General features: G+C 51.8%; 7 protein-coding genes across 35 annotated transcripts; 4 read left to right on the forward strand and 3 right to left on the reverse strand.

The window, feature by feature from the left end:
• Positions 1–9867: 9867 nt before the first annotated feature.
• On the reverse strand, positions 9868–15722 carry BAG5 (BAG cochaperone 5). 3 transcript variants are annotated; one of them, XM_061395470.1, is made up of 2 exons: positions 15633–15722; positions 9868–14051 (listed from the first exon to the last, which is right to left on the reverse strand). In XM_061395470.1, exon 2 carries the CDS (start codon positions 14021–14023, stop codon positions 12680–12682), a length of 1344 nt encoding a protein of 447 aa, XP_061251454.1. In that variant the 5' UTR covers positions 14024–14051; positions 15633–15722; the 3' UTR covers positions 9868–12679. The 3 variants fall into 3 exon arrangements, with proteins under 3 accessions (XP_061251454.1, XP_061251453.1, XP_061251455.1); XM_061395469.1 differs by lacking the exon at positions 15633–15722 and adding an exon at positions 15170–15389; XM_061395471.1 differs by lacking the exon at positions 15633–15722 and adding an exon at positions 14139–14491.
• A 244-nt stretch (positions 15723–15966) lies between these two features.
• Positions 15967–42654, forward strand: LOC133234644 (cytochrome c oxidase assembly factor 8). 2 transcript variants are annotated; one of them, XM_061395475.1, is made up of 5 exons: positions 15967–16109; positions 32062–32259; positions 32957–33020; positions 39666–39756; positions 42326–42654. In XM_061395475.1, exons 1-5 carry the CDS (start codon positions 15990–15992, stop codon positions 42429–42431), a joined length of 579 nt encoding a protein of 192 aa, XP_061251459.1. In that variant the 5' UTR covers positions 15967–15989; the 3' UTR covers positions 42432–42654. The 2 variants fall into 2 exon arrangements, with proteins under 2 accessions (XP_061251459.1, XP_061251461.1); XM_061395477.1 differs by lacking the exon at positions 15967–16109 and adding an exon at positions 22427–22666.
• Positions 42655–63698: 21044 nt separating this feature from the next.
• On the forward strand, positions 63699–129962 carry KLC1 (kinesin light chain 1). Of its 14 annotated transcripts, none has more exons than XM_061395492.1 (16): positions 63699–63772; positions 74316–74551; positions 85469–85730; positions 88004–88234; positions 91283–91361; positions 91703–91928; positions 95589–95676; positions 96282–96383; positions 98803–98976; positions 99116–99215; positions 106366–106415; positions 106501–106568; positions 108594–108702; positions 114247–114408; positions 120702–120832; positions 124300–124638. In XM_061395492.1, exons 3-16 carry the CDS (start codon positions 85470–85472, stop codon positions 124388–124390), a joined length of 1872 nt encoding a protein of 623 aa, XP_061251476.1. In that variant the 5' UTR covers positions 63699–63772; positions 74316–74551; position 85469; the 3' UTR covers positions 124391–124638. The 14 variants fall into 14 exon arrangements, with proteins under 14 accessions (XP_061251476.1, XP_061251477.1, XP_061251475.1 ...); XM_061395493.1 differs by lacking the exons at positions 74316–74551; positions 124300–124638 and adding exons at positions 129393–129465; positions 129678–129962 and having other exon boundaries at positions 63705–63772; XM_061395488.1 differs by lacking the exons at positions 63699–63772; positions 74316–74551; positions 124300–124638 and adding exons at positions 81327–81435; positions 129393–129465; positions 129678–129962 and having other exon boundaries at positions 114271–114408.
• On the reverse strand, positions 127628–135817 carry XRCC3 (X-ray repair cross complementing 3). Its single transcript, XM_061395501.1, has 8 exons — positions 135121–135817; positions 134729–134886; positions 133044–133181; positions 132690–132902; positions 130562–130716; positions 128784–128996; positions 128665–128711; positions 127628–128580 (listed from the first exon to the last, which is right to left on the reverse strand). The coding sequence occupies exons 2-8, from the start codon at positions 134781–134783 to the stop codon at positions 128376–128378; spliced, it is 1026 nt and encodes a 341-aa protein (XP_061251485.1). The 5' UTR covers positions 134784–134886; positions 135121–135817; the 3' UTR covers positions 127628–128375.
• Positions 135818–137788: 1971 nt separating this feature from the next.
• Positions 137789–148218, forward strand: ZFYVE21 (zinc finger FYVE-type containing 21). Of its 6 annotated transcripts, none has more exons than XM_061395502.1 (8): positions 137789–138008; positions 145106–145156; positions 145280–145448; positions 145803–145878; positions 145960–146063; positions 146390–146437; positions 147429–147571; positions 147665–148218. In XM_061395502.1, the coding sequence occupies exons 1-8, from the start codon at positions 137871–137873 to the stop codon at positions 147698–147700; spliced, it is 765 nt and encodes a 254-aa protein (XP_061251486.1). In that variant the 5' UTR covers positions 137789–137870; the 3' UTR covers positions 147701–148218. The 6 variants fall into 6 exon arrangements, with proteins under 6 accessions (XP_061251486.1, XP_061251487.1, XP_061251490.1 ...); XM_061395506.1 differs by lacking the exon at positions 137789–138008 and adding an exon at positions 138184–138613; XM_061395508.1 differs by lacking the exon at positions 137789–138008 and adding an exon at positions 138628–139178.
• Positions 148219–148447: 229 nt separating this feature from the next.
• Positions 148448–232200, reverse strand: PPP1R13B (protein phosphatase 1 regulatory subunit 13B). Of its 8 annotated transcripts, none has more exons than XM_061395479.1 (18): positions 232141–232200; positions 189401–189548; positions 184469–184588; positions 180030–180106; positions 168582–168683; positions 166222–166396; positions 164935–165131; positions 162146–162286; positions 158661–158841; positions 157012–157116; positions 155142–155311; positions 154288–154789; positions 152540–153291; positions 151876–152013; positions 151667–151800; positions 150917–151083; positions 149829–150028; positions 148448–149379 (listed from the first exon to the last, which is right to left on the reverse strand). In XM_061395479.1, exons 1-18 carry the CDS (start codon positions 232183–232185, stop codon positions 149338–149340), a joined length of 3396 nt encoding a protein of 1131 aa, XP_061251463.1. In that variant the 5' UTR covers positions 232186–232200; the 3' UTR covers positions 148448–149337. The 8 variants fall into 8 exon arrangements, with proteins under 8 accessions (XP_061251463.1, XP_061251465.1, XP_061251464.1 ...); XM_061395481.1 differs by lacking the exon at positions 232141–232200 and adding an exon at positions 224625–224888; XM_061395480.1 differs by lacking the exon at positions 232141–232200 and adding an exon at positions 214086–219147.
• Positions 195108–196126, forward strand: LOC133234652 (large ribosomal subunit protein uL16m). Its single transcript, XM_061395509.1, has one exon. The coding sequence runs from the start codon at positions 195201–195203 to the stop codon at positions 195954–195956; it is 756 nt and encodes a 251-aa protein (XP_061251493.1). The 5' UTR covers positions 195108–195200; the 3' UTR covers positions 195957–196126.
• Positions 232201–278189: the final 45989 nt, after the last annotated feature.

The raw sequence follows: 278189 nt of genomic DNA on the forward strand, positions 1-278189 counted from the left end.
GGGCGAGAGGAGAGGGGACCCAGGCTGCCCCACCCCCGCTCCCCTGGCCCCCAGGACACCTGAGACAGCCAGGGCTGAGCTGGGCACCCAGTGGGAGGCTGGTGGGCCCGGGCTCCCGCGGCTCAGGCTGCCCCGGCCTCCTGGCCGGCCGCCCCCGCTGGGCCTCGGCCTCGCAGACCAGGCTTCCTTGATGGTCCTTCCAGGTCCAAGCACAGGGCTCTCACCGGGTTATGAGCAGGGCTTAGAGGCCTCAGTAGGACCCTATCCTCTGCCCCAACCCGTCCCCAGCCTGGAGGCTTGGCACCCCACCTGGCCACGGCCGGCTCTGCCAACGGCCACGCCTGGCAGGGCCCCAGACCCCCAGTGGCTGGCCCCGGCATCCAGCGCGCAGCTTTTGTCTGGGACAAGACAAGGGGCCATGTTGGCTCCCTTCCGGCTCTGCTTCCTCCCTCCGTGGAGAGACTGCTAAGGAGCTCTGGGCCGGCCGCCACCAGCTGGCGCCTGGGGCAGGGGCTGGCAGCCCCCGCCCCGCCGACAGTCCCTGAGCTCCTGGTCCAGCCCAGCCCTCACCCTCACAGCTCTGCCTCCACCTGGGCAGCCGAGACCCCCGTGTCCCCCCGCGGCCCCCAGAGATGGGTGTCCAGGACCCCGCCTAGCCTGCCTTCTCCCTCTCGGTGGTGCCCGGGCTCTGCTTGAACTGGGCGGTCCTCGTGGGCCCGGAGGCAGCAGCTCCAAGTCCACAGGACCGGCGCTGGCCCTGCCCTTTCTCAGCTTTTGTCCCTCTTCTCTGCTGAGCCCCCCAGCCCCCCCGCCAGGTCTCTGCCCGAGGAGGTGCCCAGTGCTGTCTGGAGGGGGGCCCTCACTGTGGACGGTTGGCAGGAGCATGGGGGTTTCTCTAGTCCCACCACCCCTGGCGGCTGGGCAGTTTTGGACAAAGGCCTGCAAGCCCCTCACCCCAGCTCACATATGTACACACATATGCACACACTCACACACACGCAGAGATGAGTGCACAGGTGCACATGCCAGGAGTCATGGGATCCGGGGAGGTAACGGATTCAGAGCCCCCCCCGCCGACGCCTGCCAGTCCTGGGGACCCAGACAGACAGCTGGACCCCCACCCCACCGGGCCGAGACCCCCCCGCCGGCTGCTGCCCAGCAAAGTATCCGCGTGTCTGCACCTCAGCAGGGGCTGTCCCTGATTAGGAGCGAGGCGGTGGGCGCGGGGGGAGGGAGAGGCTGCTCCTGTCCCCGCCCACCCCACCCCACCCCACACTTCCCAGAGACCAGCCTGGGGCCTCCAAGGCCGAGCAGGGGCCCCTCGGGGTCTCTTCTCGGCTGAGAGTTGAACACAAAGAGGCAGCTGCCAGAGGGGCGGGTTGGGGGGCAGTGGCCTTTGTGAGCACAGCCCCTCCTGGTGACCTCACCGCCGGCCAGAGAAGGGCCCTTTCTTCCCAAAGGCAGCCGGCCGTTGGGAATCTGCCTGGGGACAAAGCTGCCGCCCTGCGGGGGGCCAGCGAGTAGGGGAGCACGGGGGCCTCGTGGAATAAATTAGGGGGGGCAGGGGTGGGGAGGGGAGGGCAACTGTAGCTGGCGCCTGGACTAGGACACGCACGCCCTCGTGTGCAGACAAACCCCCCCACACACACACGGGAGGGCGACCTGCCCCTTCAGGGCCTCACTCATTCATTCCCCTCTGCACCTTCATTCATTCCCAGCTGGGCACTGGCCCTGGGACGCAGGAGGGCATCTGGTGGATGAAGGAGTGAGTGGACAGGTGGGGTGGGGCTCCCAGTCTGCAGGGGGAATTGGGACAGCGGGTCACAGTGCCCCTGGGCTCTGGAGCTGGGCAGGGATCTGCCGCCCTGAAGTGGGCGCTTGTGCCTGTGGGGAAGCTGAGGCCCGCCCGGAGAGGGCCCAGGCCTGAGGCCACGGAGCAGGCGCCCGCAGGCTCCTCACGCAGGGGAGGGCCGGAGAGCACCTGGTTTTCAATGCGAAGACACACCTGGTGGGTGTCAGGTGACAGCCACCTTCTGTGGGGCCAAGGGCTTCCTGTCCCCAGGGCCCCCCACTCCAGAACCCCCTCCCTCTTCAGGGCACCTCCTGTGCCCCAGAGATGATGCCTACATGAGGCCCTGCTGGGTGGGTTAGCCCGAGAAGGCCAGTGGTGTGGGCCACACGGACGTCACAGGCATGCCCCATGGACGCCCCAGATCTCCTCTGCGGCTTGCTGAGTCTCCCTGAGCACTGGAGACACTTGTCTGCAGCCCCGAGGCTCTGAGTGCACCAGGCGGAGGCAACCAGGGGGATGGCCCTGAATGTCAGGCTGGTCCAGGAGGCAGGCCCAGGAGGCCTGGTACTGTCAGCAGGGCTGATGTCCAGCCCTAGGGCTCTCCTTCAAAGAGTGACAGCCCTTCACACATCCCACCTGCTGTGCGCAGAATCTGGCCCCTGCGTCCTGTCCGCACCGAGGCCAGAGGCCACAAGGGGGTCTGAGCAGGCAGAGGCACAAGCTCAGGACTCCATCCCCAGGGCTCCTGGCTGCCCCTCCCATCCAGACCCTGTCCTGACTTGGGGGCCTTGGCCCCAGTTGTTTGGTTGGGGTCAGAGAACTTCAGGGCTTGCGGTCACTCCAGCAGCACAGAGAGCTCAGAAATTTCTGGGCTGGAAACTTCCAAAGCCCTTTTGCAACCACTGGGGCCCAGCCCCAGGAGATGGGAGGAGCCTTAGGGGACTGAGCACCATCGGGTGCAGGACAGTTCTGTCCTATCACCCTGCCTGTGGATGAGCAGGCATGGGACTTCCAGGGCACTGAGCCCCCAAAGGCCGGGGCGCATCCTGGGAGCCGTGCACCCCTCCCTGGGGCGGGCGCTAGCGGGCGGGGGCGGGGTGTAAGTAGGCCAGCGCTCCCTGCCGCGTTGCTATGGCGCCGCCATTGCTGCTGTGCAGGCTTCCTCCCGGGCCCTGTTCCCAGGACACCTCGAGCTGGCTGCCAGGCGTCTCTCCCCGGCCCGGCCCGGCCCCACGCAGGGGCGGTTCCCAGTCTCGGAGCCCTCCTCTACCCCAGGCCCCTCGAACACTCGCAGGCTTCTGGGGGTTCTGTGGTGGACTGTTTCACACACAGCACTCATGTTCACACACACACATGCACGCACAGCACACACGAATACGCAAGTCACATGTATGCACACACACAGCACTCACATGCACATGCAGAGCACACACATGCGTGTGCACACAGCACTCACGTGAATGCACACAGTGCACACACGGTACACACATGTACACACATGCACACGCAGCACACACGCGCACACCACACAAGCACACAGCACACAGAGCACACACATGCACACACAGCACACATACAGCACACACGCATGAACACACAGCACCACACACCTGTTCATACGCTCACAGCACACACATGCGGGCACACGAGGCGCTCTGCCTGACCCCAGCAGGAGTGAGGGGAGGCAGGCTGCAGTGCAGAGCTTCGGCTCCGAGATGCCCCGGGACCCTGAGGGGCTCCAATGCCCAGGGCTGGACCCCAGGGGCCTTGGCAAGGGGCTGCCTCACAGCCTCAAGGCCGGAGGCCCTGCTGAAGGCGGGAGGGGAGGAGCTCTTCGGGCCTGAAGGGCAGACTGAGCGGGACCACAGCGGTTCACTTGGGGCTGCCCCGGGTCCCTGGGGGCTCCAACACCGTGGGCTTCTGCCACGCCCGCCCTGGCCTCAACCCCAAGGTGAAGTGGCACTCACTACCCGCTTCACAGACAGTGGCCCGTGGAGGCCTGTGGGCAGCTGCCTCGGCGGGGCCTCTGGCGGTGTCCGGGGCCTCAGGGAGCTCACAGAGGCCCTGCATCCCTGGGCGGCCCAGCCTGACATCAGCTGACGTCAAAGCCTCAGTGAGGGAGCTGACCCCGGGGCCCCTAAGGCCTGCCGGCCAGGACCCCGGCAAGGGGAGGCGGGAGGGCGGGTCCCCTGGGGCAGTGCCGGGCAGGAGGGGCTGCCAGACTCCCAGGCCCCCTTTCAGGGTCACAGCCGGGCTCACAGAGCCCCCGCCCATGTCCGACAGCAGGCCTGGCCCGGGGTCCCCGCTTCCCCCGTCTGTGGGTGTGCTGGCTCCTCCCCCATGGGGGGCTGCATCCTTCCGAGGTACCTCCTGCGGTGCTCCCCTCCCCCGGGAGCACCTCCATCCTGGGGGTGAGCTCTGCGCCCGTTAGAATCCCGAGGGCCAGGGAAAGGCCTGAGCTCTTGGCAGTGGCAGGCTTCCGTGTAAAGGCCTGAGGGCCCAGGAGGCTGAGGCTTGTTCGTGGGGGTCTTACCTCTGAGCCCCTCGTGGCCTCCCCAGTCCACGAAGCCTCTTTGGGTCACTCAAGACCCCCTCTCCCCGCACGGTTCACTTGGGGCCACCCTGGGCCCCACGGGGCTCCAGCAGTGCGGCTTCTGTGGAGGAGCGGCAAGAGGGGCCCGGGACGGGGCGCTGGAAGGGCAGGTGGGCCTGGGGCAGGCTGAGCGGGTCTTAGGGCCCCCACCCCGTGCTTCCTTGGGCAGGAGCCTGCTGGAGCGGTGGCAGAGGGAGGGGGTTTCATGGAGGGGCGGGTGGTGAGCTCGAGGTGGGATCGAGCATCCCAGGTCCTCAGGGGGAGGGCAAGGCGGGAGCTGCCCGTCAGCACAGGGGCAGTGGAGAGGGCTTTGCTCCTGGTGCTGAGGTGGCAATGTCACCAAGACCTGCCCTGGGCACAGGTCAGTGCCACCCTGAGGCCAGGCTGGGGGCCAGGAGTTAAGGAACCCCTGTGCCCTGGGCCACCACCAGAGCCCGGGGCAGGGTGGGCGAGGCGGCTGGAGCAGGGGCCTCTGCCCCCACACCCGCAGGCAGCACGGGGCGAGAGGCCTGCCTCCCAGGGTGCAGGACCTTGGCCTGGCGCACTGTCGCCCGAGCTGCTATGGTTGCTGTGGACACAGCCCGGGGAGGCCTGCAGCGGGGAGTGGGGCCCGTAGCAGAACAGGCCTCCTTGGGTACCAGGAACACGGGGGGCACCCGGGCATGGTGAGGACCAGCCCCCCCTCCCCAGTGCCCAGAGCAGCCTCTCCAGACCCCAAGGGCCCAGGCCCCCAGCCTGTGCTCGCCCACCTGCTGCTGGTCTTCCAGCTCCTGGGCCCTCCTGCCCTAGACCTCAAAATACAAGAGCCCCAGTGGGGACCAGAGAACAGACGGGGATCACCCGGCTTGGGGTGGGGGTGGCTGTCTGTCCGTGGCCAGAGCATCTGGGAGCCCTGAGGGCCAGCACACCAGGCAGGGGTGGTACTTGCCGGAAGTGGCGTTTGGCTTGGGCTTGAAGGTTGTCCTCAACTGCCCAGGAGGGAGGACCAGCTTGCATGGAGATAGATGCAGGCAGAGGGCGAGGCTGCCCTGCCTGCCAGGCCTCCCGGCTCCACCTGACGGCATGGTGCCACGTAAGCCGTGGGTCGGGGGACTGACCCCGGCTGGGGATGGTCCCGCTGAGTACTCAGCTCTGAGGGGCAGGTCAGAGGAACGTGCGAGAGGCCCCGGCCTCCGCAAGGATTCGGCAGAGCGCAAGGTCGCAGTGAGACAGGTCATGGAACCCGCAGGAGCAGCGCGGCCAGCTCGCGGGCAGAAGCCGCAGCCACGCGGCGCCGCGGCCGTCTGTCCAGCATCCCGAGGGCAGGTGGGCCCTCCCCCGACCCAGCCCGAGCGGGTCCAGGGCTTCGCGATCCCGGGCCGCGGGCGCCGCGTGGCGGCCGCACAGAGAACAACAAGCGGACGCGGCGCGGAGCTGGGGCGCGCCAGGCTCGGGAGGCCGCGCTCCAAGGGCCGGCCGCGCGGCAGCAGGTGCCCCGAGGTGCGGGCCCGGCTCTGTGGGGACCCCGGCCGTGGGGCGGGTCGTTCTAGGTCATCCCTTTCCACCTGCCCCGGAAGGCGTCCCGCAGTGGGGCTCACACAGGCGTCCAGGGGTTCATCTGGGGGGACCCCCAGCCCCAACACCCAGGGGCAGACAGCTGGCCCACACTGGCCCGAGCACACTCTGGCCCCTAAACAGCCGTCCAGGGCAAAAGTCCCCGGGCTGCGGGCTGGGCCTGGCGGGTCTCCCACTCCAGAGGCACCGGGTCCCAGTGGCGCCTGAAGGTGGCTCTCTGTTGTGGGGTGGGGGGGAACTCTGGTCTAGGATGGAGTTGGGCCCCTCCAGGTGCCCTTAGCTCCCTAAGCCAGCGAGGCCCCGAGGGTCCAGTCTGTGGCCTCCCCCGCTGCACCTCTGGGCCCGGGCACTAGCTGTCGGTTGGCCGGCAGCCTCTTCCCCAGACCCACCGCGCTGGCCCGCTTCCAGGACCACCCCTAGCACACCTGAGGTCGGGGGTGAGGGCTAGATGCCTTTTTCTGGAAAGATGTAACCTGGGCCTCGCAGAGAAGACAAGGCCCCTGAGCACGGCCTGCGCATGAGGAGGCTGCAGACAGCGCCGACAAGACCTCAGGCCCAGGAGCCAGAAACCGGGTCTTCGCTACCCTAGGACAGGGCTGGCTTCTGGGCCTGTTAGATTCTTTTTTTTTTTTTTTTGGCCACACTGTGCACCTTGGGGGATCTTAGTTCCCGGACGAGGGACCCAGTGCAGGCTCTCAGCCCTGACTGCACGGAGTTCGAACCACAGGACCACCAGGCAATTCCCTCTTTGCACCTTTAATACCAGCCCACTTGGTTACTCAGCTTGACCCAGGGGTCCCTGCACTGCTTATGTGACGCTGTCCCCTTGAGGAGACCCTCCTGCTGTTAGGCCAGGACCCTGGGAGCCCCAGCCCCTGGCGCCACCTTCACCACCCCTGTGAACCCTCCCCTGGCTCCCTCACTCTGCCTGCTTCTCTAGCTGCCCCTTCCTGCGGCCCCTGCCCTGGCTCACTGCTCCCAGTATCCTCCCCCGGCTCCCTCACTCTGCCTGCTTCTCTAGCTGCCCCTTCCTGCGGGCCCCTGCCCTGGCTCACTGCTCCCAGTTCACCCCTTCTTTGCCACTGGGGCGAGCATTCAACAAAGCTCCTAGTCTTCAGAGACTCGAATCTGCCCGTGGCTCACCAGCCCCACCCCCGCCCAGCCCCCTGCTCCCAGCTGAGGTTTTCCCAGGCCTCCCGTTATGCCCGGCTCCAGACTCGGGGCCCCTGCACCGATGCTGCCTCGAGGTCCCCCACTCTGGGAGTCTCAGTGTGAAGGGTGGACCCCCAGCGCAGGGGCCCAGGGCATAAGCACACCCTCCCTACCGGGGCCCCTCACATGGGGGCTGCCGTGTGCCTTTGGCGTCTCACCCAGCTGGGCGGGTGCTCAGAGGCAAGACTGTTACATGCCAACCTGGCCGGCCTTCCTGCCATGCCAGCGTTGGTGGCAAGGTGGGCATGAGGCAATTTCCTGCCAGTGATACCAGGGTTTCAGCTGCAGGCGCAGGAGACCAAGGGTTTTGGAATCCTGATGAGCAAAAAAGGGTCGTTGATTTGATTTGGTTTGTGGCCACACCATGCAGCTTGCAGGATCTTAGTTCCCTGACCAGGGGTTGAACCGGGCCCTTGATAGTGAAAGTGCCAGATCCTAACGACTGGACCGCCAGGGAATTCCCGATTTTAAACAGTTCATGAAGCAATGTAAAGATCTGAGACTTTCCATTTTCTTTATCAGCAAGTGTTTTGGGGGACGTGTATATGTGCCAGGAGCCAAGGACACTTTCTAAAGAGGAGTGCATCCAAAGGAGACCGGAGCGCCTCCCCCTGCCAGGGCCCGAGGCAGCAAGAAGGACGGACAGACGGCTCTGCTGGGGAGGGCGCCGCCTGGCCGGGGACTGACGGGCAGTGGGCCCTGGTGGGGGGCAGGTACCTGGCCATGCCCACTGGATGGGCAGGAGGCCGCAGAACCCACAGATGGCCCGCCCTGGCACCCTTCCCTCCGTGTCCTGAGTCCCCTGGAGGACGAGGTGGCACGCTCACATGGGCGTGAGGACCAGTAAGCTGGAGGCTACGGGGAAAAGGCACAGGAGTTTGAAGGATTATTATACAGAAGCAGCCTTCTGCTGTGACCCAGGAGTGAAGACAGGGTGTGGCGTTGTTTCTCAAACAGGGAGTCGTGGGACCCGAGGTCTCAGAAGGTCTGTGACTCCCCGGGGGGATGTGCACAAGTTGCTGGGTCCTGACCCTCAGTGCCTCCGGCCCCTTGCTGTCCAGCTGGCCCTTGTGGATGACATCAGAGCCTGGGGTGCGCCCCTCCGGCTGGGCCCTGTGCTTGCATGGGCTGCGGGCTGCCCTCCCGGTTCACCGTGAGGCCTTGGGCAAGTGAAATACATTTAGTACCAAAACTCGCCTCAAGGGTTCCCAGAATTTAACACGCATGTCAGCTCTTTCTCACAGGGCCCGGCAGATGGAAAGGTTCATTCAGTGATGGCTTGAAGGATGCAATGATAGCAGAGGCCCCGGCAGACACACTGACGGCCGGGTCTCCCCCCACACCTGCATCTGCTCCCCACGGGCCCACAGCTGGTGCTTCTGCACCCAGAAGCCAGAGCCCGGCTCGGCTGTGCTGAGTCCCTCGGCCCCTGTGCAACACCGCCACCCAGCCTGCTCTGGGGTCTCCGCTGTCTCGCTCCTGACCAGCCTCGGGGGTCCCTGAGCCCTGAACCTCAGCCTCCCTGGCCTCTGGCGCCCACGTTGTCTCTCAATGCACCTGCCCAGTTCCGACATCCAGGTGTTTCTGCCTGAGACAGAGGCGGGACGGCTGTCACCGAGTTCCCCACCACCTCCGCATCTGGTTGAGACAGCGTGCTCAGTCGCTCTCTTGTGTCTGGCCCTTTGCCCTTTGCCACCCCATGGACTGTAGCCCAGAGGCTCCTCTGTCCACGGGATTTTTCCGAAAGGCATAGTGGAGTGGGTTGCCATTTCCTCCTTCAGGGGATCTTCCTGACCCAGGGATTGAACCCATCTCCCATGTCTCTGGCACTGCAGGCGGAGTCTTTACCCGCTGAGCCAACAGGAAGCCCACAGGGCCGAGTGCATGTTTCTCACGTGTTGGTAACCCATGCCTGATGGGAAGAGCACAGCTTGGTGGGTGGCAGGGGACTGAAGATGTCAAATCTCCCCCAAGTGTCTCTTCTGAACCTCTATGACTCGTTTGTCCCGGCCCTGGCCTTGCACAGGTCACACGTCCGTGGGGCAGGACTGGACGCACGGCTTCTCCGCTTGAATCACTGGAAGGAACATGAAGACAGAGGAGGGCTTGCAGGGAGAGGCCAAACCAGCTGCTGCCCCCGTGTAATGAGCAAGGGCGACAGGTTCTCGGGGAGGCAAAGCTGGGAGGTGGACGAGGGGGCAACCACCTGAGCGTTTTGGAAACGCTGGAAGGACTCCCTGGTCAAAAGTGCCGCTGCCCAGCTGGCTGGGCTGGTGGAGCAGGAGACACTTACATGGTCAAAAGTAGGTCTCCATTAATGAGTTTCCACAGCACACTAACTCAAACCTTTTCTCCGGGGAGCCATTCTTTCCAGAATGCTCCCAGAGCTTTCCCTCTTACATGTTGGGGCAGCTGCCTTGCGCAGCGGCCAGAGGGCACCCTCCCCAGGAAAGCAGGGCTGAGGCCACGGCTGCTCCGGTTCTCTGGCCCTCACACCTCCTGGGTTGTTTGAACGGGAATGGTTACCCTTTACCCACCCCCTCAACCCTGGTCTGGGCTCAGGGCAGCTGCCTCCGTGTGTCACTGCCCCCAGCTCGAGTGAAGGCGCCGCCGACCCCTGCCCGGCCCAGGACACACCCAAGTCAGACAGGACCCGAAGGTGAGAGCATGGGAACAGAACTCACACCTCAGACTCAGCCTTTCTCCACTGCAAAGGTAAGCTAAGAGATTGTTTGTTTATTTCATCAATAATTAAGGGTATACTATTATGTATATCTCAAAATAATACTTAGTTATTTCAGACATGGTATTACAATAGTCACACGGTTGATGGAGGGGGATGGGAACCACACACTGGAATGACACCTGTATTACACATTGACATCAATGGCAAATATTTCTCCAATGATTCTCAAGAAAAATACTATGAGTTAAAAGCTAAAGAGCTTTGTTTAGAAAAACCTGTATGTACAGGATAAACTTAAGAGCCTCAAAAAAACATTAAAAACTGGCCAAGTAAAATAAATGACAAAAATACTGGTTAAACCTTTCAAATATACTAAATCACGTCAAATATCAATATATTATACCAAGGCAATTCAGCAAAATAGAGCACTAAATTGTATTTAGTAGACACATTGGTTACATTTATCCTCGTGACTACTTCATCACAGGCTGATCAGTCCACCTGGAGGAAGAATGACCTGAAAGCCATGCTGAGGGGAAGGTAAAGAAAGCAAACATTGCCAGCCGTTTTTTTTGCATGAACACGTATGATACAGTTTAATGCAGACCCAAGGCCAAACACTTTGAGGGGGCAGGTAGTAGGTTTTACTTCTAGTACAGATTCTCTTCACGTAAGATCATAAGATACAATGCGGTGAGCCCAGCTTAAATTACATGCAGCAGCCCGTGGTCACACAACACCTCCCAACAAGGGACAAGGAAAGCTAAACCCAGGGGTGCGAGGGCTCATTGAGGGAAGAGGGCCATCAGGTACGAGGAGCTAGAGCAGACTGAAGTCAGGAAACGTCACTCCTCAGCAGTCACTCAAGGCTGATCTGATTATCTCAGGGACCAAAATAATCCACGTGAGAAATCCGAGATGACTGGACGGCTCAGTATCCTGTACTCACCCCGACGTTCAGAGCTGAGCCATCCGACCCGTCTCTGCGAGCCAAGGGAAACTGCTGGAGATGAACGCGAGGGGAAGATGGACTTCCAGATAATGGTGGGCACTCAAAGCAAGTGCTGACAGTGAACTTTCAAATCTGAAGTTAACGTGGGCAGGAGGCCTGGTGCAGGATGTGGGTACGTCTGAAGTGAGGTTACTGCTTGATCACCCACTGATATAGCTCAAACTGTGCTTGAATTTAACAACTCTTCAAGATTTCATTTGGTTGGAATGAGCTACCAATAAGGGGCACCGAGAGCCCACTGGATGTGCAGACGGGAGGTTCATCACCCAAAGACCTCCAACCGCCCTTTGACCCCACTATCCTATGAATCTAGGATATTTCTAGCAGGAAGGACACGTCAAGGCTTTTCATTATTGGGCAGTACTGAGGCAAAGTGAAAATTCCTTAGGGCTACACATTTAATCTTTTAGGTATTTAGGGCTATTCCTTTATGCACCTTATTTTTTAGCTGTTTACAAACAAATTAATATCTGAAAGAAAACAATGAGTTACTTCAGAATTCAAAAGATGTACTCTGATAGGACTGTTTCGTGAGGGTGACTACGAGCAGTTTGTTGTTATGATGCTGGGGCAGCAGGTTAGCAAGGCACTTCAGAACTTTGGGAAATTCTTTTGTTCACATCAATAGGCAACTGTAAAACTGGTTCCTCAAAATATACAGAAATATGTATACCCTTTAGTGGAAGAAGAAAAATTTCACACAGTGATAGACCTTATTGGCCCTTTCAGGCACTAGAGAAACATCCATGTGCCAGGAACATGAGCTAAGGAGCACAGCAGGGGCCAGGAGCTTAACAGGCTGGGAGACCTGGCCCCGAGCAGCCACTGATGGCCTCTGCTCTCACACGCATCAGGAACGTGGAGCAAGGTGGTCCGTTTCGAGGAAGCCCATCATGCTACATGCAGACTTTTTTGCTTATTTTAGCATAACCTGATAATTGCTAACTGATTTCCATTTTTCACTATCTTACTATGGGTGTGGGTGTTTTATCTTTTTTTTTAAAAAAGTTCATTAGCTTCATTTAAATGTTCTTATCCTTACTGATTTCTAAGGGAAATTTTAAGTTTAGAGCTTATAAACAAAAACAACTTGAAGGTATCAGCTTGTGCTTCATCCCTTCTTTGCTGCAGTCTCAAAGGTGTTTTTGCTACTAATTTTCATAATTTTCTTATATTGCTCACAAAAATATGACTCCCCCCCAAAGGCAGGGTACAGGGAACATACAGACACTGTATTTCAAACAAAAGCATGTTTATCAAAGAACCAACCATCTAGAAAAAAAAACTCCCACCCTATTAAATTGGGTGGGACCACTGGGTTTTATGAGTGAAAAAAAATCCTGCTTTATTTAGCATAATAACAAAACATACCATTGTGCTGTGTTTGTGCTTGGACCTTACTTCTATTCATCCAAAAATTTCCCCCTTCTTCATAATTGTCTTAGTATTTATCACATATTTCTAGATTCTGAAATAGCTGTATTTTAATGCTTGAACAACCATTAAAAATGTTTTAAAAGCTAAAAAAAAAAAAAAAAAGGTTTAAAACCTGCCCCATTTCATTTTCTGATTTTTTAAAAAACCCAAAAAATCACACCACAACATAAGGATAGCGATCCAAATGCAAAAGTTAATACGCTATAATATTTGTTTTGCAACATCAAAAGCAGCAGATACTGAATATAATTTGCTTAAATCATTAAATACTGAGATTGATATATGCATGTATAAATCACATTTAGGCTCAATGAACTGAAAGCTCTCTATAGATACAAAGATGTGTGCATAAAGTGCAAAACCAGAATCAGGAGCCGCAGGCTCTCTGGCTGTTCAGTACTCCCACTCGTCCGACTTCAGGTCCAGATAGCTGAGGATGTTCTGCGCCAGCTTCACGGCCTGTTTCCGGGCGGCCTTACACTTCTCCTCGCCCTGTGGGTCCACCGCGTCCAGGGCGAGTAGCTGCTTGGTGAGCAGCTCTTCCAGGCGGATGTAGTTCTTGTCGGTTCGATTGCCGTCGAAGGAGAGCACTTCGCCCTGGATCTCCGACAGGTTTCCTAGCACGTCCCAGACCGCCTTGTGTGAGGGGTGCTCCTCACAAGCCAACAGCTTTCTTTTCTCCAGGGCTTCCTTCAAGTCAATGTAGGTGATGAGGGTCTGCACTTCAATCACCGCTCTTCTCCGGGCTTCCCGGATGCAGGGGTTTTTTTCAAGACTCACCTCGTCCAACTGTCCGATCAAACCCTGTAGTTCTGTTTTGGCGCTCAGGTACAGTTCAGGAGGATTCTGTGCTTGGAGAAGTTCAGTTTTGATTTCTCTCATTCTCTTGAGGACCTTTTCTATTTTCAGAATGGAATGGTTCTGTCCTAGGTCAAATGCATGCGTGGTGTCTGCTTCCTCTTCTAAGTCCAAGTATCTCAGTAACTGGTTGATATCTTCCACGACCTCCTTCCGATAGTTTCTGATTTCTGTGTGGCCGCACACATCAAGAGCATCCAGGTCAGCCATCAGCCCCGAGAGCACACAAGACAAGTGCCTGCACGTCTCCTTGTTGTTCACTCCCATCAGAAGGGCAATCAGTGTGCCTCTGGTCTTGTTCACTTCACACATCACAGAGTTGATCTTGGCAACAGAGGGGTGTGCGTCCTCAGAGAGCGGCAGGGAAGGCTGCTTCTTCATGCAGTTCTCAATAATCTCCTGCACGGCACAGATTTTGGTTAAGGTGTGATACCGTGCTTTTCGCAGGGAGACCTTGCCTCCGGTCTTGACACGTGTCAGCCTCAAAATGACATCCTGGATGCCTTCCTCAAACTCATCAGTTACACAGTTGCCTCCATTATAAAACGGCACGACCTTCTCTTTCACCAGGGCCTGCGCTTCTTGAAAAATGTTCTGTATTTCGAGCCGGTGTGGGTGGTTCGCATTCTGCTCCAACTCTTTGAGAAGACGCTCTGTCTCTTGTGCCGCCCTCTTCCTGGCTTGCTGAATATCTCCTTTTCCTTCAGTATCTACAGAGTCTATTTCGAAAAGCTGTTTTGTGAGAATCCTCTCCAGTTTCTTGTAATTCTTGTCATCTGACAGACCACTGAAACCAAGTACTTGCTGTTCTATGCTTTTCACCTCCTTTTGAATTTCCTGCAGCCTACTAATAGAAGGGTGTTGGTTTCCCATCTCCATACTTTTGTTGTGTTCAGTTTCACAAGCACTAAAAGATGACAAAAATAACTTGTTACACCACAAAGCCTGAAGAATGGTACTTGTGTATTATCTCATTCTAAAAAGATATGCTTACGAAAGGGCCTGTTGTCACTGCAATCCAAAGACCACACTTCAGCACAGAAATCAGTCTATCAACCCCTCTCCTGCAAGCAACCTCCACATGGCAGTGATTGAGACTGGGTTATTGCAGTGTGGAAGATAAGCTGGAGCGCTGGGCCCGGGAACCTCAATTTTCCTCAGTTGTAAAAGAGAACAGCGTATGCCTACATAAGTATGGCATGAGGTTGAGCCGTCAGCTTGGAAAAAGCACAAGCACCTCAGGTCGTCACAGTGGAAGCTGCTTCCTGGCAAGAGCAGGGCACCTTTGTGGAAAGTAAACCAGTAGCTCTTCTAACCTTCCGGGCCTTTTGGGGGCATCTAAGCACTCCCACCCGGCCTGCTGCTGCTAAGTCGCTTCAGTCGTGTCCGACTCTGTGCGACCCCAAAGACGACAGCCCACCAGACTCCCACGTCCCTGGGGTTCTCCAGGCAAGAACACTAGAGTGGGTTGCCATTTCCTTCTCCACCCACCCGGCCTAGCTTCCTGTAAAAGGAACTGAGCCGCTGAAACAAACAATGGGGTTCGCAGGCCCTCGCGGAAGTCCCCGTTTCTACATGCCTCTCCACCCGTTAAACACTTCCAGAAAGACGCCCTGTTTCTCGCCCCACCCTTTTTGTACCTCATAAACCTTTCCTGCAGAGGCTTGAAATTCCACAGGGAAGGCGCCTGGCATTATGATAAAGGCACCAGCTTGGGCTTTGAAGGCCTGGTACCCTCTAGGCCCTGTTTATGCTCCCCCCGTCCAAAACACACACCAAGACAATGAGACAACGATGACTAACTCATTCATCAGCCTCCCATTAAGGCTCCAGAGTGGCTTAACGCATTTTTTCCCCCCACGTTCTTGGGTTTCTATCAAACGCTCACGGGCTGGGGATGGATGCTCAATCGAAACTAATCCCCTGCGGGTGTCCCAGCCAAGAACGCGCCTCCGGAGAGGCCCCGGAGCGGCGGGCTGCCTCGGTTCTTTCCTCCCCTCTCGCCCTGTCCTCCCGGCACTTTACCCAGACGCGGTCTAAGCGGGCTTGGTCTTGGCGTCCCGCGGGTGAAGTGGCCAGGTGGTAGGTCAGCCCTTTACGGGGTGCGGCACCGGAGCCGGGCCCCAAGCTGCATCCCTCTCAGCCCTCCCGGCTAGGTCTGGACGGGGCAGCCGGTGAAGGGGCCGGCGGTGGCGGCGGCAGCTACTGGCCGCGGCGGCCGCTCCGGGCGTCTCGCCCGGACCCCACGACGCGCCCGGCAGCCTGACCTCACAATGGCCCGCGCGGGAGGGGGCGGGCGCGCTCGGCCGGGCCGGGCCGGGCGAGCCGACGGGGAGGGAGGGGACTCGGGCCCGGCCGGCTCCGGGACCAGGCCCGGCCGCGTCGGACCCGGGGCGGGGACGGCGTCGACTCCGGCAGGGCCGGACCCGGGAGACGGGGATCGTCCGGGGACCGCCCGCGCCGAGGGAGAGCGGCCGCCCTCGCTCACCTGTGCCGCCCGCGCCATGGCGCGCCTCATCGCTGACGCCCCGCGACTCCGCAGCTCCCGCCGTCGCCCCGGGCCCGGCCGAACACCCGCCCCCCCCGCCTTGGGAAAAACGTCCTTCGGCGTCCGCGCCGCACCTCTCCCGTGGCCGAGCCTGCCGCTGGCCGCCCAGCGCAGAAGCCGCCAAGAATGGCAGCTCCCGAGGAGCTGACGCGCCGTCAGTCCAACCCCTCAGCCTGTCAGACGCCGGGCGAGCGCACGGTCGCCCGCGCCGAGCCCTCCCGCGGACTTTGCGACGGTGCCGTAAGGTAGCGACGTCGCGACTCTGCCGTGCGACGCGAGAGTTGGCGGAGGGCGGCTATGGCGCCCCGGCGGCCCGCGAAGAGGCTCGTCACCGCTCTCTGCCGCGCCTTCTCGGGCCGTGGCTGTCAGCTCGCCCCCAAGCGCGGCGCCGAACGCAGGGATGCGGCGCCGAGCCGGGTGAGTGAGGTTCCTGGAGAGGCCGGGCCGCGCCCCCCAGGGACGCCTGTCGTAGCGTCCCCCGCGTCGGCGGAGCTCCCCAGGAGCGGGGTCGCTGAGCCGTCGCGAGCCGGGCGCCCGGCGGTCCGCCGCGCGGACACAGGCGGCGGGAGAGTGGGGCAGTCCCGAGCCTCTGAGGCTCCTGCGTCGCCGCCACCCTGGGGCTCTTGACAGAACTTCTCTCAAGTCGGGGCAGAGTCCGCTAGCAAGTTGATTTGTACCGTATTTCTTGTCGAGGATAACTAATCTCTATGGTTAAAGAGCTCTTGATATGCATAGTGTGTGTGCGCGCCAGCGCGTTTGACTTCGTTTAGATTATTAGTGCTTTTCTTCAAGTGGTGGCAAACTTTACTATCGTATTTCGTAGGACCATTCAACACGTTGAACGGTTCTAGTTTGGAAACGGTGTGTGCATATATGCCTGTTCCTGACCAAAGGTCCCCAAAGATGAATATCTGCAGCGGCAAGGACTGGCAAGCAGTTTTTAGAAGTTGCCCGGCTCTGGGGAAGAATGTTTTTGTTTGAGGGAACCCTAGACCTTCATTCCAGCTGTCATATGAAAATATGGACTAACGGCGTGGAATTGGCTGCAGATAGAAAGTTTAAACCAAGTTAAATCCAAATACTAACAGTTCATTTGCCAACAGGCTAAGGAGGGAGGCTGGAAAGCATCCTTTAAACCATCCTTGCTGCTGCTGCTGCTGCTGCTAAGTCGTTTCAGTCGTGTCCGACTCTGTGCGACCCCATAGACGGCAGCCCACCAGGCTCGCCGGTCCTTGGGATTCTCCAGGCAAGAACACTGGAGTGGTTTGCCATTTCCCTTCTCCAGTTCATGAAAGTGAAAAGTGAAAGTGAAGTCACTCAGTCGTGTCTGACTCCTAGCAACCCCATGGCCTGAGGTCCACCAGGTTCCATGGGATTTTCCAGGCAAGAGTGCCGGAGTGGGGTGCCATTGGATTAAAAAGAGCCTGTTAGTTCCAAAGCGTGCCTGCCTGTTAGCAGGGCAGCTGGTCACTGGGACCCCAAGCCTCTGGCTCAGTTCCCTGATTCAGTGGCCACAACCCCTCACTTCTATTCCTAGAACATAAAATGCACCCAGCATCCCACTCTTTGGACAGAGAGATACTCAACAGGTATCTGAAAATGCTCTGGGAGGGCAGACAGCTGCCCGCAGGGCGAGGACTTAGCCCAGCTTATTTTGTGAACAAGTGCTGGAAAAAAGAAGAGCGCCCAAACGGGTTTCTCCACTGGCTCCCAACCTTTTGTTAAAGTAGTCTTCCTGTGGGTCTGCTCCTAGAGATGCGCTCTGCCTTGCGTCCGGGTGGCAGCTGGTGCACACCTGTCAGACTGCTGCACCTGTGAAAGCGATGGTGCTGAAAGGGGAGCAGCTGACCCATGAGTCACACCTTCCCAGTTCTAGCCTTCTGACTTGTGTTTTTCTTGGGATGTGTTCCCCATTATGCGAGGTATTGGCTGGGACATTAAAGAACAGTTCCTTCCTCAGGGAAATGTGTAATTCCTGTGTGTTTGGCCTCATCTTTCTATGCTTCCTGAGCACACGGCCAGTTCTCTGGGTAATTCAGTTCCTGCAGCCCAGAGAGATTGTTGATTTTAAATATGAGGTCTTCTTAGAAGTCACACGCTGTAAATCTTTTTTTTTTTTTTAATCTAAAGAGATATATTTTAATCCTGTATTTCTACTTCATTCTATGTATTTTTTTTTATTCTTTGTTCTTCACTTGAGTTAAGGAGGTCTGCTTTTAGAACCTACACGATTTATTTACCTCTCTAATCTCTAGCTACCAGTTTGTTTGTTTGTTAATTGACTAATGTGTTTGACTGCATCCGGTCCTAGCGGCTTAGTTGCTCCATGGCCTGTGGGGTTTTAGTTCCCTGACTAGGGATTGAACCTGTGTTCCCTGCATTGCAAGGTGGATTCTTAGTCACTGGACCACCAGGGAAGTGCCTGGACTTTTTGTTTTGTTTTTAAATTGCGTTTCCTTATTGGCTGTGCCGCGTCTTGTTGCAGTGCGGGCTTTGCTCTAGTTGCAGCAAGCGGAGGATACTCTCTAGGTGGCAGGGCTGCTCATTGCCGAGGCTTCTCTTGATGCGGAGCGTGGCCTCCAGAGCACGGGCTCAATGGTTGTGGCCCACGGGTGTGGTTCCACGGCACGTGGGATCTTCCCAGATCAGGGATGGAACCCATCTTGCCTGCGTTGGCAGGAGGATTCTTGAGCACTGAGCCACCAGGAAAGCCCCAGACTACCAGCTTTTTAAAAATTATCATTATTATTATTTTTTGGCTGCACAGCACATCTTGTGAGATATCCGTTACCTGGACAGGGATTAAACCTGGGGCCTCAGTAGTGAAAACGTAGAGTCCTAACCATTGGACTGCCAGGGAATTCTCTGACTACCAGATTTTCGTAGAAAAACATTATAGAACTTAGTGTTAAGCACCACTTGTCCTTCCAAATCCAACTTAAGCTCAGTTGTCAGGTCACATGTTCTCTAGCTGTGTCATACTTGCTTATTCTTTATCTTTGTTGTCTGTATCATTGTTTTACACCTTTGCCTGCATGTTTGGAATCATCTGGAAGACTAAAAAGTACTGGGACCCTTCCCCGGAGAGTCTCATGTGGTTGGTCTGGGATGCAGCCTGGGCATCAGGATATTTACTTATTTTCCCCATTTCTCTAGTTGTTCCCCCCCCCAGTTTTGTTAAGATAGAGCATCAGGATTCTTTTTTAAATTTTAATTTGTTTTTTAATTGGAGGAGAATTGCTTTACAACGTTGTGTTGCTTTCTGCCAAACGACGTGAACCAGCCATAAGTATTCATACACTCCCTCCCCCCCGAGCCTCCCTCCCCTCTCCGTTTCCCACCCCTCTAGATTATCATGGAGCGCCAGGCTGGGCTCCCTTAAAACATCAGGATTCTTGGGTTCAAATCTAATAAGTTCACAAGTTAGAGAACCACGGCTACATGTTATATGCAGTAGTATTTGCTTATAGTCTGAATTTCATTGACATTTATACTTACAGTTAACATTTCTCAAGGATTTGCACGCACTGTTCTGAAAGCTTTGCATATTTTAATTAAACCTCACAATTCTGTTCAGTAGGTTCTTTGATCATCCCTATTTACAGATGAGATTGAATAATTCAGTTCAGTTCAGTTGTTCAGTCGTGTCTGACTCTTTGCGACCCCATGGACTGCAGCGTTGCAGGTCTCCCTGTCCATCACCAACTCCCGGAGTTTACTCAAACTCATGTCCATCAAGTTGGTGATGCCATCCAACCATCTCATCCTCTGTCGTCCCCTTCTCCTGCCTTCAATCTTTGCCAGCATCAGGGTCTTTTCAGATGAGTCAGTTCTTCACATCAGGTGGCCAAAGTATTGGAGTTTCAGCTTCAGCATGAAATTCATGTTCCAATGAATATTCAGGACTGATTTCTTTTAGGATGGACTGGTAGGATCTCCTTGCAATCCAAGAGACTCTTAAGAGTCTTCTCCAACACCAAAGTTCAAAAGCATCAATTCTTCGGCGCTCAGCTTTCTTTACAGTCCAACTCTCACCTTCATAGATGACTACTGGAAAAACCATAGCTTTGACTAGATGGACCTTTGTTGGCAAAGTAATGTCTCTGCTTTTTAATATGCTGTCTAGGTTGGTCACAGCTTTTCTTCCAAGGAGCAAGCATCTTTTAATTTCATGGGTGCAGTCACTATCTACAGTGATTTTGGAGCCCAAAAATAAAGTCTGTCACTGTTTCCACTGTTTCCCCATCTATTTGCCATGAAGTGATGGGACCAGATTCCATGATCTTAGTTTTCTGAATGTTGAGTTTTAAGCCGGATTTTTCACTCTCCTCTTTCACTTTCATCAAGAGGCTCTTTAGTTCTTCTTTGCTTTCTGCCATAAGTTTGGTGTCATCTGCATATCTGAGGTTATTGATATTTCTCCCGGCAGTTTTTATTCCAGCTTGTGCTTCATCCAGCCCAGCGTTTCTCATGATGTACTCTGCATATAAGTTAAATATCGAGTAATTACTTTTCAGTAATTACTTACTTTTACAGTAAGATTGAATAATTTTTTCAAGATCATAATGCTTGCACATAGGAATATGTATGTTTTAGTTCCTTTATTTAAAGGAAGATGAATTAAAATATTTCTTGTAGTAGTTTTTAGATGAACAAGAGCAAAGAAGCAGGTCCCCAGCAGAGAGAGGTATGCTTACCAATGACAGGGAGTGGGAACTGCCGACGTCACACTTTGTGATCCATTTTCATCAAGGAGACTGGTCTCCAGGACTTCCCTGGTGGTCCAGTGGTTAAGAATCTGCCTGCCAGTTCAGAGGATGTGGGTTCCATCCCTGGTTCAGGAGGACCCCAGATGCCGAGCCCGTGCCCAGAGCCCGTGCCCCGAAACTAGAGAGTGGCCTCCTCTTGCTGCAGCTGGAGAAAGCCCAGGTGTGGCAGCCAAGACCCAGTGCAGCCAAAAACAAAGCAGACGGAGCTCCAAACTTCCCAAGGTTAGATTTGGAGTAAACTTCATGGGAGGAAGGTGAAACTTGGGATACATGGGGAACTGGTGAGAAAGCAAGTCATTGACTATTAAGGTTAACGTGGATATTTCTAGTATTTAAAAGACTTTCAATAAATAGTTGGAAAACAAAGCTGAGGTGGGAGGACTTTCAAAACCACATAGTTTAACTCTCTTACCATGAAGGTGAGAAGATTGGGATCTGGAGAGGTAAAGTGACTTGCCTGGTATCACAGAGTCAGGACTGAAGCCAAGGCTGGCCTACTCTTACTCCAGGGTTCTAATGTTTCCAAATGCTTTTTCCTCACCTGTTGATATGATCATGTGAGTTCCCCTTGTTCTGTTAATGCAGAAAATTATGTTGATTTGTTGGGTTTCTCTTTTTTTTGTTACTAATGGGAAATTTAAAATGTGCAAAGATAGAAGAATATGCATCTTCTCTGGTGGCTCAGTGGTAAAGAATCTGCCTGCAGTGCAGGAGACCTGGTTTTGATCCCTGGTGAGAAGGGATCAGAGATCAGGGATCCCTTGAGAAGATCCCCTGGTGGAGGGCAACCCACTCTAGTATTCTGGCCTGGAGAATCCCATGGACGGAGGAGCCTGGCAGATGGCAGTCCATAGGGTTGCACAGAGTCGGACATGACTGAAGTGATTAAGCAGCAGCAGCAGCAGAATATGAAGAATTGCTCTGTATCCAGTACCTTGCTTCTGCAGTTATCCAGTCATGGCCGTTTATTTCATCCTTACCCCCATCCAGTCCCCACTTCCAGATAATTTTATGGCAAATAGCAGACATCATATTTCATTTGTAAGTACTTCAGTATATATCATTAAAAGATATGAATATATATAAAACTTAATACCATTGTCACACCTAAAACATTACAATAATTCCTAATCCCAGCAAATTTTGAATGTTCAAGTTTGTCTTAGAAATATCAGAAGTGTTTCCTTTTACAGTTTGCTTGTGTCAGGATCCAAATTAGGTCTACACACTATGATTGGTTAATATCCTTTTAGCTGTCTTTTAATCTGTAGGGTTTGCCTCTATGCCCTTCCATTAACAGTTTTTTTTAAAATTATTTATTTGGCTGCTCCAGGTCTTAGTTGCTGCATGTGAACTCCTAGTTGAGGCATGTGGGATGTAGTTCCCTGACCAGGGATTGAACCCGAGTCCCCTGCATTGGGAGCTCGGAGTCTCAGCCACTGGACCACCAGAGAGGTCCTCCCTTTCCTTTTTCCAAGCAGTTTATCTGAGGGGCTCAGGGGAGTGTGTCCTTTGGATTTTGCCGACTGCCTTCCCACGGTGTAATAAACTGTGTGTCTCTTTTAAAGAGACGTCTGTTCCAGAGCCCTGACTTCGTGCAGGTTTGACCTCTTTATTTTCAGAAGGCTACTACATCGGTGACTGATTTTCTGATATTAGACCCGCCTTGCGCCCCCAGCGTAAACCCAGCTTGGTTGCTGTGCGCTGGCTCTTCTGTGTACTGCTGAATTTGGAGTGCTGATTCGTCTAGCTTCCATCTGCAGTGGAAGGCTCCAACCCTCTAAAAGGTTTTCAGTTCCCACCCAGAGGAGTGAGGACTCCAGGCCAGGAAACACAGGAAGGCACACTGAATCTCGCCAGTGTGTGTTCCTTTCAGTATTGCCCGTTGATGTCCCCAGTGGCTGGCTGTGAAATACTAACTCCGAGAAGCTTTGTGTTGTGTGCAGGCACTTCTGGGAAGGAGGGCGCCCTGCTCCAAGTCCCGGCTTCTAGAAGGCGAGGTCCGGGGTAGGAGTGTGCTGGCCAAGCTCAGGAGCCTGCTGTGATGCAGAGGGGTGGAGAGCCAGGCTGCACCCGCAGAGCTGGACAAGGCGACGCCGGCGTGGGGCTGCTGGGCTTTGCAGTTTACGACTAGAGAAAAAGCTGGAAGGTTCACCTCCACCCCACCCCCCAGTCATGAGAGCGCAGTGTGACCAGTCAGAACAGGTGGGTCTGGCGGTTCTCGCACGCCTTCCCATGCACACCCCTGCCACCCCGAGCCTCAGGAAGCTGGGCATTGTGTGCTTTTGCTGTGAGAACCGTAAATTACGGTAATTATTCAAACCTCAAAGGGATTCTTTGTTTTTCTCCCCGAAGCTGCTCCGTCTCCTCCCTTTTAAATAGCAGTTCTTGGGGGAACAAAGACAAAATGGATGTTTATAGGGGAGAGCAGAGGAACTACTTCCACCATAATTGAAGATACGATCTCTCAAATTATAATGGAAAACTGAGAATGCTTGAAGGAGTCGGTTCACAGAGTTCACATATAAACTGTAAAGCAGTTTATCAGCAATAACTCAGAGATGCCTAGGGACGGTCACCGACATGCCCACACCTCTGTGACCTGCTTCATCACGTGTGGGCAGCTTGGGCTGGCTTCTTGAACATTTCTTCATAGGGAACCTGTTGGGACAGGTGGGGTACGGTTCTGCAAGGTAACTGTGAACCGTTAGGGTGGAACCTGCGCCCTGCCCGCCCCGCCACCCCCTGCGCCCCCGCCCCCGTCTGCCTGCCGCTGGCAGGGCTGGCTCCTCCCAGGGCTGCTCTGCAGCCTCCCCGGGCTGCTTGAGGGGGAAGGGAGCCCCCAGCCTGCGGGGGTAGTTCACAGCGCGGGGCCCAGGTCTGGCTCTGCCTCCGCTCACTGGGCCCCTTTGTGGGAATTGCCCTCAGTTTCTGAGAACACCTGAGTATCACAGATGCAAAAGCTGTGTGGGAAAAGTCCAGAAATACTTGCCTAAAAATAGTTTTGCTTTTTTTTTTTTTTAAAGGGCTTTTTTAAAAGGAAAGGAAAATGTAACCATATATTGTTCTTAGAATAACGAATAAACCATTAAAGATCTGCATTACAGTCCCGCCTGTGCTAAAAAGGATTCTTCAGACAGTCTCCTATCAAGTCGGTGTGTTTCGCCCCTGCTGGCGGGGCACATAGTCTCCGTCTGAGGGGCAGATGCGGATGCCGTTCTGCCTGTCGGGGGCCCTGTTCCTTCCACACACAAAGAACGAGTTCAGTGCCTTCATGGGGACTGGCTGGGCCTTCATGTGAAACTCTCCACTCTGGCTGTGCCTCTTTATGGCTCAGCTTTGCTTCCCAGTGACACCAAGAGAAGAACCAAACGAAAGAAAGAATGGTCACAGGTAAAGACGTCTTGAGTCTGCAAGAACAAATGAACGCAGAGTGAAACAGCCTTGCCGAGCTAGTCTGGTGTGGCGTGTGCACTGGCCGCGCGGAGGTGACGGCTTGTGCCTAGACGTGCCCCATCTCCCTCTGCCCCTCGCCAGCAGTGGTCAGCCTGGCTTTCCCCTCCCCGCAGCTCTGACCTGCCCACCAGCGCCTGGGCCGCCCCAGACCTCCACCTTGCCTAAGCTGTCCTCCAGAGCACACAGCCGGTCCACGCTTCTGCGTTTGCGCTGTGCAGCCTGGGAGTGCCCCGGAGAACCCGCAGTTGTGTAAGGAGCAGCCTGGTGGCGGCGGCTTCCGGCTGGCTCAGCTGCTCAGCGCCTGGGGCTCCTCACCGGGGACCGCCGGGCCTAGTTACATTGGTTGGATGTCTCTCCACCGGGCCTTTATACAAATCAGGCTTTTTGAAGGTGAAAGGGTTTCTCTGCGTTAAGCGTAGAGCAAAGGAACAGAAAAGATTTTTAGCAGCTGGGAAGAGCATCCCTCCACACGCACCTGTGCCTCCAGAGGATGCAGTTCCTGCCTCCGTGGGCTTGCTGTCCAGTGGGAGAGGGCTGTTTCCTCACCTCCCGGGGCCTCAGGACACACTAGGGATGCACCCCAGAACGGACCCTGAGGCCTGTGGAGGGCGGAGGTCCGAAGTCGGCCCTGTGATCATGAAAGGAAGTTCCGTTCGGAGCGGAGGAAGGATAGGTGGGCAGGCCTGGCTGCTAGACCCGGCTGAGGATTTTAGACTTCGTCCTGACGGGGGTGAGGGGGTCACTGAAGGATTTGAAAGGAAGGGCTGGCTCAGGTAGGGTGGGTGCTGCGGAGAGGTTGCTCTGGCTGCAGTCTGGAGAGTTGGTGGCTGTGGGGACCTGCAGCCTGGAGGTAGTTGGCGCTGCTCACGCTGCTGGCTGAACTCGGAGCTGGAGCTGTCTGCCTGTGCCCTGGGCCTGGAGCCACCGCCGCGGGAGGAAGTTGGTGCAGCTGCAACTGTTTCAGTCCCCACCGGGCCTGGTGTGAGGATGCCAGAGTTAAGTGTTGCTTGAGCCTGGATTTCATAAGCTTATTCCCTGAGCCACAAAGAAGGAGGCTTCTCCAAAGATAGCGTTTGACTCCATTTAACTTTCATCCACTTCAGGCTCTTACTGCTTCTGCAGCTGTGAGAAAAACTCATCTTAATAAAAATGTTTGCATCAATCATGAAATCAGCATGAAATGGGTAGAAGGTTTTAGTTCTAGCAGCTTCATTCTCCAAAAATCTGAAGATGATAAAAAAAAAAGTATCGGAGGTGTTAGAACCTGCTAAGATTTAATATTCATTGCTCAGAAATGAGGCTAATGGGACAGAATTATTCATTGTATTTTTATTTATTTATTTGGCCATGCCATGGGGCATGTGGGATCCTAGTTCCCCATCAGTGATTGAACCCGGGCCCCCTGCACTGGCAGCGTGGCGTCTTAGCCACTGAACCGCCAGGAACGTCTTAAGCTCCATTACTTCTGGGTCAATTTTGGTGAATTTTAGGCAGTATTCCACTTGTCATCAAATCTTTAATTTGTTACTCAATAATATCTTCTTTTCAGTGATTGAACATTTTCTGTCAATCTTTTTTCCCCATTCAAAAGCTATTTTTTTTAACCTAAAATGGCTGTCTGGGGAGGCCTTACAAATAGCTGTGAAAAGAAGAGAAGCGAAAAGCAAAGGAGAAAAGGAAAGATATAAACATCTGAATGCAGAATTCCAAAGAATAACAAGAAGAGATAAGAAAGCCTTCTTCAGCGATCAATGCAAAGAAATAGAGGAAAACAACAGAATGGGAAAGACTAGGGATATCTTCAAGAAAATCAGAGATACCAAAGGAACATCTCATGCAAAGATGAGCTCTATAAAGGACAGAAATGGTATGGACCTAACAGAAGCAGAAGATATTAAGAAGAGATGGCAAGAATACACAGAAGAACTGTACAAAAAAAGATCTTCACGACCCAGATAATCATGATGGTGTGATCACTGACCAAGAGCCAGACATCCTGGAATGTGAAGTCAAGTGGGCCTTAGAAAGCATCACTACGAACAAAGCTAGTGGAGGTGATGGAATTCCAGTTGAGCTATTCCAAATCCTGAAAGATGATGCTGTGAAAGTGCTGCACTCAATATGCCAGCAAATGTGGAAAACTCAGCAGTGGCCACAGGACTGGAAAAAGTCAGTTTTCACTCCAATCCCAAAGAAAGGCAATGCCAAAGAATGCTCAAACTACCGCACAATTGCACTCATCTCACACGCTAGTAAAGTAATGCTCAAAATTCTCCAAGCCAGGCTTCAGCAGTATGTGAACCGTGAACTTCCTGATGTTCAAGCTGGTTTTAGAAAAGGCAGAGGAACCAGAGATCAAATTGCCAACATCTGCTGGATCATGGAAAAAGCAAGAGAGTTCCAGAAAAACATCTATTTCTGCTTTATTGACTATGCCAAAGCCTTTGACTGTGTGGATCACAATAAACTGGAAAATTCTGAAAGAAATGGGAATACCAGACCACCTGATCTACCTCTTGAGAAATTTGTATGCAGGTCAGGAAGCAACAGTTAGAACTGGACATGGAACAACAGACTGGTTCCAATTAGGAAAAGGAGTTCGTCAAGGCTGTGTATTGTTACCCTGTTTATTTAACTTATATGCAGAGTACATCATGAGAAACGCTGGACTGGAAGAAACACAAACTGGAATCAAGATTGCCGGGAGAAATATCAATAACCTCAGATATGCAGATGACACCACCCTTATGGCAGAAAGTGAAGAGGAACTAAAAAGCCTCTTGATGAACGTGAAAGTGGATAGTGAAAAAGTTGGCTTAAAGCTCAACATTCAGAAAACGAAGATCATGGCATCCGGTCCCACCACTTCATGGGAAATAGATGGGGAAACAGTGGAAACATTGTCAGACTTTATTTTTCTGGGCTCCGAAATCACTGCAGGTGGTGACTGCAGCCATGAAATTAAAAGACGCTTACTCCTTGGAAGGAAAGTTATGACCAACCTAGATAGCATGTTCAAAAGCAGAGACATTACTTTGCCAACAAAGGTCCGTCTAGTCAAGGCTATGGTTTTTCCTGTGGTCATGTATGGATGTGAGAGTTGGACTGTGAAGAAGGCTGAGTGCTGAAGAATTGATGGTTTTGAACTGTGGTGTTGGAGAAGACTCTTGAGAGTCCCTTGGACTGCAAGGAGATCCAGCCAGTCCATTCTGAAGGAGATCAGCCCTGGGATTTCTTTGGAAGGAATGATGCTGAAGCTGAAACTCCCATACTTTGGTTATCTCATGCGAAGAGTTGACTCATTGGAAAAGCCTCTGATGCTGGGAGGGATTGAGGGCAGGAGGAGAAGGGGACGACAGAGGATGAGATGGCTGGATGGCATCACTGACTCGATGGACGTGAGTCTCAGTGAACTCCGGGAGTTGGTGATGGACAGGGAGACCTGGCGTGCTGCGATTCATGGGGTCGCAAAGAGTCAGACACGACTGAGCGACTGATCTGATCTGAATCTGTCAAGGGTCCTTAAAATTTTGAAAGTTTTTTTAAAAGATACTTTTCTAGAAAACTTTGAAGGTCTGAGGGAACCCAAATGCTTTTCGAGATTTCTTGCTCATTCACTTACTTTAGACTCAAAATAATCTTCTGAATAGTAAGCATTCAGATGCTGACCTGAACCTACCACAGGTTCTAATGAAACATTATGAACGCCAGCACCGTCCTAATGCTGTGTTCGCAGATGTGGGGAAGAGCTTTTCGCATGAGCAGGTGACCCTGGGTATTTCATAACTGGACCTGCTGAACCCTGGGGAGTGATGGCGGAGCAGATGTAACCTCCTGCAGCGTTCTCTGTGGTCTGAAGTGTTTGTGCTGAGTGACTGCACCAAGCCTTGTAACCCACTTCCGACCAAACCTGATGCTATCCTGGTCGTGTTTTAGCTCTTCCTGTTTTTGGGCTGCTTGGGAATTTAGACGATTTAGGAAGGTCATAGCTTCCGAGGCGAGTAGGATGCCGGCTGGTGGTGCTGTGTTTAGCTGTCTGCTTCAGTCAGTGCCAAGTTCTCAGGATGCTTGGTGTGGGTTGGTGGCGATTAGTGGAGGCCATGCAAGCGAAAACTGCCAGTGTTTCCTAAACAGTGACTTGGTTTCCTTTCTCAGTCTCCGCTTGGTGCTTTAGCTGTCGGGGTGAGTCTAGGGACCTAAGAGATGGTCAGGCCGCTCCGTGGACGGAAGGCTGAGCTCCCCTGGCCTCGCCCTTCTCCTGTGCTGCTCCTGCCAAGGGGGCCGTTGCAGGACACACGGCTGCCCTGGTGAGCTGCGCTAGTCTGTGAAAGTATTAGGTATTAAACCCACGTTTCTCAAGTTAAATGATCAGTAAGCTGCTTACCGATAGAAAAAAAGCTGCTTTATCTTCAATTTTACAAACCCTGCGTCTCTATCTTTAGTGAGTGGTGAAAGTGAAGGACTGAAATATCCTGAATAAAATGCCTGCTAAATGCAAAAGAACTGTTAGTCATGTTCAGTATACTAATTTTTTCTCCTTGTAAGTTTTACCACTCTTTTTATTGCCTGAGGTGTAGTTGATTTATTTTTTTAAAAGATGTGTTTTAATTTTTTTTTTTGGCTGAACTGCTTCGTTACTTCGCACAGGCTGTCTTTCGTTGCAGTGAGCGGCCTCTCCGCACTGCAGTGCCCGCTCCTCTTGTGAAGCTTGGCTCCAGCGTGCGGGCGCGGCAGTCGTGGCACCTGGGCTGAGCTGCCCCTCGGCATGTGGCGTCCTCCCAGACCAGGGGTGGAACCCGTGTCCCCTGCATGGGCAGGCGGGTGCTTAGCCAGGGGACCGTCAGGAAAGTGCCAAGAGATTTCCAAATTTACTGTTATTTTTCCCCATGAATTATGATTACATTGATTTTTGATCAGCAAGTGGAAAGCTAGTCTTTTGATTACTTAGCTGATTTTTTAAAATATCAGGTTTACTGAAGTCCAGTTCACATATAATAAAATTTACTACTGACAAACACATTGACCACAATTCAAGGTACTGATCACCTTCACCACCCCCAGAAAATCCCTTTGTGGTCACCCTCTTCCTCCACGCCAGCAGCTCTTTCTGGAGATGCTTCGGCGATAGACTCAGCAGCGCGCGGCCTCGGGTGCCTCCGAGAGCCGCCCGCGCTGCCTGTGGTGCCCTCTCGAGTGGCCTCTGCCCCACCACCGCGCTGCGCTGTGTCCCCCCCATCAGCGGAAAGGCATTGGGCCGTTTGCAGATTTTGGCAGTTATACGTAAAGCTGCTTTAAACGGTCACATCTAGGTTTAGCGTGAGCCTGTGCACTCGTGCGCCTTGGGTGAGCAACGTGGGAAGGGGCGGCTGGGTCGCACGTTAAGAGCTGTTTGCTTTTATAACCGGGGCGGGCTTCCCCGCAGTGCGGTGCTGTTGCCACAAGCAGTGCTGAGGAGCTTGATTGTTTACATTCTTCACAGCTCTTGTTTTGGCAGGGTTTATTTTTTAATAGCCATATTAATAGGTGTGGAGTGCTATCTCATTGTGGTGTTGATTTGCATTTCCCTATTGACTCATGACGAAGAAGGCAGTGGCACCCCACTCCAGTACTCTTCCTTGGAAAGTCCCATGGACGGAGGAGCCTGGTGGGCTGCAGGCCATGGGGTCGCTAAGAGTCAGACATGACTGAGCGACTTCCCTTTCACTTTTCACTTTCATGCATTGGAGAAGGAAATGGCAACCCACTCCAGTGTTCTTGCCTGGAGAATCCCAGGGACGGGGGAGCCTGGTGGGCTGCTGTCTATGGGGTCGTACCGAGTCGGACACGACTAAAGCGACTTAGCAGCAGTAGCAGAAGCATTGACTCATGATGTTGAGCATTTTTTTTTATATGCTTGTTTGCCATCTTTATATCTTCCTGGGAAGTTTTAAGATATTATGCCCTTTTTTAAATTGGGTTGTATGTTTTCTTATTATGGAGTTTTGAGACATCTTTGTATATTCTAGAAACAAGTCCTTTTACGGATTTGTGTGTATATTCTCCCAGCCTGTGGCTTGTCTTTTGATTTTCCTAATAGTATCTTTAGGAGAAGAGACGATTTTAATTTTGGTGAAAGTTATTTATTCCTTGTTTTGTGGATTGTGCTTTTGGTGTTGTATGTGAGAAATCTTTGCTTAATCTTAAGGGTGTAGAATTTTTACTGTGTTTTTGGAATTTTATGGATTACATTTTACATTTTAGGTCTTTGATCTGTCTTGTGTTAATTTTTGTGTATGGTATAAAGCACAGGTTGACACTTTTTTTTTTTTTTGGTCTGAGGATGTCAATTATTCCCGTACCATTGTTGAACATGTTTGGTATCATTGTTGTTCGGTCACTGAGTCACGTCTGACTCTTTGTGCCCTCATGGACTGCAGCATACCAGACTTCCCTGTCCATCACCATCTCCCAGAGTTTGCTCAAACTCATACCCATTGAGTCAGTGATGCCATCCAACCATCTTATCTTCTTTTGCCCCCTTCTCCTTCTGCCCTCAGTCTTTCCCAGCATCAGGGTCTTTTTCCAGTGAGTTGACTCTTCACATTAGATGGCTGAAGTATTATAGCTTCAGCATTAACCTAAAGGTTAGTTTCCTTTAGGATTGACTTGTTTGATCTCCTGGCAGTCCAAGGACTCGCAAGTCTTCTCCAGGACCACAGTTGGAAAGCATCAATTCTTCGGTGTTCAGCCTTGTTGATGGTCCAACTCTCATGTCCATACATGACTACTGGAAAAACCATAGCTTTAATTATACAGACCTTGTTGCCAAAGTGATGTCTCTGCTTTTTAATATGCTGTCTAGGTTTGTCACAGCTTTTCTTCCAAAGAGCAAGTATTTTTTAATTTCATAGCTATAGTCACTATGCCAAAGCCTTTGTGTGGATCACAACAAACTGTGGAAAATTCTTCAATAGATGGGAATACCAGACCACCTGACCTGCCTCCTGAGAAATCTGTGTGCAGGTCAAGAAGCAACAGTTAGAACTGTGCATGGAACAATAGACTTGTTCCAGATTGGGAAAGGAGTATGTCAAGGCTGTATATTGTCACTCTGCTTATTTAACTTATATGCAGAGTACATCATGCAAAATGCCGGGCTGAGTGAAGCACAAGCTGAAATCAAGATTGCCAGGAGAAATATCAATAACCTCAGATATGCAGGCGACACCACCTTATGGCAGAAAGTGAAGAACTAAAGAGCCTCTTGATGAAAGTGAAAGAGGAGAGTGAAAAACTGGCTGAAAACTCAACATTCAGAAAACGAAGATCATGGTGTCCCATCACTTCATGGGAAACAGATGGGGGAACAGTGGAAATGGTGAGAGATTTTATTTTCTTGGGCTCCAGAATCACTGCAGATGGTGACTGCAGCCATGAAATTAAAAGATGCTTACTCCTTGGAAGAAAAGCTGTGACCAACCTAGACAGCATATTAAAAAGCAGAGACATTACTTTGCCAACAAAGGTCCGTCTAGTTAAAGCTTTGGTTTTTCCAGTAGTCATGTATGGATGTGAGAGTTGGACTATAAAGAAAGCTGAACGCCGAAGAATTGATGCTTTTGGACTGTGATGTTGGAGAAAACTCTTGATTGAGAATCCCTTGGACTGCAAGGAGATCCAACCACTCAATCCTACAGGAAATCAGTCCTGAATATTCATTGGAAGGACTGATGCTGAAGCTGAAACTCCAATACTTTGGCTACCTGATGCGAAGAACTGACTCATTGGAAAAGACTGATGCTAGGAAAGGTTGAAGGCAGGAGGAGAAGGGGATGACAGAGGATGAGATGGTTGGATGGGATCACTGACACTATGGACATGAATTTTAGTAAGCTCCTGGAGTTGGTGATGGACAGACAGGGAAGCCTGGCGTGTTTTAGTCCATGGGGTCGCAAAGAGTCAGATGCAACTGAGCCACTGAACTGAACGGTTTGTGTTAATGCTGTTTATTATAGTTCTTTTAATTTGGATATCTCTGGCACATAGTCCTAAAAAGAGGAAGCTAACAAGGGTCTTTAATAAATCTGGACTGTTCGTTTTATAATATGTTATATAATACTAGAGATTCATTTAGTTGTATATTAACCTCACGCTTTTTGTTGAAGGTCTCAAGATTCTGCCCTCCAAGAAAATCTCGCCATGATTGGATAGGACCTCCGGATAAATATTCAAACCTTCGACCTATTCACTTTTATATCCCTGAAAATGAGTCACCGTTGGAACAAAAGCTAAGAGAACTGAGACAAGAAACACAAGAATGGAACCAACAGTTCTGGGCAGACCAGAATTTGACTTTTCATAAGGTATGTTTAGGTTTCAGGTCAGAATGAGCAATAATACAGTTGACCACTTGGGGGCGCTGGGTCTTTAGTATCTGCTCTGCCTTTTAGTTACTTGGCAGCTTCTCAGTCCCTCCCCTCCCTACATATAGGTGTGTATATCAGTTTAAAATCAGTATGTAACTGTAGAGAAGAAACATTGGTCCTTCAAAGACTCACAGGTCTTGAGGCTCTCCAGGAACTAAAGAGAGTGAGTAGCAGGGCCCGGGCTAGAGTTGCGGACACCCGTGTATACACGCCTGTGTGTGTGTTTATGGCAACAAGGGGGTCTGGGCTGCGCTGTCACTCTTCCTGAGAATTCGGAATTCTTAACAGCGCGCTCGTCAGTAAGCTCCGCGAGAAAGAAGTCTTAACTGCTCTAATCCAGAAGGAAGACTGAGGCGGTGTGTGTTTTACCCATTTGGGCAGGCTAAGTCAAACGGAGTGTATTTATCTTCTGTGGATTTCTAAAAAACAGTGTCTCCCTAGGTTTATTAAAGCTCTCATTTTTAAATCCTCTCAAGCACGGAACTTTTAACTAAGTTGAGATGTTTTAAAATGGGCTTTGAGATGGACTGCTTCTCAGGAAACCCACATCCAGACTTCTCCAGAGCGCTGAGAGCTTGTCCTAGCCAAGGAAAACAGAGGAAGAAAGGGAGCTCTGATAGCTGTCTTCTTTTAGGAAAAAGAAGAATTTGTTCGCTCAAGACTCAAAGCCAAAGGCCTGGATCTGAGAACTGCATCAGGTTAGTCTGTTCTTTTTCTGCTCTCCTCTGCTGGAGCAGCTGTGCGGGAAGGTGAAGAAGAAAGGCTGCTGCAGGCTTCCGTGGCAGACTGCAAGGGGCGCCGGTCGGACCGCTGGCCGAGGAACCAAGATCCCGCTTGTCTCTGCACAGCCAAGAAAGGAAGCCAGGGGCCTGGGGGGTGTTGAATGAAGCAGTGAAAGCTCAGGGGACGAGTCTGGTTCCGTGGGGCAGGCAAGTTCTCGGTGGGACGTGTGTCCGTCCTCCCCACATTCCCTCTTCTCCCTCTGGGCGAGGTCAGCCCTCTCATCATTCTGGGTCCTTCCAGTCGATGACCTCTTGCTGACCTTTGGACTTCCATCCCGAGGTCCCGTGGCTTCAGCAGCCTCTCTCTTTCCTGCCCTGGCCTCTCCCCCTCGATCCTTGACGGCAGTTCCTGGTCCCACCAGCCGTGAGCTGGAGGCCGCGGGGTCACCCTGGAAGCCTCTCCCCACCCTGTGGTCTGTCCCCCAGTTTGCCTCTGGCCGTTGCTCAGCACCATTGCTGCCCCCTGTCTGGGAAACCCGGCTGTAGTTCAGGCCCTCGGTAACTCTGCTCAGTGCAGGACCTTCCTGATTGGCTCCCTGGCCCCCCGTCTTGGAATCAGGGGTCTTCAAGCTTTCTGTAAAGAGCTGGATAGTAAATGGTTGAGTCTTTCCTGGCCATGAGGCTCTCTCCCTCAACTACTCAACCCTGCTGTTGGTCTGTGAAAGCAGCTGTGGAAAATACATAAATTAATGGGCATGAACTCGCCCCAATAAAGCTTTGTTTACAAGACCAGGTGTAGGCCAGGCTTGGCCTACAGGCTGTAGTGTAGCCCCTCATGCCTGAAATCCATTCTTTGCAGTAGCCAGACTCTTCTACAAAAACCAGCTTTGACAGCTGCCCCTCAGCTTGTTTAGGCATTTAGATTTCCTGTGGCGGCAGGACAGCCACGCCCCTCCATGTGATTGGAGCTGGCCCGGCCCCTGCCGGTCTCGCCCCTCCCCAGGCTGTGCCTGGTATGCTGGGCACAGGCTGCACTCGGCTCCCCTGCCTGCCCTGCTGGCCTTTCTTTGTGGATGGAGAGTCTCGTGCTCAAAATAACCTTTCGTCGTTTTCTCCAGCTGTTGATGTTAGACCTGAGTGACGTTTTATACTGGTGCTTAAGCAGATGTCTCCTGCTCAACATTCTGACGGGAAACCTGAAACCACCGGCCCTAAAGCCAGGTCTGTGTTGGGCTGGAGCACCGCCACTGCCTGCGCACTGCAGCCTTGCCGGTCTGCGTTAGGATCTGGGGCTGGGGAGGGTGGGGCAGCCCCCGTGCTGGGCTCGGCTGTGTGCCGTCTGCTGCACGGGCCCATCGGGGTCTAGGAGGGCAGGAGCCAGCCAGAGTGCGGTGTCCCGGCGGGTTTTGTTTGTTTGCTGGGCAATAAATATATTTTTAATTAATTTATTTGGTTGCCTCAGGATCGTCGCTGTGGCACGAGGGGTCTTCTGATCCTGTGCACAGGCTTCTCTTTGGCTGTGGTGTGTGAGCTTATTAGTTGCTCCTTGGCATGTGGGTCTTAGTTCCCAGACCAGGGGTCAGACCTGCATCCACTGCATTGGCAAGCGGGGTCTCAACCGCTGGCCGACCAGGGAGGTCCCCAGCGATACATATTTTAATCTTTGTTTTATTTTTTATGATGACAGTCTTCAAGTTTCTTTTTTATCTCACATTGCACACTCCCATTGACTCCCTCCCAGTGTGAGGCCAGGGCGGGGGCTCTCTTCCCAAAGCCTGGAACGACAGTCCCGATTCCAGGACTGCCCTGCCATCTGCATGTGTTTTCTGCAGTTTCCTGCAGTGGCTCCGTGAGTGGGTACTGTTAGTTACTGGTATTCTCCGGAAGGACTGGTGCTGAAGCTGGAGCTCCAGTGCTTTGGGCACCAGATGCAAAGAGCCAACTCATTGGGAAAGACCCTGATGCTGGGAAAGATTGAGGGCAGGGGGAGAAGGGGACGACAGAGGATGAGATGGTTGGACAGCATCACCAACTCCATGGACATGAGTTTGAGCAAACTGGGAGATGGTGAAGGGCAGGGGAGCCTGGTGTGCCGTGGTCCAAGGGGTCGCACAGAGTCGGACACGACTGACCGACTGAACAGCAACTACTGTTACTTTTACCATTTTGTGGAGGCGGTGCCTGGGGGCAAGCTGTTTGACCTCAGTCACACGGTGAGCGAGTGGAGGGGCCCAGGTGCTGTCCTGGAGAACGGGTCCCAGGCCACGGCCTCGAGCCCTCTCCCACAGACGGGGAAGTTGTTACTATTGTGGGTTCCTACTGACGTTGTGACTGAGTTTTGAAAGATGGGCCTTAATTAGATTTCAGACTAGTTTGTAAGAAAACAGGAAGGAATGTACTGAAGCAAGGGTTCAGGAGGGGAGCTGCCTGCTGTGTCAGCTGTTTAGACAGCTGCCAGCTTGCAGTGGGGGAAGCGCGGTGTATGTGAGGATAACAGCTGTGCCGCCCCCTTGGGCCAGAACCCGAGTGTGCGATGCCTGAGTGTAGGGGCCCACAGAACCCGGGGAAGAGGCGGTTTGTGTAATAAATGATGGTGGAGAAAGGAAGTGCTTTTAGTCCAAAAGGATCGGTGTAGATTCATGCTCCCTATAATTCGAATATATTCCAAATGTATCAGGTTAGTTGTTAAGAATCAGTTGTTCCTGGAGTAAAAAGTTAAGTACATCACTCCCAACTGTAGAAAGTCTAACAGGATAAAAGTGAGCCTCCATTATTGGAGTGGTGGTGAGTCCCTGCGCTCGCCAGTAAAGGCAGAGGATTCTAGAAGGTCAGAACCGACACTGTCTCGCTTGGGTAGCATTCACCGTGGTCTCTCCTTCTGGAAAGGAGAGTTTGCTCAGGAGACAGGGAAGTGCTCAGACCCGGTTGCAGGCTGCACTGGCCCAGGTCCCCCACTTCTCGTGGGCACTCCGCTCTGCCCCCTGCTTTGGCCTTCTCTTGCTGTGAACGGGCTTTCCCTCCCAAGTCCGAGGAAGTCGCCAGCCCGAGGCTCCTCCCAGGCCGCGTTCTGTCCAGTGAGCGCGGCAGCCCCTCACACGGTGCCCAGCAGGCCCGAGGGCCAGGCAGGCAGAGGGTCCCGCGTCCCGGAGACATGTTAGCAGTGGGCAGCAGGCTGGGGGCGTTTGTAGCAGAGATGGGGAGGCAGTCTGGACTCTCTGAAATGAAGCCGTAACAAATTCGTAGGAGTAACGGGCACCTACGGATGAAGAATGTAACTCCAAGAAAAAATTTGCTCAAATTCCATATTTTGCAATGTGTGTTAAACCAGCAGCCAGGCCTCATTTGACGCTTAACTGAACCCAAGGTGAAGATGTTTTCCCAGCTCCCTTCCAGAAGGATTCAGCTGCTTGAAGTACTCCTATGCCAGGAGGCAGGGAAATTATGGCCACAGAATATCTAAGAGTTTACCCTGAAGAAAGGGTTCTCCGTGTGCCACGCAGCATTATCTCTCAGAGCCAACAGTGGGGAGCGTCTGCGCCGTGCCCTGCTAAGTCGCTTTGGTCATGTCCGAGTCTTGCGACTGCAGCCCACCAGGCTCCTCTGTCCATGGGATTGTGCAGGCAAGAATCCACGAGAGTGGGTTGCTGTGCCCTCCTCCAAGGGATCTTCCTGACCCAGGGACTGAACCCACGTCTCCTGTGGCTCCCACATTGTAGGTGGATTCTTCACCACCTGAGCCAGCAGGGAAGCGTCTGATAATTCTAGATTAGATAAGGCCGTGGGGGCCCACTGGCTCTAGACGTTCGCTGGAATGTTCCTCAGCAGTAGAGAAAGACTGTTGACTTAATTTCAAGTGCAAAAAGCAGAATACCATGACTTCATCTCTGCCTGTCCCCAGATTGACGCTCGTTTGTCGGGCAGATGTGGGAGCACTCTCGCCCCTGGCTCCTTTCACTGCTGGCGTGTTTGTGCAGGTGTGGGGGGTGCCAGCAGAATGGAGTCACCCATCAGCTGGTGTCTATGAAGCGCCTGCTCAGCTCTCGGGGGACGTGTAATGAAGTAGATTGTCCCACCTCGGTCTTCATTTTACCAGTTCAGTGTCACGTTGCAGTGTTGACAGGCGTGGAATCCAAAACACTCAGCAGTTACGGCGCATCTGCTTTACACTGAGCGTCACCCGGGAACCTTTGGGCAGGACCCCAAACTCGACCAGTAGCTGAAGGTGGCACCCTGCCTGTCCTTAGCACCCTGGGGCTCCTGCTCCTCTGCCAGCAGCGGCAATGGGTGCACCCCTGTTTCCGGCCCGGCTTGCCTGCCTCATCGCCATGACTCAGTTTGTCTCAAAGCAGCCTTATGAGGTGTGCTCTGGTGATCTGGGTCCTGGAGACGGGAGACGCCAAAGGCCGGCCGTGGGCCAGTGAGGGTCAGAACCCCGTTCCAGGGAGCTGCCACCTGCTCTGCCCGAACGGCGCCGCCCTCCTCTCCGCTCCTCCCGTCCTGGCAGTGGCTGGGGACGCTGGAGGAGGGTGCCCACTCACCTCTCCTGGAGGACTGCCAGGGCCCCACCTCCTGAAGCTGCCAGCCCTGTGCTCCTGCCTTGCCTGCCCCTCCCTCGGGGCTCCCCACTCGCTGTCTGCAGACCCTCATTTGCTCTGCCTGGGCCTCTCCCCTTTCTCTGCCCTGTGGGATCCTCTTCATCCTTCAAGACCCAGCTTGATGGTCACCTTCCCTGGAGCCTTCAGCTTCCCTCTCCTCCTGGGTTGGCTGTTCCCCCTCTTTCCCTGGTTAGCATCCATCCATTGGTTGACTTCCAGTATTTGTCCAACACCTGCCACATCCAGGCTAGTCTGGGGACTGGTGGGGACAAGAGAGCCGTGGCCCCGCCTTTGTGGGGCTGGTTTCCTTGGGAGGGGGAGGGTGCCCCGTGCAGTGAATGCGCTCTGCACTCCCGGGTCGTTGACCCCTGGAGCAGAGGGAAGCCGGGAGGGCAGACGGAGTGGGCGTTTCCACAGGGGCCTGGGGGAAGCCTCTCCTGGGGGAGGCTGGGGGAGGAGCTTCTAGATGGAGGTTTTGAGGAGCAGCAGGGGCCTGAGTCAGAGGAGCAAGGACTTCACGCAGGCAGGGGGTGTCCAGGTGGCACGCGGGCCGCTCGTCAGGCTGGCGGGGACGTGGCCCCTGTCTCCTGTCTGGGGACGGCCATGATCGTGCTGTGTGCTCTGTGTTTGCCTGTGTGCTCTGTGTTTGCCTGTGTGCTCTGTGTGTGCCTGTGTGCTCTGCGTGTGCCTGTGTGCTCTGTGTGTGCCTGTGTGCTCTGTGTGTGCCTGTGTGCTCTGTGTGTGCCTGTGTGCTCTGTGTTTGCCTGTGTGCTGTGTGGGCACAGCGTTGGCCACGTCCCTCCTGTTTCTGTAAAGCTGTGCCTGGGGGTTGCCTTCCCGATTCTGTCTCTGTCTCCCCCAAATCCTGGTGGGCTGGAAGCGTCAGCGTCGCTCTGGAGATGGCGTCCGCTGGGGGCGGGTGGACTCACCCTCCGCGTGGGTGTGCGCTGCAGGACAGGAGCGTGGGCCTCCTAAGCCGGAGTGCCCCTCCCGCGCGGTCTCCTTCCTGCACCCAAGCCCCTGTCTGCTGGGCCGCCCCGTGTCACAGGAGCTCTACTGCGCGCCCCGGCAGGCTGTGGCCCCTGTGCTGCGTGGCCTTGCACGTCTGGTGAGCGTGTGGGGGGCAGGGGGATTCCTGAGAGTAGGCGCCACACTGGGCATCTCCTCCCGTGAGGTGACCAGAGTCTAATGATAGAGAAAGATAGTTTTTCCTCCCTAAGTCTTTTTTCAATCACTGAGGTATAATCCAGATACCATAGGACGCACACTCTGAAGCGTACAGCTCAGTAGTGTTAGTACTGACAAGACTGTACACCCATCACCACCGTCTGATCTCCGAGAAGAAAGTCTGTGCCCATTGGCCGTCGTTCCCAGCTGCCTCCTCCCACTAACCCCCGGCAGCCACCACTCTACTTCTGTCTCCATGGATTTATCTCTTCTGGACATTTCCAGATAAATGGCATCCTATACAGGCATCCCTTATTTGTACTTTGAAGATGCTGTGCTTTTTTTTTTTTTTTACAAATTAGATGTTTTATAGAGCAAGTCCATTGGCATAACTTTTCCAACAGCGTCATTTTGTGATTACGTTTTGTGTGTTAAGAGAGAATGCCACTGCACGCATAGTGGGCCGCAGCGTGGTGTAAACGTGCCTCTGACAGAAGGCTCGTTTGGCCACGTGTGTCTCGGTCGCAGCACCCAGGGGCCTCATTGCGGCACACAGACCTAGCTGTGGCTCAGGAGCTTAGCTGTTCCTCGGCTCGTGGACTCTTGGTTCCCCGACCAGGGACCGAGCCCTCACCCCCAGCACTGCAAGGCCAATTCTTAACCCCTGGACCACCGGGAAGTCCCTAGAATTGTTTTAATTTTATTTTCAAAGTGTTTATCCCACATGTATCAGAATACAGTTGATGTCTGTATATTGATGTGTATCCAGCAGCCCTGCTGAACTCACCCGTTATCTCCAATAGTTGTTTGTAGAACCTTCCCCTTGGGTCTAAACGTTTCAGTTGTATTTAACTTTCAGGTCAGAAAGCAACATTGAATGCAGAAGAAATGGCTGAGTTTTACAAGGAATTTTTAAGTAAAAATTTCCAGAAGCACATGTATTATAACAGGTGGGTGTCTACTTTTTTCCTGAAAATCTGAAAATCACATCCATGTTGGCAAGGATTGTTTTGCTACCTGAATTTAACATTCTTGTCTGTGTTAAAAGTAGACGTTGCTATCAGCTTGGTTTTTGTCCTTTTAAATAAAGTGGCCGGCTCACAGTTACTGCGTGGCTGCCCCTCGTGGCGTGCACCGCGTGCAGGCCGTGGGTTCTGCCCCGCTTTCACTGCCGGAGAGCGGAGCGCAGCCCGGGGCAGGGCAGCCGGAGGGGTCACGGCATCTCGTGTTTGAAAGTGGGGGGCTCGGAGCCCAGCGGGGCAGGGAGAGCAGCCCAGCAAGCAACACCAGGGGCTCCCGCAGGCCAGAGATGAAGCCGTTTCAGCCGTGCAAGGATGACGGCTGTTGACAGAGAAGGAGCAGTGGAGTCAGAAAGGGACCATTTTCCTGACGCAGTAATAGATCTGGGCACAATTGCCCGCGACTGCCGAAGGCACTGGGCAGCAAGGCTGACGGGGACTCCGCCGTGGCTGGGCCTGGCTGGCGGCGCCCGGTCTCCCGGGGCCTCTTCATGCCGTGAGGGGCGAGGCCGTGGCCTGTGTGCGAGGCTGTGAGACGCGGGGAGGCCCCCAGCAGCGCCTGTGAGGTCCTCAGCCGCGTGGGGGCTGCCCTCGGCCCGGCCCCTGGGTCTGACGCCAGCTTACGGGAAGGAGACGAAAGGGCGTGTGTGGAGAGGGCGGTTCACAGGCCGTGCCTCAGTGAGGGCTTGAGGACACAGCTTCCAGATCTGGAGGTGTACGAGACAGCTGTTGCGGTTTCAGCAAGTAACTAGGACTGAGAAAAGTGAACGAGAAGCGGGGGACTGTTACAGAGTAAGAGAGCCTTCATCCAGGCAAACCGCCTATACGGAGATGCCCCTTTCTGACAGAGGACACCCAGCCGTGGCTGTGCACGAGGTGGTGTTAATGCGCAGTGACTGTGATGCTAAGGTGTTGTTCACTGTATCAGACGGAGCAATGGTAGTGTGGCCCTGGGTGTTTAAGAAGCATTTGACGACGCACAGTAACACATGTTCCCAGGTAGGGTGACAGGATATGGTCTGAGATTTGCTCTGCATTCCTGGAGCAGTGACCATGCCAAATGGGCGGGTGGGGCAGGGCCTGGAGAGTGGGCTGATGGTCGAGGCTGGAGGAGCTCTTGAGTGGCGCTTGAACGGAAAGCCCGGTCCCGCAGCGCCCAGAGGCTGTTGTGGACGCTGTCCTGTGTCACCCTGAACTAGACGAACTGTTCAGTCAAGCCAGGTCTCCCTGGACCTTTGATTTCTGGCGTGAACATAGCAGGCTGGCGTCTTGCTTCCTCTCGGGCCAGCTCGGTGTGTTGCCTGCGGCCCTCCAAATAGAGAGAGGCGTAGAGAGCGGGTCGGGCAGCATTGGAGCCTGAGCGCCCCCTCCCATGGACTCACCTCCTCCTTCCCTGCTTTCTTTAAGGAAACAGGGAGAGCTCAGTCTGTCTTCTCCTCTGCACTTTATCCGTCGGGCTGTCTGTGCTGCAGTGGAATCTGGCTTTCCCTTAACAACATAGGAACTTTCGTCTCCATGGGATACCAGTTTTCTTTTTCCTAGAAGCCTTTGTTATTTATTCTGGGTGTTGCTTCCCATTTGTCACGTCACTTGTGGAGAGGGATTTCTGTCTGGTCCTGTGAAGGCTCCAGGAAGCTAGCATTTTCGCCTCTTGCCTTTAAGCCCTTGGGTCTCTGTGTCTTCCATGCTGAGACCCAGTCCTCTGAGTCCTCTGCGGGCTGGCAGTTCCACGTTCCCTCATTGGCTCATCTGGACGAAAAGCATTGGCCCTTGTTGCATTCTGCTTCCAAGGGCTCAGCACTGGGAGTCTGGAATGTGCGTCTTCCATTGTGGAAACCTGCCAAGTGCTGCCCATTCAGCTGCTGACAACGTGGTGAATTTGCAAGTTCCGACATGTTCTGTAGAGTAACTCACAGGCGAGTGTGCCTGTGACTGCCTGTGACTCCATCCTAGTATTTTATTTCAATGAGAAGCTTTAGAGACACAAGTTACCCAAAAGTCCAGATCACCTAGAAAAAGAAGATATGGAACTTGATGATGTTGGCATTTGCAACAAGCTAGTGTCTCAGGATGGAGTGCTTGTGGCGTGTGCGTGTTATGCAAATAAGGGGCCAGAGCCAGGAGGGTCCCCGCCGCTCCTACAGAGCCTCCAGTCCTGTTGCTAAGCGCTCACGCCCCCATCACTCTGTGCTGTGTTTCCTGGAGAATGCCATGGGGCTCTGGGGGCTTCAAGGCTTCTGAAGGCTCTTTTGGAGCTTCTAGCAAAAACAGAGGAGGGTTGCAGCCGCCTCCAGGAGTGGGAAAGGAGGCCACTGGGCACATCAGCCTGATGAAAGCCCAGGTGCAAGGAGAGCAGGCTCTTGTGGACAGTTGAGCTTTAGTGAGGACGGGAAAAGGCAGAGCTGGTGTGGCAGGGCGGAGGCGGAGGCAGTCCAGATGCCTGGCTGCTGGCCTCTGGTCCTGGGCGCGACTCACCTGCGCTCATCTTGTTCCCCTGTAGGGACTGGTACAAGCGTAATTTTGCCATCACCTTCTTCATGGGAAAAGTGGCCCTGGAGAGGATTTGGAACAAGCTGAGACCGAAACAAAAGAAGACCAGCAGTTAGGAGCCCACCCTCACCCATCCAGCCGGTTCCTCGTCTGAGGTTCCTCGAGAAGCAGCTGCCTCTGGGACTCGTTTCACAAGGGTGCTGAAGCCTGTGGGTGCAGGGCAGGCTGGAGAACACGGGTTCTGGTACGGACGCCGAGGCCCACGTGACTCTGTCCTGACTGCGAATTCCGCGCTGGCTCTCGGCCATTGATGTGATAGCAAATAAAACGCAAGCACTGTCTTCTGAGTTTTTGAATTACACCAGTTTGAAAGAGAGGGCTTCCCAGGTGGCTCAGTAGTAAAGGAATCCACCTCTAATGCAGGAGGTGCACGTTTGATCCCTGGGTTGGGAGGCTTTCCTGGCGAAGGAAATGGCAACCTGTTCTAGTATTTTTGCCTGGAGAATCCCATGGACAGAAGAGCCCCCCGGGCTATAGTCCATGGGGTCACAAAGAGTCAGACACGACTGAGCGCACACGCACAATTTGGAAGAGAGCGATATAAAAATATTATAAACTTTCACTGAAACGTTCGACTCTACTGACTCTAATGATCTGGAAGCTGGCTGCGGTGTCACCATGGCCTCCCCCTACCAGTGGGCCCTGGCGATTGGCCATCCCGGGTCCAAGCCCTGAAGACACGCAGCTGTCCAGGGAGTTGCACAGACCCCAGGGGCCCAAAGGGTTGCCTCAGAGTTTTTTCCGTTTACCCTGGTGAGGCAGAGCCTGTTCCCCAAGTTTTCCAGAGCAGATTGCTATGGGTCATGTCCCTCTCTTTCAATCCTTGTGAAAGCAATATTGTTTGAAGTAGGGTTATGTGGTTATAAAATGATGAGGCTCCCTCTGTGCTGAGTCCTGGAGCCGTGGTGGTGGGCGGGGAGACTGTCCTCAAGGACAGACAAGACATCTGGATTTTACCAAAAGGCAGAGGTTTTTGTTCCAAAATGAGGTGTGACAGTGGTTGACAGGCTAGTTTTCTTCTGTAGCTTACTAACTGCCACCCAAGATGATCTCCGAGGAGAAATTCTGGAGACCAGGGGAAGCACCCCACCCCCACTCCAGGCTGCTAAGGGCCCTGTGGGTGGACGTGGGAATGCCGAGGTGCCGGGCAAGGCTGCGCAGTCCATCAGCTCCGTGGGCTGTTAACCCAGTGTCCACAGAGGCCCCCGCGGAGTGGAGCGCGTGCACCAAGCAGCCTGAAACACCAGGCCTCCCAGGAGTAACCCCGTCGCACTCACCATGCCACCGCGCAGCACAGCCCGTCGCCAGCCCGGTGACACCACCGGTCTGCAGAGAGACAGCAGCCGGGTTGGGGGCCAGGCAGGGCCCTGGTTCCACATGAGCGAGCCTGGAGGCGTGAACTGTTCTTCGGCTTTTTTTTTTTTTTTTTCATTCTCTGGCTTTTAATTCTTGCTCCCATCCAGTCAGACTCACTGACTGGCTTTCAGGTTATTTAAGTCTTAAATCGGAAAGATTGAAGACAGAAGGAGAAGAGGGCGATTGAAGACAGAAGGAGAAGAGGGCAACAGAGGATGAGATGGTTGGATGGCATCACCGATTCAACGGACAGGAACTTGGGCAAACTCTAGGGGGTGGTGAGGGCCAGGAAGCCTGGCGTGCTGCACTCCATGAGGTTGAGAGAGTCAGACACGATTTGCCAACTGAACATCATCTCCCAGCAACTTCCAGTGGCATGGTTTCTAATTCCTTTGGCTCGACAATTTTTAGAGATTTTTGAGGGTGTCTTTTCACAGTAACCAGTTGCTGCTGCTGCTGCTGCTAAGTCACTTCAGTCGTGTCCGACTCTGTGCGACCCCATAGACGGCAGCCCACCAGGCTCCCCGTCCCTGGGATTCTCCAGGCAAGAACACTGGAGTGGGTTGCCATTTCCTTCTCCAATGCATGAAAGTGAAAAGTGAAAGTGAAGTCACTCAGTCGTGTCCGACTCTTAGCAACCCCATGGACTGCAGTCCACCAGGCTCCTCCGCCCATGGGATTTTCCGGGCAAGAGTACTGGAGTGGGGTGCCATTGCCTTCTCCGAGTAACCAGTTGCAAACAGTTAAAAGATCCCTCTTGTTATGCGTTACCATCTCTGTGAAGACTGAGGGAGAGCTTGAAAATGGTCACCTGTGGGCTGGTGAGTGGCCATGCAGACACGGGTGTGTCCTGAGACACCCTGAGATGCTGAGGTCCCGGCAGTTAGCCTGGACCTCCGGACAGCTGATTTATGGGCTCACTGAGCAAATGCACTCTGGGCTTCACCTGGAGGCCTGGTGACGCACTCCCTGTGTTTGTCTTGTCCAAGAACGTCTTCCCTCCGCAGCTCTTCCTGCACGGGTCATAATCTGCCTCCTCAGGGCAGGCCTCCTGAGGTTCCAAGGGTCAGAACCTTAGGTAAGCTCTGGGCAAGGGTCAGGGGCAAGTAACAGGTAGGAGCCAGAGGTCTTCAGGAACGGGCCCCTTGGGCCTCCACACTGGAGAAAGCCCGACTGCCAGAGCCGCTGTATCCCCAGGCTGGGGCCTCAGGGTGGCGGGGCAACGCAGGGCCGGGCAGAGACTGAGGCTCTGGTTCCGCCTGAGCCCCTGGGGGCTGGGGCCAGGAGATGCTGCTGCCCCCACGGTTCCCAGGATGTTTCAAGAGTGACTTTGTCACAGTGAGAGAAAAGCGCGTGCACTTCACCAGAGAAGCCTGCATCCCCAGCAGAGAGCCCACACACCGAAGCTGAGACCCACTGTCGCCAAATAAAGAGTGGCTTCAGGGTGAGCCAAAGCATGTTCTGTATTCAGACAAAAAGCGTGCATGCTTCTTAGACTTTGTAATTAAAAATTGTGAAAGGCAAGTTTGCTTTGAGAACCATCTGAAGCAGCAGCGCCCACAGTGGCCGTGCCCTGGGCTGGGGGGTGGGGAGGGGACCACGGATGTCTCGACACCCCTGTGACAGGAGGCCAGCGGGGGGCGCGGTGCAGAGCACCCCCAGTCCTGGAGCCCAGAGTCCCGAGTGGGTCTCCAGGTGTTTGCACTTGACATAAATTACATGGCAGTTGGACGGTGGGGCCTCGAGAAGCGTCTTAACAACATGGGTCTTAAGCGTGGTTGAAATGCAGTAACTGCATGTTGTCTTTTTGTAATAATTTAATGCCAAGTGGCTACTTGACTAATGGTGTACACTGTATTGCTAGGTTCTCAAATGCTGAGGGAATTAACAAGAAATGTCAGTGCTGCTTTCCTCTTTCTTCAGTTCTTAAACATTTAAAATTAAATGACTGTGTTAAATGTTACTTTAGGTCACAAATAAATGCAAATAAAATTTTTATTGAAGTCCAGTTGATTTCTAATGCTGTGTTAGTTTCAGGTATACAGCAAAGTGATTCGATTATACATATACATATGCATACCTGTATTCTTTTATTATTTTCCAATATAGTCAGATCAGATCAGATCAGTCACTCAGTCATGTCCGACTCTTTGCGACCCCATGAATTGCAACATACCAGGCCTCCCTGTCCATCACCAACTCCCGGAGTTCACTCAGACTCACGTCCATCGAGTCGGTGATGCCATCCAGCCATCTCATCCTCTGTCGTCCCCTTGTCCTCCTGCCCCCAATCCCTCCCAGCATCAGAGTCTTTTCCAATGAGTCAAGTCTTCGCATGAGGTGGCCAAAGTACTGGAGTTTCAGCTTTAGTATCATTCCTTCCAAAGAAATCCCAGGACTGATCTCCTTCAGAATGGACTGGCTGGATCTCCTTGCAGTCCAAGGGACTCTCAAGAGTCTTCTCCAACACCACAGTTCAAAAGCATCAATTCTTCGGCACTCAGCCTTCTTCACAGTCCAACTCTCACATCCATACATGACCACAGGAAAAACCATAGCCTTGACTAGACGGACCTTTGTTGGCAAAGTAATGTCTCTGCTTTTGAATATGCTGTCTAGGTTGGTCATAACTTTCCTTCCAAGGAGTAAGCGTCTTAATCCTTGTTTATCAAGTAAATTTTAATTACATTTATTTACATGTGGTGCTAGTGGTAAAGACTCCACCTGCAATGCAGGAGGCCCCAGGTTCAATCCCTGGGTTGGGAAAATCCCCTGGAGGAGGAAATGGCAACCCACTCCAGTATTCTTGCCTGGAGAATCCCATGGACAGAGAAGCCTAAGGGCCACAGTTCAGGGGGTCACAAAGAGTCAGACATGACTGAGCACACACACAAATTTGGCTCTAAATTTGTATGCTCAGTTTAAAAAAATTAGGTTGTTTTAAGATGATTCTGTCAGCCACATTTAAATATTTTGATAGACTTTTAAATAATTACAGAATAAAAGTTATCTCAGTGATGTATTTTATTCTGCTCTTCCCAGAAAACATCTCTGATAAGATTGAATGCTTCTGTTCTGATTTAAAAAGTAAAATAAAATTGTCTCTCCCCCTCTGTGTGTGGGCGCTGTTTGTTCAGTTCAGTTTAGTCACTTAGTCGTGTCCAACTCTTTTCGACCCCATGGACGGCAGCACACCAGGCCTCCCTGTCCATCACCAACTACTCCCGGAGCTTGCTCAAACTCGTGTCCATCAAGTTGGTGATGCCATCCAACCATCTCAACCTCTGTCTTCCCTTTCTCCTCCTGCCTTCAGTCTTTCCGAGCATCAGGGTCTTTACCAGTGAGTCAGTTCTTTGCATCCGATGGCCAAAGTATTGGAGTTTCAGCTTCAGCATCAGTCCTTCCAATGAATATTGAGGACTGATTCCCTTTAGGATGGACTGGTTTGATCTCCTTGCAGTCCAAGAGACTCTAAAGAGTCTTCTCCAACACCACAGTTCAGAAGCATCAATTCTTCAGTGCTCAGCCTTCTTTATGGTCCAGCTCATCTGTACATGACCACTGGATAAACCATAGCTTTGACTAGACAGACTTTTGTTGGTAAAGTAATGTCTCTGCTTTTTAATATGCTATCTAGGTTGGTCATCGGGTGCTGTTTATAGACTTTGGTTTTTTAATTGCTCATATTTGCTGCCCGCCAACTCTGGGCTGGAAGAAGCACAAGCTGGAATCAAGATTGCCGGGAGAAATATCAATAACCTCAGATATGCAGATGACACCACCCTTATGGCAGAAAGTGAAGAGGAATTAAAAAGCCTCTTGATGAAAGTGAAAGAGGAGAGTGAAAAAGTTGGCTTAAAGCTCAACATTCAGAAAACTAAGATCATGGCATCTGGTCCCATCACTTCATGGCAAATAGATGGGGAAACAGTGGAAACAGTATCAGACTTTGTTTTTTGGGGGCTCCAAAATCACTGCAGATGGTGATTGCAGCCATGAAATTAAAAGACACTTATCCTTGGAAGGAAAGTTATGACCAACCTAGACAGCATATTCAAAAGCAGAGACATTACTTTGCCAACCAAAGGTCCGTCTAGTCAAGGCTATGGTTTTTTCAGTGGTCATGTATGGATGTGAGAGTTGGACTATGAAGAAAGCTGAGCACCAAAGAATTGATGCTTTTGAACTGTGGTGTTGGAGAAGACTCTTGAGAGTCACTTGGACTGCAAGGAGATCCAGCCAGTCCATTCTAAAGGAGATCAGTTCTGAGTGTTCATTGGAAGGACTGATGCTAAAGCTGAAACTCCAATACTTCGGCCACCTCATGTGAAGAGTTGACTCATTGGAAAAGACCCTGATGCTGGGAGGGATTGGGGGCAGGAGGAAAAGGGAACGACAGAGGATGAGATGGCTGGATGGCATCACCAACTCGACGGACATGAGTTTGAGTGAACTCCGGGAGTTGGTGATAGACAGGGAGGCCTGGTGTGCTGAGATTCATGGGGTCACAAAGAGTCGGACACGACTGAGCAACTGAACTGAACTGAACCCCACAAAGGAACCAGGATGATCGTCAGAAGTGCAGGGTACTCGACCCTTCTGGCGAGGGTCGCTGACAGTGCACCTGAGTGAACCGTCTTCCCGTGATAACCCTCACCCACGTACTGGACCAGCAGCCTCCGGAGGGCCTGTGGAGCGGCTGTGTGCCGGCCTGCACTGAGGAGCCTTCCGGGGAGACCAGCCCAGCCTCAGCCTCCTTGGCTGCAGTGACTCACCTGGCAGAGCCCCCGGGCATGTTGCAAGTGTGTTGGGGGGACAGTGCCTGGCACTGACCAGGCTGCTCACAAATGCAGAAGTTAGCGCCTAATAATGTCCGAAGGCCCAGTTCCTGAGCACCTCCTGCTTCCACGGGCGAGGGGGACAGGAAGCTGAGCCCCAGCACCAGCAGGAGTTTCAGCAGGAGGTAGGTGCCTGTAGGTAGCTGTCACATACGGGGGTCTTCCAGGGTCGCCCCTCCTTGAATGAGCCCGCGCTTTGATCCCTGCCATCCCTCCCCTGAGGAGACCCACCTCCATGACCGCCCTTGTTGGAAGCCTGACCGCTCTGCGGAGCGCTCCCCTCCCCTGGAGTGGACGAGCCTCATCTCAGAGCTCCGGCCACAGCTGCGGGCACTGGCTTGTGACAGCGTGGCCCATCTGCTGGGAAAAGCAGAAGGCAAACGACTTTTCAAAAGAAAGGAGCCTCCCAGTGTGTGCTGGGGCCTCCCCAGGCCTAGCCATAGTGGTCAGGTGCCAAGTGCAGCCCTGGCTGGGGGGCATCCCCTCACAGGACATCTGCCGAGCCACCTGCACAGACACAGCTCCCCCACCACGGCAGGGGCTCCCGTCAGCCAGAGCCCCGCTGCATCTGGGCCCAAAATCCAGAATCTGAGACATGGGCCCAGAGGCCACCAGGGGATGTGACTCCCCGTCCAGGGCAGGCGGCCTTCTTCCTTGTCGTGCCCAACCCCTGCCTGGCTTCCCATGCTGCCTGACGCAGGGTCGGCCTCGGACACACAGATGTGCTAACGAGAGCAATGTAGCCCTGGACCCCTTGACTGAGTAATGATAATAGCTGGTGTTACTTCCTGCCGGGCACGGCTCTTGGAGCTTCATTCAGATGGCTGCCTGGCATCCTCGGAGCAGCCCTCGGAGGGCCTCAGCGGCCCCTCAGGGCACAGGGTCCGGGCAGGCCCCTGCACCCAGGGTGCTCTGGAATCAGACCTGTTCTGATTGGCCAGCCAGGTCCCGGGCCTGGCCCCCGGCAGGGAGGATGGACACTGAGAGCCCAGGTTGGAGGCATCCTGTTCAGTGCCTGGTGCACAGGGCTGCTCGGGGAGGGGGCCGTCCGTGAACAGAGCTGGCAGGAACCCTCGAGGGGCAGACACACATGCAGTAAGGTCAACAGATGCTCAGCGCTGGGAAGATAAGCAGGTACAGGTTTGGGAGGGAGCGGATGGCAAAGATGCCTGACCCAGATCTGGGCAGAAGTGACAGGTCCTGGGGCTGCAGGGGGCCCGGCAGAGCCAAGAGCAGCAGGTTGGCCAGTGTGGTGGGGCAACGGAAACCATGGGGGACAACGGTTTGGGGAGGTAGGCCAGGGCCTGGCAGGCCACCACACTGACCCTGGCTTTTCCCTTGAGTGTGGGGGGGAGCCACGGAGGGCTCTGAGCAAGGGAGGCCATGGCCTGATCACTGTGCTGATGGCCAGGGCTGAGACCCTGCTAAGCTCCCGCCAGGACTCGGGGTGGCAAGGAAGGTGGCGTGAAGTAGCCTGTCCAGTCCAGGAGCCACTACCTTTCGTGGCCTTTTGTGCTTGTGTTAGTTGCTCAGTCGTGTCCGACTCTGTGACCCCGTGGACTGTAGCCCACCGGGCTCCTCTGTCCGTGGAATTCTCCAGGCCAGAACACTGGAGTGGATTGCCATGTCCTTCTCCAGGGGATCTCCCTGACCCAGGGAGGGAACCCGGGTCTCCTGCATGCAGGCAGATTCTTTACCATTTGAGCCACAGGGAAGGCCTTTGATCTTATCCAAAAGGCGGAGAAGCGAGAAGCGTGGCTCTTTACGTTTCAGTAAATATAAAGTGAAGTTAAAACGCAGTCCCTCAGTTGACCTTGTTCAGTCGCTCAGTCATGTCTGACTGCGAACTCCTGGACTGCAGCACGCCAGGCTTCCCTGCCTTTCACTGCCTCCCAAAACTTGCTCAAACTCATGTCTGTTGAGTCGGTGATCCAACCACGACCCAACCACCACATCCTCTGTCACCCCCTTCCCCTCCTTCCTTCAGTCTTTCCCAGCATCAGTCTTTGCCGGTGAGTCAGTTCTTCGCATCAGGGGCCAAAATACTGGAGCTTCAGGTAGTGCTCGGTTGCCCAGCCCTTGTCGGATGACCAACAGCCATGTGTGGCTCATGACTACTGTGTCGAGCATCACAGATTTGAAACATTTCCGTCATCATAGGAAGCCCTTAGTGCCAGGCCAGGAGGTGCGGTGAGCAGTGTTCTTCCTTCTCTGGTCCTGGGGGCTGGCGGTCAGAATGTGTGAGTGTGCACTCAGCAGCACGTGGGGTAGGAAGAGCTGAGAACTGAGGAGGGGATGCAGGAGGCTGTGTCCCTGGGAAGACAGGTGGGCTGCTCAGGGGAGTCAGTACCTGGCCGAGTGGGGCGGGGATCCAGGAGATGCTCCACATCCAGCCAGCCACAGCCACTCAGCTTTTCCCAGGATGTCTGTCTGGCAAGAAGCGCTGCAGCTGAGGCCACAGGGCCACGAGCATTGGAGATGTGGCCGGGCTGAGCTGAGCTGTGCTCTGAGCCTGCGCTGCACCCCAGACTCCAGACTTAGTGTGAGAAAAGGAACGCAAACCATCTCATAGCTTTTTATCTGTCCAATAGATTATGTGCTGAAATGGTACTTAGATATATCGGGTTCAGTAAGATATATTTTTTGTTGTTAAGTCACTCAGTCGTGTCTGACTCTTTGTGACCCCGTGGACTGCAGCACACCAGGCTTCCCTGTCCTTCTTTATCTCCTGGAGTTTGCTCAGACTTATGGACTTAGGTCTGTTGACTCGGTCATGCCATCCAGCCATCTCATCCTCTGTCGTCCCCTTCTCCTCCTGCCCTCAATCTTTCCCAGCATCAGGGTCTTTTCCAATGAGCTGGCTCTTTGCATCAGGTGGCCAAAGTATTGGAGCTTCAGCTGCAGCATCAGTCCTTCCAGTTAGTATTCAGGGTTGATTTCCTTCAGGATTGACTGGTTTGATCTCCTTGCAGTCCAAGGGGCTATATCAAACAGCCTTAAAGGAAATTCTGGGACTTCCCTGGAGTTCCAGGGGCTAAGACTGTGCTTCCACTGCAGGGGGCCTGGGTTCGATCCCTGTCAGAGAACTAAGATCCTACATGCTGCAATGAAGGTTGAAGATCCTGTGTGCAGCCAAATAAATTAATTAAAATTTAGAAAACAAGGAAATTCTGACAGAGGCTGTAACACGATAGACCTTGAGGACAGTGTATAAATTAACATACGCCAGACAGAAAGGACACGTTCTGTGTGATTCCACTGACGTGAGGTGCGTGCAGTCTTCAAACTCCCAGAGACAGGAAGTAGAGCAGTGACTTCCAGGGGCTGCAGGAGGCGAGGTTATTGTTCAGTGGGTATAGAATTTCAACCCAGGAAGATGAAAAAGTTCCATGGCAATGGTCATACAATAATGTGAATGTACTTCATGTTCCTGAACTGTACACCTACGGTAGCTAACAGAAAATATTTTAGTATGTCTATTTTGCAAGGAGATCAAATCAGTCAATCCTGAAGGAAATCAACCCTGAATATTCATTAGAACCACTGATGCTGAAGCTGAAGCTCCAATACTTTGGCCACTTGATGTGAAGAGCCGACTCATTGGAAAAAGACACTGATGCTGGGAAAGATTGAAGGCAAAAGGAGAAGGGGGCGACAAAGGATGAGATGGTTAAATAGCATCACCGACTCAATGGAGATGAGTTTGAGCAAACTCCGGAGATAGTAGAAGACAGAGGCACCTGGCGTGCTGCAGCCCACGGAGTGTCGAAGAGTCAGACACAGCCGAGTCACTGAACAGCAACAACATGTTTTGCCCCAATTAAAAACAATAGTTTTTTTTCTGATAAAATTTGCTGAAGAAAGAACAATAATACATCTATCTGAGTAAGGTTAGTTTCCCCTGCTTCTTTTCACTTTTTTTTTTTTTTTTTTTACTGTGGCTACCAGACAAGTTTAAAAAACAGTGTGGCTCGCTTGATTTCCCTGGTTCTGTGAAGAGCCTGGCTGTCCCGGTGGCCCCCAAAAGGTGCATCCACATCCCAACCCTTCCTACCTGGGATGGACCTGATTTGGAAGCAGAGGCTTTGCAGAGGTCATTAAGATAAGGATATCAGGAAGAGATCATCCTGGATTTAAGGGTGTCTTTAGAAAGGGGAAGAGCTTTCTTGGTGGCTCAGAGGTTAAAGCATCTGCCTGCAACGTGGGAGACCTGGGTTTGACCCCTGGATCAGGAAGATCCCCTGGAGAAGGAAATGGCAGCCCACTCCAGTATTCTTGCCTGGAGAATCCCATGGATGGAGGAGCCTGGTAGGCTGCAGTCTACGGGGTCGCAAAGAGTCGGACACGACTGAGTGACTTAACGTAACTTAGAAAGGGGAGGGAGAGGAAACCAAGACGCACAGGGAAGGCTGTGAACAGACAGACAGGCTCAGAAGCTGCAGTGATGCAGCGTCTTCAAGCAGGGGCCTCGGGAGCCGCCAGAAGCCGGGGAGAGGCCTGTGACAGAATGCTGAGGGAGGCAGCTGCCCCCGCACCTCAGTCCCGACCTCTGACCTCCAGAGAGCACATTTCTGTGTTTAAAGGCCCCCCGTTTGTGGCCTTTTGTTCTGGCCACCACAGAAAACACTCTGATGGGCTTATGGCAGACTTATGGTGAGTAAGGAGATGAGCAGGAGAACACACTGCATTTTGGATGAGATTGGGTCGATTTACAACCCTGAAAAAGGACAGGGAGATTTATGTCTAATGGATCAGCAGCTTCTAGAATGAATCAATAAATGAAAATTTCCAGAGGCCCTACTAAAAGCCTCTTCCTGAATCTAATCTTCAGAGGCAAAAACGTGGGCAGAGGCTTCAGTCTTTCTCGCTGCAGCAGCCAAGTGGGCACTCGACTTGGGGTCGAGGGGCTAGACCTCAGCTGAGGCCTTACGGCCAGTTTCCGCTTTCGAGCCTCAGCTTCTCCGTCTGTGAAGTGGGATCGTGCTTCCTGCCCTGGCTGGCTCTTGGGGAATGGGTGTGCCAGAACACGGGATGCGGTGGTCTGTGGCCTCTGAGCTTCTCTGCAGACGAGGTCACCGTGCTGGATGAAGCAAGAGGCCTTGGGTGCGGCTTAGAGGGGCTGGCACAGCCCAGCCCAGGTGAGCTCACCTCGGCTCTTAGGAAGGCCAGTGTGTTCCTTTGCAGCCCTTGCTGTGACGTGTCCCTTCGCACAGTTCCCTGTTCAGCGCCTGTCCCTCCCCCGCTCTGTCCTGCAGAGCTGCGTTGGGGAGGGTGCGGCGGGCACAGACAGAGGCCCGTCCCAGGACTGACAGTCCTCCCTGGGCGCAGCGGCTGGGTCTGCTGGCTCCAGGGTTTCTGCTGGCCTGGCCTTCCCCTCTGCACTCGGGCCAGCGTGGCGGCCATCCTGTGGAGGGGTGGGCGGTGCCGCTCCTCTAGGTCCACTCTGACTGGCCTCTGCCCCCCATGCCCCATGCCCTTCGTCCTGGGCATTTCTCAGGTCACGTGGTCCCAGCTGGGCCAACCTGCAGGTGACTCGAATGGGACAGGATAACGGGCCCTCTTCTCCCAAAGGTGACAGTGAATCCACCTGGTCAAGTGAGAACCAAGAAACCCACGAGGAGAGAAAACCTTCGTCAACGGTGCCCGCAGTCGCACTTCATACAGTCAGGCGTGTCTGGCAGCCGGGGGTTTGGGGATGGAAGGACGGAAGCCAGTCTGGAGGCAGGGACATGGGGCCTGAGGGTTCAACAAACCTGACTGGCTGAGCCAGAGCAGAGGTCTGCTTGGTGGTTCCCCACCGCACCACACCCCTAGAGGGAAACGCCTGCGTGAGCTCAGAGAGCCCCCTGCACAGAGGACCTGCCCCCAGCCTCCATTCTGTCCCCTGTCCGGCGGCAGCAGGCTCCCATCATCTCACTCTGCCTGCAATGCAGGAGACCTGGGTTCGATTGCTGGGCCAGGAAGATCCCCTGCAGGGCATGGCAGCCCACTCCAGTATTCTTGCCTGGAGAATCCCATGGACAGAGGAGCCTGGTGGGATACAGTCCATGGGGTCGCAAAGAATCAGACACGACTGACACTTTCCCTTTCAAGTCGAGGTGTTCTCCCAGAGGTTGGTACCAGGGATCTGGGGACTTGGGAGGTGGCATCCTGCTGAAGCCCTGGGCTAGGCGTTACGGATGGATGAGGGGTGAGGGGCTCTCTCACTGCCACTGGTCAGCGGTGCCCAGGGATCAGGGTGAAACACGGCACTGGCACTCTTGAGACCTCTCCCACCCATGGGCTCCTCCCGAGTTTCGCAGGGGCAGGTGGGCAGCCTGATTATTTCCACTTCACAGGTGCAGCCGGGTCCGGATCTCTGGACTCCAGCAGGAATCTCCTGATCACGGAGGCGGGTGGGCAGCTCAGGACTGCACGTGGCGCCTCCTCTTTCTCTCCCTCCCGCCCTCTGCTGTTAAGGCTCTGTGTCCACCAGGAGGACCTCACCTCAGCTGTGCACAGGGAGGGGCCTCGTAGGCAGTGCTGAGGGCCCTCAGGGTGGCAGGGGCTCCCAAAGGGCTGTGAGCACCGGAGGAACGCGGTCCATCTGGGGAATGAACCACCCCCAAACTCATCGGCACAACACAGTGCTCTGTGCTCACGGCCAGCCTGGTCAAGGGTCGGGGCTGGGTACGCACACCTAGGGTGGCTTGTCCACGCTCCTGAACGTCTCAGGGGCTGGGGCACACCAGGGCTGGGGGCCTGCACCGTCCGGAGGCCTCTGCACTCAAACGTCTGAAGGTGATGCTGGCTGTCAGCTGACCGTCTATGCAGGCTGCTCTGTGCGGTCTCACCTGGGGAGCACTCAGGCCTCCCAGCTGCATGGTGGCCAGGTGCTGAGAGTGAGCTTCCCAAGAGAGCCAGGCGGAGGCAGGATCAGCCCGTGAGAGCCGGCTTCTCAGAGTCACACGGCGTCACTTCCACTGTAGCGCAGTTCAGTTCAGTCACTCAGTCGTGTCCGACTCTTTGCGACCCCATGAACTGCAGCACGCCAGGCCTCCCTGTCCATCACCAACTCCCGGAGTTCATCCAAACCCACATCCATCGAGTTGGTGATGCCATCCAACCATCTCATCCTGTGTCGTCCCTTTTTCCTCCTGCCCCCAATCCCTCCCAGCATCAGAGTCTTTTCCTGTGAGTCAACTCTTCGTATCAGGTGGCCAAAGTACTGGAGTTTCAGCTTTAGCATCATTCCTTCCAAAGAAATCCCAGGGTTGATCTCCTTCAGAATGGACTGGTTGGATCTCCTTGCAGTCCAAGGGACTCTCAAGAGTCTTCTCCAACACCACAGTTCAAAAGCATCGATTCTTCGGCGCTCAGCCTTCTTCACAGTCCAACTCTCACATCCATACATGACCACTGGAAAAACCATAGCCTTGACTAGACCGACCTTTATTGGCAAAGTAATGTCTCTGCTTTGTAATATGCTGTCTAGGTTGGTCATAACTTTACTTCCAAGGAGTAAGCATCTTTTAATATCATGGCTGTAATCACCATCTGCAGTGATTTTGGAGCCCAGAATAATAAAGTTAGCCACTGTTTCCACTGTTTCCCCATCTATTTGCCATGAAGTGATGGGACCAGATGCCATGATCTTAGTTTTCTGAATGTTGAGCTTTAAGCCAACTTTTTCACTCTCCTCTTTCACTTTCATCAAGAGGCTCTTTAGTTCTTCTTCACTTTGTGCCATAAGGGTGGTGTCATCTGCATATCTGAGGTTATTGATATTTCTCCCGGCAATCTTTTTCCAGCTTGTGCTTCCTCCAGCCCAGCGTTTCTCGTGATGTACTCCTGCATATAAGTTAAATAAGCAGGGTGACAATATACAGCCTTGACGTACTCTTTTTCCTCTTTGGAACCAGTCTGTTGTTCCATGTCCAGTTCTAACTGTTGCTTCCTGACCTGAATACAGGTTTCTCAAGAGGCAGGTCAGGTGGTCTGGTATTTCCATCTCTTTCAGAATTTTCCAGTTTATTGTGATCCACACAGTCAAAGGCTTATTGCCAAACTCAGACTGAAATTGAAGAAAGTGGAGAAAACCACTAGACCACTCAGGTATGACCTAAATCAAATCCCTTATAATTATACAGTGGATGTGAGAAATAGATTTAAGGGACTAGATCTGATAGACAGAGTGCCTGATGAACTATGGATGGAGGTTCATGACATTGTACAGGAGACAGGAATCAAGGCCATCCCCAAGAAAAAGAAATGCAAAAAAGCAAAATGGCTGTCTGAGGAGGCCTTACAAATAGCTGTGAAAAGAAGGGAAGCGAAAAGCAAAGCAGCAAAGGAAAGATACACCCATTTGAATGCAGAGTTCCAAAGAATAGCAAGGAGAGATAAAGCCTTCCTCAGTGATCAGTGCAAAGACATAGAGGAAAACAACAGAATGGGGAAGACTAGAGATCTCTTCAAGTAAATTAGAGACACCAAGGGAACATTTCACGCAAAGATGGGGACAATAAAGGACAGAAATGGTAGGGACCTAACAGAAGCAGAAGATATTAAGAAAAGGTGGTAAGAATACAGAGAAGAACTGGACAAAAAAAACAAGATCTTCACTGTAGCCCAGGATTCAAAGGGAGGGGACAGAGACACTATCTTCATTGGGAGGAAGGTCAAAGCCACTCGGTAAGAAGAATGTGGTGGTAGTGGCGGTGGGGTGGGGGTGGGGAGGGACTGAGGCTGCCGTCTTTGGGAACTGTAAGCTGGGCCCACAGCGGGGCCGGTCCTAAGACCACCCAGCTGCCACCCATCTTTTCCCCTGAGATGATGGCTCGTGCCCCCTCCTCACTCTGCACCACACCACACCTCCAGTTCCTGCAGCTTTGGAGCACATGTTCCAGTGTTTATAATCATTTAAAAAATATTTACTTATTTTTGGCTGCACAGGGTCTTAGTTGCAGCCCTGGGGATCTTTCAGTTGTGGCCTGTGGACTCCTGGTTGTAGCAGGATCTTGTTCCCTGACCATCAAACCCCAGTCCCCTGCACTGGGAGTCCGGAATCTTAGCCATTGAACCACCAGGGAAGTCCTTAATCATTGGTTTTTGACAGCAGAATCCGTGGCCTACAGGATGTCTCATGAAGGGATTTTGCACCTGGGGGCTGGCTGTCCCTGAGGAACTATGGCCCTTCCCGCAGGAGGCCTGAGGCCTCCCAGCAGCCATCTCTGCTTAGCCAGCATCACCCCATGTAATCCAGGTGTGGCGCCCCTGGGGATTCCTGCTGGGAGGTACGACTGCCCTCTGTTCCAAGCCATCTTTTCAAGGGTGCTAGTCTAGCAGATTGCCACCTGTGGAATGCTCATACCCTGGGGTGTAAAATGGCCAGTCACAAAGGAAGAGGGTCTGGAAGTTTCTTACAAAAGTAAACACGCCCCTTGCTCTATAGCCCAGCAGTTCCAGTCCTAGGTATTCACCCGAGAAAGGAAAATGTATGTCCTCCATTTCTTTCCAAGTGTGGTGCTGGAGAAGACTCTTGAGAGTCCCTTGGAGTGCAAGGAGATCCAACCAGTCCATCCTAAAGGAATCAACCCTGAATATTCATTGGAAGGACTGGTGCTGAAGCTGAAGCGCCAATACTTTGCTCATGTGATGCAAAGAGCTGACTCACTGGAAAAAACCCCGATGCTGGGAAAGATTGAAGGCAGGAGGAGAAGGGGACGACAGAGGACGAGATGGTTGGATGGCAGCACCGACTCAATGGACATGAGTTTGAACAAGCTCTGGGAGATAGTGGACGCCAGAGGAGCCTGGGGTTGCGAAGACTTGGACACGACTGGACAACAACATGTTCCCCAAAGACTTGCAGGAGAAAGGTTAGATCAGAGTCATTCACAGTAAACAAAGTGGAAGTGGCCCAAGTCCTGTCAACAGGAGGAAGGCACCCACAGGGGTGCACACTACTGGTTGCAGGAAAGGTGCCAGGCACACAGGCGGACACCCTGTGGTTCCCTTTCACGCAGAACGCTTGAGCACCCACAGCTCATCACAGTGAAACCAAAGGACACAGCAAAGCACAGTGTGGTGGGGCGATTGCCTGGGAAGTCCCGTGAGGGCATTCTGTGCTGTAATGGGAGGTTTCCGTTTTCTGATGGGGCTTTCAGTGGCGCCGCTGTGAGCATGTATCAGAACGCACCAAATGGTCTCCTTAAGACGTGCACGGGCACCTCCCTGGAGGTCCAGTGGCCAAGACTCCCCGGTCCCAGTGCCGGGGGCGAGGGTTTGAACCCTGGTCAGGGAACTAGGTCCCCTGTGCCTCAGGGAAGACCCCGCGTGCTGCAACTAAGACTGGGCACGCCAGAATACACAAAGAAAGTAAAATTTAAACAAAGGTGTGTGCATCCTACGTTGTGTAGGTTTTTCCTAAAAAAGGAAGAAATCGTGAACTGCACTCAGCATTCAGGAATGCTGGGGGTCCAGGGCCCTCCTGCGGGCTCGGACTTCTCCAGCAGAACCCAGGCTTCACATCAGAAAAAACAACAATGACAACGACGAAAACGAGAGGGCGGAGCTTCTCCCTGCAGCACCCCTTCCCTCCGCGCCCCCGCCCCACCCGGGTCCCTTCCCACCCGGTGCGCGCCGCTGTTTTCCCATTTGTCTGAGCCAGCCGTTCCCGAAGCCCAGTGAAGGCCGGCAGCGCCGGTTCTTTAAAGGAAAAGCCCCTGGAAATCTGATAAATGCCATTTTCAGAACCGAAGCCCGAGAGGGTGTGGCCTGCCGCGGTTAGCGAGGCCGGCCGCTCAGGGGTCGGCTCGGTGGGTCTGGATGCCAGGCTGCCCCTCCGCGCGGGTGCGCCGGCCGGGAGAAGGCCCGAGAAGGCCCAGGCTGCTCCGGCCGGGCTGGCGGGCGGTGCCCAGGCTAGGGGCGCGCGCGGTGGGGCCGGCGAGGAATTGGGGGGTCCTGGCCGCACAGCCTGTATTTACCCTCCCCGCTCCCTGTCCCTCCGCGGGAGCAACGCCCGTGTGGCCTGGGCCGGGGTCGCCACCCAAGTACCGCTTCCCGGCCCCTCCCGGGCAGGCCAACTTAACCCCTTCCTCCCTCCCTCCCTTCCTCCTTCTCAGGCCCTCACGGGAGTGGGGCCGCTGCCTCCTACCCCCACCTCTGAAGACCCCGCAGGATAAAAGGGAAACCCCTGATCCCGGTCTCCCCCAAAGGGCTGCCTCTGGACACAGACAACCACAGACATTTCAATAAAAAGATGGATGCTTTAAAACTATGGTAAAGGCAAGCCCCACTGTCCACTGGAGACAGAAGGCTGTGTGGTTTGTTGGGTACCATGCTTTTCTTCCTGCAGTTCCTCCACTGAGGCGATCCCAGTTGCCATGTGAATGCCTCTCTTGCAGGGGTCCCCTGATCCCTTGCTCACCTGGTCCACCCTCCTCGCCTAGCTTCCTGTCTCAGCTGCTGCAGGCCCTGGGCTCCCCAGTGCAGGGGCGTTCTCCCGTTGCCCAACCTTGCATCAGTGGTTCTCAATAAATCCTGGCTCTAGTAGTCGTGTATGGATGTGGGAGTTGAACCATACAGAAAGCTGAGGGCCGAAGAACTGATGCTTTTGAACTGTGGTATTGGAGAACACTCTTGAAAGTCCCTTGGACTGCAAGGAGATCCAACCAGTCAATCCTAAAGGAAATCAGTCCTGAATATTTATCGGAAGGACTGATGCTGAAGCTGAAGCTCCAATACTTTGGCCACCTGATTGAAAAGCTGACTCACTGGGAAAGACCCTGATGCTGGGAAAGACTGAAGGTAAGAGAACAGGATGACAGAGGATGAGATGGTTGGATGGCATCACTGATTCAATGGACATGAGTTTGAGTAAGCTTCGGGAGTTGGTAATCGACAGGGAGGTCTGGCGTGCTGCAGTCCATGGGGTCGCAAAGAGATGGACACGACTGAGCGACTGAACTGAACAAAACCCTCCCAGCCTGTCTGTGATGCCTCAGTGATTCCAAATAGCAAGAGTTTAGCTTTTAGCGTGTTCCCCCCCCCCACCCCACTCTTCATTGACCAGGGACCTCAGTCACTGCTCCATCTGGGCCCTGGGGGCTGTACAGCAGGCACAGCCGTATGGTCCAACTCCCAGCCTCTGTCTCGACCTACAGGCTGCCTGTTATGTCTCAGGTGTTAGAAGAGGGGCGTGGAAGGTGGAAAGGAGACAGAAACAGATGAGGGCAGAGGGCAGGGCAGGAGGATGGAGAGACAGAGACGGGCAGAGAGAATAAGGAGGCGGCCACGGCTGCCTTTCCAGAACAGAAGATCACTTACCCAGGAGTGAGGAACCCCTAGTCCTGCCTACAGGGTGGGGTGCCCGCTGGCCCCCAGGCACAGCTCCACCCCTCCAGGACCCAGGCTGGTCCGGCAGGCTGTTGACTACAGGGATGTGCAAGCTTGTTGCCTGTCTCCAGGTTTATGGGAAGGACAGATGAAGGCTTCGCTGCCCCTGCAGAGGCTTCCCCACCACAAAGGCATCAACTCCTGGCTCTGTGGGTGCCTGCACACGGAGACCCAGGGCCTGCCATTTGTTCCTAAAGCTGAATTAATGCCTCTTGCCTGGGAGGCAGCAAGCAGACCTCGGAACATGCAGGGCCTCAGCTGCAACATCTGTAAAATGGAGATAGCGGGACTTCTCTTGGGAGTCACTGTGAGAGTCAGAGGACTGAAGGAGATGGGATGCCCAGGATCCTCAGGGAGAACAGACAGATGGACAGATGCTTGCTTGCTGGTCTCAGTGGGAGACCCTGGGTGAGGATGGGCGCCCCGCCCCGCTGCCCGGAGGAGGGTGCCTCGCCGTGCTTCCAGGAGGGTCCCCAGGTATGGTGGGTGATTGCTTTTTTTTCCTCATCACTTCAGATTCATCCCCGCCTGAGGACCCTGGCCTGGAGTGGCCCCTGTGTCCCCAGCACTTTTGCAGTTGGCCCCTTCCTATTGTTTAGATCTCAGCCCACTTGCCTGCCTCAGAGTTCACTGCCTCTGCCAGTGGTAATCGTGTGTGCCTGAGTACTGAGTCACTCAGTCGTGTCTGACTCTTGCAACCACATGGGCTGTATAGCCCACCAGGCTCCCCTTGGTTGTGAGATTTCCCAGGCAAGAATACCGAATGGGTTGCCATTTCCTTCTCCAGGGGATCTTCCCGACTCAGGGATCGAACCCGCGTCTCCTGCTTGGCAGGCGGATTCTTCACCACTGAGCCACCAGGGCATCATTGAGCACTGCACAAGCAAGAGCAGGTATCTTCTGTGTCCTGTTTATCAATGCGTGTTGGCTCTTATGTTGACCACTGGCAGTTCAACAGGTATTTGTTGAGAGAATAAAAGAACTAGATAACAGGGCCTGAACAGCTTGGCAGCAGTGGGGATGCAGAGGGATATGCTTGAGCAATCGTAAAGACATCCACTCTTGGCCACCTGTCAGAAAAGGGCATGAGCATCCCAGGTCCCTCACTTGCTTCCGTGATGGGTGAGTGGAAGGAACAGTCACTGAGCCTAGAGTCACAGACAGAGGAGGAAGCCTTGCTCAGCCTGCTCCTCCTTCTCTGCAGCACTTTGGTCACAGCTGCCCGCCATGCCCAGTCTAAGGCGGTTGTTGAGGAAGTCACATCCAAGCTGCAGTGTGGCTGATCCAGTAAGGGAATGTGGAGGGGTTGTTTGATTAACTGCTGGTCTCTCTCTGCCCAGTAATTGCTGTGTCACCTTGGGAGCATCCCCTCTTTTAGCTCAATTTCGCATTTATAAATGAAAGCAAAGGAGCTGGACCCTCCTGTGAAAATCCAGCAGCATTTACTTCCTCCTGGGTGACTCAGTAATTGCAGGGTTAAAATGGCTGCTGGTGCTGGGGTGGTAACATCTGAAAAGCTCAGCAGTTCAAAAGCAAGTGTGTGTGTGTGTGGGGGGGGGGGTTGGGGGGTGTGGTGTGGGGCTGGCACAGAAAGCCCTCCTGGTTAATCATGCCACTTGGGACCTCTGCAGGCACGGGGGTGGGGTAGGGAGGATGGGGTTCTCCCAGGCTGGTGGCAGGCAAGGAAAGCTGAGCCTTGCCCACTGAATCAGCACGTCCTCAGGTCTGGCTGCTGAGTCAGGCCCGCAGAGCCGCGATGCAGCAGAATGGGGCCCAGCAGCGCAGTCTGACCTGGAAGTACTGCCCTTCGGGCTGGGCTGGAGGTCGTGGCATCGCGCGGCCAGGGGTGTGCCCTGGCGATGGCTACCGGGTGGGGTCCGACAGCAGAGGTGGCATCTTTGCTTTTGCCAGGAAGTAGGGGTTAAGTAAGCAGCCCACCCGGCTCATGAGCCTGGGGTGCGGTTCCTGGCGAGGACCTGGAGGCCGCGGGGAGAGCCTGGACAGTGCCTTTGAGCTTGGCCCTCTAAGACCCGATGGCTCAGGGGCGAGGGAATGAGACCTTGGGCAGGGCATGGGGGCTTCGGAGCTAGGTCTCCACCGAAGACTGGATTTTCCTGGCCAGCGGCCTCCTGGCTTATCCCAGCGTCTCTGGACCCTTTCCTGTGGTGGGGCTGGCGAAAGCTCCCCCAGCCCACCCCGCATCGAGGGTTCTGGAAAGATTTAAATGAGCACATAAAGCATGGGAATAAACATTATTCCTGCTACGTGAGAGCGTGAGCCGGCCGCGCCCGGGAGGGAAAGGCCCAGGCGTGGTGCTGACCGGCCGTGCTCGGCCAGCGCCTTCCTCGGGACCCCTTCTGCCCCGTGCCCCTGCGGGGCCGCCCCAGGAGGGCCCCCTCCCCGCCCCCCGGGCTGCCCACGGCGGCGGGCCGGGGATCGCATCTCCATCCCCGAAGTGCGCTGCGCCCGCCCCGCCCCGGGCTCCCGGGCCGCCCCGCCCCCCGGCGGCGGGGCAGGTGACGTCACGGCGGCGCGCGGCATGATGGGGCGGGAGCGCCGAGCCGGGGGAGGGACGCGGAGACGCCATTTTCGGCGGCGCGAGCGGCGGATCCGGAGCCGGCCGGCCGCGGAGCTGCAGCTGCGAGGAGCAGCCGCGGGAGACAGCGTGCGCAGGCGGCCGAGGATGCTGCGGGGTGGCCGCGCCAGCGCCCCTCGCTCGTGACCGCGGCGCCGCGCCTGAGGCGGCTGAGGCGGCGGCCCCGGCTCCGCGCACGCGCCCTCCCGGTGCTGACAGCGCGAGCGCGCGGCCCCGTGGGAGCAGCACGGTGAGTCGGCGGCCGGCCCGGGTTCCCCGGCCGCGCCCATGTCCCCCCTGCCGGCCGCGGTCCTCGGGCAGGCGCGTCCGCTTTCCCCCCGGTCCCGGCCGCCCTCCAGGGCTGCTGCTGCTGCTGCTCCCGCCGCGGCCCCTGCGGGTCTGGGCGCCCTCCGCCCGCCCACCTCGCCCCGGCCCCGCCCGGCAGCATCTCGGGCCCGGCCCTGCATCCCCGGCCCGGCCCGGCCCCGCCGCGGGGACAGCTGGAGTCCCGGGAGCCGCCCCGGGAGGGGGCCGGGGCGCGCAGGGCGGGGGCGGCTGGCTTTGTCCGAGCCCGTCCCCTTCCTTCCGGCCTCCGCCCTCTCCCGAGGCACCGCCCTGGGTGGACGCGCCTGTCACGCTCCCGGGGGGGCGGCCGGCGGCTCGGAAGCGTGCGGGGACCCTCCGGAGAGGCCGGCTGGACCCTGCCCGCCCACGATCCCTTTCTTCCGGTGGCAGACCCTCAATGCCTCGTCCACAGCGTTAGCCTAGGCTGGAGTTGCCCCTAGTTAACCTGCAGCATCCCTGCCCTGGAGTACGTGCTCTGGTCACATTTGCTGCACCTCTTTCTCTAAAAAATGAAAAGATTTGTAGAGCCAGGCAGTTTTGTATTAAAGATTATGTGTTGTTGCTGCCTTTTTTTTTTCCCCTTAAGCAGCATATTCAGAATTTGCATATTAATCGTTTGGTAAGGAGTTCTTGGAAAAATATGTTTTTCTAAAAGTGTGAGAGCAGAACATTTGTGATCCACCATTTAAATTGCTATGAGAAGGGGCAGTTGGTTCTTTGATTCTTTGCATGAGTTAAACTTTGTAGAGCATGACTAAGGCATTGATGAGAATAATTAGCTCAGTATACATACATTGTAATAATTTAGTGAATAGTTGATTAGAAATTGGAACAGCGTCCTTATATCTCATAATCTTATTTAGGATGACCCTCTTTCACGGACGGGCAGCAAGACTTGTTAAAGTGGGGAATTTGATCCACTGTTCTGTTTCCTAGGTACTCGAAGAGTACAGACATGCTAACTGCTAAAAATTCCAGATTGTGTGGGATTGTTTGTGGGGGGAGGACCCTCTCTTAGAGCCAGTTTCTCCGAGTCATCCAAGGATGCGGCCTCATGTTGCAGACGCGTCTGGCCACCCTGTGCTGTCCTGACGTGACAGTGGGTGGTCACCTCGCTGTCCTGGCTCGGGCACCTAGCTTGGCAGTGTCTTCTACGAGTACTGTCGACAGTGCGTAGTGAAGAAAGAGGTGCACGGGCATCACCAGCGAGGAGGAGGGAGGAGGCTGAGGAGAGGCACATGATGCCTTAAACATCATAGTGAGTAAAAGCTCAACTGCAGTGACTTAAAGTTTACATTTTTTGAAAAAATTATACCTTCTCGAGCATGTTTCGTAATGTTGAAAAATAAGTCAATGCATAGCTTCCCAGCTATAAACTATCTCAGACTAGAATTCTATAAAAAGAAAACTAGAAATAGAAAAATGAGAAGTTAAATAAATTGTAGGATTCATATCACCTGGAATGTAAGTGAAGTATGGTAAGAAAGCAGAATTTTATTAACAAATGATCAGTACAAAAATGCTGGGAAGTTTAGATGTCAGCTTTGTGGCCTGGGATAAACAGGATTAGTTTATTAAGATGTGAAGGCGCGGTCTTACATGTCCACTGAGAACCGGCTGAGTGGCACGTGCTCTGCCGAGGAGTCGCTGTTCTCAGGGGCAGCTCGAAGTCTGGACCATAGATGACCGTAAATGCGTGCTGAGTGCTCTGCGTGAGTGACTCTGGCTGTGAGACTTGAACAGTGGGGTGGGCCTGGGATTGGCGATGCTGCAGGTCGGGAAGGGGCGCGGTGGAGGGCGAGAGCAGCAAACGCAGCGTGTCCAGAGTGCCGGGGCTCCCGAGGACACAGCCTCGGGCGAGAGGAGCCGGGAGCCGGGAGCAGAGTTGGAGAGGGACTGACGGGGAGGGTGGACTCGGGGAGGCTGGGGCTCTCGAAGCGTTGTAGAAGCGCTGCAGCCTGTCTTTTCCCCTCATCTTCCCGTCTTGCCCTCATTAGGGTGCGTCCAGGCGCGTCCGGAGTCTGCTTTCCTGGGCATCAGCGTGTCCTCAGTTCCTCACGCGTTCCTTGGTACTTGTCACTATGTCCAGCACTACCTCATTTTACTTGTTATTTTTTTCTTTATTTTCTTTTGCCATACCGCTTGGCTTTGGGGATCTTAGTTCCTTGACCACGGATTGAACTGGGTCCTTGGCAGTGAGAGCATGGAGTCCTGACCACTGGACCGCCAGGAAATTCCCTACTTAATTTCTTATTTAGTTTATTGTCTGTCTCCTCCGCTTACATTCAGTCTCCACGAGGGCACTGGTGTGTTCAGTGTCGGTCCTTGGCACGTAATGTGAAGGAATGCGTCGAGGATCACTTCCTTGTCTTTCACTTGGGTGACTCACTGGCAGGTGACGCCCACCACAGTGGGAAGAATGGGAGGAGGAGATGGTGAGCGTGAGTTTGGGTCGATTAAATCCACAGTGCTTATCGGTGGCCAAGCGGGTTGGTGGCCAGTTGGAGATCAGGTCTGGAACTCAAGACAAAGAGGCTGGAGATCAGGATTTGGGAGCATCTGACATTTGGTAGTGATCGCAGAGTACCCGAGGGTAGCGAAGCCCGCGGACACGAGGAGGAGGAGGGCAGCATCCCATTGGCTAAGAGGCAAAGGAAGGTTTGGACGGAGGAGTATTGGGTTTGGTTCTGGAGGGCTGTTAGTGGCCTCTTAGAGTTTTCCTGAGACTATACTGCTTTCCAAGGCAGGAAGGCTATTTGAGAGATGATGTGCATTTTTTCTCCCAAGGTGTTCTTGTGCCATTCTGTCCTGTAGCTTGCTGGCTAATATACTCTTAGATCAAAAATGAACTATGATTTGGTATTTTATTTAGATTTAAGAATATTTTTAAATTTTTTTTTTTTGAGTGCTCCGGGTTCTTGTTGCTGTGCCTGGGCTTTCTTTGGCTGTCACGAGTCGGGGCTGCTCCTCGTTGCTGTGCCCAGGCTTTCTCTGGCTGTCACGAGTCGGGGCGCCTCCTCGTTGCTGTGCCCGGGCTTCTGATTCAGCGGCTTCTGTTGTTGCAGAGCTTCGGCTCTTTGGGTGCACGGGCTTAGTTGCCCCTAGGCATGTGGGATCCTCTCGGAACACGGATCGAACCTGTGTCCCCTGCATTGGCAGGCTGATTCTTAACCACTGGCTCACCAGGGACGTCCTCTGATTTTATTTTTAACTGATTTTTGCAGGCAGACAAGAGCTTTTAAATATGCTTGTCGTGTTGTGTTGTTGGTAACTTAATAAAGCAGATGTAAGTGACTATCAAAAGAACAAACAGTTAAGCTAAGTGCATATATGAAGTAGAAGTTATTTCCTTGGTTCTAAAATATTCCAGCTAGCTCAACCTTGGATTGTCCCTTTGATGATATGTTGTGGAAATTTATGCTCCGCCTCTGAAGCCACTATACTGCTACTGATGAGACCGGTGGAGGTGAATGTGTCGCTGCGCCAGGCGAGCACGGGGCAGGCGTCACCTCCGTCCTGTTGCTGGGGAGATTGAGAATTAGAGACATCTGATAAGGTTGCATCAACCAGAGGTGCCTAGCTGTGAAGTCGGGCTCCTAACTTTCTTTTTCTTGCATGTTTGAAGTTTTGAACCGTGGATCACAGCAGTACTAAGCACAGCCTTCCAGTTGCCTTCCCTGGGAAGCACCTGCCCCGTTTCTTCCATTTCAGAAGCCCAGTGGTGCCGAGGGGTCACGGTCACTCTTTGGAGTTGCTGTCTAAGGTGCTTCGGGCCACCACGCTGCTGTATTTGTGTTCTTCACAGAGGCTCATGCAGGCCGCATCGTCAGTGAGAGCTGATTGAGTCTTCATTCTTACGGTGATTATGGTGTTGTGTTTTCTCTTAAATTCACTTATTCTGTTTAAAAATGACTTGTGTTATTGGCCAAATGGGAAGACTATGTTGATTTCTATATTTTTCAGATTGTGATTTTAAAAAAACCCAATTTACCATTGTAATCATTTTTAAATAAGTTCAGTAGTCTTAAATATCGTCCAGTAAGCGTCTAGGGCTTTTCATCTTTTAAAACTAAAACTCTATATCCATTAAATAACTCCCTATTTCCCCCATCCCCTTAGCTCATGGCAACCACCGCTCTCCTTCCTGTTTCTGTAGCTTTATTTATCTTAGATACTTCACACAGCTGGAGTCATGCAGTTTTTGTCTTTTTGTGACTGGGTTGTTTCACTTGGCATAATGTCTTTAAGATTCTTCTATAGTTTCTATCCTTTTTAACTAAAACATAAAGTTCTAAAGCTTTTTTGTGTGTGAAATTTATATTAGTTCTCTATTTACCATATAATAAATTACTGCAAATTTCGTAGCTTAAAACGACAACCGTTGTTGTCTCAGAGTCTCTGGGTGAGGGGTCCGGGCGTGGCTTCTGCTCCGAGCTTGCGCCGCTGCAGCCCTGTGCCGGGCTGTGGCTCTCTCCCGGAGCTCAGGGGCTCTCGAAACCCTTTTGGTTGTGGCACAGTTCCGTCATTGTGTTTGTAGGACTGGCGTCCTGGTTTTCTGCCGACTGGCTGTCTCTTGCTGAGGGCTTGGCTCTCCTAGCTCCTGGAGGTGGCCTGCACTCCCCTGCCAGCAACACTGATTTTCTTCTATAACTCCAGATTAGTTGTGTCTATTCTAAAATATCATCCATATGAGACTAAACAGTATGTACATTTTGCATCCAGCTTCTTTGGCAGCACAGCCATTTAAAGTTGAGCACTTGGAATGGCGTGTGTCAGGGGTTTGTCCCTTTCTGTTCCTGAGTAGTGTCCCTGTGTACAGACCTCCCGCGGCCTCGCCGGTTTCCTCCTGATCTGCATCTGGGGCAGGGAGCACTCACTCTTGTAAGGACTGTGGACGTACAGTTTCTATTTTTTTGGCCAGGTCATGTGGGCTCTTAGTTCCCTGAGACCCATGTCTCCTGCCGTGGAAGCTCTTAACCACTGGACTGCCAGGGAAGTCCCGCATTTTCGTTTCTTTTGCATAAATATCGAGGCGTGGAATCGCTTATGGGAGAGATGGAGGATTGACCTTGAAGATACTGCCAGCTCTCCAAAGCGGCTGTGCGTTTTACAGTCCTCTCCAGCTTTTGGTATTGTCTGCCTCGTCGCAGCAGCTGCTGGCTGGTGGCATCTTGTGCTGGGCTTAGGGCGCCTTTCCCAGATGACTAATGCTGGTGAGCGCTTGTTAACATACTTGCCGTTTATATTCCTGCTGTTGTGAAGTGTCTGTTCAATTCTTTTGCCCATTTAAAAACAATTTTAAAAAAAATTGATTGTAGGAGTTCTCTAGGTATTTGGATTTGTGTCTTTTGCCACATGTTGCAAATATTTTTTCCAAATCTGGGGCTTAACTGTTTTTTCCTTGTGCCTTTAAAGAGTCTGCCTGCCACGCAGGAGACCCTGGATGGGTTGAACCCTGGTTCGATTCCTGGGTTGGGAAGATCCCCTACTCACTTCGGTGTTCTGGCCTGGAGAATCCCATGGACGGTACAGTCAGTGGGGTCGCAAAGAGTCGGACACGACTGAGCGACTGTCACTTTTTAATAATCAATAGTTTTAAATTTTGATGAAATCCACATTCTCAGGTTTTTTTCCTTCATGGTTCCTGCTTTCTGTTGTCTTTGTTTGAAAAGCATTAAAAATGTGTGCTCTTTAGGGAAAACTTAGGATACAGAAAGATGTAAAGGTGTAAGTGAGTTGTCTATTTCTCTTTTCCCATTTTCTTTCTCTCAAGAGAATTCAAAGATTTTTAAAAATTCTTTTTTTTTAATTAAGAAAGAAAATTATTCCATATGTGTGTTATTGATTAGCACTTAAGTACGTAAACTTTTAGTCTTGCGGTATTATGCTAATAAGATGACATTTTTCATTTTGAAGTAAAGATGCTTTTTTAAACCACAGAATGAATACTCTGTATTTATACTCGCTTGGCCCGTCACCAGTAACACCTTCTTATGTATTCTCTTAGTCACACTGTCTGGTAAAGTGGTTTTTCCTTTCCATTTGCTCAACTAAGGACTTGTAACAGAGACATCTGCATCATTTGAGTTCACTCATCCTTGTTTTAGGGAAACACGTGTTCTCTTATATTTTCATGTAGTACCTTTCCCTATAGTTTCTCATGCTTAAAATTTGCATCTAGGGAGAGGGGCCTGTGGTCCCACGTCACATTGAACGGCCTCGGTGCGCTCTCGGCCCTGGCCTGGAGCCCTGCGAGGGGAGGGGGAGGCGCGACGCCCGCTGGTGAGGGACCCGGCGGCCTTGTGAAACCCTTCTGCAGGTGGTGCGGTTGGTTATCGGAGTTACAGGGTCTCTGTACACAGAGGTGGCCGACTGCGCAACAGAACCCCACTCAGTCAGGTTCTGAGCAGGGCTATGGGGATAAGTACCCAGAGCTGTGATTCTACAGGGGCATTTATGGTAGACTCACCCAGGAGGAAAATACATGCTTTTGTAAGCTAGTGGCTTATAGCTTCTGGATGTAAACACGTTCAAATTAGATGCTGTAATTGTGGAGACTTTAATTTTAAAGCATTTCACTTGATAGGTTTTTCTGATTTTTAAGCCAGCAGGATTAATTCATTCAGTTCATCCTTGTGATTCAAGTTTAGCAGAGGAAATAAAAGGATTAGATAAAGTTAGATCAGAGGAGATGCTGTGGTTCTAGTAGAAAATGATGGAGTCAGTCAAGTCTCCATTCGGGAACACTTTAGACTCTGGACCCATACCTGTCAGTTACCTGTGTCTTTGCCTAGCCCAGAGTTTGCTGATAGAGTACCTCCTCCCATGAGGAGATGACGGTGTTTCTTCATGGGTGAGGGGTAGGCCGCGTAGAGCTGGATGAAATATGTTTATCATTATAATGTGGTGGTATATTTAGGAAACAAACTCACGATTGTAATACAGACCACGAAAGGGCATGACATTTGCATTTTTAGCCATAAATGTCATGGTGTGAAAAAGATTGAGACTCTGCAGGAGGGGTTTTTGAATTTTGCTTCAATGTGAACCTTAACTTTATTACATAAACTGAGAGTGACGCACCTCCTGCGTATCCTCCCTGCCCCCCCAGAGCAAAGCCAGCCATCCTGTGGAAAGTCTCGAATTGCTGTTCACTTTTTAAGTACGTTGTATTCTCCCTTTGACTCCACACTGTATAATTTTCATTTTGAAATTTTAGAACCAAAAAGTTTACGTACATTTTTACTTCTAACATTACTATTGATTACTTTGCTTTTCTAATAGCAGTAAGTAATGAATTGTGTACTAGAAATTTTAAAATACCTTGAAAAGGGCTTTAGATTTTTGTTGTTTATCAAAAGGGGGCAGAGGATAAAAAGATTGAGAATTGACGCTTTCTGCGACTCCCTGACAAAGCTAAAATAGATTAGGTAGGTCTCAGAGTGGGGTTTTGTGTTTTTGTTTTCTGTGCTTTGTATCATTTAATTAAAAAAAAATTCTGGTTGTCCTCCTCGCCCTCCAGCCTTTGGCCGTGACTCATCTACTTTCCAGCACCATGGACGTTTCATGTAATGGAGTCACGCAGCGTGAGGCCTTCTGTGGCTGCTCCCTGCAGTTAGCACGGGTCGGCTGTGCTGTAACATGTATCCGTGTTTTGTTCCTTTTTATTGCCGAATAATATTCCAAAGGCTTATACCACACTTTGTTTATCCATTTGTTAGTTGAAGAACATTTGGGTCATTTCCACATTTTTACTGTTAGGATTAATGGCAAAATTTTTGTTTACAAGTTCTACATTGTCCAGAGTTTTATTCTTTGGACCATTCTGTGTAAGTTTTTACATACACATGTTTTCAGTTTTCTTGGGTGTATACCCAGGAGTGGAATTGATGGGTCATTCGTGTATTTAATTTTTAAATTTTATTGCTCTCTCGTGTTGCCTTAGTCTCTGCCGTGCACAGAGTGAAGCAACTGCGTGCATGGGTGCATCTGCTCTTTGTCCGTATCTGACCTTCCCGGTTAGGCCACCACGGAGCTCTGCGGCAGGTTCTCGTTAGTCATCTACTTCATGTGTGGTGTGGAGAGTGTGTACGTGTCCGTCCCAGTCTCCCCGTCCACCTCCCCCGCTCCCCCGGCACACATACATTTGCTTTCTATCTCTCTGTATCTATTTCTGTTTTGCACATAAGTCATTTAATTTTTTAAGTTTTGACACTTGTATCATTTTACCCACAAAACACTGTACTCTTGGGTTCCAGGATACTGAATGTCTTAGTCGTTGTTATAACAGTTTGTTATAACTTTGTTATAACAGTTCAGGCTGTTATAACAAAATACAATGAACTGGGTGGCTTATAAACAACAGGAATTTGTTTCTCATAATTCTGAGGACTGGCAGGTCCAAGGTCCTGGTGATTGGAGGTTAAGCACCTGGTGAGGGTCCATCTAGTCAAGGCTGTGGTCATGTATGGATGTGAGAGCTGGACTGTGAAGAAGACTGAGCACCGAAGAATCGATGCTTTTGAACTGTGGTGTTGGAGAAGACTCTTGAGAGTCCCTTGGACTGCAAGGGGATCCAACCAGTCCATTCTGAAGGAGATCAGCCCTGGGATTTCTTTGGAAGGAATGATGCTAAAGCTGAAACTCCAGTACTTTGGCCACCTCATGCGAAGAGTTGACTCATTGGAAAAGACTCTGATGCTGGGAGGGATTGGGGGCAAGAGGAGAAGGGGACGACAGAGGATGAGATGGCTGGATGGCATCACTGACTCGATGGACGTGAGTCTGAGTGAACTCTGGGAGTTGGTGATGGACAGGGAGGCCTGCGTGCTGTGGTTCAATGGGGTCGCGAAGAGTCGGACACGACTGAGCGACGGAAATGAACTGAACTGAGGGCCTGCTTTCAGAGGCCTGTTTCAGAGGAGCCTCCCCAGGGTCACTGGGGAGGGGTGAGGGGCGCCTCTAGGGTCTCTTCTGTGAGAGCGCTAGTCGTACTCGCGAGGGCTCTGCTCCACCCGCAGGGCCTCCTGAAGGCTGCCCGTCCGTGCCATCGTGGTCGGGGCTGGGTGTCAACGTAGAATTTGGGGGAGCATAAACGTTCTGATCATGGGACTGAACTTCCCCGAATACCACTTAGGTTTTTTCTTCAGACCCATTAGAGGCTCACCCCTGCTTCTGCTCGCTCCCCCCCCCCCCCCACCCGCCTCCTGTTCCTCAGGGCTTGTGTAGAGAGATGGGCCATGGATCTGGCTGGCTGCCGGTTTCTCACTGGGTCAGCTCTTGGAAAGACATCTTAAGTATGGTTTTCTGCTGTCAGTCTTTGCAAGGCAAAGACTTCCATGTTTCTCCTCCATCTTATTTTTATTTCTCTATGCTATCTTCTGCTGTGTTTATAGGAAGTTCATTTTGCACCCGAGAACTGTCAGAATAATTCACCTTTGTTGGCTGTCATTCACTCTGCATACAGACTTGTTGCTTCCCCTCGCCCCATTTCTTTTTTTTAAAGTTAAGATATCAGTTCATTGGAGAAGGAAATGGCAACCCACTCCAGTAATCTTGTCTGGAAAACACCATGGACAGAGGAGCCTGGCAGGCTACAGTCCGTGGGATCACAAGAGTCAGACACGACTTAGCGACTAAACCATCCACCACTACAAAGTGAATATATGCCTAAAGATAATATGTGAAAAGGATATTTGCCATATACTAGCTAGTTTTTTGGTGGGAGGGTGGGAGTCAAGGAAGACTTGGGGTTATTTTTTCATCAACTTCCATTTTATACTTATTTATAATGGTCATTATTTTTACTAATGCTGTAAAACTATGAAAATGAATAAAATACTAAAAGTTTCATATAAAAAAATTTTCAAAAGATATCAGTTCATAATAACATAAAATTAACCATTTTAAAGGGTATAATTCAGGAATTTTTTAAAAAGTATATTCTCTATATACTTGGGTAAATGCTACCACCGCTAACCTAATTCTTCACATTCCTTTTGGAGTGCTTGGGTGTTTTTGTGTTATTTTTTAATTTTCTTTACCTTGAGCTTTTTAACTCCTTAGTGGAATTTCACATCATAAAACCTTAGGAGGTACGGTGACCAAGGTGGTGCTCTTTCTATCTCTGGTCTTTGCTTTGTTTTTATTCATTTTTGAGAGGGGGGAGTTTGTGGTGAAAGTTGTCAGACTGTTGAAAATTGTATTGCCTGTTAATTGGTAGGGTATTTGATTGTGTGTGTATAATCTCATTGTCTGTGGTTCAGAGGAGGAGAGAGTGAATACATGATCAGGTGGTAGAGAGGAAACAGGATTGTCACCTGAAAATGATCATCTGGTATGACAGAGCCTCCAGTCTGTGTGATCTAGGGTGGTCTTTAAAGAGTGGCTTTAGACTTTTGGGTCTTATGAAATATGCAGTGTGTTCACTGTTTCTGTTCTTGTCTCAGTGTTAGGTTGGCCTGTTTTTACTGTGGCAGAAGTGTCAAACCCTTTCTGTGTGAGGTCTTAAGAAGTTCCATTGCCTGCGGCTCCAGACTGTCCGGTCAGGCGTCACTGCTTCCTGAGTGGTGAGCGCAGCAGCACAGCAGCCTGGCGCTGGAGCGAAGGCGCATCTGAGCGGAGTGGGCAGGCTTGGATTCGGCTCCTGTCCGGATAGTGTGAGCTTAAGTCCGTCTCCTCCATGGTGAGTAGGAATTAGTGTCGGCCGACTCAACTACCTGCTGGCTGTTTACTGTTTTTGTTCTTTTAAAACAACACACAGATGAAAATGCTCGAAAACGAAGTTGATTGATGTCAGTTCTTAATACACGTATTGCGTATTTACTTTTTGGTTTTATTTTTCTCAAAGCTATACATGTACTTTTTTGTATACTTTGCATATTGATTTTAAAAAATAACCGTTTTACTTTAGAGTAGTTCTGGGTTCACAGGAAAGCAGCCACGATGGTGCAGAGCCATCCTGAGGCTGCAGGGGCCCCAGTGGGCCTGTGCCCTGCGCTCCCGGCGCTGACCTGCTGGTCTTCTGCCTTTGTGCCAACTGAGGAATCAGCAGTGGCACATAATTGCTCACCAAACTCCACGTTTTATTTGGGTTTTACTAGTTTTCTTCTTTTTCTGTCCCAGAACCCCATCCAGGGCATCATATCACATTGAATTTAGCTATCGTTTTTCCTGGTCTTTGACAGGCTGCCTTAGTGCTGTCTGACTCTGCAGCACTATGGACTGGAGCCCTCCAAGCTCCTCTGTCCATGGGACTCTCCAGGCGGGAGTACTGGAGTGGGTTGCCATAGCCTCCTGCAGGGGACCTTCCTGACCCAGGGATCAAACCTGTGTCTCCTCTGTCTCCTGTGTTGGCATGTGGGTTCTTTACCACTAGCGCCACTTAGGAAGCCTTTTGAGCAGTACTGGTCAGTATTTTATAGAATACCCCTCAATTTGTATTTGTCTGGTGTATTTCTCATAGTTAGATTGCATTTATGGGTTTGAGGGGAAGACCACTGGGCCCAGGAGTGGTTTCTAAACCATTCTGTCAAACAAACCAAGATTCCCTGGACTAATGGCTGATTCTAAGGCTAGGGTAGGGAGAATACAAGATGGGCCTAGAACATCTTGTGGTGCCAGAAAGTGCTCGAAAAACAAAATGATGGGCGTGTCAGGGGGCACAGAAGCAATGGAGAGCGTTCCCATGGCCAGAGCTGGAACAGTTCGAGCAACACAATAGTGTGGTATCTTTAATGATTAGTATTCTTAGGGATAGCCTGTGTAAAATGCTCTTTCCTAGTGGCATAGTGCTAAAGAATCTGCCTGCAGTGCAGGCAGCTGGGTTGGGAAGGTCCCCCGGAGAAGGAAGTGGCAGCCCACTCCAGCGTTCTTGCCTGGAGGATCACACAGACAGAGGGCGCTACAGTCCATGGGGCCAAAAAGAGCCAGACGCGACTCAGCCGCCAAACAGTAACGAAGCGTAAAGCCAGCTCCCACGGTCGACGCTGGCGCCAGCGATAGATGGGTGAGGAAAGAGGCCCTCTCCCAGACAGGAGCGGCTCTCAAAGCTCAACACGGCCTCTGGAAGAGTCCTTAATGCTCCTGCCCACCCCTGGGCTGCACTGAGGGACTTGCTGGTGTGTGGGGAGGCGACCTGCAGCGGGGGGCCCGCACCCAGGGCCTCAGCAAGATGCTGAGACCGACATGGCTCAGGCGGGGCCCGGACTCCTGTGAGATGCGACGAGAATGGTACGGTCTGCTTTCAGACAGTCTGAAAGTGTTGTCACATAGGGTTTTTGTCACTCTGTCCAGAAGTAACTGTTGTCACTTGTTCTGAGTGAAATGACGGCTTTTCTATGATGACCACCATTTCTAAGTAACATGCTGATACTGCTGTCTGATGGTTTCCAGTTTTGACTTCCCTCTGTAGATGTTTAGAGCTTGCCTGTTTTCTTGCCCCTCCTGACTACACAGGTGCGTCCTTTGCGTTGCCACAACCTCCCCATAGAATTGGACTTTCACTTGCTTAGGTCAGTCTTTACCGTTTGTATCTTTATCACTGTGGACGTGCCATAGCTGAGTCATGCAATAAACTGCTGACTCTTCCCTCTCCAATCTCTTCTTTTGTTCGGAGTTGATACTTGTTTTTATCTCCTTCAGCAGTTCAGTTCAGTCGCTCAGTCGTGTCCGACTCTTTGCGACCCCATGAATCACAGCACGCCAGGCCTGCCTGTCCATCACCAACTCCCGGAGTTCACCCAAACTCACGTCCAACGAGTTGATGATGCCATCCAGCCATCTCATCCTCTGTCATCCCCTTCTCCTCCTGCCCCCAATCCTTCCCAGCATCAGAGTCTTTTCCAATGAGTCAATTCTTCGCAGGAGGTGGCCAAAGTATTGGATTTCAGCTTTAGCATCAGTCCTTCCAATGAACACCCAGGACTGATCTCCTTCAGAATGGACTGGTTGGATCTCCTTACAGTCCAAGGGACTCGCAAGAGTCTTCTCCAACACCACAGTTCAAAAGCATCAATTCTTCGGTGCTCAGCTTTCTTCACAGTCCGACTCTCACATCCATACATGACCACTGAAAAAACCATAGCCTTGACTAGATGGACCTTTGTTGGCAAAGTAATATCTCTGCTTTTTTGTATGCTATCTAGATTGGTCATAACTTTCCTTTCAAGGAGGAAGCATCTTTTAATTTCATGGCTGTAATCACCATCTGCAGTGATTTTGGAGCCCCCAAAAATAAAGTCTGACACTGTTTCCACTGTTTCCCCATCTATTTGCCATGAAGTGATGGGACCAGATGCCATGATCTTAGTTTTCTGAATGTTGAGCTTTAAGCCAACTTTTTCACTCTCCTCATTCACTTTCATCAAGAGGCTTTTTAGTTCTTCACTTTGTGCCATAAGGGTGGTGTCATCTGCATATCTGAGGTTATTGATATTTCTCCCGGCAATCTTGATTCCACCTTGTGTTTGTCCAACGTTTCTCATGATGTACTCTGCATATAAGTTAAATAAGCAGGGTGACAATATACAGCCTTGACGTACTCTTTTTCCTATTTGGAACCAGTCTGTTGTTCCATGTCCAGTTCTAACTGTTGCTTCCTGACCTGCATACAGGTTTCTCAAGAGGCAGGTCAGGCGCCCTGGAGTCTTGAGTGCGGGTCCGTGTGTTGGGTGCAGGGATGTCTACCTGGTGCTCGCACCTTCCCCTTGCGGAGCCCCCTCCTGTGCCGGAGCCCCCTCCCCATGGGGAGCCCCCTCCCCGTGCAGAGCCCCGGTGTCCTCCTCTGCGCCATGTCGTCTGCTTTCTTGGCTTACCTTTGTTTTGGTTGAGCACGTCTTCAGTAGCCTGAGGAAGGCTGCATTGGGAGGTGACAATTTTTGAGACCTGTGACTGAAAATGTCATTCTTCTCACCGTTGACTGAGAGTCTGGCTGGCTGTAGAGTTCTAAATTGGAAGTAATTTCCTTTCAGAAGGTCGAAGGCATTTGTTTGTTGCCTTTTGCTCCCAGGGTTGTTCTCGAGAAGTCTGAAGTCGCTCTGATTGTTTTGACTCTCTGCACGGCCTCTCCCTGCCCTGGTGTGTAGAATATTCCTTTGTCACCTTGATGTTCTCTTGAAAAAATAGTCCTTTGGTAAAGTTTGAATCCTAAGCCTAGAACAGTGTCTGGCGTAGAATTGGGGGCTCAATAAATGTTTATTGAGTGAAGGGCTTTTACTGTCTTTGGGTTGTTTGGCGGCGAGGGCCGGGCTGCCTGGTCTGGAGGCCTGGTGGAGGTTGGGGGGCTCCTCCAGCTTCTCTCTGGTGTGGCCGAGCTCAGTTCTCACATTCCCCTGCCAGGCTTCATTGGACCTGGTGGTCTTTCTCAGTTTAGAGCCCCAAGCTAATATTGTACCGGATTGTCCGCTCTAAATTGTCCCATTCCCGTCGTTCCTAGCAGGAGTTGGTTGTAACTCTGAAGAGTTCTCTTTTTATCCCTGGTGTGTTAGAGAAAGTAAAAAACCACTCTTGTCATAAAGGACAAGTTATGTTAAAGAACAGGTTGAAAGGAAGAATGAGTTGCAGCATGTGGTGTGAGCTGTTTGCTGTTTTGCGTATCAGCTCTCGGATCACTTCAAAGCAGAGGTGAGGGAGCAGAGTGTGCACCTTAGCGGTCTTGTGCTCACAGCGTCTCTGTGTTAGTTACCGTTGCTGGTCCTCCCTTTCAGTCACTGTCGAGGCCCAGATCCTCGCCCTGCCCGAGTCACGTGAAGCACGTATGCCGCACACAGAAGGGAGGCGGTTGCTTGTCCATCTCGTTTCGAGCTTGAGTGTGCAGGGCTCAGTCCCTTCCTTCTTAGTGAAGGGCTCGTGTTTTGGTTTCCTGTGTTTCCCAGGGGCAGGGCAGCCTTTCAAAAGGAGAACCTGTGTTTTTGAAGTGGAATTTTAAAAAGAAGTAAGAATCATTTTTAGGTTACAGAATGCTCCAGGCAGGATTTAATTGTGGGTCTGAATGTGGAGATAAGCTAGATTCGTATTACTTCTCAATTCTGACCATAGTGTGGTCAGATGAGTAAATGATTGCAATAAATCCTTGGACGTGAGACTGGTAGTGTGTGTGTGTGATTTACTGAAGTACAGTTGGTTTACAGATACACACACACACACTCTTCTCCACTGTGGTTTCTCATAGGACATTGAATGTAGCTCCCTGTGCTGTACGGTAGGGCCTTGTTTATCCATTCTGTGTATAATAGCTTGTATCCGCTAATCCTGAACTCCATTCCATGCCTCCTCAGCCCCCTGACAACCAGAAGTCTGTCCTGTACAGCTGTTGCGACTCCTGTATATTAAAAATGCCTATCAAAGCTGTTATACTGGAGCTTCCCTGGTGGTCTAGTGGTTAAGATTATGCTTTGCAATGCAGGGGGCCCAGGTTCGATCCTTGGTTGGGGAACTAAGTATTCCCTAACTCATGCCATGGGGCACCTAAGCCTGCAAACCACAACTCGAGAGTCAGTGTGCCACAAGGAAAGAGCTGCTGTGCCACAGCTAAGACCCGATGCAGCCAAACAAATAATATTTTAAAAAAACTTTTATATACACTATTGGATAAAAATTACAAAGACTGAATCAGTGTTTAAAGTAATGGAAACAAAAATAGTTCTAAAGTCAAATAAAACTTATGCTTTAGGATTATTTTTGTCTTCATTATTTTACTTAGCGACTATTATCATTTGCAGTCAGAGTAGAGAATTTATTGGGGACTTGAATCCTGAGAGTTGGAAGTTAGTAATAATAGCTTTGCCTGTTGAACTGTGGATTTAAGAGATTTGATACGAAGAAGGACTTCTTGTGTTTTAGGAACTCAATTCAGATGTTAGATTTCTCAGGTTCTGCCTTGGATCATGCAGTTAAGTATCTAGTCCGTTGCTTTCCCAGAGGAATAACGGGACTTTAAAGGGTTCTCTTTTTGGAAATAAAAGCACAGTAAACAATTTCACAGGGAGAGACTTTATTTTTTTGGGCTCCAAAATCACTGCAGATGGTGACTGCAGCCATGAAATTAAAAGATGCTTGCTCCTTGGAAGAAAAGTTATGACCAACCTAGACAGCATTTTAAAAAGCAGAGACATTACTTTGCCAGCAAAGGTCCAGCTAGTCAAAGGTATGGCTTTTCTAGTAGTCATATGTGGATGTGAGAGTTGGACTATAAAGAAAGCTGGGTGCCAAAGAATTGATGCTTTTGAACTGTGGTGTTGGAGAAGACCCTTTGAGAGTCCCTTGGACTGCAAGGAGATCCAACCAGTCCATCCTAAAGGAAATCAGTCCTGAATATTCATTGGAAGAACTGATGCTGAAGCTGAAACTCCAATACTTTGGCCAGCTGATGCAAAGAACTGACTCACTGGAAAAGACCCGGATGCTGGGGAAGATTGAAGGCGGGAGAAGAAGGGGACAACAGAGGATGAGATGGCTGAATGGCATCACCGACTCAGTGGACATGAGTTTGAGCAAGCTTCTGGAGTTGATGATGTACAGGGAAGCCTGGCGTGCTGCAGTCCATGGGGTCGCAGAGTTGGACACGACTGAGTGACTGAACTGAAACAATTTCATGTGGTTAATTAGAGTAGCCTGAGGCCAGATGTTGTGTGTGTCACTGAGGGGAAGGAGAGGGGAGTATTTCTGAGCCCTTAACCACGGTCCCAGGTCAAGTGTGTATCCATGCCACTGGACATCGAGGTGAGATTGAGGCTCCAGTTCACAAGGCAGGTGAGCGAAAGGCAGGGTGTCTGATTGGACTTGGATGCGCCGCCCCTGAAGCGGCTTCCCTGGGTGCCTGTGAGCTGTTCCGGGCCTGTGCCAGCCGAGTCCTCCTCCTGTGTAGTCTCCTCAGGGCACACTGCTCAGCAGGGCTGGAGGAGGGCTGACGAGCCCGGGTGTCTGAGGTCACCTGGAGGCCAGTGCTTTTTTCCTTTTAGACGTCACTGTGGCCTCTGCCTTAAATCTTTGAGCTCTTCACTGTGATGGTCTGCAAAATAGTGTTTCCCTAGAAAGGTGGTTTCCAGATCAGACTTCAGTGGCAGATTTTTATTTTTTGGCTGTGTGGTGTGTCTTGCAGGACCTTCATTCCCTGACCAGGCACCGGGCCCAGGCAGTAACAGCAAAGAGCTCTGACCACCTGGCCGCCAGGGGACCCCTCAGAGTGCCTTGGTTACACAGACTCTTACCAGTCTTTTCTTCTAGTTTTCTGCTATTTTATTCATAGAACGCTCTTTACCTTCACCTGTATGTGCATAGATCTTTGCCTAAATTTTATTCTGGTTTCTTGTGGGTTTTTTTTTTTTTAAACCTTGAATTCTTTATTCAGTATGGAATTTATTTTAGTGTACAGTGAGGGTGGGAATGCTTCTTCTTTCCCCCTAAGTAGACAGTTGTCTCATGCTTTTTTTAGATACCCTACCTTTGGTTATAATGGCCTAGCTTGCAGATGAGAGAGACACTGAGCAGACTGAATCTAGGTGCCACTGTGTGCTCTCCTGTGATGAAGCAGCAGCAGTTGTGTCCGTGTGATGGTGATCCCAGTGGGAGGTAAGGAGGCTGTTGGGATAAAGGCATGTGCCTGAGGAGTAGCGTGAGGTATGAGCTGGGGAGATGGACAGTTTGGAGAGTCTTGTTCTTGTAACACAGTATTTGAAACGTTATCTTGTGGATGAGGTAGTGAAGGTATTTTGTGTTTATTGTAGAGGGCAGAGGTTGGCTCAGTGGGTAGAAGTTACAAGGGGAGCTGGTATCAACGTAGCAGAAGGAGTCACTTCCTAACTGAACTCTGGAGCAGCCTACCACGGAACTGTCCAGCGAAGTGCTGAGCTGTAGTCCTGTGTCTGCAGGCCTGGAGGGGTCATTTGTCAGGGGCGTTCCTGACACCTCCGCTCCCGGGAGGGGTGTGCTGAGTCCTGTGTGGGTGCTCTGTGGCCACTGTTCTCAGTGCCTCGCCTGCACCCGCTCCATGCGCTGGGGCCTGCAGGGGCCTGCACCCGCTCCATGCACCGGGGCCTGCAGGGGCCTGCACCCGCTCCATGCACCAGAGCCTGCAGGGGCGGTCTGCCACCCATAGCGCCCAGGAGGGTTGGGCCTTGCTGTGCTGTGGGGAAGGCTCATGGCAGAGCCAGGCCTCCGGCTACCCGCGGCACCGTGAGAACTGTGGGCCCAGGAACATTGGGATTCTATGCTTAATTTTCTTTTAAGAGTTTTTAAAAAACCTGCCTTAAGTGACTGTTTTTGGGGGGTGGGCTGTGTGCGTGTGCGCATGCGTGCATCCACATAACGTTTGTACTCGTTATTCTTGTGTGTGGTAAAACTGTTACAGGAGTGTGTGAGCACGCAGTGCCCTGTGGCTGGTGGTGTTACATATTCCTTAAAGAATTACAGTTGGGTTTCTTTAAATGGATTTACTTACTTGAGGCATCTCCTTAATTAAAGTGGCCGTTCTTTTCATTTTGTCTCGCTTTTGTTCCTGTAGTAAAGTCTGCCTTGTGTGGTTTTCCTACTTTTATGTAAACACTCTGTTCCCCTTTCTCTTTTTCGTGAACAAGACGGTCCCCCCTTCCCTTTTCAGCTACTGCTACGACCTGAAGAGGTGTGACACTGCCCATCCTTAGAGCCCGACAGGGTTTGGTCTGTACAGACACGACCGAGCAGTTGCTGGCGCGGTGCGTGGCTGTCTGGGGAGAGGCGGGGCACCTGAGGCGGTCGTGGGCTGGAAAGTGAGTGCAGCGTGTCTGTGTGCCCCCAGTGTCCCCCCCGCCCACCCCTGCTCCTGCCGTTAGAGTGCAGGGGTCTCCGAGCCTCCCTCCCGAATCCTGGAACGCCTGTCTGTATTCCCGCCTCCACACTGCTCCCTGGGAATGAGGACTTTGCTTTCACTGTTGTGCCTGAGTCCAGTCCCTGCTTGGTGACTGAAAGTGAAAGTGAAGTCTCAGTCGTGTCCGACTCTGCGACCCCATGGACTGTAGCCTACCAGGCTCCTCTGTCCATGGGATTTTCCAGGCAATAGTACTGGAGTGGATTGCCATTTCCTTCTCCAGGGGATCTTCCCAACCCAGGGATTGAACCTGGGTCTCCCGCATTGTAGATAGACGCTTTACTGTCTGAGCCACCAGGGAACTGAGATCCTGCCAAAAAGCCTGTTCCCTGTGCCCGGCGTCTGTCAGTCCATCCATTCACTGGATGGTCTGTGGGCACAGGAGCTGTCCTGGGTAGTGTGCATCCGGCGGGCCACAGGGTCGAGTCCTCCTGCCTTATAGATGGAGCTCACACCCACGGGGGTATAAGATACGAGAGAACAGAGGTTCTGGCGTCGAAGGTGCTCTGCAGGAGGTCACCCTGACCCGATGATTCCGACTTCCATCCCTGTCACTCTCCTGAACAGGCTTTCCTGATGGTCACTGTTTATGGCCTTAAAACAAATGAATTGTGGGGTTTAAAGGCAGACACTGAAAGCTAAGAGATGATAGTAGAAAGAGCCATTGCTTCGTTTCAGCTGTCGTCACCACTTTGCTGACGTCGTGTTATGCCGTGCCCTTCTTGTTTAATTGTTTACCTTCTCGGCTGTGCTGGGTCTTGGTTGCTGCCAGTTGCCAGGGACCAGCCCCGGCTGATCCAGGGTATTCGAAGGGGAGACGGCGTCAGTGACTATTTATGTATGTATTCATCAAAGATATAAAGAATAATAGAATGAGGATAGCTCAGTAGGAAAATTCAGTGGAGAAAAGAAGCTGAGTAGCTTGGTTTACGCGGAAAATCAATATAACCCGTGACACCAGGTTAGCTCTGACCACAGAGGCCGCAGGCGCCTTCTCGAATAGCGGAAGGTGCCCCACCTTAGACACCTCGAGTGGGTCTTAGAAGCCCAGGCAAATAAATGGTCGCAGAGGATATCTGCGCTCCAGATGGACACTCAGCTGGAAATTGAGGGGAAGAATGACATGGGGAGACCAAGCGTTGGTGAGCAAGGCCCGTAGCTTTATTTTCAACAGGGGCTTATATACCCTAAGTTACACATAGAGGATAATAGGGGATGCAAAGTCAGCAGTCTTTGATCCTTATCAAAAACCAGGGTTTCTTTCCTGCAAATTTATCGTATACAAATGGTTTAGGTGATTTACATCATTTTCTGGCCAGAAGGCTTATTAACATTTTATGACTCTTGACAACGACTTATCAACAAAGACTTATTTTCTCTAAGAGTAATTAGTTTAAGGTTTGGCGCCATCTTCCGAAGATAAAATTGCATTCCTATAGGGCGGATGTGTAATGGATTTACAACAAAGGAAAGAATTTATTACCTTAAGGGTCTAAAGTTACTAACACCAAGGCCACTACTTATTTTTTCTACATACCAACTATATTAATTAATACACATTCAAGGATACAATACAGGGGATGTGAAAACTTGGCAGAAAGCATTGGTTCATCAATGAAATCTTTTACTAGTTTAATTCTGACAGTTTCTAACTCTCTGAGAGGCTCTAAGCTATTTGAACATCTTAAGCTTCCCGTGCCTCTCGAGGCTGGGAGACTGTAAACAATCGTATGCATAGCTTCAGGAGTCTGGGTAAACTTGTCAGGCGAGTTAGAGAGCTATCTGAGGGGTTTGGATTTAAACACTCCTAATTGCCCAGGAACTTTATTAATTGGAGCTGTAAGTTAACTCTTTGTCAGAGAGAGCGAGATGGTGGTAGGGGACAGCCCCCAGTAAAGTCAGAGGTGAGAGCACAAAGCAATAAAGTAGGCAGACTCTGGTTTTTTTGGGGGTAGATGCTCGAGAATATCCAGGGGGACTCCTGAGGCTCGATCCTGCCTTTGCATATGCCGAGCCTCCTTCCTCATGACCTTTGTCACGAGTGGAATGTCTCTCGCCGGCTCCCGGCAGCCAGTGGGTTTTCTCTGGTCGCAGTGTGGGAGCTGTTCCTGCTGCGGCTCCCAGCTCTAGAGCGAGCGCTCAGTCGTGGCTCACGGGCTCAGTTCTGCAGCCTGCGGACGCCGTGTCCCCCAAGTTGGCAGGCAGATGCTTATCCACTAGACCACCAGAGACGTCCCCCCGGAGTCTTCCCAGCACTGGTCATGCCCCGTGTCACCAGGCTGCAGTCAGGCTCAGTCCTCTTGCCGCTCTGATTGCTCTGCATTCCTTTGCTGGTTTCTCTTTATCTAGCTGTGACTCTTTCTCAAGGTTTTATCTGGCAAATATGTGATGGAATTTACTGACCCTTCTGCATTTCATTAAGGAGAAAACAGTTGGTAAACACTCAGAGGGAAGTTTGCTCACTGAGGCCGTGTGTCTTGGAAATGCCATGCAGATGTTCTGCTGCTTTTGATGCTTGTCGTTACTCTCATTCCTGTAAAAAAATTCAGACAGAAGCCAGAAAAGTAATTAATTTGGTCTGCGAAGGAGAAACAGAAACAGTGTAGTGTAGTATTTCAAGGGAACAAGTCATAATGTACTTACTTATTATTCACCTGTAAAAATGCTGATTTAAAAGTCTTCATGTGTGTACTTTACTAGAGGTGTAATATAAATTAAGCCTGTAATGCGATGTCTGACTCTTTTCTTTTTGTGTTCTAGAATGTATGACAACATGTCCACAATGGTGTACATGAAGGAAGACAAATTGGAGAAGCTCACGCAGGATGAAATTATTTCCAAGACAAAGCAAGTAATCCAGGGGCTGGAAGCTCTGAAGAATGAGCATAATTCCATTTTGCAGAGTTTACTGGAGACACTAAAGTGTTTGAAGAAAGATGACGAAAGTAATCTGGTGGAGGAGAAATCAAACATGATCCGAAAGTCACTGGAGATGTTGGAGCTTGGCCTGAGTGAGGCTCAGGTATGGCCTCATGACGTGACCATGAACTTGCCAGTCTGGGAAAATGGAGACTTTGTTTGAAATCGAGGTTTAAACTAGAGGGTAGATACTTACAGAATAATCGAAATCAGCTTATATGTGGGTTATGTATGCTATGAAAATGATGATTGATTTGGGCATCCGATCAGATCAGATCAGATCAGTCGCTCAGTCATGTCCGACTCTTTGCGACCCCATGAATCGCAGCACGCCAGGCCTTCCTGTCCATCACCAACTCCCGGAGTTCACCCAAACTCAACGTCCATCGAGTCAGTGATGCCATCCAGCCATCTCATCCTCTGTCGTCCCCTTCTCCTCTTGCCCCCAATCTCTCCCAGCATCAGAGTCTTTTCCAATGAGTCAGCTCTTCACATGAGATGGCCAAAGTAGTGGAGTTTCAGCTTTAGCATCATTCCTTCCAAAGAACACCCAGGGCTGATCTCCTTCAGTATGGACTGGTTGGATCTCCTTGCAGTCCAAGGGACTCTCAAGAGTCTTCTCCAACACCACAGTTCAAAAGCATTGATTCTTCGGCGCTCAGCCTTCTTCACTGTCTAACTCTCACATCCATACATGACCATGCCTCAGTTTTAAAAAATAATGTGAAAACAGAGGTAACCCTTTGTGTCAGTTAGGGTTTGATTCGGTGCACAAGGACCAAAAGCAGCGGCTCAAATGTCAGAGTCGGATGTAGACCACATAACCGTGTGGGCTGTCCCAGATGGCCCTGCTTCCCTTTCCAGGAGCGGGCGGAGATGCCCCTCGGCGACACGGGGGGACATGCAGACGGGCTGCACTCACTTCCAGCCCGCGACTGCCTCAGGTGCCCCGCCTCTCCCCAGAAAGCCATGCCCCACGCCAGCAACTGCTCGGTCGTGTCTGTACAGACCAGACCCCGTCCTAGCCCAGGCTCTAGAGCTGCATGGTTGTTGGGTCCCTGCCCCTGCTGCCCTGCACCCCGGCCCGCCTGTCTCGTGGAACAAGACAGTCCAGCTGCAGCCCCATGACCCAGTCCTGTGACTGTGAAGGGTGCAGGAAGGTCGTGCCTCCCTCTGCTTCCTTGAACTGTGCCTGGCACTCTGCTTACATTTCATTGATTCCACGGGCACATCTAGTTGTGAGGGACGCTGGAGGATGGAGCCTTTCCCCTTAAAGTTCCAGGTTCTTATGCCTAAGGAAGAAGGATGAAAGAGTGTTGGCCAGCAGCTCACTGTGAGTGTGAACCTCCTTTGTCAGGCTGGCAGATACTGGAGTTAAAAGGAAGAGGAGGAAAGAGCCCCCTATCCTAGACTTTGAGGTTTTAGACCTGGGAGGGTAATAAGAAGGCAGGGTAGGTGCACGGACTGCAGAGGACAGACTGACCGAAGCCAGCCTTCCTCCGCAGCCCGTGTCCTCCCAGGAGCTTGTCTCTGCCCCAGGCAGGCCCTTCCCTGAGGCCCATCAGTGCACCCCCGGCAGAGCCTAGTGGGCACCTCTGGCTGCGAGTGCATCAGGGCGTCACGGCTCTCACTGTTGGCCACAGAGCCTCCCTCCCTTCCCCTGCAGTGGCGAGGGCGACTTGCCTCGTAACCAGCCCGCTCTGCACATGTGTGTGTGTGTGTGCGTGGCGTTTGCTCACGGCAGAGAGTCTCTGAGAAATTCTCTTGGCACCACCTAGATAGAAAATGAAAACACGGCTTCAGTAGAACAGTAGCCGCCTGTCCACTGCTAGTCCGTTAGAGGTGCTTTCAGATAGAAAAAAACTGTAATTTTTTTATACATGTTCTGAGCATGTCAATATTCTTTTTTTTTTTTTCAAGAGAGAAGGAAGAGGCATTTAATTTAGCTGTTGTCTCAGTCAGATCTGGCTGCTAGAACAGGATGCCGTCAGGTCAGGGCTTCAGCAGTGGGCATTTGTTTTCCACAGTTCTGGAGGCTGCAAGTTCGAGGTCAGGGTATCAGCATGGTTGGCTTCTGGTGGGAGCCCTCTTGGTTTGCCGAGGGATGCCTCCTTGCTGTATCTTCAGCAGGCTGGGGAGTGGGGTGGGCAGAGAGGCAGAGGCAGAGAGAGATGAGCGTGTAACATTCTTGATCATGCCCTGCATGTGGCTGGTGACTGAGGGTGGAAATAGTAAACAGCAGACTGCTTGTACGTTCTCCGGAGCACGGGTCTGCGAGGGTGAGCTGGAGCTGCAGCCCCAGGGCGCTTGCGGAGGCGGGAGGTAGCGTTTGTTAGGCTGAGCGCTGCAGTGCCATCAGCGTCTCTGTCGGTCCAGGTCATGATGGCGCTGTCAAACCACCTGAACGCCGTGGAGTCAGAGAAGCAGAAGCTGCGTGCGCAGGTGCGGCGTCTGTGCCAGGAGAACCAGTGGCTGCGGGATGAGCTGGCCAACACTCAGCAGAAGCTGCAGAAGAGCGAGCAGTCTGTGGCTCAGCTGGAGGAAGAGAAGAAGCATCTGGAATTCATGAATCAGCTGAAAAAGTACGATGACGACATCTCCCCTTCGGTGAGTGGTCCCGCAGGAGCACAGGGTTGGCGGTGGCGCCCTCCCGCCGCCGCGGTTCTTTCCCCTCCAGAGCCTGCGTATGACACGACCCGGGGCTAAGGGTTCTGGGGCTGAGTCCCTGGGAGAGTCGTACACGTTCTCTTTGGAGTCCTTTTCTCATACGTGTTTATTTTGAACAATCGTCAGAAAATGTAAAAGTGCTTGGTAAATACAAAATAAATGCAGAGAGGAGCCATTGCCTTCGGTGAGGGCTGTCCCGGCCTGAGATCTGCTGGGCGCCCCTGGCGCTTGCTGTTGGCTCCCCGCCCAGCCCGCCACTGGACGCGCCATCAACAGTGCCTGTCCAGCCCCCTGTCGTCCGGGCTCGGGATGCCTCTGTGGTTTGTGGGGGATCTTGGCTTTGTCTTTGACACGCCCCCAGTGCCCGTCCAGCCCCCACTGTCCGGGCTCGGGATGCCTCTGTGGTTTGTGGGGGATCTTGGCTTTGTCTTTGAGACGCCCCCACGCCCAGGACACCGCTTGGTCCTTCTGCTCGCTCGCTCATGCGACTGCCTTGGCCTGTCTTGGGGTTCCTGGAGTGTGAGGGTTCCCCAGGGTCTTGGTCCTTTTCTCCTTCTCTTGGTGCTCTCTGGATTTTCATCCCAGTCTCTGTTACTATTGTTTCTGATTCAGTTAACTTTTTAGAAGAGTAACCTTTTTTATTTTGGAATGATTTTAGATTCACAGAAAAGTTGCAATGGTCCTGTGAAGAGAATCCCCATATACCCTTCACTCACTTTCCCTGGGTCGGGAAGGTCCCCTGGAGAGGAGATGGCACCACTCCAGTGTTCTTGCCTGGAGAAACCCACACACAGAGGAGCCTGGTGGGCTGCGGTCCACGGGCCACAGAGTCGGACGCGCCTGAGCATCTCCACTCTGAGTCTCCTCATGCTGCGCCTGGTATCTCCGCAGCACGTGTCTGAGCTGACTCAGGCCATGTCTGTCTCCAGAGAGCGACAGGCTGCACGGCTCAGACAGCAGATACTTGTTTCTCCTGCTTCTGGAAGCTGGAACTCCGAGCCTGAGCAGGGTGACAGCTTTGTTGGAGCCTTGGCGAGGGCCTTCCTCCTGGTGTGTCGTCACACGGCCTCCTGGTTGCTTGTCTCCTCCTGTTGCTGTCACGGCACCGATGTCATCACGGGGCCCCCACCCTCAGGCCTGCCTCTGATCCGCGTTACCCCCAGATATCACATTGAGCTTTAGGGCTTCAGCATATCAGCTGGGGGGCAGGGACAGACGTTCAGTGCGTAGCAGTGCGTGTGCCCGAAGTGAGAGCATGCCGTTGCCGATCACTGTGGACAGAACTACAGCCTTTGTTTGAGTTCCCCAGTGCTTCATTACGTCCCTTTTCCTCTCTAGGGTCCAGTCCAGGATTTCACACCGTGTTTGGAGATAAGATTTGTTTAACGTCTGTGTAGTTCTAGGCGTGATCACTACGTGATCTGTATACCGTTGAGAGTTGTGCATTTGTGTCTCCAGTCTGAGCCCGCGTCCCATCTGTTAGAATAGTTTGTGTGTTGCACGAGCAGACCTGCACTTAGTCTGTGTCTTAGCTTGGGCTGCGTGCAAAATACCGTGGGCTAGGTGGCTTAAACCACAGACCACGAGTTTGGTCATAGGTCTGGAAGCGGGGAGTCCAAGATGAGGGTGCCCCAGGGCTGGTTGCTGGGTAAGACTCTTCCCCGCTTTCAGACAGCTGCCCTCTGACTGTGCCCTCACACCGTGCGATGGACGCACGGGGCAGGGGAGCTCGCCTGGTGTTTCAGGGCCCAGCACCAGGGCCTCAGCCTCGTGGTGTTTCTAACCGGTTCCCTCCCAGAACCCCGTCTCTACATGCCGTCACATGGGGTTGCAGCTTCCCCATGATTTGGGCCATGGTTAGTCCAAAGCGCCCTGTTGCATTAGACTTGCTGTACTTCTCTCTTGCATCTCTAAGTCAGGAGCAGCTGATGTTTTGATTTTAAAGACACTCCTGGAGGCTGCTGTGCAAATAAGAATAGTTGATTCACCTGGAAAATGAGGTGACACTGAGCAGCGGAAAGCTGCTGTCTCAGATTCAGAGACATTTAAAACTTTCTAATACTTTCTAATTTGGAAACGTGTCTGGCTTGGAGAAGAGATGCGGTGAGCCAGCCCCGCCTCCCCTTTCAGGGCACGCCCGTGGTACCTTCTCTCCCCATCCCTGCTCCTCCTCGCGCTGCTGGTGCATCTCCCTGGCCTGAGGGCTCTCCTGTTGGGGCCAGGGCCACACCTGGGAGGCTGAGCAGGGTGCCACGCCTCGTCTCCTCTGCAGCCCAGAGTCCACTTTGCTCATGATCTCTGCAGAGTCCTTGGTGGCGTTTCCCACTCGTCCCAGGATCCCGCTCAGGAATGTTGGAAACGTGGTGTGTACCCCTCAGGGTGTCCCCTCCAGAGGAGCCTGGTGTCCTCCTGTGCCAGGGTGATGCCGAGTTCTTACCTGGTTGAACTGCTGTCCGTTCATCCCATCGTCTGATCACTGTCTCTACCTGAGGGCTCCTCTCTGGGCGACCCAGTCACAGGCTGTCACACTGCCCTTAGGGGTCCTGTGTGGTGCTGGGTGGGACCCAGTCACGGGCTGTCACACCGCCCTTAGGGGTCCTGTGTGGTGCTGGGTGTGGAGGGGTTGTCCATCCCACCAGTTCCGCAGTCTTCAGAGATTGGCCATTTTAATCACTTGCTTCCAAGTAAGATAAGAAAGCGCTCCCTGCTCTTTGCACTTCCTGGGGCCCGGTTGGCGACTCAGGCACAGAGGTGCCTTCGTGGTCTGTTTGTGGCTCCAGCCTACACAGGTACTTTGAGTTCAGGCCAGCAGACTTCCCATTGCTCTTTCCTAAACCGATAGATAAAGCAAATTGTGGCTAATCCTTGATTTGATCTGGAAAGAGAACTGTCTTTTTTATTTTTAATTAAAATGAAATTTATGTCAAAGATATCCAGTGCAGCTTTTATAATATTCGTGAAACTAACTGTCCAGGGTTGGTTTCATAGGAGGACAAAGACGCTGATTCCACCAAGGAACCTTTGGATGACCTCTTCCCAAATGATGACGACGACCCCGGTCAAGGAAGTGAGTTGGGAGTGGGGGCCGGTGGGCGGGAGGTGGCCTCTCCTCTTGGGGGTAATTGCTGTTATTAGTGGGCGCTTGCAGCCTGCCTCGCAAGAGTGCGAACATGCACACAGACTGCCTCACAGGTCGCGTGTTCAGCCGGCCCCTAGTAAAGGGGAGTGGGCCACCATTTCCCCCGGGGTCTGGGTTCTCAGTGTGTGGAGGAGGGGGGTCCTCCTGGGGCCGCGGCAGCCTCGCTTTGCAGTGGGGGTGTGCAGCACCCCCGCCCGACAGGCTGCGAAGGAGGCTCTGGTTGGTGTCCCGTGCGGCCTCCTCGCGTCTGAACTGGCCTCTCTCCGCAGTCCAGCAGCAGCACAGCAGCGCAGCGGCAGCCGCGCAGCAGGGCGGCTACGAGATCCCCGCGCGGCTGCGCACCCTGCACAACCTGGTGATCCAGTACGCCTCGCAGGGCCGCTACGAGGTGGCCGTGCCCCTCTGCAAGCAGGCCCTGGAGGACCTGGAGAAGACCTCGGGCCACGACCACCCTGACGTGGCCACCATGCTCAACATCCTGGCCCTGGTGTACAGGCTAGTAGTCTCGTTTTTTCCTCTTCACTCCACCCAGACAGCGTTTCCAATGAACTTGCCCCGAGAATGTGTTTCTATAACCTGCTCTGAGCTGCTTCTCCAGCCTTACCATCCATTTGTCTTCAAAACAGTCAGGGGTTCAGTTCAGAACACAGAGCTGCTCCCTGGCAGGAACGTCACCCTGTAGAGCGGATGCTGCCTGGGACGCCTGGGCCAGCCTTCTTCCCTCAGGCCACTCTAGACTGCTGGTTATTTTTCCCCACAGTACTTGGTGTACCAGGCTCCCTTGGCCCAGAATAGCCCCCGACGACTCCTGCCTGTCCCCCACCCTCTCCGATCCCCGTCAGCCCTCCTTCCTGGCTCCAGGGCTCTGTGCGCCCTGTCCCCCGACCTCTCTTATCCCCGTCAGCCTTCCTGACTCCAGGGCTCTGTGTGCCCTGTCCCCGCACCTCTCCGATCCCCGTCAGCCCTCCTTCCTGACTCCAGGGCTCTGTGTGCCCTGTCCCCCCACCTCTCCGATCCCCGTCAGCCCTCCTTCCTGACTCCAGGGCTCTGTGTGCCCTGTCCCCCCACCTCTCCGATCCCCGTCAGCCCTCCTTCCTGACTCCAGGGCTCTGTGTGCCCTGTCCCCCACCTCTCCGACCCCCGTCAGCCCTCCTTCCTGACTCCAGGGCTCCGCACGCCCGTCCCCTGTTGGCCCCGTAACCCTCGGCCCCACCTCTCTCATAGCTCCTGCTCTGTGCTTGGCATCCTCATTTGAATTTTGTCATCTCTTCTCCTGGAATCCTGATTCCTTGACGTTAAGGACCAGGTTGTCTCGTTTCTGCCTTGAGTTACGTCCTTGAGCATGTTTCCTAACTTGGAAGCCCTTGGTGAACTTACTGAATGGAGTTCAGTAGTTTGCCTGTGGCCCTGGGCAGTGGTCCACCAGAGCCCTTTGCTGAGCTGAGCTGAAACAGAGCAGGTCGGGTGAGTTGCCCCTGTGGAGGGGGCAGTTACTCCCAGGGCAGGACTGGTTTGCGGTGGCTGCTCCAGCGTGGTGGATTTCAGGGAGCGGCACCTTGTTTCTTCGTTAGTTTGATTGTTTACAGGTCAGCAGACATTTTTGAGACCCAAGTGTATGTAAAACTTCAGGCTGGTTCCTGTGAGACTGTACAGATGAATACGTAACACCTGTTCTCAAGGAGAAAGCAGGATACTGAATTGGAAGTCAGGAGAATTCAGTTTGTATCTCTGCTAAGTGGCCACTAGACTGAAGGCGTTGTCCGGAGTCCTTAGCTTTTCTGAGCCTCAGAAGGGTTGCAAGGGTTATGAAAGGTGATGTTACCTGGCAGTGTGAAATAGATAGCATCACCTAAGTGTTTCTAAAGGAACTTAGAACCTTGTTTAGAGAATAGGCTGGTTACGTTCATGTAATTATAGAAGCAAGGAGACTGTCATCAATAGAATAGTGCAGGCGTCGGGGTTCCACGGCAGCCCAGGGTTTAGTTCTCGGTGCTTCCACTGCCAGGGCCCAAGTTCAGTCCCTGGTCGGGGAACCAAGATCTTGCAAGCCTTGCAGCATGGCCAATAAATAATAAAGTAAAACAACACAGAAGTGCTGATGCGGAGCTGCCTTCTAGTTGGGAGGATTACGGAGGCCTAGTGGAGGGGTGCGAGTGCTTTCTGGGGCCTTGCAGGGTGTGCTGGGGACTTACTCCTGCGTCCCACGGGGCAGAGCAGCGGGAGTGTGGTGGGAGTAGGCCGTGGGGCTGCAGGGGAGTGCTTGAACGTGCCTGTGCCCAGCGGCTGGGTCTCAGAAGAGAGTTGTGGAAGAGGGGAGGACAGAGCGGGGTGGGGGCCGGGCCACAGGATCTGCTGGGGTTGGAGCTGGGCACTGAGTGGGGTGCAGACAGGAGCCGGAGGGTCTGTGAAGGGGAGTGAACCATCGAGAGCGAGGGAGTGTTTCCAGCTAATCCTAGATATTTTTATTGTGCGTGAGTTAGGTGAAAACCGCATGTAGAACGTGACTGGGACTGTGGTACGTAGAAGGCGTGGTCACGTAGACGTGCTAGGAATTTGATGGCCTCTCCTCTTTCTCCTTGGTCCTGTAGCGTGAGGGTTCACTCATGTCAGCAGCATGTTTGAAACCAGCAGCTGTGTCTGTGTTCACACTGTATTCAGTGCTGAGTCCCAGAGCTGAGCCATGACTCAGTATTTCAGCTTTCTTCTATTAAGGGACATTTAATTTTAAGCTCTTTGGGGGACGGGTATTAATATTATACTGATGAACATGTTTTGGGCAAAAGATTTTGAATTTTTTTCAGTGTCAATTCCTGAGTGGTAAGAGTCTTCACCTTACACGCTTCTTGATACAGATTGCCCAGCTGCTGAGGAAGGTGGTGCCAGCTCACAGTCCCCAACCCTCGCCAGCCTGGGGCGGGGCTGGTTATCGCCTGCTCTTTATTACGAAGACATACAGCTTTGTGTGTTAATCTGTGTTCTGTGATTCTGCATTTTTAGTTGTTTGGGCCTTCTGTGATCCTGCCCACTTCTGTATTGGGATTTATTTTAATGCTGGCAAGGTGTGCATTGGTTTTCATTTGAGTTTGAATGTTTGGATGGGCTTGTGGAATGCATGCTGAGCCCCGCCCCCTGAATTTCTGACTCAGCAGGTCTGGGGAAGGGCCGGGTTTGTGACTGGTTCCGGCTGTGGTTTGCCGCGCTTGCTCTTGGCGTGACGCCCTCGAGGCTGAGTGACAGTCCCTGGCGTTTTGTGACGGGTCTGTCTTAGAGCAGCGCTCAGTGTGCCTGCTTGGTCTGAGCCATCGCACTCTCGGCACTGGGGGCTGGCTGTGGCTGTATTTAACTGGGTCTGTGTCATACCTGCTGACTTTCACAGAAAGTTTGAGTCAGTTTAATATAAGATGTTAATAATATAACATAGTATAAGATGATAATGTAAGTTTAATATAATAGAAAACCTTTACTCCAGGGAGTCAGTGCCCTTTGAGGACCAGCAGCCTCAGCCCTCTCTCCGGGCGGTGCGGGCGGAGCCTTGCTGGGTGGCTGTCCTCGAGCGCTGGAGCGGTGTGCGCGCTCCGTGTCACACAGTGTCACACAGTGCGTGACTGCTTTGCAGCCCTTCGGTCGGTCAGTAGCACTTAAACGCAGGGGGCTGGGCTGGGCCCCAGCTGCTTCCGTCTCCCCACTGTCAGCAGGCCCCTCCGCCCCACCCTGAGCTGCTGCTTTGGCAAATCATTAGCCTCTTAGAGCGGCTCTGTGAGTTACGTCCTTCCTTTGCAGTGGGCTGGTTGAGGCGGCCACGTGACGCGCCAGGCCGTGCGGCCGGCAGCTGGGTCCGCTCTATGCCTGCCCTGTCTGCACGGCCACACTTGCCTGTGCAGGGCAGCGGGCACGTGCAGACCCCTCCGCACGTGGGGCGGTATTGTCCCAGCGGTCTAGCTTAGCAGGCCCGACTCCCAGCTCTCCTTGCCAACGTGTTTGTTGAGGAAGTCTTTTCTCTCCTACTGTTAGGGATGTTTTTAATAGTTTTAATAGCTAACTTTTAATTTTTTTTAGTAATTAAAACTTAACTTTTATTTCCTTAGTTCCAGAATTACATTTTAAAAGGTGTAGTGAGCTGTGTGTAAACATATAATTGTGTGTTTTTTAATTTAGAGACCAAAATAAATATAAAGACGCAGCTAACCTACTGAACGATGCCTTGGCCATCCGCGAGAAAACTCTGGGCAAAGATCATCCTGCGGTTTGTATACTGATTCTTCATCCTTTTTCAAGTTTTACTGTCCCTAATACGTTTTTTTTACCCAACTCATTTCACTGTTAAACTCAACAGGGAAGATTTAAGAGCTGCCCTCTCACTGGACGGTGCAGGTAGGACTTGCTCGCTCGGAAGCAGTGATGCGCCCTAGGGTGGGGGCTCACACTGAGCGGATCTCAGCGTGCACTCATGTTGTTGATCACCCCCCTCAAATGGATCACGTATGGTGTTTTTGATCCTGGATCAATTTGCATGTCCTTCTGTAAATTTTTTCCTAAAGATTTTGTATTGCCTTTTTATTAAAATCTGGTCACATTTGCATATAGATCTATTTTGGTTGGTTTTGTGGCTTCCAAGTGAAATTCAAAAAAAAAATAATCAAGATCATGTTGATGCTGATTTGTTAAAGGTCTGGTGTTACTTTTGGCCCACTGTGGACAGTGATGTTGCTCTCTCACCTCTGAGTGGAGTCACGGTCCTTCATCAGCTGGAGAGCACTTCCGCCACGCACTGGGGGTCGTGTGTGTGTGACGTTTGTCGTCCCCTCTGCCGTGGCGTTTACCGTTCTTCCTGGTTCCCTCTGTTGGTAGGTGGCAGCAACTCTGAACAACCTCGCAGTGCTTTACGGCAAAAGAGGGAAGTACAAAGAAGCCGAGCCGCTGTGTAAGAGAGCTCTGGAGATCAGAGAGAAGGTGCGCCCAGGATGGTCCTTGTTCCCGAAACGCCGCACTTTATGCTTTTAAATAATTCACTCTACGTTTTGAGATAGGACCGTGGCGATACATCCTCACTGGCCAGGCACCTAAAATGCGCCCTTCAGTCCAGGCTGCAGACTGAGGCGTGGCCGGCGGGCCTGCCTGGGGGTCTGGGGCAGTCGGGGTGCAGAGGGTGGAGCCTTGAGTTCTAGGGTCTCCCAGCCTGAGGCCTAGAGTGGCCTGGAAGTGACTCGGCTGAAGAAGGAATTTCTGAGGCCTGTGAGTGCCAGGCATGGGGCATTTCATTTGCAGTGGGGCATGTGCCTGTCAAGAAGAAAAACATGAAAATTAAATGGTCGCCAAATATGCTTATAAAACTTACTGCGATAGCTTTTCTTTTGAGAACCAGAAAATAATTCAGAGCATAGACCGAGTCACTGTCGTGGACGTTTAGTGTTGGTTAGTGCAGTGCATAGTGATTAGGTGTTTTTAAAATGGGTCTTGTTCATGTCCACAGTACTCCATATAACTGTGTATTCAAATGTTGCAGACACTGGGCAGGTCCACGTCATGACGTTTTAATTTGTGTGTGTCATTGTTATCAAATGTTATCATATTATCGAATGTTATTTATCATTGATATTGAGAGATTAATCATTTAATTTTGAGTCATAATGGCAAGTACTTGGGAAAGGGAAAATGAAAAGAAGCCCATTATCAGGTTATACAGGTAAAGTTTCGTCTATGCTGTCATTTGCGTGATGGTTATAAAGAAATAAAGTTTTTATTTTATTTTTTATTTATCCACTCAGGTTTTGAGTGGGCTGGGGTTAAAATCAGGGAGAACCACACATGTATCCTGTTGTGGATTGTGAAGTCTAGATGATGGTCTGTAGGTTTTTTCGTGTTTATTTGCTCTCATTCACTCACTCATCTGGCAAACATTTATTGAGGACTTGGGAACCCTCACTTGGTTAGAGTTGATGATTTCGAATTAGCCACAGTCCCTTCCCTGGGAGCACGGTCCACCAGGCAGACGTTGGCTTCTGGCCGAGAGCTCAGGGAGAGTGTAGAGCAGCAGCTCCTTCAGGTCCAGGGCTGGGGCTGTGCTGACGTGGCCTCCTGCCGTCAGTTGGTCTGGAGCCGAGTCTTAGGGCTTCCCAGCCAGGGAGAAGAGGGCAGTGCAGAGGGAGGGAGAGGCCAAAGGCCTGTTCAGGTCCGGAGGAGGAGGTTCACTGTTTATTCATCCACCTGTGTGCCAGCACCTTTCTGCTGCTGCTGCTGCTAAGTCGCTTCAGTCGTGTCCGACTCTGTGCGACCCCATAGACAGAAGCCCACCAGGCTCCCCCGTCCCTGGGATTCTCCAGGCAAGAACACTGGAGTGGGTTGCCATTTCCTTCTCCAATGCGTGAAAGTGAAAGTGAAAGGGAAGTCGCTCAGTCGTGTCTGACTCTTAGCCGACCCCATGGACTGCAGCCTACCAGGCTCCTCCGTCCATGGGATTTTCCAGGTAAGAGTACTGGAGTGGGGTGCCTTTGCTTTTTCCGAGCACCTTTCTAGGCGCTGAGATAACATTACACCTAGACACGGAGACAAAGCACTCTGAGGCTTGCATTTTAATAGGGGAGAGTCAGGTGATAAAGAACTAAATTGATAAATAAGGCGGTTTTGAGTAGTGATACTAGCAAAGAAAGAAAAAAACCCAAGTGATGTACTTGTGAGTTAACTGGGTGGGGACGGACTCACGGGTCCCTTAAATTGGATATAAGCAGGTCCCTTCTGAGGGAACCTGAGACCTGCACGGTGAGTTGTTGGTGGGAGTGGGGAGCTGGGTGGGTCTGGGAGAAGAGTATTGGATGTCTGGGACAGCATGTTTGAGTTTGAAGAGCCTTGCAGTGAAGTTTGAAGTGTGAGGGACCTGGTTTGTGATCACAGAATCTGGTTTTAAAGAGAGGATGTGTAGGATGTTAGCTGAGGAGCTGGAAGTTCCCTTTGAGGCTGTTCTTCACAGGAATGAGTGTAATGCCGTTAGAGTCAGACAGGGCTGGGTACGAGTTTGGGCATGTTTAGAACTCGGCAGTCAGATACAGGCAGCCGTCATAAAACGCAGTTTCTTCATCTTCAGAATGTCGATAATATTACCTGCCGTGTAGGACTATTGTAAGGATTCAAGACTCCAAAGCTTGGGAAGGAAATCAGCACAGTTTCCTCCCTCCCCCAAGAAGAAGACTCAACTAATGCTGGTTAAGTTATTTTCGTGCTGCATGTGTGGATGTTTAAGTATCACAGGCCTGGAAGCAAGGCACAGTCCTCTTGATGTTTAGGAAGAGCCTTCTCGTGGTAGGGTAGGGAGTGGGTTGGATGGTACCCTGTGAAAAAAATAACAAGTGTTTCTAATGCTATTTTTTATTCCTAGGTTTTGGGAAAGGATCACCCAGATGTTGCCAAGCAGTTAAATAACTTGGCCCTACTATGCCAGAACCAGGGCAAGTATGAAGAAGTGGAATATTATTATCAGAGAGCCCTCGAGATCTACCAGACAAAACTGGGACCTGATGACCCCAATGTGGCCAAAACAAAAAATAACCTGGTATGTTGACAGGTCAGCCCTGTAGATAGTCAGATTCCTTGCTTCCTGAAGCCTCAGCGCTGTTTCATAGTTGAACCTGCAGATGAGAATGTGCCTCCCTGACGTGTGAAGAGTAGTAAGTGCTTTGTTTTATTTTAAGGCTTCCTGCTACCTGAAGCAAGGAAAGTTCAAGCAGGCAGAGACCCTGTACAAAGAGATCCTCACTCGCGCACACGAAAGGGAGTTCGGTTCTGTGGACGGTAAGAGATGCACTTTTGTTTCTAAGCAGGTTAGCTGTAGGATGTGTTAAACATAGGGATTTCCAGTTTAAAACTTGGTAATACCGAGGTCATCACAGCGTGATGGCCCACCTGCCTCGTGTTTCCAGGTTGCCCTCACCCAGAGTCTGCGCTTGCTTTAGGCACAGCCTGGATGCAGTAACTCCAGAGAGCCTTCCTGGAGTCCGTAGGTGCTTTCTTGAATTGTTCAGTGGTCCAGTGGCTCTCAAAGTGCCGGCAGGCACGCAGCAGCTGCAGCACCACCTGGGACCTGTCAGGTTCTGCAGCCATCCCAGTCCTGCTGGGTTGTCTCATGGCCGTAAGGAGCTGAGGCCTGCCTCCTTTATAGTCCTTAAAGTATTGTAGGTGCTTAATACACAGTTTTGGAATAAACATTTTGTCAGACTTTTAACTGCTCAGTAAAACAGTATCTGATGACGTGAGGCATCTTCCCCCTTCGGTGGCCGTGACGAGAGGGGTTGACAATGTGGACAGTTGTTACCAGTGTGTTGGAAACCTTAGGATTCCTGGGGAAAAGAGGTTGTGGTTAATAAAATACTTCCTTTTATGGAGAATTTCTGGAAAGCATTTTTGAAAACCTTTTGAGAAGTGTATTAGTTTTTCTCTGTCAGCAAGTGGAGCAGTAAGTCTGTTTTACTGTCAGAAGATGGTAATGCCTCAGGCTTGTCATTCTGGAAACGGACTCTGTCTGCCCTGGCCCCTACCGGATCACAGCTCACCTCCCTGGACCTCACAGTCCACAGGGAGCTTCCGTGTCCTCTCACTGCAGAAGCCTTGCTGGGTGTCGGTTGTTCCAGGTCATCAGCTTAGTGCTGCTTCAAAAAAGTTCTCAGGGAAGTGATTTGCTAACTTTCCTTGTCATTTGCTGACTTCTCTCTACTAAAAATAGTAGCATGGAGTCCAGTTAATTGGGTTCTAGTTAGAAGTGGTTTCCTGTACTTGGATTTATCTTCCACACAAACGTTAGAACGTGGGACAGAAAGGTGCAGGTGCGCCCTGACTGGCTGTTGGGGCATGGCTCTCAGGCCACAGGCCTCTTTGCTGTGGTGCAGCATTGAAACGCATGACCTGGCGTGTTGTCCGGAAATCCATTTCTCCTGACTGAGGTGGATTCTTGTCGAACAGTAGGATTAGATCAGTACATACAGCTGAGACGTCAGTAAACAGCAGTGTCGGTTCCCTTCAGTTTCTCAGTCGTGTCTGACTGTTTGCGACCCCATGAACTGCAGCACGCCAGGCCTTCCTGTCCATCACCAACTCCCGAACTTGTTCAGATTCATGGCCATTGAGTTGGTGATGCCATCCAACCATTTCATCCTCTGTCATCTCCTCCTTTTTCCTTCAGTATTTCCTAGCATCAGGGTCTTTTCCAATGAGTCAGTTCTTTGCATCAGGTGGCCAAAGTATTGGAGCTTCGGCTTCAGCATCAGTCCTTCCAATGAATATTCAGGACTGATCTCCTTTAGGATGGACGGGTTGGATCTCCTTGCAGTCCAAGGGACTCTCAAGAGTCTTCTCCAGCACCACAGTTCAAAAGCATCAGTTCTTTGGCGCTCAGCTTCCTTTATGGTCCATGTCTCATGTCCGTACATGACTACTGGAAAACCATAGCTTTGACTAGATGGAACTTTATCGGCAAAGTAATATCTCTGCTTTTTAATATGCTGTCTAGATTGGTCATAGCTTTTCTTCCAAGGAGCAGGTGTCTTAATTTCATGGCTGCAGTCACCATCCACAGTGATTTTGGAGACTAGGAAAATAAAGTCTGTTACTGTTTCCATTGTTTCCCAGTCTATTTGCCATGAAGTGTTGGGACTAGATTCCATGATCTTAGTTTTTTGAATGTTGAGTTTTTTCCTCTTCTCTTTCACTTTCATCAAGAGGCTCTTTAGTTCCTCTTCGCTTTCTGCCATAAGGGTGGTGTCATCTGTGTATCTGAGGTTATTGATATTTCTCCTGGGAATCTTGATTCCAGCTTGTGTTTCATTCAGCCAGGCATTTCACATGATGTACTTGGCATATAAGTTAAATAAGCAGAGTGACAATATGCAGCCTTGATGTACTTACCTTTCCCAGTTTGGAACCAGTCCATTGTTCCATGTCTGGTTCTAACTGTTACTTCTTGACCTGCATACAGATTTCTCAGGAGGCAGGTCAGGTGGTCTGGTCTTCCCATCTCTTTCAGAATTTTCCACAATTTGTTGTGATCCACACAGTCAAAGGCTTTAGCATAGTCAGTAAAGCAGAAATATATGTTTTTCTGGATCTCTTGCTTTTTCGATGATCCAGTGGATGTTGGCAATTTGATCTCTGGTTCCTCTGCCTTTTCTAAATCCAATTTGAATATTTGGAAGTTCACGGTTCATGTACTGTTGAAGCCTGGCTTGGAGAATATTGAGCATTACTTTGCTAGTGTGTGAGATGAGTGCAATTGTGCGGTAGTTTGAACTTTCTTTGGCATTGGCCTTCTTTGGGTTTGGAATGAAACTGACCTTTTCCAGTCCTGTGGCCACTGCTGAGTTTTCCAAATTTGCTGGCATATTGAGTGCAGCACTTTGGTCTCCTTGTGATGATAACAGCATCATCTTTTAGGATTTGAAATAGCTCAGCTGGAATTCCATCACCTCCACTTGCTTTGTTTGTGGTGGTGCTTCCTAAGGCCCACTTGACTTCGCATTCCAGGATGTCTGGCTCTCGGTGAGTGGTCACATCATCATGGTTATCTGGGTCATTAAGACTTTTTTTGTACAGTTCTTGTATGTATTCTTGCCACTTCTTAGTAGCTTCTGTTAAGTCCATACCATTTCTAGCCTTTATTGTGCCCATCTTTGCATGAAATGTTTCCTTGGTGTCTCTGATTTTCTTGAAGAGATCTCTAGTCTGTCCCATCCTGCTATTTTCCTCTATTTCTTTGCTTATTCACTGAGGGAGGCTTTCTTACTCTCCTTGCTACTCTTTGGAACTCTGCATTCAAATGGGTGTGTCTTTCCTTTTCTCCTTTGCCTTTCGCGTCTCTTCTTTTCTCAGCTATTTGTAAGACCTCCTCAGACAGCCGTTTTGCCTTTTTGCATTTCTTCTTCTTGGGATGGTTTTGATCACCACCTTCTGTACAGTGTTATAAAGCTCCATCCATAGTTCTTTAGGCACTCTGTCTTATCAGATCTAATCCCTTGAATCTCTCTGTCACTTCCACTGTATAATCGTAAGGAATTTGATTTAGGTCATACATGAATGACCTAGTGGTTTTCCCTACTTTCTTCAGTTGAAGTCTGAATTTGGCAATGAGGAGTTCATGATCTGAGCCACAGTCAGCTCCCGGTCTTGGTTTTTGCCAACCATATAGAGCTTCTCCATCTTCGCTGCAAAGAATGTGATCAGTCTGATTTCAGTGTTGACCCTCCGGTGATGTCCACGTGCAAAGTTGTCTCTTGTGTTGTTGGAAGAGGGTTTTTGCTATGACCAGTGCGTTCTCTTGGCACAGCTGTTAGCCTTTGCCCTGCTTCGTTCTGTACTCCAAGGCCAAACTTGCCTGTTACTCCAGGTATCTCTTGACTTCCTACTTTTGCATGTCAGTCCCCTGTGATGAAAAGGACATCTTTTTTTGGTGTTAGTTCTAGAAGGTCTTGTAGGTCTTCATTGAATCGTTCAACTTCAAGTTTGGCATTACTGGTTGGGGCATAGACTTGGATTACTGTGATACTGAATGGTTTTGCCTTGGAAACTAACAGAGATCATTCTGTTGTTTTTGAGACTGCACCCAGGTACTGCATTTTGGACTCCTTTGTTGACTGTGAGGGCTACTCTATTTCTTCTAAGGGATTCTTGGCCACAATAGTAGATATAATGGTCATCTGAATTAAATTTACCCATCCCGGTCGATTTTAGTTTACTGAATCCTAAATTATCGATATTCACTCTCGCCATCCTGTTTGACGACTTCCAATTTACCTTGATTCATAGACCTAACATGCCAGGTTCCTATGCAGTATTGTTCTTTACAGCATCGGACTTTATTTCCATCACCAGTCACATCACTCTGGGCGTTGTTTTCACTTTGGCGCCATCTCTTCATTCTTTCTGGAGTTATTTCTCCACTGATCTCCAGTAGTTTATTGGGCACCTACCGACGTGGGGAATTCATCTTTCAGTGTCATATCTTTTTGCCTTTTTACACTGTTCGTGGGGTTCTTAAGGCAAGAATACTACAGTGTGAGTAAGTTTTAAATACTGTTTAGTCTTTTTTTTTTTAAAAAAGATTGAGATTTAAAATATTTTTTCAGATTTTTAAACAGTTTTTGTGCCAGCACCCCTAACTGAATAATCCATCTGTTCCCCCCACTAAGTCTTAAGGTCTTATTGGTCACATTCTAAATTCTTTATCAAGTCGGTGGTTTCATTGCTGTTGCTAATGGTGGGGGTGGTTTTTGTGTTGAACTGTTTCTTTCCACTGATGCAGATACTGATTCTGTGTCAGTTACACATCTTCTTGGCTGTTGTGGCTTGAAGTGAGGCAGGCGTGGGAGGGGTGAAGGTAGAACATGTGATGTGTAGAGGGCTCTCTCATTAATCTTCCTTTTCAGAATTTCCTTGGCTAGTCTCACTTTCTTTTTTTTTGCTTTATTTTTTAAATTGAAGTATAGATTTAAAATGTTAATTACTGCTTTACAACAAAATGATTCGGTTACGAATACATGTACATTCTTCTTAAAGTGTCCTTTGTGCTGTGGTTTATCACGGGACACTTACTGTCTGCGTGCTGCTCGGCAGGGCCCTGTGGTTTGCCCGTCCTCCACGTGATCGTTGAGCCTGCTGACCCGGCCTCCCTCTCCACTTCCCCCAGCCCGTCAGCAGCTCCCAGTCTGTTCTGTCCCTGAGTCTTGTTTCTGTGTCATAGGTAGGTTCCTTTGTGTCGTAATTTAGGTTCTGCATGTACGTGGTATCTTGTATTATTTGTCATTCTCTTTCGGACTTCACTTAGTATGATCCGCTCTAGTTGCATCCATGTTGCTGCAAATGGCATTATTTCACTCTATTTTTTTAATGACTGAGTAGTATTCCATTGTATATATGTTATCCGTCCATTTGTCAATGGACATTTGGTTTGTTTCCAGGTCTTGGCTACTGTAAAGGTGCTGCTCTAGACATAGGGATGCCTGTGTCTTTTTGTAGTAGCGTCTTCTCCGGGTGTGTGCCGCGGAATGGACCAGCAGGGTCATGTGGTGGCTCTATTTTCTGAGAAACCTCCAGGCTGTTTTCTGTAGCGGCTGCACCAACTTATATTCACACCAGTGGGGTAGGAGTGTTCCTTTTTCTCCTCACCCTCTCCAACACTTACTGTTTGTAAACTTTAATTATGGCCGTCCTGACAGGTGTGAGGTGGTGCCTCATTATAGCTCTGATTTGCACATCTCTGGTAATTAGTGATGTTGAGCATCGTCTCATGTGCCTGTTGCTGATCTGATCTGTATGTTGTCTTTGGAGAAACGTCTATTTAGGTCTTCTGACCATTTTTTGATTGGGTTGTTTGTTCTTTTTTGTGTTGCTGAATTGTGAGAGCTATTTGTATATTTTGGAGATTAATCCCTTATCAGTTGTATCCTTTGCAAATATTTTCTTCCGTTCTGTAGATTGTCTTTTAATTTTGTTTATGGTTTCCTTTGCTGTGTAAGCATTCACTCTTAAAACCAGTATTTAAAACTAGTTTTACTCTTCTCCTATGGCATACCAAATAATCATCATAATAATTAATAACCATATACACTAGTCTTTCAATGAAAAAAGAAAACAGTTGAAATTTGTAATGTTACTTTTCTTAGCAGTTCTGTGAAGTGGGTCACACCTTACTCCATTTTAGGAGCGAGGACCCTGCAGCTCAGTGCTTTGCCCAGATCGGGAAGTTATGGGTGGTTGGATTGGGTGGGGACACAGGTCTTGTTCTCCGGAGCCTGAAATACGTCCTCATTGCGGGAAACCTCAAAAATAAGTGCAGAGATGTGAACAGGAGAGTCTCTGTCATTTCATTACCCAGATACGTCTTTCAGTGTTTTTAGTGTCTTTCCTTCCTTTTTTTCTTATTGATTTGTATAGTTGAAACGACACTTTACATATAATCACATCTACTGATTATTTTCCTTTATGCTAATATGCCGTGTTGTGGTACATTAGTTGTTTGAAAGTTTTGGGTGAACAGTTATGTGTGAGCATTCTCAAAAGTTAAGAAAAGTTTAAAGGAATGTTGATTTATAGTTTTTTCACTTTTTCTCTCAACATCTTACTACTTGGACTTTGTTTAATGTTGGGTTCCTCAAATTCTAAATGGTCCCAAGTGTTATGTGAAGATTCTGGCATTGAAAGTTTTCTTACAGGGTTTTTACCCAAGCTCCACTGGGGGACTGGGCTGCAAAGAAACAAGCCTTCTCTCTACTGAAGACTGCGCCTTGGGAACCCGAGCAGAGGGGCTGTAAGCCCCGGACGCACTAGGCCAGGCTTGCTGCAGACACTCAGCTTGGCTTGTGTCCAGGGAAGTCGAGTAGCATCTGCGGCTCGCTAGGAGCACAGTTTTGGCCCTGCTGGGAAAGAGGCTAGAAAACAAAGCACACGCCATCAGCTGGGCTAGAAAACAAAGCAGGCGCCGTCAGCTGGGCCACAGCAGGCAGTGCTGCTCTCACGCCTCACAGTCAGGTGCTGGAGGACTGAAGTCATTTCTTTTTTACCTGTGAATCCCCAGCTCTCAGAAAATAGTAGGCGTTCAGTGAATGCTTGGAGAAACAAGTCAGTGAACAACAACGAAAAGTTTCCTTATAAAGACTCGCGCATTTGTCCGTGTTTTTGACAGTCACCTCCCTGTCTGGGTAGGCACCTTTGATTCTGCGTCTTCTGTTCACTGATTGGCGCGTACATGGTCATTTCCTCCTCGTTTCTTCGGTCTGGTTCTGCGTCAGAGTCCTTAGTCTCCAGTGTGAAGCCTAGTCTGTCCTAGTTGTGAAAAGTAATATCTCAGAAGGATCACATGGAAAACAAACAGAAGCCTTGCAAACGCTGGCACTGGACAACTTCTGCACAGTGGGCTGTGCTACGCCTCAGTTCATGGCATGTTATTTTTTCTTCATAGATGAAAATAAACCCATTTGGATGCATGCTGAGGAGAGAGAAGAATGCAAAGTAAGAACACATTATTTTGTGAAGTTTTCTAAACTGAATATATTGCTTGATAATTATCTACTTGAAATTCTTTGTTGCAATTCAGGGAAAGCAGAAGGATGGGACGTCCTTTGGAGAGTATGGTGGCTGGTACAAGGCCTGCAAAGTCGACAGGTGCGTCTGCTTGCCTGGGAGACAGGCCCTTAGCCGTGGGAGGCGCTGGCGCTTCAGGGGCAGCCCGTAAACCACCTCGTGTGTGTAAAGTTTCTCAGGGTGGTGTGGCTGCACAGGCCCTTATTTTCCCCAGATTCCAGTAAAACTCCATAACTTTGTAAGTGAGGTAATTTATACAAAACCCACCTCAATATGATCCCATGGGCAAAAACATGGGCCCTGTTCATTAATGCTGTGTCTTAAGGCTAGCTCCCAGGTTGCAGGAGGAGAGATGGCTACGTGGAGACATAGCCTCTAAGGCCATAGGGCAGACTCGCAGGAACAGGCCTGCAGCCCGCGAAGCCCGCACTTTGCAGCTGTGTCCAGGCACACACCCCATCTCCTGCAGCCTCAGGGCCTCCAGTCTGCAGAGGGCAACGTGGCTCCTCTGCCAGCAGCCTTCCAGCCCGGCCCAGTGCTGCTTCCTCCTTTTACTGGAGCGCTTCTTGTCTGTGGTCTTTTCCTGTTTGAACTTGCACTTATCTTCTAAGACTCGCTTTACTGGTCTCCTATTCAGTCCAGTTCAGTTCAGTTCAGTCGCTCAGTCGTGTCCGACTCTTTGCGACCCCATGAATCACAGCACACCAGGCCTCCCTGTCCATCACCAACTCCCAGAGTTCACTCAGACTCACGTCCATCGAGTCGGTGATGCCATCCAGCCATCTCATCCTCTGTCATCCCCTTCTCCTCCTGCCCCCAATCCCTCCCAGCATCAGAGTCTTTTCCAATGAGGCAACTCTTCGCATGAGGTGGCCAAAGTACTGGAGTTTCAGCTTTAGCATCATTCCTTCCAAAGAAATCCCAGGGCTGATCTCCTTCAGAATGGACTGGTTGGATCTCCTTGCAGGCCAAGGGACTCTCAAGAGTCTTCTCCAACACCACAGTTCAAAAGCTTCAATTCTTCAGCGCTCAGCCGTCTTCACAGCCCAACTGTCACATCCATACATGACCACAGGAAAAACCACAGCCTTGACTGGATGGTCTCTCATTACTATTTCAGGAGACTCTACTGCTCTGAACCCTGGTTTGGAATAAATGTCCCTCCTCTTACTCCCCATAGCACTTACCGTAATTTCTGAATTTCACATGCTTTCTCCCAGTACTGTGTAAACTGTCTCAAAACATGGAGTATAGCTGCTGTATTATTTATTTAAAACCATTTATTGTATCTTTTTTGCTGATTGGGTCTTAGTTGCAGCACACATGGAATCTTTTTTGTCCTGCAGTGTCTTTTTTTGTGGCACACAGATTCTCTAGTTGTGGCCCTCTGACCTAGTTGCAGTGCAGCATGTGGGATCTAGTTCCCTGACCAAGAATTGAACCCAGACCCCGTGCATTGGGAGTGCAGAGTCCTAGCCACAGATTGGACCACCAGAGAGTTCCCAGCTTATTTCTACAGCTCCTGTCATCAATAAGAGGAAAGCCTCCTGGAGTATATCTGTAGTAACATGAGCTGGATTTATTTCTCATTGTCAGCCAGACTGCTCTGTCAGCAGCACAGAAGCACACCATCTGTGTCCACACTGTGTGGTCCTCTTTTGCACACACAGCCGTCATTCTCTGCCTCGGGTCCCACTGGTGATGGTTTTGGTTCCACTCTGCTTCCCCTCCTTGAAGGGGAACGGAGAGGGTGGACGGCAGCACTTGAGCGCGTGTCCTCTGCGCTGCCTGGCACAGTCAGCTCTGCTTCCGGGGGAAGCTGATGGCCACCAGACACACCCAGCACAGACCTTCCTGCTGAGACGCCCAGTAGGCTGTGTGAGCGGAGACAGCACAGGGGTTTGTCCCACCAGCTGCAGGGCTCAGTGCCGTAGGCAGGGGGTGCATGAGCTAGAAGAGCCTTTTAGGATTTTACAGCTAAAAAGTACTGTAGAAATTAAACTGTAGCAGACTTAAGTATGTTTGTCCTTTGGATTAGGTGCTGTTGAAGGTGACTGCTCTGTAACTTACATTGAGTCGGTTTGTGAATTATATGCTTTCTTACAGTCCAACTGTCACAACTACTTTAAAAAACCTTGGGGCGCTTTACAGACGTCAAGGCAAATTTGAAGCTGCAGAAACACTGGAAGAAGCAGCCATGAGGTCTCGTAAACAGGTCAGTCAGCGGCCTTCTGCTTGTGGGTTTGAGTTTGATTCTGTTTCATGAGACTTGTTGAAACACTGATTTAGAGAGAGAAAACATTTACTGATTTAGTTTGTACAAATAAAATCGGGTTGCTCAAATGCCGTGAATATGACACCACAGGCACAGGCTGCAGAAGCAGAAGTCAGTCAGAACCCCCAGAGTCAGAAACGCCTGTGCCTTCGGGGATGCTGTCAAGAAAACAGAAGGGCACCCACAGAGTGGGCGGACAGGTTTGCAGACCACATCTCTGACGCCCTCTAACATCCAGAACGTATAAGAAGAAAAGGAGCAGCTCATGAAAAAATGAACACAGGCCCTAAATCGACGTTTCTCTGAAGGTGCTGCACAACTGCCAGCAGCTCGTGGAAGGACGCCGCAGGCGGTTAGTCACCCGGGGACGCAAGTGCACGCTCGGCGAGGCGCCGCTGCACGCCCTCTGGGCTGGCTGGAAGGAGAAACACAGCAGAAATAGCAAGTGTTGAGGAGGAGGCTGTGCACGGCTGGTGGCGGCGTGGACGGCCCAGCTGCCGGAGAGGGCAGTTGGGAGGGTGTTTCAGGAGCGAGGCCTGGAGCTCCTGCCTAGCCCTGCGCGCCCGCTGCTGGCGCCTGCCTGAGAGAGGGCAGCCAGGTGCTGGGCAGATGCCGCTGGTCCCCTTCCTCCACGCCGGGTTCTATGCAGCTGCTCTGAGCCCTTGTCCCCAGGAGGCACAGTCGGGTTCCTGCGAGTCTGGTCACACTCAGTCATCAGATCAGCACACAGCCTGTCCCCGCTGGGCTTCTGTTCAGACACCCTCTTTAGTGTATGTTGTTGACTCATTAATGCTGACGTCATGGCCAGCAGCACTGACTCCCGCCCGATGGGAGCTCAGTGTCTCCATGAGGCACGTCCAGAGGACACTTGAGCACCACTCAAGGGTCCACCGACCAAAATGCAGATGACACGGTTCTGAGTAAGTGAGAGTGGGGGCAGGACCGTTTGCAGTATGAGATGAAGCCCGAACGCAGTGTTGCTTTGGTCCGTCTGAGTGCAGATGTGCGTGTCAACTGACTTGAGTTTTCCTCCACCCCGTGTGTGTCAGTGAATCCCCACGCAAGCACTGAGAGTGTTGATTTGGGATGAGTTTTCCCCCACCCCGTGTGTGTCAGTGAATCCCCACGCAAGCACTGAGAGTGTTGATTTGGGATGAGTTTTCCCCCACCCCGTGTGTGTCTGTGAATCCCCACGCAGGCACTGAGAGTGTGGATTTGGGGTGACAGATCCACTTTGGCCAGCAGGTGAATTGGCAGGTATGGGCCCCGTGAGTGATGAGGAAATGTGTCCATGGCAGTGTTGGTTTCAGTAGGTTGAACGTCCAGACAGCTGCGCGTTCGTCGATAGGTGAGTGGATACACCATGTGGTCCATCCATGCGATGGAATGTTATCTGGAAATGAAAAGGACTGCTGAAGCGCTTTGCTTCACCATCTGAGGTGTGTTAGTTAGGCTGAAACACGGTTTGTTAAAGCACATACAAGCGCTGCTTTTGTGCCCTTTAATTACCAGTTTTCAGAGTTAAGAGGTTAATACGTTACTATATATGTGTACGTGTATAAAGATGGCAGGTTTTGTTTTCTGTTTTTAGGACTGGAGGGGCTGATGTGGTTTTTTTCCCCAGAATGGTGTATGTGTAGGCTATCATGCAGTTGTTGGTTTATGGCGACTTTTGGGCTGGGGTGAAAGTTACCCGTCGAGATTCTGTGCAGAGGGATTAGAGGAGGCCCAGCAGAGGGCCTGTCCATGGTCTTCTCCCTGCCTGTGCCCCTGCAGGCGCCCCTTCCTGTCGCCCTCCCTGGGTCTCCGACTGAGGGGCTACTGTTCCGGGGAGGGGGACTCTGAGCACGCGTCCTGGGTGTGTGCAGCGTGGGGTCCTGGCTCTCGGCCTGTGACGCCCCGCATCGTTGGGCCTTGCTGTGAACCAGCACTGCACAGTGTTACCAGCCAGCAGCGTCTCGAGCCCAGAGCTGAGCTGCAGACATTTGAGAAGGGGCTGCCAGTGCTTTGCTGAGGACGGCCTCTCCTGACAGAGGGCCAGGTCCGCTTCACTGTGGCAGAGACAGCAGCCTGCGTCCTGTCTGGGGTTGTGCCCCTCGAGGAGGAAACTGTGAGGGTCATCGAAGGGACTGTGTTTGCGTGCCGTCTGGGTGGAGGTCCATCCAGAGCGTCAGGCGGGCTGTGCCTGGTCATCGGGTGGCTCTGGAGTGCACGTGGGACCCTCGCTGCCCGGCGCTGGCGCGGGAGCTGCACTCAGGTGTGCGTGGGTGACCCCGAGGGTGAGGCGCCTGGCCTCTGCTTCCCGTCTCTCTCAGCAGCAGCAGAGTTTGCCCTGAAAATGCCTTTCATAAGCCAGGGGCTAATTGTACTGAGAACAGTGTAACCTGTGAGTCTTCACCGTGTACTTATTTTGGAGGTGCGGAACACCAAGCACTTGGTGTTAAAGTGTTAGAACCTGGGCATTTCCCCAGCGTCTCTGATGAAACTTCCCAGACATTGTCCCGTGTGCTCGCCAGCTAGACTGAGTTGTGAGCGTCTCCCATGCGTCCTCAGTCCTTCTGCTCGGAGGCCTTCCACAGTTGTGTACCTCACTGCACTCCTTCTGAATACCTCAGCACGCACCTCATCACCTGAAGCTCAGTATTCATTCATAGTGTTTTAAAATTTGAGGTAAAAATCTATATATGGTGAAATGTGCAAGTCTGCATGTTAAGAATCACTGTTCTCACTTACCCTCCAACGTTTAAGAGCTTTTTTCCCCTGCTATATGTTTAGTTATCTCAGAAATCCACAATAGACACTCAAAACTAGAGTCAGAAGGTCAGAGTCCCAGGATGTGTGGAGGACAGAGAAGGCCGGTGCAGCAATTCAGCAAGAGGAAGATCGCCTTCCCCCACACAGGTCTCTGAGGCTGGTGACCGTCTTCCCAGTGAACACACAGACAAAACCCATGGCACAGTGCTGGTAGGAGGAGGGGAGGTTGACAGAGACCAAGCCCTGAGCATTTGGAGTGGGGGCACTGACTCCAAGACCCTAGACCACCAGAGAACTAACCCTGGGGAGGATCAGGTAGTGAGACTCACACAAAGGAGAGGCCACTTGAACGCGTGACCTGGCATCGCCCGTCCACCAGTAGCGCCCTGTGCAGGACGCCTCATCTAAACAGCAGACAGGATTACCACGCCACTCGGCCTTGCCCAGCAGAGGAAAAACAAACAAACAACTCAGCACAAATCTCACCCTGTACGAAGCTTACACAAACCACGGGACCCACCATAGGAGGGCAGAAACAAAAGGGAAGAAAGAGTTCAGCCTTGAAGCCTGGGAAAAGGAGACCTCAAACACAGTGAGTTAAAAAAAAGTATGTAAAGGCAGAGGAGTACGACACGAAGGAACAAACTGGAGACACAGAGATCCAAATAAATGAAGAGGAAACAAGCAGGCTCCCTGAGAAAGAATTCAGAATAATGATAGTAAAGATGATCAAAAACCTTGAAGACAAAATGGAGGAAAATGCGAGAATCAGTTAACAAAGACCTCCAAGAATTAAAGAATAAATACACAGAGACAGACCACACAATTACTGAAATTAAAAATATTCTAGAAGGAATCAATAGTAGAATATCTGAAGCAGAAGAACAAATGAGTGAGCTGAAAGATAAAACGGTGGAAATAACTTCTGAAGAGCAGAATAAAGTAAAAAGAGTGAGAAGAACTGAGGATAGTTTCAGAGACCTCTGGGACAATATCAGAGCCACTAACATTTGAATTATAGGGGTCCCAGAAGAAGACGAGGAAAAAAAGGGTACAAGAAAATTTTTAAAAGAGATTATAGTTGAAAATTTCCCCAGCATGGAAAAGGAAATAATCAATCAAGTCGTAAGAGGTGCAGAGAGTCCCATGTAGGATAAACCCAAGGAGAAACATACTAAGACACATACTAATCAAACTAACAAAGACTAAATTAAAAAAAAAAAAAACTGCAAGGGAAAAGCACCAAGTAACACATAAGGAAAACCCCACACATTTAACAGCTGATCTTTCAGCAGAAACTGTAGGCCAGAAGGGAATGGCAGGGTATATTTAACATACTGAAAGGGGAATATCTACAACCAAAATTACTGTACCTGGCAAGGATCTCATTCAAGATTGATGGAGAAATAAAAAGCTTTTCAGACGAGCAAAAGTTAAGAGAATTTAGTACCACCAAACCAGTTTTACAATAAATGTTAAAGGGACTTATACAGTCAAGAAATATAAGAGAAGAAAAAGATCTACAAAATCAACCGCAAACAATTAAGAAAATGGCAATAGGAATATATATATCAATAATTACTATAAATGTAAATTGATTAAATGCTCCAACCAAAAGACACAAAATGGCTGAATGGTTACAGAAACAAGACTCATATATACGCTGTCGACAAGAAACCCATTCTAGACCTTAGGACACATATAGACTGAAAGTGAGAGGCTGGAAAAATGCACTCCATGCAAATGGGAAGCAAAGGAAGGCTGGAGTAGCAATCCTCGTATCAGACAAAGTGGCCTTAAAATAAAGAAGATGACAAGAGATAAGGAAGGATACTACGTAATGATCAAGGGATCCATCCAAGAGGAAGACGTAGCAGTTGTAAGTATCTGTGCGCCAACATGGGTGCTCCGTGCATAAGCCAGACACTGACAGACAGACAAGGAGAAGCGACAGCAGCACAGTGATGGTAGGGGACTCCAACAGCCCACTCACACCAGTGGGCAGGTCACCCAAACCAAATTAATACGGAAACGGATCTTAAATGATACATGAGGTGAGATGGGTCTCATTGATACCTTTTGGACATTCCATCCAAATGCAGAAGAATATACCTTCTTCTCACATCCTCATGGAACATTCTCCAGGATAGACCACATCTTGGGTCACAAATTGAACCTCAGTAAATTAAAGAAAATTGTCATAGAAAGGAATGCATTTGAGTCGGTTTTAATGATGTGGATGAACCTAGAACCTATTATACAGAGTGAAGTAAGCAGAAAGAGAAAGATAAATACTGTATTCTAACTCATATACATGGAATCTAGAAAAATGGTACTGAAGAATTTATTTACAGGGCAGCAGTGGAGAAACAGAAAATAGACTTAGGAACCTGGGGAGAGGGGAGGAAGAGGGTGAGAGGCATGGAGCCAGTAACAGGGAAACTTACATCACCGTGTGTAAAATAGAGGCCTCGTGTAAAATAGCCTCGGGAGTCTGCTCTGTGGCTCGGGAAACTCAAACAGGGCTCTGAATCAACCTAGGGAGGTGGGATGGGGCGGGAGACTGGAGGGGAGGTATGTATACCTTTGGCTGATGCACGTTGAGGTTGACAGAAAACGAATTCTGTAAAGCAGTTATCCTTCAATAAAAAATTTTAAAAAGAGAAAGAAACCCGTAGTAAAACTTCACCGCTAATGGATCAAACCCTTGTCCCCCTGCCTGGCTCGCAGGGTCTTGACAATGTTCACAAACAGAGAGTAGCCGAAGTGCTGAATGACCCTGAGAACACGGAGAAGCGGCGGAGCCGGGAGAGCCTGAGCGTGGACGTGGTCAAGTACGAGAGCGGCCCTGACGGAGGGGAGGAAGTGAGTATGAGCGTAGAGTGGAACGGGGTAAGTACAGTGCACAGCGCGCCCGCCCAGCCCTGCCCGGAGGCCGCGGCCCGGCGCCCCGGCGCACCTGAGGGCAGCCTCCTTTCCTCAAACTAAGTACAAATTAAGCCTTTTGTAAGTTCCAATCTTCTGCTAATACTGCAATCTGTTACTTGTTTGAAGAGATTGTCTTCTCTTTAGGAATCGGTGAGAGCGGTTGGCTTTCTTCTGAGCACGTAATGCTGATTGAGTGTCCTGGTTGCTTAAAGCATACTCCATCATCTGGTTTGGTTTTAATGTTAGGGTTAGTGTGGCAGAGAACTAACTCGCTTTTTTAACTTAACCCATTTTCATTGCTAACTTCAGTGCTCCTAATTTCACTGACGAGGCTGCCGTAGATTTTGTTAGAATTAATCAATCCTTCAAAGGAAGATGATGATCCAAGTAGAACTTGTCTGTAGAAGAGAACAGGACAGGGCCTCCCACAGGGCGCTGGTGGTGAAGAAGCCACCTGTCTCTGCAGGAGACGTAAGACATGCAGGTTCCGTCCCTGGGTTGGAAGATCCCCTGGAGGAGGGCCTGCCAGGGGCCTTTGGGTTGCAAGCTTGTGCCTGCATCGGATACTTGTCACCTCCCTGGCAGACTCTGCCTCTGTGGAGCGTCTTCCCATTGCTGTTCTCCAGGGTTGCCAGAGAGCACGCGGCCTTCTGCACGTTTCCCAGTGAGCTGTTGAAACACATTGAGCTGGTGTCTTTGAAATTTCACTTTTATGGGAGAGGGTTGAATGCAAGTTTACTTTTAATATAGTCAGGTGTACTGTTCATTTTTGTTTTTGGAAGTCATATAATGCAGTTTGATGCGGGTTTCCCAGGTTGCTCAGTGGTAAGAATCTACCTGCAATGCGGGAGACCTGGGTTCTATTCCTGGGTCGAGAAGAGTCCCTGGAGAAGGGAATGGCAACCCACTCCAGTATTAGTATTCTTGCTTGGCGAATTCCATGGACAGAGGAGCCTGGTGGGCTGTAGTCCATGGAGTTGCAAAGAGTTGGACTAAATAACAATAATAAAAAATACAATCTGACTAGTTATAACTGCAGATGTTTTGCCAAATAGTTGAGGGTCTTTCTTACAGTCTCCTTTTGAATCTATTCTTCGGGATTTTCTCTGGCTGTAGCAGTTGGGCAAGGGTCAGCATTCTAGGTTGACGTTTTACACAGAACATTACTGGCCAGACTTTCAGGGAGAGTGCCTTTTACTGTCTTTATCTGGCAGCTTCCTGGCTTTGGTTCTTCCTATGCCAAGACAACCAATCAGCATGTGCTTTGACCACGCGCCCGTTGGGCAGTTGTCCGGGGCGAGCCGGCGGCGGCGCAGCCCTGCGGGTGTCCACGTCCAGCCCGCACTGTGTACTGTGCTCTCCCCGTGGCCGTGCTGGCTGTTGTCCGCGTGCTTTGTGTAGAGGGCCCGCCCTCCGCTAGTCCTCAGAAGCCAGGGGCAGGGTTTGATCCTTCAGAGTGAAGTTCTGGGGGGAGCTTTCTCTTGAGACAGTATTTCTAGGTCAATGTTTGAGTGACATCATGGGATAATAAAACCATTGACACTTCAGGGCTCTCTTAGAGTCTTCAAGACTGAGAGCCGGGGTGAGGAGAGCTGCTCTCATCCCTGTGGAGGGGGAGCCGTGGAGCCGTGGGTGCAGAGGCTGGAGGCTCCCACCTCCCCCAGTGCCTGCCTGCTCCCGCTTTGGTCTCCTGTTGCCTCTCGCTGGGACAGGCTGTCACTCAGGACGTGCGCACGGCGGGCAATGGCTACCTGTTTACTTAACTCCTGGACACCAGCAGCTCTGTGTCTTTGACAAAATCCATTCCAAGGCACTTGGCGTGGCAGTGGGTTCATTGGCTGAAAAGAATCTAGGTTTTCGGTCATCCATTGCAGGACCTGAAATCACCTTGGGCAGCATAAGGACCACCTCCCCCCGAATGGGGTCTTCTGTGAAGCAGCGAGTAAGCAGAGAGCCCCTGGGGTTCACCGGGGAGGGACAGCGAGAGCCCGCTGAGACCACCCCACTCCCGCGGGCCTTGCTCTCAGACTGGCTTCCCCTGGAAGCGCTGAGGTTCGGGGACCATGCTGCTTTCCCAGCAGTTAACTTGTTCTGTTTTCACTGCATATGTTTTAAGAAGAGGCAGGAAAGCCTTACACACCCTTAGATGTTCTTTAAATTCAGCTTTGCTGAATCAGAGGAGCCTGTTGTAAGCGCCCCTGGGTGTGGGCTCACACACGCTATCCCCACCTTCCCTGCCCAGGTGTGACGTTAAGTCCCTGACGCCATCTTGGCGTGAGTGCAGGCTTCCCTGGGGCTCCAAGGCAAACAGATGAAGAATTGTTGCTGTTTGCAGCCACTTTCCTGTGGGCATTAAGATTTTCTTAGTGTTATGCAGTCAGGATAAAAGAAATAAATTGAGAGTTGAGGCAGGCGCTTAGGCTGGACCTGTCTGTAACTTAACATTTCAGATCACAGGTTCTGCGAGCCTGCCGCCCTGTTCTTCACTATCATAAGGACTTGGTACACACTCACAAGGAGAAAATGCTATTTAGGTTTTATTTTATATTGGGGTTCTATGTTAGATTTTAATTTTTTAAAAAAGGATTTCATGGGTAAAAGAATTTGTCCCCTGATAAATAAAGTAATGTGAGCCAAGTGGACAAAAACACAAAAGGGTTTCAGTGCTCCTTAAAAAGTTTGGAAGGTGGAGGGAAAGCGCTGAGTAGCCCTCACTTGGGCTTTCACAGGACCCCAGGCCCAGGCCTTCTCAGCACTCAGAAATAACCCTGACCATGAAGGGCAGTCGGAGACGACAGGTGGGTTATGATCACGACCCTGGCAGATGCTGCACGGCTGGGTCAGCACCCAGCTGAATCATATGCTGTTAAAACACGAGAGCAGTAAGCCTGCTGGGCGTATTCTAATAATTCAGGTGAAGTTTCAGAATCAGATTCTCAACATGGTAGATAATTTGTTTAGAGAGGTACAGTTCTGTTCTTTTTTACTGTACCATGAAGACCGTAATTGAAGTACCTGAAAGTGTAACTCCATCAAGCGTTGTTTTTAGGTAGACTCTTCAGGTCTGACAGTCACTTTCAGGATAAGTCTCCATGGTCCTGCCTCTGAAGACAGACGCTGTGTGCACAGTAGCCCTTTCTGGGTGACACTGGCCTCGTGGGTCTCTGCGGACCACGTGTGTCAGTCCTGGACCTGGGTCCCCGCGGCCCGTGCGGAGCCGCAGGGCTGCTCTGTGACGAAGGAGTTGGATTGGCAGTGGTCCCCCCAGGCTTCCAGGAGATGCCGCACGCCTGCTGTTCTGGGTGGAGCATCAGCCTGGAGCGCCGGGGTCCTTGTGAAGGAGCCCCGCTTCTCGTCAGCATTCTTGTCAGGCTGCCCCCCATGTTAATGATTCTGAAAGCTTCTCACCCAGTAAGCTCTTCCCAGGATTACTGGGAATGACATATAGTGTTAATTACAAAGAGTTTAATATTTATTTTCAAAAAAATGACATTAGGAAGACAACGAGAACATAGCAAAGGAAAAGAATTTAAAAGTACCAGTCCCCTGAGTCCGAGGCCAGTGCGCACTGCCGTGCAGCCCTGCACCCCTCCCTTGCGCTCTCAGTGTCTGTTCGGAAGCCCGCCCTTTGATGCAGGGATTCTTCCGCGGCAGGATAGAGGTCTAGACTGTTTTCCAAGTTGAATGCAGGGCCACTTCCCACCCCTGAAGTGTGTGCTGAGTAGAAACGCACCCAGTCTGGGTGGGTTGGTGCTGTCCTGATGCTTCTCTGAGGGGAGGGTCCCAGGGGGTGGTCCCAGGGGCTGAGAGCAAGGAGGGCGGCACCGGTCCCCAGGTCTGCTCCACCCCCCGCCCCGCCCCGCCCCGCCCCGCCCTGCCTGCCCTGTGGGGGGCGGGGAGAGAGTGCATGTGTGCGTGTGTGGGAGAGAGAATTCTGGAACCCGAGTGAAGTGGCTCTCCCGTACTCTGAGTGTCTAGGACAGGAATATTATAAATGACACTCTATAGTGTAGCACTGAATTTTGAAGTGAACGGAACTTGAACGGAAGTTAAACTGTTTTCAGAGTTATATTAACATTTTAATAACGTTCTTTTTCTGAAGAGCAGCAGGAACTTGTGTTTTCTTGTCCTCCCAGCACAGATGGGGAGTTGGTAACAAGTTTTATTTTTCCATTTTAAAGATGAGAAAGACGAAGCTCGGGCTGGTTAAATGACTTGCTCAGCATCGCATGGTGAGTCAGCGCGGGTGGGCGGGGCGCAGGTCCCTGCGGGCGGGCTCCCCGCCAGCCAGGACCAGGATGCTCGCTGCCGCAGAGATCCGCTTCCATAGTTACTTTTACTTTGGATTATCAACTGCATGTTTAAAATGTGCTATAAACTTTGAAAGCCAGTGTTTCTTAAAATGTCTGAAATATCAGTGTATTTTAGAGGAAGTCCTGTCTGAGTTCAGGGGTCCCTGTGTAGCTCAGGGCTGCAGGATCTCTGGGTCAAGGCTGGCATGAGTGCACTCCTCGCCCACCGTGGGGTCTTCCTGTGGCCACTGTGCTTTTCGTTTCGGAATCTCCTTATGCACAGTAATTCCAAAGACATTTCACGGTTGTGTATTGAGATTTCTGCCACGGTGCCAGTCCATGTTCTAAACTGTTGGATTTTATTCTGACAACGATTCGGCGTGATGAGTAGATGAAGTAAAGGTGGCGTACAGAAGGCCCAGGGCCTGTTTTATCTGGGGCTGGCGGGAGCAGGCAGCAGGCAATCCCAAAGACCCAAGCGGCTGAAACGCTGCCACGGAGCTGTGACCTAGAAATACTGTGGGCCGGGCGGCGCTGCGAGGGCGCCCTCCGCCCGCTCACCGGGCTCTCTCTCCGTTTCTGTCTGACAGGCCTAGCTGCCCTGTGCGACACCCGCTGTCTCCTGCATGACGGGCTCCTCCTCTCTCTCCAGTGCTGACCGCTGTCTAGCATCCCTAGGATTCTCTCTCTGACTGGCCACTCCTTCTGGTGCTGCTGTCCTGTCGGGGGTTCCTTATCTCTGTATACATGTAGCTTTGCCAGATATGTACTTAGTAATACAGACTGTATTAATACACCGTCTGCTGTGTGATACACGAGTTAGACGACCAAGCGCTACTTGCCGTCGTCCCCTTTGTGAGAGGTAGTTGGTAGTCCCCCATGTCCCTGCCGTGGCATGACGGTGCCCGTGACCCTCCTAGGCTCTCAGAGTAGGGCATGTGCTCTCCAGGGCGCCCGGCGGTCCTGGCGGGACCACCCTGGGCCCTGGGCGCTCCCCGTTGGATCGTGCTCAAGTAGAATCTGCTGTGTAGTCTCTGTGTGGAATTTTGGCAATTCTGCTTTTCTCTACTAATCTTTAAGTGTTCAGTGATTTGTGTATTTGTGTCTTTCTAACTTCTAATAAACTCACTCCAACTGACCTGTGTCTTGGTGTCTGTCTGCCTCATAGAACTTCTCACGCTTTCCATGGAATGCGGCCTTGCCGGAGCTTCTAGAGGGGGAGGGATGGGTCTCCTGTTCATCTAACCAGGTGGCTCCTTCTAAGAATAAAAGTTGCTCTGTACACGTTTTCCTCTTGAGTATTTGATTTTCATGCCCAGATTCTGCCGCGTGTTTCAGTTATTAATGTCTGAATCGAGAATGGGGAAGCTGGGTGCACTTTCTTGTTTCCTGCGAAAGTCTAAGGGTTTTTACTTATTGTATAGAATGAATGTTTTGTTTACTTTTCCCACCACTTTTATAATCAGCATGTAATAAAACAGTCCTCTAAACCCGAGTGAAGCAGCAGTGTGTCTGTCGCCGCAGGCAGAGCTGTCGAAAGGCCGCTGCCTGCGTCAGACCAGCTGCCCCGGGTCCTGCACCGTGAGTGGACCAGGGCCTCCATGTCACTAAACCTGGGGTTTGATTTTGGTGATACTTCTGGAAGCTGCCTTAATTTCCTTGAGACTTTCTGTGTATCTTTTCTTTTAAAACAGTAATGTAATTAATTTTTCTTTTGGGGATTTTATTATTTTTGTTTGAATAAGCTTTTTCATGTTCAAAGGTTTTCATTTTCTTTTGGTTACCTTTAATGAAATTTAAAATGGGAAGACTTTGAAGTTTATTTGAAGCGTATTTACATACATGGTAAATTGGTAATTTCCGTAGGGATCATAAGCAGCAAGTCACAGGCCGGCAGGTCAGCCTGATGTGGATTCCTGGGAGGAGAGCCCCTTGCAGTTTCACATTTGTTCACGTCTCTTTCAGGATGGCACTGGATCTTTAAAACGCAGTGGCTCCTTTAGCAAACTCCGGGCTTCAATTAGACGCAGCAGTGAGAAGCTGGTTAGGAAGCTGAAGGGAGGAAGTGCCCGAGACAGTGAGCCGAGGAACCCCGGGTAACTATCTCCAGCCCCGCCCCGCCCCCCGCGCCCTCCTCCCCCGCCGGCTCGCGCGCACCCACACTCCAGCCGCGCCCCACGTGGTGGCCATGCAGGGTTCAGTAGTCGCAGTCTAATTATTTGCCCGGACAGGTTGAGAAATAATTGTGAAATTTCCTGTTTAGAGGCTAAAAGAGCTGAAGGCTTTAAAAGAAATTTATGAAATTCTTTAGTTTTGTTACATGTTCAAAGAAAGCCTTAGCAGTGAAAAATAAGAATTTAATATTAAAATACTGAGCATACTAACTTCTTTTCTCTTATCATGCACTATTCATTTTTAAGCTAGTTTTAATCTTTTGAAATCAACTGCCAGCTATGAGTATATTAAATCCCATCATACAGGTATTACTGTAGGAAGAAAATGGTTTGACAAGACTTTTTGTTAAAATGAATTTCTTTTGGAGATTTAAAAAACCTTAGCTTTTGCCATGTGTTTAGAAAAGGGTCTCAGTGATGAATCTTTTAGGGTCTTTTGAACAAAAGCTTTTGTCAGAGGAACTTGGTTCTAAGATACTCCTTGTCTTCTATGAGGATCATCAGGGAAGGGCTCTTTGTCCTCCTCTCGTGAGTGTTGACAGGTTGCCTGGTTTCTGGGTTACTTTTGTGGGGATGGCTTCCTCCTCCTGGATGCGTTTCTTCCAGAAGCACTGGGCTGTGCTGTTAGCTGGTCCGTGAAGCTCAGCCTCCCCAACACGGTACCTACTTTTTAAACGTTGATTCTTAGTATTACTCAGTTTTAAAGCATTTCATGCTGAGTGCTGTAGTAATTCTGACCCGTTACTCCTTTGGGTGATGTGTGAGAATGTAAAGCTGGGTCCCTTTGCTATCGGGCATGTCCCGTCTTGCTCCTCTGTCCTCGGGGAGGGTCCGGGTCCCGAGACCCCTGGTGTCCCCCAGCCCCGCCCCTGGGCCCGAGCTGCACTGGTGGGGAGGGGGCCCGCCTCAGCTCTGCGCTCCCCCCCGCAGTTTGGCTGGTGGGGGACGTGCTTCCCAGTGGCTTTGGAGGCCAGAGGGACGGTTGGATTTCTGTATGCTGCCATCGCCCTGCTTCTCAGAAGTGTCTGCAGCTGCGTCTGCACAGGGAGTCGTGTGAGCCCCTCCGCCGTCCACTGTGAAGCCGCTGCAGGGTTTGGACGCCGGGGTGGTGCCGATGCTGGTCCTGCCTGGAGAAGACAAGTGCGGTTAGGGAAGGAGGTCCTGAGGGGCCCCCGTTGGACTTCCAGAGCTACCACGGCGGGGTGCTGCCTGCCCCTCTGATGTTTGGAAGATTGAACCTCTTGTTCCCAAGCTGGGAGGGCTGAGCCACTTGCTGGGCACCTGCCGAGTTTCCGCTCCTTCCGCAGCCGGTTCTGAGGTGTGCAGGGACCACACAGCACGCATTCGGTGTCTACAGGCCGCCCCCAGGGTGGTCACATGTTGGCGGGCCTGAGGGTCTGGGCGTCTTACGGCCTGTCTGCAGTGCAGAGCCCAGTCCCAAGTCCCGGGCTATGGCGGAGCTCATGGTTTGTATCTGGTGCGGCTTGTTCCTGGCGCTTAGGGCCAAACAAACCCGAGCTGAGGCCTGATGAGGATGAAGCCCACGTCGGGACAGACTGACAGTGTTCATACATAGTATACTTGGGGTGGCATCTTACGGAACTTTTTGAAAAGTAAGTAATTTAGAAGGTTTAGTCCATCAAATGCATAAGACAAAGTAATCTTTCCAGATAAAAGTAACACTCTTAGTTCACTGGGCAGGTGGCTCTCCAATCCGAGGGGGCCTCAGAGTCTCCTGGGCCGGGGCCCGTCCCTGCATTTCTGATGGGCGGGGGGCACACGAGGGGGTCTTGCCCTTCCAGCAGTTTCCTGGGTCGTGCCAGTGCTGCTGGTTGGGCCACATTTGACAGGCACCGAGCTGGGGGTTGTGGGAGCGGGTCTGTGGCCTGCGGTGGGCACAGTCCAGGAGCCCCTGAACGCCTGGCAGTGCTGACCCTGAGGGTTTAAGTCAGGGTGAGGATGCGATTCAGAGGAGGTATTGACAGGCATCAAGTTACTCTTTCATCTCATCTTGTAAAGAGAAGTTTGAGCACAAAGGTGGTGTATCTTTCTTAGAAAACGTTAGCTGGCCAGTTACATCGGAGAATCGTGAAGCATGCCCAGATGTCCGTGCTTTGCTCCTGAGAGGTTCTGGACAGAGGAAAAGCCATGCAGGACTCCGGGTTCTTGGGGATGTTTCTGTCCTGTCCTGGGGGGAGTTTGGGGAGCGAATTTTATTTGGGGATAAGTCAGTTAAGGCTTTGTTTTTGGTGCGGTTTGTTTGGTGAGACCCAGGATGTGCCTGCTGTGTGCCTGGCACTCTGCCTGCGGCACTGGTGGCCACTCGGCCAGTTTCTGGGCCTCTGGTGCCTGCCTGCACGGGTGTGCGTGTGCATGTCTGGTTGCACTCAGCCTTCACGCCTGTGCTTCAGCCTCACGGCCATGTGCTCAGCACAGCGGTCACTGTTGACGTCAACAGCTCAGAAGCAGAATCACTGATCCTGTCAAAACACTTACAAGTCACCCTTCCTGTTGGTCCTTCTAGCTTTTAAAGCTAGGGTGACTTCTGCTTGAGGTCATCATAGCGGCAGTAAGCAATGCAGTATTTAACTATCCATAATTTTAGATGGTAGGTGATTTGCAGCATATATTAAGTATTTTAAAGGTGTCAAATCGAAGATAAAAGTAAATATATGTACAAAGCTCTATGTTTTGTGTAAATCCAAACCCATGAAATTTGTTTGAAATTTTTGTTTCTAGGCAGAGAAACCCTAGCCTCAGAGTTTTACTAATAAAAGGTTACTTGTTTTTCCTTAGATTTAATATGGAAAAATCTCTGAGGTGCGTAGTACGTTCAGGCATGTGATCTCCGCAGTGAGCTCCGCGGGGCCCGCTTTGGCACAGTCGCTCAGGGCCCCGTTTGTGGGCCCGCGGGTGGCCCTGGCCAGGCCTCTCGGCTCCCGGAGGAGCTGGGCTTCAGAAAGGGAGGCTCTGAGGATGTTGAGGTTTAACCGAGACAGGCTTTTTGCCGAGGAAGACGCAGAGAAACTGCAGTTTTTATCTAACGGGTGCGGAATACCGAATATCTGAGGCATCCATGTTGGGACCTGGGCGAGCTGCAGACCTGCCCAGGTCAGGGACGGCCCAGGCCCCTCGGTGACAGGCCTGGAGGGGCGGGGCCCAGGCCCCCACGGTGACAGGCCTGCCTAGGTCAGGGACGGCCCGGGCCCCGCGGTGGCAGGCCTGCCCAGGTCAGGGACGGCCCGGGCCCCGCGGTGGCAGGCCTGCCCAGGTCAGGGACGGCCCGGCCCCGCGGCGGCAGGCCTGGAGGGGCGGCTTGGCTGCGCTCCCCACTCCTGGTGACTCACGTGCTGACGCTTTGTCCTTGCATGTCCGCCGGGCCGGTACAGCATGAAGCGAGCCAGTTCTCTGAATGTCCTTAACGTGGGTGGCAAGGCGGCCGAAGACCATTTCCAAGCACGGAGCCCCACCCCGCTTTAGCATCCTCCGCCTTCTGGACCGTGCTGGCGGGGCCTTGGCTCCGCACCGCCGCAGTCCCAGCACAGCTGTCAGCGTTTAGCCTTCCCGATCCCAGACAAGTAGACAACACGATGATGTTCTCAGTCGGCATGGACCGAACTATCGAATGGTGGGAGCGCTCGCTTTGGGAACGTTCTTAGCGTATAAATGGTCTTCAAAATGTTGATTGACAATTAAAAGCTAAATGATAAAGTAATGATAAAACTTGACCAGTTGTTGATGTGTATTATTAATTTATGATTTTAGCCTCCAGCAGGGCCGGAGTGTGTAACTAATGTGACGTGGCTAAGCTGCTCAGTGTTCTGAATTACCTGGAACTTCAGTGAGATGAACACAGTCACTCTCACCTGTCCAAGTCCCATGTGAACCGGCCATCTTTCCATTTGAGACTGTTGGCACCCCGTCTCCATCAGACGTGGCCTCTTTGTCTCCGGTGTGGGGCCGGGCCCCTGGCCCTTCTGTGACCTGGGGCGGGCAGCTGTCCCTGGACCAGGCATCCTGGGCACTGCACCCGGCTCCCAGTTGCCTCAGTCCCCCTGGTGACTGTGATGTCCTTAGGCGGTGGAGGGCCAGCTGGTGTGCTGACCCCCGCTCCCCCCAGCACCTGGGGTGACGGTCCACAGGCCTCTGGTCAGGGGTGCTGACCCCCGCTCCCCCAAGCACCTGGGGTGACGGTCCACAGGCCTCTGGTCAGGAGTGCCGACCCCCACTCCCTCTGGTCAGGGCCTGGAGGTTGCGTTCCTGGTGAGGACATGAAGGAAAGCCCCTTTGTTTTCACAAGGTCGGGAGTCGATACAGTCCTCTCGCCTGATTCTTGCTTCTTGCACACGCATGTGTGAGCGGCAGGACTCCTGTGACCTGAGTCGGCGCCAAGACCGTGGAAGCCAGTGTCCATGAGGCGCTGCGGGGAGTGACCTCTCCTCTCTCTCTCGCAGAAACGAAGGCGGCGTCTGGCAGGCTCAAGGGCTCCGAGTGCCAGGCCCCCAGGGGAGGCAGAGCTAAGTTAAGCCCCGAGGCTAACGCGCAGAGACCCTCAGAGCTTGGCCAGGGCCCTCCCCCTTCAGGGGCCGCCTCCTTTCCTGAGTTCTGTTGAGTTCTGCAGCCCTCATGCCCACGAGCTGCCGCAGCCGACAGTGAGACCACTGCCCACCGACTCTGCCTAGCTCTGAAACCTGCTTTCAGCTGTGCTGTATTAAGGCTATTCACAGAGATGGGAACCTTAAACACGTCCTTGGAGAAAGGGAACAGGTGACTGGTGGCTGTGGGCAGGCCGTGCCCCGCTTTGCAGCCCCTTCGCAGCCCGTGCTGCTGCTGGGCCCTGTGCACACTGAGATGCGTGTTTTCCTTTTCAAAGCTCTTCTTTGGAGGGTTAAGTAACACAGGGTAGTTCTGACGGAAGCATTTTCAGATCAGCCCTGAGATTGCTCAGGGGAATCATGACGCGCTAGCTGGTTCGCTGAGGGCGACTCCAGGTGGTGCCCGCTGAGCTCGGGGCACGTGCACGCTGAGGTGGGTCTGGGGGTGGGCGTCCGGGTGCCGACAGATTCCAGGGGTAGTTCATTCTCCTGTTGATGAGGGGGGAGACGTCCCGGCAGAGGCGCGCCAGCCACCTTCCCTCACGAGCTGCTCTGGGTCGGGTGGTGTGCCTCCCGGGGCTCTCTTCAGGGACCGCTGGCTGCATGTGTCCTCCACCCCAGCAGGGAAGGGGGCGGCAGCAGCCCCCTGGGGTCTTCTCATGGCGAGGCGGGGCTTTAAACTTGGGAGTTTCTCTAATCGAGGAACGGGCCACCCCTGCACAGGGCCTGCTTGTGAGTGCCGCTGCGTCCCCGGAGGCTGGGGCTTCTGACCCCTCCCTGCGCTGCAGCCGCTCAGGGGTCGGGGTGTTCTTCCTGAGTGCTCCCTAGAGGTGCTGGAAAGGAGCGGGAGAGCAGGGCCGTGTCCCCTGCCACGTGGGCACTCCGGCCCTTTCGGGTGCCTGTCGCCTCACAGCCCGGCGGGGGCCGCGGCGCCACCCCAGCTCCTGCCTCCACCGCGTCCCCACTTTCTCCCAGAGCCACCCAGGTTGCCTTAGTGACCGCGGTCTCTGGGAAAACAAAGGGCGTTCAGAAAGAGTGAGCCTGGAGCTGAGGACAGAACGCTCCCAGCTGGTGGAGACAGACCTCCTCTGCAGGGCCCTGGGGTGACCCTGGCCTGGCGTGGAGCCCGCTGGCCCCTTTCCTGAGGGTGTGGTGGCCTCTGCAAGGCCGCGTGGAGACAGTGTTTGGGTGAGCGGGCGGGCTGCTAAGAGCTGGCCTGTTCAGTGGGGGGCGCTCTGTTCTGGTCTCTGAGGGAAGCCCGGTATAGTTCTCAGAGGGCAGCGGGGGCCCGCCCGCCTGCCGTCTTTTTCTGGTGAGGGGACCCTTGGGGGCCAGGACGCATTTCTACATTGTTTCTGACAAGTCAGACTCGCCCCAGCCAGAGGACCCAGGCTGTGGAGGATCTGAGCATCCGCAGGAATGTGAGGGCAGGCGTGTGTCAGGGCGAAGGTCGGGGGATCCGGGCCTTCTAGCCTCCTGCCCCTCCCCCGGGGGCTGCAGGGATTCGGCTGGTTATTTTCTGAAACTTAAAAGTATTCCTCTGTCTGTCGGGTCAGAAGACTGCTAGGGACAGCACGTCCCCAGTCGTCCCCACAGGGCAGCAGCCTCCCAAGGACTCGTGAACAGCGTGCAGCTCTCGCCTTGTTTATACAGGTTCCTGGGAAGGCCTGCTACGTCTGTGTGGGGCCAGCCTCTGATGGGTTTCTGTTTGCGCTTGTGTGTGAGCGATATAGTGGTCCTGGGGTTTCTGGAAGCTAAAGCGGCGCTCAGCGCCAGCCCGGGTGAGGTTCAGGTCAGCGCAGTCGCTGGGCAGACACGCCCTCCGTGGGATCCCGGACACAGACGCGCGGGCTGGTTTCACTGTTCTCACGGGTGTGGAGCCACCCCTCGGGGTTGCGGGCCTGCGAGGGCCGTCTGGCTGTCCCTGGGTTGTGGGCGGCTGAGGGCTGCGGACAGGCGGGCGCCCTGGGACGCCCGTCAGCTGGGCGGGTGGATGTGGTCCCCGGGGCGCGTGTGGGCGCGCATGCAGGTCCGCACCTCTGCGGCGTGGAGCGGCCGTCCGTGTTCTCTTTTCTCACTGTGGCTGTGACTTGCCTAGGAAATCATTTGGAACTGTTCATAGTTAATGACAAAAATAAACTTTTATTTCCTGTTGTAAAGTCCCTGTACTTTGCAGAAAGGCTCTTCTATAAAACTCCAACCCTGAAAGAAGCTTTTCCTATTTAACACTAGCCACTCGGTCTTTTAGGGTCACAGGCTACTTTGAAAACGTGCTGAAAGCTGGAAATGGATCATCCTGTCCTAGAAAAACACACAACACACAGCGTGCTGATGGCCGGGCCGGCCGTGAGCCTGCAGGGCGGGCCGTGTCGGGGCGGGGTCAGCCTGCACCCTGCCAGCAGAGCAGCCGTGAGAGGGCGGCCGGCGGGTGGGGGAGTCCCAGCAGAGAGCCGGTACTGCGGAGGACCAGGGGCGCAGGCCCTTCACCCGGCGTGTGCGTCCACAGCTGCTGGGCAGAGGCGTGGCAACGGTGGGCGACGGTGACTCAGCCTTTCTGGAACTGGGCCAGCGTGTCCTTGGTGACTGCAGGGCCTCGTGCTTCCACACCGGATGGCCGTGGCTGGGCTAAGCAGAGGGCCCGTGTTCCATGCAGAAGCGCCGGCCGTGGGCGGGGGGAGCTGGGTCTGGGCAGGAGTTCCTGCCGGAGTGGACCCCCCGTCCCCAAGGCCAGGACTGAGGTCCCAGCCACTGCAGCACACTGGACCGGCTGCCCTCGTAGACATGGGTCCAGAGGGGTTTCCGCAGACGGGCCTAGCCGGCTCCTGCAGCAGGGGCAGCTCCCCACCCCAAGGGGGGCCTGGACCCTGCAGTCAGCTGCACGCAGTCCCAGGCATCCCCCGCACGCCCTCGGCGGCGATCGTGTAGGAGCAGGATGAGGCCGGCAGGTGGGGGGCGAAGACTACCCTGAGGGTGCGGCCAGGCGGGGTGAGAGGCGCCTCCTCAGGGCGCTGCCGGTCGGCCAGCAGCCTCACGAGTAGCTGGTTGGCCCAGGTTATCCCCAGGGCTGGGGACATCCTGAGACGGGAAACAGCATGCGTCACATGTGGAACCAGCGCCTCCCACCCCCGCGGGGACCCCCGTCCTCAGGGCGCCACTCACCCTGGTGGCCCAGCCACCAAGTCCTGCTCCTCCACGGCCTCTGTCACCTGGAGGGTGCAGAGCGGTCAGTGATGGGACCCTGCCGGCCCGGCCCCGCGGGGAGCTGGGGGGAGGCCCACCTGGTTGACGCACAGCACGGGGCTCCGGAAGGCGCAGCTCAGCCGTCGCAGCTCAGCCCCCAGCGCCAGCAGACACTGGGCCCTGAGGGCCAGGGCCGCCCCGTCGAACTCGCAGCGGAAGGGGGCTGCCACGGAGTCGATGACCACCAGGCGGGCCATGCCCCGTGCCAGCAGCACCGGCACCTTCTCCCTCACGCATTGCAGCAGGGTGTCCTGGGGGCCGGGAGGCCCGTCAGCACCTGCTCAGAGCCCCCCGTCCGCCCTGCCCTGCTGCTCTCCCCTCCCGGGGCCGTCACAGGCCAGGCCTGCCTCCCACCCACGGCCCCGAGCCAGGCACTGCCGCCTGCATCCAGCGGCACCACCAAGGCTGACCTGTCGCCACCCCGGCTGCCCACACCCAGCCAGGGGGCATGGCGCAGGGCCTGACCATCCTGCATCCAGCGTGCAGACCCCCGGGCTGGGCCCGGCGACGTGCCAGGACGCCCTGCGGGGCCCTTAGCACTGTGTCAGAAGCAGCCATCCTCAGAGGCCAGCCCTGCTAGGACTCCCAGGAGCTGCCATGCCCGCATCCCCGCCCTGAGCGAGGTCCGCTCTGTGCTTCACCCGCAGGGCGCCGCTGGCAGAGCCCTTCTCTGTGGACAACGACAGCAGCAGCAGCGGCCTGGAAGACGCCAGCCTGAGCGTGAGTCCTGTCACCCGGGGCGGGGCGCGGGGTCGGGACTCCCCAGAGCTGCCGGGCGTGGAGACCCTGTCCCCCGGGAGGCGGAGGGGGGCTGGGCCCAAGACCGCTTGTGCAGGGGTGTCGACCCGGGCGGGCACAGGGCGGGGGCTCTCAGGTGAAGCCCTGTGGGCAGGGGCCCTGACCCTGGCCCTGACCCACCGCCCCCTCTGCAGTGAGGCGGCCGCAGAGGAGTCCGGCCTGAGCTGCTGTGCGCGCCCCGAGGGCCCGGTGACGCCGTGAAGGTCACGAGGCTGGAGGGCCTGGGGCAGCGCCCGCAGCGCTGACCGACACCCCTGTCCCAGCGCCCTGACCCCCCGTACGCCTCACACCGCGGGGCCCAGGACAGCCCGCGTGCCCGCGACCTGCCTGGCCCCGGTTGCTGCTCTGTCACTGCCCTGGGCTATGTGTGATCATGTACTTTACTGTAAATTTCTAAAAATTAAACTTTATATGTCTTACCCTTTACTTGACATGCTTTCTATAGCAACCCTTAAGCGGGGGAGGGCCCAGGTCGGGGCACACAGCTCTGCTCTCCACTGCCCGGCTCCCTTCTGAGCCCTCCGCCTCGTTACTCAGCTGCAGACGACGGCCCCAGCTAGCCGCCCACCCCCTCCCCGGGCATGGCTTCCAGACGTGGCGGCGCCCTGGCAGCCCAGCCCGGCGGCCAGCAGTCTGAGGAGGCTTGTCTGGCTGGGGACCCGGGGCTGCAAGGGGGCCTTCCCCTCCTTCAGAGGTGTAGAACCCCACTCGACTCCGGCCAGGGCAGCAGGACCCATTCTGCGGGCAGTGGGCATCTCTGCAGCCAGGTGAATGGGAGCTGGCGGCACTTGCCCGGTGGGGACACGGGGGCTTGCCCGGGGCAGGAGGCGGTGTGTCTCCTCAGGGCCAGGGTTGGCAGAAACGCACAGGACGGCCAGTTCATCCCAAGTCCAGGCACCGAGTGACGCTGGCCTGAGTGGGACCCACGGTCCCCAGGCTGTGACCCCCTGCAGGCGGGCCTGACCGTGGTTCTGGGCTTCGTCTGCACGGCCCAGCCGACGTCCCCTCAGACACTCACCACGTCGGCTGCATGCTCGATGAAGATCTGGTGGCCGAACCTGATCTTGGAGATCACGTGCCCCGGGACGTCTGCCCGCAGGCGCTGCTGCTGGGCGATGAGCTGCTGCAGGCGGCGGCTGGGGAAGGCGTCCTCTGTGCACACGTACACCGCCCCTGGGAGGCCGTGGCGCGTCAGCGGCTGGCACACGGCCCCCTTCCCGCACCGCCCCGTGGCCTTCCCTCTGACCCAGGGCGGGGCTGGCCGGCGCCTGCCTCCCACCTTGCCGACAGGACATCACCCTGGGGGCCTGCCCTTGGGCCGTCTCAGGTGGGAGTGGGTGGCGTTCTCAGGGGCCTGTGCTTTTGGAAACACCTCTTTCTGCGGACACGGGGGGGCCTCTCCCAGGCCCTGTGGATCAGAGGTTCCCAGATCCCACTGTCAGGCTCCTCCCACAGTTCTAGGCTACGTGGAGGGAACGGTCTTTGCTGCGCCTGGAAAAGCCAGTCAACAAAACACTGGCGATACATCGCTGGGGCCTGAAGCCCCTCCAGAAGATCCAGCCCGAGTCCCGCAGCTGGAAGGAACCAGGGCCACAGGTGCTCCACAGAGGTCCCAGGATAGTTCAGTGGAGACAGCAGTCTTTTTAAGAAATGGCAGTCAGACAGACATGCCCATGTACAAAAGGACGAAATCAGACTTGTGCCTCACACCACATAAGAAAACCGAATCACAGTGGGCCAGCTACGAGAGCCCAAAGCACAGCACCCTTAAGGGAAAACGCAGGCGTAAATCTCAGACCTCGGGTCAGGCAGTGGACCCTTATCCACGACGTGAAAAGCGCAGGTGAGAAAGACCAGGGAAGCTGGACACCGTCAAAGTGAGGGCAGCTTCAAAAGTCCATCGAGAAAATGAAGAGACAACTTCAAGAAAGAATACTGCGAGCTGTGTATCTGATGAGAGCCTAGTGTCCAGACGACACAAAGATCACTTAGGTCAGTTCCGTCACAGAAAGACAGATCACCCGAGGGTTCAAACGGGCAGAAGACGGGAGAGACGCTGCTCCAAAGACGCGCAGCTGAGCGGTAGCTCATGCTGGGCGCTCGGCACCACTGCTCTGGGGCCACAGTGACGACGCTCCCACGTTGGGTCAGAGGGCCAAGGGCCAGCTCAGACACGGGGGCCGGGGGCCGCCTGCAGCCTTCCTGGGAAGGGAGACAGTGCAGCGGCTGCGGAGAACAGTCTTTGGCACCACGGAGCTACCACGAGACCCAGCATCACTCCTGGGCGTCCACCCGGAGCCACGTGCCAACAGAAGGCGTGAAGAAGCCATGTGACCGTCGCCGGATGGGAGGGCGGTGACTAAGTCGGGGTTCCCTGGTGCCGCGGTGGGTCAGAGCCCACCTGCCAACGCCGGGGACACGGGTGCAAGCCCTGGTCCAGGAAGACCCCACGTGCCCTGTGCTCTGGAGCCCCTGAGCTGCTGCTGCCGCCACGCCTGAGAACCACAGCTGAGGAAGCCCTGGGCCACAAGGGCTGAGCCCAGATGCCATGTACCCAAAGCTGTGTGCTCAAAACCCGCGCTCCAGCAAGATGCCGCTGCGGCCAGAGGCCCCCGTGCCGCAATGAAGACAGGCCCCTGGTCGCAGCAACTCGACAAAGTCTGCCCATCTGTGAGTGTGTGACCCGCTGTGACCTGGTCCTGCTCCCACAGAACTTCAGACATGGGGGATGAGGAGCCAGGAGAACCGCCCTGAGTGGTCAGGGCTGCCCGTGTGCCCTGCACCCCAGATCGTCCTGGGCAGGCGGTCTGTGCGCCCCCCACGTGGCTGAGCCCCTGGTGCCTGTGTGGCGCCTGCACAGGTCCAGAGGGGCGTACCATGCCTTTCAAAATTAGGGCTTTCGGATCTGACTCGGGGAAGCTGCCTTCTCAGCAAGACGTCCAACGGACCCACGTTTAATGTGGTCACGGCGGCCACACGCCAGGCCCCTGCAGGGGACGCCCATTTACATGCAGCCCAGGCCAGCCTGTCCCTGTGGGCAGGCCCCGGGCTCTGCGCTCAGCTGGCAGGGGGTCCATCTGGGTGTGAAGAGATGGGAAACGGCCCCCCGGGGCCCGCAGGTCGGGACCCCCACCCCCAGCACTCACCAGCCCCAAGGCCTCCGTGGCGCGGCGGCAGCTGCACAGCCAGGCAGAGCTGCAGCGCCAGCTGGGTCTTCCCAGCCGAGCTGCGTCCAGCCAGCTCCGTGATGCCGTCCAGGGGCAGCCCGCCACGGAGCAGTGCGTCCAGCACGGGGCAACCCAGGCTCAGGCGCTGGTGCTGCTCAGGGAACGGCCCCTCCTGCCGGAGCAGGTGCAGTGCTGGGGGCGGCGGAGGGGGAAACAGGTGAGCCCAGGCCCCCCACGCCAGGGCCACAGCCCCGCGGGCACCCCGCCCAGGCCCCCAGCCCCGCGGGCACCCCGCCCAGGCCCCCCCCCCACCCCATGCCGGGGCCCCAGCACCTGTGCACACTCCGTGTCCCCGCAGGAGTGAGGCAGCCGCTCTCAGCAGGAGCTGCACGTCGGGGCTGGAGAGGTGGGTCCGTCTCTGCAGATCTGGTCCAGAAAGATGCAGGACCTCCTTCACTGACCTCAGTTTGGCTGAAATCACAGAACCGGTCACAGGACGCGGTCAGATGCGGTGCCCGTGGCAACAGTGACGCAGGGACAGCAGGTGACTGCCAGCTCTGGGGGCCCGGCGGGCAGTGGTTGGCCCAGCTGCTCCCTGAAGCTGCACAGACCCCTGGACGACAGGTCAGGGAGGAAGGGGCCTGTCCCCAGGGTGGGGAGCAGCGGCCCCCAGACACATCTGAGACAGGCCTGCATGTGCATCGCCAGGGAGGGGCCGCAGGAGGGGACTCAGACGAACGTCCACTGCGCCCGCCTGTGGACGGCCAGGGAGTAAAGAGGGAGAGTCAGCTCGCTGGTGGCACTGTCGGGGTTACGGGGTGAGGCCCGAGGGTGGGTGTTTGGGAGGAAAGGGAGTAATTCTGAGCTTAGATCAGTGTATTATTTTTAAACTAGTAGGAAAAAAAAAAGGCTAACAATCCATCCAATCGGTTCAGAGAAAGGCAAAAAAGAGCGCACACACACAGGACAAATGCAACAGCATCAGGGCGCAGAGCTGGCCTTCTTGAGCGTCCTCGAGTGCACATGCTGCTCTGCTCGCTGTGGATCAGAGCGAAAGACGGGGCCTCCGGAGCGAGGAGCAGCCCAGCCCTGTCCACCGTCCACCAGTGCAGAGCGCCTGACCCCACAGCATCCTCACAAGCACAGGGGGCAGAGATGGAGGGCATGCGACGGGGGGAGGGAGGGGGGATGGAGGGGGTGTGGGGACAGGATGGGGGATGGAGGGCGTGCCTGGACGGGATTGGGGGGATGGAGGGGGTGCGGGGACAGGATGGGGGGATGGAGGGCATGCCGGGACGGGGCGGGGGGATGGAGGGGGTGGGAGGATGGGATGGAGGCGGGGGTGCGGGGGCCAGCCGGGCAGTGGAGGAGTTGGTACAGCCTGCGGACGGATGTGCCCAGACGCCAGCAGACTGGGTGGGCCGGCCTGACGGACACCCTTCGAGGTGTGGGAATGACTGGAAGGCACAGGAAACGCGCCCATGAGAAGGGAGACAAGCACTAACTTTGGGGAAAACCAAAGATGGTCAGGAAACAGTTGTGAGCCGAGGTTCTGTGACAGCCGTGATGTCCCGGTGACAACTCTGATGACTGATGTGGCCCAGGCTGCGTTCCCACTGGGGGGTGGGTGGACCAAGTCGGGGCAGAGGGGGTGCAAGGAAGCCAGCTCTCGCCCCGAAATGGAGGCCTGTGAGGAGCCGGAAGTCAGACCCAGCAAACACGGCAGCAGAAGCACAGCCCATCGCTGAGCGGCTCACAAGGACCGAGTCCCGTCTCACTGCGGACGCCGTACGTGCTGCTTCAGCGGAAATGACCTAAAAGAGCCTTTCACACAGCCTTTTTAGTTTAGTGTGAAACACACACCCACACAGGCCAGCCTCGGGGCGCCGTCTGGGGCCAGGAGGCAGAGGGCTCCCAACGCTCGGACAGGCCACCCTGTAACTGCTCTCCATAACGTGCGTGCAAGTGCACGGCCACACATTCTCACGATCACGTCACAGAAACATCGGCAAACACACCTTTCTTAACTGCAGCGACGATTCTGGGATTCAGGTCCAGCCGATCCAAATCCATGTCTTCAGCAGGGACAACCAGAGACGGACGACTGCCCTGCGACACGACGTGCCGGCCGCCCCCTCGAGCGGCCCGAGAGGCGAGTGCAGCAGAGTCACCGAGCCTGGGGGCAGTGGCCGACTGTGGGGCCCAGGGCTTGGAGGCCCCCCAGTCCCAGGGACAGCACTGAGATCAGCCCCAGGCTCTTCTCGCCAGGAACTCAGAAGCCTGGGCTCAGCCCACCCTGGCGTGCGTTTCAGGAACCCCCGAGCACCACGCCCCCATGGTCAGCCTGCTTCATCCACTTCGGGAAGGTGAGAAGAGGGCTTGTGTCCCAGCCCTGGCCCCTCTGACCCACCTCTCTGGGGCGCGGGTGCCGGGCCCAGGCTGCACTCCGTGGCGTATGCTCCCCTGAGCACGTCTCCGTGGGGATCTGGAGAGAGTGGGAAGGCGAGTGGTGGATCCTGTGGGCGCCCAGGAGGTCGGAACCACCGTGACCACTGAGCCACTCCAACAAAGGACAGCGGACACCTTGCCCACCTGGCCTGCAGCTTGCCCTGGCCCCTGGCCCAGAGCAGCATGGGGGGCGGGGTGGCAGTGGGGCAGCCATGCCGGGCTGTGGCCACTCGGCTGAGGCTGGGCCCAGCAGCCAGCAGCAGCAGCAGGAAGGCCCGTGCCCCGGGGCTCCTGACACCGAGGGGGCAGCACAGTGTGGACTCGGCCTTCCGCACGGACACCGCTGACCCTCGGTATGCAGTATGGGGTTGTCCCCGAAGCCTCGAGAGACAGGCCGCCCGCCCCCTCATCCAGTCTGGTCAGGAGCGAGAGCCTGGCTACCCAGCACCCATCGGCTGTCTTGGGGTGGCCCCAGGCCTTTAGAGGAAGTTCTGGGAGCAGGAGGTCCGGATTCTGAATGACCGTGGGAGGGAAGCCTGTGCGGGGACTCGGCCGGGAAGTGCCTGGATGTAAAACCCCATCCTGAGAGCAACTGGACACACACAGGAGAGCCAGCGGTGACCAACCATGGGGCCTCGAGCCCAAGTAGAGCACCTGCTGCTACCTGACACAGGCCCGGGAGCCCCACCGAGAGCCCCAGGAGGGGCCCGGGCGAAGCCACCAGGGACAAGTGTGTGCCCCGCAGCACCCAGCATGGGCACGGGCGGGCCTGGGCAGCCCCCGGGAGCATTGCGTGCAGGGGTCTCAGGGAAGAACAATTAACAGCAGGTGCTGCTGCTGAGCGAGCGTGAAGGCATGTGAACCCCTGGGCCAAACAGGAGACTCCTCCCCAGGTGGAATCACTCTCCTGTGTCTCTGGGGCTCTCAGGTGGCCCAAGGACTTCTGTGCCCCCAAACAGGCTGGTATGGGCCCACCCCCACTCTGGGGACAACAGTCAGGTTCCTGGCGGCTTTAATTGATTCACACTGAGGACTCAATGGGAGGAGGGAAGATCTTTCTGAACTGACGCACTAAGCGCCTCTCCCTCGGCCCAGCACCGGAGGGGGTTGGGTGCGGTGGGGGAACCCTGGGGGAGGCAGCTGGCCGAATCCCCACAAACTGAAACTGTTACTCCTCTGATTTCAGGCAAAGGATCAATACACACAGCTCCAGGCTGTTGCTCTAAAATCATGAAAGGTTGAGGGCTGACATTTACCAAACAATCCAACTGTGTGACAGGTACGAACATCACACCAGAAGTATTACAACCCTTGTATTGCTGGCAAGAAAACAGAAGCACAGAACGGTTAAGCAACAAGCTTCAGGTCACACAGTCAGCAAGTGGGTGGCCTGGTATGCAGGTCCAGGCCTGGGCTCTAAGCCCCTGACCCCGCGTTTGCACTGCCCATCTGTTAACAACTCCAAAGGGAACTGTTTGGACCGCAGAACTCGGTCATCCAGAGGCTGACCCGCCTGAGGGTGTCCAGCTCCCTCAAGACGTTTCCTTTCTTTTCCTGCTCTCCTCCCAGAAAGGACGCCAATGAGTACGCCTTCATCCCAGCGCTACTGTAGGGAGCTGTCACCGGACCCTGTGGGCGGCCACACAGGTCCTCCCCTGCCTAGGCCAGCACTGTGGTTTCTCCAGAGCCGGCCAGCCTGGACTTCTGGCCCCGCTCCCTCCGCAGGACCCTCTTGCTCCTCTGGGGACCTCTCCTCTTTTCAGCCCCTGCGGCTTTGAGCACTCATCCCCAGTCCCCCGGGCCTGCGTGTCCAGCAGGCCCCCGCCTGGGCCGTCCTGACAGACCAGGGGACGCTGCAGCCGCGCCCCGCCACCCACGCACACCTGCGCTTCCCACCTGGCACGCTCTGAGCCCGACCCCACCCTCCGCGCCCCACCCCGCGGCCCCGGCGCGGACGCACAGCCTGAGCAGGCTCTGCAGCTGCGCGGGCTCACCGCCCCGGGACCGAGGCCCTCCGTCCCAGCCCTGCCCGGCATCCGCCCGGCCCTCTCCCACCCCCGGGACTCGCGGGGGCCCTGGCTCCGCGGTCCCGCCTGCCCGTCCGCGGCTGCGCACCGCCGATCGGGGCTCTGGGGAGGCGCCGGCCGGCCCCCACCGCGAATCCCAGCAGCAGGGCCGCGCGGGCGCCCAGCCGGGCCCTGCCCGCGCCCCAGCGGTCTCTACGCCCAAAGCCACCCGGGACTCCGGCCGCTCGGGACCGCAGTGGCCACCGGCGTCCTCACCTCGCCCGCGCTCCTCACGCTCCTTCGCGCCGCCCCACCCCTGCCTCCTCCTCCAATGAGCGCAGGGCGTCCCGCGCCGGATGCGCCAATCAGAAGAGAAGCGGAGCCCACGTCGCCGACTGACTGGCCAATCCGAAGTCTCAGTCGCCCCGACGGGGTGGGGCGTGCTTGGGAGGGTCCTCGCTGACCATTGGTGGCCGGCCGCAGGGGGGCGGGGGAGGCGACCTTGCGTCGATTGGAGCACGCGGCGGCGGGGCGGATCCCTGGCGCCGATTGGTCCGCGCTCTGGGCCTGGCGTGGCGACTGGACGCGAACGCTGTCAGCCATGCTGGCGGGTCGGGGCGGGGCTCCCGTGGGGCTCGGGCCGGGCAGCTGGCGGCGGGCAGCGGGCGACGGGCAGCGGGCGGCGGGCGAGCGCTCAGGCGGCGTCATGTCCTCCGAGGTGGCCGCGCGCCGCGACGCCAAGAAGCTGGTGCGCTCCCCCAGCGGCCTGCGCATGGTGCCTGAGCACCGCGCCTACGGCAGCCCCTTCGGCCTGGAGGAGCCGCCGTGGGTCCCGGACAAGGAGGTAGGTCGCGGCCGCCCGCCAGTCCCGGGACCCCGGCCGCTACCCCGGCCCTCCTGGCGTCCGCGCCGGCTCCCCGGGCCCGCCCAACCTCCCCGGGCGGGGCGCCCCGCCCTCGGCTCCCCGCGCCCCCGGCCCCGGCGGAGCTCCCTGGCGGATCCCCGGCTCCACCCCCGCCCGGGCGCTCCGCCTGGCCCTTTTCGCGGGTGCGCGGCCCCCCCACCCCGACATCCCTCCGTGATTCCGCCCGGTCCCTGCCCCCTGCGCCGTCGTCTGTGGACCGGCCGCCTCCCGCGGTCGAGCTGCTGGGCTGGAACTTTTCTGACAGTTGGCTCCCCCTCCCCGCGCGGGGACGTGGGGAGGGCAGCGTTTCTCTGCGATCGGCCCTCGGGCAGGGCCCTCGCCGTGGCCTGCGGTGCTGGGGGGTGCTGGGTGTGAGCGAGCGTCTCCAGGCGCGGCGTCTGCAGGGCGTCCTGCCTGGGGAGTCGCACCTGCTCCCGGCGGGGCGGGGCGGCACCTCTGTGCCCTTGTGTGCTGCGCTCAGGAGTTTGGACCGGATCCCGTAAGCCAGTGGCTCTCAGCTGTGCGAAGGCTGGCGGAGAAGCCTGGCGCGTTCCTGTCAATCTCGAGCGTCTAAGAGACGGGAAAAGACCACGCTTTGGAAACAAACTTTAAGTTACAGCCCCTCGTGTTCTAGCTGACCGCTTTTCCTCCCTGCCCCGGGAATCGCGGTGGCAAGTTTTCCGCAGGGAAGGGTGGGGAGGTACGGGAGGAATGCGATCGGGTGTTTTCCAGGCACCGGAGAGCTCAGAAGCTAGGGAGGGGCGGTTGGCCCGCTGGGAGGGGAGGGTTCATTCCCTCCGCCCCCTGGTCAGCGAGCCCAGCCCGCGGTGCTCCAAGAGGGCAGGGCGCTGGGCGGGGGCCGCGGGGGTCACTGGGCTGGGCTGGCCCCGTCGGCCCCTCCTCTCGGGCCTCTTGTCGCCCCAGTTGTGCTCTTCCGTTTCTGCGTTTCTCCTCCGGGTGCTTGCGGTCTCTGAACTCGCGGAATGTACTTTTCCTCACACGGTGCCCTTGGTTAGTGCCGTTGAAAGGTGGTTAAAGAAAGAAAAAGGGAACATCACAGCTCTCATTCTCTAAGCCAGCACGTGTCCGGGAGCTCGTTTAACTGAATCGGTGAGGGAACCTGGCAGGTGTCATTACGGCTCAGAGGGAAGTCACAGCAGCACCGCCTGGCCTGGGAGGCGGCAGGTGAAGGGGCTGAGGTCCAGCCGATCGAATCGTCTCCATCGTGGGGGGCGGAGCCAGGACGGGCCAGTCGCGGGGCCCACAGCACCTCCACCCCCTCAGCCCAGGCCAGCGTGTCAGCCTTTTCTGGTGTTGTCCCCAGGGCCATTTTAGACATTTCTTCCCCCGACTGATCCCCGTGAAATGCTCACAGCAAGGACCGTGTGTGAGTGGAAGCCGCCTGGATGCCCTGCACTTTGGCTCTTCAGTTCGCTCTGGGGCCCCTCTGTCCGTCTTCGGGGCCCTTTGTTCTTTCCTGAAACGACCCCCTTGCTGCCTCGGGTGTCCTCTCTGAGCAGTGGGGCGTGGGGGCCCGGACTGGGGTCTGCGGGCTCCCGGGAAAGGTGGAGGAGTCAGGCAGAGGTGCTGTCCCCCTCGGCGCTCCCTCCCCAGTGGAAGTTTCTCGTGCTTTCCAGAAACACACCCCAGTTTGCCGTCTCAGCAGCCAAAGAAGGCGGAGGGAGCTCTGAGGAGGGGAGGAGGCCTCCCAGTGGCCCTGACCCGAGTTTGAGGAAGTGCATGTGGACATGTACCGGGCAGGGGCGCGTTTGCAGTGACCGAGGGGAGTGTACTGGAGGAGAGCTGGCTGGGGTCGGGCAGCTCGGGCTGGGAGAGTCGGATGGAGGCTGGCTTCTATCTGACCTGGGGTGGCTTGGGGGAGGTGGGGGTTCCCCTGCTGCCCTCCCGGTTCAGCAGTGCCCAGCTCACCCTGTGCTTCGGGGCCACGATCCCAGTGTGTGTGTGGTTTGGAACAGGCAGGGAGAGGGTGTAGGGAGAGCATGGGGGGGACATGCCGTCCCCGCTTCACCCGCCTCCACTCGGCTGCGTGGGGACGAGTGTCTGGTCATGGTATGGAACCGTCCGGCACCCATCGTTCCTTGGGGTCTGTCGACTGTTGACTTGGTGCTCGGCCCTGTGCCACCTTGGTACCTCGGGCCCATGGGGACATCCCTTACAGATGCTGGAGAACTTGGGGGTGTGCGTTATCTGTGACTCTTGGCTTCTCAGAGGGGTTCCTGCCCCCGGAAATAACGGACTCGCTTTTCTGTGTGCCTCCAAGAGCTTGTGAGGTTGGGGGGGCAGTGGGGGGACATGGGGGAGTGGCAGGAGGCCTGGGCCTAGCTCGAGCCTCGTGTGACTGTATCCACGTGTCCCCCAGCAAGGAGAGTGGGTGTGCAGCCGTCGGAGACTGCTGTGACCCGTGCGCACGCGCCCTTTCCTGCCGTCTTGGGTGTAACAACGGCGACGGTGGCTCTGTGCTATTGTTTTGATGTCAGTTCAGTTCAGTAGCTCAGTCATGTCCAACTCTTTGTGACTCTGTGGACTGCAGCATGCCAGGCCTCCCTGTCCATCACCAACTCCCGGAGTTTGCTCAAACTCATGTCCATTGAATCAGTGATGCCATCCAACCATCTCATCCTCTGTCGTCCCCTTCTCTTCTTGCCTTCAATCCCTCCCAGCATCAGGGTCTTTTCAAATGAGTCAGCTCTTCGCATCAGGTGGCCACAGAATTGGAGTTTCAGCTTCAGCATCAGTCCTTCCAATGAATATTCAGGACTGATTTCCTTTAGGATGGACTGGTTGGATCTCCTTGCAGTCCAAGAGACTCTCAAGAGTCTTCTCCAACACCACAGTTCAAAAGCATCAATTCTTTGGTGCTCAGCTTTCTTCACAGTCCAACTCTCACATCCGTACATGACCACTGGAAAAACCATAGCCTTGACTAGACGGACCTTTATTGCCAAAGTAATGTCTCTGTTTTTTAATATGCTGTCTAGATTTGTCATAGCTTTTCTGCCAAGGAGCAAGCATCTTTTAATTTCATGGCTGCAGTCACCATCTGCAGTGATTTTGGAGCCCAGAAAATAAAATCTGACACTGTTTCCTCATCTATTTGCCATGAAATGATGGGATCAGATGCCATGATCTTCGTTTTCTGAAGGTTGAGCTTTAAGCCAACTTTTTCACTCTCCTCTTTCACTTTCATCAAGAGGCTCTTTAGTTCCTCTTCGCTTTCTGCCATTAGGGTGGTGTCATCTGCATATCTGAGGCTATTGATAATTTCTCCTGGCAATCTGGATTCCAGCTTGTGCTTCATCCAACCTGGCATTTCGCATGATGTACTCTGCATGTAAGTTAAATAAGCAGGATGACAATATACAGCCTTGATGTACTCCTTTCCCGATTTGGAACCAGTCCATTGTTCCGTGTCCGGTTCTAACCGTTGCTTCCTGACCTGCATACAGATTTCTCAGGAGGCAGGTCAGGTGGTCTGGTATTCCCATCTCTTTCAGAATTTTCCACAGTTCGTTGTGATCCACACAGTCAAAGGCTTTGGCATAGTCAATAAAGCAGAAGTAGGTGTTTTTCTGGAACTCTCTTGCTTTTTCTATGATCCAGTGGATGTTGGCAATTTGATCCCTGGTTCCTCTGCCTTTTCTAAATCCATCGGGAACATCTGGAAGTTCACGTTCACGTGCTGTTGAAGCCTGGCTTGGAGGATTTTGAGCGTTGCTTTGCTAGCGTGTGAGACGAGTGCAGCTGTGCGGTGGTCTGAGCAGATATAGTAGTCTTGACATCAGATGCTCTGCAGGGGCAAATGGGGGCCACGGGGTGTCAAACAAGAAGCAAAGTTGGACTTGGGTGGGGAGAGATTATGTTTCAGAGGGTCATTGTGGGGTGGTTCCGACCAGGGGATCCACAGGCTGTCCAGGGGCAGACAGCAGGGGCTTCTCCATGGGGGGCGCAGCCCAGGCTTTGGGGAGCAGGGTGGGAGGGGCAGGCAGGGGGCAGCTGGTGTGATCTGAGAGCAGTTCGGGCGCATCACCCCTGGACTGTCTCAGGCTAAGAGGTGGGTCAGAGTTCAAGGGCCTGAAGGAAGGAGAGACTAATGAACGTTGCATCAAGTGAGGCTCATGCGCACGTCGTTTCGGTCAGTGAGGGGACCAGCAGGTCCGTGGGTCCTGCCTGCAGCCCCTGTCTGGCTTGTGGAGGGTGGCTGGGGTGTCTGTGCATCTCCTCCAGGGCACGTGAGGAGGGCGCTCTTTGCAGGACGCTTTCCGAGAACACTGCCTGAGGGGTCCCTGTCTCTGGCCTCTGGGATCCCAGGTGGATCCCTCGTGGTGGGGGGGGGCCAGGCCCCACAGGCCTGCCCGCTCGCTCAGGAGCTGCCCACGGCTCCCGTGGCCGGTGGGGCGCTCCTTCGGGAGGCGTCCGCGCCCAGGTTCTGCAGGAGAGGCGAGGCCCGTCCTGGGAGGTGGCAGTCGTGGGAGGCGCCCGTCCCTCCTCTCCTCAGCACCCCCCTTAAACCGTGTTGTCAGACTCACCTCGTCCCTGGGGCTGCTGTGGGTCTGCTCCTCAGATTTCCCTGTGAGCTTGTCTTTTTAATATTTCAGTGCTTCCCTCAGTTAATTGAGTTAAATCTTTGACATGGATTTATTTTATATTTATAGGAGTTTTTTTACTCTTTAAAAATGGTTGCTTTTCAACAAAGATGTGTTAATACGTGTAACTTTGAAACTTACCTTTATGATTTACTTCTCGAGGAGTCTGAGAAGCTCTTACGTGGGAGCCTGGCGTCTGGGAGGACAGCGTGGGCGGCGGTCCCCTGTCGCTCCAGCCTCAGAGGGAGGGCGGGCGGCTGTCCTAAAGCTCCATCCTTTCTAGTCGCTTCTCTTGAAACATTCCTTTAATCTCTCCAGTCTGTCTTCTGTGGTACTTTGAAGGAGCCACCTGAGCACTCCCAGGGCTCCCAGGGCAGCTGGTCGGCAGAGACCGCTGTCTCCGAGCAGTCCTCCAGGGCCTCTGCGCTGGGCTGCCAAGGGGTGCCCCACAGTTTCCGAAGGCCTCCTTTGTTCCGGCCCGGCTTCCTGTGGACCTTTCTGGTTTCTTCCTTTATCATCCCTTGTCGCCTCACTTAACCCCCGGCATCGTCAGAAGTCTCCTGCATGTGCAGGGTGGGCGCCAGTCAGCTGCTGGCTCCCTGGAGCAGCGAGGGGTCGGGTCAGGGCTGCCTGGCTCTGACCCCTGACCACCTCCCCCCGCTACCCCCACCCCGTCCTCTCGTGGGCATCTGTGGAGACCCCTCGCCTTACCACCAGCTCCCTCCCCCGTCTGTGGGGTGAGAGCCCTGGGGGGCAGCGCAGGGGCCCTGAAGGTGGCTGGCGGCTCGTTATTGACCTGGGGAAGGGGCAGCCCGGGAGGATCTGGCAGGGGCCGCACACCCGTGCACGTGTGTCTGTGTGTGCACACCTGTATGTCTCCTCTGAGATCAGCCCCCGCCCGCCCCAGGGGTGCCATGGGGACAGGCCTGGTGTGTGTGGCCTCAGGGGCAGGCGTCTCCGGGGCCTTTGGCCTCGCGGGGGGCGGGGGGCAGGCTGCTGGTCCCTGGTTTCTGGACTGTCTCCCGGATGGCGGTCTCCTACCCCGGGGCCTCTCCTCTGGGTCCAGTCAGCTGCTCAGGGCACAGTGCCGGGCCCGGGCCTGGGCTGGCATCTCCTTTCGGTGTAGCTGGTCTCAGACCAGGTATGAACTCTTGACTCTAACGTCTTCATCCGCTACTCTTATTTCTTTATTTAATTTTATTTTCATATCAAATCATTCTCTTCATAATTTTAAAAGCTTCTTTTCTCTTATATAATCCCTAGGAAAATTACCTTGTTTAAAAATCTGTTTTCTGAATAATCTCATTGGTTTATTTAGATTAATACAAAAAGTCTAGCTTACTAATATTTTTCAGGGATTGTATTTTACCTTCTGCTGTGGTCTTAGTTTAGAACTTGGTCTCTCAGTTGCTCAGATGTGAGCCTCCCGGCAAGGGGGAGCTGGGTCAGCCTCCACGACTGCACCCTCATCCCGCAGACTCTGCGGCAGATGTGTGAGGTCACAGAAGAGTGTGGCACACAGAGGCCCTGCCCCAGGTGGAGACCTGAGTGCCAAACACGGAAAGTTCCAGAAGTGACAGGGAGAGGCAGTGGTGGGGCTGGTGGGGGCAGCAGCCCTGGGATCCGCCAGCTCCTGCCCGAGGCGGGCAGACCCTGCGGGTGATTCTGGAGGGCCAGGCCCTGTGTCCCAGGGCAGGAAAGCCGCTGAAAAACAGAGAGAAAACAAGAAAACATCAGTCATGGATCACTTAAAGCTTAGATGGCTGTTCAGTGCAGTGCCGTGGCGGTCTGCGGCAGGGGGCATCTGCAGACTGGCCTTGCCCACCACCCTCCCCTGGAGAAGGGCACTGGCCTCGGCTTTAGGCTGAGTTGGGCTTGCGGGGAGGGGGAGGGTGTCAAGGTCCCGGCCTGTCTTGGGAGCCAGAGCAGAGCCTGCCTGGGTTCTGGCTGCCCCGAGTGAAGCCGGCAGAGGACGCTCAGGGCAGGGCGGAGGGGTTGGCCCTGCTGGCCAGGACTGACTGGGGGCGGGCGGGTTAGTCGACAGTCACACGGTCAGGACGCCTGGCCCCCTGACCCGCGGCGGCATTTCACATCCCCCATCTTTGCAGTGAGCCGCTTTCCCACCACGCAGGCCGGGCCTCGCCACGTGGGGACAGCCCGTCCCCACGGTCAGCTGACAGGTCTGGGCGCTCCTGTGGTTGTGGCTGGGTGGCGACGTGGCCGTCTCCAGGCTGGGCCCTGGCCGGTGCTGGGAGCACTGTCCCAGGCTCCCCCCACCCCCCGGAGCCCCGGGCGGCCGGGCCTGGCCCCACCTCTGCCGGCTGACCGCTGCCCCAGCTGCGGTGTCTCCTGGCCGAGCCTGGGTGCTGGCGGCCGGGGGGGCTCCTGGAGGAGCAGGCCGCGCGGCCTGACCCCTGTCCCCTTGTCTCCTAGTGCCCGAGGTGCATGCAGTGTGACACCAAGTTTGACTTTCTCACCAGGAAGGTGAGCTGGGCGGGGCAGGAGGGCGGCCCAGGTGCGGTGTGGGGGCGGGGCCCCTCGAGGCATCGCGGTGGCCGCTGGTGCCTGCGGTCTGCGGGGTGCTCACGCCCGTGCCCGCGTCCCCAGCACCACTGCCGCCGGTGCGGGAAGTGCTTCTGCGACAAGTGCTGCGGCCAGAAGGTGGCGCTGCGGCGCATGTGCTTCGTGGACCCCGTGCGGCAGTGCGCCGGGTGCGCGCCGGTGTCGCGGCGCGAGGCCGACTTCTACGACCGGCAGCTCAAGCTGCTGCTGAGCGGTGAGCGCCGGGCGGGCGGGGTCGGTGGGTGGGACTCCGCCGGGTGTGGTCCCAGCCGCCCCGGGGCTCCGGGCGGGCGGAGCCCCCAGGACCTGGCAGCCCTCTCCCCAACCCCCGGCCCGCAGGCCGTCCTGGCCGGGCTGCTCTGGGGGTCCCCTGGGGGCAGGTCAGCGCCCTGCGACCCGGCCCGGGGGAGCCCCAGGCGACGCTTCTGGCCTCCGGCATTGCACCCCGACCCCGTCACGCCCTTCCCGCCGCCGCCTCGCCCCCTTCTGTCTTCTCTGCGTGTCCCTGGCCTGGAGGGGGCGGCGCGGGGGGGGGCTACCGCGTGCTCACGTCTGCTCCCCTCCGCAGGAGCCACCTTCCTCGTGACTTTCGAGAACTCCGAGAAGCCGGACACGATGGTCTGCCGTCTTTCCAGCAACCAGAGGTGAGGGCGGGTGCTTCTCCCCTGGCACTGGGCGCCCGGAGCCTCGGAGGGCCGTGGCACGGACGCCTCTGTCTGCCGCAGGTTCCTGCTTCTGGACGGGGACGGGGACGGGGACGGTCACCGCGAGGTGGAGGTGGCGCGCATCGCCGCCGTGCAGATGCTCACGGAGGGTCTCCCTCCCGGAGGTAGGCGCCGCGGGCCGGGGGGCTCCGGGGCTCCACTCGCGGGCGTGTGAGGCGGAGAGGAGGTTCCCTGGACGTGCACTCCGCGCTCTTCCTTCCCGTCTCTCGGGCTGGCATCACCCGGTTCCCCAGAGCCTGCGGCGGGGCCCCCATCGCCGCCGCCCCCCAGGGTCTGCGGAGACGGCCCTCCTCGGGGAGCTCCACCCTCTCCCCTGAAGTCCCTCCTGGGCCTCGGGTCCGAGCGCGGAGGCTGACCCGAGCCCTCTCTCTGATTTCTGACCGGCCTTGCTGTCCTCTCCTGCCTGCCTGCCTGCCTGCCTGCCGTAAAGACACTCTCTCTCACACCAGCCTCCCCGCCAGCCGGCCCGCCGCCGAAGGTCAGCGTGTCTGCGGGGCGGGGAGGGGGGCTCCCTGTGAGACCTGAGGCGGCCAAACCGTGAAGCCGTCTGTCCCCTGGGCTCGGCTGTTCTCTCCTGACGGGGAGCCCTGCTCCGGCTTGCGGCCGCTTCGGGGGGCGGGGCCGGGGGGCGGGGGGCGGGGCCGGGGCTGCTGGCGCCGCGCCCCCTTGTGGCGGCTCCGGGAGCGCAGGGACCCCTGCTCTGCCCGGTTTCTTGGAACCATCAGTGCTCAGAACCGTGTTCCGGAGCGGAGGTGCGGGGGGCGGTGGAGGGCAGGGAGGGTCCCCGCGCCTGCGCTGTCCACAGCAGGGTTGCCCACTTTCTGTCGAGGGTCGGGATGAACGTCGGTTCAGCCCTGCCGGCCACAGGCTCTCAAAATGCAACAACAGTCACAGGAATCAGGAAAGACCCCTTCCAGGAGCAGGTGGTGGGCAGAACGCAGTGGGCTGCCCCAGAGCGGGGGTGTGGGTGGCGGGGTGGCGCCCCTTCAGAGAGCCCAGGCCGGGGTAAGCCGGCTGACACAGCTGGGACCGCGGCTTGTGAAAAAAGCCTTGCAGGCTTGGCACTTCGGGCTGGGTTCTGAGCTGCAGGGACTGGCGCTAGGCGGTTGTCGCGCAGTCACCCCCCAAAGACAGCCTTCCAGGAGCTCGTGTCCTGCGGTGGCGTGGCTCCTCCGCTTTGACTCTGGTGCTCGGCGGTGGGGTGGGTGTGAGGCCAGCACGACAGGCGGGTGTAGTCTCGTGCAGGGTCTCATCCATGGGGCGCAAATGTTTGACCCGGGCCCCTGTCCACCCTGTGAGCTCAGGGTCGGCCACCAGGCAGCCACCGCCCTGACACAGGCCCCACCGAGAGGCCAGCTGTGAGGCCAGCACCAGAGTCAGGGAGAGGGCGCCCGGGCCACTGCTTTGGGGCAGCTGGCACCCTGGTGCTCAAGGCCACTTGGGGCATCCTTACCTTGTTCCCACTCCAGGAGGCAACGCGAGGGCCATAGGCATGACCCTGCAGTACACGACCCCGGGGGCGGAGGGGCTGACGCAGCTGACGCTGACAGCCGGCGAGGACGCCGACGGCAGCAGGAGGCAGGCGACGGCATGGCTGGCGGCCATGCATAAGGTACCTGCTGCTCCGCGCTCTCCCGCCCCCGCCCCGCCGAGGTGCCTCTGCCCGCCTCAGCCAGGCACACGCCTCTTTCTGGTCACCTTGCAGGCGGCCAAGCTCCTCTACGAGTCTCGGGACCAGTAACGCCACACGGGCTGGACGGTCCGCTTGGGGCAGCAGCACCTGCTCGTGGGCGCACAGGCACGACTAACCCTACAAGTGCTGGAGACGCAGCCAAGCCCTCGGAGCCTGCCTAGTGCGATATGCACACGATTGGTTAACGCTCCAGACCATTCGCGCTTTAGAACTTGTCTGACACTTGATACCTAACTGCGGGGGAGGCTGAACTACACTACTGCTAATACTCTCTGCCTTGTTTTTATGAGTGCCCATGTTTACTAGAAGGTTCTGGTCCCCTGATGCTCACCGGTCCTTCCACAGCCGTGACCCAGGCAGTGGTCCCCTGGCCTTATGTGTACTGGTGTGCTTCCTGCACTGCCCGCTCGGCGTGCCACTAACCCAGGGCCACAAACCAACCCGGATGCTTCACTGGGGAAGGAGCATGCTTTGTATTTTGTACTTTTCACTTACTATTTCACTTTACAATAACTGTACAACAATTTGTATATAAAGCTTACGATTAAAACTTATTTTGAAAGTAAGGGTCAGGCCTTGCCTCTGTGTGTCCAGACAACCCGAGCTTCCCACTCAGCTCAGCTCCGGCTCCAGAACAAAGACTCGAAGCCGCCCGTGGGAGACAGTGTTTATTGCGTGCGTACACGGCCTCAGCACAGGCTGCCCGCGGGTGCGCCTTGCTCGTGAGCACACTGTACAATCGGTGCTCCAAGATCTACACATGTCCATACGTAAATTACACACGAGACTCGTACATGGAAAATAAAGCTCAGGGCCTGGACTTTAATGAGAAAAAAAAACGTTTCCAACATGGTTTTGATAGTTTCGAGTGGTTTAGTCAAAAAATACTTTTGGTATATAAAAGCCTGTACGTACAGTTCAAATCTCGGGAAAGCGCCTCACTGTAAGTCTGGAACCGGGGCAGAGGGACTGGGGAGTCTGGCCCCATCCACCCGCCCCCTGCCCGGGCCTTCACAGCGCCGGGAGGGGCACGGGCACTGGGGCAGCGGGAGGCCGCAGGAAGGCGGTGCCGTGTTGAACTTCTGACCCGGTGGTGTCACCTGGTCCTAAGGTTCCTTGTGCCTGTGGCCTGTTGGTGACCTAGACCGAGGCCTGGAATGGGAAAGGAGCCCACACCTCAGACACCCCGCTAGACAGACCTCCACACGGGCTCCTTTGGTGATGAGAGAAGAAACGCAGGCGAGGATGGCACCAGGCTTCTGACTTCCGGTGGACAGGAGGGCGGGGCTCCAGCGAGGGGCGCGCCTCACAGCTGGCAGGCTCTCTCGGGGGGCTGGGGCAATACTGGGGTGAGGGGGCCTTGGGGCCCACGTCCATAAGAGCATCGTCTTCATTGGCAACCAATCGGGGGTCAACGACAGGGCTTCTTATTGGCAACAAGGGTGGTGGTTTAGAAAGCTGGGTATTTATTTGGATTTACAGTAATTGGCAAAATTCAGTCTCCTTGGAGGTGAAGGCCTCTCTCTGAGCCGAGGGCAGACCCTCACCCGGGGGCCCTCACACCATGGAAACGGTCTGCTGCGGGAGCCCCTGAAGCTGCGTCCAGCGTCCACTTCCGGGAGATAGCCAAGTCAGCCTGAGTGCTCCCCGCTGCCGGCGAGCCTGTGCGGTGCTGTAGGGGACGCTTAGGCCAGCGTCCGCTGTCGGGGTTTGATCCGTGGATACAACTGGGAGGCAATGGACAGGGCTTAGGACGAGGGGACAACCGCTGGGCAGGGGCCCTGTGCCGAGGCCAGGCTGACGCTCAGAGGCCACCCCCCTCTGGAGACACCCTACTAACGCCCAGAGGCCCTGTGCCTTTTTCTTTCAGGGCACTCGGGACCGGTGTCCAGTGACTGCAGGACGAGAGCAGCTGCCAGCCCACTGGGCGCGGAGCAGAGAGCAGAGGGAGGCCCAGGGCCTGAGGGGCCATCGGTGCAGAGGGCGCAGCCTGCGGGCCCCGGGAGCAGAACACGCTGTGAGCAGCCCTCATCGAGGGGCTCCAGCCTCCCCACAGGCCTCCCCCAGAGCAGATGCCCCCCGACCCGCCCCACTCCCCGCGGCTTCCAGGAAGCCTGGAGAAAGGCAGTCTTGCCCCCGGGGTCTGAGCAGTAGGAGGGCCCCAGCGCGGCCTTACCCCTAGCAGGTTCCTGGGCACGTAGCCCTCCCGGTCCCCGAGGCGAGCCCACCACCAGTCGGTCTCGACCTCGTCCTTGCGCCGCAGAATGGTGAGCGCATCCCCTTCGCGGAAGGTCAGCTCGTCGCTGTTCTGGGCCTCATAGGCCCACAGGGCATACACCACGCCTTTGTTCATCACGCCCAGCTTCTCCTGCACGCCTGGGACAGGAGAGCCGACAGTCAGGTCTGCAGGGCAGGCTGCTGAGGGCCCGCACCAGGCTCGGAGATGCCACGGGCCTCGGGCATCCCGCTGGGGCTGCAGCGGAGCGCTTAGAGGCTGGGCCGGCTGCGGCCCCCAGAATAACGCCACCAGTCCCTTCCATGTCCCAGGAAGAGGCCCGCGGCAGAAGCTTCACGTCCAGAAGCAAAGGTGCGTTCATGCTAAGTTGCTTCAGTCGTGTCCGACTCTGCAACCCTAAGTAACTTGGCCCACCAGCCTCCTCTGTCCACGGGATTCTCCAGGCAAGAACACTGGAGTGGGTCACTGTGCTCTTCTCCAGGGAGAAAAAAAGGTGGTGTTTCTTAGGGTGAAACTTAGAACTCACAAGCCCATGACTGAAGACCTGTGTGCCGCTCGGGGGCGGGAAGCACGCTCCACCAGAGCGACAGGCTGCCGCCTCCCGGCACAGGCGTCCCCCGCCCCCCGCACAGCCTGTCCTGGGGGCTGGGCCTGGGGCACTGCCCTGCTGTGCGTCACTGTCCACGGAGTGGGGACTGAGACCACCCGGGACGCCACCCTCGAGGCCTCGCTCCAGGCTGCTGCGTGCCCAGGGCATCCTGGCCGCCCTGTCCCCCTCCTCTGCACAGAGAACATCTGGCAGAGAGGGGAAGACTTTGTTTTGAGCAACTCAGCATGGAATCCTGACCATGAGAATGTGACAGGTCTTCAGGGATGAGCCCAAGGGCCGTAGTGACCTCTGTTCCCCGGAGACAGACTGGGCTTCCCCAAGGGTGAACTCAGGGCTTCTCTTGGCCCAGGCAGTGGCATGGTGCGTGCCCACCGCGGCCCAGGAACGGCACCCGAGGGCACGTGCCCACGCCCCCTACCGTATAGAAACTGGGAGCACTGGATATAGCCCTCCTCCATCTCCTCGCACTTGTCCGCAGCCGTCTCGATGTCGCTGATGGTGGAGGCGAAGATGGCGGCGCCACTCTCCACCAGCTGCTTGCAGAGGTGGACGCTGTTGCAAGAGGCGGCGCAGTGCAGGGGCGTCCTGGGGGGGCACAGGGCAGCCTCACATCCTGCCTGCGGCCCAGGTCCCGGGCGGCCTGCAGGGCACGCGCTCACCACCCAGCCAGCTGCTGTGTTGCTGCCTTTGCAGGGACCTGATTCTACGCCCACTTTTACAACGGACACACAGACTGTACATACACACACACCGCCCCCAACACACCACACCCACACCTCAAAAGGCTGGGTGGTGAGCGGACCGAGAAGCAACCTGTAAACTGCCTGTTCGTGGTGTGACGTGAACATGCCCTCACACCGTGGACATGGCCCTCACAGCAGCTGTGATGGTAACGGCTGTACGTTACCACAATATAAAGAAATAGATGTTCACAGGCGGCGGCACAGACTGCGGCCTGAGGCTCACAGTCAACGGCACGGGTCCCTCCACACAGGCTTTCTGGCCGCTTGAGAACAAATGGTTCCGTGGTCAGCCGTGTGACAGGCATGATCACAGCGGAGCCTTTGGCAAAACCAATGAGAAGAGAGGTGGCGGGGAGGAGGCGCGGCCCGGGTGCGGCCGTCTTGTCTCCTTTCCTCCTCTGCCCCCACCCACCCCGGGGCCTCACCAGCCGTCACTGTCGGCAGCGTTCACGTTGACCCCAAAGTCCAGCAGGAACCGCACGATGTGGTGGTGGCCGGCACAGACGGCGTTGTGCAGGGGGGTGATGCCCTCGTCGTTGGGCTTGCTGGGGTCCTCCACCTACGACACGGGACATGGCGCGTGAGCCCCGCCAGGCGCCGCCAGGGCCGCTGCCCCACACAGGCACGCACTCACCTCGTAGATGACCCTTTGCACCAGGTCGAACTCCCCCTCCAGAGACGCATCCAGGAGCAGCGCCAGCGGGTTGAAGCGGACCCGCAAGCCGTGCCCCGTCCGCTCCGAGTTGGGCTTCTTCAGGTTGGTCCGCTTGCTCTATGGGGAGAAAGTGTGCTTTGGATTTCAAAGCGACCCCACGCAAGCAGGCTGGGAGCGGAGCGGAGGAGGCAGGAGGGGTCCTAGAGCCCGAGGCGGAACTCCACCCGCAGAGCCTCTGCCTGCAGCCCCAGCGAGCAAGAAGGGGGCACTGCAGACCAGCCTGCGCCTGGCTCTCAGGGGCGGCTCTGCCTCGGGGGCCCGGCTGTCCCTGCAGGTGTCTGAGGGAGGCAGCGAGGGGAACCTCGGAGCTGAATTGCCCCTGCCCTGCCAAGGGGCTCAGGGCAAGAGGCTCCCACCTCCCTCTGCTCCTCCGGCACCGCTCTGCCCCCAGCGCTCTGTTTAGTAGGGTCTCCTCCCCTAGCGGACTGCCCTGATCCCAGCGATGCCCCCCTTCCTCAGGAACCCTTGGGTCCCCGGGGCCAGGCTGGCTCCACTGTCCGGCACCACCCGACCCAGGTGTGTCCCTGACAAGCTCTGGCTGGCTGACCAGGAAGCCGGTGCCCTGGTCTAGGGTGACACCCACCGTAGAGGCCACAGACAGCGGCAAGGCTGGGGGCGCCTGCTCCTCCCCTGGAGAGGGGGCCTCAGCCCCAGGGCTGGGGGCCTGCTCGGTGGACGGGGCCGTGGCCACGTTGTTGTTGTCATCCTCGGCCGGCTCAGCCGTCTGGTGGGTGTTTGGGGGACAGAGCAGGCCCTCGGGTTCAGGGGAAGGGAGCCGGTTGTCGTTGGCGTCAGAGGCGGGGGCGGGCTCGGCGGGGAGTGGGGCGGGGAGCGGGGTGGGGCCAGCCTCGCCCAGGTTCCCGTTGGCAGTGGTGTTCCCATTGTCCACATCAGCCAAGGAGCCCAGGAAGTCCTGCGAGGGGCTGGGCTGGTAGAAGGGGGCACCCTCCATGCCGCCAGCCAGCGTGTTGAAGCGCTGGTACAGCAGCTTCTGGATGTTGGGCCCACCAGGGCCCTCGGGCTCTGTGATGGAGCTGCGCTTCTTCAGGGGCCGCGGCGCATTGGCCAGCTTCCTGCGCAGGGCCTCCAGGTCGGCGTCGCTCTGGTAGCGCAGCGGTGAGTGCACGATGGGCGTCAGCTTGGTGGGGCTGAGCGGCCGCGGCAGGCTCTCCACGGCCCCGTCCCCGGGCGGCGCGGGGCTCTCGGGCTCCGGCTCCTTCTCGGCGCTCTCCCCAGGAGGCGGGGGCTGCGTGGCACCCGGGGCCAGCGAGCCGTGCAGGAAGGGCAGCGGGGACGGGGACGTGGAGCCAGACGGCAGAACCGGCTTCCCGTACACTGGGGAGACAAGCCCAGCGCTCAGCACCTGCCAGAGGCCGCAGGAAAGCCACGGGAACCGCGAACTCCTCCCTGGGGAGGGGGACTCTCTACTTGATTCTGTGTACGGAATCAGGGCTTTTTCAGATGCAAAAAAGAAACAGGCTGCAAAGCAGCCTACCCACAGTAAAGAGGCACTCGCTGTTTGCTAGCCAAGGAGAGCCACATGACCCTGGGGCTGCGCCACATGGCCAAGACCACAGGCCGCCTCAGGAAGAAAGGGCCCCTAGGGCCCTGGTGCTCCTCGCCCCCAAGGCCAGAGCCTGCCGCAGGTCAGGGCTGGCATTTCCACCTGGGCCCCCCTGGGGAGCCTGGAGATTCTCAAACTAGATTCTGGAACCTGCAGCCCACACGGGAGAACTCTGAGGAGACCCCAGACAGCGCTGAGGCCCAGATCCTGCCGCCCAGGAGGAACCACCATCAGCCTCCACACGCAGGAGCTCCGTTCTCACACCTGCCTCCCCAGGAGACTGGGGTGGACTTCCCTGCACCCAAACCAGGGCTCTATGTCCCTGTGGGCTCTGCGAGAGGACCCCAAAGCAGCAAAACCCTTCCCTCATATCACCCCCAGGGGCCTGGTTCGGCGACTGCTAGGCGGCCAGGGGATCAGGTCCAGGCAGACCCCCAGGACACCAGCTCCCAGCTAAGTCCTGCACAAGTCACTACAAAGCAGGAGAAAAAAGGGCAAATTCTGAGATGTCAGCCTTCTATGGCCTGGATTTCCTGAGTAATGTGGGCAGGCGGGCGCTCAGATGGGAAGTCAGGGAGCGGGGGTCTACCGGCAGAACCGCTCTGTGTATGTCATCTTTATCTCCCGCTCACACAGACGCCCACAGCCACATGTCACTAGGAATCAAGTCTAACCCTGAACAGCCTATGGCCCGGAACTCAGGGTACAGACTGGCATTTTCTGAAATAGGATTTCCCAGCCCCAGAAGGAGTACACGCCCAGCATACCTGCTTTAACCGACTTATTCACGGTGCTGTGTGCTGCTGGCTGGTAATTCTTAGGTGGGGTGGCTTGCTGGAGGTACATGGAGTATATGGAACTGGAATTCACCGTCTGGGGTCCTTTCCTGGGGGACTGTGGCCTCGACCCTTTATCAGCCAGGAAGGGCCTAATGGCCACAGTCAGCGGGAGTTCAGGTTTGCCGTCTCCGGCTGGAAAGGCAGGCAGCCCTGCCGGCGGGTATGTGGGACTCGGGGGCACAGAAATCCTCTGCTGAATCTGCTGCGAGGAGCCTGGCTGGTGCGGGCCACCCGCAGGGGGCAGCGGGGCGGGCTTCTGCCGACTGGGAAGGCCTGCGCTGGGCCTGGGCAAGCTGCCCTCCTTCCTCCTCTCCAGGGAGTTGGTCGAGCCCGGGCCCACAGGGGCAGGACTTGGGTATGTCCCATAGCTCGGGGGCAGCGGCTTGCTGACACCAGGCAGGGGGGGTGGCACTTTGCCGATCTCCATGCCCTAAATCAAGACGTTAGAGAGGAACAGAGTCAGTTTCTGACAAGCTCAGCATGTTTCCACCCCCCGTCAGGAGTACAAAGTAGGACTGTCCTCCCTCCAAGGGGCCCGTGAGCAGGTGTGGGCACGCCGCAGGGTCACACAACAGGGGGACGATCCTGACCACTGGCCTCCCACGCACGCCCAGCCCACGTGCTCAGGGCCGTGAACTCCTTCGGACTTTGGTACGACATGGACACTAACAGGATTAATTTGCCTCACGACACCTCCTACCCCTTAGATGAAGACGAAGGCTGAAGAGGGGTGTGGTCAGCTACGGGCTTGTTTGTGTTCTGGACAAAGACGGATGGCCTACCAGCTTCTCCGGGGCACTCAGGGCTGACAGGGACACGGGCTGGCTAGAGACGGCCCCCTGCTTGAGTGGCCCCTCAGCACTCGCGTCCTTCCAGTCCACGCCGGCCATCTGCGGCGGTCTCACCGAAGAGCTAGAATTCTGTTTTAAGGTCGGCCAGTTTCCATCATTGGCTTGAAAAGAACATAGAATTTAAGTAAAATTTTTCTTGAAATTAGTTGAACCAATGTAAGAATAACCCTCTGCCAGAAGCAAAAAAATCACCTCTGAGACACTACAGTCTGATGGAGCCATGTGGGCAGCTGCCGAGGGCAACCTCTGCCAAGGGGCATTGCCAGCACCTACGCGGGCAGCTGCTGAGGGCAGCCTCTGCCGAGGGGCCGCGCCAGCACCCACGTGGCTCTCACGTGTGCAGAGACTCATCGACCAAGCACACGGATGCGCCAACCCCGGCGAGGGGCCAGAGGGCTGGAGAAACATTCTCAGCTCCCATTGGAATACAGGTCAAACCCATTACATCCACACCAATGAGCAAAACAAGCGTTGGCACTGGGTTTTCAAACACTGTTTACAAATACAGTTACACACAGCAATAAAAAAGATTTATCTTTTGACTTCGTAATAGGTTTGACTTGTACTGCTTCCGGGATTAGAAGAAAAATTTGACTTTAGTCTGTTAGAAATTTCCATCCTCTGAAAATAATTCATGATCACAGGAGAGCGGTACAATTCCCAGTGATTGCAGTAGCAGGCTGCAATCTGCTGCGGTGATGAGAAAGCCAGTGAACCCAGGTTCTTAGGAAAGCCACTGAGGAGGCACACTGTTTAACAGCGTTTTCCAAACTGAGAAAGGGTGCAGAAGCATCCCCCGGTGGGAGAGGCCAGCTCTCAGGGAGTGGCAGGGGCTGGACTGGAGGGGAAAAGGGACGCCCGGGGCACTGTCCAGGCCCTCCTGCCACCTGCCAGCACAGCGGGGGTGGCTGAGGGGCGGCTGGGCAACCGCCGTCCCGGACAGCTGCTCTGCTGCAGCTCGTACCGCGCCTGGTGAGGGGGAGGCACGGGCTCGCACGGCCTGGAGAGGGCCTGAGGGCGCCGGGCAGCGGCACCTCCGAGGCAGAGTCTGCCTGTGGCTGCAGCCCACTGCCTCCCTGCTCAGCCCAGCCCAGCTACCAGCCCTGGCGAGCTCTCCCAGGCCTCAGGCCAAGCCACCCCTTTGCTCGCTGCAGGTCAGGCCGCTCCCCGTCCACAGGTGTGCACGCTCTTGCGCCCCTGGGCGCTCTCAGGCTGGGCCATGTGGGCCACAGACATGCAGTCTAACAGGATGCGCTGAGGGCAAACCCCGGGCTATGGGGCGACAAGCAGAGCTGACTCGGGAGGGGCGGCTGGCCCCGCTAAGGTCACGGGAAACGCGGCTGCCAGCCGCTCCCGAGGCGCCAGGCCCACAGGAGAGTCCGTGGACATCAGGCACAGAGGCACTGGCGAGGGACTAGAACTTCTCTTTCTTCAGCATGAGGCAGGAGGTGCAGAAGAAAGACCCATTTATTCTTGTTAGCAACGGTCAACCATCTCCAAGTGTGATGGGAGATTCCTGCATGAAGCGAAAACTAAAAGCCTCATGATGAACTCAGAAAATCACCTTCATTCTGTAAAAGCAAAACCAGAACAGCCCTTTGGCCGACACCTGCCAGGCCCCTCCTAAGGGGGTCTGGGTTCCGGCCCAGCCTGGACGCCACTCCTGCCCAGGAGGTGGGGACCAGCCCCGTGCGGCGGCCTCTGGTCGGGTCTGAGCGGGGAGCAGCCTTTGTCAGTTTGGAAGAACTGCGGATTTGGCAGCGTTACCAGAGCTCCCCAGAGGGCCTGCCGGCCAACATACGCTTTGCAAACGGGCTCGCGGGGCACTGCGATGGGCCGCGGCCAGGCCCGGCGTCGAGGTGTGACACTGTCCACAAGCGGGTCGCTCTGGGTTGACCACGGCCATCTGTGCGACACGGAACCAGAAGGACAGCCGAGGGCATATTAGAGTCTTCCAGGAGCCTTCTCACTAAGGCTCTCCACCCGGGCTGTGGGCTGGCACGGGGCCCCCGTGCCCACTCACTCTGCAGCACAGAGGGGGCAGGGCTGCGGCCGAACCCTGGGGACACGGCCTCCCGGCCCCGTGGGGGGCTCCTCCTGGTGGCTCCGGCCAGGCAGACCAGCACACACCCATGAAGAGGAGGGAACTGCGAGCCACCGGCAGCTCAGGCGGGCTGGCAACGTTTAAGCTGAGCAGGACCTGGCTGTGCTAATTACCTGCCATCGGACCCGATGATCATCTACTCCCACCATCAGGTGGGTCAAATGATAAAAACAGCTTATCGATGAAAGTAGCACGTCAAGTTTCATGCAGATTACGTGTGCCATGTGGCTTCTGAGACACGGCCACGAAGGGACCTGTGCCAGAGCATGTGGCCCAGGAGGGCTGGGGACGCCTCATCCTGCCGGGGTCAGGGCAAGCCCCAGGTCCTCGAGTGGCGTGGCCACTCAGACCAGGTGCCAGGCAAGCGACCAGCAGTGCACAGACAAACCGACCGCCACCCGTGAAGCCCAGCCGGCGGTCCTGCCATCACAAGTGGCGAGCGGCAGCTGCACCTGCGCTGAGACCCCCGTGACGGGCGGCCCCTGCCATGGCGTCTTACTGCCCGGCATCGGCACCGTATGCGTCAGGGTCACACGTGGCCTCTTGATGTGCTGTCTTCCTCTGAGAAAGGAGTGTGGACTCCCCATGGAGACCAGGGCTGTGCTCGGCTGGGAAGCCGGGGTGCTGCAGGGACCCCATGTCCTCAGGGAGGTTATGCACCACACGGAGCCAGAGACCTGAGTCCGGTCACACCGCCAACTCAGGGTGGTGAGGGCCAAAGGGATGGTCTGTGGACTTTCTGATGGACAGAGCCCGTTTTGGTGGAGAAGGCAGAGCAGCTACAGCAGTGATCCGCAACCTTGGCGGCACCAGGGACCGGTTTGTGGAAGACAATGTTTCCACGGACCAGGAGGCGAGGGATGACTTAGGGATGATTCACGTGCCTTATGCTGACTGTGCACTTGTTTCTAATCTCATGCCACCGCTGACCTGACAGGAAGTCCCGGCCCATGGCCCTGAGGTTGGGGACCCCTGAGCCACAGAGCTCTGCCCCTGGGGAGGCAGCTGGGTCAGGACGAGCAGCCCAGCTGCAGGGAGGCGCCCCTGCTGGCCACCAAGTGCCCTCAAGGGAAAGAAAACCTGTGGTGGGAGAGACCCAGGTCTTAACTAAGCTGTTTTCAGAAACCAGAGTAAGGATGGTGAGTCCAAAAAAGGGCCTGCTCTGGTTTCAGGACTGTCGTTACCGTGGTGGCGCACAGCTCCCTGAAAGCTGCCCGAGACGGTGACGTGCCTTGGGGGACACTTCACCAGGGCTGGAGTGCGAGGTGGGCCCCTCTGAGACCTCTGCCCCCTGGTTCTCCTCCCTGCCTCCCTGCTCTCCCCAGAAGAGGGCCAGGGCCACTCACCGGATTTGGACCTTCCATGGGCAGCACTCGAGGCGACGGTGAGGGACTGGGGCTTCGCCGGGTCTCCGGGGGCAGGGCAGCTGCCGGTGCTGGGCACCTGGATGTACGGCCCTACCGCCGCCACCCTGCCAGGCGCGCTCAGGGGCGACTGAGGCGACGATGTGCCGTTCACACGGCTCAGCTGCAACATGGAGGAGAGAAAGAGTCAGGAGAACTGTCAGCCTAGTGTGACGGACGGCTCAGACCCGACCCACACGTCAACAGCCACATGTAGGAAGCTCCACCAGCCTGGGAGCCCAGTGCCTAGAAAGGGTGAGACCTCCGGAAAGGGCCCTGGCCAAGTCCTGTGTGGGTGATGCCTTGATAACACCGACCTGGGTGTGAGCGGAGCGGAGACAGAGCAACCCCTGGGGACCCCCTCACCTGGGCAGGCAGAGAGGCCCCGTCAAAGCCTGAGCTCTGGGCCTGGCCCCTCCCACTTAGTCACTGTGCTGCCATGGGCAAGTGACTGAGCGTTTCTGAGCCTCTGCAGCCCTGTCTGAAAAGCTGGGGGAAGGGCTGTCCCAAGGACTGAAAGAGACATGCAAGACACAGCGACAGGGTCTGGACGGGCAAGACTCTGAGCAGCTCCCTGAAGGCAGCTCTGCCCATCTCAGCAAGGACACTGGTCCTGTGACACTGCCCCGCCACAAGAGCATGCAGACCAGAGATCTGACGGGGAGACATGGACCCTCAGAGTTCCCCAGACAGGCTGGAAGTGAGACATGCATGCCTTTCCCCCAACTGTTTGCAAAAGTCTGCATGCGTGAGCATGTGTCACTCTGGAGAAACGGTCCATGATTTTAAAAAAAAAAGTAGTATTTATTTTCGTTGCTGCATGTGGGTCTTTACTTGTGGCATGCGGGATCTAGTTCCCTGACCAGGGATCAGACCCGGGCCCCCTGCACTGGGAGTGTGGAGTCCTAACCACTGGACCACCAGGGAAGTCCCAGGGTCCATGATTTTGACAGCTGCTCAAAGGTGCCAAAAACCTTTGGGTTGGAGACACATCTCTGCAGGAGCACCAGCCTCTTCAGGAAGATGCCCTGACACATCAGGTTCAATAAGCAGTAATGTCTGTATAGCCATTTGGAATGGTTAATTTTACCCATCAACGTGGCGCGGCTGTGATGGTGTTTTTAACATTTAAATCAACAGACTGTGACTAAAGCAGATTGCCCTCCATAATGTGGTTGGGACACCCCATCAGTTGAAGGCCCTAGAGGAAAAGACTGCCTCCTTGGAGGCAGAGGGAGTTTTGTCGCAGACAGCCTCAGACCTAGGCTGCAACACCAGCAACTCCCTGGGTTCTTCAGGCCGTAGGCCGGGTGCACAGAGCTGGGGTGTGCCAGCCTCCACGCCTGCCTCAACAGCTCCTGACAGTGAGGTGACTGACTGACCGAGCTCCACACAGGCTGCACAGAGGACTGCCCCACCATCAGTAAGACCGAAACGTGATCAGGTGTGGGGCGAGGGCACGCCTCCTCCCCATGGTCTCTGGGCGAGGGCACGCCTCCTCCCCATGGTCTCTGGGGCAAGGGCACGCCTCCTCCCCATGGTCTCTGGGGCAAGGGCACGCCTCCTCCTCATGGTCTCTGGGAGAGGGCACGCCTCCTCCCCATGGTCTCTGGGAGAAGGGAACCGTTACCTGCAACCAGGGCATTACACAGAGAACCACTGACCTCTAGGCACCCTGGTTAAAAGAAAACAGTGCAGATATGTAGCCAAGAGCCTCTTCAGCTGAGACCACTGCACATGAGGCCCCCCGCACCCGTCCTCCTCTGGGCCACCTCCCCCACCCCACCCAGGGAGCCCCTGGCGCCCAGCCCTCGCCTCCTGAGCTGCCCCGAGGATGCTGGTCCACCACCAGAGCAGCTCACAGTGAGGACGAGGGGCTCCTGGGGCACCATCCCAGCTGCCGGGCCGCCCACTCCCCTTCCACTGCTGAGGGGCGCGGCCGGTCAGCTCTGCACTGAGGCCCTGCTCCCCCGGAGCCCGCAGCACCACTGGGGGAACACAGAGCCAGCCAGACGCCACACACAGCGGTGGCCATCCTCCCATACGTTCCCTGTGATACACACACTCATGAAGTGCTGGGAGCAACAGCAAGACTCGGGGAGCTCTACTGACAACAGGGCTGGAAACGTGAACACGGGCCCTGGGATATAGAGAACCACCAGAAGTTATACAAGGAGTAAAGTGCTGATCGGAAATACACCCGTGTTACAGTTAAACAGAAAAAGACTAGCCACAGAACAGTATAAATGATGTAAATGAAAGTGAAAGTGCCTCAGTAGTGTCCAACTCTGCGATTCCATGGACTATACCGTGCATGGAATTCTCCAGGCCGGAATACTGGAGTAGGTAGCCTTTGCCTTCTCCAGGGGGTCTTCCTGACCCAGGGATCGAACCCAGGTTTCCTACATTGCAGGCGGATTCTTTACCAGCTGAGCCACAAGGGAAGCCCAAGAACACTGGAGTGGGTAGCCTATCCCTTCTCCATGGGATCTTCCCAACCCAGGAATTGAACCAGGGTATCCTGCATTGCAGGCGGATTCTTTACCAACTGAGCTATGATGTAATTCCTACAATTCCATTTTCAATTAAAAATTGAATACTTTTCTGTCTATATTAAGCAAAAGACTGGCACCATTAACAAGTATCATCGCTGGAGAATGAGGAGGACAGCAGGATGCTGTCTCAGCTGTTCTGTTTAGGGGGCTTCCCAGGTGGCACCAGCAGTAAAGAACCCGCCTGCTAATGCAAGAGACGTAAGAGACACAGGTTCCTTCCCTGGGTTGGGAAGATTCCCTGGAGGAGGGCACGGCAACCCACTTCGGTATTCTTGCCTGGAGAATCCCACGGACAGATGAGCCTGGTGGGCTATAGTCCATAGGGCTGTAAAGAGTCAGACACGACTGAAGCGACTTAGCACATACTGTTTCAACTTTCTTCCAGTGAGTATTCATTACCTTTGAAAGTCAAAATACTAAATAGTTTTTAAAAGCACTAACCCCTTATACAGCACTTTGCTCAAGAATTTACAAAGCCCTGCCACATGGGTTACCTCTAAGAACCCTTACAGCAGCCCTCAGCTCACAGTAAGTGCATCAGGCACATAAAGTCAAGGACTCTATGCGCACAGCCTGAACCGTGACTCCAGGGCCCAAAGCTCCCCAGTGGAGGGAGACAGAGCCGCCTGGGGAGGGTGCATGGTGAGCAACAGCAGTCTGGGGTGCAGACAGGCTGGGATACACTCCAGGAACAACTGTCTTTGGGAACAAGAACTTACTTCTACTGACATTTTTTATGGTTTACGGCCAGTTCGTGCTCTATCAGCTATGGCAGTGGGGGGCAGCAGGGCGGCCTTACAGCAAAGATGTACACTCTGAGGACGAACCATTTGCAGTGTTTTATCTCACAGAAATATTTTCTTTTGCACGTGCCTGAGTTTTCTTCCCATACAGACGCTCGCGCAGCTCGCTGATCCGCTTGTCCATCATGGCCACCTCCACGTTGCGTTTATTCAAGAGCTCCTTCTGCTGCTGCAGCTTTGAATTCTGTTCCTGGTTGAGCTGGTTACGAATCTGCAGAACAGAAAATACAATGTTTATGATCTGTATTCATTAAAAGGTCAAATTCTCATTGTTGGGGGGTTAAAAAAAAGGAAGAAGAAAAAAGCAACATTTGGTTCTTACGTGTATTTACATACAGGCATCATCCCCGGTGCTAAATAGTTTACAGGTGCAGCAGGGATGAAGCCGGAACCTAATTCTTATGGAACAAAAAGAGAGCAGGTATCCGCAAATGTGTCTTCAGAGCGTACGGAGGACTAGTGGGAAACAAGCCTGTGGCCCTAGGGAGCTGGGGTGGGAGGCCATTCAGTGACCCTGTCCTGGACACGCCAAGGGACCCAGGGAGAGGCGTCTGGTTCTGCCCCACGCAGGAGACCCATGGACGGTCCGAACACCAAACTGAATGTTCTTATATCATTTTTAAAAATTGCTGCACACAAACTCTTAATTGTGGCACGTAGGATCTAGTTTTCTGACCAGGGATTGAACCCAGGCCCTCTGCACTGGGAGCTTGGAGTCTCAGCCACCGGACCACCAAGGAAGTCCCTTTCATGACATTTTAATGGGTTAGTCAGGACTTTAAAAATATGAAATAGACAACAGAAAACATCACAGTGCACTGCGCACCGGAGGCTAATGAGCACTGTCATGTCCAACTCTTTCAGATGCACACAGGTACCAGCACATATAAGAGGAACTAAAAAGCCTCTTGATGAAGGTGAAAGTGGAGAGTGAAAAAGTTGGCTTAAAGCTCAACATTCAGAAAATGAAGATCATGGCATCTGGTCCCATCACTTCATGGGAAATGGATGGGGAAACAGTGGAAAGTGTCAGACTTTATTTTTCTGGGCTCCAAAATCCCTACAGATGGTGACTGCAGCCATGAAATTAAAAGACGCTTACTCCTTGGAAGGAAAGTTATGTTCAACCTAGATAGCATATTCAAAAGCAGAGACATTACTTTGCCAACAAAAGGTTCGTCTAGTCAAGGCTATGGTTTTTCCTGTGGTCATGTATGGATGTGAGAGTTGGACTGTGAAGACGGCTGAGCGCTGAAGAATTGATGCTTTTGAACTGTGTGGTGTTGGAGAAGACTCTTGAGAGTCCCTTGGCCTGCAAGGAGATCCAACCAGTCCATTCTGAAGGAGATCAGCCCTGAGATTTCTTTGGAAGGCATGATGCTAAAGCTGAAACTCCAGTAGTTTGGCCACCTCATGCGAAGAGTTGACTCATTGGAAAAGACTCTGATGCTGGGAGGGATTGGGGGCAGGAGGAGAAGGGGACGACAGAGGATGAGATGGCTGGATGGCATCACCGACTCGATGGACGTGAGTCTGAGTGAACTCCGGGAGTTGGTGATGGACAGGGAGGCCTGGCGTGCTGCAATTCATGGGGTCGCAAAGAGTCGGACACAACTGAGCGACTGATCTGATCTTACCTGACCAGCACATACACACTGGTACCAGAGAGGAGGTAACATGTACTTTTTAAGTTTGACTGCAGTCAAAAAGTTGGAAATGCATATAAATAAATATTATACATTCATCACATTTCACCAAAAGAATTCTTAAAAACTGCACTTTTTAACAATTGCTTAAAACCATAAAAAGTAATAAATTCTTATAACACTTTATTTCATGCCATTTTAATACTGTAATATTTATATTACAGAACTTAATGGCAGCCATGAGCCAGTTTATTCCCTGTGATTAAAAATCCCCATTTCGTAAAGTGACAGAATCCTTTTTCTAGCAAGTGCTAATAGAAGCGCAAATCTTGCTTCTGGCTTGACAAACCACCTGCTGCACGCCTCCTGAGGGCTGCTGACGACTGTGTCCTCCCAAGATCTACCCTGGTCCCCAGTGTGACTGCACCAGTCAGGAGGCTGGGGCCTTCATGGTGGGGTTGTAAGAGGAGGGAGAGAAAGCAGAGCAGGTGAGGACACAGCAAGAAGGCGGCCAGGAAGGGACCCTCCCCGTGAGCTGAGTCTACCAGCACTCTGATCTGGGACTTCCAGCCTCCAGAACCGTTAAGACAGACCTGTCTGCAGTTTTAAGGCAGCCCAAGCTGACAAACACAAGGATTTAACAACAGGCATCAATCTTGTCAAAACACAGCTTACACAAAGGCCTTAGGTATCATCTGAAGCTTAGTTCTTTACCAGTTCATTATATTGCCAATTAAATTCATATCAAATTTCTGTACTAAAAGCATGCTCAGTGAGAGAAGTCACTCACAGAGAACTACAACTGCATGACTCCATTCATACGGAATTTCCAGAACAGGCAAATCCATAGAGACTGAAAGTAGAGTCACGGCTGCTTAGGGCTAGAGGGGTAGGGAGTTGTGGGGTGATGGTGAAGAGGCGTGGGGTTTCTTTTGCAAGCGGTGAAGATAGTCTAAAATCGACTGTGGTGGTGGATACAGACTCTGTGTAGATACTGAAACCACTTACTTGTAAACTGTAAATTGGTGTATCATAAACTATGAATTATAGCTCAAAGCTGTTCAAAACATTCTTTTGTACTGAATACATTTGGTGCCTACTATTAAAGTAGAATTTATTCATTTTCAATTTCTGAGGTTTACAGCCTGCACCGGAAGGACGCCCAAAAGAAGGACGTTTTAACAGAATCATTCCTCAAACTCAGGGGAGTCACCTGGAGCTCCTGGTACAGTCTTTTCAGCTCCACTGCTGCCGGTCCTGTCAGCTTGCCACTGTAAGGCTGGAACCCGTTCAGTTTTCCCTTCTTTAAATCTTCTAATTGTTGACTGAGTTGATCAACTCTTAAAATTGCAGTCTGTACTTCCTGCTTCTTTTCCTGGAACATGGCACTGAATCTTTCTATTTCAGCAGCTATAATTTCCCATCAGTAAAGAAAAAAACATAATTAGTGGACTTGTTTTTTCATGGTATTTTGCTTTTTTTTGGGTGACAGTTCTTCATTTCTATACCTTTAACTCAACTCTGGCATTATCCTTGGGGAGAAAACCATAAGGTGCATAATCCAGAACGTATTTCAACAAACATGTGACCACTCGGAAGACAGTCATTTGCACTAATTATTTAATGTTTTAATTTTGAAGAAATTACTTATTTCATTGGCTGTGCTGGGTCTTAACTGTGGCATGTGGGATCCAGTTCCTTGACTAGGGCTTGAACCCAGGCTGCCTGCATTGGGAGCGAGGAGTCTCAGCCACTGGACCACCAGGGAAGTGCCTGAATGTTTTTAAATTAGGGCAACTGTCCCAAAGCTACCTCGGTCAAGCCACTTAGGAAGCTCAATGCACCAAAGATACCACTCTGTGAGGGCAGGACCACCCAAATCTATCTTGCTTATTACTGTAACATAAAGCAGGTACTGGGCTTCCCTGGTAGCTCAGATGGTAAAGAATCTGCCTACAATGAAGGAGACTGAGGTTAAGTTCCTGGGGAGGGAAGATCCCCTGGAGAAGGGAATTGCTACCCCCTCCAGTATTCTCACCTGGAGAATCCCATGGAGTCGCAAAGAGTCCGACACGACTGAGCAACTAACGCTACTACCACCAAACTGGGCACTAACTGAACAGTAAAGTGACGATCCACGCACACACACGGTGAGCATCTGTGTGCTTCAGCTCAACACACAGATAGAACTGAGGCTGCTCGGTTAAAACAGAACCTCCCTCATGAACTGAGTCTTAAGAGGACCCGAGTCTTAATCCAACGGGTGGCTACAAGCGAGGTAACAGGAGGGTCTCCCTAATACCCTGCTAAGGCTGCAGAAGGTCTTCTAAGACCTCCTAGTCTCACCACGCATCCTGGCAGCTGCAGATGGCAGAGCAAAGCTCCAGCGCTTCCCTACAGCGAGCTCTGGCATCAGCTTATGACTGAGGCGCTTGGAAGCCAGCCTGTCTCACTTGGTCTATGCCTAGGGAGCGTGGATGCCCTGGGCCGTAGCACGTACATAGATTGCCATTCATGATTTTGCTGTAGTCTACTTGTCCTCTCATGGCACGGATCTTCTTCAGCTTATTTTCCTGGGCTTCAACTCGTTCTTTCAATTTCTGAAGCTTTTCATTTTCAGAAATAGACTGCTGCTGACGGCGCTCCTGTTGCTTTAGAAAATGTAAACGCTGTTCCTATCGAGAGAGGAGAATAGCTAGCTTTGAAAATTGAAATGCACAGTCACTTCTGAACACTAAAAACAGTTTAAGTGGAACCCACAGGATCTCCTGTCTTCATGAATATTAGAGAAATGCTGGACACCCCCTCACTGCCATCCTGTGTGTGAAGCCCAGCAGCCCAAGCTTCCTGCTGCTGGTACCAGGTTTCCCGTGCCTACAAAGCAGCTTCCACGGGTCCCTTGCTTAACCTCCTAAAGGAAATGAGCACTGACCAGCAGATTTTATACTGAAAAGAGAGAAGGTGATTAGTAAGGAGATGAACCTCTAATTTGCTAAGTGGCAGGGACCCTGGAGGAAGTGCTTGTTTTCTTTAGGACTAGTTTCTTCAAAAGGAATCAAACATTTTATCATCAAACAAGAACAGGACAGCCCTACAGTAAAAGCACATGTAACACTCTTCAATAGTTTTTTTACCCCACTCATGTGAAGGCATACCTACAGGATAACAGCACTACTGTGGTCCTATCCGTATGCATGAATATACCTAAGGAGAGGTTTACATGTGACTGCAGGCATGACACGTGCAACCTAAGGAAGGGGATATGAGCTTAAACATGGAATAACCCGCATCAACTTGAGTTACACTGCTGAAAATATCAAAGATTCCTTTCAATAGCAGTACCCCTGAATCAATATTTGGAGAGAAAAAGAAAAGCAGAATTAGAAAAGCTTATGATGACATAATACCATGTACATTTCATCTTAGAAACATTATTAATGGAATGAATATATCTTCCAATTTACATAGCTTTTAATTGTTCTTTATCCTTGTATTACTAATAAATCCAATAAACTTTGCAAGACTACTTTCAAAAACAAGTCCAATTTAAACTGTTATTAACATGAATATGGACAGAGTCACATGGTCATTCAATAAATGAAAATAAGTTGAACTGGACATTTGGTTACTAAGCTCTCTCTACAGAGAAAGCAGTAAGAACCTGGGCAGTGATGTCTGCGTGTTCTCTGTGTAGCAGTGTCAGGACAGTTAAGATTATTAGGTCAGGAATCATGCTCAGCAGGCATGGGAGATAGGTCTGATGTTTCAGTCCAAGACTAAACCACTATTCAGAACAGTTGTGAAACCAAGCCATCAGTGTGGGGCCATCCCGGGTACAAAAGCCCTACTGTGTCCCCATTTCTGGTTTATAGGAAGAGGGCTTCAGACTCCTACCCCTTCCCTGAGTCCAAAAGGCAGACTCACACAGTCACTAACCAGGGCAGCGAGGGGATGCAGAGACAAAGCAGGAGCTGTCGGGAAACAGGGTCCTGGCCCCTCCGCCTGCCTCCCCGCTCCCCCGGGGACACACTGCACAACCTATCCTGAGCTCCTCTGCAGAAATTTAGGCCTCACCGGGTGGAGGCTGGTAACTCCAGGCTGAGCACAAGACTCCTAGACACCAGCCTGTTATCTCACCACCAACCTATCAGAACACAATTACACACTGCAGTCTTCACCCCAAATTTTGCCTATTAAAAAAAATACATTCCTGAGAACCATCAATGAGTTTGGATTTTTTGAGCATGAGCCAACTGTTCTCCTTGCCCGGCTCTGCAATAAAGCTTTCTCTTTTCCAAACTCCAACATTTCCATTTTGGTTTCTTTGGCTTCATTATGGGTGGGCAATAGTTTCAAATCCTGTGACAAAGTTTCAGTGACAAATCGAGTCCTCAGTGTATACAGTGAGTTCCTACCATGCCCCAAACAGAGTTCTTGCAGGGCAGGGTACGAGGAAGCCAGTATCTTCGGGGCCCATGACCAGCGTCTTATTGCGGACCGCTGGCTTCCTCTAGAACACTAATGCCAACCACGCCAGCTGAGAACACACCCAGAGGAGAAAGAAGGGGACGATGGACAGCATCTTTTCTTTCCAAATTTTATCTACAAGTGGGTTAAGTTCAACAGCTTCCTGTCCTGGGGGTCTGAGTGTGCAAGTCAAGGGTCAGATGCTCTTGCCCGATACTTCCCCAATGTCAAGAAGCCACAGTGTGCCCTTCTTATCACAGAAGTGATCATGAAGAGGGACAATGTTGACCACTGTGGGAGCACAGTTCTACTCACACGGATCAGCCATGGAATCTAAACTAACGCTGAAGAACACTCTTGCTGACCGTTCCCAACTGCCACTTAGTAACGTACCTTGGCAACCAGCATCTGCTGCTGGTTTTCAATCTGCTGTTGCTGCCGAGCTGCCATATCTTGGAGTTCTGAGAGGGTAAGTTCAACACGTGGATTCCCAACCTATAGAGAACAAAACACGCTCAGACTGGAATGGATGCTTGTCTGCGTCATCATTTTTCTCTAATGTCAGAATGCACACACATCAAGATTTTTAAATAGGTTCCCTAGAAGTTAGAGGAACATAAGTTAGTTTACTTTCTCCTAAGAACCTTTCCTCATTGTTGACTGCTTCTATTAAATTTATTTGAGTAAATGGGGATGTCAAATGTTTAAGAGTACACAAACTAAAAAATAAATGTGCAGGTTACACCTAAGGGCAAATGTCATTTCACTGCCACCTGGTCTCGAGAAGCGGAAATGCATCAAAGATTCTGAAATATAAATATCTCATTAAAAACACCATCAGTATGGCCTACACCAAAGACTGACCCACGATCGACAGAGCATTATCCACATCCGCAGGAGTGGCAACTGATGGAATCTGAAAGCATGTCCCCATCCTGTTACTGACAGGATGCATTTTTTTGTGCTCATCATGAGCTTTCAGTTCAGTTCAGTTAAGTCGCTCAGTCGTGTCCGACTCTTTGCGACCCCATGAATCGCACCATGCCAGGCCTCCCTGTCCATCACCAACTCCCAGAGTTCACTCAGACTCACGTCCATCGAGTCGGTGATGCCATCCAGCCATCTCATCCTCTGTCGTCCCCTTCTCCTCCTGCCCCCAATCCCTCCCAGCATCAGAGTCTTTTCCAATGAGTCAACTCTTCGCATGAGGTGGCCAAACTACTGGAGTTTCAGCTTTAGCATCATGCCCTCCAAAGAAATCCCAGGACTGATCTCCTTCAGAATGGACTGGTTGGATCTCCTTGCAGTCCAAGGGACTCTCAAGAGTCTTCTCCAACACCACAGCTCAAAAGCATCAATTCTTTGGCACTCAGCTTTCTTCCCAGTCCAACTCTCACATCCATACATGACTACTGGAAAAGCCATAGCCTTGACTAGATGGACCTTTATTGGCACAGTAATGTCTCTGCTTTTGAATATGCTATCTAGCTTGGTCATAACTTTCCCTCCAAGGAGTAAGCGTCTTTTAATTTCATGGCTGCAATCACCATCTGCAGTGATTTTGGAGCCCCCAAAAATAAAGTCTGACACTTTCCACTGTTTCCCCATCTATTTGCCATGAAGTGATGGGACCGATGCCATGATCTTCATTTTCTGAATGTTGAGCTTTAAGCCAACTTTTTCACTCTCCTCTTTCACTTTCATTGAGGCTTTTTTTAGTTCCTCTTCACTTTCTGCCATAAGGGTAGTGTCAGCTGCATATCTGAGGTTATTGATACTTCTCCCAGCAATCTTGATTCCAGCTTGTGTTTCTTCCAGTCCAGCGTTTCTCATGAGGTACTCTGCATATAAGTTAAATAAGCAGGGTGATAATATACAGCCTTGACATACTCCTGTTCCTATTTGGAACCAGTCTGTTGTTCCATGTCCAGTTCTGACTGTTGCTTCCTGACCTGCATAAAGATTTCTCAAGAGGCAGGTCAGGTGGTCTGGTATTCCCATCTCTCTCAGACTTTTCCACAGTTTATTGTGATCCACACAGTCAAAGGCTTTGGCATAGTCAATAAAGCAGAAATAGATGTTTTTCTGGAACTCTCCTGCTTTTTTGATGATCCAGCGGATGTTGGCAATTTGATCTCTGGTTCCTCTGCCTTTTCTAAAACCAGCTTGAACATCTGGAAGTTCACGGTTCACGTATTGCTGAAGCCTGGAGAATTTTGAGCATTACTTCACTAGCGTGTGAGATGAGTGCAACTGTGTGGTAGTTTGAGCATTCTTTGGCATTGCCTTTCTTTGGGATTGGAATGAAAACTGACCTTTTCCAGTCTTGTGGCCACTGCTGAGTTTTCCAAATTTGCTGGCATATTGAGTGCAGCACTTTCACAGCATCATCTTCCAGGAAAGCTCAACTGGAATTCCATCACTTCCACTAGCTTTGTTCGTAGTGATGCTTCCTAAGGCCCACTTGACTACACATTTCAGGATGTCTGGCTCTAGGTGAGTGATCACATCATCGTGATTATCTTGGTCAAGAAGTACAGTTCTTCTGTCATGAACCTTGCTCTAAAGTAATTACTTCCCACTTATGAACTCATTTAAGCCTTAAAATGACACTCTCAGGCAGAGATCATTACAGCTCCATTCTACAGATGAGAAAATAAGCAGAGAGAAGTTCAAATAATATGCCCCAGGTCAGTTGCATGGACAGAGAAGGATGCAGAGGTTTGTTCCTGACCATCTCCTACAGCACCCCCTTCTAGACTGGACGTGTGACATGCACTGCATCACACAATCTTCACAACAGACCTGTGCAGGCAAATGAGCCCACATTGCAGAGGAATCCCGGGGGAAAGGCAGAGGGATATGGCTAAGGACACAGAGCTGGCAGAGGGCCAGAGCTCCGATTCCAGCCACGCCTGTCTTCCTTCGGCCTTCTCCAGCCCATGGGTCACACCACGCAGGTGCACAGCCCCTCCTTGGAGCTCCACGGTCCATCTCTGGGCTCCTCTGTACTCTGGGCCTCTTGTAACTTTTCACAAGGGTACCAAGCCCTGTTCCTCCGACTTCTGTCCTCCCCAAATCATATGGTGGTAAGCCCATTCTGGACTGTTAGAAAGTGGAATCAGGATTTAATTAACTGGAGCCCCCATTCTGTTTATCTAAAGTCCTGATAAAGCAATGTGGAGCAAGTTCCTTTTCTAAACCAGGTGCTGTAAACTGTCAAGTTACAGAAATTTCATTTGAGATTGGTTCATTCTACAAAAATGCCCCACCTGTCACAATGCACTCAAATTTCTGCTTTAATATTAAGAAAGTGTTCTAATTTCCATCTACTGAGATTTTTGCAGTCACCACCACAAGGAATTTTTAAATTACTTATTTTTGGCTGCGCTCGGTCTTTGCCGCTGCGCACGCTTTCTCTGGTTCCGGCGAGCAGGGGCCACCGCTAATTACAACGCGTGGGGTTCTCGTTGCCGTGGCTTCTCTTGGTGCAGAGCACAGGCTCTCGGCGCGTGGGCTTTTGTAGTTGGCGGCTTGCGAGTTTAGTTTGTCCCATGGCATGTGGAAGCTTCCCGAACCAGGGACTGAACCCATGTTCCCTGCACTGGCAGGTGGATTCTTCATCAGGGAAGTTCAACAAAAGGTATTTTTGAAACTTTCAGAAACATATTTTCGACTAGAGAAAAATGAAGTTCCTGTAACAAATCTTTCACTTTACATTAATTTCATAATTTTACAACTTGAAAAAACCCCAAAACTTAGCTCTTTGGTCTCCCCTCCCCACCAAGGGCTTAAAATAACAATAAAAAGACGACGGAGGAGAAACTGAACGGTTGCGTGTTCTGATATTTACACTTGTGAACAAGACACAGCTCTCTGTATGTGTTGTGTTATGTGTGTCTCTAATTATAAACTAAGATATATTATATTGACGTAAGTAATTCAGATATTGTATCTTAGGTATATACTAATATATATTGTACTTTAATAGAAATTTTCCCTGGTGGCTCAGATGGTAAAGGTCTGCCTACAGTGTGGGAGATCCAGGTTCAATCCCTGGGTCAGAAAGATCCTCTGGAGAAGGAAATGGCAACCCACTCCAGTTCTCTTGCCTGGAATATCCTATGGACAGAGGAGCGCGGTAGGCTACAGTCCATGAGGTCGCAAAGAGTTGGACATGACTGAGCCACTTCACTTTCAAAACATCTATATGTCACATGGGCTAGCCCAACACAAAGCTCTTAATCTGAAGTTGAATAGAAATTTTATTGATGTAGATATTACAAACATAAAACTGTATAAATCTGTGTTCAGCTCAGTGAATTATTTCAAAGTGAACACACCTGTGTAACTTAACTTTATTGTAAATGGGTTATAAAAACACAAGCCACCATAAACTTGTAAGTCAAAAGACAGGCAACATTTTATACTTTAGTACATATTCCCTAATTTGTTCAATGTGAAAATTTAGCAGCAAGCATCTTTTCAGGGTTTTTTTTTTAAAGAAAACAAAAACCTCTGATGCAAATTCGATCCTTTTATGACAGGCCTAACAGCATGTATTTCTCCATGTAAACTCAACCCCAGAGGAATAATTTTAAATTCTCCATATGAACTCAATTTATTCAGACAAACCTATGACCTAATTCCTCACTTATTTCTTTTCATTGCATCTAATAAGAAGAAATCAAATCCTGCTCCCTTGGGCACTTGAAGGTCCCTCATTATGGTAGTTATCTGATGAGATCAACTCCAGGTTACAGAGAGGACAAGTCACTTCCACAACCAGTAAAATGAGTGGGAAAGTTCTCTCGGGACAGCTCTGCAGGCCCATGCAAAGGACTCAGCTCCCCAGCCTTGACAGGGTGGAGGGGTCAGGAGAACTGGAGTTATTTTTTTGTTTGAGCACTATACATGTTTGAAATCATGGTAAGTCATTTACTCTTGATATGCCAGATATAATCCCAGACACTGTAAGTAATAAAAAAGTAAAATGCAGTTGGTCCCTGTTTCCAACGAGCGAGCCTCTCTTCTGCTGAATGAGATAAGAATCCATCAAGTTCAACCATGAGGAATGGAACCTGAGCTCAGTTCTCTATTCTGATATTCTCACTGTGAAATAAAACGAGCATTCTCCCAGCGCAGCGGTGAGGACTTGCGCGTCATCATGCACTCCTGTGAAAAGTGCACTGTGCGGCTGGCACCATCTTGGAAAGCCTGCGAGCAGCTCAGAAAAGCAGGACCACAGCCGGCTGCCCTGGTCCACCTGAGACCTGCAGGTCTGAGAACACAAAGCGCCTCTTAAAGCCTCACACCCCAAAGAGCTACGAGTCCAAATGAGAAGCCGAGCCCTCCTTACATTACTGCTCCTGACTTTACAGAAATTCCGTGTAAAAACATTATCTCATGGGCTTGAAAACAGATCCTCCAGCCCAGTCAAGCTCTGGATGACTGTGATTCTGGCCAACACCTTGATTACAGTGTCACAAGAGACCCTGAATCCAAGTCACCCAGCCAAGCCCTGACTTCGTGACCCCTAGAAACTACATAGATACTATAATGTGCTGTTTATTTCATAACACTGTTAATAAAAATCCCATGATTTTCTAATTTTTATGTTCCTAATTTAAGATCAGCAACTTTAAAAAATTGATAAGCATATATTCTAACCCATTTCTTTTTTTTTTTTTAGTTTTTTTCTTTCTAACCCACTTCTGACACAAAACTTCAAAAACATACATAATGGCAGTAAGTTAACAAAATGAAATGACAGGCTAGTATATTAAACACACAGTGAAATTTTTCACATTTACTTTAACTGAGGCATAATTTACAGACCATAAGCACACCACGTGAAGTATGCTGCTGCATTAGGTGACCACTGCACATCACAGTCTAACCACCACCCCAGTCAACACAATGCCGCCATCATCCCAGAAAGCTCCCCTCCGAGCGTCCCAGTCAATTCTACCCCACCCGTGGGGGTGGGGGCGGTTGCGCCCCGATCACCAAGCCCTGTGTGCTGAGAAGTTCACTAGACAGGGTCACTTCCTGGGTCTGGCTTCTTTCCTTCAGCACGGCGTTGCAGACATTCGTCCATGCCGCTCCTCTCTGCTGTCGACAGCGCTCACTTGTATAAGCACTTTTATTTTCCCGCTCATCTGCTCATGAGCATTCAGGTCGTTTCCACTCCTTAGCTATGAGGGATAAAGCCATCTTGAACATTCATGCACCAGTATTTATGTGGACAAATGTTCTGGCTTATTTTGGGTAACTGATGTCAAGAAGTGAAGCTGGGGACTGAGCGCTGTGTGGTTAAGTGCTCGTTTCACTCACTCAAACTGACAAACTGCTCTCCAGCGTGAAGCATCATCCTACACTCTCCCAGCGACACACACGAGTTCCAGCTTCACCTCATCCTCGCTGATATCATCCTACACTCTCCCAGCAACACACAAGAGTTCCAGCTTCACCTCATCCTCGCTGACATTTGGCGTTGTCAGGGTTTATATTTTAATTATCCTCTTTTTAAAATAAAATGGTAACCTCTTGGTGAAGAAAGAATCTCATATAATGGTATTTTATTTTGATAAGAATGAAAAAGGTAAGCATAAAAATGTTATTAAGCTATCAACCCCAAATGCACTATAATCAGATTTTCAGTAAATAAGCTAGCTCAATTTGCTAAAAGTTAGACGTAAATGGGGACTTATTGGCTAATGTCTCATTTGTACTAATTATGTTGAATCACAACTAAGAAAGCCAACAAAATAAAGTATGCTTGACAAACAGGCTATCAGAACTGGATTTTTTAGATATTAACTACAACCCACTTGATAATTATGGTTAAAAGCTTTAGATCACAAGTCAGTTGATAACATGGCTTTAGTCAAATGTGTTTTCATCTCCTCAAGTAATTTGTTTTATATATAATTTTGAAATTGGTTCTGCAATAATTCATTTATTAAAAACATATAATAAGGTTTCTTAACACAAACCACTGTAGACAATTACGCAATACACTTGTCTTCCATCTTAAGCCTCTAATTATGTTTTTATAGATATTTAGTTTTTCAAATATTAGTAAAAAGACTTAGCTTTATCTCCCATTTATTGTACTGTGAAAACATTCTGCCAACATGTGCTAAATGTATTTTTCCAATACGTGCCCCAAACTATCAAAGACCAAAAATTTGTCTGTGAAAACAAAAGGATTCATCACCGCACACAGTATCTGTTCAGTTAATGACTCCTCACTACCACAGTTCCTAGAAAATGACGCCATTTTCCAGACAGCTTTCTTTGGTATAGTGACTCATCCAAAACACATTAGTAAGTGCTGTGTTGTTGTTCAGTCGCCAAGTGGTATCCGACTTTGCAGAGTAAGAAGTGACACTGTGACACTAGTTTCAAGCAAACAGTTGGTTTGAACGAAGCGTGTCCCGTGTGGCTCCGTGGGAGGGGACCCTCGGGAGCTGGGCAGCTTTCCCCAGATGCCACGCCCCCGTGCGCCGCCCCTTCCTTCGTGGCTCCTGTGCTGCATCCTCTGGCGGGGGGACCTCACAGCCATGACGACGGCCATGTGCTGAGTCCTGTGAGTCCTCCGAGCAAACTGCTGACACCGAGGGTAGTCCTGGGACCCCCGGATACAGGCACACGCATTAAGGATAAATCAGTTTGCCTTTACACCATAAAGTCAAACCAGATCTTCAGAATTCTATTGGACAAGTGAGCTCCGAATGCTTACGGCAGTGTGTACATATAACCTGGATGTTCCCAGACGGGCAGAGCAACAGTGTCACACGAGGGTCTTCAGGCCCACCTCACACTTACTGAATGAAAAGTTCTGCCAGTGGGGCCGGGGCCTTTGTTTCTTAGACAGCTGACTTTGTGCCCTGCACTGCGGGGAGAGCAGTTGCCTCAGCAGCTGCTGGCAGGCATGGGGCACGCAGGTTCAGGTGCAGTTATTCTAGGTCCAGGGTACACGGCAAAAACATTTTTGGAGAAGGATATTTTTAACATCTTATTAACTTTAAAAAATGCACATAAAAGTGCTTTGTAGACAATAAAGTGCTTCACAAAGGTAACATATTATTAGGCTTAAAAGGCAGATGTGGTGCCATAAACACCGTAACCTCTTAGATGTCACGCTTCCAGCACAAGAGTCACGCCTCCTCACCAGCTCCCAACCCTCCTCTAATTATAAGCTCGCATGTAGGCTGCAAACACAGCTTTAATTTTGGTTTCAGGTTTCAGTTTTGTTGATCTTGACACGTAAACATCACCTCCATGTTTACAACAAACAACCTCATCCTGGAAAGATCAAGGACCCATTGCGTCGAAACTCACCATACTGTTACTGATCTCCTTTCCTCCTGAGTCCCTTTGGTTTATTATATACACACACACACAGTCCCCGCCTATTTGATATACTTATTTCTCTTCCCCTGAAGTTCAGGCCACAGGAAATCTTAGAACACAAAGGGATCTTCAAGATTCTGTTGGACAGCTAAGTTCTGAATGCTTTGGACAGTGGGTACATGCATCCTGGAGGTTCCCAAACCTGGCAGGGCAACAGTATTATATGAGTCTTCCAGGCCCATCCCAGCCTTACTGAATCAAAAGTTCTGCCTGTGGGGCCTGGGCCTTTATTCCTTCAGACTTTCTGAAGCACATACGCCTGCCAGAACCCCACAGAGGTTTCAGACTCAGAGTGCACCAGCAAGTCAGAAGGCAGGCATAGGAAAAGGATTTGTGGAATGATCTTTTGCAACTGGAGGGTAAGGAAGGAGAATCCTTAATCCTGACAGGAGGAACAGTTCTCCCTGAGTGGCACTCAAAAGGAGAAAACAATCCAGTACCCCACGTGGCCCTACAGTGGTTAGTATCTGAAAAATCTGAAACACCATTAAATGCTTTTCAACTTTATAACTAGTGTATAAAAAAGTACTCAGTTCAGTTGCTCAGTCGTGTCCAACTCTTTGCGACCCCATGAACTGCAGCACACAAGGCCTCCCTGTCCATCACCAACTCCCAGAGCCCACCCAAACCCACGTCCATCAAGTCGGTGATGCCATCCAGCCATCTCATCCTCTGTCGTCCCCTTCTCCTCCTGCCCTCAATCTTTCCCAACATCAGGGTCTTTTCAAATGAGTGAGCTCTTCACATCAGGTGGCCAAAGTATTGGAGTTTCAGCTTCAACATCAGTCCTTCCAATGAACACCCAGGACTGACCTCCTTTAGGATGGACTGGCTGGTCTCCAAGGGACTCTCAAGAGTCTTCTCCAACACCACAGTTCAAAAGCCTCAATTCTTCGGCAACGCACACATCCATACATGATCACTGGAAAAACCACAGCCTTGACTAGATGGACCTTTGTTAGCAAAGTAATGTCTCTGCTTTTCAATATGCTATCTAGCTTGGTCATGACTTTCCTTCCAAGGAGTAAGCATCTTTTAATTTCATGGCTGCAATCACCATCTGCAGTGATTTTGGAGCCCAGAAAAATAAAGTCAGCCACTGTTTCCACTGTTTCCCCGTCTATTTGCCATGAAGTGATGGGACTGGATGCTATGATCTTCGTTTTCTGAATGTTGAGCTTTAAGCCAACTTTTTCACTCTCCTCTTTCACTTTTATCAAGAGGCTCTTTAGTTCTTCTTCACTTTCTGCCATAAGGGTGGTGTTGTCTGCATATCTGAGGTTATTGATATTTCTCCCGGCAATCTTGATTCCAGCTTGTGCTTCATCCAGTCCAGTGTTTCTCATGATGTACTCTGCGTATAAGTTAAATAAGCAGGGTGACAATATACAGCCTTGACATACTCCTTTTCCTATTTGGAACCAGTCTGTTGTTCCATGTCCAGGTCTAACTATTGCTTCCTGACCTGCGTACAGGTTTCTCAAGAGGCAGGTCAGGTGGTTTGGTATGCCCATCTCTTTCAGAATTTTCCAGTTTATTGTGATCCACACAAAGTCTTCGGTATAAACAAAGTATAAAAGTCTTTAATTATGCTCAGATAAAAGCACACAGATATTATCAGCACTGACAACACAGAAGCACAGCTGAAGAAGCTAGAAGGGAGGAGGGAGACGGGGAAAGGGGAGGGGTGCTGAGAGCCTCGTCTTACGAGAAGGGAGGTCCAGAGACATGGTTTCAAGGCGACTGTACAAATAAACAGAGATATATCATTTAAAGTCACGATGGTAATCGATAAAAGAAAGACAATTGAAAGCCAGTAACATGAAGCTGGAAAGTAGAGGGGCAAAGTGCCTTGCTCAAATTCAGCTAGTTAGAAAGTTCTGAAGCCAGTGTCTGAAGATGGGCCCTCTGCACTCCAGGCCCATTTCTCTCACCCATGTGTGACCATGCCAAGCACTGTGCTAGGCAGTAACATGCCAAAGCTACACATCCAGTGAGGGCAGAGCCAGAAAAAGAAATATTCTTCAGCCTGAAAACTATTTGGAAAAGTTACTATGAAAATTTCCAGAAAAGACCATGATTAAAATTTCTCTCATTCTTCATTCTCCTCTCATTCATTCATCGTCATTCATTCATTTCTGCTCTTTCAACACAAATTTCTTAAAAAGAATCCATCTGCTTGGACAAACTTCTTCCCCTATAACCAATGTTAGGCCTTTTCTCCAACTCTACATCAGATGACAAAGGAAGTCCTCTCTCCTGGAGACACCTATGATGACTTCAACCCATCAGCCATCTTGTCTTTTAAAACCTGACGGAGGATCAAGACATCAACACTGAAGACACAAAGCGAGTCTGCACGCCTGTCTCTTAGTCCAGAGACGAGCCCATCTGCCTCCGGGGGACGGAGCCCGCGGCTGCGGTTCCAGGACCTGCCGTGGCAGCAGCACGTAGAGGGCATTGGAGGGCACTGCTCTGCTGGAGACCACCCAGTGCATGGGCACAGTGAGGATGATGAGACCAAGACTGCTCAGGCTGCTGTGTCACACCTTCATAGAAATGAGCGAAATACTCAACAAAGATGACAACTTCCACTGTGAAAACACACAGGGAAACCCAAGGCAATGGGGCTGAGGGGCCACAGCGGGGCACTCTCTCACACGCAGCTCTAGACACCAGTGCAGATCCCAACCCAACAGGAAGAGGCGTACCGTGTGTCCCCAGAGGAAGAAACACCACTCACGGCCAACTGGCAGAAGAACCACCTCCTCCTTGCCTGGCAACAATGCAGCTAAGGAAAGGCCACCAAACTTCAAACTCCCAGTTTCCTCCAAAAGACTTTTTCTTGATAACAGCCCCTCCCAATCTCCCCTTCTCCTCTATAAAAGTGTTTCCTCTTGTTTCAGAGGACTTGCATGTGGCTGTCCATACCTGCATGTCCTGAATTACAGTTTTTTGCTGTTCCCAAATAAACTTGTTTTGCTGGTAAATAATTGGTAGTTTTACTGTTTTAGGTTAGTACTACTCAAAAAATAATTCTTTAAAAATAAATTATACAGCTTCTCTGGTGGTCCAGTGGTTATGAATCTGCCTTGCAATGCAGGGGACACTGTTTCCATCCCTGGTCCAAGAAGAGTCCACAAGCCGTGCAGCAGCTAAGCCCGTGAGCCACAACTCTTGAGCCCCAGTTCTAGAGTCCATGTGCCCCAGAGCCCGCATTCTGCAACGAGAAAAGCCACCTCCACGAGAAGCCTCCACACCGGAACGAGAGCAGTCCCCGACGACTGCAGCTAGAGAGAGCCTGCACACAGCAATGGAGATTTAGCACAGTTGAAATAAATATTAACAATTAAATTATAACCAAAATTCATTAGTACCTATAAAAAGCAAACTTGTTCAATAAAATTCACTATTACTTACCCCATTTTCAGTGCGTTTTTCTCCAGGTACATTTGTTACATTTCTCTGAGTTCTTTGCTCCTGGGTCTGACGGCCACCTAGAGAAATGAGAGTCCCAAACTTACTAAAAGACATCCTGCTGTGCTGCTGCTAAGTCGCTTTAGTCGTGTCTGACTCTGTGCGACCCCATAGACGGCAGCCCACCAGGCCCCCCTGTCCCTGGGATTCTCCAGGCAAGAACACTGGAGTGGGTTGCCATTTCCTTCTCCAATGCATGAAAGTGAAAAGTGAAAGTGAACTTGCTCAGTCGTGTCCGACTCTTAGCGACCCCATGGACTGCAGCCTACCAGGCTCGTCCGTCCACGAGATTTTCCAGGCAAGAGTACTGGAGTGCACTGCCACTGCCTTCTCTGATATCCTAGAAAAACCATATTTTATAATTTCTTCACTTATTCAAATATTTATTGAGCACAAGTATAAAATACCAGGCTGGACAGCTCAAAAATTAGTACAGTTGAAAAAATGTTTTATAATCAACATAAAGTTGTTTAAATGAATTTTTTTCTATATTCTATTTCAGAATCTTGAAACTGATTTATCAAAAAGTGTCTAACACTTAAAAATGGTCAAGATGGTAAATTTCATGTTATTTGTATTTTATATATATTATCTATTTTTATTAAAAATTAAAGCTTTTATTTTAGGAGAGACTAAAATAATGACCTTTATGAGAAAATAATCTAGAAAAAGAATGGATATATGTATACATATAACTAATTCACCTTACTGTAAATCTGAAACTACCATAGCATTGTAAATCAACTGTATTTTGATACAAATTTTAAAAGAGACAAAAATAGAACTTATAATATCCAATAATTTAAAAACTGATGCACAAACTGATCTTCACTACTAGGGTTAAAACTGAGATGGGATACTATCTTCTGAATTCTCCTTTGTTCTATAAATATATTTTTTTTTTAAATTTTTAAGGGTTTCAAATTTAAACTGGCAAAATTCTCCTGCCATTACTTTTTTAAAAAAAGTGTGCTGCGGTTTTGTGCCAGGTGAGTCCACAGTCACAAACGGCTGTGCTGCGCTGGATGCCTGCTCCTCCTCTGCTCGTCTCTCACCTGATGCTGTTTTGAGAATTATCACACCCCAGAGCCTGCTTTATTACTAAGAAAACATAACTTCAAAGGGTCATTAACCTGATGTTAAAATAAAGAGAAAAGAATAACATGTTTTCTTCTATTTCTTTCCTGCTACTTTGCAAGTTTTGAAGAAACATTATATTATGGAAAATACTGCCTCACCTTAAGCCATACATTCTCAGAGAGTGCTATCACCCCCAAGGAAGCCAAGACTGGCTCTTGGGAGATTAAAAAATCTTACTCTTTTTATGCATAAAACCAAGCTACTGAGTACATAAGCAGACACAGAGCACATCTGATGGGGAAGCAGGGCTAGTAAGAATCCAATACCCAATGCAGGGCCCTTAGGGAGGCCATGAGTGAAAAACAAGGGTAAATAAATGGGAACGATGGAGCGTGCAACCAAACACAGTCACATGACACGCAACAGGCGCTTCATAACAGCTGTTCTCTGTTAGCAGAAGTTACATAAACACACATTCTGGAGTATGGTATCTACCAGTTTACAGGATAAATTAAACTCTTTACTGAAAGTAATAGTACTTCTTTGAAATAAGGTGCTCGGGTTAATTTAATATTCTATAATTGCTGCTTCTTCCAAACAATAAACAATCAAATTAGAATACTATAAAACACAGAGAAATTATACCAAGGGTCGCTTAATCTTTGATGGTGAAGAAGAAACGTGATGATTTTGTATTCCAAAGTCAGAAAACAGTAAGAGGTGCCATTTAGTGAGCACCGCAGCAGGACACCTCACTAACTGCCACCGCAACCGTGCGCACCACACACAGCAGGAAGCGGAGGCACAGGGGTGTGACGCCAGGCGCCCCAGCCCACACCCAGCAAGCAGCAGGACTAGCGTTGGACCCAGGCGGCTCCGCTCCAAACTCCACTCCATCAGCTCTGCACTCTAGCCAACGCCCTGCACGTGACCTGCGTCGCGTTCCTTTACACACTAGGCTCCTGTTCCCCCAAGTGTGAAGGTGACGGGAGGTGACGGGAGTCCTCCGCGCTCCCCTCTAGCTTCCACAGAGAGAATTCAGTCCGACTCTTTGAAGTGCGGGATGTCCTCCACTTCTGCCAACGCTGTTATTAAACATTCTAGCTTTGCTGACGTGACGAGTGAAATACAGTATCTCGCTGTGTTCCCTGCACTGCTTTCTTTAGGAGTTTATGGATGGACGTCTTTCCATATATTCCCAGGCCATATGTATTTCCTCTTTGCTATGAACTGCATGTTTGTATATTTTGCCCATTAAAAAAAAAAAAAAAAACTGGTTTTAAAAAACCTCACAAATAGGGACTTCCCTGGCAGTCCAGTGGTTAAGACTCCTTGCTTCCAAAGCAGAGGACCTAGGATAGATCCCTGGTTGGGGAACTAAGATCCCACATGCTCCATGGCACGGCCAAAAACAACACAAACAAAAAGAAACCAACAGGGATAATGTGCAATAAAATAGTCTTCTTTTGACAAAAAGATGTCCTTCCAATTTTTTTTTAATATCAGAAGTAATCCACAATCACTGTTAAACAACAAGTTAAGGGATTTTTTCTTAACTGTACAGTGTATATGCTTTCCAAAAAAAAAAAGATTCCCTTATTTAAATTTTAATTAAAAAATGAGTAATTTATGGGAGACTGGTATTGGTATATGCACACTCCTGTATATAAAATAGATAACTAATAAGAACCTACTGTGTAGCATAGGGTACTCTACTCAATGCTCTATAACAGCCTATATGAGAAAAGAATCTTCAAACCGTGGATGTATGTACATGACAACCGCCTCACTCTGCTGCACACCTGAAACTAACACAACATTGCAATTCAACGATGCTCCAATAACCAGTTTTCAAAACAAGTAGTGTGTCCCCACTGTTCCAAATTCAAAAGGAGCAAGAAGGCATACTTGACCAGTTTCCCCTCTCTCCTTCCCCAGAGGCCAGCCATGTGACCAGGGTCTTACTGATGGTTCCACAGATACTACACACACACAGCAGCCAATGCAGACCACGCCGCTCCTCTTTCATCTGTTACACAGAAGGCAGCACGTGTGTACACGGTGCTTACTCAGGGAACGAGTGTAGGAGGTGGTTCAGGACAGGGCGCGGCACAGACACGCTCTCGTTTCTCCAGCCGACACCCCTGGAGGCACTAACGGCTGCCCCCGCCAGCGGCACCCCGTGAGTGACGCTGCAGAAGTGCCACTTGTATGTGTGCGGACACAGCCACGGGACAGACAATTCTCAAAAGCGAGGCTGCCGGGTGAAAAGTTTTATGCTTTTGTAAGTGTGGTAGATATTGCTAAATTAAATTGCCTTCTACAGAAGCTGCCAACAGTGTGGAAGACTGCCTGTTTCTCGGCGTCCGCCAACACTTGGTAAACGTTCTAATCTCTGCCATGTGACAGGTGAAACAGTGTCTCGGTGTTTGCCCTGCCTGTCTTTTTTAGGAGCACAGCTGGGCATCTGGCCATGTGTATTTCCTTTGCTATGAACTACATGTCTGCATATTTTGCACATTTTATTTTACTGGCTTTGTTATCATTTTATATAAAGGTAACTAACCCTTTGCAATATGAGCGATATATGCTATTTCCCAGTTTATAATCTGTCTTTTGACTTTGCTTTAGGGTGGTTACTGCCATGCAGGCTTTTGTTGTTGTTTTTTAAATAACGGTCTGTCTTTTCTATTATGGTTGAGCGTCACACTTAAGTCCTGTATATATATACACACACACACACAAGACTATGTGCACATAATAACACTATATATATATTATATTTCTTTTGTCCTTGTACCACAAGGCTTGCAGGGTCTCAGTTCCCTGACCAGGGACTGAACCTGGGTCACAGCAGTAAAAGGCTGGAATCCTAACCACTAGGCCACTAGGGCACTCCCCACTTAGGTGGAGTTCTTTTTTTTTTTTTATTTCTCTCTCTTCAAATACACATATATGTGTTTTTCAGAATTTTTATGATGCTTTCATGGTTTCATTTATTCTTAAAATCCAGAGATTTCAACCATGTGATATTTATCAAAAACAGTCCCTTCTGGCAGCAGAGCCTCGCCCGTGTTTCATGCATTATGTGACTGGCTCAGGATCCTGAGGAGGCAAGGGCTGGGAGCCTGAAAGTGTGAAGCATCATAAACGGCACTAACAGGGGTGAAACCTCACGAGACACCAACTCTCCCTCTCACCACCCGTGAGTTAACAGGGGAATAATTTAACGTTTATTCCTATTTTCCTTAAATTAACTTTCATGGCAAAAATTAGCAAATGGGGGGAAAGCACTTATCTACCTTGTTCACTGCTCTCTGTTGGGGAATCTTCATGTCGAAGGAAAAATTTCACTTCTTCCCTTCGTGGCCCCCACTTCTGAAGATGTTCATACATCATATAATCAAAGGGTATGGGACGCTCTAGGAAAAAACAAACAAAAAAATTCTTACTTTTCCCAGAGACAAACAAAATGAATCCTATCAAAAGTAAAAAATGAATAAAAATAAATTTAAATAAACGTACACACATATATATTAGAATTCAAGGATATAACAAGCACTAAATTTTAACTTCAATGAAATAAAAGCAAGACTATAAACACAAAGAAGTAATCATAAAAGCAATTTTGCAACATTAAATAGGGAACATTGGGAAAAATGTCCTTTATTATATTTATCATGAAGCAGGGTACCTCCCACTCTTTCAAAGGAACACATTAACAAACTGCCCAAATTTTATTATTCACTAAAATGTTACAGGCGGCAATCAGATGTACAAAGACTTGACGCACACTTCCAGCAGTGCAGCCAGCCCACAGCAACGCTTGCACCAGAACATTCACAGCAGCCAAACAGTGGAAACAAAGCAAACCTCCACTAACCGATGAAAGGATAAATGCAACGCTGCATATCATACAACGGGTAGTTTCAGCCAAACAGAGGAATTAGGTATTGATGAGTGCTACAACATGGATGACTCTTAAGCAAGCTAAGTGAAAGAAAGCCAGATCAGAGTCACAGACTCTATGATCCGATCTATATGGGGTACCTAGAAGAGTCAAACACAGAGCCAGACAGTAATAGAGCGGTTGCCAGGGGCTGGGGTGGGGGAAACGGGAGGCAGACAGTTCGGAGACGCTGAGAACGCCCTAACACCCATAAAGCTGCACCCAAATGGGGGGTTTTATGCTACGCTAATTTTATCTCAACTTAAAGGGAAAGAAAGGAAACCTTGAAATGTTCCCACTGCTGCTTGTGCTTGAAAGTGAGGACGGACACTGGCAGGTCTCGAGGCTGGGAGAAAACGGCCTGCCCTGGGAGGAGCGGGACGCAACTGAACTGCGCTTCTCCTCTCAACGCAGGAGCACGGCTGGGTGAGAGACCCCTGCCCAGATCAAGTCAGGAGAAAGAGCCGCGAGTGTGGCAGCCTCGTCATACACGCAAGATGTGATTTAATTTTCGGCCTGAGAGAAGGGCCAGACTTCCACAAGGAAGAAAACCCCGCCATTCACAGAAACACAACGCGCACTGTGCTGCTGCTGCCACTTCATCTTCCTACACGTGTAGGCAAGCTTTGTCTTGTTCAACAAACCTCCAGGGCAAGGACATAAATCGTCTCATCTTGGTTAATTCAACTCAGAACTGAGTATCTGTATAGCAAGAAGCAAGCACAAATTGAACACTGAAGAAGTATTCAATATTACCATTCCATATTTTGTGTTTTTTTTTAATTTGTTTAATTGAAGGATAATTGCTTTACAGAATTTTGTTGTTTTCTGTCAAACCGTAACGTCATTTACTTTTTGAAAGTAACAATTTTTGTGTTATAAAATTTTTTTTAAAAACATGTATATTCTAATGCTATAGCTGTGGAATTTAAGACTAATCATGTCCATCAGTTTAACATAAAATTTTATCTTAGGCCATATTTTTATTAGTATTGCTTTGGCTCACAGATTTGTTTCACATTAATTAAAATCAACTTATAACCTTCACTTGGGCTTCCCTTGTGGCTCAGCTGGTAAAGAATCCGCCTGCAATGAGGGAGACCTGGGTTGGAGACCTGGGTTTGATCCCTGGGTTGGGAAGATCCCCTGGGGAAAGGAAAGGCTACCCACTCCAGTAGTCCGGCCTGGAGAATTCCATGGACTATAATCCATGGGGTCCCAAAGAGTCGAACACGACTGAGTGACATTCACATAATCTTCACTTAAATCTGAGCATAACTTCACCAAGTCTGAGCATAACTTTATAAATATTAAATCTAACTTTTCCTTAAGCCAGTTATTTAAAAAAAATTGTTTCCCTTTATAAATAAAAACATTTTTAAGAAAAAATTAACTTTAAGAAAAGCAAACTAAGCTTAAGCAGCTTAAATAAAGGTTAACTAAAATGTTATTTCTGTTTTAAAGTGAAAACAAAACTACCCTGCACATATCATGTAATCAATACTATACCTCATCAACACTGTATGTACTGGAGAAATCTGTAAGACAACTTTCAGGCATTCTCGGAAAAGGCAACAAAAAACACCAAGTAGGAGACTTCACAAGAAGAAAAGCTGAAGGTCCTGCCTGCCCGCCTGATTCGCATTAAGCTGACGCCCGGTGTGAGGAAGGGGCCAGATGAGAGCAGGGTAATAAGCGGGCCAAATGAACAGGCTGTTATGGGCTGGGCTGCGTCCCCTCACACAGAAACCCACATGCCGAAGTCCTGAACCTAGTCCTCCATAAGAATAGGACCTTATTTGGAGACAGGATCTTTAAGGAGGTAGAAAGTAAAAATGAGGTCATTAGCATGGGCCCTAATCCAATGTGCCTGGTGTCCCTTTAAGAAGAGATTAGGACACACACACACAGAGGGAGGGCCACACGAGGACTCGGGGAGGAGGCATGACCATCTACATGCCATGCGAAGAGGCCTCAGGAGAGACCAGCCCTGCTGACACCTTGAAGTCAGACCGCTAGCCTCCAGAACTGCGAAAAGATGGGTGAATTTCTGTTACTCAAGCCGCCCAATTTGTGGCACTTCATTACGGTTGCCTGAGCAGACCAATACACAGATCCACACAGAAACACTCTCCTCTCAACAGGGGACTGAAAGGGGCTTCCCTGGTGGTCCAGTGGTTAAGAACTACCTTGCAATGCAGGAGACTTGAGTTCGATCCCTGGTGGGAGAACCAAGATCCCAAGTGTGGTGGAGCAACTACTGAGCCTGCGCACTCTGTGCCACGGTGACAATCCCGCATGCTGCAAGTGAGACCCGACACGGCCAAATAAATATTAAAAATTTAAAAAAGCATTGACGATTATATTGGAGTATTCTATTTATGAACACTGATGACATGAGTATACCGTGAGTAACAGATGTGGTAATTTTATGCAAAGGGTTCTCCAAAATCTGAAAATCACTTGAATTGCTCCTCCAGGGTAAAAAGACTGAGAAAGGCCGTGCTTGCTCCCTTCCTTTGAACCTCATCCGCCACCATCTTGCCCAGACTTCGCTCTGCAGCTCCAATTTACTCAATGATGTGTTTACTCAGGGCCTGCTATGAGCACCAGGCTGGGCACTGCACGTATGACGGTAAACAAGTCCCCGCCTTCAGCGGTTTTAGTCCAGTGAGAGAGGAAGAGATGAAAGCCACTGTCCTGTTTTGATAAACACAATGACAGTACTGAAGCAAAGAGGAGAGACCTGTAACACCCTCTAAGACTCAAGGAGAGTGAAGGTTGGGGGCCAGGTGCTGGGGACTGCTCTAGACAATGGGAGCAGCAGGCTGTGACCGTCTGTTCTGCGGGGAGGCAGGCCTCATTCTCGATGAGGTAAAACCCCGGGTCATGGAGACGGCCATGGAGCCAGGGACAGCACCAACTCAAGACTCACATAAGAGGCTAGCATCCTCCAGCAGCCGGGACCACGAGGGCTCTCCCAAGCTAATACAAGAGGCCGACCAGGAATTAGAAGTGATAACAAGCAACAAAGGCAAGAATGCTGAGAGGCGAGAGAAGAGCACACAGTGACAGAGCGACCAGGCTCTAACATTCACCCTGAAACCACCACTGCGTCATCCCTTCCTGTGTGTCAGGCTGATACCCGAGGACCTGGCCTCTTCTGCTACTTCGGTGATGGCCCACCATTTCTCAAAGTCAAGTTTCTCTTGAGAATGTTGTCCTTAAAGTTTTTACTCCAGGTGTGAAGGATAACACAGAAAATATTTATAAATCATATACCTGATTAGGGACTTGTATCTAGGATACATGAAGAATTCTCACTGGGGATGTTGTGTACAGCACGGTGACCACAGTTAACATTGTAACTGCAGGTGTGAAGCTGCCAAGAGAGTAGACCTTAAAAGTTCTCATCACAAGAACACATATTCTGTAACTGTGTAGGGCAATCAATGGATGTGAACTAGACTTACTGTGGTGATCATTTCACAATACACACAAAAATCAAACCATTATGTGGTACATTTCAAACATCATGTTGTACGCCAATTACACCTCAGTTAAAAATTGTTTTTAAGAAGTGTTAAGAATTCACTGATTATCCCTGAGTGTCCTTAAACACATCCACCTGGACACGTCTCAAACGCAGCATGTCCAGCTAGCCGCTCTTTTGCTCCCTGACTCGGAGTCGTGAGTGCACACTGCCCCTTCTTCCACTCGCTGCTGGAGCGGAGGCCTTGCCCATCTCAGCCCCCCCGTCAACGCTGTCTGAGGGGCACACCCTGTCCATTCTCTTCTCCAGTCCTTCCTTCACACTGCTTCTCTCACCCAGCATATCTCATCCCAGCTCAATTCAACCTCTCCGTTAGAGTCTATGTTATTTTGCAGAATTTTCTGCATTCAGTAATCATATTACCTGCACTGATCTTCTCTGACCAGCTAGCATGACAAATCCTTAAATGTAAGAGCCAGCCTTAACTCTTCTCAATTTAATAAATATTTATTAAGGGCTTACTATTAATATTTAAACATATGTCCCCTTCCTCTTAAACGTCCCTCCCAACCCACCCCTCTAGGTTGTCACAGAGCACTGGGTTGAGCTCCTTGCTATAACACACTTTTTTGAAAATAGCATTTATAACATCCTATCCCCATGTGATATAACGAGTTTTTAATTTCTCAATTCCTTATTACCTCAGGTAACAAAGAACCAGGAACAAAATTCTGCATTCAACAAACATCGGATTTCATGTACTTGGTCACTGTTATAGAGCCTAATACATACCATTTCCCCTCCACACTTCAGCTAAATGGCAACTGCCTTCTCCAGGTTCTTTGCAGAATTCTACAACATCACGACATGTTGTTTCTGGTGTTATAGGAACTTCTGTTAAAATCTGTTCATTGTTGCTCAAGAACACGGTTAATATCATCTGTAAGAAAAAAGATTAAATTAAAGCTACAACTTAAGAGTCATTAAGCAATAAAAAGATTAACTTGCAAATTAAAAGTGATTTCCCCACCTTCCTACCACCACTCCATCCAGCCAAAATGCTTACAGGACAGGTTAGGCTCACTCTAAAGTTCATGTTGAAAAGTTAAAATGTGAGACAAGCCGGGAAAATGCCCAAAGAGGAGTATTAGAAGGGAACTAGCACTACAGGGCCGGGGAGCCCGGGAGGCTGCCGTCTCTGGGGCCACAGAGTCGGACACGACTGAAGCGACGTGGCGGCGGCGGCAGCACTACTGGATATTATAAAGCCTCGATACGGTAAGGCACCAGAACATGAAGGACCAGATCAGCGGACAGACCATGAAGTCCAGAAACAGAAAATGGCAAATGATGAAGGAGGCGCCTCAAAACCGACGAGGGACAAGACCATTCAGTGAATGATGCCTGAATAATTAACATACCCCACTGGAAAAAATGGGTTTATACTGCATATTATACACAAGCGGTAAGTTCCTAATCAAATATTTTAAAATAAATCACAGAATTATAAAAATTCTAAACTAAAACTGGGTAAATTTTTTTGTAACCTTGGAGTACAGAGCCCTTTCTAACTATGATTAAAAAACCATTATAAGATATATTCAAGTAATTAAATACAAGGATCTTTTACAAAGCAAAAAAGACAAACTGGGGGAAATATTTGCAACTAACATTACTTATGAAAAGTCAGTCTCAACACTAAAGTGAAAGTGACAGTCGCTCAGGCGAGTCCGATTCTGCGACCCCGTGGACTATACCGTCCACGGGACTCTCCAGCCCAGGATACTGGAGTGAGTAGCCCTTCCCTTCTCTGGGGATCTTCCCAACCCAGGGATCAAACCCAGGTATCCCACATTGCAGGTGGATTCTTTACCAGTTCGGCCACAAGGGAAGCCCTCAAGATCTAAAGGGCTCCTAAAAATTGGTACTAGAAAGACCAAAAATCCAACTTATTTTTTTAAATTGAAGAAATAATATATCACAGTAAAAAAATGAAAATGGTTCTTAAATGAAAGCACATTATAATTTCAAAAAATAAAAACTGTCCAGTATTATTTTTTTAAATCTTAAAAAAAAAAAAAAAAAAAAAACCCACACACCAAAAACCTATCACTTTGACCTAAGAACTCAACAGATCCTGTGAGAAGGATTTTTAAAAACATTACTCCTAAAGTAAAATTTAAACCAAAGATTTTCTTTAATCAGACAATATCATAGAATATTTGTTTAATCTTTGATCAAAGTCAGAAACAAAATCTGTATTTGTCCCCAAATTCCCTTCTCAAAATCTCAGCTGTCAACTGAGTATCTTAGTATAGTTTATTGGTACAATATTTTTTTCTTAGAAGTGCCCTACATTCCCAACTTTTGAGATTTAAACATCTTTATACTGGTGGCCAGGTTTTATTTGACCAAAACCAGTCACAGTTACGAACTGCTCTCTGGGCCCCGTCTCCTCTCACCCCACCTGCCCCATGGCTGCCACCAGTTCCCTCTCTAAACGTGAACCAAGTGAAGTCACTTCCTGGCTTAAAACATTCAGGGGCCTCGTACCACCCAACAGCCACCCTTCCCCAAACATGTCTTCTGGTTTATAAACAGGAAACCGGGCTCTTTACGGAGCACTCAGAGGCGAGCATTGCCATGTTCATGTGGATCTCTAACTTTTCTCCCCCAGGGACTCTCACAGGGCCTGGATCGCCACCGAACACCCTTTGAGAGAGCCTGGACAGCAGGACAAGCTGCAGGCCCTGACCAAGGGGAACACTCCTCACCACCTCCCTGGCCTGCCAGGACTCGTGCCTTCCTGCGCTCAACCTCGCTGCCCCTGCCCAGCTCTCTCAGGCCACCGGCCCTCTGCCCCAGGGCCCCTCCTGTTTGCCTATAAACTCCTGTTCACCCTTCAAAACTCAGTTCAGATGCTACCGCCTTTGCAAAACCTCCCTTCACCACCTTCTCTCACCAGGGAGGCCACATGTTCCTTCCTCTGTGATCCAGTGACCCTTCACACACATCTTTATTACATCACAGCGCCAGCCTGTTTACCTGCCTCACCAGGCTCCAGGCAATTCACTTTTGAATCTTTCATTCCACTTCCTGATCAGTATCTGATGCCTGCAAGGCTCCCTGAAATCTGGTCGACTCCACAAATGACACCAAAATGTAAAGTCTCCACCACGCCACAGAACTGGAGGAACACTACACATGCTCTAGGTGAGACACAGCCGATCCGTTCAGTAAACAAGCATTTTCATTCAGTTCTTCTGGAAATTATAAACACAGTTCTATTTTACAAGAAATAAAACAGTTCTTTCTGCTCACTGATCCAGACAAATTTTTAAATGTCGGGGGTCTTTTAAAGACATAACTGGCTTGGAATCTAAATAATTTGGAATAAAACAGGTAAATCCTGGATCTAGTACAAACAAGTCCAGAACTTGAAGGGCCTTAATGCTATACCAGTTTCACCAGAACAATCAGAATAGATTTTTACTTTTATTTACACTTTTATTTTACAGTTCTAATGGTAATTCTGGAGTAGGAAATGGCAAACCACTGGAATATTCTTGCCTGGGAAATCCCATGGACAGAGGACTCTGGTGGGCTACAGTCCACAGGGTCACAGAGCTGGACACAACTGGGCATGAACCCACACATGGTAAATATTTTCCCATGTGATTTCACAGTCTATGCTTTTTAAGATCTAACAATAGGTTTTCCCAAACCACAGTTTATAAATCAAACTTTCAAGGCAGCGAAAATTTTTTTAAAAATTATCTTCTCTTTAAGTGCTGTAACTACAACTCACTGATGACCAGCAGAGGGTCCTGCTCCTCTCGGTTCTTCAGCCCTTTCAGCTTCCTCCTGCACCCCCACACCCACTACAGGGTCCATGGCTTGTTCTCCATACTCTGAGCTAGTGAAGGTTTACATAACCACGTGCTGCGGGAAGCCGGGCCTCTGGCCAGAACTAGGCTCACATGCTCACACCCACCACGGGCACACAGTGGCATCCATAAAGGCACGGACTGTGCTTCTCTGCTCAGAAAGGTTTCTTTAGGAACTTGTTGTCAGAATGAATGACAGTGTGACATTCTGGGGATACTTTCTGAATTACCAAGAGTTGTGAGTAAGTTCAACGTGATGGGAGAAGCAGAGGAGAAGCAGAATGGCAGAGCTGTGAGTCTGAACATTAATTCTTAAAAGTTAAGAACTCCCAGATAACTGATCCAAAAGTCACTACACATTATTTCAGTTTTTAATTCTATTTTAAAGTCTTTACTAAACCCTATCTTTCCTAATCTTAGCAAAATCTCTAATTTCTCTAATCTCTACTACTCAGTCAAAGCTAATTTTATTACAATCATGAGATTTAAAAGCTTTTGAGATAAATTAAGCTGGCATTGACCTGGATGGTACATACTTCCTAAAGCATCTTCTAAAATTAGAGCTGAAAAGGCATGGGGCTGCTACCGTTATTACAGTAAGGTTTCCCCAGATTAAAAGAAATGGAAGGATCTTCAACACAAGTAACATGTGCATTCACTCCAGATGCATTTTTTAAAGCATCTTTGAAATCACAATACATCTTACAATTGAAAGCATGTCACAATCTAAGGGGTAGTGCTGTGTTTTTCTTTAATAGTATGCATAGAGATGAAACCCAATAGAGTTAAGGGTTAAGAAGACAAAGGAAAAAAAAAGAATTACTGTTCATTCCTCCTCAAAGATTACTATATTGAAAATAAAAGATCTGGTCAACCACGGTTAGACACATGCAGACTTGCACCGTGTGCTGCAACACGCAGAGCGCACGACGGCAGACGCCTCACACGCCTTCTCACACCGCCCCCTCTGCCCAGACAAGCCAGGCTGACAGGCCCTGCCGGCCCTGCCCCACCTTCTCCATCATCCGCAGTCATCCACCTCCTCTGGGGAGCACTTCCTGCCACACTGTCTCCCCATCCTGACCTGGTGAGAGTCAGAGCCTCCTCTTTTGCTCTCCTATAACAGACCGTGGCTATTTCTGGCACAACATTCTCGCACTAAATTATCAATGGTTTTCATGATTATATCCTCTACTGAAACAGTGTGTGTGACTCACAGGGGTGAGTTGTGACCCCCATTACCTGCTCTTAAAATTATCCAAGTGTGTCCCAAGTTGTACATATTTTCACTTTTTAAAAGTTGTTAAAAACCCCAAAAAGCCGCAGGCCGCGGCGGGCAGCACTTGTGTTCTCTAACTCAGTGCCGGAGTGGGCTACATTGAGGAGCGGTGCTCGGTGAGTGAAAGGCCGAGGCAGCCTAGCAGGCAGCCACCAGCATGACCAAACCGAATCCCTCAAGAGGGCGCTTCTCCTCACTCCAAGGTCATCTGAGCCCCATAAAGAAAGTCGCCAGGACCAACCACTGATGTAAGGAACCGCCTGGGTGGAGCCTGTAAGGCCTTCGTGCGCCTGACCGGCCGTCTGAAGCAGCCTCCCCATCTGCAGCCTCTCACCACTTTGTTTTCTTCGCGTTCACCACCACCTTACACACCTGTGTAAGCCGTGTATTTGTTTGTTTCTCCTCTGTCCTTCCACTAGAACTTAAGCTCCTGAGGAGCAGGGATTTAGCTAGTTCACTGCTGTGTCACTACCGCCTGGAGTAGAGCCTGGCACATAGTGGGCACTCAATCAACTCCCCCAAGTACATAAAATAATTATTTTTAAAGTAGGTTGTGTCACAAAGGGTAGGTGTCTGCCTTCTTACACTATCTTCAAGGTCTCAAATAGGAAAAAAAAGATCAATATTATACCCCTCTAGTCGCTGAGTTACTCCACATTAGAAGGAAAAGAATCTTTTAAAAATGCTAGTGTAAAAGTCAGAAGCCTGTACACACATATGTGATATTTGGCAGATTCCACTCAAACCTAGACATCACAGACATCCCTCGGTAAAGCCTTCCTGCTTTCCATAAGGTGGCACTGCAGGGTGCCAGGGGGTGAGTTCCACCTCTACCCCCACACATACACTCCTGCAAATTTTGGGGAAAAGAATTAACTCCAAAGAAGAACGAATAGTTTTGTAAGATCATATTAAGTTCAATTTCCATGACTAAAACGTATTATTTTGGCAAAGAACTAGAACTAGCCTTTCAAGGATAATGAAAAAGTTTTTCTAAATAAGTGAGAAACATTTAACACTCTTGAGAGGACAGATACATTTAAATATTTGAGTTGCATCTACTCATAAGAAGAAACTAATACAGTTAAGTGACCTTTAAATTAGATCCTCAAAAACCATATCAATTATGTTTAGTTCAGGTCACTGTTTTTATTCACTTTAATAATTTAGTGTTTTAAAAATATATATTCCATCATATGAAAACTTCCTCTCAATAGCTTGAACTGGTGAGATCTGGTTATACACTATTCCTGGGAATACAAAATATACATCTCAGCTTCCCTTCACCTAACTTATTTAGTCCCTCCAGGATTTAAAAGCATATGCAGACCGGCGCGAATGCAACTTCCGGCCCGACGGCGTGGCGGCTGGAGCAGCTTGGGACTAGGCTCCCGGGCGTCGCCTTTGGCGGCCCCGCGCGCAGACCATGTGGCGGCTGCTGAGTGGCGCCCGCGCCCCCGTCCTGCGAGCGACCCTGTCAGATTCGTGGGCAGCGCCGCCCGCCCGTGCCGGCCTGAAGACGCTGCTCCCGGTGCCAACGTTTGAAGACGTCTCCATTCCTGAAAAGCCCAAGCTGAGATTTGTCGAAAGGGCACCACTTGTGCCAAAAGTGAGAAGAGAGCCTAAAAACCTGCGTGACATACGAGGTCCTTCCACTGAAGCCACTGAGTTCACAGAAGGCAGTTTTGCCATCTTGGCACTGGGTGGCGGTTACCTCCACTGGGGGCATTTTGAAATGATGCGCCTGACAATCAACCGCTTCATAGACCCCAAGAACATGTTTGCCTTATGGCGAGTACCAGCCCCATTCAAGGCCATCACCCGCAAGGGTATGGGGCAGCGCATGGGGGGCGGCAAGGGTGCCATCGACCACTACGTGACCCCTGTGAAGGCGGGCCGCCTCATAGTTGAGGTGGGCGGGCGCTGCGAATTCCAGGAGGTACAAGGCATCCTTGACCGAGTTGCCCACAAGTTGCCTTTCCCTGCCAAGGCCGTGAGCCGTGAGACTCTAGAGAAGATACAGAAAGACCAAGAGGAGCGAGAACGGAACAACCAGAACCCCTGGACCTTTGAGCGCATAGCCACCGCCAACATGCTGGGGATACGGAAGGTGCTGAGCCCCTACGACCTGACCCACCGGGGGCGGTACTGGGGCAAGTTCTACATGCCTGAGCGCGTGTAGTGAGGCTCAGGAGCAGGAATCCGCGCCTTCGTGCCCCTGAGCCAGTCCTTCGGGCCTTTGGGTACCTCTGATGTCCTAACCGAGGAGCAGCATATGAACAGATGCTCTGAAAAACTACGTCACCTGTCGGATTCTTTTAAGTACATTATATTAAAGTTTGAGCGTTAGCTCAAAAAAAAAAAAAGCATATGCATTTTGGGGGAACCTGTCTAGAACCTTATAGAAATGCAAAACTCACGAACCTTCTCATAAAAACTAGGTATGCCATAAGTCCATAGCATGTGTGGAGGTGAAGCAGCTGAGCAAATTTAATCTAGTCTCCAAAACTTAAAGAATCTCTGAATAGGAAAAGGGCAGTATCAACTCTTGACACCCCTACTCATCAATGTTGGGAATCACTGCCCAGAATGTCCGCTGCTTTACTGACTCTGTTCATGTGAACATTATGGAAACAGAACAAATACTAATTTTCAACCACAGGTTGTGACCTACTAACATGCTGTATAATCAGTTAGTGCCCTCGGGGTCAGTTTTGTTTTTAATGGAGCAGAACAATATAAAACAGTATTATAATACACTGCAAATCAACTATACTTCAGTATAAAAGAAAAACTAAAAAAAAAAAACCCAAACACACACACACACAAATTATTAAGAAAATGAAAAGACCAGCCTGGGAGAAAATATTATAAAACACATAACTGATAAAGAACTTGTATCCTAAATATACACAACTGAAAACTCAGTAATAAGAAAACAAAGAACCCAATCAAAAAGTGGATAAAAGATCTACGCACCTCATCAAAGAAAGCACCACCCACCTAAGAGAATGTCCAAAATCCAGAACACTGGCGATCCGAAATGGCGGTGAAGCAGCGGAGCACAGGAACGTGCCGGTGGAAGTGCGAAGCGGCACAGCCATTCTGGAAGACAGCCTCAGTTTCTTCCAAAACTAAACGCACTCTTACCGTGGGATCTAACAATTAAAGATTCTTGGTACTGATCCAAACGAGTTGAAAACTTATATCTAGACAAAAACCTACACATGAATGTTTATAGTAGCTTTATTCATAACTGTCAGAGCTTGGAAGTCACCAAGATATCCTTCAGTAGGTGAATGAATGGATAAACTGTGGCGCATCCAGACAAAGGACACCAAGCGGTGATAAAAACAGCTACCAAGTCACAAAAGACACAGCAAACAAACACACATGGCCAAGTGCAAGAAAGCAGTCTGAAAGGCCACATACTGTATGACGCCGATTAAACGATATTCTGAAAAATAAAAATCTGTGGAGATGGTAAAAAAAAAAAAATCAGTGGTTGCCAGGAGTTGAGGGCGGAAGGAAGGATGAGTAAATGAAGCACTAAGAATTTTTGAGGGCAGTGAAACTACTCAGTATGATACTATATTGGAAGATAAAAGACACTCGACATTTGTCAAAACCCACAGAACTGTACAACAGACACAGTGAACCCTCATGGAAACTATGGTCTTTAGTTAATGGATGAACATTAGTCTAGGCACTGCCATCTGCACTTCACACATTCTCAATTCTCACACCAACTCTATGAGACAAATACCACCTTCATTTTACAGATTAGGGAAAGGAAACTTGGAGAGGTTAAATAACTTGTCCAAGGTCACCGAGCTAATGAATGCCAGACCAGGATTTAACCCTGATCTGACTAACTTCAAAGCTACAGTCTGAATCACTACTCTAAACCACTCCAAAAGAAAAAAGAAAAACAGAAAAATTTTAATAAATACCTTCGTACTTAGAATATACCTGCCATTACTAAATAACTTCTCAATTAACCAAGTGTCATCTAGTGTCTACAGTTGAAAGAATCTGAAATGCACAAGTGAATCATATAAGGGAACCAGAATAAAGAATCATGCATTTTCTTCTAACTGTTCAAATATAAAGATGATCTCCTAATAGATGTTCTAATTACATTTTACTGACCTTACAAAAGTTTAAATTAGGTGTATTAACAATTCTCAGAATAAGGCTTCCTTTTTCTATTTATTTCTTTGTAAAATTCAAGAAAATATATTCCTATATGAATTTTTGAAAAACACTGATCTAATCCTAGGTATATACCCTAGAGAAGTATGTCTACACAAAAACTTGCACAAAAAAATTAGAGCATAACTATACAGTCATAACAGCAAAAAAGTAACAGTCAAAACCAATGAATGGATAAACAAAGGTTGTATATCTGTTATACAATGGAATATTACTTGACCATAAAAAGGAATGAGGAGAATGCTACATTCCTGAGATAATGGATAAACCTTAGAAACGCGATGCCAAGTGAAAGAAGCCAGATACAGAAGGCCACATGCTGTTACGACCGCACTTACACGCGATGTCCAGAGCAGGCAAACCCACACAGAAGCAGATTAGTGGCTGCCAGGGGTGGGAGGGAAGGAGGGAAGTGACTGCTAACGGGCACCGGGGTTCTTCTTGGGGTGATGAAAACGTTCTAAACTTAGCTAGTGGTGATGGTTACACAAACCTGTGGATATATTAAAACCACTAAACTGCAGACTTCAAAGGCATGAATGTGACAGTATGTGAATTATATATCAATAAACTTATTTTTAACATATCTAGTTATACCAGTTATTCGACCTATTCAATCAGTAAAGTATTTTTCCCAATGGAAATAACTTTAAATAAATATTATATCATTTCTTTGTATTTATTTTTTTCTCTAGTAATAAAGATTTATAATTAGACAAATCCTATTTTTTCATGTCTGCTAATACCAAAAGTCAAGTACTAATCCTTTTGCCAGCAGGAAATAAAACTCAAAACAGAAATAATTAGTAAAGCAATGTCTCTGAAGAGCACTTTAATATAATCATGTGTATAGACAATACATGACCACAGGAAAAACCATAGCCTTGACTAGACGAACCTTTGTTGGTAAAGTAATGTCTCTGCTTTTGAATATGCTATCTAGGTTGGTCATAACTTTCCTTCCAAGGAGTAAGCATCTTTTAATTTCATGGCTGCAGTCACCATCTGTAGTGATTCTGGAGCCCAGAAAAATAAAGTCTGACACTGTTTCCACTGTTTCCCCATCTATTTCCCATGAAGTGATGGGATGGGATGGCATGACTCACTGGAAAAGACTCTGATGCTGGGAGGGATTGGGGGCAGGAGGAGAAGGGGACGACAGAGGATGAGATGTCTGGATGGCATCACTGACTCGATGGACGTGAGTCTGAGTGAACTCCAGGAGTTGGTGATGGACAGGGAGGCCTGGCGTGCTGTGATTCATGGGGTCACAAACAGTCGGACACGACTGAGCGACTGATCTGATCTGATAAGACAATACTATCTATCTGTACAAAATGAGAACACAATTTACACAGAAAAGTAAGTCCAATAGCCCCCTCCTATCTTTTTACAGATGACTCTATTTTGTCCTTCAGGTTTGAGCCAGCTCTTTAAAACCATGATTCTACTCTGAATTTGCTTATGATGCTTTGAGTTACCATTCTCAAAATGTTTCTCCTCTTTAGAAAACTAAGCAAAACTCAAGTGTAGAAAACAGACGTCTCAGTGCCTGAAGATTATCTATGCCATTTACAAAGAAAAAAAATACTTCCAAAGCTGTCTCTTGGGCTTCATGGAATCTAAATGCAGGCACTGGTGACACGGAGCATGATAAGACGTCCTAATGAAACAAGACAGAGCACGGCCGGCACAGCAGAGTGACACGGCGGGTACGGTCTCAGCTAATGAGGTGTGGGCCACGGAAGGGGAAGTCTGATGCTAGCACTGTTCAACAACAACTGTAAGCAGGATCTGGAAATCACCATAAAAGGAAAACCAAACATTAAGTTACTAATTTCCATGCATAAAGACTTGCCTAAGTTTTGTCATTAATGTAAAAAAATCAAGATCTCAGGGTTTTTAAATAAGTTTTCATAATAAATACCTGTCTATATCTTATACTTATGAAAAGTGCTTGTTGGAAGTAGGAGACACACAGAGCTAGTGTTTGTTAATTCTGCTAGTACTGACATATCTTAGGTGCTTAAAATGAGAACTGAAGTTTATAACAAGATACTTCAAAGGACTTTTACAATTTGTTGATAGTAAAAACGGCTATTGTTTCAGTGTTTCCTATGTTCACAGACAGGCTGTTTGCCCGTATCACATCACTGAACTCTGCCAACAGTCCACGGAACTAGGCACTGGGATGATCGCCACGGCAGACAGAGTAAAGGACTGCCCAAGGTCACATGACTAAGAAGTGCCAGAGTGTCTGACCCAAGTGTCTGACTCCAAAGCTTAAGTTTCTACTTGAGTTTAGGAACAAAGCGGTGAACACCTAAAACAAGAAAAAGCACAGAAGCATTCAAGCTCTTCTTCCCTGTGAAGCTGTAGGAGACAATCTCCATTCAAAAGTTATGAGATAGTAACAAACCATTGTGTTTATAACTGAAGAACTCAAATCCATGACACACAGGCTTCCTTGAAAAGCAAAACATCGTAAGTAAGAACACAGAAGAGAAAATCAGTAGAGACTCATTACAGAACCCAAAGGTGAACCTATTCCACAGCCTGGATGGCCTCTGGGCAAAAAATCTTATTGCAAAATTCAGACTTAAACTGAAGAAAATGGGGAAAACCACAAGGGCATTCAGGTGTGACCTAAATCAAATCCCTTATGATTGTACAGTAGAAGTGACTCAAGGGATTAGATCTGATAGAGCTCCTGAAGAACTATGGACGGAGGTTCGTAGCACTGTACAGGAGGTGGTGACCAAAACCATCTCCCAAAAAAGAAATGGAAAAAGGCAAAATGGCTGTCTGAGGAGTCCTTACAAATAGCTGAGCAAAGAGAAGCAAAAGGCAAAGGATAAAGGAAAGATATACCCATCTGAATGCAGAGTTCCAAAGAACAGCAAAGAGAGATAAGAGAGTTTTCCCAAATGATTAATGCAAAGAAATAGAGGAAAACAATAGAATGGAAAGGACCAGAGATCTCTTCAAGAAAAATCAGAGATACCAAAGGAACATTTCATGCAAAGATGGGCACAATAAAGGACAGAAACAGTAAGGACCTAATAGAAGCAGAAGAGATTAAGAAGAGGTGGTAAGATTACACAGAAAAACCGTACAGAAAAGGTCCTAGTGACCCGGGTAACCACGATGATATGGTCACTCACCTAGAGCCAGACATCCGGGAGTGTCAAGTCAAGCAGGCCTTAGGAAGCATTATTACAAACAAAGCGAGTGGACGTGATGGAATTCCAGCTGAGCTATTTCAAATCCTAAAAGACGATGCTGTGAAAGTGCTGCACTCAATATGCCAGCAAATTTGGAAAACTCAGCAGTGGCCACAGGACTGGAAAAGATCAGTTTTCATTCCAAACCCAAAGAAAGGCAATGCCAAAGAATGTTCAAACTACCACACAATTGCACTCATCTCACACATGAGCAAAGTAATGCTCAAAATTCTCCAAGCGAGGCTTCAACAGTACATGAACCGTGAACTTCCAAATGTTCAAGCTGGATTTAGAAAGGCAGAGGAACCACAGATCAAATTGTCAACATCTGCTAGATCGCTGAAAAAGCAAGAGAGTTCCAGAAAAACATCTATTTCTGCTTCATTGACTATGCTAAAGCCTTTGACTCTGTGGATCACAACAAACTGTGGAAAATTCTTAAAAGAGATGGGAGTATCAGACCACCTTACCTGCCTCCTAAGAAACATGTATAGAGGTCAAGAAGCAACAGGTAGAACCCTGTATGGAACAACAAACTGGCTCAGGATTGAGAAAGGAGTATGACAAGACTGTTTATTGTCACCCTGTTTATTTACCTTATATGCAGAGCATATCATGAGAAATGCTGGGCTGGATGAGTTACAAGCTGCAATCAAGACTGCTGGGAGAAGTATCATCAACCTCAGATACGCAGATGACATCACTCTAATGGCAGAAAGTGAAGAGGAACTAAAGAACCTCTTCATGTAGGTGAAGGAGAGTGAAAAGGCCAGCTTAAAACTAAATGTTAAAAAAACTAAGATCATGACACATAGCCCCATAACTTCATGGCAAATAGAAGGGGACAAGGTGGAAGCAGTGACAGATTTTCTCTTCTTGGGCTCTAAAATCACTGTGGATAGTGGGATGGTGACTGCAGCCATGAAATTGAAAAGACAATTGCTTCTTGGCAGGAAAGCTGTGACAAACCTAGACAGGGTGCTGAAAAGCAAAGACATCACTTTGCTGACAAAGGTCCGTATAGTGAAGGCCATGGTCTTTCCAGTAGTCATGTATGGTTCTCAGGGCTGGATCATAAAGAAGGCACAGTGCCAAAGAGTTGATGCTTTTGAACTGCGGTGCTAGAGGAACTCTTCAGAGTCCCTTGGGCAGCAAGATCAAACTAGTCAATCTTAAAGGAAATCAACTCTGAATACCCATTGGAAGCACCGATGCTGAAGCTCCAACACTTAGGTCACCTGCTATGAAGAGCCGACTTGCTGAAAAAGACCCTGATGCTGAGAAAGACTGAAGGCAGGAGGAGAGGATGACATCAGATGAGATGGCTGGATGGCATCACTGTGCAATGGACACGAACCTGGGCAAACTCCAGGAGATGGCAGGAGGGAGACAGGGAGGCCTGGCGTGCCGCAGTCCATGAGGTCAAGAAGAGTCGGACACGACTTGGCAACTAAACGACAGTGAGAAGGTCTTGTAGGTCTTCACAGAACCATTCAACGTCAGCTCCTTCAGCATTAGAGGCTGGGGCACAGGCTTGCATCACTGTGACACTGAATGGTCTGCCTTGGAAACAAACTGAGATCATTCTGTCATTTTTGAGACTGTACCCAAGTACTGCATTTCGGACTCTTGTTGACTATGAGGTCTACTCCATTCTTTGTAAGGGATTCTTGTCCACAGTAGTAGACACAAAGGTCATCTGAATTAAGTTTGCCCATTGCTGTCCATTTTAGTTCAGATTCCTAGAATGTCGATGTTCATTCTTGCCATCTCCTGTTTGACCACTTCCAATTTACCTTGATTCATGGACCTAACACTCCAGGTTCCTATGCAGTACTGTTCTTTACAGCTTCAGACTTTACTTTCACCACAAGACACATCCACAACTGGGCATCGTTTCTGCTTTGGCCCATTCTCTTCATTCCTTCTACAGCTCTTTCTCTGTTCTTCGCCAGCAGCACACTGGACACCTACTGACCTGGGGGCTCATCTTCCAGTTTCTTATCTTTTTGCCTTTTCATATCGTTCTGGTCCCATCACTTCATGGGATGGGAAACAATGGAAAATGTGATAGACTTTATTTTCTAGGCTCCAAAATCACTGAGGACAATGACTGCAACCATGAAATTAAAAGACCCTTACTCCTTGAAAGAAAAGCTATGACAAACCTAGACAGTGTATTAAAAAGCAGAGACATTTCTTTGCTGATAAAGGTAGGTATAGTCAAAACTATGGTCTTTCCAATAGTCATGTACAATGAGACCTGGACAATAAAAAAGGCTGAGCGCTGAAGAATTAATGCCTTCAAACTGTGGTGCTGAAAAAGATTCCTGAGAGTCCCTTGGACTGCAAGGAGATCAAACCAGTCAATCCTAAAGGAAATCAACTCTGAATATTTATTGGAAGGACCAATGCTGAAGCTCCAATATTTCAGCCACTGGACTCGAACAGCAGACTCATTGGAAAAGACCCCAATGCTGGGAAAAGATTGAAGGCAGGAGGAGAAAGGGAAGACAGAGGACGAGATGGCTGGATGGCATCACCGACTCAACAGACGTGAGTTTGAGCAAACTGGGAGATGGTGATGGACAGGGAAGCCTGGTGTGCTGCAGTCCATGGGGTCACAAAGAGTTAGACACAACTGAGCAACTTATCATCAACAATACTGTTCACGGGGTTCTCAAGGCAAGAATGCTGCAGGGCTTTGCCGTTCCCTTCTCCAGTAGTGCCCGTTTTGTCAGAACTCTCCACCGTGACCCGTCTGTCTTGGGTGGCCCTGCGCCGCATGGCTCACAGTCTCTGAGCTCCGCGTGGCTGTGGTCCGTGGGGTCATTTTGGCTGGTTTTCTGTGATTGTGGTTTGCTCTAGAGGCCATGGGGCTGCAGCCCTTGCTTCTTCTGTGTCCTCTGATGGGCAGAAAGCTTGTGCAAGCCTCCTGATGGAAGGGACTGGCTACAGGCAAAACCAGGTCTCGCTCTGGTGTACAGGGCCATGCTCATGCTTTCACGCATGTGTGCTAAACTGCGTTAGTCCTGTCTGACTCTTTGCGACCCTACGGACTGTAGCACCAGGTTCTTCTGTCCATGGGATTCTCCAGACAAGAATACTGGAGTGGGCTGCCATTTCCTTCTAGGGGACTGAACCTGAGTCTCTCGTCTCTTGCACTGGCAGGCGGGTTCTCTACCACTAGAGGGCCATGCTCAGTACATCTTCAATCCAACTTCCTGCTGATGGGCGGGGGCTGGGACCCCTCCCTGTAGTTGGGCCCAAGGTGGCCCTGTCCTGCAGTCTGCAGTCCCATGGTAGCATTCCAGGCTCCATGGAAGGGCTAACGGCGACCTCCTCAAACAGGACTTACTCCAACATGCTGCGCCCCCCAGGGCTGCTGCTGCCAGCGCTCTGGCCACAGGGCAGGCCACCGGCGACCCACGCCTCCCCGGGAGAGTCCCAAACACGCATGGACAAGTCTGGCGCAGCCTCTTATGGGTCACTGCTCCTTTCCCTTGGGTTCTGGTGTGCACAGGGTTTTGTTTGTGCCCTCCAAGAGCCTCTTTCCCCTAAGCCTATGTAGCCAAATTCTGCTACTCCATACACTGCTACAAAACAGTTTTCTTCCCTCTCTGCTAGCAAAAAATAGTTACTATTGTTGGCTCAGTACTCAGTGTCTCACAAGAATCCATATTTTAACACAAAAATAAAATAATGTGTCCCCTAAGGTAATATTCACGCCAGTCCTATTAAATGCATACATTTTAAGCTGTGAATCTGAGAGGACGGTACACAGGTGCCCCATTTTCTTTTCAATAGTCACTAAAACTGTTTGGGGAAAAAGATAAAAAATGTTTTTTGGTAGTCTGAATTAGCATAAGTGACCATTTGGTTCTTAATCCATTTGTAAAGGCATTCAATGCAATTAAGAGAGATATACTGAGAATTTAAAATTTAAGCTATCAGAAAGATCAGTCATCAGATCCTGGAGCCAAAAAGCAGCCTTATCTATGATAACCACCCCTCTTTCCCCATTTACAGATGAGGAAGCAGAAACCCAGAGAAGGAAATAATTTGTCAAGACTAATAAATCTTATGAGTAACAAAACCAAGACTGAAATTAGGTCTCTTGATTCTGAGCCAGACAGGCTTCCTCTCCCTCAGCAGTTTATTTAGTTACACTGTTGACTTAATATTAAACCAGAAGGTCTGTGAACTGTCCAGCAAGAAGTCTGACATACAATATTCTCTCAAATCTAATTTCCTCCCCTTTTTATTTAAATACCTGACAACAGCTTTGGGCGCTGTGAAAACCAGAAAAACCCCAGAACTTTAAAAATTACAGAAATGAACTGAAATTAATTACAAAAGAGAATCATGAAACAAAACTGACACAGGAACACATTACCACATGCAAATGATAAAGGGCAGCTGATCACTAATCAGCCCGGTAATGAAATCTGAAAATGACTCCACGACCATCAACAGGGTCCTGAAAGAGAAAACTTGGTGACCCTATTCAGTTCAGTTCAGTTCAGCCGCTTAGTTGTGTCCCACTCTTCGAGTCCCCATGAATCGCAGCACGCCAGGCTTCCCTGTCCATCACCAACTCCCGGAGTTCACTCAGACTCACGTCCATCGAGTCAGTGATGCCATCCAGCCATCTCATCCTCTGTTGTCCCCTTCTCCTCCTGCCCCCAATCCCTCCCAGCATCAGAGTCTTTTCCAATGAGTCAACTCTTTGCATGAGGTGGCCAAAGTACTGGAGTTTCAGCTTTAGCATCATTCCTTCCAAAGAACATCCAGGACTGATCTCCTTCAGAATGGACTGGTTGGATCTCCTTGCAGTCCAAGGGACTCTCAAGAGTCCTCCAACACCACAGTTCAAAAGCATCAATTCTTCGGCGCTCAGCCTTCTTCACAGTCCAACTCTCACATCCATACATGACCACCGGAAAAACCATGACCCTATTAGTTAAAAATAATTAAGTACAAGGAATTCAACTGGAATACAACTGAGGTGACCATATAATTAAACACATGGCCACTCTGAGTGAAAATAAAGGAGCTAATAAAACAAAGTGCCAGGACAACAAGCAACAACCCAAGACATTCTCTTGTACACCTGGATGTATGGGCATCAGTATAAATTGCACCTAGGGAACTACACTGTTTCATCGGCAACAAAACCCTCTGAAGGGAAGAGTTCCACAAAGCAGCAAGTATTTAAAAAATCAGGACTAAAGAGAAAACAAAAACTACAGAAACAGATATATATATATATATATATATATATATTTTAGTGAAGATTCATTGCAACTATCTACTTCACCAGCAGATAAAAAGTAAGCCTTATAAGATGACTCATCAATCCTACCTCAAAAAAATTCGTATCCACCCTCACCCAACAGAAAGAAGGAAAAGAACCATTTATGCCATGTCAGTGAGAGCGGCAGGAGCTTCATCCCCATTCTACGGGAGGAGAAGCAGCGTCCAGAGAGGATTATATTGCTCAAGGTCAGAATCTAAACCCAGGGATGACATCGAAAGCCACAAGGCCCTTGAGGCTCCCAGGTCTCTTTCAGGGTAACGATCACAGCTTGGCAGGCCACCTTTCTCCTTCCTTTCAAGATGAGACAGGCACTGTTCTTATCCTCAAAAAAGAGAAAAAGGCATGGAGAGGGCTTCACGTGGGCTTAGCACACTTGACCCCTCTGAGGGTCCTCCTCTTTCAGGACAACAAGGACCCTCCTCCCCAGATCTGGGCCCCAGGGGACAATCAAGGACCCCCCCCACATGCAACCAAGATCCTACAATCAAGGAATCAACTAATCTTGGAAATTCAAACCACAGAACCTAGCTTCAACCTTCACGGGTTCTCTGTCCTCCTCCTTGGCTGCTACGTCCAGCAACCGTGGTGCCGACACCTGTTACTGACCGACACTCACCATGTGCTAGACTCACCTGAGCTTTCTCCAGCATAATACCGTTCAGTCCCGCCACATAGCCTGGGGAAGAGGTTTTTCTTTTTGCTATTATTCTTATTCTTTAATTAACACAAATTAACACACACGTAATCTTCTTTAATCTAACAACAGATGTAATAAAAAGACGGTTCCCCCAAAGACTCACACCTTTCAACAGCTGGTATATACCCTTGCGGCTCAGACGGTAAAGGGCCTGCCTGCAGTGCAGGAGACCCAGGTTCGATTCCTGGGTTGGGAAGATCCCCTGGAGAAGGAAATGGCAACCCACTCCAGTATTCTTGCCTGGAAAATCGCACGGACAGAGAAGCCTGGTTGGCTACTGTCCATGGGGTCGCAAAGAGTCGGACACGACTGAGCAACTTCACTTCACTTCACTTCATATACCCTTGCAGACCTTTCTCTTCACCACAAAACTCTTCTCTTCTTTTTCCCAGTGAGACCACATTAAATAGAAAACCGGTTTTCCAGCCAACAATTCATTTGAGGCATTTTTCCACAAGAATTTACACAGTTCTGCCTCTTTTTTAAAAAGACTATATATTACTTCTCCCTATGGCCACAGCAGAACTGACTGAGGGAGAGGCACTGTTACTTTCAGATGAGCAGATAAGGCTCTGACAGGTATGTGACTTAAGGTCACACAGTAAGAGGCAGGGACAGGGCTAGACCCAGGCCTACCTGATTCCAGAGCCTGTGTTCGCAAACACTGGGTCCCACACGACACCTGTTTTGAATGTTTCTGTCAAGTAGACTACAACCCCTTTCAAGACAGTGAATTAGTGTCTTTCAGTCTCCAATGCCCAGCGCTGCACTGGCATATAATCAGTTAGTACACACTTGTATAAACGGCTGCTGCACATCGGTTTTCTGTGCCACGTTTCCCATCCCTCCCATGCCATTCTTACCTTTCACAGGGCCCTGGCGCATCACGGAGGCACGAACGTACCTGCTGCAAGTGCAGCTCTCCCGCCCAGGAGAGAGCTGCCTCCCGCTCTCGGCTGGGCCACTTGGCCCCTCTCCGTCTCAGAATTCAGATGCAACGCAAGCTCAGAGCCCACCTGCTTCTCGAGGAACTTCCCTGAGAGGGCTTCCCACGCAGACCCCTCTGTTCAACTACCACAACACCGCAAGAAGCTGGCACTAGAAAGGCACTTAGCAGTTATTCATCCTGGACCCCTCCTCACTTCATAGTAATGGAGAGAGTAATCCACAGTTTTATGACAAACTAGTAAGGCTTCAACCTACAAGAAGTTGAAAATTTCAAAAGGAAAGGAAAGGCATTAAAGGAGAGTTTGCTACGTACCACTCAGGGAGGGAGAGGGCAAGATAAGAAGGCAGTGAAATTTAATACAAAAATCTAAATGTGTATTGGAGCCTCCAAAACATTACTCCTCCTAAGTTTACAGTCCTGACTCTTCAGTAGTACAGACCTTGGCGACCTCTACTATCAGAGTTTCTCTGAATATTAGCCAACACCTCACTGACTGCTGCATCACTAACCATAAAGCTGCAGATTAAGAGGCTTTAATGACAGTTTTGCATAACAAAAAGCTGGCAAAACAAACACAAAAGATAACTTTCCATTAAATTTCGTCATGGAACTCAGCTATTTGACTTGACTACTGAAAGCATAAGTAGCTGCTATCACTAATATAAAAACAGCCCACCTTTCCTCTCAGTTTGAGCATTCTTTGGCATTGTCTTTCTTTGGGAATGCCAAAGAATGCTCAAACCACCACACAACTGCACTCATCTCACACGCTAGTAAAGTAATGCTCAAAATTCTCCAAGCCAGGCTTCAGCAATACGTGAACCGTGAACTTCCAGATGTTCAAGCTGGTTTTAGAAAAGGCAGAGGAACAAGAGATCAAATTGCCAACATCCGCTGGATCATCGAAAAAGCAAGAGAGTTCCAGAAAAACATCTATTTCTGCTTTATTGACTATGCCAAAGCCTTTGACTGTGTGGATCACAATAAACTGTGGAAAATTCTGAAAGAGACAGGAATACCAGACCACCTGACCTGCCTCTTGAGAAACCTGTATGCAGGTTAGGAAGCAACAGTTAGAACTGGACATGGAACAACAGACTGGTTCCAAATGGGAAAAGGAGTACGTCAAGGCTGTATATTGTCACCCTGCTTATTTAACATATGCAAAGTACATCATGAGAAACGCTGGGCTGGAGGGAGCACAAGCTGGAATCAAGATTGCCGGGAGAAATATCAATAACCTCAGATATGCAGATGACACCACCCTTATGGCAGAAAGTGAAGAACTAAAGAGCCTCTTGATGAAAGTGAAAGAGGAGAATGAAAAAGTTGGCTTAAAGCTCAACATTCAGAAAATGAAGATCATGGCATCTGGTCCCATCACTTCATGGGAAATAGATGGGGAAACAGTGGCTGACTTTATTTTTCTGGGCTCCAAAATCACTGCAGATGGTGACTGCAGCCGTGAAATTAAAAGACGTTTACTCCCTGGAAGGAAAGTTATGACTAACCTAGACAGCATATTAAAAAGCAGAGACATAACTTTGTCAACAAAGGTCCGTCTAGTCAAGGCTATGGTTTTTCCTGTGGTCATGTACAGATGTGAGAGTTGGACTATAAAGAAAGCTGAGTGCAGAAGAATTGATGCTTTTGAACTGTGGTGTTGGAGAAGACTCTTGAGAGTCCCTTAGACTGCGAGGAGATCCAACCAGTCCATCCTAAAGGAGATCAGTCCTGGGTGTTCATTGGAAGGACTGATGTTGAAGCTGAAACTCCAATACTTTGACCACCTGATGTGAAGAGCTCACTCATTTGAAAAGACCCTGATGCTGGGAAAGACTGAGGGCAGGAGGAGAAGGGGACGACAGAGGATGAGATGGCTGGATGGCATCACCGACTCAATGGACGTATGTTTGGGTGGACTCTGGGAGTTGGTGATGGACAAGGAGGCCTGGGTCATGGAGTTGCAAAGAGTCGGCCACGACTGAGCGACTGAACTGAGCTGAACTCCTTCTCAGTTACCTCGTATAAGCCTTCATATCTGATTATCAGCAATTCTGCAGGAGGACTCCTACCAGAAACCCACTGGACCATGAGGTATTCTCTGTTAACAATATTTGAGGATCTGTTCAATTCTAGAGGCAAATAACCATATAAGGAGATTAAAATTAAGACTCCCGAGTTTACGACAAAACACTGCAGTGTAATAAGACACATAAAACAAAAACCAAGTGTAAAGCAAAGGCTGACAACGTAGATAACATAAATTGGACACACTTACAGGATCACTCATTCATTTATTTAGGAGTATTTCACTGAGACCAACAAGGCGCTGGGCACACCCTGTCAACACTGCCCCCTCACAGAACCTGGAGCTGAGACAGAGATACCAGGAAACTCCAGTGGGAAACTGCAGTGTGCCATGAGACCCACAGGAGGACTGCCTGATCTGGATGCCAGCTCAGGGAAGACCTGCCAAAGGGAGCAACGTGTAGGCTGAGACTGAAGGAGTTAGCCATGACAGGAGTGGGAATGCCTGTGGGAGGCAGGAGGCAGGCAGATTATTGGTTTTTTCCCCATTTTTTTAACTGGAGCACACACTCAGTTGCATCCGACTCTGTGACCTCAGGGACTGCAGCCCACCAGGCTCTCCTCTCCACGGGATTTTCCAGGCAGGAATACTGGAGTGGGCTGCCATCGCCCCCTCCAGCTTATTGAGGATAGTTGATTTACAACGCTGTGTTAGCTTCTGCTGCACAACAAAGTGAGTCAGTTGTACGTAAATATATAACCATCCTTTTTTGGATTCTATTTTCATGTAGGTCATTACAGAGTACTGAATAGAGTTCTCTGTGCTATTCAACAGGTTCTTATTAAAGATCTACTCTCTATATAGCAGTGTATATGTCAATTCCAATCTCCCAGTTTATCACTCCCATCACCTGCCACCCTCACCCCCGTAACCACGTTTGTTCTCTACATCTTGACTCAACTTTTGTTCTGTAAATTTGTAAACTTGTACCATTTCCTTCAACTCCACATATAAGCAGTATCATATGGTATTTGTCTTCACTCAGTATGACAACCTCTAGGTCCATCCATGTTGCAGAAAATGGCATTATTTTGTTCTTTTTCATGGCTGAGAAATATCCCATTGTATCTATGCACCACATCTTCCTTATCCACTCCTCTATGGATGGACATTGGGGTTGTTTCCAAGTCCTGGCTATTGTAAACAGTGCTGCAGTGAACACTGGGGTGTATGTATCCTTTCGAATTATGGTTTTTTCCAGATATATGCCCAGGAGTGGGACTGAAGGTTATGGTAGCTCTATTTTTAGTTTTCTAAGGAACCTCCACACTGTTCTCCATAGTGGCTGTACCAATGTACATTCCCATCAACGGTGTAGGAGGGTCCCTTCCTCCACGCCTTCTCCAGCACTTACTGTTTGTAGGTCTTTTGACGACGGCCTTTCTGACCAGTGTGAGCTGATACCTCATTACAGGTCTGATTTGCACTTCTCTAATAGTGAGTGATGTTGAGCATCTTTTCTCGTGCCTCTAGGCCATTTGGATGTCTTGTCTGGAGAAATATCTCTTCAGGTCTGGCCATTTAATTGTTTGTTTTTTTTATTTTGAGCATGAGCTGTCTGTGTATTTTAATCCCCTGTTGGTCACTTTGACTGCAAATATTTTCTCCCATTCTGTGGGTTTTCTTTTTGTTCTGTTGATGGTTTCCACAGTTATGCAAAAGCTCCTAAGTTTAATAAGGTCCCATTTGTTTGTACGTGTGTGCTAAGTCGCTCTGTCATGTCCAACTCTTAGCAACGCCACGGGCTGTGTAGCCCACCAGGCTCCCCCGTCCCTGGGATTTCCCAGGCAAGAATACTGGAGTGGGCTGCCATTGCCTTCTCCGGGGACCTTCCTGACCAGGGATGGAACCACATTTCTTGCACTGGCATTCTTTACCACTGTGCCACCTGGGAAGTCCACCCCATTTGCTTATTTTTTGTTTTATTTTCATTACTCTCAGAGGTAGATGAAAAAAGATCGTTCTGCGATTTATGTCGAGAGAGTGTTCCGCCTACGTTTTCTGCCAAGAGTTTTATAGTATCCGGTCTTACATTTAGGTCTTTAATCCATTTTGAGTTTATTTTTGTGTATGGAGATTATGTTCTAAGTAGAGAGTCTGCTTAACTGTTCCACAGACCGCCAATCAATGGCAGATGAAAACGGCCATGATTAAATCACCCCCATTAGGCACTTCTCTCTTCTGTGCCCAAAACCTGACATTTAAATAGCCACACCAGAATTTGGTTATGTTTCCAGTCATATTTCACTCTTAAAGGTGATAAAGGATGTCCTCTTAAATGTCAGGATCTCTGACATGCTAAACAGTGATCTTTTTATATTTTGGTTTTACGTTTGCTATTCTTTTCTATTTTATTTGCAAATAAGAGTAGAAGATGAAACTCTCAAAATAATTCAGTGCTGAATATACCAAAGGAAAAAAGTTAGAACTAGGTAGTCTTCTCAGACATAGTAGGGCTGATACAGTATTTCTGAGAGAGAGTAGTTTAATTTTAACAGTGAAAGTGAAAGTGAAGTCACTCAGTCGTGTCCAACTCTTTGCGACCCCACGGACTGTAGCCTACCAGGCTCCTCTGTCCATGGGATTTTCCAGGCAAGAGTACTGGAGTGGGTTGCCATTGCCTTCTCCAGAGGATCTTCCCAACCCAGGGATCGAACCTGGGTCTCCTGCATTATAGGCAGACTCTTTACCATCTGAGCCCTCAGGAAGTCTAACAATACTAGTAATTAAATATTGATAAAATCATCCTTTCAAATTTTCCTAATTTTATTCATAATCCTAAATCCTTTAATTATACTATTTCTGTGGTTGTTAGCACCCTCAATGTTGCAGCAAAGTTATTTACCTAAAGACATCAGTTAGAATGTATCCTCACAAAATTACAATTTAACGTGTTTTCATCTGTGAAAACACCTATCGAAGCAATCTCTAAAGCACAAATGTCTTTTAAGTCTCCTGAATTAAGATCCTTTAATGTTTGGAGATACCAAACGTGGGGGATAAAAGCACACGTCCATAGTGCTTATTATACACCAGCCACCGTTACAGGCTCTTTACATATGAATAATTCATTCAATCTTGACACAATCTAATAAGGTAGGTACTTCTATGACCTCCATTTTACAGATGAGGACAATAAGACACAGAGAGATTAGGAAACTCACCCAAGATCACACAGGTAGGAAATCAAATAGCGGAGATTCAAACCCAGTCATTCCCAAATCCGTGCTCTTTAACTACTGCGTTACACTGTGGCTCAACAGTTTTTCAAACATAAAAGCAAAAATCAGTTAATGAAAACCGCTACAATAAAACACCAGCAATGTATAATCCTCGAGGAATTAATTCTTATGAATGATAGCATTCTCTGAATAGCTGAGGCTCTAATCCCTTTGTCTGAGCCCTAAATCTGAAACTGTTCTATCCATTCGATGTGGCCACGAGCACACGTGGCTATCAAGAACTTGTAATGTGGCCAGTCCAAAATCAGATGTGCTATACAAATACAATATGTGCTGGAATTTGAGAGGCTTAGTATGAAAAAAGAGCATAAAACACCTCACTAATCATGTGTGTTTTTTTTTTGCTTTTTTTTTTTACTTTTTAAATTTTATTTTATTTTTAAACTTTACAATATTGTGTTAGTTTTTGCCACAGCTCACTCAACTAATCATGTTTTAATATTAACTGCATGTTTAAATAATTTTTGGATATATTGAGTTAAATAAAATATATTATTAAAATTAGTTTCACTCATTTCTTTCCACTATTTTATGTGGCTACCGGAAGATTTTAAGCTGCATTTGTGACTCACCTTATGTTGCCACTGGACAGAGCTCATCTAAATGTGCCCAGCTGATGTCTACGTTACTGATGCTATTTACCCTTTCCTTGATGACTCAGTCATCATGAGGCCTCTAACCACCACCCTGTGCATAGTCTGTAATCTGTCATCATGCTATCTCTGGTGGTGACTGAGGTCAGGATGCCCACCCTCAGACCACAACCTTGGGGTTTCTTAAAGCTGTTTCTTTCTGTGGTTTCCAGCAGCCTGTCTGCTCATAGTTACACCCCTCCAGCAACCTTGACTATAGCCTCTATGAAGATTTAAAAGCCAGGTAAATTAAAACTATGCAACATGTTAGAGTCAAGGGTAAGTGAGGGCTGCAGAGGGCCTTCAATGCATGACTCTTTGACAACTGTTTTGACTGCTCAGAGACCTCTCCTGTCTCAACTATCCCAACAGACTCTTCTCATGGATTCCAGACACTCAACGACAACTTTCACTTAAACCGGAGCATCTACAACTCTGCTTAAAATCCTGCAACAGTTTCAGTTTGAGATGAAAAAATTCTGAAGATGGATGGTGGTGATGGCTGCTGAACAATGTGAATGTACTTAAATGTCACAGAACTGTATACTTTAAAATGGCTAAAATAGTTAAATTTTATGTATATTTTAACACAATTAATAAACAAACAAACTTCAACAGTTTCATGTTCCTCAGGATGAAGTTCAAACTCGTATGCAGGTCATACAAAGTCCTTGGAATCTGACCTCACCAACCTACCTCACCAGCCCCCCTGCTGCATTAGGCCTTACGCTCTAAGCAATTTCCCTCAACACACCACACCAACTCAGATCTCAGTGCCCTGAAAATGTGAAGTGAAAGTTGCTCAGTAGTGTCTTTGACTGTTTGCCACCCCATGGACTATACAGTCCATGGAATTCTCCAGGCCAGAATACTGGAGTGGGTAGCCTTTCCCTTCTCCAGGGGATCTACCCAACCCAGGGATCAAACCCAGGTCTCCTGCATTGCAGGTGGATTCTTTACTAGCTGAGCCACAAGAGAAGCCCACAAAAGTGGACCTCTATCTAAATCCCTTGCCCATCCCCTCTATCCCTTCTTCCTCATCCTTCTCAACTCCACTCAAACGCCACCTCCTCTGTGAAAACTCTCTGGACATCCCAAGGGCAGGAAGACTCCTTGCACTACTGCGCCCCGCCATAGCGTGCACTCTGCATCTCGTGCAATCTTTATCTTCCAGAATGGCACTTTCTGTTTATAGGACTGTTCCCCACTGTGAGCTCACTGAGAGCAGGGACTATGCCAGTCCTGGCACAGAGCCAGCATAAAGGGATGTTCCCTAAATGCCTGCTGAGGCCATTCAGTAAATAAGCATTTAATGACTGTTGACCAGAGACACTGGGGATACTGCCGTGAGAACAGAAAACGAAGCCCCCCTTTCACGGAGCCTCCACAAGTAACTGCCAGGTGGCCATAAGCACTATAAAGAGCAGTGCAGTGCAGTCAGGAAGGGCATTTTATACAGGGTGCTCGGGAATGTGCCAAGGAGGTAGAGACCAGAAGGAAAGGGCTGGCTCTCCCACTCAGGGACAGAGCACTGAGTGAAGAGAACACCAGCTGGTTCTGAGCTGTGGTCTTGATGACACAGGGTACTGGAAGGCAAACTTTCATTTCTAAGAAATGCAAACTGCCCCTCTCTGACCTAGCAACTGGACAGATTTCACAGTCACCACTGAGTTCTCTCAGGAGGAAGAACACAGCCATTCTACCCAGGTGGGGTACAGTGCACGTAGGCTCCTCTGCCGTGAGGCCTTGCAGCTACTGGAGAAAACGTAAGAGGAACAGGTATGACTGAGTGCTATTTTACATTAACAGGATGCACTAAGCACCTGGCAATCCTCATAGCCGCCTCTGAAACACACTCCTACTAAACCCATTGTAAAGAGAAAAGTAAGGCACAGAGAGGTGAAATAATTTGTCTAAGGCCACCGAGTTGCTAAGTGGCGGAGACAGACTTTGAAACCAGTCTTGGCTCCAGAGTCTGAGCTGATAACCACTAGGCCCCCTGTTTCACATCTGTATTTCTATCACAAAACTCTCTGTTCCTATCGTTGGGCTTTTTTACTATGAACCCTAAAGCCATCAAATTTTACTTCATCTGTCTTCACATTTTGATCGTTCAAGAGTTTAGTTGTTATTTACTGATATTATTTTCAAGACCGCCATTAGGTAGAAATATAAGCATGCAATGTACACAACAAGCAAAACATAAACCATCAATGCGGAGACACAGCTTACACCGCTATGAACAGTGTGCGTATAAACTCCATAAAGACAGCAGAGGCCCAGGCCAGCCGCTGCCCCGTGCAGGGGGTCTAGTTGGGGCTCAGGGTGGGGCTGATCAGGCAAAACAACAACTACAAGGAATGCCATGCGCAAGTGGCGTGCCACAAATGCCCAGGAAGCAAATACCAAAAACGCAACATTAGAAATCAGTGAATATACGAAAAATGGTTTTTTAACTTAACATATTTATTTTACTTTAAGAGTAACATCTTTCTGGATACAGCAGACATCTCAAGCTCAACACACTCCAAATAAACCTCACTCGTCCCCCTACAGCCCTCTAAACCTATTCCTTCTACGTGTTCTCCAGCTTAATCGCAGGAAAGACAAGCCCAGCTGCTGAAGCAATAAACCTGTTATCCTCAGCTCCAGCCACTGTACTTCCTTCCTCTTGGTCACACACACTCACATGTACACACACTCCACACACCCTCTCACTCCAGCAGATCTCTTTTACCTCCTACTGGATCTTTCCCTTCACCTTCCGGTCAAGTCTGACCTGTACCAACTGGTCTCCTAACTGTTTTTCCTGTTTCTTTTTAATTTGCCTTACGTCATGGTCCTCCCCGATAGCTCAATTGGTAAAGAATCTGCCTGCAATGCAGGAGACTCTGGTTCAATTCTTGGGTCGGGAAGATCCCCTGGAGAAGGGATAGGCTCCCCACTCCAATATTCTGGCCTGGAGAATTCTATGGACGAGTTCATGGGGTTGCAAAGAGTCGGACACAACTGAGTGACTTTCACTTCACTTCATGGTCCACTCCTCCAGTCTTGGTTTCAGAATTATCTCTCAATACAAATCTGACTGCATCACTCCACTTTTTAAAAACATTTGGTGGTTTCTGATCACCCACAGAATCAAGTGCAAACCCCATCAGAGCACACGCCCACCTCTTCACAAAGGGATGTGACACTACTTTCCACATCGTACCTTCTTTCATTCAACAAATGGTCACCAAGCACGAACTATGTGGCCAGTCACTGGGACAGGCACTGGTGAAACAGTAAAAAGCTCCTGCCACGATGAAAATTACAGTCTACGACCAAAAAAGACATTAACCAGTCACACAAATGTTTAAGACTGCAACTACACGTACTGCAAAGGCAGACCAGGCAAAATGTTCTGAAAAGATAGCGGCAAAGGCTGTATTATATTACAATACAAAACAGGTAATACAAAGATTGTATTACAACACAATCTTATAAACTTACAACTTCTAAATTGTACTTATCAAAAGGTGAATTTTATGGTATGTGAATTATATCTAAAAAAAAAAAAGGCACACCAGGTTGAATGCCTCTACTGATGTATTTGGCTAAGGCAAAGATGAAAAAGCTTCCCAAAGGAAATTTAACTTATTACATATAACATTTGCTGAACCCTGACTACACAACAGGCCACTTTCACTGTAATAATCCACTGATCCTAACAACCCGAGGGTTACTATTGTTATTATCCTCAGTTTAAAGACAGAGAATTGGTCGGAGAGTCAACTGGTGACGCCAGAATCCACACAGATGCCAGGGCCCGTACTCTTATCTGCTACAGCGAGGCCCCCGGCAATGACTACTGATTCAGAATGACTTATGATGCAATAAGTAAACCACTGTGTTTCATTTCTTCCAAAGGAAATTTCTCTCCGTGTCCTCTGCCCTTATAGTAACACACAAGGCCCTGTAAGATCCTTACCCATCCACTTGCCACCAACACCTTCCTGCTTCCTCTCCTCCAGTCTGCCCCTCACATGCTCAGCTCCAGCTACAGACCTCCCTGTTTCTCCAGTGTGCTGGGCCTGCTCCCGCCACAGGGCCTTTGCATTTGCTGGAGCTACAGTTATTACAATCACAGCACACGTTATAAAGCATGATTCAGTCAAGACCAGTTAACAGTGTCTCTGGACACACAATAGTGCTAGCAAGACCCCGTTCTGAATTGTACACTAACATTCAGAATGTCATTTATTAATTTTAATCAAGACTACCTCATTTTCTAGTCTTTATTGTTCTGTATGATATCACCTAGCAAAGATTTTTACTTTACAAAATATAGTAACAGCAGCTTTTGCTTACCAATTAGTATGAACAACAGTCATATGGCTATCTTGCAGTGAAATAAAACAGAGCAATTAAGCCAAGAAAGTGTCACAATAGAACCTGAATACCACCATTCTTCTGTGCAGCCCCAGGACCACAGTCTGTGAAATAACTATGGCAACAGCACTTGCAGACATCAAAATCCCACCGAAATTTTGCTGAGAAGTTACTGCCCATCTGTGCAAACACATAAAAAAGCACACTGACAACTGGTTACGTAATTTCCACACAGCAACCTGGTCATATTTTAAGTTTTTATCTTGCTAAAAATTCTGAGTAACTCTTAGGCATATACACTGACATAGACTTTTCAAAGTAGGATGCTGAGAAAGCAAAGATACATTTAACACGTCTGTGCATGCTCAGTCACTCAGTGACGTCCAGCTCTTTGTGACCGTGTGGACTGTAACCCTCCAGGCTCCTCTGTCTATGGATTTCCCAGGCAAAAACACTGGAGTGGGTTGCCATTTCCTCCTCTAGGGGATGTTCTTAATCCAGGGATCGAATCTAAATCTCCTGCACTGGCAGGCCAATTCTTTACCACTGAGCCACCTGGGAAGCCCCACATTTACGTTTAAAACAGAGTCGTCCCCAAACTCAAGATGGCGAAAACCATCGTCTTTTATCAGATAGGTTCACCATGCTGCTACTGCTAAGTCGCTTCAGTCGTGTCGGACTCTGTGCGACCCCATAGACAGCAGCCCACCAGACTCCCCCGTCCCTGGGATTCTCCAGGCAAGAACACTGGAGTGGGTTGCCATTTCCTTCTCCAATGCATGAAAGTGAAAAGTGAAAGTGAACTCGCTCAGTCGTGTCCGACTCTCAGCGACCCCATGGACTGCAGCCTTCCAGGCTCCTCCGTCCATGGGATTTTCCAGGCAAGAGTACTGGAGTGGGGTGCCATTGCCTTCTCCGAGGTTCACCATGAGATCCTTTAAAATATTAAGCTCCAACTGAGCTAAGCATCAGGTAAAAGTATTTAGCCTAATTCAATTTAAGTCCATGGGGTTGCTAAGAGTCAGACATGACTGAACAACTTCACTTCACTTTTCCTTTCATGCATTGGAGAAGGAAAGGGCAACCCACTCCAGTATTCTTGCCTGGAGAATCCCAGGGACGGGGGAGCCTTGTGGGCTGCCGTCTATGGGGTCGCACAGAGTCGGACACGACTGAAGCGACTTAGCAGCAGCAGCAGCACCAGCACCACTAGCAAAATGCCTTGACTATAGCAAACTCCTGTGACTGGCACAAAGGCCAGGAGCAAAGACTTCTGAGTCAGATAGTTTTGTTTTCAAACAGCACTCTACCACTTAGTAGCTGGGGGCTCTTACCCAAGTTCTCCATAAAAATGAAGACATCACCATAAAACCCATAGGATGCAACTGTTCTTGTTGTTTAGCCTGCCAGGATCCTCCATCCACGGGATTCCCCAGGAAGAATACTGGGGTGGGTTGCCATTTCCTCCTCCAGGGGATCTTCCTGACCCATGGACCGAACCTGCATCTCCTGACTGGCAGGTGGGTTCTTTACCAATGAGCCACCAGGGGAAGCCCATAGGACACAGTGTTTTAGCACATAATGACAAGCACCATTCATTGAGTGCTTATTACTACTAAATTGTTGAAGTTAAACAGCTGGAAAACTTTACTGCTGTACTTAATACTGTAGCCTTCAGAAGAGTTATTCCTAAAGACTATTTTTAAGTTCAATAAAACTGTAATAACAAACCTTTCATATTTGCATCTTTGTATGATCGAAGCTTTCCTTTTCCTTCTGTGAACTTTTTGGCACTCCAAAGGTTAGAAATAGTTTGATTATCTTAAATGGTAATATTATCTTTGAATTTTTGTCTCAAAGAAACCAGAATTTAAAAATAAACAAACAAACTTCTCCAGTCCTGAGTGCTTTGTTTACTGAGTTAGGCTATAAAATAAAACCAATCAAAATGACTTAACTGGGTTTCTCGGGTAGTGCTAGTGGTAAGGAACCCGCCTGCTAACGCAGGAGACACAAGAGACTAGGGTTTGATTCCTGGGTCAGGAAGATGCCCTGGAGAAGGAAATGGCAACCCTCTCCAGTATTCTTGCCTGGAGAATCCCATGGACAGAGAAGCCTGGAGCAGCCTGAAGGGCTACAGTTCAAGGAGTCACTAGAATTAAAAAAAAAAAAAATCTTCTCCAGTCCTTAGTGTTTTGTTTACGGAGTTAGGCTAGAAATTAAAGCCGATCAAATGACTTAATTATGAACAATAACAGCGAACATCCATTGAGCTTCTTCTATCAGTTCTATCATACCAAAATACTCAGGCAGTCAACGCGCTTACTAAAGACTGCCGAAACAAGCGGCAGGTTGTGTAAACCTCCGATGCAGCCAATGAAAATATTGTTGACCCTCATTAAAGTATCTGTCACATATTAACTAATAGACCAAGCACAAATTCTTGGAAAAGACCAGGACCAACTCATTTTACAGGTAAGAAACGGAGGCTCAAAGAAATTTAAGTCCAAAGGTCACAGAGTTACTTACAAGTGGGGATTAGAACCTTAGCCTCTCTGCTTCCAGTTCACTGTTTTGTCAATTACATGAAAGCTGATGGTTTCCAAAGGAATCTATTTCAGAACCTCAAAATGTTTTCTACATCATCAAAAGTGAATACATGAAATAACAATGTTTGTTTAATGAGAGCTAAATATTGAGCACAAATTAATGTAACCCACAGCCCATAGTGAGTATGCTGAAAGAGCTCCTAGGACAGAAATAAGTGGAATCAACTAATCACACTGCATGGTGTCTACTAGAGGTAAGGAGTCCCACTGCTAACACGACCGAAACACTACCACCAGAGTGCCTTTCTTACAAATAATACACACTTCAGAGCCACAGAACTTCCTTTACCCAAGTCAACAGTCCTTTGAAAGAGAAAAAAGTACCCTTAGCACCATGCTCCAGATACATTTCACCTGTGCACAAAAAGCTCCACAGCTGCAAAGTGTTCATTCTGTAGAAAAGAATGATGCTAATGAGCAAGGCAGTTTTTCAGCCTTTTCATGCTCTGAACCAGGCTACTTTTATTAAAATCCTTATTTCTATCAAAGTTGTTTAGGTATGGCCTAAATGATGTCAGGTCCAGAGGTTAGGGACCAGTCAACAAGTCATCTTTAAACTGTGATCCCTTTTCCCCCTGGGAAACTGTTTTAAAATGTCATCCATTGAAAAAAGGTGAATGACCACACATACTAGAATGCAATGATATTTTAATAACAGAAAATTCCAAAATACAACTTTGTTTAAAATTGACAGTCATGAAACTTGATGTAACAAGCAAATTGAAGACCTCTACAAAGACCTTATTGTGTCAGATGAGAACATGGCAAGATACTAATTTCCAACAGCTGAGAGGCTGGCTGCTGCAGTAAATCATCTAATCAATTAAAAGTTGTTACAGATACTACCCACTAATTGCCAATTCTCAAATAAGTAAAATACCATACACTCTAAACCTGTGTTATTCAAGACAGTAGCCACTAAGCTACATGTACTACTGAGCACTTGAAATGTCCTAGTCTGAACTGAGGTGTGCTATATACATAGAACTTCACTGGATTTACACTGGATTCACACTGATTTCAACATCTTAGTACCAAAAAAAAAAGTAAAGTATCACATGAGTAAATTTTTCATATTGATTATATGTTAGTTATAATATTTTTAATATATTGAGTTAATAAAATAAACTATTAAAAATAATACTGGTTACTAGACAAATCTGAATCTCATCTGTGTGGCTCATTACATTCTTAATGGGTAGTGCTACTCTATATAAACTCTGCAAAATATGATCTAAACCTCCTTCAATGATTCACGATGATGATGATGATGATGAAATAAAGAAAAATCTTATTTATATCTTGGGTGCACAGTTTAAGATAGTACCAAGTAAGAATGTCATGTCCTTAAAACTTCTATGAAATTTACAACCAACCCCAACTACATTTATAGAGGAAGGACTCAATCTTAAAAGTCGTACTTAGGGAACAAGAAGGAAATACAAAAGTAAAGACCTTGAAAGTGGGACTAAGAGAAATACCATCTGTTTCTAGAAGGCATTTTAAAATAAAAGCAGTGTGTTTTAAATACTTAATAGGCCTGTTTTTTAAAAACAGTATTTGATTATTATGAGTATCACAAAGAAATCTCCCAACTGCCAGCTAAGCAAACTTCTGAAAAGGAAAACCTGGTAGACTAGAAATTCTAATTATGTGGAGCAGAGAAATAAAAAATCTGAATGTATCATATGGAAAATGTAAGCCAAATTCCTTAACAGAGTATTTAAAATGAAACATCATACAATAATGAAATCAGTCAAAACTTTATAGGTGTGCTTCAATATTACTACAGTATCAATTACAGGATTTAGCTAAAAGTGGTTTCAAAATTCCAAAACACCATAATGCCTTTTCCCAATCTAGCCAGTGAGAATTAGGGAGAGAACTGTTTCCAAATGCCTTATCTTGCAGAGGTTAAAATTAGAAATTGACAATTCAGAGCCATATTAACTATAAAAAATATCTGCATGGCATTCTGTTTAACAAGGACTTCTGGACACATCATCCTTTTTGATCCTCAGGACAGCCCTCAGATATTGGTCTGTTTTTATCCCTTCTTTGGAGGTAATTCCAGGCTTGGAGACCTTGACTTGTTCAAGGTCACATTGCTAAAAAGTAGCAGAACCAGTATTGGATTCTGGATCTTCTGATGCTGATCCAGTTCTTTCTTTACAAGACAATCATTCATTTAAAACCAAACATTTAGAAATATAACAAGCTCTGATGCCAAAGAAGGATCTAAGGATCAACTAGGTCAAATCTTAAGACTCTGCAAAGGCAATGCGTTGGAATCAGTTCAAAAAGGGCAGAAGAGATTACCAAGAGACAGGAAATGATTTGAAAGATCAGGGAGAAAAAAATTCTAATCTAAGTGTCCTTGGGTGCAGCACGGTGGAATAATAGTATTCAAGCAGAAAATGCAGAGAAACTGTACTTTCCTTCCGAAATGGATTTTCAAATGTAGAAATTGTAGGCTAAATTGTTACTTTACTACAAATGCCTTTGAGAATTTTACTTAATATACAGGCACTCAGAAAACCAATACATCCAACTGAGTACCACCAGCCCTTCATTTTTTTCATAAATCAAGACACTTTACTTCACAAAAAGCCAGAATAGAAAAATTATAATTCAGCACCCACGGCTCTTTAGATGACAGGTAAAGGAAAAGCTCCGCTAGGAGCCTGGCAATCTAACAAGCTCTGTCTGCTAGTAGAACGCACCCTTGAGGGCAGGACAAGGCGGCACCGCACCACAAACGAACCTAGCTCAACCTTCAAAAAGGCGGCGACAGGCCAGATAACGCCAAATGTACAAATCTTGAAGGTACGGTAAAAGGGAATGCCTAAAATGGCTCTCAAAATCCAGTCCCCAAGTAAATTGCTAAATACAACAGGATTTCAGAAATCACTAAAAGGACTACGGAGAAATGTGGGTTTCCAGCGTGGGAACACCACACGGGGGTGCCCACACTGCCGACTCCAAATACGACACCAGCAAATTTCAGGCGGGGTGGGGTGGGGGTGGGGGGGGACAGAGGCGCCTCGAGACCCTGAAACAGGGCGAGCGCTAAACGACCCCCCGCCAGGACGGACGGGGTGGGGAGGGGGGAACTGACCGGCTCCAATCCCACCTCCGGCTTCCCCTCCCGGGCAGCCCGGCCGCGAAGGCTCGGCAGGAAAGGGCCGCGCTGGCGGCCGAGGGGGCGCCGGCCAGGGATCCCCCGCCCCCGGACCCCCGACCACGCCGGCCCCCGCTGCAACCCCCGGACCCCAGGTCCCCGGACCCCCGGCTCAGCCCGCGCTGACAGCCGGCGCCGCCCCACCTGCCCGCCCGCCGGGGGGGGGGCGCCGAGACCGGGCGCGCCCGCCAGGCCACTTCCTTCCCCTCCCGCCCGGCCCGCCGAGCTCGCGAGGGCCCCCGGGGGCCGGGAGGCGCGGGAGGAAGGAGGTTTGGCCGGCTGCCCGCGGAGGAAGCCGCCGCCGCCGCCCGCACCCACCGGCATCATCGCGGCGCGGGTCCGCGGCGCCCTCGGCCGCCTGACAGGACGCTCGGCGCCGCGCCGTGCCCGCCGCTCCGGTCGCCCTCACAGGCCGCGCGCCCGCCGCCGCGTTCTCTGGCCTTCACGGGGAGGCGGCGGCTGCGGCGGGCTGCGGAGTCTGGCCGGTTCTGTCGCGGCCGCCGGCGCGCTGCGTCGCTGTCCCGGGACCGGCTGCCGTCGCCGCCGCCTCCTCCGGCCGCCCGCCTCCCGCCGCCAGCCCGCGGACTCTCCTCAGCGCCCGCAGGCCCCGCCCCCAGCGCGTCGCCCCTCACGGGGCCCGCCGCCCCCTCCGATTGGTCCGCCCGCGCCGGGGGCGGGGCATTCCCGCCCCGCCCCGCCCCGCCTCGTTCCCGAGCGCGGCCAGGTACGAGCGCGTCCGCGCTCCCGCGGAAGGCGGAGGGGCGCGCGCGCTGCGGAAGCCGGGCCGCTGCCCCGCCCCGCTGGCCGGCTTGTGGGGCCCTGGCCGTGCGCTGCCGCTCCTCCGAGACCTAGGGCATGGGGGAAACTGAGGCCCAAGGGAGGGAGGACCTGGCCGGGGCACCGCAGCGCGTCTCGGCGGGGCCACGGCTCGAACCCGGGCTCCGGGAGGCCCGGCGCGGGCGGGGCGCATACCGCGGCCACGGCGCGCGCGTGCCCCTCTGACCGCGTCCTGACCCCGGCCTCCCGGCGCCCCGCGGGGCTGCAGGGCTCGGGCTGGAAGCGGGTGGGTGCGCCCCAGACCACGCGTGTGACCTGGCTCCGCATTGCTCAGCACGGACCCACGAGCCGGCGTGGCGTTCGGGCCCTGGGCACCTGTTCCCCGCCACCACCACCTGCTCGCGGCTTCTACGACCCTCCCGGGGCCCTTTCCCCACGGCCAGCCGACCTTCCCGGGCACGTGGCGGCTCTTCAGCCTTGGCATTTCCCGCAGGCGGTACCCCTGGCCTAGGACGCCTGCAGCACCTGTGCCAGCATCCTTCAGAGGCGCAGACGTCCCGGGCGGCACGCAGTCTTCCTCTCCAGGGTCCTCTTCTCTCCTTACGGCCCTGTCTCACCAGGTCCGCGGTCTAAGCGCTTGAGTAACAGAGACCAGGGCTGGGCTGGGGCTGAGCGGACCCTCACTGCCCAGTGAGCGCTCATCCTTTCTGTGCCCGCCACACTGTGCCATTCACTTGAACCCTGATGGGAGATGAGATAGTGACCTGTGCACTCCACAGGCAGCACTGAAACTTCTGGAGTATCTGGAGCGTAGGGGTCTGTTTATCGCCCCAAACCCACCTTGGGAGTGGACCATAGAGATGACAGCAGGTGATGTCAGAGGGACGTCTCTAGGGACAGAGATGATCAGAGTCTGTCCCTAGCCTGTCTGCTCCTTTGAGGGGCCTGAGCCGCTGGGTGGGGCTGAGGGACAAAGAGGGGGAGCCACCACCATCCTCTTCTTGGCTTCTTCTTCAGAGGCCAAGGCTGTTGGTTAGTGGTTGAGAGTGTAGACTTCCCAGTCAAACAGACACTGCCTCAGCCACGCCCTCAAGTATGATCTTAGACAAGCTGCACCTTCTCTGTTTATCTCAATTTGCCCATCTCTATAATGGGAGATTACAGAAATAATAACACCTGCCTCCTGGGATTTAGGGAGATTCGGATGAGTATGAAAATCTCCCAACACAGTTTGTGACCCATGGGATCGGCTCTATAAATAATAGTTTCTGTAGTTCTGCTATCCTTAGCAAGCAGGCTTAGTATACAGAGGTGACCCAGGTAATCCCCTGGGAGAGGGACTATGCAGAGATTTTTAAATTTATACACACTGGGCATCAATGGCTAGTGACACATCTCTTCTGGGAGAGAAGAGAGAGCTCTAGGTAATAACAGGAGATCCCAGGTTGAAGGTCAGAGACCTGGTTCTAACTCCAGCCCTGCTTCTGACTCCCCATGTGGCCCCAAGCAGCTTGCATCTCCTCTCTGGGTCTCAGTTTTCCCACATCTAACTGGGGCAAGTCTAGAGTCCATGACTGCTGAGGGCCTTTCAGCTCTGACACGCTCCAGTCCTGAGTCGCGAAGGGGTGGGCACAGGCAAAGAACAGGCTTTGTCAGGGCACAGCAGAGAGGTGCCACCTGGGATGAGATGGTCAAAATGAGCTCACTCTCCCGAGAAGGGGAAGCTAGGCCACTGGGTCCCCACTCTTGCCTGCAGGACCTGTGGGCACCGACAGAGGCAGCTGCCCCACCCTCACACCGAGGTACCCTCTGTCCTCCAGGCAGGCACCCATGTGAAGCCAGGCTGCTTGGTGGCCAGCCACACTGACTCTGGCTAGTCCCCCTCCTCTCCATTCTGCTGCAGCCTCTAAGCACCAGGCCCCATCACCTGGTCCATCATCTGGTATCTAGACCAAGGGCGTGCAGAATTGGCCTCCCAGCTCTGACCTCCACACCCAAAGCATCCCACACGTGGACATAATTGGGTCAAGATAAACACCCTGCCAAGCTGTCTATGTTTCCACATCACCCAGATTAAAGTTCACAAGAAGCCCTTCAGGAGTCACTGTTGATGGTGGGTATGGTTCTTAGGGTGGTGGAAGAAGACGTCTGGGTTGTTCAAAGATGCACAATGGTTCAGCAAAAGAGAGAGTGAGTCAGGCAGGAGATCCTATCCAGCCTAAGCGCACTCGGCAAATCCTCGATAATTGTTGAATGTGGGTGATGGGTCCCTGGGATGTGCTTTTCTCTCTACTTTGTATGTTTGAACTATTTTATATTAAAAATGATTACATATTCTTTCAAGCATGTTAAAAAGCCCATTTGGGGAGAAAGTAGAGAGTCAAATTTGCATAAAGGAATTCTTGAAGGACCAAGAACCCTAATAAGGGATTGCAGGCAGGAGTGCGAACTGTGTGGATTAGGTCAGAGATCAGACTGACCATTTTCACTGCTACTTAAAAAATAAACTTTGGAGCAGCTTTAGATGTACAGGGAAATTTCAAAGATAATACAAAGTTCCCATATTCCTTCCTGGACCCCACTCTGTTTCCCCTCCTTTTAACATCTTACATTTGTGGGTGTGTGCATTCTCAGGCATTTCAGTCAAGTCCAACTCTTTGCGATCCTGTGGACTGTAGCCCACCAGGCTCCTCTGTCCATGGGATTCTTTAGGCAAGAATACTGGAGTGCCTTGCCTTGCCCTCCTCTAGGGGATCCCTGACCCAGGGATTGAACTCCCATCTCCTTCAACTCCTGCACTGCAGGCATATACTGTACTGCTGCACCACTGAGGAAGCCTGTTAGTGTGGTACATTCGTTTAAACTAATGAACCAAAACCGATACATTTTTTATTAACTGAAGTCCACGGCATCACTGACTCAATGGACATGAGTTTGAGCAAATTCAGGGAGATGGTGAAGGACAGGGAAGCCTGGAGTGCTGCAGTTCATGGAGTCGTAAAGAGTCAGACACAATTTAGCAACTGAACACAATACCTTATTTGGGCTTCCCAGCAGGTGCTAGTGGTAAAGAACTGCCTGCCGATGCAGAAGATGTAAGAGACTCAGGTGTGATCCCTGGGTCAGGAAGATCTCCCGGAGGTGGGCATGGCAACCCACTCCAGTATTCTTGTTTGGGAAATCCCATGGACGGGAACCTGGTGGGCTACAGTCCATGGCATTGCAGTCAGACATGACTGAAGCGACTTGGCACATACATTAGTTCTACCCAACGTCCTTTACTCCGGGATCCCACCCAGGACACATTACACTTAGTCATCATGTCACCGTCAGTTCCTCTTGGCTGTGACAGTTCCCTGAACCCTCCTTATTTTATATGACCTGACAGTTTTGAAGAATACTGGTTAGGTATTTGATAGAATATTCATTGGAAGGACTGATGCTGAAGTTGAAACTCCAATACTTTGGCAACCTGATGTGAAGAACTTACTCATTAGAAAAGACCCTGATGCTGGCAAATATTGAAGGCAAGAGGAGAAGGGGATGACAGAGGATGAGATGGCTGGATAGCATCACTGACTTGATGGACTTGAGTTTCAACAGGCTCCAGGAGATGGTGATGAACAGGGAAGCCTGGGGTGCTGCAGTTCATGGGATGACAAAAGAGTCGGACATGACTGAGCAACTGAACTGAATTGAATGAGAATATTTCTCAGTTGAGATCTGATATTTTCTTCATGATTCGCTTGAGTTTGTGGGATTTGGGGAGGAATATCCCAGGGATAAAAATGCCAAGATCATCACATACTATCAACATGCAGTTCCACTGGTTGATGCCGACCTGCTCATCTAGTCACTATGACTTTTTCTGTTTGATTTTTGAACCAGGTTAATAATATAGGATTTAAAGTTCGAAAATTTCAGTCTTAAGACCTATGTTAGTCTTAACAACAGAAATTTATTTTCTCACAGTTCTGGAGGCTGGAAGTCCCAGCTCAAGGTGTTGGCAAGTCTGGGTTCCTCTGGGGCTTCTCTCCTCAGCTTGCAGATGGCTGCCACCTTGCCAGCCCTCACATGACCTTTTCTCTTTGTGCGTGGTGTCTCTTTGTTCTTGGTGTCTCTCCCTCTTTTTATTTATTTTTAAAACATCTTTATTTATTTGGCTGTGCCAGATCTAGTTGCAGCCTGTGAGGTCTTCAGTCTTTGTTGTGGCATGAAGGATCATTAGTTACAGCATGGGAGAAGGCAATGGCACCCACTCCAGTACTCTTGCCTGGAAAATCCCATGGATGGAGGAGCCTGGAAGGCTGCAGTCCATGGGGTCGCTGAGGGTCGGACACGACTGAGCGACTTCACTTTCACTTTTCACTTTCATGCATTGGAGAAGGAAATGGCAACCCACTCCAGTGTTCTTGCCTGGAGAATCCCAGAGACGGGGCAGCCTACTGGGCTGCCGGCTATGGGGTCGCACAGAGTTGGACACAACTGAAGTGACTCAGCAGCAGCAGCAGTTACAGCATGGGACCTAGTTCCCTGATCAGGGGTCAAACCTGGGTCCCCCACATTGGAAGCTCGGAGCCTTAGCCACTGGACCACCAGGGAAGTCCCCTCTCCCTCTTTTTATAAGGTCATCAGTCTACTGGGGCTTCCCAGGTGGTGCTGGTGATAAAGAACCCATCTGCCAATGCAGGAGACACAGGTGACTCTGGTTCGATCCCTGGGTCAGGAAGATCTCCTGGAGGAGGGCATGGCAACCCACTCCAGTATTGTTGCCTGGAGAATCCCATGGATAGGTGCCCGGCAGGCTGCGAGTCCATGGGGTCACAAAGAGTCAGACACGACTGAAGCCACTTAGCATGCACGCTAGTCTGCTGGATCAGGGCCCACCATAGGATCTCTGTTTAATCTCGATTACGTTTTTAAAGGCCGTATCTTCAAAGACAGTCACATTCAGAGGTGTGTTAGGGGTTAGGAGTTCAACATATGAATCTTGTGGGGGACACAGTTCAGTCCCTAACGAAACAGTTCATAGCCTGGCCCCAGTCGACCTTTTCAGGTTAATCCCCTAGCCCCCAGCACCCCACACCTGGTGTTTATTGTTGTTGTTTGGGGTTTTTGGCTGCTCAGCTTGTAGAATCTTAGTTTCTCCCATCAGAGGTTGACTCTGGGCCCCAGGAAGCAAAAGCTCTGAGTCCTAACCCCTGGGCCACCAGGGAATTCCCACATATCTGGGTCTTATATGTCAGCCATCCGGAGGCCGGGCCCTCCCCTCATCAGGACCCTACCCCTGCAAAGGTGCTCCTGCCAGTTTCCTCAAGAATTGTTACCTACTCCTGTCAGAACCGAATCCTTCCTCTTCTTCAAGGGTTTTCCAGATTCCCCCCAGGAGGACTCAGCTCTGCAACCTCCTCCCAGACTGCTTAGACCTGGCTCACTCATCACAACCTGGAGACATATCTGTCTCCCCCAGGGGCCAGCAGGCTCGCTTGGGTAGTAAGTGTTCACTGGCCTTCTCCCGTGTGCCTAGCACTGGTCCAGGCCCCGGCAACATAACCTTGAGTAAGATAGACATGGTCCCTGTCCTCAGGGAACTTATATTCTGGTCTGGGAGAAAAGGATAAATAAGAACACAAGTAAAGTACTCTTCAAATGCTGGTAAGCATATAAAGAAAATGAAATAAACCCAGATTCATGTAACAGAGATGGCTGCTTTTGCCAGGAGAAGGTGACATTTGAGATGGGGCTTGGATACTGAGCAGGCAGCCTTCTGGGGCTCCCGGGGAGGGGTGTGTGAAGGAGGAGGAGAGTGGGTGAGAAAGGAAGGCTCTAAGGGGAGCTCTGGGGGCCGCCTGGGGGTGCAGCGGGCAGAGCAGGGCAGAATGGAGGGAGGTGAGGTCAGGTTGGGGTTTGTGGGCCATGAGTCTGGCTCTTATTCTGGGTGGAGAGAAAGACCAGATTGGTGTTTTTCAATGCCCACTGGCCACCACGGGGAGGCTGGCTGGCATATGGCAGGAGGAGGGGGGAGGCCCCTTAAGGGGACTAAGGTGGAGATGCTGGGTGCAAGGAAGGGGTCCCCTTTGGAATGTGCTCTGAAGGGTGGGGCTTGGGAAGGAGAGAAAGGGACCTGGGACAGCCCCGTGCTGGGGCGCAGAGTCAGACCAGGCCCTCTGGTACCCACAGAGCCCCCTGCAAGTAGGAGCCAGTAGATCCCGTGCAGACATCCTGCTTTGTCATGCCCACCGAAGGGCCACACACAAGTCAGGACTCCCCTTCCTCTGAGCAGGCTGAGTCTGCACCCCACTGGGCCCTTTCATTGACCCAGCACTGCAGGCAGTCAGGCACGGATGGGGCTTCTCCCCTTCTCGGCACCCCCGCCCCCACAACTGCTGCCCACTCCATCCCTTTTCTCCCCCTGCCCTACTCCCAGCTGGAAACATCCTCACCTCTCCTCTCCATTCAGACCCTTTTCCACTAAAGGGGTTTTTCTAATGTGGAAATCATACCTGCCCACTGCCTCTCAGGGACCCCGCAGTGGCTCCCTCAGGGGGCAGAGACAGAAACATCACTTTGCTGACAAAGGTGTGCTAAGTCGCCTCAGTCGTGTCTGACTCCTTGCGACCCCATGCACTCTAGCCCACCAGGCTCCTCTCCATGGGATTCTCCAGGCAAGAATACTGGAGTGGGTGGCTATTTCTTCCTCCAGAGGATCTTCCCGACCCAGGGATCAAAGCCCCCAGTCTCCTGTGTCTCCTATATCGGCAGGCAGGTTCTTTATCATTAGCGCCACCTGCGAAGCCCGAGGTGGCGGGGGAATAAGTTAAAGCTCTGGGGATTTAGACCTTCCGTGCCCAGGCCTACTCCCCTCTGCAGGACAGGCCCTCCCACCTCCACCCGCCCCAGGCCAACTCCTACCCCTCCCACTCCGCCCTCAGGCAGCCCTCCACCCGCACAATCCCTGCCTCTCCCCTCCCCCCTCCGCGAGTGTGTGGGAGGAACCGGGGGGAAGGAGGCTCTTGTTCCGCCCCCGCGGTTCCCGGGGAAACCGGTTTCCACAAACCTTGGCTGCGAACCAATCGTGGTTCCGTTCGCTCCTCTGGGGCATCAGAACAGTAATATTTTCGGTGATCAAGGTTAGAAAAGAACTTGATAGGAAGGCAGCCAGCAGTCTGTTTCTCCGTTTCGCTCTACTGGACGCGGCCCTGCGGGGGTGTGTCCGCCACGGGGTCCCCCGCCGCCCAGCACCGAGTGGCGCTCACCGCGCGCCCCAGCGCCGCCTCCATCTCGTGAGCGCACGGCAGACCCCGCAGCTGCAGGCCGCCGAACCGCAGCGCGGGGGCAGCTGGGGGGCTGTGCCCATGCCCACACAGGCCCCTGTTGCTGCCACTGGGCCGAGGTGCTGGGTCACCGCCCCGGCGCGGGCGGGGGCGGGGAGCGTCGTTGGCGGAGGGGCGCCCCTGCCCAGGACGCGGCCAGCGCTATATACACCGAAGCCTCGGCTCATCCCTGCGGGCACCTCGTGAGGCCGGTGTCGTTTGAAGCCCAGAGAGGGTTCGTCACTCGTGAAGGGCCAGGGCGCGGGGACCTATAGTGCCCGGGGCTCGAACCTGGCAAAGCAGACGCCGGCCCCGCGGCCGCGGTGCCCCAGGCGCGTTCTGGGAGCCTCCGGGGCTCGCTGCGCCACCGCCTCCGCCTCGAGTGGGCGGGGCCTCCAGGTGGGCGGGGCTTCACCCCAGGTTGGGGGGTCCACGCGGTACCTTGCCTTGACGGATAGACGCACACACATCACCCTACACCACACTAGATCACACACCCAACACACCCATCTCTCTCTCACACACACACACACCCCTCGTCCTGGTGTGAGGCCTAAATAGCATTCTCCTCTCTTCCTGGGGTCCGCCTAGGGCCCCCGTGGGAAGAAGAGAAGACAGTGCTGGGCCTGGACACTATGGATTCATTCATTTCCGACCTCGACTGTTTCTTCCGTGCTGGCCTCAAGGCCCCAGGTTGCGGTTCGCTGCCTGCAGGAAGCTTGTTGGAGGTCGTGACCAGTGCAGGTTGCGCAATTCCGTCTCCAGGTTTCTGTTCATCCTCAAGCGTCCTGCCCTTGGCGTTCCCTCCTCCACTCCCGCAACATCCTGGCCTCCGTTCCCGCCCAGCCGCTGTGCAGTGGCCCCTGGTCAGCCAGCCCTCCCCGCCCCCCACCCCTCTCTCCCACATTTCAGGTGCTTCCAGTTCCCCCATTATTCATGACGCTGTCACACCAGTCAGGGGCCTGTGGGAAAACAGATGGCTTCCGCGAATCAGGGAAATTCCAGGAGGATTATTTACAAAGGGGACTACTTACCAAATGGGCAGGGCCACGGGGGTTAAGGGAACCAGCTGAAGAGTCCAGCCCTCCAGGACCAGCGCAGGGGGGACAGTCACCAACCCCAGGGCTGGAGGGAAGCAGCAGGGGAGGTCCCCAGCAAATGAAAAAGAAGTCACCAAGGGGGCACCTGGCCCTGACCTTGAGAGCAATGACATTCGATCAGGTACCAGCCTGTCCAAGGCCCCCTGACCTCCCACTAGGGCACTTTACTGGGCCAGCCCACTGGGTTCTGAGTGCCAGGAGGCTGTGGATACAGGCCATGGAGATAGACTTCCTGCGGCAGGAGACAAGGTTCAAACATAGTTGTGATGCTAAATCCTGCACTCTATACACACCTTGCCTTATTTTATGAGCTTAGAATCCATTTCACAATTACTGCTTGGATATTTTGTAGCAAGAAGTTGACCAGATGAGCTTTCAGACAGGACCTGTGCTTGGACAGTGGAGCCCCATCACCTGCTACATATAGGTCTGGCTGTGTAATTTGGGGTAAGTTACGTAAACTTTCTGTGCCTCAGTTTGTTCCTCTGTAAAATGGGGTAACAGTGCCTTCCTCAGGGATTTCTGTCTGGATTACACATGTGATGAGTGTGGCACACAGTGAATGCCAAGCGGGCATTTGCTGTCACCCTGAACTGGGTAAGGTGCTGCTGCCAGATCAGGAGGGTCCCTGGCTTCAGAGCCACTGCCCCCATCCACAGTTCTGCAGCCTTGGGTGCCTAGGCATGCCAGGCTAACCCTAAAAAGCCCTCACCGGCTGAAGAGCGGAGCCTTCTCTTCTCGTTCTCTCTCCCCCCCGGCCCCCGCCTCAGCCTCCTCCGCACAGACACAACACAACACGAGCTGGAGCAGGGTGATCTGTCCTTTCTGCCAACCCCAGAGACGGCGGCTGCTGGCACTCAGCTCAGTACGTGGGGATAAAGTGACTGACTGCTACCACTTGTAGCCAGGTGCCCGAGACGATTCTGTACAAGTTCTGGAATTTCCTCCAAGTGAATAAAGACACCTGACATGCCTCCAAGTGACCCTGAAGGGTGATTGCCAGCCCTTAGCCTGCCTGGCTGAGCAAGGAGGGCGGTGCTGCTGAATGAGGGGTGAAGAGCCCGGCAAGGCCATGTGGGAGCCTTGCTGGAGAACATTGGTCTTGACAGATGGGCCCTGCTGGGCCAGAAGGGGGATGTACACGGCACGTGGGCACACCCACACCCACACAACACAACACGTGTAGGTCACAGCCCATCGCTTGCTTGTCACCTCCCCAATCAGCTTCTAAATCTCCCTACTTGTAACAAGTGATTACAGTCAGAAAGATCTGATTCAAATTCCAATTCAAAACCCCAATTTATATTATTATGAAAATCATCTGTGGACTTGAGTTCTCAAACATTGTATTTATCTGTTTAATTCCAGTTACACTGGGTCTCTGTGCGGTGCGCTGGCCTCTCATTGTGGTGCCTTCTCTGGTGGCGCACAGGCTCTAGGGTGTGGGCTCTGTAACTATGGCACAGAGGCTCAGTTGCCCCGTGGCATGTGGAATCTTCCCGGACCAGGGATCGAACCCGTGTCCCCTGCATTGGCAGTCAGATTCTTATCCACTGTACCACCAGGGAAGTACTCTCTGGACTTGATTTTTCACCAGATTTTTAACTATTGCAAATAGAATGCCAGTACTTCTGATGGACGACTCACAGGCCCATCTCCGACTCACATGCCCTGGGGGAACCTCTTTCAATTATTTTGTGTGTGTGAGAGAGACCTTCATATTTATGAAAATTACGCTTATGTTGTTATTTCTTGAGTTTTCAGTTCGACGTATTATCAACTATCTCCCTACTATGACAAATGAGAATTTAGCAACCTTACTTGCCTCTCCCAAGTCTTTTCCCTTTTTAGTTCAGTTCAGTCACTCAGTCGTGTCCGACTCTTTGCGACCCCATGAACCGCAGCACGCCAGGCCTCCCTGTCCATCACCAACTCCTGGAGTTCACTCAAACTCATGTCCATTGAGTCGGTGATGCCATCCAACCACCTCATCCTCTGTCGTCCCCTTCTCCTCCTGCCCTCAATCTTTCCCACCATCGGGGTCTTTTCAAATGAGTCAGCTCTCCACATCAGGTGGCCAAAGTATTCAACATCACTCCCTCCAGTGAACACCCAGGACTGATCTCCTTGAGGATGGACTGGTTGGATCTCCTTTCAGTCCAAGGGACTTTCAAGAGTCTTCTCCAGCACCACAGTTCAAAAGCATCAATTCTTCAGGGCTCAGCTTTCTTTATAGTCCAACTCTCACATCCATACATGACTACTGGAAAAACCATAGCCTTGACTAGATGGACCTTTGCTGACCAAGTAATGTCTGTGCTTTTTAATATTCTGTCTAGGTTGGCCATAACTTTCCTTCCAAGGAGTAAGCGTCTTTTAATTTCATGGCTGCAATCACCATCTGCAGTGATTTTGGAGCCCAGAAAAATAAAGTCAGCCACTTTTTCCACTGTTTCCCCATCTATTTGCCATGAAGTGATGGGATCGGACGCCATGATCTTCGTTTTCTGAATGTTGAGCTTTAAGTCAACTTTTTCACTCTCTTCTTTTACTTTCAAGAGGCTCTTTAGTTCTTCTTCACTTTCTGTCATAAGGGTGGTGTCATCTGCGTATCTGAGGTTATTGATATTTCTCCCAGCAATCTTGATTCCAGCTTGTGCTTCATCCAGCCCAGCGTTTCCCTCTTCACAGCACAGTTATATCATATTTCCTGTTTAAGCAATATTCAGAATTTCATTATTTTACCTTTATACATACTGTTCATGGCTGAGCTAAGCTGTGTATGGACTGTTTTGCTAGGACACGTGTTTTGTTAACGCCTATTATTTCACTGGTGATTGGTGGGCAGGGCCATAACGTCAGCACAACTCGGGTCTCTCTCACACAGTTTTCTCCAGTGTGTTAATATTTTTGAGGTCAGCAGAGACAAGAATTCCAACAATTAAAAGAGGTCCTTAAAAAAAAAAAAAGAGGTCCTTAATAGTATATGAAGGCCTTAAAAAGTTAAAGTAAGCTGGAAAATCCCATAGGAACGTCTTAGTACAAGGAGAGTACTGTGGGGCCATTTCACTCCTCTCTCTGTTCAGTCTGGCTGGGGAAGCTGAGCGTGCCGATGAAGGAGCTGCAAAGACGTGCCCTTCTATTAAAACATTTCTTTTAAAAAAATTTACTTGGCTGCCTTGGGTCTTTGTTGCCTCAGGCAGGATCTTTCACCGTTGGGCACAGTCTCTTTAGTTGCGGTGCTCCAGCTTAAGTTGCTCCAGGGCATGTGGGATCTTAGTTTCCTGACCAGGGATGGAACCTGCCTCTGGTTTCTTAACCACTGCACCACTAGGGACGCCTCAAAACGTTTTGTTTTGATAAACAGAGCTACCTCCAGGTTGTATCTTTTTTTAAAGGTTTCTTTATTTGTGGCTGTGCTGGTGTGTGGGGACTTCTCTTGTTGCAAAGCCCAGGGCTCTAGGGCTGGTGGGCTCAGTAGTTGTGACTCATGGGCTTGGTTGCTCCTGGGAGTGTTGGATCTTCCTGGGCCAGGAATCAAACCTGTGTCCCCTGCATTGGCAGGCAAATTCTTAACCACTAGACCACCAGGGAAGTCCTCCAGACTGGATTTTTATTGTTGATTAAACTGGTCTCTTTTAGAGGCGAACGTCTTCAGGGGTCAACATCTCTGAGAAGGAAGCAGAAGCCTGAAGGCTGAGACTGCGTAGGGAGACAAGATGCTGATGCCAGAGGAGAAATGACTGTGCTAGTATCTTCATTAGTATCATTGTTGTGTGTGCTGGGGCTCAGCCTTCAAAGTTGTCCAAAATATAATCTTAATAAAGGATGTGTATCCAGAGTACAGAAAGAATTCTTATGACTCAATAATAAGACAAACAACCCAATAAAAAATGAGCAAAAGATTTTGAAGAGACACTTCAGCAGAGATAGAGATGGCATATAAGCACATGAAAAGGTCATCCTTGCTCCTCATCATGAACTACCATCACACACCAGCTATAAAGACCAAAATGAATGAATGACAACATCAAGTGTTGACAAGGAAGTGGGGCACAGGGAACTCTCACACAGGGCTGCTGGGAATGCAAAATAGTTCAGCCCCTAGGGAAAAGTTGTGTATTTTATTATCTTTCTTTTTTTTTTTTAAGTTATTTCTTTTTTATCAAAGGATGATTGCTTTACAGAATTCTGTTGTTTTCTGTCAACCCTCAACATGAAACAGCCGTAGGTATACATATATCCCCTCCTGTTTGAACCTCCCTCCCATCTCCCGCCCATCCCACCTCTCTAGGTTGATTCAGAGCTCCTGTTTGAGTTTCCTGAGCCATACAGCAAATTCCCGTTGACTATCTATTTTACATATGGTAATATAAGTTTCCATGTTACTTTTTCCATTCATTTCACCCTCTGTATTTTATTTTCTTAAATTAGCAAAGGTCCGTCTAGTCAAGGCTATGGTTTTTCCAGTGGTTATGTATGGATGTGAGAGTTGGACTGTGAAGAAAGCTGAACGCCGAAGAATTGATGCTTTTGAACTGTGGTGTTGGAGAAGACTCTTGAGAGTCCCTTGGACTGCAAGGAGATCCAACCAGTCCATTCTGAAGGAGATCAGTCCTGGATGTTCTTTGGAAGGAATGATGCTGAAGCTGAAACTCCAGTACTTTTGCCACCTCATGTGAAGAGTTGACTCATTGGAAAAGACTGATGCTGGGAGGGATTAGGGGCAGGAGGAGAAGGGGACGACAGAGGATGAGATGGCTGGATAGCATCACCGACTCGATGGACGTGAGTCTGAGTGAACTCCAGGAGTTGGTGATGGACAGGGAGGCCTGGCGTGCTGCGATTCACGGGGTCACAAAGAGCTGGACATGACTGAGCGACTGAACGGAACTGACTGAACTAGACTTCCCTGTTGGTACGGTGGACAACAATCTGCCTGCTAATGTCGGGGACATGGGTTTGATCCCTGGTCAGGGAAGATTCCACATGCCATGGAGCAACTAAGCCCATGTACCACACCTACTGAGCCCATTGTGGGCTCTAGAGTGCTAGAGCGCTAGGTAACAAGAGTAGCCCCTTCTCACTGCAACTAGAGAAAGCCCGAACGCAGCAATGAAGACTCAGTGCAGTAAAAAAGAAAATTAACTAGTTAAAACATTGAGGTATAGTGCATTTACTATATTGTTTTAGTTTCAAGTGTACAGAAAAGTGATTCATATATATATATATACACACACATCTACTTTTTAGATTATTTTCCACTATATGTTAATATATTATAGTTCCTTGTGCTATACAGCAAATCCTTCAGATCAGATCAGATGAGTCGCTCAGTCGTGTCCGACTCTGCGACCCCATGAATCGCAGCAGGCCAGGCCTCCCTGTCCATCACCAACTCCCGGAGTTCACTCAGACATGTCCATCGAGTCAGTGATGCCATCCAGCCATCTCATCCTCTGTCGTCCCCTTCTCCTCCTGCCCCCAATCCCTCCCAGCATCAGAGTCTTTTCCAATGAGTCAACTCTTCGCATGAGGTGGCCAAAGTACTGGAGTTTCAGCTTTAGCACCATTCCTTCCAAAGAAATCCCAGGGCTGATCTCCTTCAGAATGGACTGGTTGAATCTTGCAGTCCAACGGACTCTCAAGAGTCTTCTCAACACCACAGTTCAAAAGCATCAATTCTTCAGCGTTCAGCCTTCTTCACAGTCCAACTCTCACATCCATACATGACCACAGGAAAAACCATAGCCTTGACTAGACGGACCTTTGTTGGCAAAGTAATGTCTCTGCTTTTGAATATGCTATCTAGGTTGGACATAACTTTCCTTTCAAGGAGTAAGCGTCTTTTAATTTCATGGCTGCAGTCACCATCTGTAGTGATTTTGGAGCCCAGAAAAATAAAATCTGACACTTTCCACTGTTTCCCCATCTATTTCCCATGAAGTGATGGGACCGGATGCCATGATCTTCGTTTTCTGAATGTTGAGCTTTAAGCCAACTTTTTCACTATCCACTTTCACTTTCATCAAGAGGCTTTTTAGTTCCTCTTCACTTTCTGCCATAACGGTGGTGTCATCTGCATATCTGAGGTTATTGATATTTCTCCCGGCAATCTTGATTCCAGCTTGTGCTTCTTCCAGTCCAGCGTTTCTCATGATGTACTCTGCATAGAAGTTAAATAAACAGGGTGACAATATACAGCCTTGACGAACTCCTTTTCCTATTTGGAACCAGTCTGTTGTTCAATGTCCAGTTCTAACTGTTGCTTCCTGACCTGCATACAAATTTCTCAAGAAGCAGATCAGGTGGTCTGGTATTCCCATCTCTTTCAGAATTTTCCACAGTTTATTGTGATCCACACAGTGAAAGGCTTTGGCATAGTCAATAAAGCAGAAATAGATGTTTTTTCTGGAACTCTATTGCTTTTTCCGTGATCCAGTGGATATTGGCAATTTGATCTCTGGTTCCTCTGCCTTTTCTAAAACCAGCTTGAACATCAGGAAGTTCACGGTTCACATACTGCTGAAGCCTGGCTTGGAGAATTTTGAGCATTACTTTACTAGCATGTGAGATGAGTGCAACTGTGCGGTAGTTTGAGCATTCTTTGGCATTGCCTTTCTTTGGGATTGGAGTGAAAACTGACCTTTTCCAGTCCTGTGGCCACTGCTGAGTTTTCCAAATTTGCTGGCATATTGAGTGCAGCACTTTCACAGCATCATCTTTCAGGATTTGGAATAGCTCAACTGGAATTCCATCACCTCCACTAGCTTTGTTCATAGTGATGCTTTCTAAGGCCCACTTGACTTCATATTCCAGGATGTCTGGCTCTAGGTCAGTGATCACACCATCGTGATTATCTGGGTCATGAAGATCTTTTTTGTACAGTTCTTCTGTGTATTCTTGCCATCTCTTCTTAATATCTTCTGCCTCTGTTAGGTCCATACCATTTCTGTCCTTTATCGAGCCCATCTTTGCATGAAATGTTTCTTTGGTATCTCTGATTTTCTTGAAGAGATCCCTAGTCTCTCCCATTCTGTTGTTTTCCTCTATTTCTTTGCATTGATCGCTGAAGAAGGCTTTCTTATCTCTCCTTGCTGTTCTTTGGAACTCTGCATTCAGATGCTTGTATCTTTCCTTTTCTCCTTTGCTTTTCCCTTCTCTTCTTTTCACAGCTATTTGTAAGGCCTCCCCAGACAGCCATTTTGCTTTTCTGCATTTCTTTTCCATGGGGATGGTCTTGATCCCTGTCTCCTGTACAATGTCACGAAGTTCATTCCATAGTTCATCAGGCACTCTATCAGATCTAGGCCCTTACATCTATTTGTCACTTCCACTGTATAATCATAAGGGATTTGATTTAGGTCATACCTGAATGGTCTAGTGGTTTTCCCTACTTTCTTCAATTTAAGTCTGAATTTGGCAATAAGGAGTTCATGGTCTGAGCCACAGTCAGCTCCTGGTCTTGTTTTTGCTGACTGTATAGAGCTTCTCCATCTTTGGCTGCAAAGAATATAATCAATTTGATTTCGGTGTTGACCATCTGGTGATGTCCATGTGTAGAGTCTTCTCTTGTGTTGTTGGAAGAGGGTGTTTGCTATGACCAGTGCATTTTCTTGGCAAAACTCTATCAGTCTTTGCCCTGCTTCATTCTGTACTCCAAGGCCAAATTTGCCTGTTACTCCAGGTGTTTCTTGACTTCCTACTTTTGCATTCCAGCAAATCCTTGTTGCTTATTTATTTTATGTGTATTATTTTGTAAGTGTTTATCTCATACTTCTAATTTATTCCTCCCTCTCCCTCTCCTCTTTGGTAAACTGTAAGGTGTTTTTTTTTTTTCCTATGTCTGGGAGTCTTGTTTCTGTTTTGTATATACATTCACTTGTATTATTTTTTAGACTCCACATGTAAATGTTTGTCTCCTTCTGTCTGACTTACTTCAGTAAGTGTGATAATCTCTAGATCCACCCATTGCTGCAAATGTCAATATTTCAATCCTTTTAACAGCTGAGGAATACTCCATTGTCTACATACCACATCTTGGAACAATTGTCTGTTGATTGGACACTTGGGCTGCTTCCAGGTCTTGGCTACTGTAAATAGTGCTGCTACGAACACTGGGGTCCACGTATCTTTTTGAATTAGAGTTTTCATCTTTTCTGGGATATGCTTGGGAGTGGGATTGCTGGCTCATTTGATAAGTCTGTTTTTAGTTTTGTGGGGAAATTTCATACTGATCTGTTCTTACTGTTCTCCATGGTGGTTACATTCCCACTAACCGTGCAGGAGACTTTCTTTTTCCAGTGTGTATCATTTGTAGATTTTTTGATGACAGCCCTTCTGACTGGTGTGTGGTGACACCTCATTGTGGTTTTGAATCAGAATTCTCTGTTAGCGATGTTGAGCATCTTTTCATGTGTTTTTTGGCCATCTGTATGTCTTCTTTGGAGAAACATTTATTTAGGTCTTCTGCCCATTTTTTGATCGGGGTGTTTGTCTTTGATATTGAGTTTTACAAGCTGTTTATTTATTTTGAATATTAATCCTTATCAGTCACATCATTCACAAATATTCTCTCCTGTTCCCTAGGTCGTCTTTTTGTTTTGTTGATGGTTTTCTTTGTCATCCAAAAGCTTTTAAGTTTGATTAGGTCCCATTTGTTGATTTTTGCTTTTATTTCTTTTGCCTTGGGAAAATGATCTAACAAAATATTGCTACGATTTATATCCGAGAATGTTTTGCCTCCATTCTCTTCCAGGAACTTTAAGGTGTCGTGTCTTATATTTAGGTCTTTTAAGCATTTTGAGTTTATTTTTGTACATGGTGTGAGGGAGTGTTCTAATTTCGTTGAATTACATGTAGTTGTCCAGCTTTTCCAGCACCACTTGTTGAAGAGACTGTCTTTTCTCCATTGTATATTCTTGCCTCTTGTCACAGATTAACTGATCATAGATATGTGAGTTTATTTCTGCGGTCTCAGTTTGATGTCTGTGTCTGTGTTAGGGTGTGAAAAATGATGAGCAGTTCCACTTCTAGTCATTTACCCTTGAGAAATGAAGGTATAAGTTCACATGAAGACCTGTGGACAAAAACCTGCCTAAATGCAGCTTTGGTCATAATAACCCCAAACTGGGAACAATGTAGCTTCCACTCACATGGTTACTGTGGTGCCTCTAAACAGTGAAACATGACTCCAGCAATGAGACTGGGACAAGCTCAGTTGTATACACGGCAGAATGGATGCATCTACAATAGCATTATGCTAAGTGAAGGGATTCAGACACAGAAGCTACCAACTGCATGCTTCTGTGACATTCTGTAGGCCATAGGCACTGAAATAAGGACAGTCATCGGATCAGTAGTTCCTGAAGGATTCAGGGGAGGTGACTGCGGTGGGGTCTGAGGCAGCTTTTGGGGATAACACAAACGTTCTATATCTTGATAGTGGTGGAGGTTACATGCTTAGTTACATGTTTAACAACTCATTGAATTGTACACTTTAAAAGATTTGATTGTGTACAGATTTTACCTCAACAAACTCAACTTCTTAAAACAGTTTTTATTTTTAAAAATATGTATTTTTGGTTGTGCTGGGTCATTGCTGCGTGCAGGCCTTCTCTAGCTGCGGTGAGCAGGGGCTTGCGTTGCGGTGCCAGGCTTGTCCCGGCAGTGGCTCCCCTTGTTGCAGGGCACCGGCCCTCGACGCACAGGCTGTGGCTGTGGTAGTTGCAGCTGGCGGGCTTAAACGGGCGGGCTCGGTGGTTGTGGCGCACGGGCTTAGCTACTGTGCAGCTTGTGGGATCTTCCCGGACCGGGGATCAAACCTGTGTCCCCTGCGTTGGCAGGCGGATTCTTATCCACTGTACCACCCGGGAAGCCCTTTAAATAGGTTTCATTTCTGTTTTGTTTTAATCTTTTGGCCATGCCACATGGCATGTGGGATTTTAGTTCCCTGACCAGGATTGAACCTGTCTCCTCTGTAGTGGAAGTGGAGTCTTAACCACTGGCTCACCAGGGAAGTCCCTTCTGGAAGGTTTTCTTAAAAATGTCTTTGATAATCTTCTTTCTTTTGTTTTCTCTTTCTTTCTCTGTGTGTGTCAGGAATTCCTGACATTTTGGATGCGAGACTCTCTGGTTTGGTCTTTTAATTTTCTCCTTAAATTTTCTCTCCTCATTTCTACCTCTGTCTTTTGGGAAATTTCTTCAGCTTGAGGAAATGATGATCCCGAGATGATCTTAATCAATTTCACGGCTTTAAATGCTGTTTACATGCTCATGACTCCCAGATTTGCGTCTCCAGCCAGGACCTCTCCCCTAAACTCCATATTCTTTTATACAACCAACTTCTCAGCATCTCTCGTTGCATATCTAATACGCATCTTGGCTTAATATATCCAAAGCGGAATGTCTAGTTTCTAACTGTCTGTGCTATGCCGAATAATGGCCCCCCAAAGATAAACACATCCTAATCCCAGAAACTGGTGGATATTACCTTATATGGCAAAATGGACTTGCAGGTGGGACTCAGTTAAGGCTCTGGAGACGGGGAGATGAGATGAGTCCTAAATGCCGTCACACGTGTCCTTATGAAAGGGAGGGGAGAAGGTCAGAGGAGGAAGTAGGAGATGGGACTGCAAAAGCACGTGGGTGGAGTGAAGTGAGGGAGGGCCCTCCAGAAGCTAGGAAAGAGAAGGACACAGCTTCTCAGAAGAAGTCAGCCCTGCTGACACCTTAGCTTTAGGCTAGTGAAGCTGGTGTCAAACTTCTGGCCTCCAGAACTATAAGAGAGGAAAAAAACCAGTGTCGTTTTAAACCACCGAGTTTGCAGTCATTTGTTGCAGCAGCAATCAGAAACGGGTACATTTCGCACCTCACTTGCCTCATAGCCTTCCTCAGGTTGGCTGAGGGCACCCCCATCCTTCCAATAGCTCAGGAAAAAACTGCCAAGTGGTCCTTGGGTCCTCTTTGGCCCATACCCCACATCCAGTCTACCAGAACACGCAGCCTACCATGAAAGCATCTTTAGAACCTGGCCAGGTCTCACCCTCTCCATGCAACCCCCGGGCCAGGAAGGCCTCACCCTGTCCTTGGGTCACTGCCCTGGCCTCCAAAATGATCCCCTGTTTCTCTGCCTGTGCTTCCCACTGAACTACCCACCCTCCACCCTAGAGCCCATTCTCAACCTACCACCCAACATGATCCCTTTAAAATGAACCAGATCATTTCACTACTCTAAACCCTCACTTGCTCTCCATCTCACCCGGCCAGAGTCCCTGCAAGCCGACAGGGTGGGCACGAACGCCACGTGCCAGCCTCTTCGTCACCTCATGCCCAGCAGCTCTCCCCTTGTCTAATCCAGCCACACGCCCGCCGTGCTCAGTTATGCCAGCCACACTCTGTCTCAGGGCCTTGACACTTGCTCTTTCCTTTTCTGGGAAGTCCTCCCAGATTCCACAGGACCAGAGCTGCCTGTGTCATTTGTGGGGACCAGTGGGACTCCTCATTCAAAAAGCAAAAAAAAAAAAAAAAGGTATTATTAAATGGTCCAAGGTGTAAAATGTTTTCCTTTCTTCCAAGAGACAGTCTCTCTCTTGATCTGTCCTGCTCTTTTTAATTTGTCATTTAATGTTGTGCTCCCTGTAAGGGCTGCTTCTGAACCCGCAGATCCTTACAAGACCCTTACGGGACCCTGGGTGTACACACACATCACCAGCTGCTGAGTCTCCTCTGCTAGAAAAACAGTCTCCCCTTCCCATGGGCGACCCCCCAGGGGTTACCACCTCTGTTCAGGAACTATTCAGTACCTTGGCCCTGCCAAACCTCCTACAGAACATGCCTCGCAGCTGCCAGCCCTGGGCAGGGACTGCCACCTCCATGCCCAACCCTGGGACACCCTGGGACGTGCATGACCGTCCCTGAGCCTCCCTGAACTCCAGTTCCCACTGGGGGCAGGAGGTGTTAGCCACTGGGGTTGTGTGTGTGTATGTGTATGTAGCTCTGATGGGGTCCGGGGCGCCAGCCAGTGGAAAAGAGGGCAGCTGAGAGGCAGGGAAATGGTGGGCAGGAAGACTGAGCCTGGCTCCAACCCCGGGGCATCAGACTCCACTTGTAACACACATTCAAGGGCAGAGTGATCAAGACTCTCAGGACAGCGGGCAGAGCGTTGGCCCAGGGGTGGGACCCTGTGCTGGTCCACGAAGCGGGCCCTGGGTGTGCTTTTCTCACTCAGTGTCATCAGGGAGGCCCCCGACCCCTCCCCCATGCCCGGCACGCCCTTTCCCTGCACTCCAGCTGGCACTGTACCCACCTCTGGAAGAGATGCTTGGTGGGGGCGGGGTGGGGGGCTCTCCCCGCACCTAGAACACCGCCCAGCGTGTGAGAGGGGCTCAGTGAATCGACTGAGTGCACAGCAGAGCGAGCGAGTGGACGAGTGGCCTGGCCATGCCGGCTCTCTTCCCACGGGCATGCCTCTGCAACCTCCTGGGCCTGCCAGCTCACCCCGCGCTCTCTGCGTTCAGAGCCGGGGCTGCGCTCTTGGCCCAGGTCCTGGCCTGTTGCTGCCTCCGCGGGCTTGCGGCCAGCCCCTCGGTGCTCTGGGCTTCTGGAGGGTGGCACCTGGGACCCGCCGCCCACTCGGCCGGTCTGACCAGCCCTGGCCTTTCTCAGTGCTGCCCCTCCTCCGAAATTCAGATTTTTCAGCCCTCAGGGCCAGGCTCCTTTGTAGGCACTTGCCAACTTGGTAAAACTATGACTCTCAGACAAAGATACCGTCAGCCCTCCCACTGTTCGGGTGGGTGAGCTGAGTGGGAGAGGCTGAGCAACGCGCCTGAGGCCGCACAGCTGTGAGTGTCTGGGCGGGACTGGAACCTGAGCCGCCAGCCTGCAGAGTCCCTGGCTCTAACTGCTCCCTTGCCCCCAGCCAGGGGCTCGTCCAGATTAGACAAGTTGGGTGGGGAGCGCCCGCCCTGGAAGAGCCTGTGTCCTCACTGGGATTAGACTCTGGGGCGACTGAGCTACGGGCCAAGCGCTTGGAGCCTGGCACTGGAACCTGCTGCTCTTCCCCGGGGCTTCCAGGGATGCCCACCGCCCTCATCCTCAGAGGAAGCAGCCTGGGGTGCTTCCAAGCTGGGGGGGAGCTGCAGGGGGGTTCATGCCCGCGCCCCCTACAAGTGGCACAGGCCCCAGGTTAGGGGCTGTGCAGGTGACCTCATCCCCCAAGGGTGACAGGCCAGACCTGGCAGAGAGCAGCTCCAGCCTTTCAGTCCCAAAGGCCCAGGTCAGCGCAGAGAAGGGGCCAGGACCCACCACCCGGAGGAGCGGAGGAACCAGGGCCGGTTCCGGAGGTGCGGGGAGCAGGGGTGCGCTCCACGCTGTGGGGCCTCTGCGGCGGCCGGTGCTCCAGGAGCTGCCTGTGGGAAGCCTCCCAGCACCTCGGACTCGTCGGGTAACTCTGATAAGTTTCGTAGTGTGCTGGTTGTTTGAGTATGCCTCCTGTTAGCTCCCTGAGGGCGCTTTCACGTACAGCATCTTTTACCCTCACCTCTTCCCGCGCCTGGGAAGCGAGTGCCGCTACCACATACCCAGCTGACGGATGAGTAGACTGAGGGCAGAGAGCACAGGCAACCTGCCACCCGGGCTCGCACCCGCGGGAGGGGGCCTGGAGCCCACTGCCCACACCTGCGGGCAGCGGTGCCTGTGGTTCCAGCAGCAAAGGCCTCTGCCCGGGGCCCAGCTGAACACAGGTGCCAGGCAGTGCCTGGTGGGGTGGGGCCAGAGGGTGGAGTTGGACCTGGGCCCGAGGGCAGAAAAGGATCCATCTGCTGACACGCTGGACCCAGGCTTCTCATCACAGAAGGACTTTCATCTCGTCCACCAGCCCGCTGGGGCCCCTGATCCCCTCGCCACCTCCACAGCCTCCTGGCCAGAGCCCACCGACCAGGCTGGGTCCCAGACAGGCCCAGTATACTGCCCTGGGGGCTGGCCTGGCTGGCAAACGGCAATGGTGTGTGGTCTGGAAGGGACTGATGCTGCCAGGCCGCCCTGGTGCCCCTCAGGGCTCACACAGAGGTCACCTGCCGCTGACATGGGGAGGGGGTGGGCAGGGCGTGTGCCAAGGGGGCCTGGCTCCCGATCCCCGGGGCCCCCACCCTCGCGCCTCTGGGGTGCGGCCCGGCCCCCTCCAGCCTGCCCTTGGCCTCTCCCTCCCCTGCATCCCCTGCCCCACCCCGTGCCTCTGCCCCCGCTGTCTTGGGACCCCAGCATCCCCCTGCTCCCATCTTCCCTGCTCGGAATCCTACTCGGCAAAGCTGCCCCCAGCCCACCCCCTTCTCATCTTGTCTACCCGGGGCATCTGCCTAAGCGATGGCAGGCTTGATCTCAGGACATCCTCAGAGCACCAGACACAGCCTGCTGGGTGGGGCGGGCGTGTGCCTTAACTGAGGGCTGCTTCCTGTCCCGAAACTCAGGGCAGGCCAGAGGGAAGGGTGTGGGCCGGGCCCAGGCCTGCCAGGAGGGGTTCTCAGCCCCCCGTCCACTCAGGTCCGCGGCACTGCCCTCCTACCCCATCGAGGCTCAGGGCCACCCTACACGGCCACTCACCAACATGCACCCTGCGAACCCGCTGCGCCTGGTTCTCAACTAGAGGTAACCTAGACTTACCTAAGGCCCAGGTTTCATGGCTGGAAGGTAGACGGACTTGCAGTGAGTCAGGCCTCTGTAACTCAATAGGCTTCTCGCCTATTGGTGGTGGCTGGTAGCTGCTACTAAGGCAGCTTATCTGTTCATCCTCCAGGCCTGTGGGCAAGAGCTGGGTGCTGGGTGCTGGATGCTGGGTGGGGAGGGAAGGGCGGGCCCTGCCTCACTGCAGCCTTCGGGAGCACTTGGACGTCCCACCCTGACTCCTCACCCTCCTTCTTCTCCACTGTCACTGTCACCCTCCTAGGACCTGTCTGTCCCTCCCTGACGCCCTCACCCTGCGAGGAACTGGCACCCAGCAGTGTGTGGGATGGGAGTGAGGGTGAACGAGACATCTCGGGCCCCCTCTCATCTTACAGATGCGAAAGCCAAGGCCCAAGGGGGTCGGGGGGAGGCCCGAGGACACGGCGAAGTGGGTCAGTGTCGGGAGGCTGCAGGCCAAGCGAGGAACCAAAACCAGGTCTTTGGTTTGATCTCAGGGGGGATCTGGGTTCCGGAAGCCTCCAGGAGCTGCAGTTACAGGTCAGATTCAGGCCAGCGAGCGTCCTGGGGACACTGCGGTGCTGTCCTGCACCTGCCCTGACAGCAACTTGGGTGTCCGAGTGTCCCCGGCAGCCTGGGTGGCGGGGGTGGTGGTGGAGCAAGCCAGGCTCCACAGAGGGCTTCTGGAAGGCTGGGCCTCCAGGGAACAGGGCAGGGGCCCCAGAGACCCCTGGAGACATGTGCCATTCCCAGGCTTTCTGGAGAGCGTCAGAGGCCTTTTGGCTTTCCCCAGCCCCCAGCCCCATGGCCGCAGTCCACTAGTCCCTGAGCCAAAGCCTCTCCGTCCCCTTGACAGCAGGGCCACTCACTATGCATCCTGTCCCCAAGCCCACCCTTCCCGAGGGCTCACACAGCAGCCTGCTGAAACCTATGTCTCACCAGGCCCCCTGACTCCTGCCTGCCTGGAGGATGAAGTCTGACTTCCTGCACGTGGCATTCAGCTCCCCCATCTTTGCTTCCAGTGTCTGGACTGCCCTTGCTGCTAAGTCACTTCAGTCGTGTCCGACTCTGTGCAATCCCATAGACGGCAGCCCACCAGGCTCCCCCATCCCTGGGGTTCTCCAGGCAAGAACACTGGAGTGGGTTGCCATTTCCTTCTCCAATGCATGAAAGTGAAAAGTGAAAGTGAAGTCGCTCAGTCATGTCTGACTCTTAGCGACCCCATGGACTGCAGCCTACTAGGCTCCTCTGTCCATCGGATTTTCCAGGCAAGAGTACTCGAGTGGGGTGCCATGCCACCCCAGGCAGGAGGTGGTGGTGCTGGGCTTTGTCCAGATGTAGATGGACCACCCAGATGGCATGGAGCAGCTGGGCCTTTGCGCGTATGAGAGAGGGTATCTGTGAGCGTGGCAGGGTGTGAGACGGCATGTCCAGTGGTGATGCCAGCCGCTGTAGGGTATTCCCGAGAGCTTTACTGCTGGGGACACATCCTGGGACCAGGTTCTGCTGCGCTGCTCTTCCCCGCACCCCCCCCCCCACAGCCACCCCCTCTCCGATCCCATGTCCTAGATGTGGTGACAGTGACAACGTGGACGATAAGGAGAGCTTTGTCCCCAGCCTTTCCCCAGCCCCCGCCCTGGGAGGGTCCTCAGCAGACACCCTGCATGGCCACAAGACTGGGTCTCCAGGAGAAGGGGCGCACCACACGCACCCCCAGCCCCGCAACCGGGAAGTCCTGGTTGGAGGGGCTCCAAAGCCCCAGGGCTTCACTGCTGTGCTGTCCTGGAGCTGGGGCAGGGGTGTCCCTGAAAACAGAGTGCCCCCTGAAGGAGCTATGAGCTGACCCCTGGGTGGTCACGTTTGGTCTGCCCGCAGAGCAACCCCCTTTCTCCAGCTGTCTGCTGCTTTGACTCCGAGGCTGTTGATTTAAGTGTCTCCCTCTCTGGGTCCCTCAAGCAGAAACTCTCCACTGATGCTCCCAGGGCTGACCTCTACCCCGGCTCTCCTCAGCCCAGGTGGTTACTGCTGGCTTACAGCCGTGTCTGGTCCTCTCACTGGACTCTGAGGATAGAGCCCGAGGGGCTGGCTCTGAGGAGATGTCAGCAAGTCATGGGGGAAGCACGGAGGGACGGATACATGGATGGATATGTGAGTGGGTGGGTGGGTGGATGGCTGGGTGAGTGGGAGGGTAGGTGGGTGGATGGCTGGGTGAGTGGGTGGATGGATGGAAGGATGGATACATGGATGGATATGTGAGTGGGTGGACAGGTAGATGGATGGATAGGTGGACAAACAGGTAGGGGATTGGGTTTGCAGGTGGGTGGATGGATGGGTGAGTAGTTGGCTGGAGAATGGGCAGATATCATGTTCCTTAGAAGAGGCCAGCAGACCACCCCTGCTTCCCTGCACACCCTGAGTGCCCCAGGGTGCCTGGCCAGGAAGGAATCATAGAGGCTGTTCATTAAACAGCTGAGGAGGTGGGTGAAGTTCAGCCTGCAGCAGACAAGCCTCAAGCGAGCAGGAGAGCTGCCTTTGAGGGTTTGCAGGGCTCTCCCCTGGGAAAAGGCAAGCACACCCCCTCCTGAGCCCGTGGCTCTAACAATGGTCCCAGGACTGGTGGGGAAGTGGGAGGGAGGCAGATGGTGTCTTGAGGCAAAGCCGAACGCTGGAGCCCGCCTCCTCTCCTGCTGTGTTCCTGACAAATGGTAAACGGAACCCAGTTTTCCTGCTAACTTACATTTTCAGTTCCAAAATTTGTCTGTGACTCCAAACATGTTCTAATTAACAAAGTATTTTTCTGTTGCAAGCAATACACTCAGTCCCAGATGAATGACACGGAGGTGCCCACGGTGCAAAGCCGCGTGGTACCCACCCACCTCCCCACCCCGGCCGCCCTCCCCGGGGCTGCTCCTCTCTCCCTGGGCTTAGCCTGGCCCCTGCAGCTCTACTCGCTCTGTCTCTGACTTTCCAAACTTCAGATACTGTGGTCTCCTCGATAGGAAAGGTGGAAATTCAACCATGTTACAGTTGACCCCCGAACAATGGAACAGGGGGACTGAGCCCCTTGCAGTCACAGCTCTGAATGTAACTTTATAGGTGGCCCTCCTATCCGACGTTCCACATCGGAGGAGTCAACCGACCTCAGACTGGGTAGTGCTACGGTGGGCACTGGGCTTCCCAGGTGGCACTAGTGGTAAAAGAACCCATCTGCCATCGCAGGAGATTCAAGAGACGTGGGTTTGGTCCCTGAGTTGGGAAGAGGCCCTGGAGAAGGGCATGGCCACCCACCCCAGTATTCTTGCCTGGAGAATCCCATGGACCGAGGAGCCTGGCGGGCTACAGGCCATAAGAGTCAGACAGGACTGAAGCGACTTAGCACAGCGCACTCATGGTGGGCACTGAGTGAAGAAAAAACCAACAACCTGAGTGTCAGTGAACTCGCAAAGTTCACACCCATGTTGTTCAAGAGTCTGCTTTACAAGACTCTCACGTAGTTCCTTTTATCCTTCTGGTGCTCTTTGGGTGACTTTATTTTTTTTCCTTTTGAACTTTTTCTTTTGTATTGGGTGTAGCTGATTAACGATGTGATAGTTTCGGGTAATCAGGGAAGGGACTCCGCCGCACATACACATGTATTTATTCTCGCACGTCTGGGCTGCCACGTGACGTTTAGCAGAGCTCCATGTGCTAGACAACAGGGCCTTGTTGTTATCCATCCTTCCTTGGTGGCTCAACTGGTAAAGAGGCTGCCTGTGAAGCCGGAGGCCTGGGTTCAACCCCTGGGTCAGGAAGATCCCCTGGAGAAGGAAATGGCAATCCACTCTAGCATTCTTGCCTGGAGAATCCCATGGACAGAGGATCCTGGTGGTTATTCATTTTAAGTATAGCAGTGTGTACATGTCCATCCCAAACTCCTTAACTATCCCTTCCTGCTGCTGCTGCTGCTGCTAAGTCACTTCAGTTGTGTCCGACTCTTTGCAGTCCCATAGACGGCAGCCCACCAGGCTCCCCCGTCCCTGGGATTCTCCAGGCAAGAACACTGGAGTGGGTTGCCATTTCCTTCTCCAATGCATGAAAGTGAAAAGTGAAAGTGAAGTCGCTCAGTCGTGGCTGACTCTTCGTGACCCCATGGACTGCAGCCTACCAGGCTCCTCCGCCCATGGGATTTTCCAGGCAAGAACACTGAAGTGGGTTGCCATTTCCTTCCCCAGGGGAATCTTCCCCCCGCCCAGAGATCTCTTATGTCTCCTGCATTGGCAGACAGGTTCTTTTCCATTAGTGCCACCTGGGAAGCCTTCTTTCTACCATATAGCCTAGCAATTCCACTGCTACGTATATGCCTAAGAGAAATGGAAACACGTGTCCACATAAAAACCTGTACACGAATGTTCATAGCAGGATGACTCACAATTGTAAAAAAAGGGGAAAACAACTGAGATATCCAGCAGCTGATGAATGGGGAGACAAGTGCAGTTTGCTCACAGAGGGAATATTGTTGTTGCTTAGTCTCTAAGTCATGTCCGACTCTTTTATGACCCCACGGACTGTAGCTTGCCAGCCTCCTCTGTCCATGGGATTTCCCAGTCAAGAATACTGGAGTCTGTGGCCGTTTCCTTCGTGATTTGGGACTAGACCCGCATCTCCTGCATTGGCAGGCGGATCCTTTACCACTGAGCCACTGGGGAAGCTCAGAAGGGAGTGTTATTCGACCACAGAAAGGAAGGTAGTATAGAGTCAGGTTCCACCATTGAATGCACTATGCTTGGTGAAAGAAGCCGGACACACACAAAAACGTGTATTGTATGATTCCATTTATGTGGAATGTCCAGAACAGGCAAATCCGTAGAGAAAGAAGGCAGAGTCACGGACACTGGGCCTGGAGGGGAGGGAGGAACGGGTGAGATGGACTGCAGTGATGGTTACACAGCCTGTGACTGCGTGAAGACTCGTGGAATCGTATGTTTTAAAAGGGTGCGTTTTATGCTAGGCGCGTTATACATCAATAAAGCTGTTACATGTAAAGTATGTAAAAATAAGTATTCATTGGATGAAGGAGACGTGGTACATACGTACCACGGAACACTACTCGGTCAGGTAAAAGAACCAAATAACGCCATCTGCAGCAACGTGGACGCACCTGGAGATCATCATACTAAGCGAAGTAAGCAACACAGAGAAAGACGAATATCATACGAGATCACTTATACATGGAATCTAAATATGGCACAAATGATCCCGTCTATGAAACAGGAAGAGACTCGCAGACATAGAGGACAAACTTGTGCTTGTCGAGGGGGAGGGGGCTGAGGAAGGATTGGATGCAAGCTATTCTGTGTAGGGTGGGTAGACGAGGTCCTCCTGCAGAGCACAGGGAGCTGTGTTCAGTGTCCTGTGATAAACCGTGACGGGAAAGAATGTGACACGAAATGTGTGTGTGTGTGTGTGTGTATGCATTATATATATAAGGTGTATATATATATAATATATACATGTTTACAGTCACTTATGAGCCCGCCTTTGGGAGGCAGGGTCACTGATGCCCTCTCCTCCACTCCCGCAAACCTCCTCAGTCAGCCGCAAACACTGAACCTGAACGCTATCCGACATCAGTCTATGGACTCACGCTGACAGATGGAGGGAGGCTGAGGTAGGGAGAGGATCTTGCAAAGAGGCGAAATCCTGCTGTGACCGAACTGTGATTTAGCAGCAGTCGCTGCACGTTGAACGCTCACCCAGTGCCAGGGGTGTTTCACATGCACCCTCTTATCAAGCCTCAGGATGACCTGAGGTCAGGCACCATGTCCCCATTTATGGAGGAGGAAACTGAGGCTCAGAGACCTCACCTGACTGCTGGACTGTGGCAGAGCTGGGATCGAAGCCCGGGCCTCTCGGAGTGCCAGTCCGAAACCCTTCACCACTTGGGAGAACAGCCCACATTTGCTTTCTGTCTCCGAGTGTGAGTTTTCTTATGCCAGAGCTCACGTAGGCCTATTCATTTTCTGTGGTTTAAACCCTTTGAAGGATGCAAGCCACATCCCCAAGAATGTCCCTCGGTGCAGAGGAAGGCAGTGGACGCGAGCCCCCCACCTTCCACCCCGCCATCTCACCCCCGTCCCACCCACCTGGTGCCAGGATGCTCCAACCTCCCTTGGCCTTCATCCTGACCTCAGGTGGGTGCAGCCTGGGCCTTGACTGTGACCTGCTTCCCAACAGACAATGGGAGGCCTGTTTGCTTGTCCGGGAGCTGGATTAGACAACATTTAGCTTTCCCCAGGTGGACAAGGGCTGCCCTTCCCCCGCGGGGCTGGTGCCACCCCCCCCCACCCTCTCCCAACCCCCTCCCCCGCAGCAGAGCCTCTCCCTGCTGCTCTGCACCTCGGCACCCACTCCAGAGGCTTAATCATTAACGAGCACATTTGGCCTTTGGTTTCAGGTTGGAATTTGGGAGCTGTGCCCAGGAGCAATTATCTCCGACACTTTATTTTGTGTAAAATCACTCTTAGCTGCCATTAGCTGATAAAGCTGGCCTAAAGAGAGGTCCCTTAGCCACACTGGCCTCTTGGCATCTGGGCCTTTGTGGGAGGGGGCTGAGGGACCCGCCTTTTGGGGGCTGGGAAATGGTTTCTATTTCTTTTATTTTTAAAAAGCAATGTTTCCTTGGTTTGTATGTTTTAAAATTTTAATTGGCTGACTTTGGCTGCACGGAGTCTTCACTGCTGCTCGCGGGCTCTCTCTAGTTGCTGCGCATGGGCTCCCCATTGCCAGGGCCTTTCTTGTGGAGCACGGGCTTTAGGGCACGGACTCGGTAGCTGTGGCTCACACAGGCTTTATTGCTCTGCAGTAGGTGGGTCTTCATGGACCAGGGATCGAACCCGTGTCCCCTGCACTGGCAGCAGATGCTTCCGCCCACTGGACCAGCAGGGAAGTCCCAGAACACGGCCTGGTCCTGTGGCTGCGTGGTGGCATCCCCCCCAGTGCCCCGACTCTGGGCAGGCCTCCCAGAAGCCAGGAAAGTCGGTGTCTGCAGCTTCAACCCCTTTGCTGTCGTTCCCCGAGTGAAAAGCCGTGGGGATTAACGGCTCCCCCATCCCCCCAGCCCAGGCAGGGGCCCAGACAGCAGCGCCTGCCTCTCACCCCTCCTGGGATTTGCGGACCCTGCAGGGTGAGGGAGTGAGCAGACTCCAGCTCATGGTGTCCACTCAGGGCTCCTCCGGACGCTGGTGCCGAAGCCCCGTCTCGTCCCTCTCCTCCTCCCCTGACCCCTGACCCCTGACTCCCACCCAGACCCCATTCCCCCCTACCACCACGCTGAGAACAGCCCTGGGAGCCTAGGGGCCTCCCGGTGCAGCCCCCACGTGTTTCCGCTGCTCTGGCATTTAGGGAGCCGGGACTGGAGGGCGCGACTGGCCGAGAGGAGCCCGCTCGGGAGGAGGGTGGTGCTGTCCCTGTCTCTGGGGGGCCCTCCACCTCCCCGCTGGGATCCACTCTCCACTCCCTCCCAGCTAAGCCCCCATCATCACTGGAAATGCTGACTGCCCCTTGGTCGACACCTTCTGCCCTGAGAACCACCTCCCCGACCAGGACACGCCCCACCCCTAGAACCACTGGACACCCCCACTCCTGCACCTCTGCCCCTGGAGCCGCCCCCAGTGCTCCCCAGAAACCCAAGACTGAACCCTCAGAACCCCCGCCTGCCCTGCCCCGCAGGTCCCCGGGGAGCTGGCCGTCCCCCTCCCTCTGCCACGGTGCCCATCTGGGGGACGAGGTGGTCTTGCTCGGGGTGACCCCGTGGCCCGCACTCGGCTGGGGACAACCTCCGACCCTCGGCCAGTGTGTCGGCAGCTCTCAGCCCCAGAGGTGCCATGGGAACCGGGGGCACCGAGAGCTGGGCCGGAGCCTGGGCCCAGCCGTGGCCACTGCCTGTTTCCCCAAGTGGCCTCGGGCCTCCCCTGGAGCTCTGCTCTGTGACCCTGGTCACTGGGCGTCATCTCCATGCTATCCGGTGAGGCTTCGGGGCCTCCCCCACCACCCGCTTCCAGTGGCCGGACACTTGCAGTGGCTCCAGCTGGCCACGCACGTGGTGCTGGAAAGGCCGCCTGGGCCTGCAGAGTGGGCATGCCGGGGCGGGGGGGGGGGGCTTGTCCAGTGCCCCCAGGAGCCTCCCAGAAATCCAGAAAATTAAGAGCTTGGGCAGAACCCCCAGGGCCCTGCACCCAGCCTCCGTCTTGCTCTAGGATCTGGGCCCTGTGCTTGGTTCTGCCAGGGGAGCCAGACCCCCCCTGCCCCAGAGTGGGGTGCTCACGGGGAGGCCAGCGGGCACCTCACTGGGAGCAGACCTCCCACCCAAGACCCCTCCACGCCCACTCTCTCTTTGGCACCCCTGCTGCGCCAGGGCCCCCGGACCAGAGCACCGGCCACCTGGCCGGCTGTGCTGCTTCTTGCATTTGAGTTGTTCACTCGTCTCTCTTGCTTTAGGAACAGATTGAAAATCTTAAAGAACTTGACTTGCCAAGAAGTGGCTGTAGAGATAGATCAGAGGGGGACAGGCTCTGGTGTCAGCAGGGTTTGCAGGAAGCTGGCAGGTTATTCAGTAGCTTCACTCACAGATACATCCCCGAGGGATGAAAGCACTGGATGTAAACGACAAGCTGGGCACGTTTGGAGGGAAGTCCATGAGCGTGGACCTGACCCAGGAGGGGCGTCCTCGCCCAGGGCCAGATGTCCAGTGAAAACACCGCCACGTGCGCTTCTGCTGCTCCCCCCGCACAGGGTCAGGGACCGAGTCTCCCCACACAGGGTCAGGGACCGAGTCTCCCCAGACCAACAGCTTGTCATGGCCTGTTGTCTGGTGCCACACGGCTGAGGAGCCAATGTTTCCTGATGTTGGGGAGCTGCCTCCTGCTCCCGGCACTGCCCCAGCCTGGCTCCGAGGGCTGTTGGTGCACCCCATAGCAGTGCGTGGGTCCCAGGGCCAGAGGGGACCCTGGGAAGCCGCAGGCCTGGGTGGGGGCCCTCAGGCCCTGCTGACACCCACATATGGGCCTGGGAGGACCTGCAAGGACCAGTGTTGGGTGCTCCCCACTGGGCCAGGAGGCGACAGACCCGGCAAGGCCCACCCCAGTTCAGCGCCAAGTGGGATGGGCGGGGAGGCGGCCTGTGAGCGGGAGGCCTGGCAGGGGCACCATCAGCCCTTCCCTGCTTCCCTGATGCCCCCTCGATGGCTGGGATGAACCGCCCCCCTCCCCCGCCCCCAGCCCTGGAGCCTTTAAGAGGCCAGCAGGACGCAGGCTCTGGAGGAGCTGCTGAGACTGGACGATGCACCTGCAGAGGCAGCACAGCAGGCCCACGAGTGCCAAGTCCCTTGAGCCTCAGTCTCTTCATCTGTAAAATGGGGGTGAGGGTGCTCAGGGAGGACGCAGGCGACATAATCCAGGCGCCTGGCACGAGGTCAGCGCTCAGGACGATGTCTGGGCACACGTCCAGGTGCAGAGGGGTGAGGGGCTCCCTGGTGGAGAAGGAGGGCTTGTCATCTTCTCACCCTGTGTCTTCTCTGGATGAGCCAGACTGACCACGAGGACAGGGGCACCTCGGCAGAGGGCCCAGGACGCCTGGAAACTGGGACGGCCCAGGAGGTCTGTGTGCCCAGACGCTGGCTAGGGAGGCGGGGAGCTGGGGAACGAAGGAGGGCAGGGAAGGGCCAGGCCAGCTGGAGGCCAGTCCAAGGCCGAGCTTTCCTCCTGGGTGTCCCCTGCCCTCTGCTGCCTCTGGGCCGTGCAGACCAGCTGGCTGGGGACCTGAGCTAACATTTCGTTGAGAATTCCCATGTTGCCCCCAAAGGCCCCGGCAGTGCACACAATGAGGGTTGGAAAACATTCCTGAGCATCTGTCCTGATCCTGGAGCTCGCCTGGCCCCTCCTGCCCCACTGCCCCTGCAATGCTGAGAGGTCTACTCCCTGAAGTTTCTCTACAAAAGAGGAAAACGAGGCTCAGAGAGGAAGGATCTCAGGGTCCCAGTGTTGGTCCGAGGCCAGGTTGGCTTTAAATCCCAGTCTGTTTTCACCACCAGGGCCAGAGGGGCCCAAAGAAGGCCACTGCGGCCAGAAAGGATGGCCCATCCTGTGCCGTGTCCCAAATTCCTTTGGCCCAGTGTCCCTCCTCACCCCAGCGATCGGGGGCCCTCACTGTGGTGGTCCTTCCAGCAAACTCCAGAGGCTCAGGAGTATCCCTGAGGCTTCCCCCAGCCAAGGTCAGGGCTGGCAATGCTGACCTTGAAAGGGGTCCCGGCCACGGTGGTCTCCGCAGGGCCGCTCCGAGGCAGGAGATCCAAAGCCGGTGGGTGCAGCCTCCAGCCCCTCCCGCGGCCCCGCGGCCCCGGCACTCAGGAGCTGACAGCGCCCCCTGGCGAAGGTCCGTCTCTGAGCGCGGGAGGCAGGTCCGAGGAGGGTACGTGGTCCTGGACCCGCAGAGGGTAACGGCAGCCCCGGGGCTGCACCGAGCCGGCTCCTCACCGCGGGGCCTCCGGGCGGCCCGCTGCTCCAGGAAGGGCCTCGACACGGGCTGTCCTGAGTCTGGACCTGGTCGCCCTGCCCGCTGGCCTCGGTCGTTGGTCCTGACTCAAGCTGACCGGTCCGAATCTCCGCCCTGGAAACCTGGCTGCAGATGCGCCCACGGAGGGGCCACACCTGGAGGCCCGGCCCGGCCTCCTCCGTGAATGAATATTGAAAAGGACCTTTTATAGCTGTGTTGGGATAAGGATGAGTATGTTCATATCATACGTGGAAATATTTTCTTCAACCTAAAAGTTTATTTATTTTTTCCTTCTGGCTTGAGAAGAAATAAATGCATCTCCGGGGGCACCGAGCCAGCTGTGCTCCATGGAGGCCCCTGAGGTCAGCGGAGGGTCAAGCTCCCCCTTGACCTGGGAGACGCCCCACCTCTCCGGTTGGGCTCCTTGCGGCCTGAGTTGCTCAGAACTGGCGTCTGAGTGCTGGCGGCCTAAGGACTCACACAGCCCTCCCGCCATGGCTGTGGGCCACCCATGAGCCCTGCAGCCGCGGGTCCCACTTCACAGGTGAGGACATGGGGGCCTGGAGAGGGAGCTGCCTTGCTGGGGCCCCCGCTGTAGGTCCCGAGCCAGGTTCGGAGAGCCCACGTGCAGTTTGTTGTTTTTCGTTAAAAAGGTGAGCAGCGTCCTGCCCAGCCTGTCCTGCCCACGCGTTCCTTCCTCCCCGGTTCTTCCCACGTCTACTCTGAGGTCAGGGGCATGGCCGATGGGGCTGGAAGGATGACACTGGGGGTGAGAGGAGGGCGTAGGTGGGACACCCCAGATGAGTGGGCAGCAGCCTCTCCAGACCCCCTTGAGTGCCCCCCCTCTGGGCACAAAGCCAGTTCCTGCAGCATCCCCGAGTCTCCCAGCCTGCAAGGCCCTGGCCAGGAGGGGTGCCCCCAGGCCGCCCTGCAGGACAGAGTCCCTCTGGGGATGGGTCTGTCCGGAGAGCAGCACCAGGACAGGGACGCTGCCCAGCTACCTCCAGGCCCAGGGAGCAACCCCAGGCCCCCCTTCTTCTCTGTCAGCTTTTCCTGAGGACAAGAAAAGGAGCGGGAAGTGTGGATGTAAAAATAGAAGCTCCGGCCAGTCAGGACAGGCCTGGAGGTAGCTGGCCTCACATCTTCCTTCTTCTGCAGGCGGGGCTCGGGCACGCCTGGTGTGGGCAGGGTGTCCTCTGGGCCTCCCTCCCCTTGAGCTGTGCAGACACCCCCAGGGCCCCCATACCGGGAGGCACACAGAAGGGGCCACGAGCCTTCCGGGCGGGCACTGCGCTGGGGCTGCTGCGTGTTTTCCGTGCGCTGGAGCCTCCACCTGCTGGAAGGAGCTTCCTCCCAGGGCTCACTGAGGCTGGGGGAGCCACACACATGGCATCCGGCTGGTGTGCCCCATCCAGCTAGAGAGGTGGTGTGTGTGTATGTGTGTACTCAGTCGTGTCAGACTCTTTGGGACCCTATGGACTGCAGCCCCCACCAGGGAATTCTCCAGGCAAGAACACTGGAGTGGGTTGCCATTTCCTACTCCAGGGAATCTTTCCAACCCAGGGATCGAACCCGGGTCTCTTGCATCTCCTGCACTGGCAGGCGGATGAATTCTTTTCCCCTGCGCCATCTGGGAAGCCCCCATCCAGTTAGAGAGGTGGAGCCTCCCTCACCTCTGCCCAAATCCCCACTCAGAGGGATGACCCCTCTGGAGCTGCCTCTGACCTCTAATCTTTCCCAGGTGGGTTAAACGGGAGGTCTGGGAGGAGGTGGGGGCAGGCGGATCTTCTGAAGATCTTTCCAAAGACCAGCAAGCGCTGTGCCCCCGACCCAGCCTATCCCCCCTGCCCCCCTTGGCCCTGGGCTTGGGGCTGAAGCCCCAGGGTGGACAGCTCCGGGTTCTGCACGATGCAGCAGGAAGGCACTGCCCGAGGTTGGCTGGCTGGCCATCCTGCCTTGTCGCTCTCTGGGAAGTCAAGGCCCCTCTGCAACCTGTTTCCCCATCAGCCAAAGGGACATTTAACCTCTGCCTCCTTATCAGAATTGGAGGTGGTGTGTGTAGACTGCGGTGCGCACACACGGCTGCTGCATCTGTGGGAAGCAGGGCTCCTTTCTGAGACTGCAGCAGAGAAGCCCCTGAGCTCCTGCCGTCCCCCCGCAGCCGATGTCCCCCTCCTGCCCCTGGTCCCCACAGCGTCCGTCATCGCCCCCCGATGTCCCCCTCCTGCCCCTGGTCCCCACGGCATCCGTCATCGCCCCCTCAATGTACCCCTCCTGCTCCTCGTCCCCACGGCGTCCATCACCGGCCGCCCCCCACGTCCCCCTCCTGCCCCTGGTCCCCACGGCGTCCGTCACCACCCTCTACATGTCCCCCTCCTGTCCCTGGTCCCCACAGCGTCCGTCATCGCCCCCCCGATGTCCCCCTCCTGCTCCTCGTCCCCACGGCGTCCGTCATCGCGCCCCCGATGTCCCCCTCCTGCCCCTGGTCCCCACGGCATCCATCGTCTTCCGGCCTCGCTCAGCTGATGCTGAAGGTGAGTCAGGCGTGATGATGACCCGAGAGCAGGTGAATCACGGAGCACGAGGAGGAAGTGGGTGATTACCGGGACTGTCTCTCTGGGAGGCCGAGAGCAGGAGTGACCTCAGCCGCAGGAGGTCCCGGGCGGAGCTCCACCTGCTCGGTGCCTGCGGCCTTCGCTGGACCCTGGCTGAGAGAGCACAGGCCAGGCTGAGTGCCCTGTCCAGGCTGCGTGGAGCCGGGGAGCGGGGCTGGTAGTTGGGGGCCCCACCCGCCCAGAGCCCACCTTTCCGAGGTCTGGACCATAAGCCTGTAGCACCTGCTCCAATGAGATCAAGTCAGAGGGTTCAGAGCCAGTGACAGGGGACACTCAGGGAAATGTAAACTTTAAACTGCATCGCAGTTTGTAAGTTGGGTTTGGCATTTAAAAATTTTACCCAAGGGAACTATACTCAGTAGTTTGTAACAACCTACAAAGGAAAAGAATCTGAAAAAGAATATATATATATACCAGATGAATAACTGAATCACTTTGCTGTATACCTGAAACTAACACCACTAAATAGACTCTACTTCAATTAATAAAATAAATAAATTTACCTAAATCCTCGGGCAGTATCATGGGCCCTTAGAGTGGGCACCCCTTCCACGGGGTGCCCTGGGCGCCTCATTCCCTAGTCCCAGCCCTGCAAGCTCTCCTATTTCTGCACACATGGGTCTGGGACAGGAGTCCGGAGCTGGCTCGGTGCACGGACCTCGAGGACCGCCCGAGGGCCGCTGAGGGCAGCGCTGGGAGTGGGGTCTGTCTGTCCTTTCTGGCAGGAGGCAGCACTTGCGCAGCCTCAGCTGGTGACAAAGGGGTAGAAACGCTCCTGGACGGAGGATGGAGGGCGGGGCGGGGGAGCTGACCTGTCCTGCCCCGGCCAGGGGTCAGACAGCTCGGGTGTGACGTCTGGATCCTCAATGGCCCGGAGCTCAGGAAGCCCCTCCCCACGCGGCCTCCCGGGGCTGCCCAGGCTGGCTGGGCTGGGGGATTATTGCCTCATTGTTTTTAAAGTGCCCTGTTGTTATTTTTGATTACCGAAGCGATACACACTCATGATAAAGACCTGTGAGCACTGAGCGGGTGGCGTTATTAGCTCGGTTCACGGTTCACAAATGGGGAGGTGACGCTGCCCATTGCAATTCATCAGATCAGCAGCAGGATGACAAAAAGGCTTTACTCACTGTCCTCTGGGACACAGCTGGGGAAGGCTGCTTGCTGGCAGACAGACAAGGTCTGCACAGGGACCCTCCCAACCAAAAGCTGACCAAAGCGAGGGTATTTTCTTCACAACCCTGCGGAGGTGAGGCAGGGGGTCTCACAGCAGATGCTGGCCTGGTCCCCAGGCCGCTGGGGGCCCATGGGGTGACTGTCCATCTTGCTTCTCCAGCTGCTTCCTGCTGCCGGGTCTGGGGCTGGGGGAGGACGGGGCAGGGCTGCTCTGACACTTGGGTGCTTCCCGGGGGTTGGGGGGTCACTGGGAGCTGGTGGGCGTGGGCTGACCCCCTTCTGTCATATGTGGGCACCTGAAGACTTATCCTGGGCCGTGCGCGTGAGGCTTCTCTGGGGAGCCTGGAGGCAGGGGTCATGCGGAGGAGCTCTGAGCTGACTTTCTGTGGCCCCGATTTTAGGGAGAAGCCCTTCCCCCACCCCAGACCATCCCCTCCTGAGGCTCACAGGACACCTCCGTTCATTCCCCGGCAGTCTCACCAGAGCTGCTGGTGGGGACAGCACAGCCCCATCTTACAGGCACGGAGGCGAGGCTTGGGGGATGATGCCCACGTGTCCAAAGCTCTCCTAGCTTCCCACCCACACTGGGCTCCCCAGGCCCTGACCCTGTGGACACGATGCTGCTGTCCATCTTCAGGAATCAGGAGCTCCCAGAGCCCAGCAGTGACCAGGCAGCAGGTGTGACTTCCTGGGAGGCCAGCTCTGGAACTCGTTTTTCCTGGTGCCCTCCTGGGGACTGCATTCCACTGAATCTGACACACATTTTTTTCAGGCCTAGCTGTGACCCTTCAGGCAAGGGTGGCCACATCTGGGGAACCTCCCGGAGCCCCTGGGCAACCTGGGAGGCTGGGCTTGTGTCTGGATGCTGTGCCCCCAGGACCCTGCAGAGCAGGTCTTCTGTGTTTGTCAACCATGCCCTGGGGACAGGTGGATCATGGGTACATTTGGTTTAGAGGTGCCTGGGCCTGGTTTGGGCTGAGAGGAGGGACTGGGAAAGGGTTTCGGAGTGGGGTGGGGTGCCAAGACGGGGCTGGTGGTCAGTGGTGGGGTGGGGAAGGGCCAAGTGCGGAACGCTGGTGTGCGCTGCAGTCAATGCTGGTGCCCTCTGCTAGAACCGAATCTTCGGTGGCTCAGTGGTAAAGGATCGGCCAGCCCATCAGGAGACATAGGTTCGATCCCTGGGTGGGGAAGATTCCCTGGAGAAGGAAACGGCAGCCCACTCCAGTATTCTTGCCTGGGAATTCCCATGAACAGAGGAGCCTGGTGGGCTACAGTCCATGGGGTTGCAAGAGTCAGACACGACTTAGCAACTAAACAGGAGAGAACAAGAAGAGTCTCAAGTTCAGAACACCTTGCAGGGGTGTCACAGGCACTTGACAGAGCTCTCCATGCCACCTGTGTCCTGTAACTTCACTGCTCTGGGTGCTGGGACACGATGGAGCACACACACATCCCATCCCTTACTAATAATATTGAGTTGGCCAAAAACTTCTTTTGGGTTTTTCCAGAAAAAAACTTTAGTTTTGTTGTGTTTAACTGTTTGGCTAATCAATCTTGGTCTGACAAATTTTCTTTTTCTCTACTTTTTGGTCATGCTGAGAGGCACTCAGGGTCTTAGTTCCCTGACCAGGGATTGACCCCATTCCTCCTGCAGTGGAAGCTCGGTGTCTTAACCACTGGACTGCCAGGGAAGTCCCACAAATTGTCTCTTTGGAAGAAAATGTTTATTCATGGGTGTTTGGCATGAAAAATACTATTGCTGTTTTTTTTTGGCACCTCCAAAGATTTAGGAGACACATGTGGAAGCCAGGCTGGGCATCAAGTCCACCTGCCATGTCCCCTGGGGCTGGGAGACTCTCCATGCCACGCCAGGCCCACTTTGGAACCGCCTCTGACGCAGAGTCCAGGCCGAGGCAGCAGAGGAGGCAGCAGCACCAGCTTGTTGAGTGAATAAATGGCCTGGCTCCGGGCCGGTTGCTGGAACGCAGGTGCTAAGGAGGAGCAGGTTAGGAGGGCAGGGCTGTGCTAGGCTCTCAGGGTGTAATTCTCCCCACGCCTTTGCAAGAAGCGTGCAATTTACATTTTTATTTGAGATCACACAGTAATTCTTGAGCAGTGTCATAAAATTCAAGGTGTTACCAATAAAATCCAAGTCCATCTTGATCAAGCCCCTGACTCCCGGCATATTCGCTTAGTTTCGGCGTCCACTTTGGCAGACGTGGCTTCCCAGGTGGCAAAGAATCCACTTGCCAGTGCAAGAAACGCGGCAGACTTGGGTTCGATCACTGGGTCGGGAAGATCCCCTGGAGGAGGAAATGGCAACCGACTCCAGTGTTCTTGCCAGGAACATACCACGGACAGAGGAGCCTGGGGGGGATACAGTCCATGGGATTGCAAACAGTTGGACATGACTGAGCAGCCACACGCATCTCATCCCTTACTTGTATACTGAGGTGGCCAAAAAGTTCTTTTGGTTTTTTCAGAAGATGTTACAGAAAAACCCGACCGAACTTTTCTGGTCAACTTAACGCAAGCTCGTGCTTATATAAATGCACAGTCTGAGTGTTGTGCCTGTGGGCGTGCTGAAACTCAAACGGAGTCGCTCTGTATGTGCTATCCTGTGGCCTGCGTTTGCCTTGAGCAGACTAAATCCTGAAGAGCCGGTCCGTGTGCAGAGGTCTTCTTTACAACCTGCATCTGCTGCAGAGGGCCCCGGGCTGCAGCGATGGCCACCACAGGAGTTAGCGCCCCGTCTATGGAGGAGGAAGTTGAGGCTTCCTCCTGTGGAGGCTGTGTGACCTGCCCCGGGTCACGTCCAGCTGTGTGAGGGTCAGGGGCTGGGAGAGGGGCGGGCGGGACTGCTGAGTGTGGAGCACGAGGAAAGCGGCGGCAGCTGAGGGGAGCACCCGGGCCAGGGCCCAGGGCGGAACTCCGCGGGCCTCCGCGGGCCTCGGCGAGGCCAGGTGGAGCGCCGGAAGTTGGCCGCTAGTCCCGCGGGAGCGCCGGAAGTTGGCCTCCGCCCGGAAGCCCGGGGTCCCTCGCCCCGCCCCCCGCCGTCTTTCCCTGCGGCTCTGCTCCCCGCAGCCTCTCCTCCGCGGCCCTGACCGCCCGGGCCCTGCCTTCCAGGACACTCAGCCGGGCCAGTGGGTCCAGGTCTCCCCACGCCCTGTGACGCCAGCGCTGGGTGGCCTCTGTCGGGCCGGGGAAGGCCAGGCTCCCGGGTGTGGCCCGCAGCGCTTCCGCGAAGGCCCAGGTGCTAATTGGGGCGCGCTTCCCCTAAAGGCGGTAGGACGCGGGGAAGTGGCCTCCAGCCTCCCCCGGGCGCTGTGTCCTCCTGACTCACTGCTGGCCCGCCCGCCGGCCGCCGGGTCCCCAGACCTCCACTGAAGAACCTTGCCCTGTGCTCCCGGGATAGGCCTGCCCCGACTGACCCACTTCCCAGGCGTTTGGCTGAAAGAGGCCGGGGCGATCCCCAGGGCTTGGGGCGGCGTGGGTGCGGCTGGGGTGTGTCCTCGGCACGGTTTCCCCACCTGACCACCTTGTGCCTATCTCCTGGGAGGCCACCGCCCTGGTCACAAGGCAACTTGTGCCCAGCGGCCCAGGGGCACCGGCGGCAGTAGGCTGTCACTCGGGTCTTCCTGAAGGGGTCCCAGGGAGGAGCGTCCCACCCCATAGGACCTCGGCTTGGCCTGCAGGTTGGGTGCGCCCCAGGCCCTCCTCTGCTTGCTGTATGACTGACCAGCTGCATCTGGCCCTGCAGGCCTTCTGAGCTACAGCGGAGACTGATCTGTCTCACGGGCTGTTACCTGGATCTGACTGGAGTCTGTTGAGAAGGAACGGGGCAGGCTGGCGGCAGGCTGCTGCCCTGGGGGCACTAGCATGCTGGGTCCGTCTGCATCTCGAGCAAGCCGGCTCAGTCCCGGTGAAGCCCATGGGGCTCACTTTTGGGGTTCTCAGTCCCGGTGAAGCCCACGGGGCTCACTTTCGGGGTTCTCAATCTGGCTGCAGAGGGAATCTCCTGGGAGAGCATTTAAATGTTTTTCCTTATGTGAAACATTGTTAATATTTTCCCTCAGGCTTGTTACAGAAGGAGACAGGATTTGTAATGAACATTCATATCCCCATATCAATGATCAACTCAATTCATGCCCATCTTGTTTTATTTATACTCTGCACAATTCTCCTTACATTGTTTTGAATCAGGCAAAGAAAGTGTTTTTTCTTTCCTTTTTTTTTTTTTCAAAGTACAAGTCCTAGACTGTCACCCCTAGGAATTTAATTGAGTCATCCAGGCTGGGGCCCAGAAAAAGTGTATTTTAGCAGCACTCCCTCTTGGGAGGTACAGAGATGCAGCTGGTGGGGGGCAGGGGTGCTCAGAGCTGGCAGATCTATGGTGCTGCCTCCAGGAGAGGCTAGGCGACACCGTGAGCCCCCAGAGGTGAGGCCCAAATGGCGTGTCCGGGTTTGGATGGACCACTCAGAGGGTGCGTGGTCCAGATGAGGGGAGAGACCACACATGGACAGGGATCCTGTCCAACTTGGACCTGAGGAGCCTTCAGGGGCTGCTGACAGCCCTATTGACCCTGTTCTCAGGGAGAGCAAAGACCGCAATGTGTAAACCCACTCAGAAAGGTTAGCTGGTCAGCCACAAGGCTGCATGTTCCCAGGGGACTGCGCCAGCCAGCTCCTATCTAAGGAGGTCCGGGCGCTGGCGGAGCTGGCCCACAAAGGATGCTTTGTTCCCTGTTAAAGTAAACACTTCCCCTGGATATTTACTCCTGGGACTTGAATGTAATATGGGGTGTAAGTTACTCTTTAACAGGAGACTTGATCCAGGCCACTAAGCTCTCCTGAACTAATTTCCTGAAAGAAAGGTAGCCCTCCGCCAGCCCAGGTGGTTATTAACCGCTCCCTGTGGTAGTCAGAGGAGCTGGCCGTGGCTGTCCCCGGGGCCTCAAGTTCCCCCAGAACCCTGGTCCTGCGTGGGCCACCCTCAGCCTTCCCTGAAGGAGAGCAGAAGTGAGCAGGGAGTCCTCACTATCTGGGCAGTGAAACCAGAGGCTTAGCAAACTTTTTTTCCTCTGGGAGGTGAGAAACCTGTCTGTTCAGTTCCCACTGGGAGCGAATGTGAGCTGACCTGGGCTCCTGGCCGGAGAAGGGGGCACTGCAGACGCCCAGGCTGGCTCCTGGCGCCAGCGCCCAGCCCACAGCCACAGCGGCTGCCCCCAAACATGCACTTCCAGGTCACAGGCCTGTTGATGTATTTGACACATCCACTGGGGGATTTACAAGTCAAAATTTTCAAAGCCTCCTCAGTGATGGAGTGAGAGGTGATCGCCAGAGCTGTCGTGAAGGAAAGCCACTTCCAGTCTCTGCTTGACACCCGATGTGAAGGCAGGTCACGTGCAGGCTAGCTGTGCCTAGCGGCCTGGTACGGAAAGATGGGCTGGGCCAGTCGGATGTCCCCGCAGGTATCTGGGCCAGGAAGAGAGGGAGATGCCCCGCGGAGGACGGCAATGCAGGAAGAGCGTCACATGGGCCCCTCGTGGCACCATGGCTGTGTCCTCAGGCCGAGAGGAGAGGAGTGGGCAGCTCAGGCACCAGGGGGAAGACGTGCTGTGAGGCCTGGGGGGATGCGGAGAGTTTCCAGCTCCCAGAGCCAGTTCTGGTTCCAGGAGGCCCTGGGCCCCCCCGTGCTTTCCTGGGGTTTCCAGGGACACCCTGTCCCTCCTGGGCCGACATGAGTGGACAGGCCCAGTGAGAGCGTTTGGGATGGACATCTGTGGACCCTAGCCCTGCTCTCCTTCCGGCCTGTCTGGGTTTACAGGAGGCGCAGGGGTGGAGCCGGGCTGGCCCCACACGGGAGGGCAGTTCTGGGCCGGTCCAGTGTGGGTCCAATGCCCACCTCCAGGGAAACACAGGTCAGGTCTCCCTGCTGCGATGCTGGCGCCTGGTGGTCAGTGTTGGGTGTTGGGTGTGGCCCACCTGTGAGAGAGTTCTGGCAAGCACAGAGACTGCGTGGGCGGGAGGGACCTCGGGAGGCTCTGGTCAGTAGCGACACTAGCTCCATCTTTGTTATATGCATATTTGACCACAAACCGGGGACTGGAAGATAGTTGGTCTCCCAGAGGAGACGGAACCAGGCAGGACCTCTGACGCCCAGCTTCATGCTCAAATCAGGGCTGGGAGGCAGACGACAGTCCAGCCTACTGCCTGGACGCACTGGGGGCTGGAGTGCGGACGACACCGGGCCCAAGGCCACCAGAAATGGAGTCTAGGGCCACAAGACTGACTGTGGCCCCCGCACTGCGGGTGGTTGGTGGGGCTCCCGGCCTTGGCCAGGAATGGGGGGCAGGGGAGGGAAGGGAGACAAGTGCTCGGACCTGCAGCTGCTCCCCCGGGACACCTGGGTGCTGAGTGGAGGGGCCCCGCATTAGGAAAACCTAGTGTGCCCGCTGTGACTCACTGCCTGGGCAGAACTGCAGGTGGCTGATGGCCCTGCCACAGCCTCTGCTCCAGGCTTCCTTCAGAGGTGGGCTCTTCCAAGGCCTTGAAAATTCTGACTGTGATCAGAATCTCCTAAGACAGGGAAGCCTGGCACGTTGCAGTCTGTGGAGCTGCAAAGAGTCAAATATGACTTAGTGACAACAACAAAAACAACACAAAAGCCCCAGAACCACCAGAGCTGCCCCAGGAAGAGGAGCAAAGCCGGAGGCGCAGCCTCCTCAGACGCCAGACAAGACTTCGTGCTGCAGCACCCAAAGCCGCACGGCTGCTGTTCAGTTGCTAAGTCGTGTCTGACTCTTTTGCGACCCCATGGGCTGTAGCCTCCTCTGTCCATGGGATTTCCTAGGCAAGAACACTGGAGTTGCCTTCCTTCTCCAGGGGATCTTCCCGACCCAGGGACTGAACCTACATCTCCTGCATTGGCAGGCAGATTCTTTACCCCTGAGCCACCTGGGGAGGCCAAACAGCATGGTACTGGCACAAAACCAGACGTACAGATCAGTGGGACAGAACAGACAGCTCAGAAGTAAATCCACTCACTACCGTCAGTTAATCTTTGATAAAGGAGGCAGGAATACACAATGTGGAAAAGAGTCTCTTCAGCAAGTGGTGCTGTGAAAGTTGGACAGTTGCATATAATCCAAGAAGTTAGAACATTCTCTCACACCATACAGAAAAATAAAATAGTAAAGACTTAGATCTAAGACACCATAAAGAAGAGAACATATGCAAAACATTCTGTGACATAAATCATACCAATATTTCTTAGGTCAGTCTCCCAAGGCAACAGAAATAAAAGCAAGAAGAAATAAATGGGACCTAATCAAACTTACAAGCTTTTACATAGCGAAGGAAACCATAAATGAAACAGAGAGACAACCTACGGACTGGGAGAAAATATTTGCGAATGATGCAACTGACGAGGGCCTAATTTCCAAAATATACAAACAGCTCCTGTAATTCAATAACAAACAAAAACAAACAACAGAATGAAAAATGGATGGAAGACGGAAATAGACATTTCTCCAGAGAAGACATCAAGATGGCCAATAGGCAATGAAAAGATACTCATCATTGGTAATTATTAGAGAAATGCACACAAAAACTGCAATGCGGTGCCAACCTCGAATCAGTCACAATGGCCATCATCAGAGAGTCTATGGGGACTTCCCTGGTGGTGCAGTGGCTAAAACTCTGTGCTCCTAGAGTAGGAGGCCCGGGTTCAACCCCTGGTCAGGGAACTAGATCCCACACGCAACTACCGGTTCGAATGCCACAAATTAAAGATCTATGAGCCACAGCTAAGACCTGGCGCAGCCAAATAAATATTAAAAAAAACCACCCATGGATGGACCTAGAGATCATCATACTAAGCTAAGTCACAAAGAGAAAGACAAGTACCATATGACATCACCTATACTGGAATTTACAATATGACACAGACGAACTTACGTATGAAACAGGAACAGGCTCACAGACACAGAACAGTCTTGTGTTTGTGGTGGTGGGGGAGGGGGGAAGGGAGGGGGAGGTTGGGATTAGCAGGTGCAAACTATCCCACAGAAAATGGATAAAGCAACAGGGCCTCCTGCAGAGCACAGGGAGCAGTGTTCAGCATCCCGTGATAAAACCACAGTGGAAGAAAATACGAAAAAGAATGCATACATAACAGGCACTTTGGTGTACAGCAGAAATTAGTAACACTTTAAATCAGCTATACTTCAATAAAACTTAAAAAAAAAAAAAAGATTGCAGGGCCAAAACCTCTCGGAGAAGAGATTTAGGCAGGACACCTGGCGATGCCTACCCGTGCTGCGGGAGGAAGGGCCTCTAGGTCTCACGCAGCTGGGACACCCTGGGTTAAACTCCGTAGAGCTTTTCCCTTGGAGGACTCGGTCTTGAACTGGATCGTGGGCACTGTCACTGTCTCTCCAACAGAGGGCGCAATTCCCAGGGCTGCTTCCCCACCGGACCCCTGAGCGCTATGGTGGTAGGAGCCCCTTTACATATGTGACTACAGACTTTGCTGTGTTTATTCTGAGTACATTTTGCTTCCAAATCAACCCTAAGTGAATTGTTTTGAATTCAACCTGTGACTATAGTGAAACCTATCCACTGAAATGAAGAGAAAGGAAGTTTTAGTCATGAAAAACTGATAAAATGTTTCAGGTTTATTGATAGCTCATTTACTTCTCAGCTTTGCCAGCTTTCGCCGTTTGCAAGTTCACACGTCTTAAGTCTGCATCACTGGGTAAGGATTACATACAATCACCCCCTTCTTTATTTTGTGAATGTGCACTTCTAAATGCACATGTATACTTAAATTTCAGGACCCCTCAAGTATTTTAATATTACTTTTGCATCTGAAAAACCCACATCATCTCCATCTGCTGGGACACGCTTTGCTCAAGTGAAGCTGAATGGAGGCTGAACTCATGGGATTTGGCATGCCAGCCTCTTTGGTTCATTCACTGAACCACATCTTTATTTTTTGAAGGGGTCTGACTAGAAATTTTAAAATCGTTCTTACAGCTTTGCACGCGCGCTCAGTCGTGTCGGACTCTTTGTGGCCCTATGGACTATAGCCCGACAGGCTCCCCTGTGCATGGAATTTTCCAGGCAAGAATACTGGAGTGGGTTACCATTTCCTCCTGCAGGGGTTCTTCTCACCTCAGGGATTGAACCCAAGTCTCCTGCGTCTCCTGCACTGGCAGGCAGAATCTTTACCACTGTGCCACCTGGGAAGCCCGTAACAGCTTTATTGAGATATAATTGATGTACAATAAACTTCATGTTTAAAACGTACAATTTATGAGTTTTGACATACGTATATACTCGTCAAACCATCACTATAATCAAGGAAATGAACTCCTCCGTCAGCTCCAGTCTCCTCCGGCCCTTCATGCTCCACCCTCCCACCGCAGGCAACCTCTGCTCTCCTTCATGTTGCTGCACATTCATGCATGTTTTCTGGAACGGATTGTAAGTGGAATCACACCGCATGTCTTCTTTCCTAGTTTTTTGGTCACTCAGCATAGTGGTCCAGAGACGGACCCATGTTGTGTATATTGATAATGGATTTCATTGCTGAGGAATCATCCCTTGTATGGATATTCCAATTTATCACTCATTTGCTGATGGACATTTGATCTCCCCTCCTCCCAAGTTTTGGTTATTATTAAGGAAATTATTATGAACAATCATGTATATATACATTTTAGGATCTGCTTGGAAATTTCTAAAAAAGCCTCCTGGGGATTTGATTGAAATTGTCTTGAATTTATAGGTCACTTTGAAGATGCTTGACATCTTAACAAGACTGTCTTATCTATGAGTGTGTGAAAGTGTTAGTTGCTTCTGTCGTGTCCGACTCTTTGTGACCCCATGGATTGTAGCCTACCAGTGAGAGTCATTTCCTAGGCAGGTTGATAGGGAGTCTAGGGGTCCCCAAGGAGAGAGGGGTCTGGAATTCTCAAGGAGGAAGAAAGGACAAACTTTTTTCTTTCTCCACATTCCTTAGGATTATATAACAATAATGTATCCTGCCTAAGGACAGTCTTTGGATTCAACCTTCTGTTACCTTAAAACGTTAATTATGGGAGTAGACCTGGTCTTTACGAGGATGTATCCTGCCTGAGGACAGTGTTATCTTAAAATGTAAATTATGGGAGTAGGTCTGATGAGGTCTTTACAACCTCCAGATAGTCTTTGGATTATATAACTTCATTGTTAACACTAGCAAGCGGGTACTCTTTCTGCCCCCTTCTGATGCCTATGTCAGAAGCTTTCTCTCTTTTATACTTTAATAAAACTTTATTACACAAAAGCTCTGAGTGATCAAGCCTCGTCTCTGGCCCCGGATTGAATTCTTCTCCTCCAGGGGCCAAGAATCCCGGTGTATTCGCATGATTCAACAACAACCTTTCACCAGGCTTCTCTGTCCATGGGATTCCCCAGGCAAGAATACTGGAGTGGGTTGCCATTCCCTACTCCATGGGATCTTCCTGACCCAGGGACTGAACTTGGGTCTTCCCAATTACAGGAAGATTCTTTACTGTCTGAAACAATCTGGGAAGCCAGGGAAGCCCTATCCACGACTACATCTCCTCATTTATTTGCCTTCATTTCTCTCAGTGATGTTTCATAGTTCTCACTTTCCAGGTCTTGCACATCTCTTATCAAATGCACCCACACGTATGGCCTTTCCCCAGAACAATATAAATGGCATTTAAAAATGCTTCATTTCCACTTGTTTCTTGCTCTGTTGTTCAGTTGCTGAGTCATATCTGACTCTGTGACCCCATGGACTACAGCATGCCAGGCTTCCATGTCCATCACCAACTCCCAGAGCTCGCTCAAATTCATGTCCAATGTTTCAGTGATGCCATCCAACCATCTCATCCTCTGTCATCCCCTTCTCCTCTTACCTTCCGTCTTTCCCAGCATCAGGGTCTTTTCCAATGAGTCAGCTCTTCGAATCAGGTGGCCAAAGTATTGGAGCTTCAGCTTCAGCATCAGTCCTTCCAGTGAATATTCAGGGTTGATTTCCTTTAGGATTGACTGGCTTGATCTCCTTGCTGTCCAAGGACTCTCAAGAGTCTTCTCCAGCACCACAATTGGAAAGCATAAATTCTTTGGTGTTCAGCCTTTATGGTCCAACTCTCACATCTGTATGTGCCCACTGGAAAAACCACAGCTTTGACTAGACGGACCTCTGTCAGCAGTGATGTCTCTGCTTTTTAATACACTGTCCATGTTTGTCACAGCTTTCCTTCCAAGGAGCAAGTGTCTTTTAATTTCATGACTGCAGTCATCATCCGCAGTGATTCTGGAGCCTGAGAAAATAAAATCTGTCACTGTTTTCACTGTTTGCCCAGCCATTTGCCATGAAGTGATGGGACCAGATGCCATGATCTTAATTTTTTGAATGTTAAGTTTTAAGCCAGCTTTTTCCCTCTCCTCTTTCACCCTCATCAAGAGGCTTTTTAGTTCCTCATTTTTTGCCATTAAAGTGGTATCATCTGCATATCTGAGATTGTTGATATTTCTCCCAGCCATCTTGATTACAGCTCGTAAGTCATCCAGACCAGCATTTTGCATGATGTACTCTGCATAGAAGTTAAATAAACAGGGTGACAATATACAGCCCTTGACATACTCGTTTCCCAATTTTGAACCAGACTCTTGTTCCATGTCTGGTTCTAACTGCTGCTTCTTGATCAGCATACAGGTTTCTCAGGAGGCAGGTAAGATGGTCTGGTATTCCCATCTCTTTCAGAATTTTCCACAGTTTGTTATGATCCACACAGTCAAAGGCTTTACTGTAGTCAATGAAGCTGATGCTTTTCTGGAATTCCCTTGCTTTCTGTACGATCCAGTGGATGCTGACAATTTGATCTCTGGTTCCTCGGCCTTTTCTAAACCCAGCTTGTCTATCTGGAGTTCTGGAAGTCCTTGGAAGCACTACTGAAGCCAAGCTTGAAGGGTTTTGAGCATTACCTTACTAGCATGTGAAATGAGCAGAATTGTATGGTAGTTTGAACATTCTTTGGCATTACCCTTCTTTGGGATTGGAATGAAGCTTTTCCAGTCCTATGGCCACTGTTGAGTTTTCCAAATTTGCTGGCATATTGAGTGCACCAGTCTAACAGCATCATCTTACAGGATTTGAAACGGTTCAGCTGGAATTCCGTCACCTCCACCAGCTTCATTTGTAGTAACAATAATGTGGTTTTCTCTTCTTTTTTGTGAGGTGATACATCACATTGATCGATTTGGGTATGCGGAGTTATCCTTGTCACCCTGGGATGCGATCAGCTTGGCCGTGGTGTGTCTTTTATGTGGTGCTGGGTTCAGCTCACAGTATTACTTTTTGAGTGTGTTCAGCTTGGCCGTGGTGTGTCTTTTATGTGGTGCTGGGTTCAGCTCACAGTATTACTTTTTGAGTGTGTTCAGCTTGGCCGTGGTGTGTCTTTTATGTGGTGCTGGGTTCAGCTCACAGTATTACTTTTTGAGTGTGTTCAGCTTGGCCGTGGTGTGTCTTTTATGTGGTGCTGGGTTCAGCTCACAGTATTACTTTTTGAGTGTGTTCAGCTTGGCCGTGGTGTGTCTTTTATGTGGTGTTGGGTTCAGCTCACAGTATTACTTTTTGAGTGTGTTCAGCTTGGCCGTGGTGTGTCTTTTATGTGGTGCTGGGTTCAGCTCACAGTATTACTTTTTGAGTGTGTTCAGCTTGGCCGTGGTGTGTCTTTTTTGTGGTGTTGGGTTCAGCTCACAGTATTACTTTTTGAGTGTGTTCAGCTTGGCCGTGGTGTGTCTTTTATGTGGTGCTGGGTTCAGCTCACAGTATTACTTTCTGAGTGTGTTCAGCTTGGCCATGGTGTGTCTTTTATGTGGTGCTGGGTTCAGCTCACAGTATTACTTTTTGTGTCTTTCTTTGGTATCAGATGTGATTTCTCCTCTTTCATTTCTTGTTTTGTTTACTTGGGTCTTCTCTCTTTTCTTCATGGTGAGTGTTGGCCTCACTAAGCTCTTTTGCATACACCCTTCTGGTGTCACCAAGCTCTTTTATTTTTTTAAATTGAAGTATAATTAACTTACAATGTTGGGTTGGTTTCAAGAATATAGACAGTGATTCAGTCGTACATATACAGACATATTTTCAGATTCTTTTCCATTACCACTACACTCTTTAAATCATTACACATCTTTGTTGGTAGATGACAGGAATTTCTTGCAAGAATAACTGCAAGGACATTTCCCCTCCTGGACGGGTCTGGGGAGGCCCAGATGAGGTGGAGCCTGTCACCACTGTTGCAGATCCCTGTCCGCTCACGGCCCTGAGTGCCCTCCCGGCTTTGCCGCTCTGCCCCAGGGCAGCCCACACAACGCTGCTTCTGGGGGCCGGTCCCAGGAGGGCCAGGAGTGCCGGGCCTGCATGACCCCCAGAGTGGCCACTCCGCCATGGCGGAGGGTTGGCTTCTTCCTCCTCCAGACTGTATGCCAGGCCTGCTCCTTTCCACCTCCTGGGCTCTCCTGGGACACTTCCTCAAGAAGCCAGCTGCACCTGCATCCCTACCCAGGGTCGGCCTCTGACAAGCTGGCCTGAGCCTCCTGACACCTTTTGGGAGAATGTGACAGGAATCACAGGGGTGCCAAGGACAAGGCCCCGCACACAGGGACCTCGGCCTGGCCACCACGCTCTCCCCGACCTTCACAATACCTTCCTTCAAGTGATCTGACAGCCCAGCTCGTGAATTGGGGATATCATGACGACCTGCCAGCGTCCTCAAGCGTCCAGGAGCCTGGTGGAGGCCCGCAGAGGGGCTCCCGCCGGGACCTCGGGCGCAGAGAGGAGCGGCTTGGCCTCCGGCGACATCTGCCTGCTGTGAACAATGCCGGACTCAGAGCAGACACTGCCATCAAAGTGCGGTCGTTCTGCCTTTTTAAAAGCGCAGAAACCCAGTGGCCTCCAAACCCAGTGACTTTTCCAGTGAAACCAGCACCGAGGCCTCCGGTGCTGCCCCCCGGGCAGCCGCAGCGGCTCCGAAGTCCACCCCGCGTGCCGAGGCGCCACTGGCCGTGGAGGTGGGGTCCTCCGTCGCTGGGCCTCCATGCCTAAAGACTCCGTTGCCACAGGTCGGCGGTGCCCTGAGCTCCCGGCACTGCCTCGAGGCCCCCACCCACCTTCAGGAAGGAAGGGGGGCCCTGCCCTCCCTCTGCAGACCCCTGCCCTCGAGCTCCGCACCGTGGAGCCCGTCGTCTAGGCGAGACGGCGCACTCGCACTGGACGGGGCTGCGGGTGCTTCCGAAGGCGAGCAGCTTTGGAGTGACCGCAAACGAGTCCTCTCCGCAATGGCTTCGGTCACAGCGGCAGCTCTCAGGATGGCATCCTGGGGCTCCCGCAGTGGCGGCAGCGCCTGGGAACCGGAGGGAAATGCAGGTCCCCAGGCCCCGCCCCAGACCTGGCGCGTCACTCACCGGGGCGGGGCAGCGGCTGGGGCTTCGAGGAGCCTCCTAGCAGTGCGTGACTGCTGGGAAAATCGTAGCTTTCACCAGGTGGACCTTTGTCGGCCAAGTGATGTCTCTGCTTTTTAATATGCTGTCTAGGTTTGTCAGAGAAATACAACTGATTTTTTATTTTGACATTTGATCCTGCAGACTTGCTAAACACTATTTCATAGGGCTGGCGGCTTTATGGAAGATGACTTAAGGTTTTCTCCGTACGATCATGCTGTCTGTGCAGTTTTACTGCATCCCATTCTCCATGCATTTTCACGTCTTTATCTTGCTCTGCTGGAATGGTCTGTACTTCCAGCCCAACACTGAATAGGAGTGATGAGAGCAGATCACCCCATCTTCCCAATCCTAAAGGGAAAGCAGTCAGTCTTACCACTGAGGATGACCTTCGCTGGAAGTTTTTTACAGGCACACTTACATTGTGGACGTCACTTTCTATCCTTGCTTAGATGAGAAACTTTACATGGATGGACGCTTAGTTTTGTCTCTTTTGTCATCTCTTGAGATGACTGTAGTTTTTCCTTGTTATTGTAATATGACGAGCTATGTTTTTCCTTAGTTAAGCAAAGAACCCCTTGTTTCTGCTACACGTAACAGCATACCGCCCTAAGAAACAACTGCGATTTCAACTGATGTCTAGTTGATTTACAATGCTAATTTCCATATGCATTCTTAACACATCTGCAAACCTCAACCTCCCATGCCATCCCTTCCCCACTACTACTTTAGTTTGGGCATTGTAACATGTATTAAAATAAATAGGTCAGCACGCCTATTAAAGAGCATGCCAGTGATTCCTACTCCCTGGAGAAAACCATGTTGGAGACAGACTAGCAGTCAGCTGAGGGCCGTGCTGTCTTTGTTCTTAAGATCAGTAGGTTCTCTGCTGTTTGCCAGATTCTTCTCTTGGGGGATCTGATCACATAACCTTAAGCCTAATCCTAGTCAAGGTTTCTCGGAACTTCCCAATCTAGGAATCAGATCGGGGTCTCCTGCATTGCAGGTAGATTCTTTACCAGCTGAGCTACCTGGGAATTCCTACGTCCCATTTAGTTTTGAATCTTAAACCTTTTTTAAACATTGGTCATGATTATTCTTTTTACTTTTGATGGGATTTAATTTGCTAAAATTTTGTTGAAGGCTTTGGCATCTATATTCAAGAAGGAATACTGG

This window comes from Bos javanicus, chromosome 21 (assembly GCF_032452875.1).
Source record: "Bos javanicus breed banteng chromosome 21, ARS-OSU_banteng_1.0, whole genome shotgun sequence".
NCBI classification, from domain to species: Eukaryota; Metazoa; Chordata; class Mammalia; order Artiodactyla; family Bovidae; genus Bos; species Bos javanicus.

Excerpts from the sequence above, each read along its gene's own strand:
- LOC133234644 (XM_061395475.1), top strand. The coding sequence starts at position 15,990 with ATGGCGCCCCGGCGGCCCGCGAAGAGGCTCGTCACCGCTCTCTGCCGC. Across the intron at positions 32,260-32,956 it reads AGAATTTGACTTTTCATAAG|GAAAAAGAAGAATTTGTTCG; the intron begins GTATGTTTAGGT and ends GTCTTCTTTTAG. Across the intron at positions 33,021-39,665 it reads GGATCTGAGAACTGCATCAG|GTCAGAAAGCAACATTGAAT; the intron begins GTTAGTCTGTTC and ends TTTAACTTTCAG.
- BAG5 (XM_061395470.1), bottom strand. The coding sequence starts at position 14,023 with ATGGAGATGGGAAACCAACACCCTTCTATTAGTAGGCTGCAGGAAATT.
- LOC133234652 (XM_061395509.1), top strand. The coding sequence starts at position 195,201 with ATGTGGCGGCTGCTGAGTGGCGCCCGCGCCCCCGTCCTGCGAGCGACC.
- XRCC3 (XM_061395501.1), bottom strand. The coding sequence starts at position 134,783 with ATGGATTTGGATCGGCTGGACCTGAATCCCAGAATCGTCGCTGCAGTT. Across the intron at positions 128,997-130,561 it reads TCGAGCATGCAGCCGACGTG|GACACCCTGCTGCAATGCGT; the intron begins GTGAGTGTCTGA and ends CCCGGCCCCCAG. Across the intron at positions 128,712-128,783 it reads CCGTGCTGTGCGTCAACCAG|GTGACAGAGGCCGTGGAGGA; the intron begins GTGGGCCTCCCC and ends TGCACCCTCCAG.
- PPP1R13B (XM_061395478.1), bottom strand. The coding sequence starts at position 189,704 with ATGAACTTTAGAGTGAGCCTAACCTGTCCTGTAAGCATTTTGGCTGGA. Across the intron at positions 162,287-164,934 it reads GACTGTACCAGGAGCTCCAG|ATTCGTAACCAGCTCAACCA; the intron begins GTGACTCCCCTG and ends TCTGTTCTGCAG. Across the intron at positions 158,842-162,145 it reads TGTATGGGAAGAAAACTCAG|CTGAGCCGTGTGAACGGCAC; the intron begins GCACGTGCAAAA and ends TCCATGTTGCAG.
- KLC1 (XM_061395486.1), top strand. The coding sequence starts at position 81,335 with ATGAGAGAGACACTGAGCAGACTGAATCTAGGTGCCACTGTGTGCTCT. Across the intron at positions 88,235-91,282 it reads ATGACGACATCTCCCCTTCG|GAGGACAAAGACGCTGATTC; the intron begins GTGAGTGGTCCC and ends TTGGTTTCATAG. Across the intron at positions 106,569-108,593 it reads AAGGCCTGCAAAGTCGACAG|TCCAACTGTCACAACTACTT; the intron begins GTGCGTCTGCTT and ends GCTTTCTTACAG.
- ZFYVE21 (XM_061395502.1), top strand. The coding sequence starts at position 137,871 with ATGTCCTCCGAGGTGGCCGCGCGCCGCGACGCCAAGAAGCTGGTGCGC. Across the intron at positions 145,449-145,802 it reads GCTCAAGCTGCTGCTGAGCG|GAGCCACCTTCCTCGTGACT; the intron begins GTGAGCGCCGGG and ends TCCCCTCCGCAG. Across the intron at positions 145,879-145,959 it reads CGTCTTTCCAGCAACCAGAG|GTTCCTGCTTCTGGACGGGG; the intron begins GTGAGGGCGGGT and ends TGTCTGCCGCAG.